General features: G+C 40.2%; 2 protein-coding genes across 2 annotated transcripts; both read left to right on the top strand.

Moving 5' to 3' along the window:
• The first annotated feature begins 15,160 nt into the window (after positions 1–15,160).
• LOC143035124 (uncharacterized) lies at positions 15,161–155,186 on the top strand. Its single transcript, XM_076201718.1, has 7 exons — positions 15,161–15,329; positions 62,377–62,505; positions 118,372–118,522; positions 123,896–123,992; positions 126,006–126,187; positions 134,152–134,353; positions 154,499–155,186. The coding sequence occupies exons 1-7, from the start codon at positions 15,305–15,307 to the stop codon at positions 154,691–154,693; spliced, it is 981 nt and encodes a 326-aa protein (XP_076057833.1). The 5' UTR covers positions 15,161–15,304; the 3' UTR covers positions 154,694–155,186.
• A 75,337-nt stretch (positions 155,187–230,523) lies between these two features.
• Positions 230,524–235,069, top strand: LOC143034778 (uncharacterized). The gene is made up of 5 exons (XM_076201126.1): positions 230,524–231,390; positions 233,161–233,398; positions 233,622–233,783; positions 234,015–234,203; positions 234,999–235,069. Exons 1-5 carry the CDS (start codon positions 230,524–230,526, stop codon positions 235,067–235,069), a joined length of 1,527 nt encoding a protein of 508 aa, XP_076057241.1.
• Positions 235,070–241,813: the final 6,744 nt, after the last annotated feature.

Below are 241,813 nucleotides of genomic sequence, written 5' to 3'. Positions count from 1 at the left end.
ATATATATATATGTATATATATATATATGTATTTATTTAAATATATATGTGTGTGTGTGTATGTGTGTGGTGTGTGTGTGTGTGTGTGTGTGTGTGTGTGTGTGTGTGTGTGTGTGTGTGTGTGTATTTACCTAGTTGTATTTACCTAGTTGTATTTTACGGGAAGGGGAGCTATGCTCGTGGGGTCCCGTCTTCATATCTCATTTTATCTAAACTATTTTTAAATTCATGTATTGTTTTTGCACACACCACTTTCTCATCTAACTTGTTCCAACTGTCTATTACTCTGTGAGGAAAGCTGTTCTTTTTCAGGTCTCTTCTATAGCTATCCTTTTTGATTTTCTTTCCATGTCCTCTTGTATTTCTGTCATCCCATTTTATCAGATTCTCTCTATCAGTAATTTCTATGCCTTTCATGATTCTGTAAATAGTTATCAAATCTCCTCTCTCTCTTCTTTGCTCTAGTGTCTGTAGTTCAAGTTTTGCTAGTCTCTCTTCATATGATAGTTTTGAGAGTGTAGGTGCCAATTTTGTAATTGCTCTTTGTATTCTTTCAAGTTTTTTTTATAATTTTTTTTGTACTTGGTGACCATATCGTTGCCGCATATTCCAATCTTGGTCTTATCAGGGTGATTAGGATTTTCTTCACCATTTCTTCATCCAGATATGTAAATGCAACTTTGATTGTTCTTATCAAATTATAGGTTTCTCCAAAAATCTTATCTATATGTTTCTCAGGTGACATATTATTCATAACAATGACTCCCAGGTCCTTTTCATTTTCTACTTTTTTTATTCTTTCTTCTCCCAATTTATATGATCCTGTTATTCTGTTTCTACTTTTTCCAAATTCCATTATACTACACTTGTTTGTATTGAACTCCATTTCCCACTTCCTACTCCATTCCTGTTCTTTGTTTAGATCTCTCTGTAGTGATTCACAATCTTCTTCCGTGTTCACTTTTTTCAATAGTTTTGCATCATCTGCAAAGAAGCTCATATAGCTTTCAATTCCTTCATCCATATCATTAATATATATAGCAAACATTATTGGGGCCAGAACCGTTCCTTGTGGAACACCGCTTATTACTTCATCCCATTTTGAGTGTTGGTCTCTTATCACTACTCTCATTTTTCTTTCTTGCAAAAAGTCTTCCATCCAATTTAGCAGTTTGCCCTGTATTCCTCCTTCAGTTTCTAATTTCTTAAGCAACTTTTTATGTGGTACTTTGTCAAAAGCTTTTTTTAGGTCTAGAAATGCGCAATCAGCCCATCCATCTCTTTCTTGTATTATATCTATTAACCTTGAATGGAAACATATTAAATTGGTGACGCATGATCGTCCTTAGCTGAATCCAAATTGTCTTGGATTTAGCACGTTGTTTTTTTCTAAATACTTTACCCATCTATTTTTTACAATTCTTTCACAAATTTTTGCTATTGTACTTGTTAGAGAGACTGGCCTATAGTTGTTAGGGTCTTCTTTATTTCCCCCTTTATATATAGGTACTATATTTGCTTTTTTCCAATCTTCTGGAACTTTACCTTCTTTTAATGAACTGATTATTATGCTATGTATTATATCTGCCAGTTCATTCCTGCATTCTTTCAAAATCCAGTTTGCCATTTCATCTGGTCCATGCGATTTTCTGACATCAAGATTACTCAAGTGTTTCAATATTTCATTCTTTGTTACTTCTATTTCTTTCATAGGGGGGACTTTCTCTTTCCATTCAATCTCTTCAGGTTGTATGTTCCCTTGTAAACACAGATTTAAAATGTTTGTTCATAATTTCCGCCATTTCAGTTTCCTCTGTGTATTCAATTCTTCCTTGTCTTAATTTCTCCAAATCTTGTTTGTTTTTCAGTTTGTTGTTTACAAATCTGTAGAATAGTTTTGGTTGATCTTTACACTTTTCTATGACATCTTTTTCATATTTTCTCTTTTCCTCTCTGCACACTTGTACATATTCATTTCTATAACAAGTATATATTTTCCATTTTTCTGGTCTTTTGTTTTTCTTCCATTTGGCCCAAGCTTTGTCTCTTTTGTCTTTTATCTCCCTACAACTTTTATTGTACCAGCACTTTATATATTCTTTTTCCTGTTTTTGTCTTGGGACATACTTTTCTACTCCCTTTTTATAGATTTTTGTCAAAATATTCCATTTCTCTTCTACTGTTGTATCTTCTTTGTGTATTCTTTCCCAGTTTTCATTTTGGAAGAATTCTCTTATTTTATCAAAATTTGCTTTTTCATACATCAATCTTCCTTTTCTATATTGTTCATTTCTTTTCATGTATTTTTTCTCATTTAGTTCTAGTTCTATCAATATGTGGTCACTTTTGCTTATTGGTGCCTGGTATTCTATCTTTTCCACTATTTCAGGTTCTGATGTGAATATTAGGTCTAGTCTCGATGGTTCTTCATTTCTATACCTGGTGTTCTCTTGGATCCATTGTGTCATTGTGTGGTCAGTAATCATCTCAAGTAGAACACTACCCCATGAGTCTTCTCCACCCTTTACGGTCATCTCTTCCCAGCATATTTCTTTGCAATTATAGTCGCCCATCATAACTATTCTTCCTCCATCTTCCATTATCTTGTTTAGTGTTATTCTTGTGTCTTCTAACATGCTTTTATGTTCATTATCTTCCCACGAGGCTGTTTTTGGGGGCACGTAATTTATTACAAATTTTCTGTTCTTCTTATCTCTATCTTCTACTTCTATCATAATCATCTCAACTGTATTGTTCCCATATGTGACATTCTTCACTCTTATATCCTTCTTAGTCAGGAACATAACTCCACCCCCTTGTTTTTTCTCTCTGTTTCTAATCCAATAATTATATGTATTGTGTCCTCTGCTGTTGGGTGGTAGTGGAACTTTTAATTTTGTTTCAACAATTCCCATTATGTCCGGATCTTTTTCTTTCAGATATTTGTTCAGTTCATTCAGTTCTGCTATTAATCCATCTATATTTGTGTAGGATACTCTTAACTTTCTGTTATTTCCATTGTATTCTCTGTTTCTTTTGTGTTTCTCTCTGTTATGTTCCATTTCTTCAATTTCATATTCACTACTCTCCAGTAGAATTCTTGTTTTTCTGTCTCCGTTCTGGTCTCGTTTTATTTCTTAGCTTCATGTCTTTTCCTTATTTCCTCCTCTCTTTCCTCTTTATTCATTTCCCTTTTTATCCATACCTTTTTATATTGTTCACTTCTTGCTAGTTTCCCTGTTTTGGATAAGATATTCTCAGCCGTAGTTTGTAACCTGAATTTAATCTTAATTAGTCTGGTCTTGTCTGTACTATATTTCCCGAGCCTGAATTTCTCTTCGATTTGTTTCATTATTTCTGGCTCATCTTCCTGAAATAATTCTTGTAAATTTCTTACTTTTTCATTTTCCTCTTTGATTCTTGTGGTTCTATCTGGGTTATGTTTCTCTTCCATTCCTAATATAATTATACATTTCTTTCTACCAGCTGGTGGGAAGGGGGATACCAGCGCGTGCCCTTTGACACCCCCCCCAGAAAGAGGGGGAGGGGGTGCCAACCGTCCGTCCCCGTCCGCGCCATACACACTCACGCTCACCCTCCCCCCTAAGTCTCTTACTATATTCTCCTTCTGTCTCATCACTTTTATAACTGAGTCTTCCGTTTGTTCATTCATTTGCTGTTTGATTATGTCAGTAAATGCAACTTTGCTATTTTCTTGGATTTTTTTCCAACCCTCCTTGTTCTCCTTATTATTCTCCTTTAAGACTTTATTCTCTTCTTTTACTTCTTTTAACTGTTTTTTTTTAATTCTTCAATTTCCTTAGTTAAGTTTTTGTTCGCCTTCTCTAGTTCTTCCAATTTTTCAACCCTCTGCACAATGTTGTTAACGTGACCGAACCTAAATTCCCAGTGCTCGATCACTGTCCCCCCCCACCCTCTTTAAATCCCTGGAAAATATTCTTATCATCTTCTACTGTATTGCTCTTATCTATACTTCTAATCTTTACATTTTTGTTAGACATTTCGTCATCGCTAAATTGGTCAGGACCTCGTTTGTTTAGATGGCGTCTGCCTGCCTGGGCCAAGTCCTCACCTTCCTCATTTCCTTCCATTTCCCTCAGTAATCCCTCCCCTTCTCCTTTTTCCTTACTTTCCCCTACACCACGAGCAATTTCCCCCACCCTGTAAATACAATAGGTACTTCCTTTGCTTTGGGATCCACGAAATTTCACTTTTTCTTCAGAACGTCCTCTAAGCCGTCCGTTCGTTGAAGTGTGTGTGTGTGTGTGTGTGTGTGTGTGTGTGTGTGTGTGTGTGTGTGTGTGTGTGTGTGTGTGTGTGTGTGTGTGTGTGTGTGTATTATTTCTTTGTCGTGGCTCGTGCCGCTTAAATTGTTCTTATCGGCTTAAGAAACCTACACAGCGAAGCTATAGCGATAATCCCATACCACACTCCTGGTCATATGGCCATTTCCCGAAGATTGAATGTGGTTTGAATTTTCCACCAAAATCATAAGAAATTTAAAATTCCCGGCTCTGTGCAGGCATGCGCATTGTCGACCCCACCTCCCCCTCCCTACCCCCTCCCTTCTTAGCCGGCTTGCTTGAGTCGTCACTTCAATGAGAAATGAAGGCTTCGGCTGTGGGAGGAGGGAGGGACCCTAAATCTGTGCAGGTTTCTTAAGCCGATAAAAACAATTTAAGTGGCACGAGCCGCGACAAAGAAATATTATCGGCTGAAAGAAAACTGCACAGCGAAGCTATGCGTGAGACGAGGACAGGTGGGAGGAGAGGTGAAGCCTGATTCAAACCGTTATTACGTGTGTCTTTCCTATGGGAGACTTATTCATTTTATCACTCAGTAGAGGGGAGAAAAGAAACGTCAAGTACCCACACCGAAGAATGTGACATGCACAACATTGCACTGTTCACACAATGCGTAAATTATACGAAATTCGTATCCTGTTCAGCGGTTCCTGGTCCCTCCCCACTCCTCGGTCGCCCTTTGCCCCCTCCACCCCCCTTTTTTCATGAGATGAGAGGGGTGGAGCCGTTTCCATGGCGACACATGGGACAGGGGCGACCGAGTGGTAGAGACACGTGTCCCCAAGGGAGTCGTCGATGTCCAGCCCCTAGGTCCCGCACTCGCTCCACAGAGTGGGTGCGGAGAAATGCCAGCGATGCCACGAAGTCCCTGATGCTGTGGGCGTGCGGGGCACGGCCAAGGTCGGCTCTCTCCAAAAAGCTGAAAAACAGGTGCGCCCGGGACCTCGGGGTTAGGGGAATCCTAAATTTCGAGTTGTAGAAGAGATGATCCTCAGAAATCTCTTCCGTGCGCTCCACGTAGTCTTCGAACGCACGGACCGGGCGCAGCGGATGTGGGCGTCCTCCCTACCGGAAGGATTGTATTCTGAGAGGGCCAATCATGTCGTCCGCTCGGCCGTTCCTGGCCAGGAATGTTGGTGATGGAGAGAGGGTTAGGGCCGAGCTGTCCTCCTCCAGTTTGGAGAAGGACGGGTGGCGGGTGATTGCCGCCAGCTGTGAAGCCCTGTAGTCCGTAGTCAAGGCGAGCAGAAAGACGACACGTTGAGGGAAGTGTTCTTCCTCCATAATGGCCCTTTCGAACGCCAGGTACTGCAGAACCGATGCAATGACCAGGCCAGGACCGGTTGATGTCTCGGCTCTCTCGAGGCGCTGATCCCCTTCATTAGGAGGGTTCGCGCCCTCTGTGGCACTCGGATGTTCATGCCAAAGCGTAGCGGATCAGTGAGGGCTGTATAGTGAGGCAAGATAGTCGCCGTTGCCCTGTTGGTGGAGGTAGCCAGCCAAGTCAGGAAGTCCGGAACCGTGCTGGCGGAGATGTTCACCATCACGTGTCTCCGAAGGCAGTTCCGGAATCTCCGTCAGCAGGACCCACACTGTCGCACTGAGGACGGAAGGTGAGCTCTGAGTATCTTGTCTGCTGCCTCTGTAGAGAAGAGTTGGCTGAGAGCTCCCCGTAGAAACTCCAAGTATCAAGTTGGAGTGACGCTTGGAGAGGCGCGGTAAGGCTGTTGGCTAGGCAGGCTGGCCCCAGTAGAAGGGGAGAAGGGCCCCATCTCATTAGCTCCCCGAACCACGGCTGGGTTGGCCAGTAGGGAGCTATCAGGAGGACCTGACCCTTGAAGGACCTGAGGGTCTGCATCACCTTCAGGAGGACCGGTGTCGCTGGAGGAGGAAAATGAATACGTACTTCCAGCTGTTCCAGTCGTCCGTGAAGGTGTCTGGGCCTCCTGTGCGTGTCCTTTGGATGCAGGTGAGGTAGAAGGGGAGCTGGGTCGTGTTTGGGGAGGCAAACAGGTCCACCTCTGGGGTGCCGTAGCGGAGGGAGAGCGACTCGAACACTTGTGGGCGTAGCTGCCACACCACGTAGGTCTCCTGAAACCTGGATAGAGCGACCGGCGTAGGGCCCCCGACCGAAGCCAGGGACGCAACAAGCTGTGGAGTGCTGAGGGTATCGGCTCGGGCAGGTCTCGCGGGAGGAGCAGTATGCTCCTGTCGACCTCCCGTACTAGCCGTCGGCGCCCCAAGCGGCTCAGTGGAAGGGCCGGGGTCGTGAAGTTGAGGCAACCCAACACCCCCCCCCCTCGCCACCGAAGGAGGGAGAACGTGTGAGAGAAGCACGCTCTCTTGGCGCAGTGGAGCACCCGAAGAGCGCTGACTGTGTCCCACTCAATCCCGAGCCAATAAAGTCTCTGTGTGGGAGCGAGGGCAGACCCGTCCCAGTCCACCCCGAACTCCACGTCCGCCAACACTCTCAGAGCCACCGAGATGTCGGCCGATGCACCCTCCCCGGTGGGCAAATGCATCAACTAGCCGTCTAGGTACATGAGTGTGGAGACGCTTGCTTCCGTCCAGCGTACGCCTACCACTCTCACTAGTTTCGTGAAGATCCTCGGGGTAAGCGAGAGACCGAAAGGGAGTATGCGAGCCCGAGTTCGTTTCCGAGCGACCTCGTCCGTGGGCGTTAGTCAAGAGGCTTCGTCCTGGGTGAAGACGTTCCCTGAGCGTCTCCCGCTAAGACGGGCCTGGACCCTCGGTATGTATTCAACTCACCCTAAGTCTTCCCGCGGGAAGTCCTCGAAGCCCGTGGCGAGCGTCCTCATCCAATAGTGTGCTATGGCAGTTTGTGACGTCTCATCACCCACAAGCTGACTTCCATATCTTTAATACCTAGTGACATCATGTGATTATACTGTGACGTCACCGGATTTAATCATGGCGTCATAGGATCGCCTCGTGACGTCACAGGGACACAAACTGACGTCATAGGACTACATCGTGACGTCATTTTATCACATAATGACGTTATCTTACCATACCGTGACATCACTGAGTTACAGAGAGCGTTGAAATAAATTTTAACATGGTAAAATTCTCGACCATCATGACTGTAGATTAGATTAAGTTGAATAGGAAAAGTTATGTTCATTTAGACCTGAGTCACAGTGAGCGTCGAAATTAATTTTAACATGGTAAAATTCTCGACCATCATGACTGTAGATTAGCTTAAGTTGAATAGGAAAAGTCATGTTCATGTCGAGCTGAGTCACAGTGGGCGTTGAAATTAGATTCAGCATGGTAAAATTCTTGACCATTATGACTATAGATTAGCTTAAGTTGAATAGGAAATGTCATGTCCATTTCGACCTGAGTCACAGTGAGCGTCGAAATTAATTTTAACATGGTAAAATTCTCGACCATCATGACTGTAGATTAGCTTAAGTTGAATAGGAAAAGTCATGTTCATTTCGACCTAAGTCACAGTGAGCGTTGAAATTAATTTTAACATGGTAAAATTCTCGACCATCATGACTGTAGATTAGCTCAAGTTGAACAGGAAAAGTCATGTTCACTTCATCCAGAGTCACAGTGAGCTTTGAAATTAATCAAACATGGTAAAATTCTCGACCATCATGACTGTAGATTAGATTAAGTTGAATAGGAAAAGTCATGTTCATTTCGACCTGAGTCACAGTGAGCGTCGAAATTGATTTTAACATGGTAAAATTCTCGACCATCATGACTGTAGATTAGCTTAAGTTGAATAGGAAAAGTCATGTTCATTTCGACCTGAGTCACAGTGAGCGTTGAAATTAGTTTTAACATGGTAAAATTCTTGACCATCATGACTATAGATTAGCTTAAGTTGAATAGGAAAAGTCATGTCCATTTCGACCTGAGTCACAGTGAGCGTTGAAATTAGTTTTAACATGGTAAAATTCTTGACCATCATGACTATAGATTAGCTTAAGTTGAATAGGAAACGTCATGTCAATTTCGACCTGAGTCACAGTGAGCGTTGAAATTAATTTTAACATGGTAAAATTCTCGACCATCATGACTGTAGATTAGCTTAAGTTGAATAGGAAAAGTCATGTTCATTTCGACCTGAGTCACAGTGAGCGTTGAAATTAGTTTTAACATGGTAAAATTCTTGACCATCATGACCATAGATTAGCTTAAGTTGAATAGGAAAAGTCATGTCCATTTCGACCTGAGTCACAGTGAGCGTTAAAATCAATTTTAACATGGTAAAATATTTCTTTGTCGCGGGTCGTGCCGCTTAAATTGTTTTTATTGGCTTAAGAAACCCGGAAGGAGGGTGGTGCCGTGACCGGGATGTGGAGGGTGTGGACGAGCTGAGCGTCCTAGGCCTCTTGGGAGAGATAGAACTCTTTCTCGAGCGGGACTTCCTGTTGGGTCTACGTGAGCGGCTCCGGGAGGAAGGTGGGCTCACGGACCCGCCCGAAAAGGCAAGCCGAATGGTGCTAGAGGAGCCACGACGGTCGGAGGCACGGGGGCCGCCGAGAGGCCCGCCGACCCCCCGGGGCGCCACCCTCCGCACCACCCGACATGCCCCCCCCCCCCGTCCCCCAAGAGTCCCCGGACCGCCCACCCACGGACGACCCGGAGACGTCGGACGACGTAAGAGGTCAAAGTCCACGCCTAGGGTCTAACGAAGCAAGCCGTGAGGCGTTAGAGGACCATTGGTGGTCGGAGGTATGGGGCTGCCGAGGCCTGATGACCCTCGGGGCGCCACCCTCCGTATCATAAGACACGTCCCCTTGTCCTCCGAGAGGCCCGGGTTCTTACCACGGACGACTCGAAGACGTATGGGGAATGGATTACGAGTGGAAAAGGTCAAAGTCTACGCCTAGGGCCTGACGATGCAAGCCGTGAGGCGTTAGAGGACCATTGGTGGTCGGAGGTATGGGGCTGCCGAGAGGCCTGATGACCCTGGGGGGGGGCCTCCCTCCGTATCATAAGACACGTCCCCCTGTCCTCCGAGAGGCCCGGGTTCTTACCACGGACGACTCGAAGACGTATGGGGAATGGATTACGAGTGGAAAAGGTCAAAGTCTACGCCTAGGGCCTGACGATGCAAGCCGTGAGGCGTTAGAGGACCATTGATGGTTGGAGGTATGGGGCTGCCGAGAGGCCTGATGACCCTGGGGGGCGCCACCCTCTGTATCGTAAGACACGTCCCCCTGTCCTCCGAGAGGCCCGGGTTCTTACCACGGACGACTCGAAGATGTATGGGGAACGGATTACGAGTGGAAAAGGTCAAAGTCTACGCCTAGGGCCTGACGATGCAAGCCGTGAGGCGTTAGAGGACCATTGATGGTCGGAGGTATGGGGCTGCCGAGAGGCCTGATGACCCTGGGGGGCGCCACCCTCCGTACCATAAGACACGTCCCCTTGTCCTCCGAGAGGACCCGGGTTGTATACCAGGGACGACTCGGAGACGGGGACGGATTGCGAGTGTATAAGGTCAAAGTCTACGCCTAGGGCCTGACGATACAAGCCGTGAGGCGTTAGAGGACCATTGATGGTTGGAGGTATGGGGCTGCCGAGAGGCCTGATGACCCTGGGGGGCGCCACCCTCCGTACCATAAGACACGTCCCTGTCCTCCGAGAGGACCCGGGTTGATTACCAGGGACGACTCGGAGACGGGGACGGATTGCGAGCGTATAAGGTCAAAGTCTACGCCTAGGGCCTGACGATGCAAGCCGTGAGGCGTTAGAGGACCATTGATCGTAGGAGGTATGGGGCCGCCGAGACCACACGCCCCCCTCCGCACCCCAAGACTCGCAGCAAAGGGCACAAACCGGAGCACAAAGATTTAAGAAGGCAACAACTGGATCACTAATAGGGTGGTCGAAGAATGGGACAAACCGGCAACCATGCAGAAAGCGCTGAAACTATTAGTCGATTAACAAGCAGGAAACGGACTCACCGGCTAAACAACCCAAAGGCCGGCATCGGGTAAACAGCTCAGTCCCGTTTCCGCGCTAGAAGTGACGACTCAGGCGAGCCGGCTAAGAAGGGAGGGGGTAGGGAGGGGGAGGTGGGGTCGACAATGCGCATGCCTGCACAGAGCCGGGAATTTTAAATTTCTGGTGATTTTGGCGGAAAATTCAAACCACACTCAACCTTCGGGAAATGGCCATATGACCAGGAGTGTGGTATGGGATTATCGCTGTAGCTTCGCTGTGCAGGTTTCTTTCAGCTGATAATGGGGATGTTAAATAATTTTATGCCATTTTTATTTCTGCATCTTAAAACATGACCATCTTTTGTTTTTTTTTAAGATTTTAAATCTTCATTTCATAATTACATTTTATGCGATTTTTTTGCTTAGTATTTTTGTCTCATTAAATATCTATAAGCTTTTTTTGCATTTCTAAATTGCTTTGAATTTAAATTCATAAAAAAGGTATAAAAAAAGGGTCTAGTGTAACTTCTGCACCCACTTTGAAATGTAAAAAAATGGATAAAAAATAATTTTAAAAAAATTATACGTATGTATATTTTTAAAATTAAGAAAATATTTTAAACTGAATTTTTGGGGAGGGGGGTGGAAAACTTACACTGTCCCCTAAAAAGGGATAAAATAATTGAAAAAAAAAATTGAATGCGGCCTATATGTGGAACGATGAATTGTGATATGATTATGAATATGTTTCCGGAGGCTGGTATTTGGTGGTTGTGGAGGAAGAGAAGAGAGTATCTGTGTGTAATAAAGGTCTTTGGGTGTAGTTTTAATGTTTCTTGGTGTGTGTGGGTGTTCTGCTATGTAGTGTAGCGGGTGTGATGTGTTTGTGGTGGCTGCAGCAAGTGTTTGTGTGCCTCTCATGTCGAGGAAACATATTCATAATCATATCACTCACCGCTCCATTAACACACTGAAAGACAACACACTGCTGCATGCCAGACCCCCTGATATCCACCCTTCTGAATCCTCTCTCCCACGTAAGGACAGAGTCCACTTGGCCAGACTGCGATGCGGTCACCACCCAGCACTTCTAAGCTACCAGAAGAGGCTGGACGACCGTGTTGTGAACAGCTGCCCAGGATGTAACACTTCACCCCATACCATACAACACATAATGGAAGACTGCATTATACACAATCATGCACGCAAACAACACAACATACACTCTATAAAGAATTTGTGGGAAAACCCAGTTTCGGCTGTGACCTTCCTTGGGGAGACGGGACTGCTCGGACAGACAGTCTAGGGAACGACAACAACAACAACAACAACGATGAATTGTAAGGTGGCCTTCATACACAAAAAGGTTCCCCACCCCTGGTCTAGGTAAATCAGACTATAGGTGAATACAAAATTATCCCCAGCTTGGCACATAAGTTGTACGAGGAGATCAGTAACGTGCACAGACATTGCAAGGGACAGGTGCTTTGGGCAGGAAATTGGGCACTTCACTGTTTTCTATTATTCGTATTTGGCAACTATCCGGTAGGGTGCAACACCATTTTCTATATTATAATTTCTGAATGGTAAGAAAATGGAAAAAGCCTGTGAGAAATATTTTTTCATTATTTTTTATATTTTTGTGAAGGGTACTTTTGGGGCACAGGACAAAGGGGCAGGTGCTCGGGCACCCCCAGCACCCCCCCCCCCCCCATCTGCACGGGCCTGTAGGAGAGACTAGAATCACGAGAATCGAATAGAAAGAGCATGTGTACGATCTAATTACGAGTATAATAATAATGATAAGGGAGGGAGGGGGTGAATAAGAGTTGAGTATGTGGAGATGGAATGGGTGGGAGTGGATTTTATGCTTTTGTTTATTGGCTACCTCCCTAGTAAGGGAGGAGCCGTTGGTATATGTATGTGTGCATTATCATTACTATTATTAATAATAATAATATTTCATTATCATTATTCAAACAAGCTATGGGTGCTGTCAGTCAGTCCCATGATGGTCCCAAGCCCCCGTGTGAATTGGGAATTAAGGGTTTTGCAATAGGCCTAGCAAGCCAGCAGGTAAAACAGACCAACTCGAGGACCTAATGCAAGGTCTTGGAAGCAGACACGTTGAAGATGAACATGGACAGGAAAAAAAAAAAGAGAGAGAGGCTTGATCTTAAGAGGAAGGAGTTCTTAACAAGAATTTGGTAAGAAAGGTAAGCATTAGTATTATTGTTATCATTATTACTATTATTATAATTATTATCTTATATTATATATAGGGGTGATTGTACCGAAAGAACTGTATGGGGCAGAAAATGGAACATAAAAGAGGAAGAGAGAAAGAGTTTAAATGTGTTTGAGATGAAAGGTCTGAGAAGTATGGTGGGGGTTGCTAGGCTAGAGTGAGAAACAAGGTGAGGAGGAGAGCGGGGTGGAAAAGGAGTTGGGAGATAGGGTTGATGAAAGAGTATTGGGATAGTTTAGACACATGGGAAGAATGAGTGAAGAAAGATTAGTAAAAGAAGTGTGGAAGGCAGGTGTGTATGGAGTGAACATGGGGGAACGATCAAGGATGAAATGGATGGATGGGAAGGGAGGGGGTAGAGGGTTAGGGAGTACTTTATTTGTGAATGAGATTTTGACGCACTACGAAGGGATTTCTCCCCATATTTCTCTCTCTCTCTCTCTCTCTTTTAAACGAGGGGACGGAGACGTGGGGGGGGGGAAGTCACCGATTAAATGAAGCGATATTGCTATGGATGCGCTGTGCCTTGCTGCATTGCTTCTGACCCAGGGCATTGGGCAAGAAGAAGGGATGACCCGTCATCCAGGAGAAGCCAAGAAAAGAGGTAGGGAGGGTGTGGTGAATGGGAGTGGAGTATGTGGGAATGAAATGGGTGGGAGTGGATTTATGTCTTTGGCTTTGGCTACCTTCCTTGTAAGGGGGATAAAGCCCTTGGTATATGTACGTATGTATTATCACTATCATTATTATTATTATTATTATTATCATTATCATTATCATTATCATTATTATTATTATTATTATTATTATTATTATTATTATTATTATTATTATCATTATTATTATTATTATTATTATTATTATTATTATTATTATTATTATTATTATTATTATTATTATCATAATAATAATAATAATAATTATTATTATTAATTATTATTATTATTATTATTATTATTATTATTATTATTATTATCATTAATTATTATTATCATTATCATTATTATTATTATTATTGTTATTATTATTATTATTATTATTATTATTATTATTATTATTATTATTATTATTATTATTATTATTATTATTACTATTACTATTATTATTATTATTATTATTATTATTTCTAATTATTATCATTATTATTATTATTATTATTATTATTATTATTATTATTATTATTATTATTATTATTATTATCATTATTATTATTATTATTATTATTATTATTATTATTATTAATAATATTATTATTATTATCATCATTACTGTTATTATCATTGGTAGTAGTAGTATTTGCATTAGCATAATAGTTTAAGATTTCTTAGAATAACAAATTGAAGAAAATATTGCATAGCAAAACTATATTGCTTAGAAATACAACAGTTCGAGAACTGACCAAAAATCTATTGGGTTGTGATCAAGTGAAGTAGTAATTAATATAACCCGCCAGAGAAGATGCTTTAATTTGCATGAGGATGATTATATACCGAAAGTAAAAGTTTCCAAACACCATTAGGTATCCATCTCGAGTTGTTTTTGTGTTCTTCCTTTTCAAGTTCTGGGTCAGATATAACCGCTGACTCGACTGACATCGGCGTTTACTCAAGACAGGTTAGAAAGCGTCGCTCTGGAGTCTAGACATACCAACCGTTCAGATGACTGCTAAGATTGGGGATTTTTTCGGTGAAATCTAACAATGTATGTATGCGTTAGTTTGGCGATTAAATTTCTATGCACGACGAATTTTCTCTTGGATAATACAGGATCATATAATTTCTTTTTAAGTTTGATCAGATATTCTATGAAAATAGGATACATGATATACGCCATACTGTACAGTAATTAAAAAACTAATGTTGGAGGACGTATCTTCGATATTACTTATAAAACATACACTATTTACCAGCAAGGTAACTTTATTCTCTGTTTTTCTAAGTACAATAGCTTATTGCATATGTAGTTAATAATTATTTGCAGTCTCAGAATCGTGAGAATGAATTAGTTGATTAATGCAGATTACAAATAGTGTCAGAAGGGATTGTTTTTTTTTCTGTTATTGATAAAAACGTGCTAAAATTGGCTAGCATAATAACTGTAGGTGAAATTTTATATTGCCAGGTTTTATGTAACATGCCGTCCTTCAAATTCAGCAATGTGATGTCAAACCATCACCTTGCCTAAACTTTAGATCGACATTTTAAGAAATATAAACACGAAAGTAAACGAAATATTACTTAAAGCTGCGATTCTCCACAATGTTTATATATCGTAATTCTTTCACAGCTGTTGTATTTGTGAGAAATGAGAATGATATTTTGAATAATGGGCAGTAGATTTCATATGTAATGAATTTTTGCAAAGAGGAAAATCGAATAAACTTGTTATTGGAGTTGGATTTCCTCTCGAGATCCTTTGTTTTAAAATTGTGCAGGGGGATCCTATCATCCTATATTTCTTCATTTATTGCAGTATGTCGTACGTTGTTGGTCTTTGACTACGGTCACATAAATTCGTTGTCTGGCAGTCCAGTTTCTATGACGATTTTTTAGAGTTCAATGGAAGGCCATAACCTGCAACTTAACTCGTACGATTATAATTGAGAAAGGTAGGTGGTGACAAACAAAGTAATGTACACAACCCTTGATAAGTAAATTGTTACCTGACAACCTAAGCTGCCCTTGTTGTCTTGTCACCTTTTACGAGTGGTCCAGCTTTGTCGCGCCTGGTATTTCCGCACTTGGAGTCTGCACACATATCTCAAAGATAAGCACAGTTGAAAATAACTGTTACCCACAATGGCATCCAAAGCTGATTATGCGGGTAAGAGACCGCTGTAAAGTGTTGTTAAGGTTATGTTTGCGTAACCCGACCTTAATCAGCATGAACCAACGACAGTATTAAATAGTGAGGAGATAATTAGAATTAATGCATTACAATGCATTTGGTTTGCGTTGTGTTCAAAAGCGGACTTGACTGGGAACGCGTGTGATATGACTCGTGTTTAATGTTTTCTATAATTGATGTCACTTTTTATCGTGAAAGGCAATTGACGTAACTAGATAAAAGTTTCTAAGTGACGTATATGTTTTTAATCATTACATTAGTTGTGGCCTGAATGAATATTTGAGAAAGTAGCTAGTCAGCATTTTGGAAAATAATCTGTGCAGTGTCAAGTGTGATGAATAAAGAAATGTGGTTGGTTAACCAGTGGTCACTGAATTGAATGTGTAAAGAAATATTGTTTACTACAGTGAATATTATGTTAAGTTCTTAGTAAGGGCTATTGTTTAATCCTAACAAGTTAAACCACCGATAATATTAAGCCTATCTTTGCCCCAGTGCTTAAATATATATAGGGTTAAGGTAATATATATCAGCCATTTTAATGATTTTTTTCTTTTGATGAAACCCATAATTGGCAATATTTTTAAAGATGTGGTCATTTGAATGATTAATGAAATGCAGTTTGAGAGGAATAACTATAAGTAGCTGATAGGTGGAAATGCAGTGACTGCATATGCTGGATTGGAGAGATCTTTGTGTATGGTGAAAATAGCATTGTACTCAAAGTAACATATGTAACCAAAATTAACCATTGTAGGACTTGTCAGTAGATATATATGGCTACGTATGTGAAATCCATGTATTTGTTGTTTACATAGGGTGAAAGTGAATACCCCCAAAATTATAGAAGGGTGATTAGTGACAAACAGGATCCCGTGATCAGAACTTTGATCCTGTATATCATGATCATCATTAGGTAAATATATAAATCCTGATTTTAGAGGTCATTAACCTATTAAATTGTGGAGTTTCTGTACTTTCTGGCATTTAAACACATTCTCTAATATGATAAGTTGACAATCTTAATATGTAGGTAATTGTTGCCTTGAGCTATAAGGGAAAGTATATGTATCTTGTCCACAGCTTCGCTGACTAGAATTCTGTAGGTCCCCAGTCTGACATAGTGGCTGGCAGTAGTCATCAGGCCCTGACATAGATCTCTCCAGAAAGTTTGGCCAAATGAGTGTGGTGCACACATTAACAACATAGCAATGGGAAATTAAACACTAATTTTGTAAATTATAATACATCAATATAATAGACATTTTTCTTGGTGGAAATCAATAACAAAAAAACATTTGTCAAAAGTAATACACTACCGAATGCAGCTGCGATGAAATCCTTGAGACACCATGTTTGTTTTCATAGATGCTGAAGTCAAAGAAATTGAAGTATAAATTGTTCTAACCTAACCGACTTTTTAAGGAGTGCACACATAGCATTAGAGAAATAATAATCTTATAAATGATAATACAACAACATAAGGAACTTTCCTGTTATTGCCCCACCACTAATTTTTTTTTTTTTTTCTGTTGTCTTTGATTTTGTTTATCTTAGGATAGGAGCCCATACCCAACATATTGAATGTCTGTGGCATTCTGTAAAGGTCAGAAACAAGAGGCAATGTGGAACTCATCGAGAGATATATACATACATATACCAAGGCTCCCTTACAAGGGAGGTAGCCAAAAAGGAAAAGGCATAAAATCATTTCCACCCATTCCATCCCTAAATACACTCCACACCCCTCCACCCTCCCTCTTATCTTAGCACCTCCTGGATGACGGGTCATCCCTGCACCTTGTCCACTGCCCTGGGTCAGAAGCAGTGTCGCAAGACACAGCACATCCACAGCAAGGCCGCTTCATTAAATCGGCAACCCCCCCCTCTCTGTCCCCCCATTGCATAAAAGGAGAAGACGGGGAGAAATCCCTTCGGGCTGCGTCAAATTTTGCTCACGCATACTACCTCACCCCCCATCCCCCTGCCCATTCCACCTCATGCAATCACAATATCATCCATATACAACCATTCTCCATTCACCCCTGTCTTCTGTCCTCTCCCGTCCTTCCTCAACAGACATTCCCCTCTTCCCCAAAGCCCCCTTCACCCCGTCCATCCACCTCATCCTAGGACATCCCCTCATTTTCACTCCCTCCACATCTGCCTTCCATACCTCTTTTACTAGTCTTTCTTCACTCATTCTTTCCATGTGTCCAAACCATCCTAATATTCTTTCATCAACCCTATCTCCCAGCTCCCTTTCCACCCCTGTTCTCCTCCTCACCTCCTCATTTCTCACTCTATCTAGCCTAGTAACCCCCATCATACTTCTCAGACACCTCATCTCAAACACATTCAAACTCCTTCTCTCTTCTTCTCTTATGTTCCATGTTTCTGCCCCTTCATACAATCTCCTCTTAGCATCCATTCCCAAATGTCTATTCCTCATTACACTCTTTAATCCACCAAGGCATTTACTCGCTTCTCTCAATCTACATTCTACCTCCACCTTCACTCCACCTTTTCCTGCCACATTTGCACCCAAGTATCTAAAACTATCCACTTCCTCCAGTCACTCTCCCTTAATGCTCACTTCCAGTCTACTGCCACTTTCACCCTTTGTACATCTCATCACCTTACTTTTACCCACATTTATCTTTAGCTTTCTTCTATCACATACTCTCCCAAACTCTCCCACCAACTTCCTCAATCCCTCCTCCGATCCTGCCACAAGCGCAGTGTCGTCCGCAAACAACAGCTGGCTCACCTCCCACTTTTCTCCATTTTCTTTAACCATCTCCAATCCCTGACCCTTGCATTTACCTCTCGCACCACCCCATCCATGTATAAGTTGAACAGCCAGGGCGACATAACGCATCCTTGACGAAGTCCCACCTTTACCTCGAACCACTCACTCTCTCCATTTCTAATCCTGACACAAGTTATACTACTCTCATAAAAACTCTTGACAGCTCCTAGAAGCTTTCCTCCTATCCCATATATCTGCATAACCTCCCACAGTGCCTTTCTGTCTACCCTATCATAAGCCTTTTCCAGATCCATAAAAGCCCGAAAAACATCCTTCCCCTTTCCTATAGCTTTCTCACATATCTGTTTTACCACAAAGATCTGATCTACACAACCTCTACCTGTCCTAAATCCACACTGTTCCTCACCAATTACTCCTTCTGTTCCTCTCCTAATTCTCTCAATCAAGATCCTCCCATAAGCCTTCCCAACTACACTTAACAAACTAATCCCTCTGTAACTACTACATTCACACTTGTCCCCTTTTCCCTTGTAAAGAGGAACTATACAGGCACTCCTCCAGTCCTCCGGCACTCTACCCTCTCTCCAGCAAACATTAAATAACCTCACCAACCAGTCTACCATCACTGTACCTCCCTTTTTCAGACATTCTGCATGGCATCCATCCAGACCAGGTGCCTTACCTGCTTTCATCATCTTAACAACTGCCTTCACCTCATCCTTCCTTATTTCTCCTCCATTCTCCTCACTCATCACTCTCATTTTCTTAACATTTCCCATTATCATCTCTCCATCTGCACCTTTTACCTTTTCTTCTCTACTTGATTCGCCTCCTCTTCCTCTCTTAATTTCTTTCCAAAACATCTTTTTATTACTTTCAAAATTTTCTGTCATACTCTAACCCCATTTCACATCTGCTCTCCTCTTTGCCTCCTTTACCTTTTGCTTTACTTCTCTTTTCTTTTTTTTTTGTACCTCTCATATAACTCCCTCGTTGTATGTTGTAACCAATCTGTGAAAGCTCGCTTCTTCTCATCGAGAGATGCTACCTGGATATTTAGCTGAGTTTCTTTGGTGTCACTCATCTTCAATTTCATTTGGTGGTGATATGCAATTTTTCTGATATGGTTGCATTTTATCCACCTACAGATTAAATTTTTTTTTAGTTCTTTTGATTTCAGTATATTTTTCTAGAAAATGTGTTCTTGATTTCAATACATTTGTTTCATTACATTTTGGTGGTGGGGCAATAACAGGATGTCATAGATGACAGCGATAACCCTAATTACCTCTAGAATTATAAGTACCACATTACTAAATGCAGGTTAGGTTAGAATAAACAAATTTTATAAGTTCTTTGATCTCTGCATCTATCAAAACAAAGATGGTGTCTCAAGCAGCTGCGGCAGTTCTGTTTGTTAGTGTATAGCTTTTAGCAACTTTTTCTGTTATTGATTTCCACAAGGAAAAACGTAACAAGACGCAGCACATCCATAGCAAGGCTGCCTCATTTAATTGGCCAACCCAACTCTCTGTCCCCTCATGCAGAAGACAGGGAGAAATCCCTTTGGGCTGCATTAAAATATTCACACATACCATATTTTACAGCTTGCAAGACACTGCATCTTGGAAGATGCACCCTAATATTTGAAAGAAATTTCTAAGAAAAAAAAAGTCATTCTCATACAAGAACACATTCACCATATACCCGACCACTGAACACAAACACATAAGAAGCAAGGAGTCTGCAAGACACTATTGTCTCAGCACTCATTACAAATTTGCTGGAGCACTCACCACAAATTTACAACTATGTAAATAAGAATATCATAGGTAAATACATACACACAGTGAAGCAGTCCATCTCTTGTTTTAGTGGCAGGCGAAGGCACGTATTGGACGTATTGTTTACATTACGTACCGTAATCACTTGTCCAATTTTGTTTGTATGGTAATGATACTAGTTGGTGGTTAGTAAATATACTATACATTTTTCATTGTCCAAGGGTTGTTTTATTTTCATAAAAATAAACTAAAATTGTCAAAAATATGCATGTAAAAATATAAAACTTGAAAGAAATTTACTCATCCTCAAATCCTGAGAACTCGTCACTACTGGATTCATGTAAATGTTCTGAACTCTCATCTGCAGAGTTATCACTACTGTCAGTCATGTACAATAAATGATCCTCACTACCATCCATGGCATTACTTATACCACACTTTTTGAAAGACTTTACAACAACTTCAGTATTAATAGCATTCCAAGATTTCAACACCCATTCACACACTTGAGCTATTGATGGGCGTTTCATTTTTCCACGCGGTGTCATTTCATGTCTTCCTTCTGCCATCCATTTAGACCATTCTTCACGCATGTTATTCTTGAATGGTTTGTTGATGCTCACATCTAGTGGCTGTAGCTGGGAAGTAAGGCCACCACGAATTACAGCTAATGTTGTGTTCATTCTTCTTGCTAGTTCTTTAGTGTTGTCTGTCCTGTGTGAACTGAATTGATCCCAAACTAGCAATGCTTTTTTTCGTAGCAGGCCACCTGGCCGTTTGGACCGCACTTTAATTCCCGCTTCATCCATCCAGCCTTTGTGCTGTGCAGTAACATGAATTCCATCTGGCAATTTATCCTTGGGCAATGTTTTTCTTTTGAAAATCAACAATGATGGTAGTTTGGTGCCATCAGCGCAACAAGCTAAAACTGCAGTGTAGTGAGTCTTTTCATGACCTGTGGTTTTAATAGTCACTGTTTTGGTACCTTTCACATCTATGCTTTTATTAGAAGGTACATCAAATGTTAAAGGAACTTCATCCATATTCCCAATCTGGTTAAGTACGAATGAGTTCTGCTTTCTAGCATTAATGATAAATCGATGGAAAGTCATTATTTTCTGTTCATATTCTTCTGGCATTTTTTGAGATATTTTAGTTCTTGTTCGTAAGCTTAACCCGTTTCGCTTCATGAAGCGAAAACACCAAGACGCAGTACCTTTGAAGTATTCTACTCCCATGTTTGTTGCAAGTTTTCTTGCTTCTATGATTATCATTTTCGTACTAACTGAAACCCCCAAGTTTCTGTGTTCCATTATCCATGTACACAAGTCTTTCTTTTACTGTGGCCATTTTGCTGGTACTTGACGTAAATTGTGCTTTGTCTTGTTTCCAACTTCACTCAATTCTTCTTCTTGTTTCCTCCACTGCCGAATCATTTTTTCGGTAGGCAGTGGTCCAAAGTGTCTTTCAGCTGTTCTGTTACCATGTTCTTTGGCATATCGTACAACTTGTAGCTTGTATGCGATAGTATAACTAAACTGTTTCGATGAACTAGCCATGGGTGATAATTTCCAGGACTCGTTTTTTTTTTTTTTTAATAATAAACAGGAAACATGATCAAACCATTCACAGAATCCAGAGGTAACTCACGTACAACTGCAAAAAATATATATAATCAAAATGCCTTATGACACTTATGTGGACATCATTGTACCGAAGTGGTTAAACAACCTCTCCAGCCAGTCCACCATTACTGTACCTCCCCTTTTTAGACACTCTGCATGGCACCCATCCAACCCAGGTGCCTTATCTGGTCTTATCATTTTAATAACTGGTTTCACCTCATCTTTCCTTATTTCTCCTCCATTTTCCTCATTCATCACTGTCATTTTCTTAGTGCTTCTCACTGCAACTACCTTTTCCTCCTTATCCTCCACATTTAGCAACTCCCATCTTCCTCTTACTGCCATCTCCTCCATTATCATCTCTCTGTCTGCACCTTTTACTTTTTCCTCTCTACTTGATTCACCTCCTCTTCCTCTCTTAATTTCCTTCCAAAACATGTTTTTATTTAAAAAAAATTCTGTCATACTTATACTCCATTTCACATATCTCCTCTTTGCCTCCTTTATCTTATGCTTTAATTATCTTTTCTTTGTACCTCTCAAATGATTCTCTCATCCTATTTTGCAATCAATCTGTGAATGCTCATTTCTTCACCATCCCACCACTCACTACCCTTCCTTTTATTTCCTCCTGTCCTCCTTGTTCTACACACCATCTTTGCACACCTTGTGACTCCCTCCTTGAAACATCCCCATTCCTCCTCCACTCCTAGAACTACTCTATCCTTTACTCCCACTCTTCTCGGCTTTTTTTTTTTGTACTTTTCTTTCTCATTTAAGTAGTTTACTCTAAGCACCTCCCTATATTTTGTCCTTTTCCCCTTTCTCCATCTATCCTCCACTCTCAACTTAGCTTCCGCCAAAAAATTATCTGATATTCCTCCACTCTCTCCCCTTAGAACATGTACATCCTTAACTCTTTCTACTCTTCTGATTACCACTATATAGTCCATTAAAGCCCAATCTATCACCCTTCCATCTACCGCCCTCTCCTATGTGTGCAGATGCTTGACTTTCTTCCTAAATGTTGTAACTCTAGACACATCTCCACCATCGTCTCTCCGCTACAATTTTTTCCTGGAACACCACACTTCCCAAACACTCTGTCTATTGTTTCAACTCCTACCCTAGCATTGAGATCTCCTAATACCACTACATTGACATTTCTCCCTAAACTCTCTATGCACCTATTTAAATCTTTCCAAAAAGTCTCCCTTTCCTTTACACTCTTCTCACTACCAGTCCCATATGCACTTTCGAAGACCCACATCTCCCTTCCTAGTTTCAACTTCATTAACCATGAAGAAACCTTCCACTCCACCACACACATGTCTCTGTCTTCACTTACTAGTATAGTCACCCCTTCTCTTCATCCTTTCTTCACTCGTGACCCCCACCCAACTACACTCCCAAACTCAAACTCGCTCCTCCCTTTTAACCTAGGTTCACTCAATGCCAACACATCCCTCTTTCTTCTCACAAAAATACTGCCTATCTCTTCCCATTTACTCTCATCTGTACAAGATCCACACACATTAAAAGACCCAAACCTTAGGGCTCTGGTTGGAAAACTCCTCCCAGACCCCCTTGTACCTTTAATTTTTTTAGGAATGTCCCCTTTGGGGCTACAGAGAGTAGGATGCGTAGTCCTATCCCCATCCCATTTTTGTTGCCATTTACGACTCGAGTGGGAACAATTGGTGACGGTATTCATTCTTACCAGTACCAGATAAAATTTACCCAGGAGTACTTAAAGAAGTTAAAGAAGAAATCTGCAGATCCCTCAGTATGATTTTTAATTCTTTACTATCTGGAAGAGTGGTGCAAAAGTGGAAATTGGCAAATGTTGCCCCCTTGTTTAAAAATATTTACTTGGCCAAAAATCCCTAACTAGGTAGTTATTGGCCAACTAGCCATACATCAGTTGTGCACAAACTAATGAAGTGAATCCTGAAAGATAAGACTGAAATTCTTGGAGAAAAACAATATGATTAGAGCAGCATGGTTTCTGTAGTAAGTGCTTGTGTAATACAAACTTTCTCAACTTCCCCCCTCTTCTTCCTCCTCATCCTTTTCTTACATGAAAGATTCCTCAGTGCCTTTGGTGCCAGTGGCTGTTTTGAGAGCCAGAATGTAGGAAGCAGATCAACATTTTATGGAAGATTGCTTTTTCCATTGTTGTCATTAGATGTTTCTTTGGTAAACATCATAATAAACTAAGAATTTTGTGTAATCTTAGCTTAAAGGCAGTCATTAGTAATTCACTAAGGTGTCTAGGAAATTTCTAATATACTCATATTTAATATACATGATTAGAAAGTTGATATTTTTAGCACATAGGGAAGTGAAACTTGGGATGCCAAAACAATTTCTGTAAGTTATGGCTGTTATTAACTCTGTCCATAAAAATCACCGTACAGGCATAGAGTTAAATGGAATAAAATCAGTATTGATTTAGAGCAAAGAGATGTATAGGGGCATTGACACCCCTAGTATCCATCCTGGCTGGTAGTCAGGGAGGGAAGGGGAGTGGATTTGCAATGATGCCTGGTCTGCCTGCCTGCCTGCACCATGGAATGCCAATGATCTGAGTCACCACTGAAACAAGGAAATGAGGGGGAGGATCAGTTTACCAGAGGAATTATAGTCAGCTGATTTCAGTTAGGATATGTGCCATTGTGTTGTTCACTTCCTAAAGTCTGAGGTGGTTGTGGTCTGGACATCTTTGTGTGTATGTGTGGATTGTATAAAGTGGGTGCAGTGTATTCTGTTCATTTGTTGGGTTCAGGATGAAATGGTGTGGGGAGAGGAATTTTGCTCATCTCTCTCTTTCCACTCTCTCTCTCCACTCTTACTCCATTCTCATTCTTCACTCTCGCTCTCCACTCACTCTCCAATCTTACTCTCTACTCTTAACCTCCACTCTTGCTTTCCATTCTCTCATCTTCACCCTTGCTCTCCATTCTCTCACCTTCACCCTTGCTCTCCATTCTCTCACCCTCACTTTTATTCTCCACTCTCTTACTCTCGACTTTCTCATCTTTCTCTCTCTCTCCTCTCTTTCTATATATATATATATATATATATATATATATAATATGTGTATGTGTATATTTAATCTCTTCCATACAATGACATCTACATAGGTGTCATGAGGCATGAGTGGTTATATGAGGATGCCAGTGTTGGCATCTTTATTATATTTTGTAGTTGTAGGTGAGTGACCCCCAAATTCTGTGAACTGGTTTGATCACATTTTCTGTGTTTATTATTACTCAGTGAAAGAGAATGAGTAATACAGCAGTGACTTCATATTTTATAATACAAGTATTGTGATACATCAATCATTGTACCTCAGGAATCTGATGCTACGCGTAAGAATTTGACTCGTATTGAAGAGGTTATGTGTGTGTGTGTGATTCACCGTGGTCTTGGATCATATGTTGGACATGTGATTGACTGCTATTTCCCTCCTGGAAGAGAGCTCAGAGCTCATATATGACTGATCTATGGGCAATGCTGTGACCTTACACACACACACACACACACACACTTCAGCGAATGGACGGCTTGGATGACGTTCTGAAGAAAACTGAAGTCTGTGGATTCCAACGCAAAGAGAAGTGCCTAGTGTTTTTGCAGGGTGGGGGGGAAATTGCTCGTGGAGTAGTGGGAAAGTAGGGAAAGAGGAAAAGGGGAGGGATTACTGAGGGAAATGGAAGGAAATGAGGAGGGAGTAGACTTGGCCCAGCCAGACAAGCGGAAGGTAAACAAACGACTGAGTGAGGATGACATGTCTAATAAAAATGTAAAGATTAGAAGTATAGAGAGGAGCAATACAGAAGAAAGTGACGAGAATATGTTCCAGGGATTTAAAGAGGGTGGGGGGGACACAACCCCCCCCCCCCCCCCGACTGATAAGACTAGAGGAGAGAGTTGATAAGGTGATTGAGGACTTGGAGCGTAAGTTAGGTAACGTAGACTCCATTTTCCAAAGAATTGAAAGGTTGGAACAACTAGAGAAGGCTAACAGAAACTTAACTGAAGAAATAGAGGACCTAAAAAGACAGTTAGGAAATGTAAAGGAGGAGAATGAGAAATTGAAGAAGAATAGTAATGAAAACAGAGAGAAAATAGCTACAGAAGCTAAAAATTGGAGAATAACTCAAGAAGGGAATAAGGTTTCATTCACTGACATAGTCAAACAGCAATTGAAAGAACATAATGAAGACTCAGTTATTAAAGTGATGAGACAGAAGGAGAATATAGTAAGAGAATTAGCTGACAAAAAGAAATGTATAATTATATTAGGAATGGAAGAGAAACATAACCCAGATAGAACCGCAAGAATCAAGGAGGAAAATGAAAGAGTAAGCAGTTTATTAAAATTAGTCCAGGAAGATGAACCAGAAATTATAAAGGAAATTGAGGAAAAATTCAGACTCGGAAAATATAGTACAGATAAGACCAGACCAATTAAGATTAAATTCAGGTCACAAACAACAGCAGAGAAAATTCTATCCAAGACAGGGAAACTAGCAACAAATGATCAATATAAAAAGGTATGGATAAAAAGAGAAATGAATAAGGAGGAAAGAGAGGCAGAAAAGCAGAAAAGAATTGAAGCTAAGGCAAAAAACGAGGAAAGAACGGAGTCAGAGAAAGAGAGATTCTATTGGAGAGTAGTGAACATGAAAATAAAGCAGTTCGACATACTAAAGAAAAACATAAGGGAAACAGAGAATACAATGGAAGTGGCAGAAAACTAAGAGTGTCTTACACAAATATAGATGGATTGATAACAGGATTGAATGAACTGAATGATTATTTGAAAGAAAAAGAACCGGACATAATGGGAATTGTAGAAACAAAATTAAAAGGCCCACTACCACCCAACAGTGTAGGACATGATACATACAATTATTGGATTAGAAACAGAGAGAAAAAACAAGGGGGTGGAGTTATGTTCCTGACTAAGAAGGATATAAACGTGAAAGGTGTCATATATGGAAAGAATACAGTAGAGATGATTATGATAGAAGTGGAAGACCGAGATAAGAAGAGCAGAAAATTTGTGATCAATTATGTGCCTCCGAAAACAGCCTCATGGGAGGAGAGTGAACATAAAAGTATGTTAGAGGACACAAAGATAGCATTAACTAAAATAATGGAAGACGGAGGAAGAATAGTTATGATGGGCGACTTTAATTGCAAAGAAATCTGCTGGGAAGAAATGACAGTAAAGAGTGGTGATGACTCATGGGGAAATGCTCTACTTGAGATGATTACTGACCATTCAATGACACAATGGATACAAGAGAACACTAGGTATAGAAATGAAGAAGAACCATCGAGGCTAGACTTAATAATTACATCTGAACCTAGAATAGTGGACAAGATTGAATATAAAACACCAATAGGTAAAAGTGACCACATATTGATTGAACTGGAACTTAATGAAGAAAAATATATGAAAAGAAATGAACAATATAGAAAAGGAAGAATGATGTATGAAAAAACAAACTTTGATAAAATAAGAGAATTCTTCCAACAAGAAAACTGGGAAGAAATATACAAAGAAGAAACAACAGTGGAAGAGAAATGGAATATTTTGACAAAAATTTACAAAAAAGGAGTGGAAAAGTATGTCCCAAGACAAAAACAAGAAAAAGAATATGTAAAATGCTGGTACAACAAAAGTTGTAGGGAGTTAAAGGACAAAAGAGACAAAGCCTGGAACAGATGGAAAAAAGACAGAAGACCTGAAAAATGGAAAATATATACTGGTTATAGAAATGAATATGTACAAAAGTGCAGAGAGGAAAAAAGAAAATATGAAAAAGATGTTATAGAAAAGTGTAAAGATCAACCAAAACTATTCTACAGATTTGTAAACAATAAACTGAAAAACAAACAAGACTTAGAGAAATTAAGACAAGGAGGAGTTGAATACACTGAGGAAATGGAAATGGCAGAAATTATGAACAAACATTTTAAATCAGTGTTTACAAGGGAAAATATACAACCTGAAGAGATTGAGTGGAAGGAAAAAGTCCCCCCTATGGAAGAAATAGAAGTAACAAAGAATGAAATATTGACACACTTGGGTAATTTTGATGTCAGAAAATCGCATGGGCCAGATGAAATAGAAAACTGGATTCTGAAAGAATGCAGGAATGAACTGGCAGACAAAATACATAGCATAATAAGCAGTTCCTTAAAAGAAGGAAAAGTTCCAGAAGATTGGAAAAAAGCAAATATAGTACCTATATATAAAGGAGGAAATAAAGAAGAACCTACCAACTATAGACCAGTCTCTCTAACAAGTACAATAGCAAAAATATGTGAAAGAATTATCAAAAGTAGATGGGTAAAATACTTGGAAAAAAACAACGTACTAAATCCAAGGCAATTTGGATTCAGACAAGGACGATCATGCGTCACCAATTTAATATGTTTCTATTCAAGACTAATAGATATAATACAAGAAAGAGATGGATGGGCTGATTGTGCATTTCTAGACCTAAAAAAAGCTTTTGACAAAGTACCACATAAGAAGTTGCTTAAGAAATTAGAATATGAAGGAGGAATACAAGGTAAATTGCTAAATTGGATGGAAGACTTTTTGCAAGAAAGAAAAATGAGAGTAGTGATAAGAGATCAGCACTCAAAATGGAATGAAGTAATAAGCGGTGTCCCGCAGGGAACAGTTCTGGCCCCAATAATGTTTGCTATATATATTAATGATATGGATGAAGGAATTGAAAGCTATATGAGCTTCTTTGCAGATGATGCAAAATTACTGAAAAGAGTGAAAACTGAAGAAGATTGTGAATCACTACAGAGAGATCTAAATAAAGTACAAGAATGGAGTAGGAAGTGGGAGATGGAGTTCAATACAAAAAAGTGTAGTATAATGGAATTTGGAAAAAGCAAAAACAGAATAACAGGATCATATAATTTGGGAGAAGAAGGAATAAAAAAAGTAGAAAATGAGAAGGACCTGGGAGTCATTGTTATGAATAATATGTCACCTGAGAAACATATAAATAAGATTTTTGGAGAAACTTATAATTTAATAAGAACAATCAAAGTGGCATTTACATACCTGGATGAAGAAATGGTGAGGAAAATCCTAATCACCCTGATAAGACCAAGATTGGAATATGCAGCAACGATATGGTCACCAAGTACAAAAAAATGTATAAAAAAACTTGAAAGAATACAAAGAGCAATTACAAAACTGGCACCAACACTCTCAAAACTATCATATGAAGAGAGACTACAAAAACTTAAACTACAGACACTAGAGCAAAGAAGAGAGAGAGGAGATTTGATAGCTATTTACAGAATCATGAAAGGCATAGAAATTACTGATAGAGAGAATCTGATAAAATGGGATGACAGAAATACAAGAGGACACGGAAAGAAAATAAAAAAAGACAGCTATAGAAGAGATTTTAAAAAGAACAGCTTTCCTCACAGAGCAATAGACAGTTGGAACAAGTTAGATGAGAAAGTGGTGTGTGCAAAAACAATACATGAATTTAAAAATAGTTTAGATAAAATGAGAAATGAAGACGGGACCCCACGAGCATAGCTCCCCTTCCCGTAAAATACAACTAGGTAAATACAACTAGGTAAATACACACACACACACACACTTTCAACGAACGGACGGCTTGAAGAACGTTCTGAAGAAAAGTGCAGATTGTGGATCCCAACGCAAAGAGAAGTGCCTTTTTGTATTTGCAGGGTGGGGGGAAATTGCTCGTGGGGTAGTGGGAAAGTAAGGAAAGAGGAGAGGGGGAGAGATTGCTGGGGAAATGGAAGGTAATGAGGAGGTGGAGGAATTGGCCCTGACGGGCCGCCGAAAGGTGGACAAACGACCGCAAGACGAGCTGGATGATGACGACATGTCTAATAGGAATGTGAAGATTAGAGGTATAGATAGGAGCAATATAGTAGAAAGTGATGAGAATATTTTCAAGGGATTTAAAGAGGGTGGGGGGGACACAACCCCCCCCCCCCCCCCCCCCCCCCCCCCCCCCCCCCCCGACTGACAAGACTAGAAGAGAAGGTCGATAAGATGAACGAGGACTTGGAGCGTAGGTTCGGTAATGTTGACAGTATAATACGAAGAATTGAAAAATTGGAAGAACTAGAGAGGGCGAACAAAAACTTAACTAAGGAAATTGAAGAATTAAAACAACAGTTAAAAGAAGTAAAAGATGAGAATAAAGTCTTAAAGGAGAATAATATGGAGAACAAGGAAGGTTGGAAAAAAATTCAAGAAAATAGCAAGGTTGCATTCACTGACATAATCAGACAGCAAATGAATGAACAAACTGAAAACTCAGTTATTAAAGTGATGAGACAGAAGGAGAATATAGTAAGAGACTTAGCAGACAAAAAGAAATGTATAATTATATTAGGAATGGAAGAGAAACATAACCCAGATAGAACCACAAGAATCAAAGAGGAAAATGAAAAAGTAAGCCAATTACTAGAATCAGTTCAGGAAGATGAACCAGAAATTATGAAACAAATCGAAGAGAAATTTAGACTCGGAAAGTATAGCACAGACAAGACCAGACCAATTAAGATTAAATTCAAGTCACAAACAACGGCAGAGAATATCTTATCCAAAACAGGGAAACTAGCAACAAGTGAACAATACCAAAAGATATGGATAAAAAGAGAAATGAATAAAGAGGAAAGAGAGGAAGAAAAGCAGAAAAGACTGGAAGCTAAGGCAAAAAACGAGAACAGAACGGAGTCAGAGAAAGAGAGATTCTATTGGAGAGTAGTGAACATGAAACTAAGGAAGTTCGACATACAAAAGAAAAACATAAGGGAAACAGAGAACACAATGGAAGTGGCAGAAAACTAAGAGTGTCTTACACAAATATAGATGGATTAATAACAGGATTGAATGAGCTGAATGATTATTTGAAAGAAAAAGAACCAGACATAATGGGAATTGTAGAAACAAAATTAAAAGGCCCACTACCACCCAACAGTGTAGGACATGATGCATACAATTATTGGATTAGAAACAGAGAGAAAAAGCAAGGGGGTGGAGTTATGTTCCTGACTAAGAAGGATATAAACGTGAAAGGTGTCATATATGGAAAGAATACAGTAGAGATGATTATGATAGAAGTGGAAGACAGAGATAAGAAGAGCAGAAAATTTGTGATAAATTATGTGCCTCCAAAAACAGCCTCATGGGAAGAGAGTGAACATAAAAGTATGTTAGAGGACACAAAGATAACATTAAATAAAATAATGGAAGATGGAGGAAGAATAGTTATGATGGGCGACTTTAATTGCAAAGAAATCTGCTGGGAAGAAATGACAGTAAAGGGTGGAGATGACTCATGGGGAAACGCTCTACTTGAGATGATTATTGACCACACAATGACACAATGGATACAGGAGAACACTAGGTATAGAAATGAAGAAGAACCATCGAGACTAGACTTATTAATTACATCTGAACCTAGAATAGTGGACAAGATTGAATATAAAACACCAATAGGTAAAAGTGACCACATATTGATTGAACTGGAACTTAATGAAGAAAAATATATCAAAAGAAATGAACAATATAGAAAAGGAAGAATGATGTATGAAAAAACAAACTTTGATAAAATAAGAGAATTCTTTCAACAAGAAAACTGGGAAGAAATATACAAAGAAGAAACATCAGTGGAAAAGAAATGGAATATTTTGACAAAAATTTACAAAAAAGGAGTGGAAAAGTATGTCCCAAGACAAAAACAAGAAAAAGAATATGTAAAATGCTGGTACAACAAAAGTTGTAGGGAGTTAAAAGACAAAAGAGACAAAGCCTGGACCAGATGGAAAAAAGACAGAAAACCTGAAAAATGGAAAATATATACCAGTTATAGAAATGAATATGTACAAACATGCAGAGAGGAAAAGAGAAAATATGAAAAAGACGTCATAGAAAAATGTAAAGATCAACCAGAACTATTCTACAGATTTGTAAACAATAAACTGAAAAACAAACAGGACTTGGAGAAATTAAGACAAGGGGGAGTTGAATACACTGAGGAAATGGAAATGGCGGAAATTGTGAACAAACATTTTAAATCAGTGTTTACAAGGGAGAACATACAACCTGAAGAGATTGAATGGAAAGAGAAAGTCCCCCCTATAGAAAAAATAGAAGTATCAAAGAATGAAATATTGATACAATTGAGTAATCTTGATGTCAGAAAATCGCATGGACCAGATGAAATAGCAAACTGGATTCTGAAAGAATGCAGGAATGAACTGGCAGACAAAATACATAGCATAATAAGCAGTTCCTTGAAAGAAGGAAAAGTTCCAGAAGATTGGAAAAAAGCAAATATAGTACCTATATATAAAGGAGGAAATAAAGAAGAACCTACCAACTATAGACCAGTCTCTCTAACAAGTACAATAGCAAAAATTTGTGAAAGAATTATCAAAAATAGATGGGTAAAATACTTGGAAAAAAACAACGTACTAAATCCAAGGCAATTTGGATTCAGACAAGGACGATCATGCATCACCAATTTAATATGCTTCTATTCAAGGCTAATAGATATAATACAAGAAAGAGATGGATGGGCTGATTGTGCATTTCTAGACCTAAAAAAAGCTTTTGACAAAGTACCACATAAGAAGTTGCTTAAGAAACTAGAATCTGAAGGAGGAATACAAGGTAAATTACTAAATTGGATGGAAGACTTTTTGCAAGAAAGAAAAATGAGAGTAGTGATAAGAAACCAGCACTCAAAATGGAATGAAGTAATAAGCGGTGTCCCGCAGGGAACAGTCCTGGCCCCAATAATGTTTGCTATATATATTAATGATATGGATGAAGGAATTGAAAGCTATATGAGCTTCTTTGCAGACGATGCAAAACTACTGAAAATAGTGAAAACTGAAGAAGATTGTGAATCACTACAGAGAGATCTAAATAAAGTACAGGAATGGAGTAAGAAGTGGGAGATGGAGTTCAATACAAAAAAGTGCAGTATAATGGAATTTGGAAAAAGCAAAAACAGAATAACAGGATCATATAATTTGGGAGAAGAGGGAATAAAAAAAGTAGAAAATGAAAAGGACCTGGGAGTCATTGTTATGAATAATATGTCACCTGAAAAACATATAAATAAGATTTTTGGAGAAACTTATAATTTAATAAGAACAATCAAAGTGGCATTTACATACCTGGATGAAGAAATGGTGAGGAAAATCCTAATCACCCTGATAAGACCAAGATTAGAATATGCAGCAACAATATGGTCACCAAGTACAAAAAAATGTATAAAAAAACTTGAAAGAATACAAAGAGCAATTACAAAACTGGCACCAACACTCTCAAAACTATCATATGAAGAGAGACTACAAAAACTTGAACTACAGACACTAGAGCAAAGAAGAGAGAGAGGAGATTTGATAGCTATTTACAGAATCATGAAAGGCATAGAAATTACTGATAGAGAGAATCTGATAAAATGGGATGACAGAAATACAAGAGGACACGGAAAGAAAATAAAAAAAGACAGCTATAGAAGAGATTTGAAAAAGAACAGCTTTCCACACAGAGTAATAGACAGTTGGAACAAGTTAGATGAGAAAGTGGTGTGTGCAAAAACAATACATGAATTTAAAAATTGTTTAGATAAAATGAGAAATGAAGACGGGACCCCACGAGCATAGCTCCCCTTCCCGTAATATACAACTAGGTACAACTAGGTAAATACACACACACACACACTTCAACGAACGGATGGCTTAGAAGACGTTCTGAAGAAAATTGAAGCTTTGTGGATCCCAACGCAAAGAGAAGTGCCTATTGTATTTACAGGGTGGGGGGAAATTGCTCGTGGAGTAGTAGGAAAGTAGGGAAAGAGGAGAAGGGGAGGGATTACTGAGGGAAATGGAAGGAAATGAGGAAGGAGTAGACTTGGCCCAGGCAGACAGGCGAAAGGTAAACAAAAGGCCCCCTGACGACGATGAAATGTCTAATAAAAATGTAAAGATTAGAAGTATAGATAAGAGCAATACAGTAGAAAGTGATGAGAATATTTTCCAGGGATTTAAAGAGGGGGGGGGGACACACACACACACACACACACACACACACCCCCGACTGACAAGACTAGAAGAGAAGGTCGATAAGATGATCGAGGACTTGGAGCGTAGGTTCGGTCATGTTAACAACATTCTACAAAGAGTTGAAAAATTGGAAGAACTAGAGAAGGCGAACAAAAACTTAACTGATGAAATAGAAAACCTGAAAAGACAGTTAAAAGAAGTAAAGGTGGAGAATGAGGAATTGAAGAGGAATAGTAAAGAAAACAGAGAGGGATGGAAGTCGATAAAAGAAAACAGTAAAGTTGCATTTACTGATATAATTAAACAGCAAATGAGAGAACAAACTGAAGACTCAGTTATTAAAGTGATGAGACAGAAGGAGAATATAGTAAGAGACTTAGCTGACAAAAAGAAATGTATAATTATATTAGGAATGGAAGAGAAACATAACCCAGATAGACTCGAGAACCAATGAGGAAAATGAAAAAGTAAGCAGTTTACTAGAATTAGTTCAGGAAGATGAACCAGAAATTATGAAGGAAATTGAGGAAAAATTCAGGCTCGGAAAGTATAGTAAAGATAAGACCAGACCAATTAAGATTAAATTCAGGTCACAAACGACGGCAGAGAATATCTTATCCAAAACAGGGAAACTAGCAACAAGTGAACAATATAAAAAGGTATGGATAAAAAGGGAAATGAATATAGAGGAAAGAGAGGAAGAAAAGCAGAAAAGACTTGAAGCTAAGAAAAAAACGAGAACAGAACGGAGTCAGAGAAAGAGAGATTCTATTGGAGAGTAGTGAATATGAAACTAAGGCAGTTCGACATACAAGAGAAAAACAAAAGGGAAACAGAGAACACAATGGAAGTGACAAAAAACTAAGAGTGTCTTACACAAATATAGATGGATTAATAACAGGATTGAATGAGCTGGATGATTATTTGAAAGAAAAAGAACCGGACATAATGGGAATTGTAGAAACAAAATTAAAAGGCCCACTACCACCCAACAGTGTAGAACATGATGCATATAATTATTGGATTAAAAACAGAGAGAAAAAGCAAGGGGGTGGAGTTATGTTCCTGACTAAGAAGGATATAAACGTGAAGGGTGTCATATATGGAAAGAATACAGTAGAGATGATTATGATAGAAGTGGAAGACAGAGATAAGAAGAGCAGAAAATATGTGATAAATTATGTGCCTTCGAAAACAGCCTCATGGGAGGAGAGTGAACATAAAAGTATGTTAGAGAACACAAAGATAACATTAAATAAAATAATGGAAGATGGAGGAAGAATAGTTATAATGGGCGACTTTAATTGCAAAGAAATCTGCTGGGAAGAAATGACAGTAAAGGGTGGAGACGGCTCATGGGGAAACGCTCTACTTGAGATGATTACTGACCATACAATGACACAATGGATACAGGAGAACACCAGGTATAGAAATGAAGAAGAACCATCGAGACTAGACTTAATAATTACATCTGAACCTAGAATAGTGGACAAGATTGAATATAAAACACCAATAAGTAAAAGTGACCACATATTGATTGAACTGGAACTTAATGAAGAAAAATATAGGAAAAGAAATGAGCAATATAGAAAAGGAAGAATGATGTATGAAAAAACAAACTTTGATAAAATAAGAGAATTCTTCCAACAAGAAAACTGGGAAGAAATATACAAAGAAGAAACAACAGTGGAAGAGAAATGGAATATTTTGACAAAAATTTACAAAAAAGGAGTGGAAAAGTATGTCCCAAGACAAAAACAAGAAAAAGAATATGTAAAATGCTGGTACAACAAAAGTTGTAGGGAGCTAAAAGACAAAAGAGACAAAGCCTGGACCAGATGGAAAAAAGACAGAAGACCTGAAAAATGGAAAATATATACCGGTTATAGAAATGAATATGTACAAACATGCAGAGAGGAAAAGAGAAAATATGAAAAAGATGTCATAGAAAAGTGTAAAGATCAACCAGAACTATTCTACAGATTTGTAAACAATAAACTGAAAAACAAACAAGACTTGGAGAAATTAAGACGAGGGAGTTGAATACACTGAGGAAATGGAAATGGCGGAAATTATGAACAAACATTTTAAATCGGTGTTTACAAGGGAGAACATACAACCTGAAGAGATTGAATGGAAAGAGAAAGTCCCCCCTATGGAAGAAATAGAAGTAACAAAGAATGAAATATTGACACACTTGAGTAATCTTGATGTCAGAAAATCGCATGGACCAGATGATATAGCAAACTGGATTCTGAAAGAATGCAGGAATGAACTGGCAGACAAAATACATAGCATACTAAACAGTTCCTTGAAAGAAGGAAAAGTTCCAGAAGATTGGAAAAAAGCAAATATAGTACCTATATATAAAGGAGGAAATAAAGAAGAACCTACAAACTATAGACCAGTCTCTCTAACAAGTACAATAGCAAAAATTTGTGAAAGAATTATCAAAAGTAGATGGGTAAAATATTTAGAAAAAAACAGTGTTAAATCCAAGGCAATTTGGATTCAGACAAGGACAATCATGCGTCACCAATTTAATATGTTTCTATTCAAGGCTAATAGATATAATACAAGAAAGAGATGGATGGGCGGACTGTGCATTTCTAGACCTAAAAAAAGCTTTTGACAAAGTACCACATAAGAAGTTGCTTAAGAAATTAGAAACTGAAGGAGGAATACAGGGAAAACTACTAAATTGGATGGAAGACTTTTTGCAAGAAAGAAAAATGAGAGTAGTGATAAGAAACCAGCACTCAAAATGGGATGAAGTAATAAGCGGTGTTCCGCAGGGAACAGTTCTGGCCCCAATAATGTTTGCTATATATATTAATGATTATGGATGAAGGAATAGAAAGCTATATGAGCTTCTTTGCAGATGATGCAAAACTACTGAAAAGAGTGGAAACTGAAGAAGATTGTGAATCACTACAGAGAGATCTAAATATAGTACAGGAATGGAGTAGGAAGTGGGAGATGGAGTTCAATACAAAAAAGTGTAGTATAATGGAATTTGGAAAAAGCAAAAACAGAATAACAGGAGCATATAAATTGGGAGAAGAAGGAATAAAAAAAGTAGAAAATGAGAAGGACCTGGGAGTCATTGTTATGAATAATATGTCACCTGAGAAACATATAAATAAGATTTTTGGAGAAACTTATAATTTAATAAGAACAATCAAAGTTGCATTTACATACCTGGATGAAGAAATGGTGAAGAAAATCCTAATCACCCTGATAAGACCAAGATTGGAATATGCAGCAACGATATGGTCACCAAGTACAAAAAAATGTATAAAAAAACTTGAAAGAATACAAAGAGCAATTACAAAACTGGTACCAACGCTCTCAAAACTATCATATGAAGAGAGACTAGAAAAACTTGAACTACAGACACTAGAGCAAAGAAGAGAGAGAGGAGATTTGATAACTATTTACAGAATCATGAAAGGCATAGAAATTACTGATAGAGAGAATCTGATAAAATGGGATAACAGAAATACAAGAGGACATGGAAAGAAAATAAAAAAAGACAGCTATAGAAGAGACTTGAAAAAGAACAGCTTTCCTCACAGAGTAATAAACAGTTGGAACAAGTTAGATGAGAAAGTGGTGTGTGCAAAAACAATACATGAATTTAAAAATAGTTGAGATAAAATGAGATATGAAGACGGGACACCACGAGCATAGCTCCCCTTCCCGTAAAATACAACTAGGTAAATACACACAGAAAACAGAGAATACAATGGAAATAACAAAGTTAAGAGTATCCTACACAAATATAGATGGATTAATAACAGGACGAAATGAACTGAATGAGTATCTGAAGGAAAAAGATCCGGACATAATGGGAATTGTTGAGACAAAATTAAAAGGTCCACTACCACCCAACATCATAGGACACAAGGCATATAATTATTGGATTAGAAACAGAGAGATAAAACAAGGGGGTGGAGTTATGTTCCTGACTAAGAAGGATATAAACGTGAAGAGTGTCACATATGGAAAGAACAGAGTAGAGATGATTATGATAGAAATAGAAGACAGAGATAAGAAGAGCAGAAAGTTTGTAATAAACTACGTGCCCCCAAAAACAGCCTCGTGGGAAGAGAGTGAACATAAAAGTATGTTAGAAGACACAAGATAATGGAAGATGGAGGAAGAATAGTTATGATGGGCGACTTTTAATTGCAAAGAAGTCTGCTGGGAAGAGATGACAGTAAAGGGTGGAGACGGCTCATGGGGAAATGTTCTACTCGAGATGATTACTGACCATACAATGACACAATGGATACAGGAGAACACTAGGTATAGAAATGAAGAAGAACCATCGAGACTAGACCTAATAATCACATCTGAACCTAGAATAGTAGAAAAGATTGAATATAAAACACCAATAAATAAAAGTGACCATATACTGATTGAACTGGAACTAAATGAGGAAAAATACATGAAAAGAAATGAACAATATAGAAAAGGAAGTATGATGTATGAAAAAACAAACTTTGATAAAATAAGAGAATTCTTTCAAAAAGAAAACTGGGTATGAATATACAAAGAAGAAACAACAGTGGAAGAGAAATGGAATATTTTGACAAAAATTTATAAAAAAAAAAAAAGGAGTGGAAAAGTATGTCCCAAGACAAAAACAAGAAAAAGAATATGTAAAGTGCTGGTACAACAAAAGTTGTAGGGAGTTAAAAGACAAAAGAGACAAAGCTTGGACCAAATGGAAAAAAAAGACAAAAGACCTGAAAATGGAAAATATATACTTGTTATAGAAATGAATATGTACAAGCGTGCAGAGAGGAAAAGAGAAAATATGAAAAAGATGTCATAGAAAAATGTAAAGATCAACCAAAACTATTTTGCAGATTTGTAAATAACAAACTGAAAAACAAACAAGATTTGGAGAAATTAAGACAAGGAGGAGTTGAATACACAGAGGAAATTGAAATGGCAGAAATTATGAACAAACATTTTAAATCGGTGTTTACAAGGGAGAACATACAACCTGAAGAGATCAAATGGAAAGAAATAGAAGTAACAAAGAATGAAATATTGAAACACTTGAGTAATCTTGATGTCAGAAAATCGCATGGACCAGATGAAATAGCAAACTGGATTTTGAAAGAATGCAGAAATGAACTGGCAGACAAAATACATAGCATAATAAACAGTTCCTTGAAAGAAGTAAAAGTCCCAGAAGATTGGAAAAAAGCAAATATAGTACCTATATATAAAGGAGGAAATAAAGAAGACCCTACCAACTACAGACCAGTCTCTCTAACAAGTACAATAGCAAAAATGTGAAAGAATTGTCAAAAGTAGATGGGTAAAATATTTAGAAAAAAACATGCTAAATCCAAGGCAATTTGGATTCAGACAAGGATGATCATGCTTCACCAATTTAATATGTTTCTATTCAAGGCTAATAGATATAATACAAGAAAGAGATGGATGGGCTGATTGTGCATTTCTAGACCTAAAAAAGGCTTTTGACAAAGTACCACATAAGAAATTGCTTAAGAGATTAGAAACTGAAGGAGGAATACAGGGCAAACTGCTTAAATGGATGGAAGACTTTTTGCAAGAAAGAAAAATGAGAGTATTGATAAGAGACAAACACTCAAAATGGGATGAAGTAATAAGCTGTGTACCACAAGGAACAGTTCTGGCCCCGATAATGTTTGCTATATATATTAATGATATGGATGACGGAATTGAAAGTTATATGAGCTTCTTTGCAGATGATGCAAAACTGTTAAAAAAAAGTGAACACGGAAGAAGATTGTGAGTCACTACAGAGTGATCTAAATAAAGTATGGGAATGGAGTAGGAAGTGGGAGATGGAGTTCAATACTAAAAAGTGTATAATGGAATTTGGAAAAAGCAAAAACAGAATAACAGGATCATATAAATTGGGAGAAGGAATAAAAAAAAAGTTGAAAATGAGAAGGACCTGGGAGTCATTGTTATGAACAATATATCACCTGAAAAACATATAAATAAGATTTTTGGAGAAACTTATAACTTAATAAGAACAATCAAAGTGGCATTTACATACCTGGATGAAGAAATGGTGAAGAAAATTCTAATCACTCTGATAAGACCAAGATTGGAATATGCAGCAACGATATGGTCACCAAGTACAAAAAAATGTATAAAAAAAACTTGAAAGAATACAAAGAGCAATTACAAAATTGGCACCAACACTCTCAAAACTATCATATGAAGAGAGACTAGCAAAACTTGAACTACAGACACTAGAGCAAAGAAGAGAGGATATGTGATAGCTATTTACAGAATCATGAAAGGCATAGAAATTATTGATAGAGAGAATCTGATAAAATGGGATGATAGAAATACAAGAGGACATGGAAAGAAAATCAAGAAAGACAGCTATAGAAGAGATGTGAAAAAGAACAGCTTTCCTCACAGAGTAATAGACAGTTGGAACAAGTTAGATGAGAAAGTGGTGTGTGCAAAAACAATACATGAATTTAAAAATAGTTTAGATAAAATGAGATATGAAGACGGGACACCACGAGCATAGCTCCCCTTCCCGTAAAATACAACTAGGTAAATACACACACACACTTTTGTCGGATGGACGGCGAGGATTAGAGTTCTGAAGAAAAAGTGAAATTTTCGTGGACCTCAATGGAAAGTACAGTAAAACCCTGATTATCCAAAAGCGGATTATCTGAAATTGATTTGGATAATACAATTAAAATTTTAAAAAATTCTATAAAACGTTATAAAACATCAAAAACATGAAAATAAATCAAAGTAACTACATATGTACTATATTAATATACATATACCAAGGCTTTTTCCCCCTTACTAGGGAGGTAGCCAAAAAGGAAAAGCCCCTCCCGAGGCCCACTACATTGATTTAGTGGGGGGGCTTCCGTGTAGTAAGGACGGGCTGAGCTGTGCCAGCCAGGTGCAACCATACTGGAGAGGTCAGCCCCGAGCTACCAGACGAAAACTGAGCCAAAAGTCTTTTTGTTGACGACCCTAGCTTGGCATTGATTATGGACTGGAATACTCGTAGGATTTGTCGCCCTCATCCTATGACAGTTGTTTTAGGATGAGGTTTTTGGGGTAGTGAATAGATAGGGGGTCCCTCACCCTTTTCCTATGTGAATTCCCCTATCCCTATCCTTCATATTTGCTACCCTACTCTCCTTTTTCACCATCTTTCTCTAATACTTGTCAAGGAAGGTTCTGGTATTTTGGTGCCTTCCAAGCTACATGTCTGAACCCAGTCAAGTGGGGATGTATACCCCGAGGTCACTACTCCCTGCGAGGGCCGAAAGCCCACCGACTGGGGAATGCATGTTTGTGAGGTAGGTACTAGGCTGTTGACTTCCTTTCTCCCTATCCAGTACACATGCTGAGTGACTACGCCGGACCCATCCTAAATGGGACAAAACAATAGAGGACAAACCCCGGGTTGACAAAGTCTCTAACTCACCTCCGAGGCCCTGCATGTATAAATAGTTGTTTCTGGAACCTCCCGACTCTCCAGAGACTTTTCTTTTATTGCGCGTGGCAACGGATACTGCAGTATCTTCCTTCTATGCACTGTTTTTTTCTTTCTTAATATATGGTGTGGCCTTACAAATATACACGATGATGGCGGCTGTTGAAACAGAATGTTCTAAACCTCCACCACTACCTGATCCTCCTCCTAAACCCCTCGATCCCTCTCCTAATATTGCCAATCCTAATGTTGACAATATTGACTCAACAAAAATAAAAACCCCAGTTGACGACTCCGGCTTGAAAAAGGACTTCGGTAAAATCAATCAATCAAATACTGCCCCTAATAGTCATAGAATCTTACATTTACAATATGTCTCTCTTGATAAGAGTTATACAGACTTATATGAAAAGTTCCGTAAATTTGGACAAATTAAAGAGATCAGAGTTAAACTAACTGACAACTTTAAAGCTTGGCTAGTCTGGATCTCATTTCTTTCTAATCAGGATGCAGCTGCTGCCTGCTTGGATTATAATAATTGTAATGAGAATGAATCTTCAGCCCAACTTGTTGGTAGAGTGCCACCTAACTTGGATATCTTTTATCCAGAAATCCCGGTAGAGGAAAGGAAGGAAAGTGTGCAGAGACCTCCCAACCCAGCTAAGTGGCTCATTATCACTCTTGCAAAAGAACGTGCCAACTTGTTCGAGTTTAGAAGATTCTTGAAGAGTCACCTTGGCTGTAGTATCATGATTTGGAAGAAATTCCTTCTTAATTCATGTAAAATCTTATGAACAAGCTGCCATGGTGCTTAACTTGAAACAGAAATCGGACATTTAGTTATGCCAAAGGGGTAATTTTTAATAGAGATCTGTATGACTTTGATGATGAAGAGATTTTAGAAATGTGCCCAACTAATGTTTGGAAGGTTGCTAAAATCCCTCGTTCGTCTATGATTATCATAAGTTTTTGTGGTGAAGATCTACCTCATTATGTAGAGATAGAAAAAAAAATTGTTTATATGAAGCAGTTTAAGCCCCGTCCCCTTCAGTGCTTTAACTGCTATGGTTTTGGCCATCCTTCCCGCAGATGTGCAAGGGACAAAATGTGTTTGATATGTGCTCAGCCTGAACATGGGGATTGTTCCTGCCCAACAGTTTGTATAAATTGTAAAGAAGAGCATGATGCCAGAAATAAGAACTGTGTAATTTATAAGAAGGAACAGGAAATACTACTAAAAGCTCATGCAGAACATATAAGTGTAGGACATGCTAAAAGACTATTAAGTAATTCCAAAAGATACAGTGATGTTGTTAAAACAAATAGCAAAGTGGATCAGCCAACAGTAGAAGCCAATAAAAATAAAAATGCCAATATGAATGGTTCTGTTAACACTGAACCCAAGCCTCAGTGTAAAAGTGTTACTATGAAACCTATTGGTCTTTCTTCTTCTCAAGTAGAAATTTCTAATACTCCTGAAGCCTTCTGTGCTGAGGTTTCCTCACCCCTTGTTGAAGGGGTGTCCCCTGCCCCATCTGGAGGGGCACCTAAGGTTTCTATTGTAGAAACCTCACAGGCTTCTTGTAATGAAGCCTCCTCTCAGGCAATCTCTCCTCCAGACTTGGGGGACTCCCCAGTAGAGGGATTGCTGACTATTCTGCCTCACTCGGTAGAGGTGCACAGAAGCAATGAGGACCAAAGAAATGCTGAACCCAAGCCACAGCGTGAAAGAGTCACTACTAGACCTAATCGTTCTTCTCCACAAGTTGGAAATTGTAGTACTCGTCAACCCTCCTCTGCCGAGGTTCTCCCATCCCCAGTTGAGGGAATGCCTCCTGCCCCATCTAGAGGGGCACCTAAAGTTCTCATTGCCGGGACCCCACAGGGTTCCTCTAATAAAGCCTCCTCTCAATCAATCAAACTTCAAAACTTGGGGGGGCTCCCCAATAAAGGGGTCACGGACTGTATTGCTTCACTCAGTCGAGGCACACAGAAGTAAAGCTATGGAGTCTGAAGCTGTGCGCAGTAAAAGACTCCACAGTCCACCCTCGTCTCCATCCTCTTCCCCAAATCGTGATAAATAATCTAAGAAAGAAACTAATAACCCGGACTCTACGTCGTCTGGCGGACCATTGTCAGAGAGGAGGATGCCACCCGCGAAAGCAAAGAAATTAGAAAAGAACCCACCTTGTAAACCCTCTCTCTCCCAGACTTCCCTTACCAGACCAGTAGACCCAAAAAAGAAAAAGAAAACAGTAATGTCCATAATTCAATGGAATATTCAAGGTTTTAATTCTCATCGAGAGCAGGTTGGGATTCTCTTTAAAGAACAAGGTGTGTCTGTTTATGTCTGCAAGAAACTATGCTTGGCAATTTATCCCCTAATGTTGGACTTAATTATAAGTTTTACAGATCTCCTCCTATGATTGGGGGCCGTGCCCATGGAGGTACTGGTATCATTGTTAAGAAATCTGTAAACCACAGAAGTGTCCACCTACGTTCGGTGTTGCAGGCTTGTGCAGTACAAATTTTACCACTAAATGGATCACTTTATGTTCTTTGTATTTGGAACCTGAACTGGAAGATCGACTCGTAGACATATATAAACACCCCCGTCAGTTAGAGTTAAATGACCTACAATCTTTGGTTGACCAGCTCCCTGAGCCTTTTATTCTAATGGGTGACTTTAACGCCAAACATCCTCTATGGGGTGAATCAAGGTGTGACCCCTGGGGCAATATAATTGAAGAATTTATTGATAGTAACGATGTCATTTTGATGAATGACTGTTCCAAAACTAGGTTTGATGTCTTTCACAACTCAAGTTCTGCTATAGACCTAACTATTTGTTCATCATCCTTAAGATTAGACTACAGTTGGTCAATAGATGAAGAATTACATGGTAGCGACCACTGGCCTATCCATATCAAATGTATAAAGAACACTCCCTCCTGTTGCTTACCTAAATGGAAGACAGGAGAGGCTAATTGGGAATTATTTAGGAGATCCACAGAGACTAATTATAAGACTAGTGATTTTGGTAGTAACTGTGATGCATATGACTACCTGGTAGACATGATACTCTCTGGTGCTTTCTCTTCCATTCCTAGGACAGCTAGTAAACCTCAACGCCCAGTAGTCCCCTGGTGGAGCAATGAATCTGCTTTAAGCAGAAAGATTACAAGAACTTGCTATAAGAGATATCGGAGATAACCTTGTTTAGTCAATAAGATAACGTACAGAAGAGCTCGAGCCAAGCAGAAGAAAATCTTCAAGAATGCAAGGAGGGAATCCTTTATTAGATATATTAGCGAATTGAAATATGACTCTTCCCCTACCTTAGTATGGAATAGGATTCAAAAACTACAAGGAAAGTTTACTCCATCTCCTTTACCCATTCTGAAGATAAATGACTCTTTTATATCAGATACAAGAGAAGTAGCAGAGGCTTTTAGAAGACATTATGCTGATATTTCAAGCCCACTACATTATTCAGATAATTTCAGAAGAATTAGAGCCAAGACCACGATTATTCCTCCTACCAATACGAACTCGGAGGCATATAATCTTCTCTTCACCTTGGATGAAATGGATCATGCTTTATCTGTATCCTCCCCAACCTCTCCTGGAGAGGATGACATTCTTTATTCTGGGAGATAGGGTTGATGAAAGAATATTAGGATGGTTTGGACACATGGAAAGAATGAGTGAAGAAAGACTAGTAAAAGAGGTATGGAAGGCAGATGTGGAGGGAGTGAACATGAGGGGACGTCCTAGGATGAGGTGGATGGACGGGGTGAAGGGGGCTTTGGGGAAGAGGGGAATGTCTGTTGAGGAAGGAAGGGAGAGGACGGAAGACAGAGGTGAGTGGAGAATGGTTGTATATGGATGATGATGTGATTGCATGAGGAGGAATGGGCGGGGGGGTGGGGGGTGAGGTAGTATGTGTGAGCAACTTTTGATGCAGCCCGAAGGGATTTCTCCCCGTCCTCTCCTTATATGCAAGGGGGGACGGAGAGGGGGGGGTCGCCGATTAAATGAACCGGCCTTGCTGTGGATGTGCTGTGTCTTGCGACACTGCTTCTGACCCAGGGCGGTGGGCAAGGTGCAGGGATGGCCCGTCATCCAGGAGGTGCTCAGATGAGAGGGAGGGTGGGAGGGGTGTGGAGTGTATTTAGGGATGAAATGGGAGGGAGTGTTTTTATGCCTTTCCCTTTTTGGCTACCTCCCTTGAAAGGGGGGAAAAAGCCTTGGTGTATGTATGTATGGTCACTTATCCATATCGTCGAAGAAATTCCTTTTAAATGTGCTGAACAAATTTTGGTCTTCTGGATCTTCTCCTAAATCTTGGAAGACTTCAGTCATCATAGGAATCTTAAAGGCAGGAAAAGACTCTCATGACCCACAAAGTTACAGACCTATTGCTCTCACAAGCTGCATTTGTAAGATCTATGAAAGAATGGTTAATACGCGTTTAGTTTGGTTTTTGGAATCTAAAAATCTCATCTAAGAGACAGTTTGGATTTAGAAGAAATAAGTGCACTCTGGACCCCCTTACTTTTTATCACTCGTGAGATTGAGAATGCCTTTGCAATTGAGAACTCTAGCATTGGTGTGTTTTTTGACTTGAAAAATGCCTACGATACTACCTGGCGGGGAGGCATTCTGAAGCAAGTTGCAGAGTGGGGTATTGGGGGTAATATGTTCAGTTGTTTAAAGGACTTCTTATCTGACCGTTATCTAAAAGTCCGAGTGGGCTCTTCTTTCTCTTGTGCATATCTTCAAGAGGCAGGGATTCCCCAAGGAAGTGTTCTGAGTCCTACACTCTTCAGCATAGCCATTAATAGTTTATTAGAACAAGTGTAACCTTCTTTGGTTGGGAGTTACATAGGCAGGACTTAGTGCGGGCAAGATAAACTCTCAACGACTCCTTTTCTTCTTATTTTACTAATAATTAGAGTTTATCATGATTTCATCGTATACACTATAGTAACTATTTACAACACATCACTGGCACACGTTTGACTTGGTTATACACTTTCGAGTTAATCTCTGGAGCACCTCACACCGAACCTCCTCTCTCGAGACATGCATGGCCTTTTTGTTGACCGGAAATGTCTAGTCAGCTAAAACTTGAGGTGCTCTAGTCACTTTATCATTTGGAATTTTCATTTATAATATTATAACTCTATAGTTACAGTATTATTTTGGGGTTACAAACTGTTATCCATTATATTTACCCTATGTAATATGTCCAGGGGGAAAGGTTTTAGGTATATTGTGTTCCCGTGTGTTAATGCGGGTTGTGGCTGATGGCATCCATTATGTGTGTGTTCGTATGTCCGTGTGCGTGCCTTATGGGCGCTTGGTTAAATGCTGTGTCAGCTGTTTAGAGCGGATATGTAGGCGACAGAGAGTCTGGGTGATGATTGTGACACCGCTCACAATGCGTGGGAATGGTGATGATGTAAGTGGTGTATACATATCGCCCTCCCCCTGGGGTTAGGTGGCACCCGGCACCTAATGTTATATGGTTAACAAAATATTGATACATATATACAATTATATAGTTATATAGTCAGAGTCACAAAATCTTTGGGTGGTTATATGTGGAGAAGGGGGGGGGTGATGTTGAATTGATTATGAGGTCCCAAGAGGATATGTTGAACCAGAAATAATGGGTATGCGATGTTGTGTCTCTGAATGGGGAATAAGGTTGTGTTTCACCAGTATTACATATATTTTCAACTATCATATAAGAGTTTATATGACACATATTATTTCTGAGAACTCTTATCTGTGAGTTTGTATGGCACAATAGTATGTTTTTTTTTTTTAGAAACTCTTATCTGTGAGTTTGTATGGCACTATAGTATGTTTTTTTTTTTTTTTTAGAAACTCTATCTGTGAGTTTGTATGGCACTATAGTATGTTTTTTTTTTTTTAGAAACTCTTATCTGTGAGTTTGTATGGCACTATCTGTGGTAAGATATTGGTGAGACACAAGATAAAACTTATCCTAGGTTTACAACAATTTGGGAAAACATGTTTTAAGCATTTATTTCATGCAAAAGTATTTTGTTAGTATTATTAGTATAAAAATGATGATTAAGATTGAGAGGCAGTGGAGGTATAGGGTAAGATTTTATAGTGTAGATCTAAAGAGTCTATATCAAGGGTAGTTGAATTGTTTAGTAGAAGTACCTGGTCTATCTCGCTTGGGAGGATGGTAACGGGTATCTTAGGGAGGGGTGGGAGTGTTAGTTGGGTTATGGGACCTAGATTGTGGGCGAGAAGTGGACGAGGATGGGGGGTAGTAGTGGTTGTATCCTGTGGATGGAGTTTTTGTTTTAGTGATTTAGGATATGTATATCTGACTCTCGCTAAGGTTATAGTGGTCGGAAGGAAGTAGAGCAGGTTTGATAGATATGCGGAAGGGAGTTCTTATTGTAATTTGGCCATTTTAACCTCCACTGAGGGATGCATGACGTCCTGCATCTTCAGGGGCGAGAGCTAGAGTGAATGTTTTAGTTGCGTCGACGCAGTGTCATGTGAAGGGAATTGCGCTTGGTTGGGTTATTTGTTAGTCTGGTTGGTGGGTTCTGGTTGGGAGGTGGGGTTGCGTTTAGGTTAAGTTTGACCTTTCTCAATTTCTCTCCATGTATGGTTACGGTTGTGTGATCGGAAGGGTCCGTTAGTAGGAAAACATTGTTGTTGTTGTTGTTGCTGTTGTTCCCTAGACTGTCTGTCCGAGCAGTCCCGTCTCCCCAAGGAAGGCTACGGCCGAAACGGGGTTTTCCCACAATCCTTTATGGAGTGTATATTGTGTTTTTGGTGTGCGTGATTGTGTACAATGCAGTCTTCCATTATATGTTGAACAGTCTGGGGTGAAGTGTTACATCGTGGGCAGCTGTTCACAACACGGTCGTCCAGCCTCTTCTGGTAGCTTAAGGAAAACATTGTTGGGGAGTGAGGTTGTGACTGTGAAGGGGCCTAAGAACTTGGGTTTGGGTTTGTTAGTTCTCTTAGAGTCTCTGACCATGACTGTGTCTCCAAGTGTTATGTTAAGTGGAGATGATCGTTTGTGTTGTTTTGTTTTTGTTCTTTCTTGAGCTGCTTTGAGGTTTTCTCTGACTTATTTGTATATACTTTGCATGCCTCTTTTTAGGCATTGGGTAAGGTTATCTAGGTTGTATAAGGGGGGTGGTGGTTGGTTGAAGATTTGGTAGGGTAGGCGCATTCTTTGGCCAAAAATTATCTCATGGGGGGACATCTTTGTTGCGGAGTTGACTGTGCTGTTGATACTGGCTTGTACCTGGGGTAGCCAATCTTCCCAACTGTCCCTAAGATCGTTGGCCAAAGGTCTTAGGATTTCAAGCACTTTTCTATTAGTGCGTTCTGTTAGTCCATTCCCTTGTGGGTGGTAGGCAGTGGCGAAGGTTTGATCTATGTTGTATAGATGTGCTATTTCGCGCATTACCTCGTTCTTGAACTCTGAACCATAGTCAGACAGCATTCGCCTGGGGATGTTGTATCTACAGAATATGTTGTTAACCAATGCTTTGGCCACAGTCTCTGCTGTTTTGTCCTGTAGTGGAACTAGGATTGTGTACTTTGACAGATAGTCGACTGCCGTGAGTACATAATTGGAACCTTGATGGCTCGTTGGCATTTTAAGTAGGTCAATGCCAAGTGTTTCCCATGGTTCAGCAGGGAGTGGGATGTCTTTGATATTGAGTTGTTTGGGGTCAGGTCCTCTGAATTGGCTGCAAATTACACATGAGTCAATGTGTGTGGTTATATCTTTTTTCATATTTTGCCAAAAGTATGACTGGCGGTATTCAGTGTCTTATCCCTGCCTGAGTGGCCTCCCATTGCACTGTCGTGCAATATGTGTAGGACCTTGGGAACTAGGGATTTGGGAATGACAGTCACTTCCCTGTCGTTAGTAGTTCTCCTTATGATTCCGTCGACCAGTTTGAGTTCTTGTATAGGGACGGGTGGTCGGGACTGTAAGGGTGTTCTTGAGAGTAGATGTTGTTTTACTTTAGACCATGTCGGGTCTTTGTCTGTTTCCTCTCTAAGGTCTTGCATAGGGATACAGGTTGTTTTTGCTAGGGTTGACACGTGAATCTGTCTGCTTAGTGAGTCTGCAACAACGTTAGCTTTCCCAGCTAAGTATGTGATCTTGGGGTCAAATATTAACCCCTTCCATACGGTGCCGCACACGTAGGCGTCATGAGGAGCAAGTGGATTCGCGACGCTGCCATATCGGCGTCTTGATTATATTTATTGTAGTCGTCCCTGTGTTTTTACATTCTCCCAAATGCGCCCTGAATCCCATTCTCTTGTGGTTTTCAAAATTCGCGGGTGAAAGAGAGAACGATCGATATAAGCGGTGACTATATTTTATGATGCGAATATTATTCCGTTACGTCATACGGCTGGCATTGGCTGCTGCCCGCGAGATTTAAGTCCCGTATTGAAGTGGTTAATAAGGTAGTTTTCCACCTAGCTATTCTGCCATGTAGATCTTTTGAATTAAAGAGGTAGACTAGGGGTTGGTGGTCTGTAAAAATTGTGATCTTATACCCTAGTATAAGATATTTGAAATGTTTCAGTCCCCATATCAATGCAAGTCCTTCTTTGTGGGTAGTTGAATAGTTACTTTCAGGCTTATTCAGTACTCTACTTGCGTAGGCTATGGGGTGCTCTTTCCCGTTTTCATCTTTCTGCTGTAAGACTGCGCCTATTCCTTTAGAGGAGGCGTCGGTGTAAAGAAGGAATTCTTTCTTCATGTCAGGAAAGGCTAGGACAGGGGCTGTGGTAAGAGCATGTTTAAGTGTGTCAAAGCTTTGCTGTTCCGCTTCAGACCATTTAAAGGTCTCGCCTTTCCTTGTGAATTTGGTGAGAGGGGATGCTATGTGTGCAAAATTTCTTATGAAGTGTCTATAGTATGATGCTAGTCCTACGAAACTTCTTGTTTCATCTGCGTTTCTGGGGGTTGGGAAATTGGTTATTGTGTTTATTTTGTCTGTGGTTGTGTGGATGCCTCGGGCATCGACCTTATGGCCTAGGAAGGTGAGTTCCGTCTGTAGGAATTTACACTTTCCTAGTTGGATTTTCAATCCGGTGTTTTTGAGTCTTTTTAGGACAATCTCTAGTACATGGAGGTGGTCAGTTTGTGTGGGGCTATAGATGATGAGGTCGTCTAAGTAGATGAATAATGAGATTCCTATCATATCGCTGAAAATGCGATTCATTAATCTCTGTTGGGTTGAGGGGGCATTCTTAAGGCCAAAGGGCATGCGCTCGAAGTGAAAATGTCCCTTATCTGTGGAGAATGCAGTTACGGGTTTTGATTCTTCAGTCAATTCCACTTGCCAGAAGGCTGACTTAAGGTCAATTGTGGAAAATACTGCGTTTCTGTTACCTATTGATTGTAAGACATCTTGCATGGCGGGGAGTGGGTGTGGGTCAGATTGAGTTAGGTGATTGATTTTCCCAAAATCTACAACAGGGCGTAGGGTTCTGTCTTTCTTAGGGACTAGGAAGAGGGGACTGTTCCAAGGGGAATCTGAGTGAGAAATTACACCTTGGTGTAACATATCATGCACACTGTTGTTTACTTGTGTTTTCCTACTGTGGGGTATGCGGTAAGTGGGGGTGTATGAGGGGGTGGTGTTGGGGGGAATTTGGATGTGATGTTTGATTATATCACATTTGCCTAAGGGTTCGCCTTCTAAGGCGATAGCCGATCTATTTCTTTGTAGGAGGTTTAGTAGCTTGTCACGCATCTCTCCGTTGGCTGATGTTGTGATTTGGTTGGGGTGGATAGGGGTGAGGGTTTGTGTTTGTCTTACAGTGTTGATGTGTTGTGGGAGTGGTTCTTGGATTGGGGAATTATGGAGGTGAACTGAACAAATGTTTGTGTTCTGATTTTGCGGTGTTGGTCTGAGAGATTCGTTAACATAGCTAGGGTGTGTTTATTTTCTGACACTACATCCCATGAAGATTCTAGGGTTATGTTATTTATTCTTGACGTATCTGGGTCAATTATGACATCCTGATGTTCTATTGCTCCGGGTATGTATAGTGGAACTGTTATTGAATGTCTAGGGGGTATGATGACTGTGTTAGACATCAGTGCTTTTGAGGTGACATAAGGTGGTGGACGGAATGAGTAGCTCTTAGTTGGAGAGGGGTTATTTAAGCCAGATAGACATGAAAGGGGTTGTGTGTCTGGGTCGGGTATTTCAGCAGTTTTGGAGATGTCATTGACATCTTGGAAGGAGATTTTGTTGGTATCTAAGTTAATTATTGCCTTCCAGTCCCGTCGAGACTCCATTCATCAGCTAAGTGGAAGGATGTGAGGCCTACCTGGGATTTGTTTACTTCTATATTTATATCAATCATATCATGAAGTGATATGGTTGATCCTTCTATTAGTAGGCCTTCTGTGTTTGAGTACTGGATTTGGGGTGGGTCATTAAGTGCTTCGTAGAGAGCTCTGGGTATGAGGTTCAGGTTTGTGCCTGTATCAACCATCATGTCAACACTTATTTGATCTAGTGTTACTTTTAGAGTGATATAGTTGTGTGGTGTGTCGGACGTTCCTATGGTGGTTTGGTGTGTGAGGCTGGTACACGTTCCCCCAATCGGTGTTGAGTTGTATGTGTTGTGTGGGAGGAGGGTGTTTGTCGAGGTGCCGTAACTTGTTTGTTTGTTCTCTGATGAGGTTGTGGTTGTGATTTTTGTTGAGAACATTCCTCGTTGGAGTGAGTTGTGGTTTTGTGTAGGTTGCAGTATTTGCCTGGCCGTGTTGGTTTTGACATGTTGGGTGGTCTGGGGGGGGCGTGAGTTGTTTGATTTGTTGTTGAGCTCTACATTGGGAATCTGTGGGAGGTAGTACCATGAACTGAGCAAGGGGTAGTGCGGTGTTGTGCCTGCAGGTGTTGGTATTTCTGTGCTCTACATTGAGCATCTGTGTGTGTCGTTGTCCCATGAACTGAGCAAGGGGTAGTGCGATGTTGTGTTAGCACTTGTTGTTTCTGTATGCAGTCTCTGGTGTTGTGACTTGTTGAAAGATGGTAGGAACACCAGGTTGAAGGTTGGGCTGTATTGGAGCTAGGGGCCTGCTGTGACTGAAGGCTATTCAGTTTAGCATAATGGTGCTGGTCAGAGAGGGAGATGTTGCAAGCGTTGGTTATGTCTAATATGTATGTGTAAGCTAATGGGTTTCTAGTATTTAGATCCCTTCTAGTTGCTTCTCTATGACACTTTGGTGGAAGTTGGGAAAGATAAAGGCCTATCTCTAGGAATGTGTATAGGTTTTCTAATGTCATTGCCTTTTTTCCTGAGGTGTCTGTGAAGGTCCAAGGGCTGTTATTGTCCAGGTTTTCCCTAATTTCTTTTATTGCATTGGCAACATTGTCTTTGATGTTAGTCTGTTTTTGAATTCTAGTGTTATTTAGAAATGTGAGGAGAAAGTTAATGTTGTTTGCTTGTTTGTTCTGAAAGACATTTAACAGATGCTCCTTATAATCGCTATATGCGATTCCTGCGGTTATCAGACTGTCTAGCATCCGCGCGGTAGACCTGTGCTCGTCAGATGCTTCTATTTTCTGGCGGCATAGATTTATCTTTTCTAAGTCAGAGTAGTTTGGATTTTTTGAAAAGAAAAGGTCACATGCCGTCAGGAAGTCAGTGATGGAGAGTCCGCTAGTTTGAGAGAAGGTGGGGATTTCGGTTAGAGGGGAGATGGTTTGGTAGTTATTGATTATTGTGGGTTGGTGTTGGGCAGTATGTGGGGTAGTTGGTAGTTGGGTTGGGAGGGGGTGTTGTGATGGGGGTTGTGGGTGAGGATGCTGTGATAGAATTGGGGGGTGGGTAAGTATTGTGTAGGGATGTGGGATGAAAGCTGTTTGACTTGGCGTTAGGTTGGGAGAAGGGAAGGTTCTCATATGCATGGGTTGAGGGGTTTGGGGGTTGTTGTTGGGGATCTAGTTGAGGGGTAACTTGAACTTTTGGTGTGGAGTGGGGGAGGGGGTTGGGGAGTTGGTATAGTTGGGTTGGGTTAAAAGGGTCTTCCTGTGAATGGTCATGTTGTAAGGGTGGGTTGTCAACCTTATCCTCAGGAATTATTCTAGAATCTGCCTTAGGTGTGGCATGGTCAGTGTCATTGGGGGATTTGTCTTCTTTAGAGGGGGAAATGAATACATCAAGTAAATTCCTGACCTTGGATCTCGTTCCTGTAGCCATGTTAGTGTCTAACTAGAGATGCATGCATTACCTAAGATATAATGTGTTTTAGTTAGAGAAGAGGGGGGGGGGTATAAGGCATCAATGGGTATACAATGGGGGTATATAATATGGATATGCAATAATAATGTGATAAGATTATAACAAAAAAGGTACATATAACAATATAAATATATAAATTATTGTAAAAGTTGAAAAGGTATTAAATGTAAATAATAAATTGGGAAAATACAAGGTAATTATGATTTATGTATAAAATTATCCTAAAAAGAAATAGTATAACAGTTATGGATTGGTAACAAATAAGTATATATATAGACTTAATAGTTAAGTATCAATTGTTAAAGAAAAAAAATATTCACTGATAAATGTAATGGCACTTGTTACGTAGTGACCAATTTCTTAATGTAATACTTGCAAAGATAAGTGGGTGGTATCTCAGTGACGTTAAAAAAAATTAGGTATAATGATATTTGTTTCGTTTAAGTTATTAATCCACTAGTGGATGCATTGTTATTTAAAAAAAAAAAATGAGGTTAGGCTGTTGTGAGTTTTAGAAGTATTCAAGATAAGTACTAAATTATTAATGTTACGTAGGCTAGTGTGAATTTTACGTGCCTTTGGCACGTGGACAGGCTGTCCACAAATTTACAGTGGACATATCAATGGATATGGGGTACCTAAATACGGCGAGCCCTATCGGCTGGTACGCCGATGTCTGGCAGGGGCGGTTTTGCAGGGGTAAGCAATTGTAGGTGGCCGAAGGTGGCGGTCGGTGGAGGGTAGGTTGGGTGGTTGGTGTGGGTATGCGGGAATGCTGACTGGGTGTGACGAGCAGGTCGTTAGGCGGGTCTGTGCTTAACTGATGTGAAACTCCCGGTCTGGGTGATAACGGAGGGGGTGGAGTCGGGTTCTCATCTGGTTCCTATGAAAGAACGGGAAATTAGTGGGCGTCTATGGTTTTATACTTACGGCGAAGGTTGACGTTGGTTGGGGATGGCAGGGGAGGTTGTCTCTCGGTTGTCTCTCGTCGGCCTGGGTCCACCGCGTCTTGACTGGAGTCGTGGTGTGTCAATGTAGGAATTGGTGCGCTGCTTGAAGGGACGGAGGGGTTGGTGACCGGAATGCTGAGGTCGTAAGTCTGTGTGGTTCTCGGGTGAAGACGGTAGGGGTGAGGTGGAGTATCTTCTGTTGGAGACTGGATCTTGTGGAAGCTGAATGGAATCTTGTGGATGCTTGAAGTATAATGTCTTGATTGGGAGTCTTGTTTGAAGTTGGATTGGAATCTTGAAGGGGTGCTGTGTAGGGTTGACAGGTTCTACTCCGACAGAGGTATCACTGTAGACATCTGTCTACAGAGTATATGACTGGTAGCTCACTGCCACCAGGTGGTTTGAAATCGAAAGCCTTCGATTTTACCACCGATTCTAAGATTGGAACTGCAAAGCTGCGATCTTAGAATTCAGACTGCCGTCTCGGAGGGGGTGGTTGGTGGAGGGCGAGTGTGTAGACGTGCCGCTTGCTTGACGAAGTGATGAGTCAGGCGTGTAGACAGTGATGTTGGTCTCTTGAGCTGCGGGCACGGGTGGTCTGCGTGGGGCTGGTAGGCATGGCTTGAGTCTTGGATGGCTGAAGATTTTATTCGGCCTTCTATGGTAGGCGCGAGTGTAATTAGTATTATGTGGTATATGATAGCTTGTCTCTTCGGAGTTTTGAAATGAAACTAACGCTCGCCAGTTTGAGTGGTTGCGTAACCTTGATTGTATGGCTGAGGACGTAGTTTCTATTCAGAGCGTGGGAGCACCGCTGCCGCCATTTATGTAACCTCCTTTGGTTGGGAGTTACATAGGCAGGACTTAGTGCGGGCAAGATAAACTCTCAACGATTCCTTTTCTTCTTATTAATAATTAGAGTTTATCATGATTTCATCGTAGACACTATAGTCACTATTTACAACACATCACTGGCACACGTTTGACTTGGTTATACACTTTTGTCTCTAGACCACCTCACACAATGTTCTTTTGAGTTAATCTCTGGAGCACCTCACACCGAACCTCCTCTCTCGAGACATGCATGGCCTTTTTGTTGACCGGAAATGTCTAGTCAGCTAAAACTTGAGGTGCTCTAGTCACTTTATCATTTGGAATTTTCATTTATAATATTATAACTCTATAGTTACAGTATTATTTTGGGGTTACAAACTGTTATCCATTATATTTACCCTATGTAATATGTCCAGGGGGAAAGGTTTTAGGTATATTGTGTTCCCGTGTGTTAATGCGGGTTGTGGCTGATGGCATCCATTATGTGTGTGTTCGTATGTCCATGTGCGTGCCTTATGGGCGCTTGGTTAAATGCTGTGTCAGCTGTTTAGAGCGGATATGTAGGCGACAGAGAGTCTGGGTGATGATTGTGACACCGCTCACAATGCGTGGGGATGGTGATGATGTAAGTGGTGTATACACAAGTTCCCACAGGAGTTCATGGTTTGGCTTATGCTGATGACTTCGCTATTGTGTGCAGCAAATCGACAACATTAGAAACAGGCCAAAAGATTCAAGAGGTTATTAACTTAGCAACAGCATGGGCTAATAGCAGGGGCTTCAGATTCTGCTGAAAAAACAAAAACCATAAGGTTTTCCAGACTAAGACGCAAGGAAGAAATACCAACACTATTCTTAGAGGGTGTCATATTACCGTATGAAGATCAAGTATAATACTTGGGTCTGGTATTGGATAAAAGGTTGACATTCACAAATCACATAAACGAGGTATACACTGTTAAACAGCGACTTAATATACTAAAGGTAGTGTCTCGTTTCAACTGGGGAGCAGATCGTGTAACTTTAATAAGGCTTTACCAAACATTGTGCCTTAGCAAAATGGATTACGGATGTCAAATTTATGGATCGGCATGTAAAAGTTCACTGAAGAAGCTTGTTATAGTCCACAATATGGCTTTACAGATCTGTTCGGGAGCCTATAGAACATCTCTAGTGGATAGCTTGTATGTGGACGCAGGAATTCCTCCCCTGTATATTCGCAGGGAGGAATTAAGCCTTAGATATATATCTCGTGTCTTGACATCCAAACAGAATCCAAACTTCAAATTTGTAAATCAGCTGGTAGACAGAGCTCCAAGGAAAAGTACTCTACCAAAACCTTTAGAAGTGAGATGTGAAGTTGGGACAGAGAAGATAGGACTTGTTCCTAATACAATTGCTGAGATCACGCCTCCCAAATTCCCTCCTTGGAACCGATGCCCTACTGAAATATGTCCTCTTAAAAAGAAGAAAAATAGAACTGCTGTAGAGGTAAAAAGTGAATTTTTAGAACATTTATCAGTACATGCTGATTCAATTTTTATTTATACAGATGGATCAAAATCCCAAGATGGTGTTGGTTGTGCTGTTGTATCTGATAGCACAGTTTTAAAGAGAAAGTTGCCTGATTTTAGCTCTGTTTTTACTGCTGAACTGCAGGCAGTCAGCAACGCCCTCAAATTTTGTTTTTAATTCTGTTCCATGCAACAAGAACATTGTTATTTTTACAGACTCCATGAGCATTTTAACCTCTGTAAATACATTTCTGCCTCTTCACTTTTTAATCCAAGAAATACAGGACTGGTTAATTCTAATCAACAACAGAAAGAAGATAAAAGTAAACTTTTGCTGGGTGCTGTCCCATGTGGGTATCTCTGGAAATGAACAGGCCGATGCTGCAGCCAAAGCTGCCACTAGGCTCAGCCATGTAACAGACCGAAAAGTCCCACATACGGACTTCAAAGAAGTGATTCATTGTTACACAATGGGGAAGTGGCAAGAAGAATGGACAAGGCTGGACGGTAGTTATAAACTAAAAGAGATTCACCCCTTAGTGAACCCTTGGAAGTGTCCTCCTTTGGACAGAAGGTCAAGTATTGTCTTGACAAGATTAAGAATTGGCCATTCCTATATCACTCATAGATTTTTGATGGCAAGTGGAGCAGAAAGGCTGGCCCCCCAATGTCCCACTTGCCAAGTAATTTTGACAATTAAACACATTTTAGTTCAGTGCCCTGCATTCTCTAACAAGCGCAGGGCAAATTTTTTAACGGATTTATCTTATAAAGAAATTTTAGGGGAGGAAGCTCGTTTGAAGAATGTTTTAAAGTTTTTAAAAGACCGGTTTATTTTATGAAATTTAAAATTGTGTATATGAATGCTTGTGAGTGTATGTTGTTGATGTGTGTTCGCGAATGTTTATTGTTTTAACTGTTTTACTTGAATTTTATCCATAAGATAAATATGCGCTGAATGACCTACCGGCTCTGGCGCTTGGCCTTCGAGCCAAAAATTCCATAAATCAATCAACCAAAGTCATCTGGAAAGTTTAGGAGACGCCCTGCACCATGGTGGTCTGACACCATACGAAATCTACATAGAGCAACACGAAGAGCTTTGACTAGATTACATCGCCATAGAAATGATGAGAATTTAGTTGCTTATTGTAAAAGCAGGGCATTACTTTGACGTACCATCAAAGAAGCAAAGCATCAGTCTTGGGCTAAATTTGTATCATCATTCAACTATAGAACACCGGCATCGATCGTTTGGAAAAACTTGAGAAAAATATCGGGGAAATACACCATTAGCCCTCCACCTGTTTTAAAATTAGATGGCTCTTTGGTCTTTGATCCTAAAGATGTCAGTAATGCCTTAGCAAATCATTTTGCTAATATATCTAAACCAGACAACAGCTCTCCTGGATATCAATACCGAATGAGAGAACAACAACGTAATCTTGACTTCACTGCCCCTCATGAAGAATCCTATAACCTCCCTTTCACTGAAAAGGAATATGATTCAGCTTTGAACTCCTGCAGTGATACTTCTCCAGGTCCTGATGACATTACATATGCCATGTTGAAACATATATCTCCAGTAACTAAAGGTTTTATTCTTGCACTTCTTAATAGGATGTGGTTTGAACATTCGTTTCCCAGTGTTTGGGAAATGGGTATAATTTTACCTTTTCTTAAGCCTAATAAAGGTGGTTCAATTCCATCAAATTACCGTCCTATTGCCCTCACATGCTGCATGTGCAAATTTAAAAAAAAAAATGGTCAATGCACGACTAGTCTGGTATCTTGAACAAAACCACATCATATCTAATATTCAATGTGGTTTCCGTCGCATGCACTCCACTGCTGATGCCTTACTTCGACTAGAATCTTCGATTTGTAAAGCCTTCATCTCTAAGCAACATCATATCAGTGTTTTCTTTGACTTAGAGAAAACATATTTACCTAGTTGTAATATATGGGAGGGGAGCTATGCTCGTGGTGACCCGTCTTTGTATCTCTCCGCATCAAGTTTTATCTTAAAATCTTGTATAGTGTTAGCACATACTGTTTTGTTGTCTAATTTGTTCCATGTATTTATCGCTCTGTGTGGGAAACTGTTCCTTTTCAAGTTTTTTCTATAACTATCCTTTTTCAATTTTTTTCCGTGTCTTGTTTTACCGTTGTCCCACATTAATAGGTCGTTCCTGTCTAAAACTTCCATTCCTTTCATTATTCTGTAGATAGTTAGCAAATCTCCTCTTTCTCTTCTTTGTTCCAGAGTTGGTAGGTTCAATTTGGATAGTCTTTGCTCATATGTTAGTTCGGCGAGTGTCGGTGCTAGTTTTGTTGTCGCTCTTTGTAATCTTTCTAGTTTCTTAATATTCTTTTTGGTACTGGGTGTCCAAAGTGATGCTGCGTACTCGAGTTTTGGTCTTATTAGTGTAGTAAGTATTTTCCTTATCATTTCTTCGTCCATATAGGTAAATGCCACTTTGATTGCTCTCAATAAGTTGTAGGTTTCTCCGAACATCTTGTTTATATGCTTATCTGGTTTCATGTCCTTTCCAATCATCACTCCAAGATCTTTTTCATAGTTAAGTTTTATTTATTTTTTCTTCCCCAATTCTGTAATCTTTTGATATTCTATTTTTACTCTTTCCAAATTCCATTATGCTGCATTTCTTAATATTGAATTTTACTTCCCATTTTTGAGTCCAATTCCATATTGTGTCCAGATCTTGTTGCAATGAGTTGCAGTCCTCTTCCGTTTTTACCTTCTTAAGTAATTTTGCATCATCTGCAAAAAAATTTATATAGCACTCCACGCCTTCATTCATGTCATTAACGTATACAGCGAACATGATCGGTACCAGTACTGATCCTTGCGGGACCCCGCTTTTTACTTCTTCCCAGTTGGAGAATTTTTCTCTAATTACAACTCATTTTCCAACTCATGGAAGCATGGTATTCTTAAGGCTTTACATGCTATTGGCATTCGAGGAGAAATGGCCTTTTTCATCAAGAACTTTTTAGCAAATTGTGTTTTTAGAGTAAGAGTTGGGAACATCATATCTGAAATAAGACAACAGGAAGAAGGTGTACCTCAGGGGTGTGTTCTCAGTGTCACTCTCTTTAGTTTAGCTATAAATGGGGTGACATCTGTGATTCCTCCTGATATACTTGCCACCCTTTTTGTAGATGACCTCTCCATTTCTTTTAGAGCTAGTAACATGGCAATAGCTGAAAGAAAACTACAACTCTGCATCAATAAAATAGTTTCATGGGCCGATAATAATGGTTTTAAATTTTCACCCAGCAAAACTGTCGTCGTACATTTCTGCCGACTAAGAAGTCTGCATCCTGACCCTACTATTTGGTTAAAGGATGACCAGATTCCTTGTGTTGACGAAACCAGGTTTTTAGGACTTATTTTTGATAAGCACCTTTCTTGGGTACCCTACCTGAAAACCCTGAAGACACGATGTCTAGAGACAATGCAAATTTTAAAAGTTTTAGCACATACCTCATGGGGCGCTGACCGCAGAACAATTTTACAGTTACATCACTCCCTTATTTTATCGAAACTATCGTATGGATGCGAGTTTTACTCATCGACCACTTCATCCAGACTAAAAAGTTTAGATATGATACACCACAGTGGAGTTCGTTTGGCCACAGGTGCTTTTAAGTCTTCCCCAATACCAAGTTTATTAGTTGATGCAGGGGAAATGTCGTTAGATCTTATTCGCCAGACCTCATCTATTAGATACTGGCATAGATTGCAGAGGCTTCCCAACTCTCTCGCTTTTAGAACAGCTCAAGCAGATTTTAACAGCACTTGTTTCAACAATCACCCCAGACTTCCAAAGCCTTTTGGATACCGGATGAAAAAGATTTTAGAGGATATGAATCTTCCCAAGATTCCCATCCTCCCTTTTAAATAATCGGTTGTTCCCCCATGGAGATTGCCCACAGTATCTTTCTGTAAATATTTTAACGATTGTAAGTGTGATTTCAAGGATTATGAACTACGCAATGCTTTTTTAGAACATTCTTTTAGTCACCAACCCTCTGTGTTTATTTTTACTGATGGCTCCAAAACTGCACTGGCATTGGTTTTGGAATATTCTCAAATGATTTTAATCGTAAGGGTACCTTGCCTGATACAGCATCTAATTTCACTGCCGAACTGACGGGAATACTGTCCGCCGTGGAGATTGTATCCTCCATGAAAAAGAGAGCCAAATGTTTTACAATTTTTAGTGACTCAAAGAGTGTCTTGCAGTCTCTAGAACAATTCGACTCAAGGCACCCAATAGTTTTAAAGATCTTAGAATGGCTTTTTTTAATCGAGAGTCAAGGTAATGAAATAAACTTCTGCTGGGTTCCAGCACATGTCGGAGTACCAGGAAATGAACAGGCCGATAAATTGGCCAAGGAAGCCGCTCTCTCACCCTTACCTCGCTTACGCCCTATACCTTATGAAGATTATATCCCTCTAATCAAAGTCAAGATCTCATCTCTTTGGCAGTTCCAATGGGATCTTGAGGCTGGTAACAAGATGAGAGAGATTACTGATACTATTCATCCTTGGTCTTATACATTGCTGAACAGAAAACAGGAAGTAACCCTTGAGGATTGGTCACTCTAGATTATCCCATGGCTTTCTTATGGAGGGCAGTCCTCCTCCATTTCGTAATGATTGCCTTGTTCCTATGACCATTAGACACATTATGGTGGAATGCCCCAGTTATGATGAAGAAAGACAACAATATTTGTCAAAACACAGAGATGAAGGAGATCTGTCCCTTCGAAATGTTCTGGGATGTAACTGCAATATAAATTCTATTTTTGATTTTCTTAGTGTTATTGATCTTCTCAATGATCTTTAGATTTCAATCTTTTTTTATTTTATTTATTTCTTAAGCTTTTTACCACTTCCTTTTCTTAATCATAAATACTACGGCGTCAATGACCATTGATATTGCGACGCTAGATAAATCCCAATTATTCAATTGAATTCTCCTTCTCTCTCCTTTTCTTTCCTCCTGTTTCCTTTCCTCTTTTCTCCCTTCTCCCCCTCTTCCCTCCTCTCCTCTCTACTGCCCTTCCTCTCCTCTCGTACCACTTTCAGCAAGTGACATAGAAGCAGTCCCACACTAATGCAACACAGACAACAGGCTATGGATTTTCATTAAGTGAATCTTTTGACAGCAATTGTTGTTATCAGTGTGGACACTTTTTGCTTCAGTTTTAAGATTTTTACATGTGGGTGGCTCCTTTGGCATAGTTGATAATTAACCTCTTCAGTATGAGTTGAATTCTTGCGTGCAGCATCAGATGCCTAATGCATGATGCATCACACTACTTATGTTATAAGATATAAAGTTACTGCTGTATTACATGTTCTTTCACTCTGAGAAATAATAAACATGGAAAAGATGGTCAAACAAGTTTACAGAATGTGGGGATCACTCAGCTACAACTACAAAATAAATGTAAACAAGATGCTGATCCTTGCATCCTTGTACATCCACTGCTACCTCATGACGCCTATGTAGGCATCATCATATTGAAGAGGTTAAGGTTGAATAGACATGTCAGTAGTCTGATAGAATTGTATTTTTCTTTCAGGTAATATAAAGACAATGGCATCAAGTTCAGTAAGCCAGGATGATGTAGAAGTTGACTTCGAAATCTCCTCCCGCCGTTCTCGCATAAGAACAGCTAGAGCGAGGAATATCAACCCATCTTCACGTGGAGGTAAAAAAGTGTCGTGACAAAGAGAACCAGCCTCTACTATTTTCTTGCAGTTTTCATGCCCTTGTGACTTATTTATTTATTTCATGTTATTATTATAATTTTTACATGTAATCATCGTTTTAGGTTATTAGTTTGTTTTCCTGTTTTGGTGTTAAACCAAAGGAATGAAGATCACCATGTATTTTTAAAGGTGTTTTCTATTTCCATCCCTAAAAGAAAACTGCAGTGTAGTCTGTTATGATATGCATTCATGGAAATGGCACCCTGCTGTAGGTTTCAAGTTTTCCCTCCTGACTTCCACTGACTTCTACTGAAATTTACAAACATACTTATCAAATCTAAATATGATAATTGGAGATCAAGGATATAGATTAAATTGGAACTATACATGAATTGGAGTCTAGGTATGTAAGAAAATTAGAGAATAGGAAGCGGGACCCAATGAGTGTTGCTCCTTTCCTGTATACAACCACTCCTCGTTTAACGACGACAATTGGGACCAGCGTCGCCATCGTTAACCGAATTGGTCGTTAAGTGAAAGTGTATACATATACATACATGTACAATGTCCAGCAATACATGTATCTTTATTTTTGTGTATTTTCCCTCTTTTATACAGTACATTAAAGCTTTATTTACTGATTTGATAGTACAGAAAGCCCTCAAATAACGCGGTGGTTAGGTTCCTGAAATTACCGTGTATGACCAAATCCGCGTATGCTGACATTCCATATTAAATACTGGGGTATTTTTTTAGTTTCGACCATGGGCGCAATATAGCAATAGAAAATTAATTATCAATTTTGTAAATTAAAATGCATCAACATAATATGCAATTTTGTGGGCGGAAATGAAAATAAAAAATACCTTGCTACAAGCAAATATGCTAATGAACGAAGTCGGTAGCATAGGATCGGGACGCCATCTTGTCGTCTGTCAATTGATGGCCTCGGTACTTCCGACAGTACCTCGCCAGGTATATTTTCTTGAAGGAATGTTATGGAGCAGAGATACATGCATTCCTTCAAGCTGCAAGAACTTTGTATACCCCGCAAGCTGAGAGAGTGGTTGAAAAGCCCGCCAACGTCTCTCATGACGATGACAACGAGGACGATCCGGATGACATTTAATTTGCAGGTAATGATTTATTAAACACAGGTTAGGTTAGTTTAGTTTAGGTTAGACGAATTTATCATCCTTTCATTTCTTCGACGTCGGCATCTATCATAACAAACATGGTGTACCATTCGTCCGACATGACTTTGTTACTTATGAAATCTGTTTTAGCACCTTTTTTGTTTTTTAGTTCCGCTCACAAAATTGCATATTACGTTGATACATAATAATTTACAAAATTAATAATTAATTTTCTATTGCTATATTGCGCCCATGGTCGAAACTAAAAATTTACCAATACCGGTATATACTGTACCCCAGGTAGTTTTTGCAGCTTGCGGGATGGTAATGTAGACCTAAGCTTCAGAACACTTTACCTCACAGCTAATATCCACCATACAAGTTCATTTATAACATCATACAAATTTGCCTCAGCCAACTTATCATACACTACGTCGTAACTTTGGGAGAGTTACGTATGAATATTGGTCTGTCATAAAGCCCGTCGTTACTCCGCGTTGTCGTTAACTGAGTAGGTCGTTAAACAAGGAGTGGTTGTACTACAATTAGGTAAATACACTTGTGCATGCATGCACCAATAGGCCCCTTTTCCCATACAAGGGTATGGCCATCCAAGGCATGCACCCACTTTTCACCCTGCCCACACCCAATGTTCCTGCCCATTGCTTAGGTCAGATACAACATCAGGAGTCCCATGATCCTGCTTATCTTTTGCTTTGGACATGAAGCCATACATCTACTACATATTCCAGTCAATGCCAGATTAGAGGCTTGTTTTTTCTATTATCTCATCTTTCATTTAGTGAAAAACCTGTATATTCTCCATAAGTCTCTTCTGATATGTTTGTCATAGAACTTGTTATTCATTATCAACACTTCAAGATTTTTCTTCCCTTTTGCCTTTGTAATTGTCTCGCTTCCAATTGAATAATTCAATTATTTTATTTGTTTTATTTATTAATACAGTACCCCCCCCCACCCCCCCGCTATTCGCGGGGGTTACGTTCCTTCCCCTCCCGCGAATCCCGAAAATCCGCAAATTATTGATGCAGTTTTAAAACGTCTATGTATGACATTATATACACTAGAATATGCTTCTTTAACACGTTCTAAAGACAGTCTTACTCATTAATACAGTAATAATGTAGTAATGATAAATTATAAACAGTAATAATCTAGTATAATATGTACATAGTATTGATAAATTAAAAACATCTTAATTTTATTGTACAGTGAGACCTCTCATTAACGGACGTTAATTAGCTGTGTTTGCGGTGTTTTCGCTGTGTTTGCGGTGTTTTGGAGTGGTTTTTGGGTGGCATAGTGATTGCACGCACTAAACAACAACACCGAAAACACAGTGAAAACACTGCATACACAGCTAATTAACGTCCGTTAATGAGAGGTCTCACTGTACTCACCAATAATGAATGATGATGGTGGTGATGATGATGATGAAATTTACTGTACCATACGATAAGGATGATTATGGTGACACTGATGTATGGCACAGCTTAACCACTTCAGTACGGGACTTAAATCTCGCGGGCAGCAGCCAATGCCAGCCGTATGACGTAACGTAATAATATTCGCATCATAAAATATAGTCATCGCTTATATCGATCGTTCTCTCTTTCACCAGCGAATTTTTAAAACCACAGAGAATGGGATTCAGGGCGCATTTGGGAGAATGTAAAAACACAGGGGCGACTACAATAAATATAATCAAGACGCCGATATGGCAGCGTCGCGAATCCACTTGCTCCTCATGACGCCTACGTGTGCGGCACCGTATGGAAGGGGTTAACTGCTGCTTTACAGCAGTTCGGGCAATTACTCCTCTTCAGGCACTTCCCCCTCTGAGGCCTAGTACTTTGATGTAGTGGGGGGGCTTGCGTGTAGCAAGGACGGGCTAAGTTGTGCTAGCCAGGTGCAACTTTACTGGAGAGGTCAGCCCTAAGCTACCAGATGAAATCTGAGCCAACAGATTTTTGTTGACGACCCTAGCTTGTCTTCGACCATGGACTGGAATGCTCATAGGATTTGCCACCCTCACCCTATGACAGTTGTTTTAGGATGAGGTTTTTGAATTCCTTTGTGAATTCCCCTATCCCTATTCTTCATATTTGGTACCCTGCTTTCCTTTTTCACCATCTTTCTCTAATACTTGTTAAGGAAGGTTCTGGTATCTTGGTGCCACCCAAGCTGCATGTCTGAACCAAGTCAAGTGGGGATGTATACTGCAAGGTCACTACTCCCTGGGAGGGCCAAAAGCTCACTGACTGGGGAATGCATGTTTGCAAGGTAGGTACTAGGCTGCTGACTTCCTTTCTCCCTATCCAGTGCATATGCAGAGTGACTACACTGGCCCTATCCTAAATGGGACAAAACAAAAGAGGACAATCTTCCGGGTTGACAAAGTCTCTAACTCACCTCCGAGGCCCTGCATGTGTAAATACAGTAAACTCGCGCTTATCCGAACGTGTTTTAACCGAATAATCGCATTAACCGAACATTTTCTCAATACGGTAGCCATCGCTTTAACCGAACGTATTTGGATCTCAACCGAACATTCAAGCACCCCGCCATCTCTTCCGCTACCCCCGCGCCACCCGCAAGCTTCACCAAGTGCTCACACGGTGGCAGCACACTCCATGTTTACACCTGATCGGCTGTTTGGCGGTACATACATTCGTGAGTCTTCTCGGTGACGATACAGTATCACAAGCTCTCCTTAAACATTTTCTCTTTATACTCTGTAGAATATGTTTATGAACTATTATAAGCATTTCCATGTGTATGTTAAGTTTACAGGTACGAATATTGCAGCTGACATTACCGCATAAAACTCTACGGGAATGAAACATACAAAGTCAGATTAACTGAACATTTCGGTTAATCGGACATTTCTAATCCCCCTTGGAGTTCGGATAAGTGGAAGTTTACTGTAGTCATTTCTGGAACTTCCCAACTCTGCAGAGACTTTTCTTTTATTGCTTGAGGCATCAGGCAACTGCAGTATCTTCTATGTATTGATCTTTCTTAATATATGGTGTGGCCCTATAAATATACAACATCATGGTGGCTGTTCAAACTGCACATTCTAAACCTCCACCACTACCTGATCCTCCTCCGAAACCCCCCTCTCCCTCTCCCAATATCGCTAATCCTAATGTTGACGATATTGACTTGGCAAAAGTAAAAACCCCAGTTGATGACTCCGGCTTGAAAAAGGACTTCGATAACAATACTAATATTCATTGTCAGATAATTCTGTTGTCCAGAAACTTACAATTGGAATGGATTCTGAAGTGACGAAGGAAAGTGTGCAGAGGCCTCCCAATCCAGCTAAGTGGCTTATTATCACTCTTGCAAAGGAACATGCTAACTTGTTCGAGTTTAGAATATTCTTGAAGAGTCACCTTGGCTCTGGTAATTTGACTAACTCACAGGTATCATGATTTGGAAAAAATTCCTTCTTAATTCATGTAAAGTCTTATGAACAAGCTGCCATGGTGCTTAACTTTAGACAGAAATAAGACATTAAGGAAGTTAAACCCCACTATACCTTTAGTTATGCCAAAGGGGTAATTTTTAATAGAGATCTGTATGGCTTTGAGGAAAAAGAAATATTAGAAATGTGGCCAACTAATGTTTGGAAGGTTGTTAAAATCCCTCGTTCTTCTATGATTATCCTAAGTTTTTGTGGTGAAGATCTACCTCATTATATAGAGATAAAAAAGAGATTGTTCATGTGAAGCAGTTTAAGCCCCGTCCCCTTCAGTGCTTTAACTGCTATGGTTTTGGCTATCCTTCCCGCCGATGTGCAAGGGACAAAGTGTGTTTGATATGTGCTCAGCCTGAACATGGGGATTGTTCCTGCCCAACAGTTTGTACAAATTGTAAAGAAGAGCATAATGCCTGGGATAAGAACTGCATAATTTATAAGAAGGAACAGGAAACGCTACTAAAAGCCCATGCAGAACATATAAGTGTAGGACATGCTAAATGACTACTAACTAATTCCAAAAGATACAGTGATGTTGTTAAAACAAATAGTAAAGTGGATTAGCCAGCTGTAGAACCCAATAGAAATAAAAATGCCAATATGAATGGTTCTGTTAACACTGAACCCAAGCCTCAGTGTAAAAGTGTTACTATCAAATCTAATTGCCAGTCTTCTTTTCAACTTGGAATTTTTAATAATTCTCAATCTTCCTGTGCGGAGGTTTCCTCACCCCTTGTTGAAGGGTGTCTCCTGCCCCATCTGGAGGGGCACCTGAGGTTTCTATTGTTGAAACCTCACAGGCTTCTTCCAATGAAGCCTCCTCTCAGGCAATCTCTCTTCCAGACTTGGGGGACTCCCCAGTTGAGGGATTGCTGACTAGCGTGCCTCACTTGGTAGAGGTGCACAGAAGCAATGAGGATCAACCAACTCTAGAATCTTATAGAAAAACAAATACTAATACAAATTCTTCTGTTAATGCTGAACCCAATCCTCAACGTGAGTCACTATTAGACCTAATCGTTCTTCTCCACAACATGATGTGTCTGCTATTTGTCTCCAAGAGACTATGCTTGGCGATTTATCACCTAATGTTGGATTTAAATATAAATTTTACAGATCTCCTGCTATGATTGGGGCTTGTGCTCATGGAGGTACCAGTATCATTGTTAACAAGTCTGTAAACCACAGAAGTGGCCACCTACATTCAGTGTTGCAGGCTTGTGCATTACAAATTTTTACCACTAAATGGATCACTTTATGTTCTTTGTATTTGGAACCTGAACTGGAAAATCGACTTCTAGACATATATAACCACTCCCGTCAGTTTGAGTTAAATGACCCACAATCTTTGGTCGACCAGCTTCCTCAGCCTTTTATTTTAATGGGTGACTTTAACGCCAAGCATCCTCTATGGGGTGAATCAAGGTGTAACCCCTGGGGCAATATAATTGAAGAATTTATTGAAAATAACTATGTCATTTTGATGAATGACTGTTCCTAAGGTTTGATGTCTTTCACAACTCAAGTTCTGTTATAGACCTAACTATTTGTTCATCATCCTTAACCCCTTCCATACGGTGCCGCACACGTAGGCGTCATGGACTTAGATCTCGGTGACAGCAGCCAATGCCAGCCGTACGACGTGTCGTAATAATACTCGCATCATAAAATATAGTCACCGCTTATATCGATCGTTCTCTCTTCACCCGTGAATTTTGATAACCATAGAAAATGCGATTACAAAAGAATTAGAAAGAATGTCAATATGGAGGGGTGACTACAATAAATATAATCAAGACGCCGATATGGCAGCCTCGCGAATACACTCGCTCCCCATGACGCCTACGTGTGCGGCACCGTATGGAAGGGGTTAAGATTAGACTACAGTTGGAAAATAGATGAAGATTTACATGGTAGCGACCACTGGCCTATCCATATCAAATATTTAAAAAAACATTCCCTCCTCTTGCTTACCTAAATAGGAGATGGGAGAGGTTAATTGGGAATTATTTAGGAGATCCAAAGAGATTAATTATAAGACTAATGATTTTTGTAGTAACTGATGCATATGATTATCTGGTAGGCATCATACTTTCTGGTGCTTTTTCAACCATTCCTAGGACAGCTGGTAAACCTCAATGCCCAGTAGTCCCCTAGTGGAACGATGAATGTGCTTTAAGCAGAAAGATTACAAGAACTTGCTATAAGAGATATCGGAGATATCCTTGTTTAGTCAATAGGATAATGTACAGAAGAGCTCAAGCAAAGTAGAAGAAAATCTTTAAGAAAGCAAGAAGGGAATCCTTCATTAAACTTATTACATACATATACCAAGGCTTTTTCCCCCTTACAAGGGAGGTAGCCAAAAAGAAAAAGGCATAAAATCATTCCCACCCATTCCATCCCTAAATACACTCCACTCCCCTCCACCCTCCCTCTTATCTTAGCACCTCCTGGATGATGGGTCATCCCTGCACCTTGTCCACTGCCCTGGGTCAGAGGCAGTGTCACAAGGCACAGCACATCCACAGCAAGGCCGCTTTATTAAATCGGCAACCCACCCTCTTTGTCCCCCCTGCATAAAAGGAGAAGACTGGGAGAAATCACTTCAGGCTGCGTCAAATTTTGCTCACACATTCCACCTCATGCATCACAACATCATCCATATACAACCATTCTCCATTCACCCGTCTTCTGTCCTCTCCCGTCCTTCCTCAACAGACATTCCCCTCTTCCCCAAAGCCCCCTTCAACCCATCCATCCATCTCATCCTAGGATGTCCCTTCATGTTCACTCCCTCTACATCTGCCTTCCATACCTCTTTTACTAGTCTATCTTCACTCATTCTTTTCATGTGTCCAAACCATCCTAATACTCTTTCATCAACCCTATCTCCCAACTCCCTTTCCACCCCTGTTCTCCTCCTCACCACCTCATTTCTCACCCTATCTAGCCTAGTAACCCCCATCATACTTCTCAGACAACTCATCTCAAGCACATTCAAACTCCTTCTCTCTTCTTCTCTTATGTTCCATGTTTCTGCCCCATACAGTGCTGTTGTCACAATCACTCCTTCATACAATCTCCTCTTAGCATCCATTCCCAAATCTCTATTCTTCATTACACTTTTTAATCCACCAAGACTCGCTTCTCTCAATCTACATTCTACCTCCATCTCCACTCCACCTTTTCCTGCCACATTTGCACCCAAGAATCTAAAACTATCCACTTCCTCCAGTTGCTCTCCCTTAAGAGGGGCGGCTAAGGGGTATTTTTGGATGAATATTTTTTAAATCTAACTGATACTTTTTTTTTTTTTTTTTTCCGCTCAACATGGCGGTGATAGGCTAAATTACCAAATGGTAAGGTTTGTTTTGGTAAAATTAAATCCCCTATGGCCCAGAAGCCATGTTTAAATGCCCCATGCTGTTGCGTCATAGGGATTATTCACGGGCTATCACATGTATCATTCAGTGCTTGTACAGGTACTCCTCGTTTAACGACCTACTCGGTTAACGACAACTCGGAGTAACAACGGGCTTTATGACATTCGTTTAATGTAAATCTCCCGAAGTTACGACGTCGTGTACGATAATTAAGTTGGCTGAGGCAAATTTGTATGATGTTATAAATGAACTTGTACGGTGGATATTACCTGTGAGGTAAAGTGTTCTGAAGCTTAGGTCTACATTACCATCCTGCAAGCTGAAAAAACTACCTGGGGTACAGTATATACCGGTAGTGGTAAGTTTTTAGTTTCGACCAAGGGCGCAATATAGCAATAGAAAATTAATTATTAATTTTGTAAATTATAATATATCAACGTAATATGCAATTTTGTGAGCGGAAAAAATAGATTCTAAAACAAATTTCGTAAGTAACGAAGTCATGTCGGACGAATGGTACACCATGTTTGTTATGATAGATGCCGATGTCGAAGAAATGAAAGGATGATAAATCCGTCTAACCTAAACTAAACTAACCTAACCTGTGTTTGATAAATCATTACCTGCAAATTTAATGTCATCCGGCTTGTCCTCATGAGAGACGTTGGCAGACGACAAGATGGCGTCCCGATCCTATGCTACCAACTTCGTTCATTAGCATATTTTCTTGTAGCATGGTATTTTTTTACTTTCATTTCCGCCCACAAAATTGCATATTACGTTGATACATTTTAATTTACAAAATTAATAATTAAATTTCTATTGCTATATTGCGTCCATGGTCGAAACTAAAAAAGATATCCCGGTATTCAATATGGAATGTGAGCATATGCGGATTTGGGCATATACGGTAATTTCAGGGACCTAACCACCGTAAATAAACAGTAAATAAAGCTTTAATGTACTGTATAAAAGAGGGAAAATACACAAAAATAAAGATACATGTATTGCTGGACATTGTACATACAGTACATGTACGTATATGTATACACTTTCACTTAACGACCAATTCGGTTAACGACGGTGCGCTGGTCCCAATTGTCATCGTTAAACGAGGAGTACCTGTATATGCCTAAATTTTCAATAAAGCATTATTTCTTCATAAATTTCATCACGTGCCATACCTCAGAGAGGGAGAGCGTGAGGCATAGCTCTGCTGCTGCACTGCTCTACTCAGTGTTGCCTTCCATCTCTTGAGGGAAGGTACACATATGCCGGAGAATTTTGAGAAAATCTGAATAATACTTTCTAACAACACTAAGAAAGGGGGACCAGATGCCTTATTAAATCTGAGGTCAATCAGCAAGGTTTACTCAATTATTTGTGAAAATTTCATGCCAATCAGATATATATGAATGACAAGACAGGGGTGAATGCAAAAAAATCTTTAGGAGCTGATTTCTCAAGAATTGGTTTTTACAACTTCAAAAAAATTCAAAAAAATCAGAAAATCATCTGACTGACAATTGTTAGGAATCAATAAAAACTACAAAGGCTGATTTTTTGTTGGAAATATATTTTTTAATATGGCCATAGAAAACAGGATACAGCGGAGAAAATTAAGTGTGAAAAAAAATCTATCATTTTTTCCTTCAAAGATAAAAACAAAAATAAAAAATCTGTTCCCAACAAAATGTAGATATGTATTCAAAGTTTTATTGGTAATTTTTTCAAAGTAATTGACTATTGACTTAAAAATAAAATCTGTGAAACAAAATAAAGAAAAACACACTTTGCTTCAGTCTCCCCTATTATTCACCCAATTTCAATGAAATTCACCATACATTATTTACACCAACAAACAACATACTATAATTTCAAGGCTATTGGACCTACCATAAAAGCTGTAGGACCCCCCTTAGCCGCCCCCCTTAATGCTCACTTCCTGTCTGCTGCCACTTTCACTCCTTGTACATCTCATCACCTTACTTTTACCCACATTTATCGTCAGCTTTCTTCTTTCACACACTCTCCCAAACTCTTGTCACCAATTTCCTCAATCCCTCCTCCGATCATGCCACAAGTGCAGTTGTCATGCTCCTTGTTACAACTAAATATAGAAGTATAAATTGGTAGGTGATAGCTGGCCAAGATAGTTTAGATCACAAGGAACATGAACAAACTACAGTATATACATATAATTTTCACTTCACATTTGGTGGTGAATGAGACTAATGTTTCTCAGATATGTGACTTTTATTATTGTGATATTATTACTTGAAAGTCAAAATAGATAGATGACTGTGATATGTGCGGGTGTGGGAGGCTGGACTTTAATAGACACCGACCTTGTATGAATATCCTGGTTGCAGTTCCAACTGTGACAGCTAATCTCTGAGAGCGCCCAACGAACAAATACTTCGCTCTCAGATATGTACTTTCTTCATGAACTGATATATGACTTCGACTCTGTGGTAATAGATTAGAGCTCTGACAACTTTGAACTGAATACTTTTGGGTGTCCGAGCAGACTGAACTTTACTTTGATGCTGGCTAGGAAGAAAGCTTTGAATGAATATAAGATCCTCCTACAGCTAATTATGATTGGCTAAGAATCTCTCTGTAGGGTAGAAAGGGCCAATGGACACACAAGGGAAACACATGCTTTGTATACACTCCTGCTTTCCTTAAACAAGGCTCAGTTCATTCGGGGGGTCACAGGTCACGAAATCCATTACAGAAAGGGCGACCTCACGAGACACAAAGTGTTGTGGCTTGATAAGGTGCCCAGCGCGCAATGCGATGACAAAAACTAGTATCGACTAGTATCACTGTCTAGTGGTGAGGATGCCATCATCAAACCAATCACCACACAGTGTCCTCCGCAAACAACAGCTGGCTCACCTCCCACTTTTCTCCATTTTCTTTACATCTCCAATCCCTGACCCACCACCCTTGCATTTACCTCTCGCACCACCCCATCCATGTACAAGTTGAACAGCCAGGGTGACATAACGCATCCCTGACGAAGTCCCACCTTTACCTCAAACCACTCACTCTCTCCATTTCTATTCCTGACTCATGCTCTACTACTCTTGTAAAAACTCTTGACAGCTCCTAGAAGCTTTCCTCCTATCCCGTATATCCGCAAAACCTCCCACAGTGCCTTCCTGTCCACCCTGTCGTAAGCCTTTTCCAGATCCATAAAAGCCCAAAAAACATCCTTCTCCTTTCCTATAGCTTTCTCATATATCTGTCTTACCACAAAAATCTGATCTACACAACCTCTACCTGTCCTAAATCCACACTGTTCCTCTCCTAATCCTCTCAATCAAGATCCTCCCATAAGCCTTTCCAACTACACTTAACAAGCTAATCCCTCTGAAACTACTACACTCACACTTGTCCCCTTTTCCCTTGTAAAGTGGAACTATACAGGCACTCCTCCAGTCCTCCAGCACTCTACCCTCTCTCCAACAAACATTGAATAACCTCACCAGCCAGTCCATCACTGTACCCCCTTTTTTTAGACATTCTGCATGGCATCCATCCAGACCAGGTGCCTTACCTGCTTTCATCATCTTAACCACTTCACTCCGGGCCAAAATCTCACGGGCAGCATTAGCTGCCAGACATATGTTGCGTCATAATACTCGCATCATAAAAAATAGTCACCGCTTATATCGATCGTTCTCTCTTTCACCCGTGAATTTTGATAGCCATAGAAAATGTGATGAAGCCAGTTTAGAGAGTATGTCAGTTACGCAGGGACAACTACAATAGATATAATCAAGACGCTGATATGGCAGCCTCGCGTATCCACTTGCTCCTCATGCCACCTACGTAGGCGGCACCGTATGGAAGAGGTTAACAACTGCCTTCACTTCATCCTTCCTTATTGCTCCTCCATTTTCCTCACTCATCAAGGTCATTTTCTTAGCATTTCCCACTGCAACTATCTTTCCCTCCCTATCCTCCTTCACATTTAGCAACTCCCAAAAAAATTCTGCCCATCTTCCCCTTACTGCCTTCTCTTCCATTATCATCTCTCCATCTGCACCTTTTACCTTTTCTTCTCTACTTGATTCGCCTCCTCTTCCTCTCTTAATTTCTTTCCAAAACATCTTTTTATTACTTTCAAATTTTCTGTCGTACTCTTGCCCCATTTCACATCATACTCCTACCCCATTTCACATTTATTAGCGAGTTGATATATGACTCTCCCCCTACCTTAGGATGGAATAGGATTCGAAAATTACAGGGAAAGTTTACTCCATCTCCTTTGCCCATTCTCAAGATAAATGACTCTTTTATATCAGATACAAGAGAAGTAGCAGAGCTTTTGGAAGACACTGTGCTGATATTTCAAGTCTACTTCATTATTCACATGACCTCTGAAGAATTAGAGACAAGACCACGATTATTCCTCCTACCAATACGAACTCGGAGGCAAATAATCTTCTTTTCACCTTGGATGAAATGGATCATGCTTTATCTTTATCCTTGCCAACCTCTCAGCTTTCTTATGGAAGGCAGTCCTCCTCCATTTTGTAATGATTGCCTTGTTCCTATGACCATTAGACACATTATGGTGGAATGCCCCAGTTATGATGAAGAAAGACAACAATATTTGTCAAAACACAGAGATGGAGATCTGTCCCTTCGAAATGTTCTGGGATATAACTGCAATATAAATTCTATTTTTTATTTTCTTAGTACTATTGATCTTCTCAATGATCTTTAGATTTCAATCTTTTTTTATTTTATTTATTTCTTGAGCTTTTTACCACTTCCTTTTCTTAATCATAAATACTATGGCATCAATGACCATTGATGTTGCGACGCTAGATAAATCCCAATTATTCATTCATTCATTGCCTGCCAATCTCTCCTGGAGAGGATAACATTTTTTATTCCATGATTGCTCATTTATCCATATCCTCGAAGAAATTCCTTTTAAATGTGCTGAACAAATTTTGGCCTTCAGGGTCTTCTAAATCTTGGAATACTTCAATTATCATAGCAATTTTAAAGGCAAGAAAAGACTCCAATCTCCCACAAAGTTACAGACCTATTGCTCTCAATAGCTGCATTTGTAAGATCTATGAAAGAATAGTTAATATGCATTTAGTTTGGTTTTTAGAATCTAAAAATCTCCTATCTAACTGACAGTTTGGATTTAGAAGAAACAAGTGCTTTCTGGATCCCTTACTTGTGAGATTCAGAATGCCTTTGCAATTCAGAATCCGAGCATTGCTGTGTTTTTTGACTTAAAAAATGCCTATGGTACTACCTGTCAGGGAGACATTTTGAGGCAAGTTGCAGAGTGGGGTATCGGGGGTAATATGTTCAATTGTTTAAAGGATTTCTTATCTGACCGTTGTCTAAAAGTCAGAGTGGGCTCTTCTTTCTCTTCTACATATCTTCAAGAGGAAGGGATTCCACAAGGAGGTGTTCTGAGTCCTACACTCTTCAGCATAGCCATTAATAGTTTGTTAGAACAAGTTCCTACAGGAATTCATGGATTCCTGCTGATGACTTCACTATTGTGTGCAGCAGATCAACAACATAAGAAATAGGCCAAAAGATTCAAGAGGTTATTAACTTAGCAACAGCATGGGCTAATTGCAGGGGCTTCAGATTCTCTGCTGAAAAAACTAAAGCCATTAGGTTCTCTAGACTAAGACGCAAGGAAGAAATACCAACATTATTCTTAGAGGGTGTCATATTACCATATGAAGATCAAGTAAAATACTTGGGTCTGTTTTTGGACAAAAGATTGACATTCACTCATCACATAAACGAGGTTATATGTACTGCAAAACAGCAACTTAATATACTAAAGGTAATGTCTCACTTCAACTGGGGAGCAGATCGCATAACTCTAATAAGGCTTTACCAAGCATTGTGCCTTTGCAAAATCGATTATGGATGTCAAATTTATGGATCGGCATGTAAAACTTTATTAAAGAAGCTAGAAGTAGTCCACAATATGGCTTTGCAGATTTGTTCGGGAGCCTATAGAACATCTCCAGCGGATAGCTTGTATGTGGACACAGGAATCCCTCCCCTTTATATTTCCAGGGAGGAATTAACCCTTAGATATATATATATCTCGTGTCTTAACATCAAAACAAAATCCAAACTTCAAATATGTAAAGCAGCCAGTAGACAGAGCTCCAAGAAAAAGTACTCTGCTGAAACCTCTAGAAGTGAGATGTGAAGTTGGGGCAGAGGAAGTAGGACTTGTTCTTGTTGCAATTGCTGAGATCACACCTCCCAAATTCCCTCCTTGGAACCAATGTCCCACTGTAATTTGTCCTATTAAAAACAAGAAAAATAGAACTGCTGTAGAGCTAAGGAGTGAATTTTTAGAACACTTATCAGTACATGCTAATTCAGTTTTTATTTATACAGATGGATCAAAATCCCAAGATGGTGTTGGTTGTGCTGTTGTATCTAATAGTACAGTTTTAAAAAGGAAGTTGCCTTATTTTAGCTCTGTCTTTACTGCTGAACTGCTGGCAGTCAACAATGCCCTGATTTTTTTTTTTTTTTTTTTTTTTCCCCATCTAATAAAAACATTATTTTTACAGACTCTATGAGCATGCTATCCTCTCTAAGTAAATTATTGCCTCTTCACTATTTAGTCCAAGAAATACAGGTTTGGTTGATACTTATTAACAACCGGAAGAAAATAAAAGTAAACTTTTGTTGGGTGCAGTTCCATGTGGGTATCACTGGAAATGAACAGGCTGATGTTGCAGCCAAAGCTGCTACTAGGCTCAGCCATATAACAGACACAGAAATCCCACATACAGACTTCAAACAAGTAATTCATAGTTATGCAATGGAGAGGTGGCAAGAACAATGGACAAGGATGGATGGTAGTTACAAGTTAAAAGAGATTCACCCCTTGGTGAGCCCTTGGAAGTCTCATTCTTTGGGCAGAATATAAAGTATTGTTTTAACAAGATTAAGAATTGGCCATTCCTATATTACCTATAAATTTTTTATGGCAAGTGCAGCAGAAAGGCTGCCCCCCCCCCCCAATGCCCCACGTGCCAAGTTGTTTTTACAATTAAACACATTTTAGTTCAGTGCCCTGCATACTCTAATAAGCACAGGGCAAACTTTTTAACAGAAGTGCAATATCTTCCTTCTGTGCACTGTTTTTTCTTTCTTAATATATGGTGTGGCCTTACAAATATACACGATGATGGCGGCTGTTGAAACAGAATATTCTAAACCTCCACCACTACCTGATCCTCCTCCTAAACCCCCCGATCCCTCTCCTAATATTGCCAATCCTAATGTTGACAATATTGACTCAACAAAAATTAAAACCCCAGTTGACAACTCCGGCTTGAAAAAGGACTTCGGTAAAATCAATCAATCAATCAATCAAATACTGCCCCTAATAGTCATAGAATCTTACATTTACAATATGTCTCTCTTGATAAGAGTTATACAGACTTATATGAAAAGTTCCGTAAATTTGGACAAATTAAAGAGATCAGAGTTAAACTAACTGACAACTTTAATGCTTGGCTAGTCTGGATCTCATTTCTTTCTTATCAGGATGCAGCTGCTGCCTGCTTGGATTATAATAATTGTAATGAGAATGAATCTTCAGCCCAACTTGTTGGTAGAGTGCCACCTAACCTGGATATCTTTTATCCAGAAAAGCCGGTAGAGGAAAGGAAGGAAAGTGTGCAGAGACCTCCCAACCCAGCTAAGTGGCTCATTATCACTCTTGCAAAAGAACGTGCTAACTTGTTCGAGTTTAGAAGATTCTTGAAGAGTCACCTTGGCTGTGGTAATTTGAATAACTCCCAGGTATCACGATTTGGAAGAAATTCCTTCTTAATTCATGTCAAATCTTATGAACAAGCTGCCATGGTGCTTAACTTGAAACAGAAATCAGATATTAAGGAAGTTCAACCCCACTACACCTTTAGTTATGCCAAAGGGGTAATTTTTAATAGAGATCTGTATGACTTTGATGAAGAAGAGATTTTAGAAATGTGCCCAACTAATGTTTGGAAGGTTGCTAAAAATCCCTCGTTCTTCTATGATTATCCTAAGATTTTGTGGTGAAGATCTACCTCACTATGTAGAGATAGAAAAAGAAATTGTTTATGTGAAACAGTTTAAGCCCCGTCCCCTTCAGTGCTTTAACTGCTATGGCTTTGGCCATCCTTCCCGCAGATGTGCAAGGGACAAAATGTGTTTGATATGTGCTTAGCCTGAACATGGTGATTGTTCCCGCCCAACAGTTTGTATAAATTGTAAAGAAGAGCATGATGCCAGAAATAAGAACTGTGTAATTTATAAGAAGGAACAGGAAATACTACTAAAAGCTCATGCAGAACATATAAGTGTAGGACATGCTAAAAGACTATTAAGTAATTCCAAAAGATACAGTGATGTTGTTAAAACAAATAGTAAAGTGGATCAGCCAACAGTAAAAGCCAATAGAAATAAAAATGCCAATATGAATGGTTCTGTTAACACTGAACCCAAGCCTCAGTGTAAAAGTGTTACTATGAAACCTATTGGTCTTTCTTCTTCTCAAGTAGAAATTTCTAGTACTCCTGAAGCCTCCTGTGTGGAGGTTTCCTCACCCCTTGTTGAAGGGGTGTCCCCTGCCCCATCTGGAGGGGCACCTAAGGTTTCTATTGTAGAAACCTCACAGGCTTCTTGTAATGAAGCCTCCTCTCAGGCAATCTCTCTTCCAGACTTGGGGGACTCCCCAGTAGAGGGATTGCTGACTATTGTGCCTCACTCGGTAGAGGTACACAGAAGCAATGAGGACCAAAGAAATGCTGAACCCAAGCCTCAGCGTGAAAGAGTCACTACTAGACCTAATCGGTCTTCCCCACAAGTTGGAAATTGTAGTACTCGTCAACCCTCCTCTGCGGAGGTTCTCCCATCCCCAGTTGAGGGAATGCCTTCTGCCCCATCTAGAGGGGCACCTAAAGTTCTCATTGCCGGGACCTCACAGGGTTTCTCTAATAAAGCCTCTCAATCAATCAAACTTCAAAATTCAGGGGGCTCCCCAATAAAGGGATCACGGACTGTTGTGCCTCACTCAGTTGAGGCACACAGAAGCGAAGCTATGGAGTCTGAAGCTGTGCACAGTAAAAGACTCCATCCTCTTCCCCAAATCGTGATAAACAATCTAAGAAAGAAACTAATAACCCGGACTCTACATCATCTGTCGGACCATTGTCAGAGAGGAGGATGCCACCCGCGAAAGCAAAGAAATTAGAAAAGAACCCACCTTGTAAACCCTCTCTCTCCCAGACTTCTCTTACCAGACCAGTAGACCCCAAAAAGAAAAAGAAAACGGTATAATGTCCATAATTCAATGGAATATGCAAGGTTTTAATTCTCATCGAGAGCAGGTTGGGTTTCTCTTCAAAGAACATGATGTGTCTGTTTTTTGTCTGCAAGAAACTATGCTTGGCAATTTATCCCCTAATGTTGGACTTAATTATAGATTTTACAGATCTCCTCCTATGATTGGGGGCCATGCCTATGGAGGTACTGGTATCATTGTTAAGAAATCTGTAAACCACAGAAGTGTCCACCTACGTTCAGCGTTGCAGGCTTGTGCAGTACAAATCTTTACCCCTAAATGGATCACTTTATGTTCTTTATATTTGGAACCTGAACTGGAAGATCGACTCGTAGACACATATAAGCACCCCCGTCAGTTTGAGTTAAATGACCTACAATCTTTGGTTGACCAGCTCCCTGAGCCTTTTATTCTAATGGGTCATTTTAACGCCAAACATCCTCTATGGGGTGAATCAAGGTGTGACCCCTGGGGCAATATAATTGAAGAATTTATTGATAGTAACGATGTCATTTTGATGAATGACTGTTCCAAAACTAGGTTTGATGTCTTTCACAACTCAAGTTCTGCTATAGACCTAACTATTTGTTCATCATCCTTAAGATTAGACTACAGTTGGTCAATAGATGAAGAATTACATGGTAGCGACCACTGGCCTATCCATATCAAATATTTAAAGAACACTCCCTCCTGTTGCTTACCTAAATGGAAGACAGGAGAGGCTAATTGGGAATTATTTAGGAGATCCACAGAGACTAATTATAAGACTAGTGATTTTGGTAGTAACTGTGATGCATATGACTATCTGGTAAACATGATACTCTCTGGTGCTTTCTCTTCCATTCCTAGGACAGCTGGTAAACCTCAATGCCCAGTAGTCCCCTGGTGGAGCGATGAATCTGCTTTAAGCAGAAAGATTACAAGAACTTGCTATAAGAGATATCGGAGATACCCTTGTTTAGTCAATAAGATAACGTACAGAAGAGCTCAAGCAAAGCAGAAGAAAATCTTCAAGAAAGCAAGGAGGGAATCCTTCATTAAATATATTAGCGAATTGAAATATGACTCTTCCCCTACCTTAGTATGGAATAGGATTCGAAAACTACAAGGAAAGTTTACTCCATCTCCTTTACCCATTCTGAAGATAAATGACTCTTTTATATTAGATACAAGAGAAATAGCAGAGGCTTTTGGAAGACATTATGCTGATATTTCAAGCCCACTACATTATTCAGATAATTTCAGAAGAATTAGAGCCAAGACCACGATTATTCCTCCTACCAATACGAACTCGGAGGCATATAATCTTCTCTTCACCTTGGATGAAATGGATCATGCTTTATCTCTATCCTCCCCAACCTCTCCTGGAGAGGATGACATTCTTTATTCCATGGTTGGTCACTTATCCATATCGTCGAAGAAATTCCTTTTAAATGTGCTGAACAAATTTTGGTCTTGTGTATCTTCTAAATCTTGGAAGACTTCAATCATCATAGGAATCTTAAAGGCAGGAAAAGACTTTCATGACCCACAAAGTTACAGACCTATTGCTCTCACAAGCTGCATTTGTAAGATCTATGAAAGAATGGTTAATACGCGTTTAGTTTGGTTTTTGGAATCTAAAAATCTGCTATCTAAGAGAGAGTTTGGATTTAGAAGAAATAAGTGCACTCTGGACCCCTTACTTTTTATCACTCGTGAGATTGAGAATGCCTTCGCAATTGAGAACTCTAGCATTGGTGTGTTTTTTGACTTGAAAAATGCCTACGATACTACCTGGCGGGGCGGCATTCTGAAGCAAGTTGCAGAGTGGGGTATCGGGGGTAATATGTTCAATTGTTTAAAGGACTTCTTATCTGACCGTTATCTAAAAGTCCGAGTGGGCTCTTCTTTCTCTTGTGCATATCTTCAAGAGGAAGGGATTCCCCAAGGAAGTGTTCTGAGTCGTACACTCTTCAGCATAGCCATTAATAGTTTATTAGAACAAATTCCCACAGGAGTTCATGGTTTGGCTTATGCTGATGACTTCGCTATTGTGTGCAGCAAATCGACAACATTAGAAACGGGCCAAAAGATTCAAGAGGTTATTAACTTAGCAACAGCATGGGCTAATTGCAGGGGCTTCAGATTCTCTGCCGGAAAAACCAAAGCCATAAGGTTTTCCAGACTAAGACGCAAGGAAGAAATACCAACACTATTCTTAGAGGGTGTCATATTACCGTATGAAGATGAAGTACAATACTTGGGTCTGGTATTGGATAAAAGGTTGACATTCACAAATCACATAAACGAGGTTGTATACACTGTTAAACAGCGACTTAATATATTAAAGGTAGTGTCTCGTTTCAACTGGGGAGCAGATCGTGTAACTTTAATAAGGCTTTACCAAACATTGTGCCTTAGCAAAATGGATTACGGATGTCAAATTTATGGATCGGCATGTAAAAGTCCACTGAAGAAGCTTGATGTAGTCCACAATATGGCTTTACGGATCTGTTCGGGAGCCTATAGAAGATCTCCAGTGGATAGCTTGTATGTGGATGCAGGAATTCCTCCCCTGTATATTCACAGGGAGGAATTAAGCCTTAGATATATATCTCGTGTCTTGACATCCAAACAGAATCCAAACTTCAAATTTGTAAAGCAGCTGGTAGACAGAGCTCCAAGGAAAAGTACTGTGCCGAAACCTTTAGAAGTGAGATGTGAAGTTGGGACAGAGAAGGTAGGACTTGTTCCTAACACAATTGCTGAGATCACACCTCCCAAATTCCCTCCTTGGAACCGATGCCCCACTGAAATATGTCCTCTTGAAAAGAAGAAAAATAGAACTGCTGTAGAGGTAAAAAGTGAATTTTTAGAACATTTATCAGTACATGCTGATTGAGTTTTTATTTATACAGATGGATCAAAATCCCAAGATGGTGTTGGTTGTGCTGTTGTAACTGATAGCACAGTTTTAAAGAGAAAGTTGCCTGATTTTAGCTCTGTTTTTACTGCTGAACTGCAGGCAGTCAGCAACGCCTTGAAGCTTGTTTTTAATTCTGTTCCGTGTGGTAGAAACGTTGTTATTTTTACGGATTCCATGAGCGTTCTATCCTCTATAAATATTTTGTTGCCTCATAATTTTTTAGTGCAAGAAATGCAGGAATGGCTGATTCTCATAAACAACAGAAAGAAGATAAAAGTAACCTTTTGCTGGGTGCCGTCCCATGTGGGTGTCTCTGGAAATGAGCAGGCCGATGCTGCAGCCAAAGCCGCCACTAGGCTCAACCAAATAACAGACCGAAAAGTCCCACATACGGAGTTCAAAGGAGTGATTTATTGTTACACAATGGGGAAGTGGCAGGAAGAATGGACAAGGCTGGACGGCAGTTCTAAACTAAAAGAGATTCACCCCTTAGTGAACCCTTGGAAGTGTCCTCTTTTGGACAGAAGGTCAAGCATTGTCTTGACAAGACTGAAAATTGGCCATTCCTACATTACACATAAATTTTTAATGGCAAGTGGGGCAGAAAGGCTGGCCCCCCAATGTCCCACTTGCCAAGTAGTTTTGACAATAAGACACATTTTAGTTCAGTGCCCTGCATTCTCTAATAAGCGCAGGGCAAATTTTTTAACAGATTTATCTTGTAAAGAAATTTTAGGGGAGGAAGCTTGTGTGAAGAATGTTCTAAAGTTTTTAAAAGACATAAATTTATTTTTTGAAATTTAAAATTGTGTGTGAATGCTTGTGAGTGTGTGTTGTTGAAGTGTGTTCATGAATGTTTATTGTTTTAACTGTTTTACTTGAATTTTATTTTTATTTTATTTGTCTAATCTCAAAGATAAATATGTGCTGAATGGCCTACCGGCTCCGGCGCTTGGCCTTTGAGCCAAAAATTCCATAAATCAATCAATCAACACAGAGCAAGATTATATATAAACGTGCTCTTGCTAAGCAGCGCAAACACTTCAAGAAATCAAAGCAAGAATCATGGTTTCACAACATAAATTGAATTAACTCTAAAACCCCTTTGAGCGTAGTGTGGAGAAAAGTGCGAAAGCTTAGTAGCAAGTTCGTTCCCTCACCTCTACCTATGCTTAAAATAAATAACACACTCATTACAGATCCATATGACGTTGCAGAAAATTTAGGTGAATACTTCTCCAAAACTTCTAGTCCAGAAAATCACTCGCCCGAATCTCAGAAAATTCAAAATGCTCAGATTTCTCTGGATCTCAACTCAAATAGCAGAGAAATCTATAATGTAAAATTCTCCCTACAAGAATTTAAAGAAGTTCCTGCACAAAAACTACAACCCCTGGTGAAGACAATATTATACGAAATGATCAAGAATCTCCCAGAAGATGCTAAGACCTTTCTTTTAAAAATCATCAACAGAACCTGGGAGACAGGTATATTACCTAAAAGCTGGAAAACTGCCATTATAATACCTATCAAAAAGCCCAATAAGAATCCTTTTGATCCATCTAGCTACAGGCCCATAGCCTTAACCAGTTGTGTCTGCAAGTTAATGGAAAAGATGATAAATACCAGACTTGTTTGGTACTTAGAATCTGAAAACAAACTTTCACCCTACCTGTTTGGTTTCCGTAAGAACAGATCCACGCTGGACCCACTGCTGAGACTATCCAACCAAATCCAACAAGGATTCTCAAAACAGTGTCAAACTATAGGTGTTTTCTTTGACCTCGAGAAAGCCTATGACACAACTTGGAGATTTAATTGTCCAACAACTAAATAGAATAGGCATCCGAGGTAATATGCTGAGATTCATTAACTCATTTTTATCTGATAGATTATTAAAGGTTAGAGTTGGCAGTAGTCTCTCGAAACCATTTATTCAGAAGGAGGGTGTCCCCCAAGGAAGTGTCTTGAGTGTCACTTGTTTTGCTGTGACAATAAATGATATCTTAGAAGAAATTGCACCACCTGTAAAGAGCTCCCTTTTTGTGGATGACTTGGCAATTTATTGGACAAGCTATGATGCTATTTCAGCCTGCAAGCATTTACAAAATTCAATTAATGCTGTTAGTAGATGGGCTGACTCATGGGGCTTTAAATTCTCAACCGTAAAAACCACTGCTGTACGTTTTACTCGACGTAGACGAAGAGAAGTAATTCCAACCTTAAATGTAAATGGAACCATTTTACCATATGAAGAAGAGGTAAAATTTCTTGGCATGATTTTCGACTCAAAATTGACTTGGACCAGCCACATTGATACCCTGAAGACAAAAGCCAGGAAATCATTGAACATCTTGAAAGTTATATCTAGCTTTAGTTGGGGAGCAGATAAAAGATCACTGCTAATGTTATACAATACTCTTTGCCGATCCAAAATTGATTATGGTTGTCAAATTTATTCCTCTGCTTGCAAAACTAGACTGAAGGAACTTGACACAGTTCATAATATGGGCCTTAGAATATGCTCGGGCATTTAGAACATCACTAGTAGAAAGCATTTATGTAGATTCTGGTGAACTGCCACTTGACCTTCGTAGAGAGGAACTAGGACTAAGACTTTTATTTAAGATCAAGACAGACCGTAAAAACCCTGCCTTTGATATTATCAAAAATGTAAATGGTGATGATTTTAAAGGTTCTAGATCTTCAAAACCCCTGAAATATCAAAATGCTCTATAGAGGTAACCAAAAGGAACACTCCCATTGAGCAGGTGAAGTCTATGTTTTTAGAACATGATAAAATACATGAAGAACACACAAAGATTTATACTGATGGATCCAAATCGAATAATGGAGTTGGATATGCTGTCATCCATGATGACACATCATACTTATCTAAACTTCCTGATTCAGCCTCCATATTCACTGCAGAAATAACAGCAATTAATCATGCTTTAAAAGTAATACATGAAACCAAAGGAGATGCATTTGTAATTTATTGTGACTCAAAGAGTGTCTTGGACAGTATTAGCTGTTTTAATAGCTTTCACCCTTTAATACAAAAAGCTCAGGAGTGGCTATTTCATATTTCCTGCCGACACAAAGAGGTTCATTTCTGCTGGGTTCCATCACACGTGGGAATCCATGGTAATGAACTAGCCGACAAGGAAGCAAAGGAAGCTGCACAATGTAACAACATGTCAAATACCAAGATACCACATTCTGACATGAAAAGAATAATAAAATCCCATATTTTAAACAAATGGCAAGAGCAATGGTCTTCCCCAGTTTTAGCTAATAATAATAAAAAGTATAAAAATATTAGAAATTCCATAAATCCATGGGTCTGATTTTAACTTGAACCACAAAAAGCAGGTTATTTTAACCAGATTAAGGATTGGACACACCCGCCTAACCCATAAATTCCTCCTGGATAGCGGCGGTGCACCTGAGTGTGCTCATTGTGGCATTTTGATGTCAGTTGAGCACATTCTGGTGCACTGCCCAAAGTTTTTAAATATAAAGACGAAGTACAATCTTCACTCAAAATCTCCCCCCCGAGGCCCAGTACTTTGATGTAGTGGTGGGGCTTCCGTGTAGTAAGGACGGGCTGAGCTGTGCCAGCCAGGTGCAACCATTCTGGAGAGGTCAGCCCCGAGCTACCAGACGAAAACTGAGCCAAAACTCTTTTCTTGACGACCCTAGCTTGACACTGATTATGGACTGGAATATTCGTAGGATTTGTCGCCCTCATCCTATGACAGTTGTTTTAGGATGAGGTTTTTGGGGTAGTGAATAGATAGGGGGTCCCTCACCCTTTTCCTTTGTGAATTCCCCTATCCCTATTCTTGATATTTGCTACCCTACTCTCATTTTTTACCATCTTTCTCTAATACTTGTTAAGGAAGGTTCTGGTATTTTGGTGTCTTCCAAGCTACATGTCTGAACCTAGTCAAGTGGGGATGTATACCGCGAGGTCACTACTCCCTGCGAGGGCCGAAAGCCCACCGACTGGGGAATGCATGTTTGTGAGGTAGGTACTAGGCTGCTGACTTCCTTTCTCCCTATCCAGTACACATGCAGAGTGACTACGCCGGACCCATCCTAAATGGGACAAAACAAAAGAGGACAAACCCCGGGTTGACAAAGTCTCAAACTCACCTCCGAGGCCCTGCATGTGTATATAGTCGTTTCTGGAACCTCCCGACTCTGCAGAGACTTTTCTTTTATTGTGTGTGGCAACGGGCAACTGCAGTATCTTCCTTCTATGCACTGATTTTTCTTTCTTAATATATGGTGTGGCCTCATAAATATACACGATGATGGCGACTGTTGAAACAGAATGTTCTAAACCTCCACCACTACCTGATCCTCCTAAACCCCCCGATCCCTCTCCTAATATTGCCAATCCTAATGTTGACAATATTGACTCAACAAAAATAAAAACCCCAGTTGATGACTCCGGCTTGAAAAAGGACGTCGGTAAAATCAGTCAATCAAATGCTGCCCCTAATAGTCATAGAATCTTGCATTTACAATATGTCTCTCTTGATGAGAGTTATACAGACTTATATGAAACGTTCCGTAAATTTGGACAAATTAAAGAGATCAGAGTTAAACTAACTGACAACTTTAAAGCTTGGCTAGTGTGGATCTCATTTCTTTCTTATCAGGATGCAGCTGCTGCCTGCTTGGATTATAATAATTGTAATGAGAATGAATCTTCAGCCCAACTTGTTGGTAGAGTGCCACCTAACTTGGATATCTTTTATCCAGAAAAGCCAGTAGAGGAAAGGAAGGAAAGTGTGCAGAGACCTCCCAACCCAGCTAAGTGGCTCATTATCACTCTTGCAAAAGAACGTGCTAACTTGTTCGAGTTTAGAAGATTCTTGAAGAGTCACCTTGGCTGTGGTAATTTGAATAACTCCCAGGTATCACGATTTGGAAGAAATTCCTTCTTAATTCATGTAAAATCTTATGAACAAGCTGCCATGGTGCTCAACTTGAAACAGAAATCGGAGATTAAGGAAGTTAAACCCCACTACACCTTTAGTTATGCCAAAGGGGTAATTTTTAATAGATCTGTATGACTTTGATGAAGAAGAGATTTTAGAAATGTGCCCAACTAATGTTTGGAAGGTTGTTAAAATCCCTCGTTCTTCTATGATTATCCTAAGTTTTTGTGGTGAAGATCTACCTCATTATGTAGAGATAGAAAAAGAAATTGTTTATGTGAAACAGTTTAAGCCCCGTCCCCTTCAGTGCTTTAACTGCTATGGTTTTGGCCATCCTTCCCGCAGATGTGCAAGGGACAAAATGTGTTTGATATGTGCTCAGCCTGAACATGGGGATTGTTCCCGCCCAACAGTTTGTATAAATTGTAAAGAAGAGCATGATGCCAGAAATAAGAACTGTGTAATTTATAAGAAGGAATAGGAAATACTACTAAAGCCTTATGCAGAACATATAAGCGTAGGATATGCTAAAAGACTATTAAGTAATTCCAAAAGATACAGTGATGTTGTTAAAACAAATAGTAAAGTGGATCAACCAACAGTAGAAGCCAATAGAAATAAAAATGCCAATATGAATGGTTCTGTTAACACTGAAACCAAGCCTCAGTGTAAAAGTGTAACTATAAAACCTAATGGTCTTTCTTCTTCTCATGTAGCAATTTCTAGTACTTGTGAAGCCTCCTGTGCGGAGGTTTCCTCACCCCTTGTTGAAGGGGTGTCCCCTGCCCCATCTGGAGGAGCACCTAAGGTTTCTATTGTAGAAACCTCACAGGCTTCTTGTAATGAAGCCTCCTCTCAGGCAATCTCTCTTCCAGACTTGGGGGACTCCCCAGTAGAGGGATTGTTGACTAGTGTGCCTCACTCGGTAGAGGTGCACAGAAGCAATGAGGATCAAGGAAATGCTGAACCCAAGCCTCAGCGTGAAAGAGTCACTAGTAGACCAAATCGGTTTTCCCCACAAGTTGGAAATTGTAGTACTCGTCAACCCTCCTCTGCGGAGGTTCTCCCATCCCCAGTTGAGGGAATGCCTCCTGCCCCATCTAGAGGGGCACCTAAAGTTCTCATTGCCGGGACCCCACAGGGTTCCTCTAATAAAGCCTCCTATCAATCAGTCAACCTTCCAAACTCGAGGGGCTCCCCAATAAAGGGATCACGGACTGTTGTGCCTCACTCAGTTGAGGCACACAAGCGAAGCTATGGAGTCTGAAGCTGTGCGCAGTAAAAGACTCCACAGTCCACCCTCATCTCCATCCTCTTCCCCAAATCTTGATAAACAATCTAAGAAAGAAACTAATAACCCAAACGCTACATCGTCGGTCAGACCATTGTCAGAGAGGAGGATGCCACCCGCGAAAGCAAAGAAATTAGAAAAGAACCCACCTTGTAAACCCTCTCTCTCCCAGACTTCTCTTACCAGACCAGTAGACCCCAAAAAGAAAAAGAAAACAGTATAATGTCCATAATTCAATGGAATATGCAAGGTTTTAATTCTCATCGAGAGCAGGTTGAGATTCTCTTTAAAGAACATGATGTGTCTGTTTTTTGTCTGCAAGAAACTATGCTTGGCAATTTATCCCCTAATGTTGGACTTAATTATAAATTTTACAGATCTCCTATGATTGGGGGCCGTGCCCATGGAGGTACTGGTATCATTGTTAAGAAATCTGTAAACCACAGAAGTGTCCAGCTACATTCGGTGTTGCAGGCTTGTGCAGTGCAGGATCGTACCCGCATATAAAGAATAGAATTAGGAAAACATTAACAATATGTATCAATTACTTACGGTTGGCACAGGTCCCATAGAAAAAGGTAGGGGCCGGTAGGAACAATCGCGGCAAGCCGGTTATGCAAAAGTGTAAGTCCGTTTAGTCATAATCGTCTATAATGTCTTACGTACCTGTCTCCCTAGATTGTCTTACCTGCGTCTGGTGTGTCAATATGTAAGTAGTTAAGTATACGTTATGTTGGTAGGCAATGTACTGCTACCCAACTTGTGCTCCTAACAACTGACTGTACTGTGGTCGACTGCTGAATGACCAATCCGTTCTGCCGACGTCGGGCTGTCGTCCGCGCGCGCTCTACGTCCGAAAGCGTTGTTCATTTGTTTTGTGTTTTTAGTGACTAGTTTAAATGATGCTACTGCACCCCTCCACCCTTAGTAAAAATATCTCTCCCTCCCTTTAGATGCAAAAAAAAATTCCCCATTTAAAAATACTCCTATCCCTTCCCTTCCCCCATTTTTAGTAAGTTACAAATCTAATCTCGCAACAGGTCTCCTATCCCTAGAGGACCGTCGCAACTTAGGAGATGGGGAAGATATACTATTAGGTTTGACATTTTCTTGTCTAGATGGAGAAGGATGAGCTATCATAGTTGCTTCTGAAATAGGAAGTTTTGCAGGGGAACTAACTGAAGTAGTCACTGGTGAACTTTGTTCAGGTGGAGTAATTGTTCTAGTTATAATTTGGCCTTGATGCCTCTTTACTATCTTACCAGAAGGCACTGAACACTGATAGGATAAAGGACCAGTTTGTTTTACAACTGTAGAAGGGATCCACTTAGAACCATTAGGGACATAGTTGCGAATCATCACTGGTGATTCAGGTGAGAGGTGTATAGATCGAGGAGCATTAGTATGTTCTTTCTTTTGTGCTTGCTGTTTCTTAGATACTCTAGAAGACACACCATCTGCAGGCCATAAAAGGTCCAGACGCGAGCGGAGGCGTCTGCCAAACATCAACTCGGCTGGTGAGACACCAGTCGTAGAATGCGGAGTTAATCTATAATTAAATAAAAATCTATCCAGAGTATCCTGAATAGCTGACTTAGAGGTACGTATGGCCTTCTTGAGAGTTTGTACCATTTTCTCTGCCAAACCATTGGTAGAAGGTTTGTATACTGCTGTAGTGATGTGCCTAATTCCTGAATTATTACAAAATTCTTTGAACTCCTGAGATATAAAACATGGACCATTGTCCGATACAATTGACACTGGAAGTCCAAATCTAGAAAAGGAATGTCACAAGCACTTGATAGTTTCCTTACTTGTAGTACCATAAGTAGGATAAACGTCCACCCACTTCGAGTGAGCGTCCACTATTACTATAAAATAGCGACCATCTACAGGACCCGCATAGTCAACATGAAGACGATGCCATGGGCGATCAGGCCATTCCCAAGGGTGTAGCTCTGCCTTAGAAGGCATAGCTCTGAGAGCTAAACACTCTTGACAAGAATTTGTCAATTCTTCCAAATCCTTATCCAAATTTGGCCACCACACATAGCTACGGGCAAGTTCCTTCATGCGTGATGAGCCTGAGTGACCCATGTGAAGTTCTTCCATTAGCCTAGTTCTCAATTTTGGAGGAACAACCACACGAGAACCCCACAAAACACAACCATCTTGGATTGAAAGTTCATCCCTTCTTCTGATAAAAGGAGTAAATTCCGGACTATTCAAAGTCTTAGTATTAGAAGGCCAACCTAATTCACAAAAGCGCATGACCTTCGATAGAGTAGGGTCTTTCCGAGTATGTTCTTTGATATCTCCACTACCTACGGGTGAAGATTCTAGAAAATGTACTAAGTTAGTCCAATCAGCGGGCACTGGAGTGGAATCTGTAGTAGACACCAAAGGAAGACGACTAAGTGCGTCAGCGGTACCAAGGAGTGCACCCGACTGATGACGTAATGTAAACTTATAAGCTTGGAGTAGCAATGACCAACGTTGGATTCGTCCTGAAGACATAGGCAGAATAATTTTATTAGGTGAAAAGATTCCTAACAAGGGTTTATGATCAGTAATAACATCAAAATTATTCTGACCCCACAAATAATTGTGAAATTTGCACAAAGCATAGACAATAGCTAGTGCCTCTTTCTCTAGCTGAGCATAGTTTCACTCTGAAGACGTTAGCGTGCGAGAGGCAAAACAGATAGGTCTCTTCTCACCATCAATTACATGACATAGTACAACTCCTATACCATATGAGCTGCTATCAGCTACAACTACTAACGGTTGTTTTGGATCAAAATGCACCAGCGCTTTTGATTTCAAAAGAGTCTCCTTACATGCGGAGAATGCAGATTCTTGTTCCTTACCCCAGACCCATGGAGTTTTAGCTTTTAGTAAGTTATTTAAAGGTGCCAACTTAGAGGAAGCTTGAGGTATAAACCTTCGGTAGAAGTTTAGTAGCCCTAGAAAGGATCTCGATTGAGAAACATTAGTAGGTGCAGGTGCATCTGCAATAGCCTGAACTTTATCCTTTGTAGGATGTATTCCTTCCTTATCTATCTTGTAACCCAAATATGTTACACATGGAACACCTAAACTACTCTTCTCAATGTTCAATCTCAACCCAGTCGTTCTCGGTGCTCAACCTCACTAGCCCCAGTGATTAGAATATCATCGAGATACACGAACACCCCCGGTAAATCTTTCAGGAGTTGCTCCATCGCCCGTTGGAAAATTCCAGGAGCTGCAGAAATCCCAAAACTCAACCTATTATATTGGAAAAGACCACGATGTGTGTTAATTACAGTGTACTTCTTAGAATCCTCGTCAAGGCATAGTTGAGCATATGCCTGAGACATGTCCAACTTTGAGAAAACTTTACCTCCACTTAATCCACTGGTTAAATCATCAAGGGTCGGAATAGGGTAAGTGTCGCGTCTAGCAGCTCGATTTACAGTAAGTTTATAGTCTCCACACAACCGAATCTTATCATTAGTCTTCACTACTGGAACCACCGGTGCGGCCCAAGAACTATTAGTCACCGGAGAGATAATACCTTCTTCAAGGAGTCTGTCAATCTCCTGATCAATCTTAGCTCTGAGTGTGTACGGAACAGTACGTGCTTTACAAAACTTTGGTGGGACCGACTGATCAACCTCTATAGTGAACCGACGTTCCTTATAGCAACCTAACCCCTCTGAAAAGAGTTCAGGAAAATCATGCAACATAGACGTAGCAATAGCAGAACCAGCTGAGAGTTTATTAGCATCCTTTAACAGGCCTAGCCTCCTCATGAGAACTCTACCCATTAAACATGGACCTTTCCCTTCGACTACAACCAACTTTGTCGCATCTACTGAGGAACCATCTTCAAGTTTAGCAGAGACAGTTATGTCTCCCAATACCTTTAGAGGTGTACCTCCATACGCATTCACCACTGTAAGAGATGCATTTAGCGGAGGACGTTCTGATTCCACAGGCCAAAAACCCTCATACTGACATCGAGGCATTAAAGAACAAGTAGCGCCTGTGTCCATCTCCATAGGAACACGCACTGAATCTAGGGTGACATCCACCATGATAGGCTCGTCACTTACATTCTCTGAAATAACATATACATATTCATAACTGGAATCAACTGAGGACTCCGTGGGCAACTCGTTACAGTCAGTAAAGTTTACATTACCCTTCGACGGAGTAGTCTTGGACTTCGATGTGTAACACATCTTCTTAAGGTGCCCCTTCTGTTTACACAAATGATACGAAGCATTCTTGAAAGGACAATCACGCTTCCAATGCAACTTACCACACCCTGAACAAGGAGTCTTAGGAACATTAGACATATTTCTAGCACTGGAAACATCAGTGGATTTTGTCTTACTATAAGGATAGCTCTTAGAAACTGTACTAGAATTAGGATTTGAGGTGGAAGTCTTCTTAGTAACCGGCTGGTTACTAGGTACATAATGAACTGAGCCACTAGCCATAGCTTGAACATCCTTCGATGCCGTCTCCCTAGCTGTAGCCATACTAACAGCTTTCTCAAAGGTTAACTCAGACTCAGTCAACAATACTTGCTGAATCTTATCACTAGCAAGACCCATTACAAATCTATCACGTAGCATCTGAGATAACGTTGTCCCAAACTCACAAGTGTGGGCAAGAGCTTTCAACGCAGCTATGAAATCCTTTACGGACTCATTAGACTTCTGGGCACGAGAATAGAATTTATAGCGTTCATAGATAAGAACAGGCGTAGGTTTGAAGTGTGCCCTAAGCGTATCAAGAACTTTATCCAAAGCACTCTCTTCCGGTTTTGGAGGAGAGAGCAAATCCCTAGCCAATCCAAAGATTTTAGGTCCCGCCAACGTGAAGAATGCAGTCACCTTCTTTGCGTCACCCACATCATTAGCAACAAAATACATTTTAATTCTACTGACATACGAATCAAAATCCTCCTCTGACTCATTGTACGGTTCAATTGAACCAACCCTACTAGCCATGGTTAGCCAAGGACAAAGAACTTCACCAAACCAAACAAGAAAACTAACCTCAACATAGATTAGGCTATAGTCACACCTAACCTTAGAAAACTGCAAAATTACCTCGTCGCCAATTTATATGCAGGATCGTACCCGCATATAAAGAATAGAATTAGGAAAACATTAACAATATGTATCAATTACTTTCGGTTGGCACAGGTCCCATAGAAAAAGGTAGGGGCTGGTAGGAACAATCGCGGCAAGCCGGGTATGCAAAAGTGTAAGTCCGTTTAGTCATAATCGTCTATAATGTCTTACGTACCTGTCTCCCTAGATTGTCTTACCAGCGTCTGGTGTGTCAATATGTAAGTAGTTAAGTATACGTTATGTTGGTAGGCAATGTACTGCTACCCAACTTGTGCTCCTAACAACTGACTGTACTGTGGTCGACTGCTGAATGACCAATCCGTTCTGCCGACGTCGGGCTGTCGTCCGCGCGCTGTATACGCCCCATATACATGAAGAGTAATATCGCCCACTCATACCACTCGCTCACACCACCACTCACTCACTCCCTCACTCACTCACACCACCACTCACTCACTCCCTCACTCACTCACTGTCCGCCGACGTCCGGCCCATCTCGCTGACTAAGAGATTGCTAAGCCAAAAGGGTTGTGCTTGTCCGTCCGCCACTGCCCAAGTAACAAACATACGAACGCACACCACCACCCGAGTAACCACACAGGAGTAAAACACAATATTACGTATATTGACGCCCCTCCCCTGGATATATATATATTTTAGCTGTTAGACTACATTATATAATGTGACCCCAAGATAGTAATAGTACCATATGTTTGTAATCTTACTCTCATAAACTCTAAAGCTTATACAAGCGTGAGACCTCATAAAATGCTTACGCCATTACTTCTGCCCTTTAAGACGACATGCAGAAGGCGAGAAGACGAGTCTGTCCGATGATACGTACAAAGAAATAACATAGTGCATTGTGGTATAGAACCAGGAAGTGAATGACATTGTGTAGAACCATAGAAGAAATTGTGAACCAATAAAGGAAAGGAAGTAATAACGAGTTTGGTATCGCCGCCTTAAGTTCAGTGTTATGTATTTACTCAACGCCAGTTGAGGATACAGCGCGCTCTACGTCCGAAAGCGTCGTTCATTTGTTTTGTGTTTTTAGTGATTAGTTTAAATGACGCTACTGCATGCAGTACAAATCTTTACCACTAAATGGATCACTTTATGGACATATATAAGCACCCCCGTCAGTTTGAGTTAAATGACCTACAATCTTTGGTTGACCAGCTCCCTGAACCTTTTATTCTAATGGGTGACTTTAACGCCAAGCATCCTCTATGGGGTGAATCAAGGTGTGACCCCTGGGGCAATATAATTGAAGAATTTATTGATAGTAACGATGTCATTTTGATGAATGACTGTTCCAAAACTAGGTTTGATGTCTTTCACAACTCAAGTTCTGCTATAGACCTAACTATTTGATCATCATCCTTAAGATTAGACTACAGTTGGTCAATAGATGAAGAATTACATGGTAGTGACCACTGGCCTATCCATATCAAATATTTCATGAACACTCCCTCCTGTTGCTTACCTAAATGGAAGACAGGAGAGGCTAATTGGGAATTATTTAGGAGATCCACAGAGATTAATTATAAGACTAGTGATTTTGGTAGTAACTGTGATGCATATGACTACCTGGTAGACATGATACTCTCTGGTTCTTTCTCTTTTATTCCTAGGACAGCTGGTAAACCTCAACGCCCAGTAGTCCCCTGGTGGAGCGATGAATGTGCTATAAGTAGAAAGATTACAAGAACTTGCTATAAGAGATATCGGAGATACCCTTGTTTAGTCAATAAGATAACGTACAGAAGAGCTCGAGCAAAGCTGAAGAAAATCTTCAAGAAAGCAAGGAGGGAATCCTTCATTAAATGTATTAGCGAATTGAAATATGACTCTTCCCCTACCTTAGTATGGAATAGGATTAAAAAATTACAAGGAAAGTTTACTCCATCTCCTTTACCCATTCTGAAGATAAATGACTCTTTTATATCAGATACAAGAGAAGTAGCAGAGGCTTTTGGAAGACATTATGCTGATATTTCAAGCCCACTACATTATTCAGATGATTTCAGAAGAATTAGAGCTAAGACCACGATTATTCCTCCTACCAATACGAACTCGGAGGCATATAATCTTCTCTTCACCTTGGATGAAATGGATCATGCTTTATCACTATCCTCCCCAACCTCTCCTGGAGAGGATGACATTCTTTATTCCATGGTTGGTCACTTATCCATATCGTCGAAGAAGTTCCTTTTAAATGTGCTGAACAAATTTTGGTCTTGTGGATCTTCTCCTAAATCTTGGAAGACTTCAATCATCATAGGAATCATAAAGGCAAGAAAAGACCCTCATGACCCACAAAGTTACAGACCTATTGCTCTCACAAGCTGCATTTGTAAGATCTATGAAAGAATGGTTAATACGCGTTTAGTTTGGTATTTGGAATCTAAAAATCTGCTATCTAAGAGACAGTTTGGATTTAGAAGAAACAAGTGCACTCTGGACCCCTTACTTTTTATCACTCGTGAGATTGAGAATGCCTTCGCAATTGAGAACTCTTAGCATTGGTGTGTTTTTTGACTTGGAAAAATGCCTACGATACTACCTGGCGGGGAGGCATTCTGAAGCAAGTTGCAGAGTGGGGTATCGGGGGTAATATGTTCAATTGTTTAAAGGACTTCTTATCTGACCGTTATCTAAAAGTCTGAGTGGGCTCTTCTTTCTCTTGTGCATATCTTCAAGAGGAAGGGATTCCCCAAGGAAGTGTTCTGAGTCCTACACTCTTCAGCATAGCCATTAATAGTTTATTAGAACAAGTTCCCACAGGAGTTCATGGATTGGCTTATGCTGATGACTTCGCTATTGTGTGCACTAAATCGACAACATTAGAAACGGGCCAAAAGATTCAAGAGGTTATTAACTTAGCAACAGCATGGGCTAATTGCAGGGGCTTTAGATTCTCTGCTGAAAAAACCAAAGCCATAAGATTTTCCAGACTAAGACGCAAGGAAGAAATACCAACACTATTCTTAGAGGATGTCATATCCGTATGAAGATGAAGTAAAATACTTGGGTCTGGTATTGGATAAAAGGTTGACATTCACAAATCACATAAACGAGGTTGTATACACTGTCAAACAGCGACTTAATATTCTAAAAGTAGTGTCTCGTTTCAACTGGGGAGCAGGTCGTGTAACTTTAATAAGGCTTTACCAAACATTGTGCCTTAGCAAAATGGATTACAGATGTCAAATTTATGGATCGGCATGTAAAAGTTCTCTGAAGAAGCTTGATATAGTCCACAATATGGCTTTACGGATCTGTTCGGGAGCCTATAGAACATCTCCAGTGGATAGCTTGTATGTGGACGCAGGAATTCCTCCCCTGTATATTCACAGGGAGGAATTAAGCCTTAGATATATATCTCGTGTCTTGACATCCAAACAGAATCCAAACTTCAAATTTGTAAAGCAGCCGGTAGACAGAGCTCCAAGGAAAAGTACTGTGCCGAAACCTTTAGAAGTGAGATGTGAAGTTGGGACAGAGAAGATAGGACTTGTTCCTAACACAATTGCTGAGATTACGCCTCCCAAATTCCCTCCTTGGAACCGATGCCCCACTGAAATATGTCCTCTTAAAAAGAAGAAAAACAGAACTGCCGTAGAGCTAAAAAATGAATTTTTAGAACATTTATCAGTACATGCTGATGCCATTTTTATTTATACAGATGGATCAAAATCCCAAGATGGTGTTGGTTGTGCTGTTGTAACTGATAGCACAGTTTTAAAGAGAAAGGTGCCTGATTTTAGCTCTGTTTTTACTGCAGAACTGCTGGCAGTCAGCAACGCCCTGAAGTTTGTTTTTAATTCTGTTCCGTGTGGTAGGAACGTCGTTATTTTTACGGATTCCATGAGCGTTCTATCCTCTGTAAATAATTTGTTGCCTCATAATTTTTTAGTGCAAGAAATGCAGGAATGGCTGATTCTCATAAACAACAGAAAGAAGATAAAAGTAAACTTTTGCTGGGTGCCGTCCCATGTGGGTGTCACTGGAAATGAAAAGGCCGATGCTGCAGCCAAAGCCGCCACTAGGCTCACCCATATAGCAGACCGAAAAGTGCCACATACGGATTTGAAACAAGTGATCCATTGTTATACAATGAAGAAGTGGCAAGAGCAATGGACAAAGCTGGATGGCAGTTATAAATTAAAAGAAATTCATCCCTTAGTGAACCCTTGGAAGTGTCCTCCTTTGGACAGAAGGTCAAGCATTGTCTTGACAAAACTGAGAATTGGCCATTCCTACATTACACATAAATTTTTAATAGCAAGTGGGGCAGAAAGGCTGGCCCCCCAATGTCCCACTTGCCAAGTAGTTTTTACAATAAGACACATTTTAGTTCAGTGCCCTGCATTCTCCAATAAGCGCAGGGCAAATTTCTTAACAGATATATCTTTTAAAGAAATTTTAGGGGAGGAAGCTTGTGTGAAGAACGTTTTAAAGTTTTTAAAAGACAAATTTATTTTATGAAATTTAAAACTGTGTGTGAATGCTTGTGAGTGTGTGTTGTTGAAGTGTGTTCGTGAATGTCCATTGTTTTAATTGTTTTACTTGAATTTTATTTTTATTTTATTTTTTAAACTAAAAGATAAATATGCGCTGAATGGCCTACCGGCTCCGGCGCTTGGCCTTCGGGCCAAAAACTCCATAAATCAATCAATCAATCACTCAAAATCTCTCAAAGAGATTTTGGGTGAAGAAGCTGATATTGATAAACTTTTTGGATTTTTAAAAGAAACAATCTTTTCAATGAAATTTAGATCTCTATCAAAACAATTTTATCTACTTTTTATCTATTCATTTTTTAACCAAATTTAATGATTTTATATTTCATAAAATTTTAATCTTTTACCCACTCACCAATCAATCATGACGGCGCTGAATGACCTCCTCGGTCCCAGTGCCTGGCCTCTGGCCTAAATATCATACCATACCATACAGTGCTGTTGGCACAATCACTCCCTCATACAATCTCCTCTTAGCATCCATTCCCAAATGTCTGTTCCTCATTATACTTTTTAATCCACCAAGGCATTTACTCGCTTCTCTCAATCTACATTCTACCTCCACCTCTACTCCTCCCTTTCCTGCCACATTCGCACCCAAGTATCTAAAACTATCCACTTCCTCCAGTCGCTCTCCCGTAATGCTCACTTCCAGTCTGCTGCCACTTTCACCCCTTGTACATCTCATAACCTTACTTTTACTCACATTTTTCTTCATCTTTCTTCTTTCACACACTCTCCCAAACTCTGTCACCAACTTCCTCAATCCCTCCTTTGATCCTGCTACAAGCGCAGTGTCGTCTACAAACAACAACTGGCTCACCTCCCACTTTTCTCCATTTTCTTTAAACATTTCCAATCCCTGACCCACCACCCTTGCATTTACCTCTTGCACCACTCCCTCCTCTTGCTTACCTAGATGGAAGACAGGAAATGCTGATTGGAAATCAATTAGGAGATTCGCAGAGATTTAGACAAGTAATTTTTCTAGTAACTCTGATGCATATAATTATATGGTAGGCATCATATTTTCTGGTGCTTTTTCATCCATTCCTAGGACAGCAGGTAAACCTCGACACCCAGTACTTTGATGTAGTGGGGGGGCTTCCATGTAGTAAGGACAGGCTGAGCTGTGCCAGTCAGGTGCAACCAGACTGGAGAGGTCAGCCCTAAGCTACCAGACGAAAACTGAGCCTGTTTTTTTTGGGGGGGGGGGGGTGTTGTGTTGTGTTAGTGAATAAATAGGGGGTCCCTCACTCTTTTCCTTTGTGAATTCCCCTATCCCTACCCTTCATATTTGCTACCCTACTCTCCTTTTTCACCATCTTTCTCTAATACTTGTTAAGGAAGGTTCTGGTATCTTGGTGCCTCCCAAGCTACATGTCTGAACCCAGTCAAGTGGGGAGGTATACCGCGAGGTCACTACTCCCTTCAAGGGCCGAAAGCCCACCGACTGGGGAATACATGTTTGTGAGGTAGGTATTAGGCTGCCGACTTCCTTTCTCCCTATCCAGTACACATGCAGAGTGATTACGCCAGACCCATCCTAAATGGGACAAAACAAAAGCGAACAAACCCCGGGTTGACAAAGTCTCTAACTCACCTCCGAGGCCCAGCATGTGTAAATAGTCGTTTCTGGAACCTCCCGACTCTGCAGAGACTTTTCTTTTATTGCTTGAGGCATCAGGCAACTGCAGTATCTTCTTCCATGCATTTATCTTTCTTTCTTAATATATGGTGTGGCCTCATAAATATACACGATCATGGCGGCTGTCCAAACTGAATATTCTAAACCTCCACCACTACCTGATCCTCCTCCTAAACCCCCCAATCCCTCTCCTTATATTGCCAGTCCTAATGTTGATGGTATTGACTCAGCAAAAGTAAAACCCCCCAGTTGACGACTCCGGCTTGAAAAAGGACTTCAGTAAAAATACTAAGACTTCATTGACAGATAATTCTTTAGCCCAGGAACTTACAATTAGAATGGATTCTGAAGTGATGAAAACATCTTTAGATACTCAGAAACCAATAAATAGCTCAAATACTGCCCCTAATAGTCATAGAATCGTACATCTAAAATATGTCTCTCTTGATGAGAGTTATACAGACTTATATGAAAAGTTCCGTAAATTTGGACAAATTAATGAGATCAGGGTTAAATTAACTGACAACATTAAAGCTTGGCTAGTCTGGATCTCATTTCTTTCTAATCAGGATGCAGCTGCTGCCTGCTTGGATTATAATAACTGCAATGAGAATGAATCTTCGGCCCAACTTGTTGCCAGAGTGCCACCTAACCTGGATATCTTTTATCCAGAAAAGCCGGTAGAGGAAAGGAAGGAAAGTGTGCAGAGGCCTCCCAATCCAGCTAAGTGGCTTATTATCACTTGCAAAGGAACGTGCTAACGTATTCGAGTTTAGAAGATTCTTGAAGAGTCACCTTGGCTGTGGTAATTTGAATAACTCGCAGGTATCACGATTTGGAAGAAATTTCTTCTTAATTCATGTAAAATCTTATGAACAAGTTGGCATGGTGCTTAACTTGAAACAGAAATCGGACATTAATGAAGTTAAACCCCACTATACTTAGTTATGCCAAAGGGGTAATTTTTTATAGAGATCTGTATGACTTTGAGGAAGAAGAGATTTTAGAAATGTGCCCAACTAATGTTTGGAAGGTTGCTAAAATCCCTCGTTCTTCTATGATTATCCTAAGTTTTTGTGGTGAAGATCTACCTCACTATGTAGAGATAGAAAAAGAGATAGTTTATGTGAAGCAGTTTAAGCCCCGTCCCCTTCAGTGCTTTAACTGCTATGGTTTTGGCCATCCTTCCCGCAGATGTGCAAGGGACAAAGTGTGTTTGATATGTGCTCAGCCTGAACATGGGGATTGTTCCCGCCCAACAGTTTGCATAAATTGTAAAGAAGAGCATGATGCCAGAGATAAGAACTGTGTAATTTATAAGAAGGAACAGGAAATACTACTAAAAGCTCATGCAGAACATATAAGTGTAGGACATGCTAAAAGACTATTAAGTAATTCCAAAAGATATAGTAAAGTGGATCAGCCAACTGTAGAAGGCAATAGAAATAGAAATGACAATATGAATGGTTTTGTTAACACTGAACCCAAGCCTCAGTGTAAAATTGTCACTATGAAATCTAACAGTCTTTCTTCTTCTCAACTAGGAATTTGTAATACTTGTGAACCCTCCTCTGCGGAGGTTTCCTCACCCCTTGTTGAAGGGGTGTCCCCTGCCCCATCTGGAGGGGCACCTAAGGTTTCTATTGTAGAAACCTCACAGGCTTCTTGTAATGAAGCCTCCTCTCAGGCAATCTCTCTTCCAGACTTGGGGGACTCCCCAGTAGAGGGATTGCTGACTAGTGTGCCTCACTCGGTAGAGGTGCACAGAAGGAATGAGGATCAAAGAAATGCTGAACCCAAGCCTCAGCGTGAAAGAGTCACTACTAGACCTAATCGTTCTTCTCCACAACTTGGAAATTGTAGTACTCCTGAACCCTCCTCTGCGGAGGTTCTCCCATCCCCAGTTGAGGGAATGTCTCCTGCCCCATCTAGAGGGGCACCTAAAGTTCCCATTGCTGAAACCCCACAGGGTTCCTTTAATAAAGCCTCCTATCAATCAGTCAACCTTCCAAACTTAGGGGGCTCCCCAATAAAGGGATCACGGACTGATGTGCCTCACTCAGTTGAGGCGCACAGAAGCAAAGCTATGGAGTCTGAAGCTGTGCGCAGTAAAAGACTCCACAGTCCACCCTCATCTCCATCTTCTTCCCCAAATCGGGATATGCAATCTAAGAAAGGAACTAATAACCCAAACTCTACATCGTCGGTCAGACCATTGTCAGAGAGGAGGATGCCACCCACGAAAGCAAAGAAATTAGAAAAGAACCCATCTTGTAGACCCTCTCTCTCTCAGACTTCTCTTCCCAGACCAGTAGACCCAAAAAAGAAAAAGAAAACAGTATAATGTCCATAAATCAATGGAATATTCAAGGTCTTAATTCTCATCGAGAGCAGGTTGGGAATCTCTTTAAAGAACATGTGTCTGCTATTCTCCAAGAAACTATGCTTGGCGATTTATCCCCTAATGTTGGACTTAATTATAAATTTTACAGATCTCCTCTATGATTGGGGGCCGTGCCCATGGAGGTATTGGTATCATTGTTAAGAAATATGTAAACAATAGAAGTGTCCACCTACATTCGGTGTTGCAGGCTTGTGCAGTACAAATCTTTACCACTAAATGGATCACTTTATGTTCTTTGTATTTGGAACCTGAACTGGAAGATCGACTCGTAGACATATATAACCACCCCCGTCAGTTTGAGTTAAATGACCTACAATCTTTGGTTGACCAGCTCCCTGAGCCTTTTATTCTAATGGGTGACTTTAACGCCAAGCATCCTCTATGGGGTGAATCAAGGTGTGACCCCTGGGGCAATATAATTGAAGAATTTATTGATAGTAACGATGTCATTTTGATGAATGACTGTTCCAAAACTAGGTTTGATGTCTTTCACAACTCAAGTTCTGCTATAGACCTACTATTTGTTCATCATCCTTAAGATTAGACTACAGTTGGTCAATAGATGAAGATCTATATGGTAGCGACCACTGGCCTATCCATATCAAATATTTCATGAACACTCCCTCCTGTTGCTTACCTAAATGGAAGACAGGAGAGGCTAATTGGGAATTATTTAGGAGATCCACAGAGACTAATTATAAGACTAGTGATTTTTGTTGTAACTCTGATGCATATGATTACCTGGTAGACATGATACTTTCTGGTGCTTTCTCTTCCATTCCTAGGACAGCTGGTAAACCTCAACGCCCAGTAGTCCCCTGGTGGAACGATGAATGTGCTTTAATCAGAAAGATTACAAGAACTTGCTCTAAGAGATATCGGAGATACCCTTGTTTAGTCAATAAGATAATGTACAGAAGAGCTCGAGCAAAGCAGAAAAAATCTTCAAGAAAGCAGGGAGGGAATCCTTCATTAAATATATTAGCGAATTGAAATATGACTCTTCCCCTACCTTAGTATGGAATAGGATTAAAAAATTACAAGGAAAGCTTACTTCATCTCCTTTACCCATTCTGAAGATAAATGACTCTTTTATATCAGATACAAGAGAATTAGCAGAGGCTTTTGGAAGACATTATGCTGATATTTCAAGCCCACTACATTATTCAGATGATTTCAGAAGAATTAGAGCCAAGACCACGATTATTCCTCCTACCAATACGAACTCGGATGAAATGGATCGTGCTTTACCTTTATCCTCCCCAACCTCTCCTGGAGAGGATGACATTCTTTATTCCATGGTTGGTCACTTATCCATATCGTCGAAGAAATTCCTTTTAAATGTGCTGAACAAATTTTGGTCTTGTGGATCTTCTCCTAAATCTTGGAAGACTTCAATCATCATAGGAATCTTAAAGGCAGGAAAAGACTCTCATGACCCACAAAGTTACAGACCTATTGCTCTCACAAGCTGCATTTGTAAGATCTATGAACGAATGGTTAATATGCGTTTAGTTTGGTATTTGGAATCTAAAAATCTGCTATCTAAGAGACAGTTTGGATTTAGAAGAAATAAGTGCACTCTGGACCCCTTACTTTTTATCACTCGTGAGATTGAGAATGCCTTCACAATTCAGAACTAGAGCATTGCTGTGTTTTTTGACTTAAAAAATGCCTACGATACTACCTGGCGGGGAGGCATTCTGAAGCAAGTTGCAGAGTGGGGTATCGGGGGTAATATGTTCAATTGTTTAAAGGACTTCTTGTCTGACCGTTATCTAAAAGTCAGAGTGGGCTCTTCTTTCTCTTGTGCATATCTTCAAGAAGAAGGGATTCCCCAAGGAAGTGTTCTGAGTCCTACACTCTTCAGCATAGCCATTAATAGTTTATTAGAACAAGTTCCCACAGGAGTTCATGGATTGGCTTATGCTGATGACTTCGCTATTGTGTGCAGCAAATCAACAACATTAGAAACAGGCCAAAAGATTCAAGAGGTTATTAACTTAGCAACAGCATGGGCTAATTGCAGGGGCTTCAGATTCTCTGCTGAAAAAACAAAAACCATAAGGTTTTCCAGACTAAGATGCAAGGAAGAGATACCAACTATTCTTAGAGGGTGTCATATTACCATATGAAGATCAAGTAAAATACTTGGGTCTGGTTTTGGACAAAAGGTGACATTCACTCATCACATAAACGAGGTTGTATACACTGTTAAACAGCGACTTAATATACTAAAGGTAGCGTCTCGTTTCAACTGGGGAGCAGATCGTATAACTTTAATAAGGCTTTACCAAACATTGTGTCTTAGCAAAATGGATTACGGATGTCAAATTTATGGTTCAGCATTTAAAACTTCATTAAAGAAGCTTGATATAGTCCACAATATGGCTTTACGGATCTGTTCGGGAGCCTACAGAACATCTCCAGTGGATAGCTTGTATGTGGACGCAGGAATTCCTCCCCTGTATATTCGTAGGGAGGAATTAAGCCTTAGATATATATCTCGTGTGTTGACATCCAAACAGAATCCAAACTTCAAATATGTAAAGCAGCCGGTAGACAGAGCTCTAAGGAAAAGTACTGTGCCGAAACCTTTAGAAGTGAGATGTGAAGTTGGGACAGAGAAGGTAGGACTTGTTCCTTATACAATTGCTGAGATCACACCTCCCAAATTCCCTCCTTGGAACCAATGCCCCACTGAAATATGTCCTCTTAAAAACAAGAAAAATAGAACTGCTGTAGAGGTAAAAAGTGAATTTTCAGAACATTTATCAGTCCATGCTGATTCAATTTTTATTTATACAGATGGATCAAAATCCCAAGATGGTGTTGGTTGTGCTGTTGTATCTGATAGCACAGTCTTAAAGAGAAAGTTGCCTGATTTTAGCTGTTTTTACTTCTGAACTGCTGGCAGTCAGCAACGCCCTCAAATTTGTTTTTAATTCTGTTCCATGTAATAAGAATGTTGTTATTTTTACAGATTCCATGAGCATTGTATCCTCTGTAAATACATTATTACCTCGTCATTTTTTAGTCCAAGAAATACAGGACTGGTTGATTATCATTAACAACAGAAAGAAGATAAAAGTAAACTTTTGCTGGGTGCCGTCCCATGTGGGTATCACTGGAAATGAACAGGCCAATGCTGCAGCCAAAGCTGCCACTAGGCTCAGCCATATAACAGACCGAAAAGTCCCACATACCGACTTCAAACAAGTGATCCATTGTTATACAATGGAGAAGTGGCAAGAACAATGGACAAGGCTGGACGGTAGTTACAAGTTAAAAGAGATTCACCCCTTGGTGAACCCTTGGAAGTGTCCTCCTTTGGACAGAAGGTCAAGTATTGTTTTGACAAAATTGAGAATTGGCCATTCCTACATTACTCCTAAATTTTTGATGGCAAGTGGAGCAGAAAGGCTGGCCCCCTAATGTCCCACCTATCAAGTAGTTTTTACAATAAAACACATTTTCATTCAGTGGCCTGCATTCTCTAATAAGCGCAGGGCAAATTTTTAAACAAATTTATCTTTTAAACAAATTTTAGGGGAGGAAGCTCATGTGAAGAATGTTGTAAAGTTTTTAAAAGACATCAATTTATTTTATGAAATTTAAAATTGTGTATATGAATGCTTGTATGTTGTTTTGATGTGTTTTTGTGAATGTTTATTGTTTTTACTGTTTTACTTGAATTTTTATCTATAAAAGATAAATATGCACTGAATGGCCTACCGGCTCCGGCGCTTGGCCTTCGAGCCAAAAATTTAATCAATCAATCAATCAATCGACACCCAGTTGTCCCCGGGTGGAATGATGAATGTGCTTTAAGCAGAAAGATTACAAGAAATTGCTATAAGAGATTAGAGATATCACTTAAACCAATTAGATATTCAAGAAGATTTAGATCAATTACAGCACAAGTAAATGCAAGGTAATGCACATAGGTAAAATTAACAGTATGTACGATTACAAGTTATTTGGAAATTTGTTAACAAAAGTGAATAATGAAAAAGATCTTGGCACAATTATCAGTAACGATCTCAAATCATCCAAACAATGTATTTCAGCCTCTGAGAAAGCAAATAAGATTCTAGGACTGTGCAATCTTTTGACTTCAAGAGTCCATCACTCATTAACAAGCTATATAAATCGTTAGTTCATCAACATTTGGAATATGCTGTCTCCCTATGGTCACCAAATCTCATTAAAGACATTGACAGATTAGAAGAAGTACAACGGTGAGCCACAAAACTGATTCCAAATATAAAAAATAAATCGTATGAAAATCGACTAAAACATATGAATCTGTTTTCCCTAAAAAAAATGTAGACTCAGAGGTGACTTGATACAGGTCTTTAAAATTCTAAAGGGAATTGACAACATGAATAGTGACAAAATTTTCACAGTGAATGAGAATTGGACAAGAAACAGTGGTCTCAAACTGTCTGGAAATAGATTTAATTTGGAAGTGGGTAGAAACAACTTCGCCAACCATGTAATTAATGAATGGAATAAACTTCCTGCAGAGGCAGTGCAATGTAGTTCAGTTTGAAGCTTTAAGAATCATTTAGATAAACACCTAAGCAAGATGCTGTAATGATTATCATTTATTTTATATTATTTGTTTATTTGTTTTGTTATCATTTGTCTTGTTTATCATTATTTGCTTGATTCTCGTTTATTATTAGTTGTATGTTAATTTATTATCATTTACTATTCACCTGTTTATCATTTAACTATACCTATGCATTTATTTATTTATTTTATTTGTTATTTACATTATTATAGTTTTTATTTATTCATTTATGTATTATAATTTATTTATTTATATATATATCATATACTAAATAAAAAGATTCTGTTACAATTATTTCTTTTTCCTGAGGCGAGAGGCATTTGGGGGTAAATCGGTTACACCGCCAACTACGGTGAAGAAGAAGAACTCGAAGAAGAAGAACTCAAAGAAATCGAAGAAGAAGAGGAAGAACTTGAAGAAGAAGAACTCGAAGAAGAGGAAGAAGAAGAACTCGAACAACTCGAAGAAGAAGAAGTAGAACTCGAAGAAGAACTCAAAAAACTCGAAAAAGAAGAACTCGAAGAACTCGAAAAAAAAGAACTCGAAAAAGAAGAACTCGAAGAAGAAGAAGAAATCGAAGAACTCGAAGACCTCGAATAAGAAGAACTCGAAGAAGAAGAAGAGGAAGAAGAAGAACTCAAAAAAGAAGAACTCAAAGAACTCGAAAAAGAAGAACTCTAAGAACTTGAAGAAGAACTCGAAGAAGAAGAACTCGAAGAACACGAAGAAGAAGAACTCGAAGAAGAACTTGAAGAAGAAGAACTAGAAGAACAACAACAACTCGAAGAAGAAGTACTCGAGGAAGAACTCGAAGAAGAATTCGAGGAAGAAGAACAACAACTCGAAGAAGAACTTGAAGAAGAACTCGAAGAACTCGAAGAAGAAGAACAACTCAAAGAAGAAGAAGAACTCGAAGAGGAAGAAGAAGAATGAATGAAGAAGAAGGAGGCTAGAAAGGAACGGAGAGAGGCCAATGCAAATGATTTAACAATTCACAAAGTTTTGAAACGAGAAAAGCAAGTAAAAAAAAAAAAAAAAAAAAAGTTATTACTTAAAGGAAAAAAAGAATTAAAAAAATATAAAAAGGGTATTTTGAACGGAAATTTAACACCAGCACAAATCGCCTATATAGATGACTTGCGAGAACAGCTAGATGTTGACAAGAAATAAAAAGCAATATGATTTTGATATTTTATTTTCCTAAAAAGGGGCGTAGCCCAGGGCGCGCAGCGCCGCAGGCCAAGCCCCCCGGCGTAGCCGGGCCGGCGCAGCCGGTGGGCTTGTGTATATATATATATATATATATATATATATATATATATATATATCTATTTTTTTTTTTTTTTTTTTTTTTTTTTTTTTTTTTTCATCCAACCTAGAAATGGACCTAAAGGTCTCCTGTCAGCATGCTCCACCTTTGTAATCCTTTCTTTAGCCAGTAGGATAACATACAAAAGATTTCAAGCAAAGTAGAAGAAAATCTTTAAGAAAGGAAGGAGGTAATCCTTCATTAAATTTATTAGTGAGTTGAAATATGATTATCCCCCTACCTTAGTATGGAATAGGATTCGAAAATTACAGGGAAAGTTTACTCCATCTCCTTTGCCCATTCTCAAGATTAATGACTCTTTTATATCAGATACAAGAGAAATAGCACAGGCTTTTGGAAGACACTATGCTGATATTTCAAGTCCACTTCATTATTCACATGACTTCAGAAGAACTGAGAGACAAGACCATGATTGTTCCTCCTACCAATACGAACTCAGAGGCATATAATCTTCTTTTTACCTTGGATGAATTAGATCATGTTTTATTTTTATCCTCACCAACCTCTCCTGGAGAGAATGATATTCTTTATTCCATTGTTGCTCATTTAGGCACTGTGGGAGGTACTGCAGATACATGGGATAGGAGGAAAGCTGTTAAGAGCAGTCAAGAGTTTTTACGAGAGTAGTAGAGCTTGTGTTAGGATTAAAAATGGAGAGAGTGAATGGTTTGAGGTAAAGGTGGGACTTCGTCAGGGATGTGTTATGTTGCCCTGGCTGTTCAATCTTTTTAAAGATTGAACAGTCAGAGGTAAATGCAAGGGTAGTGGGTCAGGGGTTGGAGATGATTAAAGAAAATGGAGAAAAGTGGGAGGTGAGCCAGTTGTTTACTGACGACACTGCGCTTGTAATAGGATCAGAGGAGGGATTGAGGAAGTTGATGACAGAGTTTGAGGTGTGTGAAAGAAGCTGAAGATAAATGTGGGCAAAAGTAAGGTGATGAGATGTACAAGGGGAGAGAGTGACAGCAGGCTGGAAGTGAGCATTAAGGGTGAATGACTGGAGGAAGTGGATAGTTTTAGATACTTGGGTGGGAATGTGGGAGGAAAGGGAGGAGTGGGGTTGGAGGTAGAATGTAGATTGAGAGAAGCGAGTAAATGCCTTGGTGGTTTGAAAAGTGTAATGAGGAATAGACATCTGGGAATGGATGCTAAGAGGAGGTTATATGAAGGAGTGATTGTGCCAACAGCATTGTATGGGGCAGAAGCATGGAACATGAGAGAAGAAGAGAGAAGGAGTTTGAATGTGTTTGAGATGAAATGTCTGAGAAGTATGATAGGGGTTACCGTATTTTACGGCTTGCAAGACGCTGCATCTTGGAAGGCGCACCCTAATATTTGAAAGAAATTTCTAAGAAAAAGTCATTCTTATACAAGAACACATTCACCATATACCCGACCACTGAACAAAAAACATAAGAAGCAAGGAGTCTGCTAGACTATTGTCTCAACTTTCATCATAAATTTGCTGAAGCACTCACCATCGATTCACAAATATGTAAATAAAAATATAGGTAAATTTTTTAAAGGTTTTAGTGGCGGGCGACGGCACGTATTGTTTACATTACGTAATCACTTATCCAATTTTGTTTGTATGACGATGACATACTAGTTGTCCAAGGGTGGTTTTATTTTCATAAAAATGAATTAGAATTTTCAAAAATATGCATGTAAGAATATAAAAATTTAAAAATATATATATATTCATCCTCAAATCCCGAGAACTCGTCATTACTGGAAGGATTATGGTATTGGAAACACTTGTAACAGCTAAGTACTGAGTTCACATTATACAAAAGGCTGAATTGAATAGTACTTAAGCTAACATCATAGTGTAATGACTCAACATACAAATCCAGAACGCTATCGGTCCAAGCTCACTAGAGTCTGGGTGTTGCCTTACAATACAACATTCGTCTTGGAAGACGCACTAGTATTTTTCAGGAAAAAAAGTGCGTCTTGTAAGCCGTAAAATACGGTACTAGGCTGGATAGAGTGAGAAATGAGGAGGTGAGGAGGGTAACGGGTGGAAAGGGAACTGGGAGATAGGGTTGATGAAAGAGTATTAGGATGGTTTGGACACATGGAAAGACTGAGTGAAGAAAGATTAGTAAAAGAAGTGTGGAAGGCAGAGGTGGAAGGAAGGAATATGAGGGGGCGTCCTAGGATGAGATGGATGGATGGGGTGAAACGGGCATTACAAAAGATAAGAATGTCTGTGGAGGAAGGATGGGAGAGGACAGAAGATAGGGGTGAATGGAGAAGGATTGTGTATAGATCAGGGGTGGGGAACCTTTTTGTGCATGAAGGCCACCTTACAATTCATCGTCCCACATAGAGGCTGCACTGATTTTTTTCAATTATTTTATCCCTTTTTAGGAGATTGACATCACTGAACACAGTTAACTTTGCTTTCGTCTGTGCGTGTGGTGTATATTATAAGTTTTAGGTGTGTAATGATTTCAGACTTAAAAAATATTCAAGGTCTTTTAAAAAAAAAAATATGTGTATCAAAGGCCGCACTTGATGGCCCATAAGGACGCATGCGGCCTTAAGGCCGCAGGTTACCCACCTCTGGTATAGATGATGCTGTGATGCATGATGGGAAGTGGGTGGGGGATGGGGGGTGAGGAAGTATGTATGAAAAAAAAAATTGACACAGCCTGAAGGGATTTCTCACCGTCTTCTCCTTTTCTGCATGGGGGGACGGAGGGGGGGGGGGTCGCCGAATTTATGAAGCGGCCTTGCTGTGGATGTGCTGTGTCTTGCGACACTGCTTCTGACCCAGGGCAGTGGACAGGATGCAGAGATGACCCGTCATCCAGGAGGAGCCAAGATAAGAGGGAGGGTGGAGGGGAGTGGAATAGAAAATGGAATGGGTGGGAGTGGTTTCTATGTCTTTTTCTTTTTGGCTACCCCCCATGTAGGGGAAAAAAGCCTTTGGTATATGTATGTGTGCTCATTTATCCATATATTCGAAGAAATTCCTTTTAAATGTGCTGAACAAATTTTGGCATTCTGGGTCTTCTCCAAAATCTTGGAAGGCTTCAATTATCATAGTAATTTTAAAGGCTGGAAAAGACTAATCTCCCACAAAGCTACAAACCTGTTACTCTCACTAGCTGCATTTGTAAGATCTAAGAAAGAATGGTTGATATGCGTTTAGTTTTGTTTTTGGAGTTTAAAAATCTATCTAACCGACAGTTTGGATTTAGAAGAAATAAGTACACTCTTTGATCCCTTACTTTTTATCACTCGTGAGATTCAGAATGCCTTTGCAATTCAGAATCCGAGCATTGCTGTATTTTTTTTACTTGAAAAATGCCTACAATACTACCTGGCAGGGAGGCATTCTGAAGCAACTTGCAGAGTGGGGTGTCTGGGGTAATATGATCAATTGTTTAACCTCTTCTATACGGTGCCACCTACATAGGCGGCATGAGGAGCAAGTGGATACGCGAGGCTGCCATATCGCCGTCTTGATTATATTTATTGTAGTCCCTGCAAAACTGACATACTCTCTAAACTGGCTTCATCACATTTTCTATGGTTATCAAAATTCACAGGTGAAAGAGAGAACGATCGATATAAGCGGTGACTATTTTTTATGATGCAAGTACAGTATTATGACGCAACATCGTACGTCTGGCAGCTAATGCTGCCCACGAGATTTTGGCCCGGAGGGAAGTGGTTAAAGGATTTCTTGTCTGATCATTATCAAAAAGTCAGAGAAGGCTCTTCTTTCTCTTCTGCATATCTTCAAGAGGAAGGGATTCCCCAAGGAAGTGTTCTGAGTCATACACTCTTCGGCATAGCCATTAATAGTTTGTTAGAACAAATTCTTGCTGGAGTTCATGGATTGGTTTATGGTGATGACTTTGCTAATGTGTGCAGCAGATCGACAACATTAGAAACAGGCCAAAAGATTCGAGGTTATTAACTTAGTAACAGCATGGGCTAATTGCAGGGCCTTCAGATTCTCTGCTGAAAAAACAAAAGCCATTAGGTTCTCTAGACTGAGACACAAGGAAGAGATACCAACATTATTCTTAGAGCGTGTTATATTACCATATGAAGATCAAGTAAAATACTTGGGTCTGTTGTCGGACAAAAGGTTGACATTCACTCATCGCATAAATGAGGTCATATGCAATATTAAACAGCAACTTAATATACTAAAGGTAGTGTCTCGCTTCAACTGGGGAGCAGATCATATAACTAATAAGGTTTTACCAAGCATTGTGCCTTAGCAAAATCAATTATGGATCAGCATGTAAAACTTTATTAAAAAAGCTTGATGTAGTCCACAATATGGCTTTGTGGATTTGTTAGTGAGCTTATAGAACATCTCCAGTGGATAGCTTGTATGTGGACACAGGAATTCCTCCCCTCTATATTCGCAGGGAGGAATTAAGCCGATATATATCTCGTGTGTTATCATCAAAACAAAATCCAAACTTCAATTATGTAAATTAGCTCCAAGAAAAGGTACTCTGCCAAAACCTTTAGAAGTAAGATGTGAAGTTGGGACAGAGGAGGTAGGACTTGTTCCTGTTACAGTTGCAGAGGTTAAGCCTCCCAAATTCTCTCCTTGGAACTGATCTCCCACTGTAATTTGCCCTTTTAAAAACAAGAAAAATAGAACTGCTGTAGAGCTAAGGAGTGAATTTTTAGAACACTTATCAGTACATGCTAATTCAGTTTTTATTTATACTGATGGATCAAAATCCCTAGATGGTCTTGGTTGTGCTGTTGTGTCTGATAGCGCAGTTTTAAAGAGGAAGTTGCCTTATTTTAGCTCTATCTTTACTGCTGAACTGCTGGCAGTCTACAATGCCCTGAAATTTGTTTTTAATTCTGTTTCATGTAATAAGAACGTTATTTTTACAGACTATGAGTATTCTAACCTCTCAAATTAAATTATTGCCTCTTAACTATTTAGTCCAAGAAGTACAGGACTGGTTGATTCTTATTAACAGTCGGAAGAAAATAAAAGTAAACTTTTGCTGGGTGCTGTCCCATGTGGGTGTCACTGGAAATGAACTGGCCAATGTTGCAGCCAAAGCTGCTACTTGGCTCAGTCATGTAACAGACAAAAAAATCCCACATACAGAATTCAAGCAAGTAATTCATTGTTATGCAATGGAGAAGTGGTAGGAACAATGGACAAGGCTGGATGGTAGTTACAAGTTAAAAGAGATTCACCCCTCGGTGAGCCCTTGGAAGTCTCATTCTTTGGACAGTAGATCAAGTATTGTTTTAACAAGGTTAAGAATTGGCCATATCTACATCACCCATAAATTTTTTATGGCAAATGGAGCAGAAAGGCTGGCCCCCCAATGCCCCACTTGCCAAGTTGTTTTTTCAATTAAACACATTTTAATTCAGTGCCCTGCATACTCTTTAAGTGCAGGGCAAACTTTTTAACAAATTTATCTCTTGAAGAAGTTTTAGGGGAGGATGCTCATGAGAAGAATGTTTTAAAGTTTTTAAAAGATGTCAATTTGTTTTATGAAATTTAAAATTTGTGTATATGATTGCTTGTGAGTGTATCTTGTTTTGATGTGTTTTTGTGAGTGCTTATTGCTTTTACTGTTTTACTTGATTGACTGGGGTATTGGCTGCTTGTTATTGTGGCAAAGTAGCATGCAGTCGATACTTTAGGGTCTATATGGGGCGCCCCTATGGACCAGAGCCACACATCATTTTGTCTATGATAGAAGAAAACTCTGTTCATAGAGAAATGATGACACTTTTATACTACGACTGTCCCTCCGTTATGCTGTCCCCCAACCCCTTGTTGCTGTCCTGTACCATTTCTCTGAGTATTCTCTTTCTGTGATGGGGGAATTCCCTGTGGTGGGGGAAAAGAATACTGCCACCAAGTATTCCCACTTGGATTGTAAGAGGCAAGAAGAAAGGGACGGGTATTGGGACTAGGCATCCTTCTCCCTGTAGCCCCACAGGGCATATCTCCTAAAAATAAAAGTGAAGGCATAAAGGGTGCTGGAGGGCCTCGGACCAGCACCCTAAGGTTTGGGTCTTTTAATGTGCGTGGATGTGGTACAGATGAGAGTAAAAGGGAAGAGATAGGTAGTATGTTTGTGAGAAGAGATATGGATGTGTTGGCTTTGAGTGAAACTAAGTTGAAAGGGAAGGGTGAGTGTAAGTTTGGGAGTGTAAGTGGGAGGTTATCAGGAGTGAAGAGAGGGCGAGGGAGGGAAGGGGTGGCTATTCTAGTAAGTGAAGAGATAGGTAAATGGGTAGTGGAGTGGAAGGAGGTTTCCTCAAGGATAATGTGGATGAAGGTGAAACTGGGAAAGGAGATGTGGGTCTTTGTAAGTGCATATGGGCCTGGCAGTGAGAAGAGTGTAGAAGAAAGGGAGGCCTTTTGGATAGATTTAAATGAGTGCATAGAGGGTTTAGGAAGAAATGTCAATGTAATAGTACTGGGAGACCTTAATGGTAGGGTGGGAAATGGTCCAATCGATGGAGTGGTTGGGAAGTGTGGAGTTCCAGGAAAGAATCGTAGTGAGGAGTTGATGGTGGAAATGTGTCTAGAAAGAGAGTTGATGATAGCAAATACAGTGTTTCGGAAGAAAGTCAAGCATAAATACACATGAGAGAGGGTGGTGGAGGGAAGGGTGGTAGATAGAGCGCTAATGGATTATGTAGTGGTAAATAGGATTATGATAGGATGAGTTAAGGATGCACATGTGCTAAGGGGAGAGGGTGGGGGAATATCAGATCATTTTTTGGTGGAAGGTAAGTTGAGAGTGGAGGATAGATGGAGAAAGAGGAAAGGGACAAAAGGTGGGGAGGTTCTTAGAGTGAACTCCTTAAAGGAAAAGGAGAAGGAGTACGGAAAGAAGCTGAAGGAGGAGTGGGAGGGAGTAAAGGATGGAGTAGAGATGGGTGTGGAGGAGGAATGGGGATGGTTCAAGGAGGGAGTCATAAAGTGTGCAAGGATGGTGTGTGGAACAAGAAGGACAGGAGGAAATAGAAGAAAGGGTAGTGAATGGTGGGATGAGGAAACAAAGAAGGTTGTAGAAGAGAAGAAGCGAGCATTCACAGATTGGTTACAAAAGAGGACGAGGGAGTCATATGAGAAGTACAAAGAAAAGAAAAGAGAAGTAAAGCAAAAGGTAAAGGTTGCAAAGAGGAGAGCAGATGTGAAATGGGGTAAGAGTATGACAGAAAATTTTGAAAGTAATAAAAAGATGTTTTGGAAAGAAATTAATAGAGGAAGAGGAGGCGAATCAAGTAGGGAAGAAAAGGTAAAAGGTGCAGATGGAGAGATGATAATGGAGGAGAAGGCAGTAAGGGGAAGATGGGCAGAATATTTTAGGGAGTTGCTAAATGTGAAGGAGGATAGGGAAGGAAAGATAGCTGCAGTGGGAAATGCGAAGAAAATGAGAGTGATGAGTGAGGAGAATGGAGGAGAAATAAGGAAGGATGAGGTGAAGGCAGTTGTTATGATGATGAAAGTAGGTAAGGCACCTGGTGTGGATGGATGCCATGCAGAATGTCTGAAAAAGGGGGGTCAAGTGATGGTGGACTGGTTGGTGAGGTTATTTAATGTTTGTTGGAGAGAGGGTAGAGTGCCGGAGGACTGGAGGAGTGCCTGTATAGTTCCTCTTTACAAGGGAAAAGGGGAAGTGTGAATGTAGTAGTTTCAGAGGGATTAGGTTGTTAAGTGTAGTTGGGAAGGCTTATGGGAGGATCTTGATTGAGAGGATTAGGAGAGGAACAGAAGGAGTAATTGGTGAGGAACAGTGTGGATTTAGGACAGGTAGAGGTTGTGTAGATCAGATCTTTGTGGTAAGACAGATATGTGAGAAAGCTATAGGAAAGGGGAAGGATGTTTTTTGGGCTTTTATGGATCTGGAAAAGGCTTATGATAGGGTAGACAGAAAGGCACTGTGGGAGGTTATGCAGATTTATGGGATAGGAGGAAAGCTTTTGGGAGCTGTCAAGAGTTTTTATGAGAGTAGTAGAGCTTGTGTCAGGATTGGAAATGGAGAGAGTGAGTGGTTTGAGGTAAAGGTGGGACTTTGTCAAAGATGCGTTATGTCGCCCTGGCTGTTCAACTTGTACATAGATGGGGTGGTGCGAGAGGTGAATGCAAGGGTAGTGGGTCAGGGATTGGAGATGGTTAAAGAAAATGGAGAAAAGTGGGAGGTGAGCCAGCTGTTGTTTGTGGACGACACTGCGCTTGTGGCAGCATCGGAGGAGGGATTGAGGAAGCTGGTGGCAGAGTTTGGGAGAGTATGTGATAGAAGAAAGCTAAAGATAAATGTGGGTAAAAGTAAGGTGATGAGATGTACAAGGGGTGAAAGTAGCAGTAGACTGGAAGTGAACATTAAGGGAGAGCGACTGGAGGAAGTGGATAGTTTTAGATACTTGGGTGCAAGTGTAGCAGGAAAAGGTGGAGTGAAGGTGGAGGTAGAATGTAGATTGAGAGAAGCGAGTAAATGCCTTGGTGGATTAAAGAGTGTAATGAGGAATAGACATTTAGGAATGGATGCGAAGAGGAGACTGTATGAAGGAGTGATTGTGCCAACAGCACTGTATGGGGCAGAAACGTGGAACATAAGAGAAGAAGAGAGAAGGAGTTTGAATGTGTTTGAGATGAGGTGTCTGAGAAGTATGATGGGGGTTACTAGGCTAGATAGAGTGAGAAATGAAGAGGTGAGGAGGAGAACACGGGTGAAAAAGGAGCTGGGAGATAGGGTTGATGAAAGAATATTAGGATGGTTTGCACACATGGAAAGAATGAGTGAAGAAAGACTAGTAAAAGAGGTATGGAAGGCAGATGTGGAGGGAGTGAACATGAGGGGACATCCTAGGATGAGGTGGATGGATGGGGTGAAGGGGGCTTTGGGGAAGAGGGGAATGTCTGTTGAGGAAGGAAGGGAGAGGACGGAAGACAGAGGTGAGTGGAGAATGGTTGTATATGGATGATGTTGTGATTGCATGAGGAGGAATGGGCGGGGGGGGCGGGGGTTAGGTAGTATGTGTGAGCAAATTTTGACGCAGCCCGAAGGGATTTCTCCCCGTCCGCTCCTTATATGCAAGGGGGGACGGAGAGGGGGGGTTGCCTATTAAATGAAGCGGCCTTGCTGTGGATGTGCTGTGTCTTGCGACACTGCTTCTGACCCAGGGCGGTGGGCAAGGTGCAGGGATGACCCGTCATTCAGGAGGTGCTCAGATGAGAGGGAGGGTGGGAGGGGTGTGGAGTGTATTTAGGGATGAAATGGGTGGGAGTGTTTTTATGCCTTTCCCTTTTTGGCTACCTCCCTTGAAAGGGGGAAAAACCTTGGTATATGTATGTATGTATGTACTTGATTTATTTATTTGTATATGATAGATATGTGCTGAATGGCCTACCTGCTCCGGCGCTTGGCCTTCAAGCCAAAAATTTCATAAATCAATCAACCTACTCCTTGTGGCCATATCCTTATGGTGAAAATAGGAAGTCATTTTCTGAGATTAAATTATAGATTGGAAGTGTCTGGTGACTGCCTGCTGTCATGCCAGGCTGGCAGAGTGGAGTAAGTGAAGATGAAAGAATTTGGAGTGGATTTATGGCTTTGGCTACTTCCCTTTTGAGGGGAGAAGAAGCTGTTGGTGTAAGTCTGTAGTTAGGTATTAAAAGATTATATGTGTAAGAGAAATTTCATACCAACTTTTTATAGGCGAAGCTGCTGATGAAGAATGTGATGGAAGTGATCGTGAAACTTGTGGTGGAGCAGTGGGAGGAACTTCTGTTGGCTTGTACCCAGGAGCTCCTGATCATGATGCAAGCCCAAAACCTGCCACAAGACTTAAGGAGAAAAGACTTAACAGGTAAAGACTAACACATGGGTGTTTGTACATAGTAATTGGAGAAGTACCAAGTAAGAGGCCTTTGTGGAATCATTAATTAGAAAAAAAAATGTTGCCATTACATTGATACCAATGACTCTTCATTTAAATTTCATCCAAAGACCAGTATATCTTTGTAGAATTTGAAGTATCTTGTTAGATTTTTCAGAAAACTTGTATTGTCAATGTTGTGTAAAGGCTCTTTCAATGGTTAAGACCAAGGAGGCTGATGGAATATCTATGTTATATTGGCAGCTCGTCTGGGGTATTGGCTGCATGTTATTGTGGCAAAGTAGCATGCAGTTGATACTTTAGGGTCTATATGGGGCGCCCTTACGGACCAGAGCCACGCATCATTTTGTCTGTGATAGAGGAAAACTCTGTTCATAGAGAAATGATGACACTTCTATACTACGACTGTCCCTCCATTATGCTGTCCCCCAACCCCTTGTTACTGTCTTGTACCATTTCTCTGAATATTCATTTCCTTTTTTCACCTACCCTGTGGTGGGGGAAGAGAATGCTACCACCAAGTCTTTCCATTTCAGTCGTACAAGTCAACAAAAAACGGGACGGGGGATGGGATTAGGAGTCCTGCTACCTGTACCCCCAAAAGGGGACATTCCTAAAAAAAGTAAAGGCATAAGAGGGTCTGGTAGTTTTCCAACCAGTACTCTAAGGTTTGGGTCTTTTAATGTGCATAGATGTGGTACAGATGAGAGTAAAAGGGAAGAGATAGGCAGTATGTTTGTGAGAAGAAAGATGGATGTGCTGGCTTTGAGTGAAACTAAAATGAAAAGGAAGGCAAGTGTGAGTTTGGGAGTGTAACTGGGAGGTACTCAGGGGTGAAGAGTGGACGAGGGAGAGAAGGGGTGGCTATACTAGTAAGTGAAGAGATAAGTAAGCGTGTAGTGGAGTGGAAGGTTTCATCAAGATTGATGTGGATGAAGGTCCAGCTGGGAAGGGAGATGTGGGTTTTTGTAAGTGTGTATGGGCCTGGTAGTGAGAAGAGCATAGAGGAAAGGGAGGCTTTTTGGGGTAGATATAAATGGGTGCATAGAGGGGATTAGGGAGAAATGTCAATGTAGTTGTACTGGGAGACCTTAATGCTAGGGTAGGAAATGAACTGATAGACAGAGTGATTGGGAAGTATGGAGTTCCAGGTAAAAATCGTAGTGGAGAATTGATGGTGGAGATGTGTCTTGAAAGAGAGTTGATGATAGCAAATACAGTGTTTAGGAAGAAAGTCAAGCATAAGTACACATGGGAGAGGGTGGTGGATGGAAGGGTGGTAGAGTGTTAATGGACTATATAGTGGTGACCAGGAGTATGGTAGGAAGAGTTAAGGATGTACATGTCCTAAGGGGAGAGAGTGGGGGAATATCAGATCATTTTCTGTTGGAAGGTAAATTTAGAGTGGAGAATAGGTGGAGAAAGAGGAAAAGGGCAGAAGGTAGGGAGGTACTTAAATGAGAAAAAAAAAGGAGAATGAGTATAAGAAGAAGCTGAGGAGTGGGAGGGAGTAAAGGATAGAGTAGAACTAGGAGTGGAGGAGGAATGGGGATGGTTCAAGGAGAGAGTCATAAGGTGTGCAAAGATAGTGTGTGGAAGAAGGAGGGCGGGAGGAAATAGAAGGAAGGGTAGTGAGTGGTGGGATGAGGAAGCAAAGAAGGGTGTAGAAGAGAAGAAGCAGGCATTCATAGATTGGCTACCAATTAGGACGAGGGAATCGTATGAGAGATACAAAGTAAAGAGAAGGGAAGTTAAGCATAAGATAAAGGAAGCTTTTGATACCGTCCCACACGAAAGACTACTTACTAAATTAGCTTTACACGGAATAAGTGGTAGCCTATTAGGTTGGACTAGTAATTGGTTGAATGATCGAAAACAGAGAGTTGTTTTGAATGGAAAAACTTCTAGATGGAAAAATGTTACAAGTGGAGTTCCTCAGGGTTCCCTTCTTGGGCCACTTCTATTCATAGTATATATAAATGATATAGACCATGGACTAAAATCTACTGTTTCCAAATTTGCTGATGATACAAAACTGTGCGGAGTAGCAAATGATCACTCAAACCAATTAGATATTCAAGAAGATTTAGATAAATTACAGCAATGGTCTGAAAAGTGGCTAATGAAATTTAACACAAGTAAATGCAAGGTAATGCACATAGGTAAAAATAACAGTAAGTACGATTACAAGTTATTTGGAAATTCGTTAACAAAAATGGATAGTGAAAAAGATCTCAACGTAATTATCAGTAACGACCTCAAATCATCCAAGCAGTGTATTTCAGCCTCTGAGAAAGCAAATAAGATTCTAGGACTCATTGTGCAATCTTTTGATTTCAAAAGTTCATCACTCATTAATAAGCTATATAAATCGTTAGTTCGTCCACATTTGGAATATGCTGTTTCCGTATGGTCACCGAATCTCATTAAAGACATTGACAGACTGGAAAAAGTACAAAGGCGAGCCACAAAACTGATTCCAAATATAAAAAATAAATCATACGAAAATCGACTAAAACATATGAATCTGTTTTCCCTAAAAATGCGTAGACTCAGAGGTGACTTGATACAGGTCTTTAAAATTCTAAAGGGAATTGACATCAAAAGTGACAAAATTTTCACATTGAATGAGAATCAGACAAGAAACAATGGTCTCAAACTGTCTGGAAATAGATTCAATTTGGAAGTAGGTAGAAACAACTTTGCCAACCGTGTAGTTAATGAGTGGAATAAACTTCCTGCACAGGTAGTGCAATGTAGTTCAGTTCGAAGCTTTAAGAATCATTTAGATAAACACTTAAGCAAGATGCTGTAATGATTATAATTTATTTTATATTTGTTTTTGTTTTGTTATCATTTGTGTCTGATTTTCATTTATTATTAGTTATATGTTAATTTGTTATTATTTACTTATTACCTGTTTGTTTATTATTTAACTATACCTATGCATTTATTTATGTATTTTATTTGTTATTTACATTATTATAGTTTTTATTATTTTATTATGATTTTTTTTCACATCCGACCTAGATATGGACCAAAAGGTCTCCTGTCGGCATGCTTCACCTTTGTAATCCTTTGTAATCCTTTGCAAAGAGGAGAGCAGATGTAAAATAGGGTAAGAGTATGACAGAAAATTTTGAAAGTAATAAAAAGGTGTTTTGGAATGAAATTAAAAGAGAAAAAGGAGGCAAATGAAGTAGAGAAGAAAAGGTAAAAAGTGCAGATGGAGAGATGATAATGGAAGAGAAGGCAGTGAGAGGAAGGTGGGCGGAGTATTTTAGGGAGTTGCTAAATGTGAAGGAGGATAGGGAGGGAAAGGTAGTTGCAGTGGGAAGCACTAAGAAAATGAGAGTGATGGGTGAGGAAAATGAAGGAGAAATAGGGAAGGATGAAGTGAAAGCAGCTGTTAAGATGATGAGAGCAGGTAAGTCTCCTGGGTTGGATGGATACCATGCAGAATGTCTGAAGAAAGGTACAGTTATGGTGGACTGGTTGGTGAGGTTATTTAATGTTTGTTTAAGAGAGGTTAGAGTGCCGGAGGACTGGAGGAGTGCCTATATAGTTCCGCTTTTCAAAGGAAAGGGGGACAAGTGTGAGTGTAGTAGTTTCAGAGGGATTGGCTTGTTGAGTGTAGTTGGGAAGGCTTATGGGAGGGTCTTGATTGAGAGGATTACAAGAGGAACAGAGGAAGTAATTGGTGAGGAACAGTGTGGGTTTAGGAGAGGTAGGGGTTGTGTAGATCAGATCTTTGTGGTAAGACAGATATGTGAGAAAGCTATAGGAGAAGGTAAGGATGTGTTTTGGGCTTTTGTGGATCTGGAAAAGGCTTATGACAGGGTAGACAGGAAGGCACTGTGGGAGGTATTGCAGATATGTGGGATAGGAGGAAAGCTGTTAAGAGCAGTCAAGAGTTTTTACGAGAGTAGTAGAGCTTGTGTTAGGATTAGAAATGGAGAGAGTGAATGGTTTGAGGTAAATGTGGGACTTCGTCAGGGATGTATTATGTCACCCTGGCTGTTCAATCTTTACATGGATGGGGTGGTGCAAGAGGTGAATGTAAAGGTAATGGGTCAGGGATTGGAGATGGTTAAAGAAAATGGAGAAAAGTGGGAGGTGAGCCAGCTGTTGTTTGCTGACGACACTGCGCTTGTAGCAGGATCAGAGGAGGGATTGAGGAAGTTAGTGACAGAGTTTGAGAAGCTGTGTGAAAGAAGGAAGCTAAAGATAAATGTGGGCAAAAGTAAGGTGAGAGATGTACAAGGGTAGAGAGTGACATCAGGCTGGAAGTGAGCATATAGGGTGAAAGGCTGGAGGAAGTGGATAGTTTTAGATACTTGGGTGCAAATGTGGCAGGGGAGGGAGGAGTGGAGATAGAATGTAGATTGAGAGAAGTGAGTAAATGCCTCGGTGGATTAAAAAGTGTAATGAGAAATAGACAGCACTGCACGGGGCAGAAACATGGAACATAAGAGAGGAAGATAGGAGTAGTTTGAATGTGTTTGAGATGAAATGTCTGATAAGTATGATAGGGGTTACTAGGCTAGATAGAGTGAGAAATGAGGAGGTGAGGAGGAGAACAGGGGTGGAAAGGGAGCTGGGAGATAGGGTTGATGAAAGAGTATTGGGATGGTTTGGACACATGGAAAGAATGAGTGAAGAAAGATTAGTAAAAGAAGTGTGGTAGGCAGAGGTGGAAGGAGTAAATATGGGGAGGCATTCTAGGATAAGATGGATGGATGGGGTGAAAGGGGCATTACAAAAGAGAGGAATGTCTGTGGAGGAAGGACGGGAGAGGACAGAAGATAGGGGTGAATGGAGAAGGGTTTTGTATGGATGATGCTGTGATGCGTGAGGGGGAGTGGTTGGGAGATGGGGGGTAAGGAGGTATGTATGAGGAAAAATTTGACGCAGCCTAAAGGATTTCTCCCCGTCTTCTCCTTTTCTGCATGAGGGGACGGAGAGGGGGGGGTCGCCGAATTTATGAAGTGGTCTTGCTGTGGATGTGCTGTGTCTTGCGACACTGCTTCTGACCCAGGGCAGTGGATAGGATGCAGGGATGACCCGTCATCCAGGAGGTGCCAAGATAAGAGGGAGGGAGGAGGGTGGAGGGGAGTGGAATATATAGGAAATGGAATGAGTGGGAGTGGTTTCTTTGCCTTTTTCTTTTTGGCTACCCCCTGTGGAAGGGGGAAAAAGCCTTTGGTATATGTATGTATATTGGCAGCCTTGCTCAGAAGTTAGAAATTTAATTTGTTTCATCCAAGAGTTTCATCCTAGTTTTGGCTTTTGTTTTTCAAATATTGTTTTCATACATGTGATTGAATTTCTTGTCCTTTGAAGGCCAAACCACACAAATAAGGGTAAACAGCAACGGGATCGGCGGAAGTTGAGAGAGAAGAGACGTAGCACAGGAGTTGTCCATCTGCCTTCAACAGAAGTAACTATCAAATTTTGTAACAGTAGTTGTATTTATCTTGTTTACTTGAAATATTTAAATTTGAAGTCTCAGTATTATACAGTTGATTCCATGCTATGATTTTGAATACCAAAGGTGACATCACATACTACTGTAAGATTTGACTTCACATTAAACCACTCCATCTCCTGGTTGTTCTTATGCATGTACTTGACTGCCTCCAACAGATTTCCTATTTGTAGCTCTGGAAAATATTTCACAATACTTTCCTGATGTCATAAGCCTTTTCCAGATTCATGAATGCCAAAAACAAGACCCACCCACATGCATCCATATATATATATATATATATATATCTATATATATATATATATATACATATATATATATATCTATATATATATATATATATATATATATTGGAAATTGGTATGTTATAACACATATGTAAAAGTTCACTATAAACCCACTATTGGAGAAAAAATGACGGAAGTACAGGGAAACTGTATATTTCGACTACTATCTGTAGTCCTCCAGCAGAATGCAAGAATGCAGAATATATATATATGTATATATATATATATATTTATAACAAGGTTTCTTCCCCGACTTTCCTAATATGTCATAAGCCTTTTCCAGAGTAATGAATGCCACAAACAAGACCCACCCACATGCATCCATATATAGATATATATATTTACAAGGTTTCTTCCCCTTTATAAGGGAGTTAGCCATAGCCAAGGCATGCACCCACTCTCCACCCATCCCATTCCCATCTGTTGTCCATTTGTTTCCCATCTATGTTGGCTCCTTATGGATGAAGGGCCATCCCCCTCTCCCCTGCTCACTACCTGGGCCAGAAACAATGTAGCAGTGCTCAGCACATCCACAGTATGATCCATATCCTAAGCTGGAGTACCATCTCTCCCCCCCCACCCACACACACAAAGATTATCAATGTTTTGCCCCAGATCTCTTGTAGAAGACCTGTTGCCTTCAAGTAACCACCAACATCTTCCAGGCAGGACTATAAGCCACTCATGGAAGATGTGTTGTTGTCTAAGGATTGTTAGTGTGGGTATTGAAGAATGGGGTGTTTTGCATCTGGGGTAATGCAGAGAATGTAGTAGGGAGGTTGGAGGTGAATTTTAAAGTAAGGAAAGCAAGTTGATGTCGGGGGGGAATTTAAGTTTCATGAGAAATATGTATGTAGGGATGAATGCAAAAGGAAGACTGAACAGTGGGCTATTATGCATATGACATTGTACAGAACAGACATTTGGAATTTGAAGGAAAAGGAAAAGAATAGCCTAAATGTGTTTGAGATAAAGTGTTAAAGAAGTATGGTGGGGAATGTTGGAGTAGAGTAAGGGTGGAAAGACCTGGCAAATAGGGTTGATCAAAGAATGCTGGGATGGTTTGTGCATGTGGAATAAATGAGTAAAGGATAGCAAAAAAGTGCTGTGAATAGAAGTGGATAGAACCTGAGGGAAAGACCAAGAATGAGGTATATGGATTGGATGAAAGGAAGAGGGCAAAAGATACAAATGAGTGGAAAGTGGTTGTGAATGGATGAAGGAATAATGCTTTTTAAGGGTATTCTTTATTGTCTGCTCTGTATTTATTTGAATGAATGAGAGGGGAGGGGAGGGGAGGGTCACCATAACAAAGCAATGAGATTAAACCAGTTTTACAGTTGGGTCTTGATGTTGAAGTACTTTGACTTGTTGCATTGCCTCTGACCCAGACAGTGGTTTGGGGACTGGGATGATCCTTCTTACACGAGGAGCTAAGACGGGAGGGACAATGAATGTATTCATGGATGGGCATGGGATGAGTGTAGAGCACTGTAGGTGTATGTTTTGAAGTGGTGCCCCATCCCCCCTTTATCAAAAGGGGTAAGGGCCTTTAGGTAGCTACCTTTTTCTTAACATCACACTCTGCCCTGTTTCTAGTTTTATGTTTGAAAAGGTATATAATTTGGAAACTGCTTATGCTGACTTGCTTTTCTTTTTCTTACTTTATGTGGAACAGTCAACGGGAGGGAGCACAAATGAAGACGAAGAGCTCCTGTCCATGACGCCCGAAACACGTCGGAATACCCATTACAACGAAAACATCGAGAAAACTGAAAAGACAGAAGCAGGAACAGGCTCAACAGCAATTGCTCATGAGCACAAACACAAGAAATCTTTTACTTCTGTAAGAAATAAGAGGTATGTTGGTCTAATGTGGAAGTATGAAGTCAAGCACTAGCGCTAATTTTACCCCTATTCAAATATCAAACTTTCCTCATAGAACTACCACTGTCACCATTAACTCATGGGGTTGTGGATACATATAGTCAATATTTCACACAATTAAGAGATCTTGTTATTTGTAGAGTCAGTGAGGGGTGAGATGCAGGGATGAGCCAAGAATAGAGGGAGGAAGGGGTGAATAGGATTGGAGTATATGAGGATGAAATGGGTGGGAGTGGATTTATGCCTTTGACTTTTCCTATCTCCTTTATACATAAATATACCAAAGGCTTTTACCCCTTACAAGGGAGGTAGCCAAAAAATAAAGGCATAAAAACCATTCCCACCCAGTCTATCCCTAATACACTCCACTCCCCTCCACCCTCTACCCTCCCTCTTATCTTGGCTCCTCCTGGATGATGGGTCATCCCTGCATCTTGTCCACTGCCCTGGGTCAGAAGCAGTGACTCGAGACACAGCATATCCACAGCAAGGCCACTTCATTAAATCGGCGACCCCCTCTCCATCCCCTCATGCAGTAAAGGAGAAGACAGGGGGAAAGCCCTTTGGGCTGTGTCAAATTTTTCTCATACATACTACCCCCTCCCCCCATCCATTCCACCTCATGCATCATAACATCATCCATATACAACTATTTTCCACTCACCCGTCTTCCATCCTCTCTCATCCTTCCTCAACAGACATTTCCCTCTTCCCCAAAGCCCCTTTCACCCCATCCATCCATCTCATCCAAGGTTGCCCCTTCATGTTCACACCCTCCACATCTGCCTTCCATACCTCTTTTACCAGTCTTTCTTCACTCGTTCTTTCCATGTGTCCAAACCATCCTAATGCTCTTTCATCCACCCTATCTCCCAACTCCCTTACCACCCCTGTTCTCCTCCTCACCTCCTCATTTCTCACTCTGTCCAGCCTATTAACCCCCATCATACTTATCAGACACCTCATCTCAAACACATTCAAACTCCTTCTCTCTTCCTCTCTCATGTTCCATGTTTCTGCCCCATACAGTGCTGTTGGCACAGTCACTCCTTCATACAATCTCCTCTAAGCATCCATTCCCAAATGTCTATTTCTTATTACACTTTTCAATCCACCAAGGCATTTACTTGCTAATCTCAATGTACATTCTACCTCCACTCCTCCCTTTCCTGCCACATTCGCACCCAAATATCTAAAACTATCCACTTCCTCCAGTCGCTCTCCCTTAACCCCTTCCATATGGTGCCGCATGCGTAGGCGTCATGAGGAGCAAGTGGATATGCGAGGCTGCCATATCGGCGTCTTGATTATATTTATTGTAGTCGACCCTGCATTTTGACATTCTCTATAAACTGCCCTTAATCACATTCTCTATGGTTTTCAAATTCACGGGTGAAAGAGAGAACGATCGATATAAGTGGTGACTATATTTTATGATGCGAGTATTATTACGACACGTCGTACGGCTGGCATTGGCTGCTGCCCGCAAGATTTAAGGCCCATACTGAAGAGGTTAATGCTCACTTCCAGTCTACTGCCACTTTCACCCCTTGTACATCTCATGACCTTACTTTTACCCACATTTATCTTCAACTTTCTTCTTTCACACACTCTCCCAATCTCTGTCACTAACTTCCTCAGTCCCTCCTCTGATCCTGCTACAAGCGCAGTGTTGTCCCCAAACAACAACTGGCTCACCTCCCACTTTTCTCCACTTTCTTTAACCATCTCCAATCTGACCCACCACCCTTGCATTTACCTCTTGCACCACCTCATCCATGTATAAGTTGAACAGCCAGGGCAACATAACACATCCCTGACGAAGTCCCACCTTAACCCCTTCCATACGGTGCCGCACACGTAGGCGTCATGGACTTAGATCTCGGTGGCAGCAGCCAATGCCAGCCGTACGACGTGTCGTAATAATACTCGCATCATAAAATATAGTCACCGCTTATATCGATCGTTCTCTCTTCACCCGTGAATTTTGATAACCATAGAAAATCCGATTACAAAAGAATTAGAAAGAATGTCATTATGGAGGAGCGACTACAATAAATATAATCAAGACGCCGATATGGCAGCCTCGCGAATATACTCGCTCCCCATGACACCTACGTGTGCGGCACCGTATGGAAGGGGTTAACCTCGAACCACTCACTCTCTCCATTTCTAATCCTGACACATGCTGTACTACTCTCATAAAAGCTTTCCTCCTATCCCATATGTCTGCGAAACCTCCCACAGTGCCTTCCTCTCTATATACATATACCATATATATACCAAGGCATTTTCCCCCTTACAAGGGAGGTAGCCACAAAGGAAAAGGCATAAAATCATTCCCACCCATTCCATCCCTGAATACACTCCACACCCCTCCACCCTCCCTTTTATCTTAGCACCTCCTGGATGACGGGTCATCCCTGCACCTTGTCCACTGCCCTGGGTCAGAAGCAGTGTCGCAAGACACAGCACATCCAAAGCAAGGCCGCTTCATTAAATCAGCGACCCCCCCCTCTCCCCATGCATAAAAAGAGAAAACGGGGAGAAATCCCTTCGGGCTGTGTCAAATTTTGCTCACACATACTACCTCACCCCCCATCCCCCGGCCATTCCACCTCATGCATCACAACATCCTCCATATACAACCATTCTCCATTCACCCCTGTCTTCTGTCCTCTCCCGTCCTTCCTCAACAGACATTCCCCTCTTCCCCAAAGCCCCCTTCACCCCATCCATCCACCTCATCCTAGGACGTCCCCTCATGTTCACTCCCTCCACATCTGCCTTCCATACCTCTTTTACTAGTCTTTCTTCACTCATTCTTTCCATGTGTCCAAACCATCCTAATACTCTTTCATCCACCCTATCTCCCAACTCCCTTTCCACCCCTGTTCTCCTCCTCACCTCCTCATTTCTCACTCTATCTAGCCTAGTAACCCACATCATACTTCTCAGACACCTCATCTCAAACACATTCAAACTCCTTCTCTCTTCCTCTCTCATGTTCCATGTTTCTGCCCCATACAGTGCTGTTGACACAGTCACTCTTTCATACAGTCTCCTCTTAGCATCCATTCCCAAATGTCTATTCCTCATTACACTCTTTAATCCACCAAGGCATTTACTCGCTTCTCTCAATCTACATTCTACCTCCACCTTCACTCCACCTTTTCCTGCCACATTTGCACCCAAGTATCTAAAACTATCCACTTCCTCCAGTCGCTCTCCCTTAATGCTCACTTCCAGTCTACTGCCACTTTCACCCTTTGTACATCTCATCACCTTACTTTTACCCACATTTATCTTTAGCTTTCTTCTATCACATACTCTCCCAAACTCTGTCACTAACTTCCTCAATCCCTCCTCCGATCCTGCCACAAGCGCAGTGTCGTCCGCAAACAACAGCTGGCTCACCTCCCACTTTTCTCCATTTTCTTTAACCATCTCCAATCCCTGACCCACTACCCTTGCATTTACCTCTTGCACTACCCCATCCATGTATAAATTGAACAGCCAGGGCGACATAACACATCCTTGATGAAGTCCCACCTTTACCTCAAACCACTCACTCTCTCCATTTCTAATCCTGACACAAGCTCTACTACTCTCACAAAAACTCTTGACAGCTCCTAGAAGCTTTCCTCCTATCCCATATATCTGCATAACCTCCCACAGTGCCTTTCTGTCTACCCTATTGTAAGCCTTTTCCAGATCCTTAACCACTTCAGTACGGGACTTAAATCTCGTGGGCAGCAGCCAATGCCAGCCGTATGACGTAACGTAATAATATTCGCATCATAAAATATAGTCACCGCTTATATCGATCGTTCTCTCTTTCACCCGCGAATTTTGAAAACCACAGAGAATGGGATTCAGGGCGCATTTGGGAGAATGTAAAAACACAGGGGCGACTACAATAAATATAATCAAGACGCCGATATGGCAGCGTCGCAAATCCACTTGCTCCTCATGACGCCTACGTGTGCGGCACCGTATGGAAGGGGCTAAAAGCCCAAAAACATCCTTCTCCTTTCCTATAGCTTTCTCACATATCTGTCTTACCACAAAGATCTGATCTACACAACCTGTACCCGTCCTAAATCCACACTGTTCCTCACCTATTACTCCCTCTGTTCCTCTCCTAATCCTCTCAATCAAGACCCTCCCATAAGCCTTCCCAACTACACTTAACAAGCTAATCCCTCTGAAACTACTACATTCACACTTGTCCCCTTTTCTCTTGTACAGTGGCACTATACAGCACTCTACCCTCTCTCCAGCAAACATTAAATAACCTCACCAGCCAGTCCACCATCACTGTACCTCCTTTTTTTTAGACATTCTGCATGGCATCCATCCACACCAGGTGCCGTACCTGCTCTCATCATCTTAACAACTGCCTTCACTTCATCCTTCCTTATTTATCCTCCATTTTCCTCACTCATCACTCATTTTCTTAGCATTTCCCACTGCAACTATCTTTCCCTCCCCATCCTCCTTCACATTTAGCAACTCCCTAAAATACTCTGCCCATCTTCCCCTTACTGCCTTCTCTTCCATTATCATCTCTCCATCTGCACCTTTTACCTTTTCTTCTCTACTTGATTCGCCTCCTCTTCCTCTCTTAATTTCTTTCCAAAACATCTTTTTATTACTTTCAAAATTTTCTGTCATACTCTTACCCCATTTCACATCTGCTCTCCTCTTTGCCTCCTTTACCTTTTGCTTTACTTCTCTTTTCTTTTCTTTGTACCTCTCATATGACTCCCTCGTCCTATTTAGTAACCAATCTGTGAAAGCTCGCTTCTTCTCTTCTACAATCTTCTTTGTTTCCTCATCCCACCATTCACTACCCTTCCTTCTATTTCCTCCTGTCCTTCTTGTTCCACACACCATCCTTGCACACTTTGTGACTCCCTCCTTGAACCATCCCCATTCCTCCTCCACACCTAGCTCTACTCTATCCTTCACTCCCTCCCACTCCCTCAGCCTCTTCTTGTATTCCTTCTCCTTTTCCTTTTCATTTAAAGAGTTGACTCTAAGCACTGTATGGGGCAGAAACATGGAACATAAGAGAGGAAGAGAGAAGGAGTTTGAATGTGTTTGAGATGAGGTGTCTGAGAAGTATGATGGGGGTTACTAGACTAGATAGAGTGAGAAATGAGGAGGTGAGGAGAAGAACGGGAGTGAAAAGGGAGTTGGGAGATAGAGTTGATGAAAGAGTATTAGGATGGTTTGGACACATGGAGAGAATGAGTGAAGAAAGACTAGTAAAAGAGGTATGGAAGGCAGATGTGGAGGGAGTGAACATGAGGGGACATCCTAGGATGAGGTGGATGGATGGGGTGAAGAGGGCTTTGGAGAAGAGGGGAATGTCTGTTGAGGAAGGACGGGAGAGGACAGAAGACAGGGGTGAATGGAGAATGGTTGTATATGGATGATGTGATGCATGAGGTGGAATGGGCCGGAGGATGGGGGGTGAGGTAGTATGTGTGAGCAAAATTTGACGCAGCCCGAAGGGATTTCTCCCCATCTTCTCCTATTATGCATGGGGGGACGGAGAGGGGGGGCTCGCCAATTTAATGAAGCGGCCTTGCTTTGGATGTCCTGTGTCTTGCGACACTGCTTCTGACCCAGGGCAGTGGACAAGGTGCAGGGATGACCCGTCATCCAGGAGGTGCTAAGATAAGAGGGAGGGTGGAGGGGTGTGGAGATGGAATGGAATGGAATGGAACGAGTGGGAATGATTTTATGCCTTTTCCTTTGTGGCTACCTCCCTTGTAAGGGGGAAAAAGCCTTGGTATATGTATGTATGACTCTAAGCACCTCCCTACCTTTTGTCCCTTTCCTCTTTCTCCATCTATCCTCCACTCTCAACTACCTTCCACCAAAAAATGATCTGATATTCTCCCACCCTCTCCCCTTAGCACATGTACATCCTTAACTCTTCCTATCATAATCCTATTTACCACTACATAATCCATGAATGCTCTATCTACCACCCTTCCATCCACCACCCGCTCCCATGTGTACTTATGCTTGACTTTCTTCCAAAACACTGTATTTGCTATCATCAACTCTCCGCTACAATTCTTTCCTGGAACTCCACATTTCCCAACCACTCCAATTGGACCAATTCCTACCCTAGTATTAAGGTCTCCCAGTACTATTACATTGACATTTCTCCCTAAATCCTCTATGCACTCATTTAAATCTATCCAAAAGGCCTCCCTTTCTTCTACACTCTTCTCACTGCCAGGCCCATATGCACTTACAAAGACCCACATCTCCTTTCCCAGTTTCACCTTCATTCACATTATCCTTGAGGAAACCTCCTTCCACTCCACTACCCGTTTACTTATCTCTTCACTTACTAGAATAGCCACCCCTTCCCTCCCTCGCCCTATCTTCACTCCTGATAACCTCCCACTTACACTCCCAAACTTACACTCACCCTTTCGCTTCCTGTCTGCCCTGTCATAAGCCATAAAAGCCCAGAAAACATCCTTACCTTTTCCTATAGCTTTCTCCTCTATCTGTCTTACCACAAAAATCTGATCTACGTAACCTCTACCTGTTGAAAATCCACACTGTTCCTCACCAATTACTCCCTCTATTCCTCTCCTAATCCTCTCAATCAAGATCCTCCCATAAGCCTTCCCTACTACACTTAACAATTTAATCCCTCAGAAACTACTACACTCACACATATCCCCTATTCCCTTGTAGAGTGGAACTATACAGGCACTCCTCCAGTCCTCTGGCACTGTACCCTCTCTTAACCCCTTCCATACGGTGCCGCACACGTAGGCGTCATGAGGAGCAAGTGGATTCGCGACGCTGCCATATCGGCGTCTTGATTATATTTATTGTAGTCGCCCCTGTGTTTTTACATTCTCCCAAATGCGCCCTGAATCCCATTCTCTGTGGTTTTCAAAATTCGCGGGTGAAAGAGAGAACGATCGATATAAGCGGCGACTATATTTTATGATGCGAATATTATTACGTTACGTCATACGGCTGGCATTGGCTGCTGCCCGCAAGATTTAAGTCCCGTACTGAAGTGGTTAAACAAACATTAAATAACCTCACCAGCCAGTCCACCTTCACTGTACCTCCTTTTTTTTTTTTAGACATTCTGCATGGCATCCATCCGGACCAGGTACCTTACCTGCTCTCATCATCTTAACAACTGCCTTCACTTCATCCTTCCTTATTTCTCCTCCATTTTCCTCACTCATCATGGTCATTTTCTTAGCACTTCCCACTGCAACTATCTTTCCCTTCCTATCCTCCTTCACATTTAGTAACTCCCTAAAATACTCTGCCTATCTTCCTTTCACTGCCTTCTTTCCCATTATCATCTCTCCATCTGCACCTTTTCTTCTCTACTTGATTTGCCTCCTCTTCCTCTCTTAATTTCTTTCCAAAACATCTTTTTTATTACTTTCAATATTTTCTGTCATACTTTTACCCCATTTCACATCTCTCCTCTGTGCCTCCTTTACCTTGTGTTTTACTTCTCTTCTCTTTTCTTTGTACCTCTCATATGACTCCCTTGCCCAAATTTGTAACCAGTCTATGAAAACTCAGGGGGGGAAAGCCCATGGCATGTATGTATGAGGAGTGATGTAGTATTAAGTTTTCTTTGTCTTCTCTGAGGTGGTTGCATCTTGGGCATTTGGGTTATGTTGCTAGGACAATTTTATGTGTTGGGGAATGGAAATTTTGGCTTTGGACTTTATTCAAAGTAAGGTAGTGAGGTTTGGAAACATGAAATTGGATACCAAATTGAAATTGTCCAGCAATTTAATTTATTTATTTATTTTATTTTTTATTTATTTATTTTTTTATTTATATATTTATTTTTTTATTTATATATTTATTTATTTATATTTTTTCATTTTTTTATGCTTTTCATCTTTCCTTTGTAGTCCAAGTGATCTTGAGGCAGATGATGAAGACAACCAAGACTATGATTCGTTGACAATGAGCGACTCCACTCTTTCACTAGTGCAGCCATATGCTGTCAAGACAGCCAATGCCAATGCTTCCTCATCCTCAAGCAATGCTGTGTCAACTGGAAGGTCAGCTAATGGAAGACCTGCAACCCCAACCTCAGAAAGTGTAGATGAGGTATGTGTTTAATTAGATTCATATGTTTTGTTTGGCACATTTATTATCACTTTTGTATTTCAATCTACAATTTATCTCCATCTCTACTCCCTTTTTACATGTGGTAGGAAAGGGAGTGGTGTAGGTAAACTATAGATTGAGAGACGCAAGTGAATGTTTGGGGGATTAAAAAGTATGGTGAGAAATAGACATGTGGGAAGAATGCAAAGGGAAGATTGAAGAGGTGTGGAAGGGGTGAACAGAGGGGGCAACCAAGGATGGATGGATGGGGGTAAAGGGGCATTGGGGAAGAAGGGGATGTCTGTTGAGGAAGGAAGGGAGAAGACATAATATAGGGGTGAATGGAAAATGGTTGTATGTAGATGATGCTGTGGTGCATGAGGGGGAGTGGGTGGGGGATGAGAGATGAAGGAGTAAGTGTGAATAATATTTTGATGCAGCCCAAAGAGATTTCTCCCAATCTTTTTTTCTATATGAGGGGATGGAGGGGAGGGGTCACCAGTTAAATGAAGCAGCCTTGCTGTGGATCTGCTGTGTCTTGCTACATTACTTCTGACCCAGGGGAGTGAGCAAGATACAGGGATGACCTGCCATCCAGGAGGAGCCAAGAAAAGAGGTAGGGAGGGGTGGTAAATGGGAGTGGAGTATGTGGGAATGAAATGGGTGGGAGTGGATTATGCTTTTGACTTGGTATTCCCTGTGGTGGGGGAAAAGAATACTGCCACCAAGTATTTCCACTTGGATCGTAAGAGGCGAGAAGAAAGGGAAGGGGAGTGGGACTAGGCATTCTTCTCCTTGTAGCCCCACAGGGAACATTCCTAAACAAAAAAGTAAAGGCATAAGAGGGTCTGGGAGTTTTCGGAACAGCACCCTAAGTTTTGGGTCTTTTAATGTGCGTGGATGTGGTACAGATGAGAGTAAAAGGGAAGAGATAGGTAGTTTGTTTGTGAGAAGAGATATGGATGTGTTGGCTTTGAGTGAAACTAAGTTGAAAGGGAAGGGTGAGTGTATGTTTGGGAGTGTAAGTGGGAGGTTATCAGGAGTGAAGAGAGGGCAAGGGAGAGAAGGGGTGGCTATGGTAGTAAGTGAAGAGATAGGTAAACGTGTAGTGGAGTGGAAGGAGGTTTCCTCAAGAATAATGTGGATGAAGGTGAAACTGGGAAAGGAGATGTGGGTCTTTGTAAGTGCATATGGGCCTGGCAGTGAGAAGAGTGTAGAAGAAAGGGAGGCCTTTTGGATAGATTTAAATGAGTGCATAGAGGATTTAGGGAGAAATGTCAATGTAATAGTACTGGGAGACCTTAATGCTAGGGTAGGAAATGATCCAATTGATGGAGTGGTTGGGAAATGTGGAGTTCCAGGAAAGAATTGTAGTGGAGAGTTGATGGTGGAAATGTGTCTAGAAAGAGAGTTGATGATAGCAAATACAGTGTTTTGGAAGAAAGTCAAGCATAAGTACACATGGGAGAGGGTGGTGGATGGAAGGGGGGTAGATAGAGTGTTGATGGATTATGTAGTGGTAAATAGGATTATGATAGGAAGAGTTAAGGATGTACATGTGCTAAGGGGAGAGGGTGGGGGAATATCAGATCATTTTTTGGTGGAAGGTAAGTTGAGAGTGGAGGATAGATGGAGAAAGAGGAAAGGGACAAAAGGTAGGGAGGTGCTTAGAGTGAACTCTTTTAAATGAAAAGGAGAAGGAGTACAAGAAGAAGCTGAAAGAGGAGTGGGAGGGAGTGAAGGATAGAGTAGAGCTAGGTGTGGAGGAGGAATGGGAATGGTTCAAGGAGGGAGTCACAAAGTGTGCAAGGATGGTGTGTGGAACAAGAAGGACAGGAGGAAATAGAAGGAAGGGTAGTGAATGGTGGGATGAGGAAACAAAGAAGGTTGTAGAAGAGAAGAAGCGAGCTTTCACAGATTGGTTACAAAATAGAATGAGGGAGTCATATAAGAGGTACAAAGAAAAGAAAAGGGAAGTAAAGCAAAAGGTAAAGGAGGCAAAGAGGAGAGCAGATGTGAAATGGGGTAAGAGTATGACAGAAAATTTTGAAAGTAATAAAAATGTTTTGGAAAGAAATTAAGAGAGGAAGAGGAGGCAAATCAAGTAGAGAAGAAAAGGTAAAAGGTGCAGATGGAGAGATGATAATGGAAGAGAAGGCAGTAAGGGGAAGATGGGCAGAATATTTTAGGGAGTTGCTAAATGTGAAGGAGGATAGGAAGGGAAAGATAGCTGCAGTGGGAAGCACTAAGAAAATGAGTGATGAGTGAGGAAAATGGAGGATAAATAAGGAAGGATGAAGTGAAGGCAGTTGTTAAGATGATGAGAGCAGGTAAGGCACCTGGTCTGGATGGATGCCATGCAGAATGTCTAAAGAAAGGAGGTACAGTGATGGTGGACTGGCTGGTGAGGTTATTTAATGTTTGCTGGAGAGAGGGTAGAGTGCAGGAGGACTGGAGAAGTGCCTGTATAGTTCCACTTTACAAGGGAAAAGGGGACAAGTGTGAATGTAGTAGTTTCAGAGGGATTAGCTTGTTAAGTGTAGTTGGGAGGGCTTATGGGAGGATCTTGATTGAGAGGATTAGGAGAGGAACAGAGGGAGTAATTGGTGAGGAACAGTGTGGATTTAGAACGGGTACAGGTTGTGTAGATCAGATCTTTGTGGTAAGACAAATATGTGACAAAGCTATAGGAAAAGGTAAGGATGTTTTTTTGGGCTTTTGTGGATCTGGAAAAGGCTTACGATAGGGTAGACAGAAAGGCACTGTGGGAGGTTATGCAGATATATGGGATAGGAGGAAAGCTTCTAGGAGCTGTCAAGAGTTTTTATGAGAGTAGTAGAGCTTGTGTCAGGATTAGAAATGGAGAGAGTGAGTGGTTCGAGGTAAAGGTGGGACTTCATCAAGGATGCGTTATGTCGCCCTGGCTGTTCAACTTATAATTGGATGGGGTAGTGCGAGAGGTAAATGCAAGGGTAGTGGGTCAGGGATTGGAGATGGTTAAAGAAAATGGAGAAAAGTGGGAGGTGAGCCAGCTGTTGTTTGCGGATGACACTGCGCTTGTGGCAGGATCGGAGGAGGAAGTGAGGAAGTTGGTGACAGAGTTTGGGAGAGTATGTGATAGAAGAAAGCTAAAGATAAATGTGGGTAAAAGTAAGGTGATGAGATGTACAAGGGGTGAAAGTGGCAGTAGACTGGAAGTGAGCATTAAGGGAGAGCGACTGGAGGAAGTGGATAGTTTTAGATATGGCAAATGTGGCAGGAAAAGGTGGAGTGAAGATGGAGGTAGAATGTAGATTGAGAGAAGCGAGTAAATGCCTTGGTGGATTGAAGAGTGCAATGAGGAATAGACATTTGGGAATGGATGCTAAGAGGAGACTGTATGAAGGAGTGACTGTGCCAACAGCACTGTATGGGGCAGAAACATGGAACATAAGAGAGGAAGAGAGAAGGAGTTTGAATGTGTTTGAGATGAGGTGTCTGAGAAGTATGATGGGGGTTACTAGGCTAGATAGAGTGAGAAATGAGGAGGTGAGGAGGAGAACAGGGTGTGGAAAGGGAGTTGGGAGATAGGGTTGATGAAAGAGTATTAGGATGGTTTGGACACATGGAAAGAATGAGTGAAGAAAGACTAGTAAAAGAGGTATGGAAGGCAGATGTGGAGGGAGTGAACATGAGGGGACGTCCTAGGATGAGGTGGATGGATGGGGTGAAGGGGGCTTTGGGGAAGAGGGGAATGTCTGTTGAGGAAGGACGGGAGAGGACAGAAGACAGGGGTGAATGGAGAATGGTTGTATATGGATGATGATGTGATGCATGAGATGGAATGGGTGGGGGGATGGGGGGTGAGGTAGCATGTGTGAGCAAAATTAGATGCAGCCCGAAGGGATTTCTCCCCATCTCCTTTTATGCATGGGGGGACGGAGAGGGGGGGTCGCCGATTTAATGAAGCGGCCTTGCTGTGGATGTGCTGTGTCTTGCGACACTGCTTCTGACCCAGGGCAGTGGACAAGGTGCAGGGATGACCCGTCATCCAGGAGGTGCTAAGATAAGAGGGAGGGTGGAGGGGTGTGGAGTGTATTCAGGGATGGAATGGGTGGGAATGTTTTTATGCCTTTTCCTTTTTGGCTACCTCCCTTGTAAGGGGGAAAAAGCCTTGGTATATGTATGTATGTATGTGTATGTATATAAATAGATTTACTGTGGAAGCTCTACTACTCTAATAAAAACTCTTGACTGCTCTTAACAGCTTTCCTCCTATCCCATATATCTGCAGTACCTCCCACAGTGCCTTCCTATCTACCCTGTCATAAGCCTTTTCCAGATCCATAAAAGCCCAAAAAACATCCTTATCTTTTCCTATAGCTTTCTCACATATCTGTCATACCACAAAAATATAATCTACACATCCCCTACCTGTCCTAAACCCACACTGTTCCTCACCAATTACTCCCTCTGTTCCTCTTGTAATCCCCTCACTCAAGACCCTCCCATAAGCCTTCCCAACTACACTCAACAAGCTGATCCCTCTGAAACTACTACACTCGCACTTGTCCTCCTTTCCCTTGTAAAGCGGAACTATACAGGCACTCCTCCAGTCCTCTGGCACTCTACCCTCTCTTAAATAACCTCACCAGCCAGTCCACCATAACTGTACCTCCTTTCTTCAGACATTCTGCATGGTATCCATCCAACCCAGGTGCCTTACCTGTTCTCATCATCTTAACCCCTTCCATACGGTGCCGCACACGTAGGCGTCATGAGGAGCAAGTGGATTCGCGACGCTGCCATATCGGCGTCTTGATTATATTTATTGTAGTCGCCCCTGTGTTTTTATATTCTCTCAAATGCGCCCTGAATCCTATTCTCTGTGGTTTTCAAAATTCGCGGGTGAAAGAGAGAACGATCGATATAAGCCGTGACTATATTTTATGATGTGAGTATTATTACGACACGTCATACGGCTGGCATTGGCTGCTGCCCGCGAGATTTAAGTCCCGTACTGAAGTGGTTAACAGCTGCTTTCACTTCATCCTTCCCTATTTCTCCTTCATTTTCCTCACCCATCACTCTCATTTTCTTAGCGCTTCCCACTGCAACTACCTTTCCCTCCCTATCCTCCTTCACATTTAGCAACCCCCTAAAATACTCTGCCCATCTACCTCTCACTGCTTTCTCTTCCATTATCATCTCTCCATCTGCACCTTTTACCTTTTCTTCTCTACTTGATTCGCCTCCTCTTTTTTAATTTCCTTCCAAAACATCTTTTTATTACTTTCAAATTTTTCTGTCATACTCTTACCCCACTTCACATCTGCTCTCCTCTTCGCTTCCTTTTACTTGTACCTCTCATACAATTCCGTCGTCCTAATTTGTAGCCAATCTATGAATGCCTGCTTCTTCTCTTCTACACCTTTCTTTGTTTTCTCATCCCACCACTCACTACCCTTCCTTCTATTTCCTCCCACCCTCCTTCTTCCACACACTATCTTTGCACACCTTATGACTCCCTCCTTAAACCATCTCCATTCCTCCTCCACACCTAGTTCTACTCTATCCTTTACTCCCTCCCACTCCTCTTTCAGTTTCTTCTTATACTTATTCTCCTTTTCATTTAAGGAGTTCACTCTAAGTACCTCCCTATCTTCTGCCCATTTTCTCATTCTCCACCTATTCTTCACTCTCAGTTTACCTTCCACCAGAAAATGATCTGATATTCCCCCACTCTCTCCCCTTTGAACATGTACATCCTTAACTCTTCTTACCATACTCCTGGTCACCACTTATAGTCCATTAATGCTCTATCTGCCACCCTTCCATCCACCACCCTCTCCCATGTGTACTTATGCTTGACTTTCTTCCTAAACACTATTTGCTATCATCAACTCTCTTTTGAGACACATCTCCACCATTAGTTCTCCACTACGATTTTTACCTGGAACTCCATACTTCCCAATCCCTCTATGCACTCATTTATATCTACCCAAAAAGCCTCCCTTCCCTCTATGCTCTTCTCACTACCAGGCCCATATGCACTTATAAAAACCCACATTAGCAAACAGCGAACAGTACAAAAATATTTGGATAAAAAAAGAAATGAGTGAAGAAGAAAAAGAGAAAGAAAAAGAACTTAGGAATGAGGCGAATCAAAGGAATGAGAATAGAACTGAAAAAGAAAAGGAGGAGTTTTTTTGGAGAGTGATAGACATGAGGCTGAGAAAAAGATATATAGGGAAAATAGAAACAAAGAAGACAGAAGGGGAGGAAGAGAGAAGAAACTAAAAATAGCTTATACAAATATAGATGGAATAATCTCAGGAATAAATGAACTAAATGATTATCTAGTCTCAGAAGAACCAGACATAATGGGAATTGTAGAAACCAAATTAAAGTACACCCTAACACCCCACACTGTGGGACAAGGTGTATACAACTGTTGGACAAAGAATAGAAAGAACAAACAGGGCGGAGGAGTTCTAATATTGACTAAGAAAGATTTGAGTGTAACAAAAATAACTGAAGGAAAAAACAATGTAGAATCAATTATAGTACAAGTCAAAGCTAACACAAGCCTGGACAGAAAGGGATCATTCCGAGTTACTAGAAGATACAAAAGATGAATTAATTGAAACACTGAAAGATGGAGGAAATACAGTAATTATGGGTGACTTTAATTCAAAAGAAATATGCTGGGAAGAAATGACAGTGAAGGGGGAGAGAAACACTGGGGCAATGTACTCCTTGACTTGACCATTGAATACACAATGACCCAGTGGATTAAAGAAAATACTAGATACAGAGGAAATGAAGAACCCTCAAAATTGGACTTAATACTTACGACAGAACCTGAGATTATTGAAAATTTTTATTATAAAACTCCGATAGGAAAAAGTGACCGCGTACTAATTGAAATGGAATTGATAGAACAAATGGACCAAAGCAAAAATGATAAACATAGAATAGGAAGACCTATGTATAACAAAACAAACTTTGAGAAACTTAAAACATTCTTTCGCAATGCAAACTGGGAAAAATTCCAAAACGAAGATACAGGGATAGAAGAAAAATGGAATATATTAAAATAAATTTATAATGAAGGAGTGAACAAATATGTACCACAACAAAAAATGGAAAAGGCATACATAAAGAGCTGGTACAACAAAAGATGTAGTGAAGCTAAGGAAAAAAGAGACAAAGCTTGGAAAAAGTGGAAAAGAGATAAGAAACAAAGCAAATGGCAAACGTACATCAAACTAAGAAACGAATATGTAAAAATACGCAGAGATGAAAAGAGGAATTATGAAAAAGGATAATAGACAAATGTAAGGAAGAACCCAAACTATTTTACAAATATGAAAATGGAAAACTGAAAAATAAACAAGAAATAGAAAAACTGTGCCAAGATAAAAAGGAATATACAGAAGAACTGGAAATGGCTGAAATTATGAACAACCACTTCAGATCAGTATTCACAATAGAAAACTCGCCTAACAGTGTAGATAGAGAGAGAGAATTATCCCCAGCAATGAAAGAAATAAACATAACACAAAAAGAAATCTGTGATCAAATTAAAACCCTTTATGTCAGAAAATCACATGGCCCAGACGGAATTGCAAACTGGATGCTGAAGGAATCTATACTATAGTACAAGAAGGAGATGGATGGGCAGACTGTGCTTTTCTGGACCTGCAAAAGGCATTCGATAAGTTACCTCATAAGAAATTAATAGATAAGATAGAATCAAAGGGTGGCATCAGAGGAAAATTATTGGAATGGATGGAAGACTTCCTGATTGGGAGGAAAATGAGAGTTGTAATTAGAGAAAAATTCTCCAACTGGGAAGAAGTAAAAAGCTGTGTCCTGCAAGGATCGGTACTGGCCCCGATCATGTTCGCCGTATACATTAATGACATGAATGAAGGCGTGGAGTGCTATATGATTTTTTTGCAGATGATGCAAAATTACTTAAAAAGGTAAAAATGGAAGAAGACTGCAACTCATTGCAACAAGATCTGGACATGATATGGAATTGGACCCAAAAGTGAGAAGTGAAATTTAATATAAAGAAATGCAGTATAATGTAATTTAAAAAGAGTAAAAACAGAATATCAAAAGAATACAGAATTGGAGAAGAAAAAATAAAAAAAAGCAAACTCTGAAAAAGATCTTGGAGTGATTGGAAAGGACATGAAACCTGATAAGCATATAAATAAAATATTCAGAGAAACCTACAACTTATTGAGGTCAATCAAAGTGGTATTTACTTATATGGATGAAGAAATGATAAAGAAAATACTAACTACACTAATAAGACCAAAACTTGAGTATGCAGCATCACTTTGGACACCCAGCACCAAAAAGAATATTAAGAAACTAGAAAGATTACAAAGAGCGACAACCAAACTAGCACCGACTCTTGCCAAATTAACATATGAACAAAGACTATCCAAACTGAACCTACCAACACTGGAACAAAGAAGAGAAAGAGGAGATTTGCTGACTATCTACAGAATAATGATAGGAATGGAAGTTTTAGACAGGAACGACCTGTTAGTGTGGGACAACGGTAAAACGAGAGGACATGGGAAAAAAACTGAAAAAAGATATCTATAGAAAAAACTTGAAAAGGAACAGTTTCCCACACAGAGCAATTAATACATGGAACAAATTAGACAACAAAACAGTTTGTGCAAACACTATACAAGATTTTAAGACAAAACTTGATGCGGAGAGATACAAAGACGGGTCACCACGAGCATAGCTCCCCTCCCATATATTACAACTAGGTAAATACATCTCCCTTCCCAACTCCACCTTCATCCACATCAACCTTGATGAAACCTTCCACCCCACTACCCGCTTACTTATCTCTTCACTTACCAGTATAGCCACCCCTTCTCTCCCTCATCCCTTCTTCACTCCTAAGTACCTCCCAGCTACACTCCCAGCTACACTCCCAAACTCACAGTCGCCCTTTCCTTTCATTTTAGTTTCACTCAAAGCCAGAACATCCATCTTTCTTCTCACAAACATACTGCCTATCTCTTCCCTTTTACTGTCATCTTTACCACATCCATGCACATTAAAAGACCCAAACCTCAGGGTACTGGTTGGAAAACTCCCAGACCCTCTTATGCCCTTTTTTTTTTTTTTTTTTTATGGGAATGTCATCTTTTGGGGCTACAGGTAGCAGGACTCTTAATCCCATCCCCCATCCCAATTATTGTTGTTAGCATTCTCTTCCCCCACCACAGGGTAGGCAAAAAGAGGAAATGAATATTCAGAGAAATGGTACAGGACAGTAACAAGGGGTTGGGGGACAGCATAACGGATGGATAGTCATAGTATAAAAGTGTCATCATTTCTCTATGAACAGAGTTTTCCTCTATCACAGACAAAATGATGTGTGGCTCTGGTCCATAGGGGCACCCCATATAGACCCTGAAGTATCAACTGCATGCTACTTTGCCACAATAACATGCAGACAATACCCCAGACCATATGCACTCGCAGAAACTCTTCTCTCCCATCCAAACTTCAATTTTACCCACATTATCCTTGAAGATTTGTCCCTCCACTCCACCATGTATTTTCCTATTGCATCACTATTGCTAAGATAAGAGGGAGGGTGGAGGGGTGTGGAGTGTATTCAGGGATGGAATGGGTGGGAATGATTTAATGCCTTTTTCTTTTTGTCTACCCCCCTTGTAAGGGGGAAAAAGCCTTGGTATATGTATGTATCACTTACCAGCAGTACTACTTACCCATCTTTGTCCACTCATCACTCATGACACCCCCTCCAGCTCACTCCGACTCAAACTCACCCCTCCCATTCATCTTAGTTTCACCTAGTAACATATCCATCTTCTGTCTTACAAACATACTGCCAATCTCTTCCCTTTTACCCTTGTATGTACCATAGTCACACATGTTTGATCACCCAATTTCTAAGGGTTTGGTTGGAGTCCTCCCAGACTATATTTTCACTTTTCATAAGAGGAAAACACTGGGAAGATCCCCAGTCCCCTCATTCCATCTCAGTTGCATTTTATGACATGCATGAGAAATAGGGGCAAAATTCTTTCCCTTGTACTACAGAGGGAATCCAGAAGAGTAGTCATAGAAATGGTAAAGGACAGGTTCAAGGGAACTGCATAAAGGAGGGACAACTGTAGTACAAAAGCATCATCATTACCTTATAAGTAGAGATATTAAACTCATCAAAATAGTCCTTGGAGTATTGGTTGTGTGTAACCACACAGTCATTAGCCCAATATGGTGTAAATACAATAAATACAATTAGGTTGATATACAAATCAAGAAATATAAATTCAAGACCAAACAGATCTGTACTAAATCAAGTACCCCAGACATGAACTTGAGTTACTCCTAATGTACACCCAGGTCATCACCCAGCATGAAAACAGTATCAATGTGGAATTAACCTGAAAATAATTGCTCCAGATATAGACACCACACAGGTGACATAGAACATCTCATATTACATTGCCTCCCATTCACTTCATTCAGATTGAAGTACATGGGCTGCAAGTTTCCTAAAAGAGAACAGAAGTAATAGATTGATGGAATTTATTGTACAGATTATTATGTACATATGCAAAGGCTAATCTCCCAATCTCCCAAATAAGGGACTAGTAGAATCAGAGCACTCATCCACACCAAAGAACCCAGTTCAGTGCAATATGTGCAAAAACTGGGCCCACCTCACTTGTACAACACTTGCTGACACAAACCAATACACAAACACTTGGACATGTTCTACCTGCCCTCCAGTAACCCCACTCCCACCTCCCCAACCACAGCCAGCACCCTTGCCCACTCCCAATTTCCCTTTGCCCATATCCCCAATCAGTACTCCCCTTCCTTTGTCCCCAATCTCTCCTTTCCCCCCCCCTCTAACCCAGATCCTATACCTTCCCCATTAACACCCCAACCTCAACCCCAAACGGCAACATACAACACATACAGAACACACATACATACATACATATACCAAGGCTTTTTCCCCCTTCCAAGGGAGGTAGCCCAAAAGGGAAAGGCATAAAAACACTCCCACCCATTTCATCCCTAAATACACTCCACACCCCTCCCACCCTTCCTCTCATCTGAGCACCTCCTGGATGACGGGTCATCCCTGCACCCTGCCCACCGCCCTGGGTCAGAAGCAGTGTCGCAAGACACAGTACATCCACAGCGAGGCCGCTTCATTTAATCGGCGACCCTCCCTCTCCGTCCCCCTTTGCATATAAGGCGAGGACGGGGAGAAATCCCTTCGGGCTGCGTCAAAATTTACTCACACATACTACCCCCCCCCCCGCCCATTCCTCCTCATGCAGTCACAACATCATCCATATACAACCATTCTCCACTCACCTCTGTCTTCCGTCCTCTCCCTTCCTTCCTCAACAGACATTCCCCTCTTTGTGAGATCGAAACCTTTATTAGTACTACGTTTCGCTTGTTACAGCTTTTTCAAGTACAGACATGACACACACTCTGAGCACATATAAGCCAACAGGGAAGGAACTGGGAGAGGTTATCAGGGAGGGGTGGGTGGTAGGTGGAGGGGGAGGAGGGGGACGGGTGGGACTTGGTGGAGACAAAGGAGGACATTTCGGACAGTTTGTTGAAGTGGACTAAGGGGGACATTTCATACATTTATTTAATGCGGGTAACAGATGGATTATAGGAGGGGCGATGTTAAACATGCCTCTGTTCTGCTCAATGGTTTTGAAGCTTTGAATGGCGGCCGCTTCGAGGCATTTTCTCCTCATCCTATCTGGTTCACTAAACAGAAGTTCTGCGTTATCCCAATCCATCAGGTGGTCGTTGGTGTTCCGGTGGATAACGCAGGCGTTGGTGGTGATGTTGTTCCGGGAATCGTAGCGATGCTCCCGGATCCGGGTCTTCAGGTCACGGGAAGTCTCGCCGATGTATACTTTATCACATCCAGCACAGGGTATGCGGTAGACACCAGCGTTTTTTCCCCACATCTCGTCCTGGCTGTCATTCCTTCTTGAAAGCTCTTTGATAGTTCTGCTGGACTGGCCCACTACCTGAATGTTGCAACGCCCAAGTGTCCAGGTGAGGGTGGCGGTGACGCTGCTGGCTGGAAGGATAAGCCTCCTAGCTGGATCTTTTGTTGGTTCCCGCCCTTCCATTATTTTGAGTGCCTTTTTCTTACACTGGTGGATGATGCACTCTGGATATTTTAATTTATGAAAAACCTCCTTTATGTGCCTAAACTCGTCCTCTAAGAATTCAGGGCTACAAATTCTGAGAGCTCTGAGGTAGAAACCTATGACTACACCTTTTTTAATACTGAGGTCATGGTGGGATAGGAAGTGAGTCAAATCGTCCTTATTGGTTGGTTTCCTGTAGACCACCTGATGGATTGGGATAACGCAGAACTTCTGTTTAGTGAACTTCTGTTTAGTGAACCAGATAGGATGAGGAGAAAATGCCTCGAAGCGGCCGCCATTCAAAGCTTCAAAACCATTGAGCAGAACAGAGGCATGTTTAACATCGCCCCTCCTATAATCCATCTGTTACCCGCATTAAATAAATGTATGAAATGTCCCCCTTAGTCCACTTCAACAAACTGTCCGAAATGTCCTCCTTTGTCTCCACCAAGTCCCACCCGTCCCCCTCCTCCCCCTCCACCTACCACCCACCCCTCCCTGATAACCTCTCCCAGTTCCTTCCCTGTTGGCTTATATGTGCTCAGAGTGTGTGTCATGTCTGTACTTGAAAAAGCTGTAACAAGCGAAACGTAGTACTAATAAAGGTTTCGATCTCACAAGGTGTTTATTCTCACAGTCTTGTCGGCTTTTGCCATTGTGATTCATTCTCCTCTTCCCCAAAGCCCCCTTCACCCCATCCATCCACCTCATCCTAGGACGTCCCCTCATGTTCACTCCCTCCACATCTGCCTTCCATACCTCTTTTACTAGTCTTTCTTCACTCATTCTTTCCATGTGTCCAAACCCTCCTAATATTCTTTCATCAACCCTATCTCCCAAATCCTTTTTCACCCCTGTTCTCCTCCTCACCTCCTCATTTCTCACTCTATCTAGCCTAGTAACCCCCACCATACTTCTCAGACACCTCATCTCAAACACATTCAAACTCCTTCTCTCTTCTTCTCTTATGTTCCACGTTTCTGCCCCATACAGTGCTGTTGGCACAATCACTCCTTCATACAGTCTCCTCTTCGCATCCATTCCCAAATGTCTATTCCTCATTACACTCTTTAAACCACCAAGGCATTTACTCACTTCTCTCAATCTACATTCTACCTCCACCTTCACTCCACCTTTTCCTGCTACACTTGCACCCAAGTATCTAAAACTATCCACTTCCTCCAGTCGCTCTCCCTTAATGTTCACTTCCAGTCTACTGCCACTTTCACCCCTTGTACATCTCATCACCTTACTTTTACCCACATTTATCTTTAGCTTTCTTCTATCACATACTCTCCCAAACTCTGCCACCAGCTTCCTCAATCCCTCCTCTGACCCTGCCACAAGCGCAGTGTCGTCCGCAAACAACAGCTGGCTCACCTCCCACTTTTCTCCATTTTCTTTAACCATCTCCAATCCCTGACTCACTACCCTAGCATTCACCTCTCGCACCACCCCATCCATGTATAAGAACACACAACATCAACATATTACAACACAACATTGATGGTATTAATGCAAAAAAACATGAACTCAAACACTTTCTTAAACAACACAACATACACATTGCAATTATACAAGAAACAAAACTAAGACACTCTCACAAAACACCATCATTTCATAATTACAACACCATCAGACAAGACCGGACCAAGAGCAATGGCGGTGGACTCATCACCCTGATCCACCGCTCCATCTGTTTTGTGGATACAAGCACCACAACCAAAATTCTCCTCCCTACCACAAATAACACTACAGGAATCCAATCCATTCGAATCCGCACAGGCAACAAATCAACACTGACAATAGTTAACATGTACATTCCCCCCCAATCATCCCCCACAGTTCCAAACACCTTCAGGCCTCAATTTAGCCAACTAGCCTCAATCCCCAACCTGATCATGGGTGGTGACTTCAACACCAAGTCGTCAGCCTGGTATGTCGACAGCCCTGACACAGACAGAGGGCTTGATATACAGACTCAGTTTGACTCATTGACTATCATGAACAACACACATAATCATACACATATCCCACACCAAGCCCTCTACACTCCCTCCTCTCCTGATATCACCTTTTGCTCCCCCTGCCTAACCCCAACAACATCATGGAGAGTGGTCGGAGCCCTTGGCTCTGACCACCTTCCAATCATCATCACCACCAAAAGAAGATGCACCCCAGTTGGCCACAGACACACATACACCAATTACAAGAGAGCTAACTGGGAAGCTTTTACTGAAGAGACAGAACAACATTTTGAAACACTTAACAGTACACCAATCACAAACATAAACAATACTGTGCACACTTTTAGTACAATCATACAAAACGCAGACAAGAGATACATCCCTAGAGGCAACAGAAAATCACACAACCCCAACTTCACACCAAAAATCCAAGGCCTCATCAGACAACGAGACACACTTAAACACAATACCCCCACACCTATCCCTCAAAACATGGCAGACCAAATACAAACACTAAACACTGATTGCCAATAAAATACATGAACAAAAAACACAAAATTGGCAAAACTTTATCAATACACCAGCAAATTGTACAAAACACACTTTGAGAAACTTAAAACATTCTTTCGCAATGCAAACTGGGAAAAATTCCAAAACGAAGATACAAGGATAGAAGAAAAATGGAACATATTAAAAGAAATATATAATGAAGGAGTGAACAAATATGTACCACAACAAAAAATGGAAAAGGCATACATAAAGAGCTGGTACAACAAAAGATGTAGTGAAGCTAAGGAAAAAAAGAGACAAAGCTTGGAAAAAGTGGAAAAGAGATAAGAAACAAAGCAAATGGCAAACGTACATCAAACTAAGAAACGAATATGTAAAAGTACGCAGAGATGTAAAGAGGAATTATGAAAAAAGATAGACAAATGTAAGGAAAAACCCAAACTATTTTACAAATATGTAAATGGAAAACTGAAAAACAAACAAGAAATAGAAAAACTGCGCCAAGATAAAAAGGAATATACAGAAGAACTGGAAATGGCTGAAATTGTGAACAACCACTTCAGATCAGTATTCACAATAGAAAACTCGCCTAACAGTGTAGATAGAGAGAGAGAATTATCCCCAGCAATGAAAGAAATAAACGTAACACAAAAAGAAATCTGTGATCAAATTAAAACATTTGATGTCAGAAAATCACATGGCTCAGACGGAATTGCAAACTGGATGCTGAAGGAATGTATGGAAGAATTAACTGACAAAATATATAATATAATTAAATCCTCATTTAAAGAAGGAAAAGTATCATTGGACTGGAAAAAGGCAAACATTGTACCAATTTATAAGGGAGGTGATAAAGAAGATCCATCTAACTACAGACCGATCTCCCTAACAAGCACAATAGCAAAAATTTGTGAAAGAGTTGTCAAAAACAGATGGGTTAAATACCTGGAAGAAAAATACATACTGAACCCAAATCAATTTGGATTCAGACAAGGGAGATCATGTACAACAAATCTGATCTGCTTTTACTCAAGATTAGTAGACGTAATACAAGAAAGAGATGGATGGGCAGACTGTGCTTTTCTGGACCTCCAAAAGGCATTCGATAAGGTACCTCATAGGAAATTAATAGATAAGATAGAATCAAAGGGTGGCATCAGAGGAAAATTATTGGAATGGATGAAAGACTTCCTGATTGGGAGGAAAATGAGAGTTGTAATTAGAGAAAAATTCTCCAACTGGGAAGAAGTAAAAAGCTGTGTCCCGCAAGGATCAGTACTGGCCCCGATCATGTTCGCTGTATACACTAATGACATGAATGAAGGCGTGGAGTGCTATATGAATTTTTTTGCAGATGATGCAAAATTACTTAAGAAGGTAAAAATGGAAGAAGACTGCAACTCATTGCAACAAGATCTGGACACAATATGGAATTGGACTCGAAAGTGGGAAGTGAAATTTAATATAAAGAAATGCAGTATAATGTAATTTGGAAAGAGTAAAAACAGAATATCAAAAGAATACAGAATTGGAGAAGAAAAAATAAAAAAAGCAAACTGAAAAAGATCTTGGAGTGATGATTGGAAAGGACATGAAACCTGATAAGCATATAAATAAAATATTCGGAGAACCCTACAGTTTATTGAGGTCAATCAAAGTGGCATTTACTTATATGGATGAAGAAATGATAAAGAAAATACTAACTACACTATTAAGACCAAAACTTGAGTACGCAGCATCACTATGGACACCCAGTACCAAAAAGAATATTAAGAAACTAGAAAGAGTACAAAGAGCGACAACCAAACTAGCACCAACTCTCGCCAAACTAACATATGAGCAAAGACTATCCAAACTGAACCTACCAACTCGGGAACAAAGAAGAGAAAGAAGAGATTTGCTGACTATCTACAGAATAATGAAAGGAATGGAAGTTTTAGACAGAAATGACCTGTTAGTGTGGGACAACGGTAAAACGAGAGGGCATGAAAAAAAACTGAAAAAAGATTGTTATAGAAAAAACTTGAAAAGGAACAGTTTCCCACACAGAGCAATTAATACATGGAAAAATTAGACATCAAAACAGTATGTGCAAACACTATACAAGATTTTAAGATTACAAAGGATTACAAAGGCGGAGCATGCTGACAGGAGACCTTTTGATCCATATCTAGGTCGGATGCGAAAAAATCATAATAATGAAACAATAAATAAAAACTATAATAATGTAAATAACAAGTAAAATACATAAATGCATAGGTATAGTTAAATAATAAACAAACAGGTAAATAGTAAATAATAATAAATTGACATATACATACATATACCAAGGGTTTTTCCCCCTTCCAAGGGAGGTAGCCAAAAAGGGAAAGGCATAAAAACACTCCCACCCATTTCATCCCTAAATACACTCCACACCCCTCCCACCCTCCCTCTCATCTGAGCACCTCCTGGATGACGGGTCATCCCTGCACCCTGCCCACCGCCCTGGGTCAGAAGCAGTGTCGCAAGACACAGTACATCCACAGCAAGGCCGCTTCATTTAATCGGCGATCCCCCCTCTCCGTCCCCCTTTGCATATAAGGCGAGGACGGGGAGAAATCCCTTCGGGCTGCGTCAAAATTTACCCCCGCCCATTCCTCCTCATGCAGTCACAACATCATCCATATACAACCATTCTCCACTCACCTCTGTCTTCCGTCCTCTCCCTTCCTTCCTCAACAGACATTCCCCTCTTCCCCAAAGCCCCCTTCACCCCCTTCACTTGACATATAACTAATAATAAATGAAAATCAGAAAGACAAATGATAACATAACAAAAACAAATAATATAAGATAAATTATAATCATTACAGCATCTTACTTAGGTATTTATCTAAATGATTCTTAAAGCTTCGAACTGAACTACATTGCACTACCTGTGCAGGAAGTTTATTCCATTCATTAACTACATGGTTGGCAAAGTTGTTTCTACCTACTTCCAAATTGAATCTGTTTCCGGACAGTTTGAGACCATTGTTTCTTGTCTGATTCTCATTCAATGTGAAAATTTGGTCACTTTTGATGTCAATTCCCTTTAAAATCTTAAAGACCTGTATCAAGTCACCTCTGAGTCTACGCTTTTTTAGGGAAAACAGATTCATGTGTTTTAGTCGATTTTCGTATGATTTATTTTTGATATTTGGAATCAGTTTTGTGGCTCGCTGTTGTACTTTTTCCAGTCTGTCAATATCTTTAATGAGATTCGGTGACCATACTTGATGCGGAGAGATACAAAGACGGGTCACCATGAGCATAGCTCCCTTCCCATATATTACAACTAGGTAAATACTCAACAGCATTACACTATCTAACAGTAACAGAACACGCTCTCACGCAGCAATAATCACAACAACAGACAATCTACCCTCAAACAGACAACAAGCAAACACACTCATAAATCATTTTGCATAGACAAGCCATCTCACTTCTCACCCTGACAATCGACGCACTATTCGACGTAAGAAAGCCTTTCCCACAGACTCAGACTATACACCCTTCATAGACAGTCAGACAAAACACATAATACATAATCTCAAGCACTCATATGCCTGTGGCCCTGATAACATATGTAACATCCACCTAAAACACACTGGACCACAAGGTATACACATACTCACAAACATTGCAAACTACAGCTATTCACACAACACTATACCCGACATCTGGAAGCATTGTAAAATGATCACCATTCCAAAACCGAACAAAGACCCACCAATCCCAACATCGCATGCCCAATCACACTTCTCTGCACCCCCTCTAAAGTCATTGAACGCCTAATACTTCAACTTGTCACACCACATATTCCCCTTGCTGACTCACAACACGGTTTTAGGCCACTACACTCCACAAACACTCTTCTGATAAACCTCACACAAAGAATTTTAGATGGCATCAATTCAGATAGGCCCCACCGCAGAACACTTCTTATAACATTAGACATTAGTAAAGCTTTTGATGCTATCCCCCGCCACAACCTAACAAATAAAATATATAACACAGACATGCACAATAACACCAAAAGATGGCTGGCCAATTATCTGGCAGGTAGGAATGCTTATGTGTCATATAATGGCCAATCATCGCACATCAGAAACATTAAGAATGGAGTACCACAGGGCTCTGTTCTATCCCCCACACTCTTTAATCTATACATGCATGACTTACCCACACCAGACACCTCATAAATACAAATCTCTTCCTACGCAGACGACATAACAATCACATGCACACATTGTAACACAGACAAAGCTGCAGAAATAATCCAGCCTTACCTTGATACACTCAACACATGGTTCATCACAAACAGACTCAAAATAGCTCCAACCAAATCTACAGCAACACTTCTCACCAACTGGACAAAAGAACACAAGTATATACCTCATCTCTACATCAACAACACTCTAATACCACACACAAACACACCAAAAATTCTTGGTGTAACATATGATACATCCATGTCTTTCAAACAACACATCACAAACATAAAAATTAAATGCACACCTAGACTTAACACACTTAAGTCAATCACTGGAACAACATTTGGACAAAACAAAGAAACTAATACAACAATGTACAAACAATGCATATGCTCAGTGATGAATTATGCGAGTCCTGCATGGGCTCCTAATCTCAGTGAGACACACCACAACACCCTTCAAATCATACAAAACAAAGCCCTAAAAACAATTACAGGCTGCACAAATACAACACCTACAGACCATTTACACCATGAAACAAAAGTCCTCAAAGTCAAGGACCACCTCGACATGAGAGGCACACAAACACTTGCCGCAGCCACCACAAACACATCACACCCACTACACTACATAGCAGAACACCCACACACACCAAGAAACATTAAAACGACACCCAAAGACCTGTATCACACACAGATACTCTCTTCTCTTCCTCCACAACCACCAAATACCAGCCTCCGGAAACATATTCATAATCATATCACTCACCGCTCCATTAACACACTGAAAGACAACACACTGCTGCATACCAGACCCCCTGATATCCACCCTTCTGAATCCTCTCTCCCATGAAAGGACAGAGTCCATCTGGCCAGACTGCGATGCGGCAACCACCCAGCACTTCTAAGCTACCAGAAGAGGCTGGATGACCGCATTGTGAACAGCTGCCCGGGATGTAACACTTCACCCCATACCATACAACACATAATAGAAGACTGCATTACATACAATCATGCATGCAAACAACACAACATACACTCTATAAAGGATTTGTGGGAAAACCTAGTTTCGGCTGTGGCATTCCTTGGGGAGACGGGACTGCTTGGACAGACAGTCTAGGGAACAACGACAACAACAACCCAGTCACAACCCACCCCTCACCTCTGTATTTTTCTCCCACAAAGAACCAAGCAAAAGCAGAATATTAAATTCTGTTTTCTTTACCCACAGTTGCTAGAAAGAGCCCGTGAAGAAAATAGACGTTTGTTGTGCTTATTGGAGGAACGTGACCATCGTATATCCTCATTAGAATCTCGCCTAAGTCAACTGACTGGAGAACTTTCTCAGGCCAGTTTAGACCGTTCCAACTTACGACAGGAGAATACAGCTCTCATACGTGCCATGGCCTCCTTGGCAGCTAAGTAGACCTCATGCAGGTCTGTTCCTTTCTTATGGCAGCAAGATAAAGGAAGGACTCCATACTCTCCCTACATTTGGCTTGTGTGCATTGTGGCTGTAAGGGCAGCTTCTTAACCATATCTTTCTTGTACTGCTAATTGTTGAATCAGCTATCAACTCAATGAATATATTTTTCTCTTTAGCATATATAGAATTTGTATCACCTTTCATGTATGTCTTCTGCATCATATTTAGGTGATTTTAAAAGTTGTAGAAATCTATACAAGGTTATGATATTGCCCTTGGAATAAAGCAAAAGTTATTCTTCTGAAAAATTGTATTTATAGGGAAATCATTTATGTAGGAATTCTTTAGTTTTGTAATGATAGAAAAGTAGGCAAATTGTTCTAAATGTGTATGACCAAGAATGTATTTTTATTTTTGCTGTCAAGATTGATAAATTTGTACTCAAAGTATGCTCATTTAGTTTTAATATATATATGTATATGTATGTATGTATATATATATATATATATATATATATATATATATAATATAGTTTTTTTTGTTTTTTGTTTTTTTCTGAGAGGGAGGGTATTTGAAAATCCTTTCACAAGTGTTCAGATTAGTAAAAGGAATGTTTGATCATGGTAACAAAGTTTGTTCCTATTTCCAAAGTGGGTTTGAAACTTACTTTGGTAGTTTTTTAGATGATATACAGAAAGCCTATTAATCTGGATTAATGAAAAAGATCTATTATATCCTATTTTATATTGTGTTAATATTATTAATTTCATAATTATATATTTATGAGCCCCTGACTTGATCATATATGGCTTGTAACAAACTGCAAGCTGATCCATGGCATTTTTGTTTATGGTCTTTTCATTATAGTTGATAGAACTAAGAGGCAAGACAGGGTCAGATCAGGTCATGTCAGTCATGTCAGGTCAGTGCTTAGCCTGCCACAGGACTTCATACTAGCATTCAAACTGGTCTTGGTTCTTCTTCTTCTTTATATTCTCCTCCTCCTCCTCCTTCTCTTCTCTCCCCCCTCCCCTTCCCACCCTTCCTCCTATATTTATACACATATATATCCCAGACCAAGTCAGATGCATACTATACAGTTAATTACCTATTCCATGGCCCAGTCTGATTACAGTGGACCAGAGAAGACTAAACAAATCTTTGTGATCATGTATATTAGTAAGACCAAAGTCCCAATGTAGTATCTCACACCAATACAACTCATAGAGTAGAGAAGTTACCCAGTGCATCAAAAGAAGTTACTAGTAAATTGAATCTCTGCCTCCCACTCCCCACATGTGCAATTGTATGCCTGCTCTACGTTTGCTCCAAAACTTCACTAGCTGACCTATGCACTAACAACTTGCTCCTTAGTGTGGTATTCATAGAACTGGTTTTTTACCTCTTGTCCATCTGCTCACAAGCTAGGATAAGCTTGTAGTCTAGATAAAGTCAACAAGACAATAATAACATTTTACTTTTTTTGTATTATTGGTGTTAATTTTTTTTTTTTTTTTTTTTTTTTTTTTTTTCTTAGAAATATTTCCAGGGTCCAGTGAGTATTAAGTTAAGGTATATACACCTCTTGTGATTTGACTCATGAATAGCTATAGGAAATGTTGTGTTTATATATTTTTTATTCATGTTTGTATAACATGGGTTGCCTCAAAATTAAGCAGTTTATATCTTAAAATTATATTTATCCTCTTATATAATTTTGTATAATGTATGTTTTCATGGTCTGGTTCAATCCCAGAACATGATCAGAAGACCCTGTGCTGAGCTTAAAGAGAAGTTAGGTATGCTTGTGTAGGGAGTTTATTTCATTAGAACATGGAAATGGTGTTGGTGTAAAATTATATAATGTTTGTGCCTGTATCATACATTTATAAACTTTGTAAGATATGAATTTATCATTACTATATATTTTTTTTTCAGTCTTCATATGTTTCACAAAAAATATGACTAGCCAAAATTCTCATTTGAATTTGTGCCAATTTAATATGGAATGCAAACTTGGTGATTGTAAGGAGTGGTTGATGATGAAAGAATGAAAATTGTTAGTTGGTGTCAATTTGAAGTAACATTTTTCCTGATGTATATGTAAGTGCAGATTGGATTTTATAGTTTAATTGGTATGCATTTTACAAAAAAAGAAAAAGAAAAGTAATTGGTAATATTTTGAGTGCTTTTCTGTAAAGATGAGACCATGATATTTGCTTCCATTGCCATTTTGTTCCTTATTGTTTGGTTTCATTAGATCTTGTTACTGTGTCATTCAGTCATAATTATTGCTGGGAAAGTGTCAGAGGAACAAAAGATTAGTGGACAGGGATACTGTGACAGAAGCCAGTTCAGCATCATGGTGGGGGGGACAGAGTGACCCTTCATACCAATGTTCCAATATAGGAAGTGTAGTGTCATGGGTTTTGTTTACTTAGGATGTGTTTTTTTTTAAATGATATAATGGTTCTCATTTTTAGGAAGTGCCATTGTAAAGTTTAACTGCATTTGGTTGCAATAACTCTGACCAGTTTTTAGAGCCAGAAAGAAGCATCAGTAATTTTGACAAGCTGTAGTGAAATTATCATCTTTGTAAGGCAGCTGCCTGGAAGAGATACAGTAGTACCTCAAAACTTGAATTTAATTTGTTCCATGAGGTTTGTGTTCTAAAATCTTGAGTTCCAAAGCAATTTATTCTTTGTATACAGTACATAGAATTTTTATTTTTACATGTTTTTACATATTAATTGTAAGAAAATGGTTAAAGTCCGACCTTTGGGGTAAGATTTTCCAATAATGCGACTCCAAGTTGTTTGACCTCGAGGTGATCAAATTCCAAGGTACCGCTGTATATATTTATTGGCTAGAGGATGGGTCTTTGGATTTATTTTTGTTATATTGTTTTTAAAGTTGGTATATATTATTTTCAAAGTAGGTAAAGATGGTATTGGTGGATCTCTGCTAGAGTAGGGGATGACCCAAATGGGAGTGGTTGGGAAGTGTGGAGTGCCAGGTTAAAACTGTAGTGGAGAGTTAATGGTGGAGATGTGTTTAGAGAGTTGATAATAGCACAGTATTTTAGGGAGCTGCTAAATGTGGAGGAAGATAGGGAGAGATTGATGGTAGCAGTGGGAGGCACTAAGAAAATGACAGTGATGGGCGAGGAAAATGGATGAGAAATAAAAGATGAGGTGCAAATAGTTATTATAATGATAAGAGCAGGTAAGGCACCTGGGTTAGATGGGTTTAGTGTGTGTCTGTAGGAGGGTAGAGTGACAGGACTGGAGGAGTGGCTGTATAATTCACTTTACAAGGGAAAAAGGGGACAAATGTGGATGTAGTAGTTTCAAAGGAATCAGTGTGTTGAATGTAGTTGGGAAGGCTTATGGGAGGGTTTTAATTACGAGGATTAGTAGAGGAACAGAGGGAGTAATTGGTGAGGAACAGTGAGTTTAGGAACAGTAGGGTTTGCATGAATCAGATTTTTGTGGTAAGGCAGATATGTGAGAAAGAGTGGTAAGGATGTTTTTTGGGCCTTTATGGATCTGGAAAAGGCTTATGACAGGGTAGACAGAAAGGCATTGTGGGAGGTTTTGCAGATATATGGGATTGGGGGGAAACTGTTAAGGCAGTCAGTTTTTTTACAAGAGTAGTAGAGCCTGTGTAAGAATTAGAAATGGAGAGAGTGAGTGGTCTGAGGGGATTGAAGATGGTTAAAAAATGGGAGGCGAGTCAATTTTTGTTTGCAGACAACATTGCTTGTGGCAGGGTTAGAAGGTGAATTAAGGGAGTTTGTGAAGGTGTGCAATAGGAGAAAGTTGAAGGTAAATGTATGTAAAACTAAGGTGATGGTATGTACAAGGGGCTAGGATGGCAACAATTTGGAAGAAAGTCTTAAAGGAGAGGGGCTGGAGGAAGTGGATAGCTTTTTGCACTTGTGGTTGCATATGGCAGGAAAGGGAGGAGTGGAGGTAAAATGTAGATTGAGAGAAACAAGTAAATGCCATGGGGGATTACAAAAAGTGTCATGAGAGAGAGGCATTTGGGAATGGATGCAAAGAGGAGATTATATGAAGAGTTGATTGTGCTGACAGCACTCAATGGGGCACCAACATGGAATTTAAAGGCTGAGAGGAATTTTTTTTGTTTGAAATGAAATGTCAGAGAAGTATGATAGGGGTTACAAAGTTGGATAGAGTGAGAAGTGAGAGGGTGAGGAGGAGAGTGGGGGTGGAAAAGGAGATGGCAGATAGGGTTGATGAAAGAATATGGGGATGGTTTGGACACATGGAGAAAGTTAGTGAAGATAGATTAGTAGAAGTGTGGAATGCAGAGGTGGAGTGAACATGAGGGGACAATCAAGGATGAGATGGATGGATGTGGTGAAAGGGACATTGAGCAACAGGGGAAGTTTGTTGAACAAGGAAGGGAGAAGGCAGGAGATGGGTGCATATGGAGAGTGGCTGTGTATAGGTGCTAAGATGCAAGGAAAGGAAGGAGTCGGGAGTGGTTATGTGTATAGGACATTTTGATGCAGCCCAAATAGGATTTCTCCCTCTATTCTATTTTCTGTTTGAGGAGATGGGGAGGGGGTCACCGATTGAGTGAAGCGGCCTTGCTGTGGATTTGCTGTGTCTTGCTTCTTTACTTCTGACTCAGGGCACTGTGTGGGATACAAGATTACTCATCATTCATGGGGAACTAAGATGAGAGGGAGGAAAGGGTGGTGGATGTGAGTGGAATGGGTTTCAATGAAATGGGTGGGAATGGGTATATGCCTTTTGACTTTGGCTACCTTCCTTGTAAATGTGAAAAAGCCCTTGGAATATAGATAGATTAAAAAAAAAAAAAAAAAATAGACCCAGTGCGGCTGGATATTTTTTCACTATTACTGGAAACGGGCAGATAAATTTAAATGTTTGAGTTTATCAAAATTTTAATCATTGTTGCCTTGTATTCAACATACTGGAAACCTGTAGTTTCACAGTGGCTGGCTTTTTATAATTGGAAATGAGTAGTTGTGATTTGTCACACCTTGTGTGAAAAGGTGAAAGGAATTCAGTCAGAGTTGATAGAGAACTACCAGTTCACAGACAGAGTTTCAGCCTCTTTAGAGGGACACCTCTAAATAGAGGTGAGTGAGGATATTGACAGGTTTTGAAGACAGGTAGAAGGTAGATGATTTTTCCAGATGTCTGTTGCAGACCAGCACATGCAGGTAGAACCCATCATTGGTCCCACTTCAAATTCTTAAGCATTATGTACTCAGATTTATGAACATATGTGGAAAATTAGTTTTGAATAGATAAAGATGTTTAAAGTACATCAGGAATTTCTGCTTCAAGTTTTAACTAGAATGAGAGCATACATCCCCACAGTGTCTGGCAACAGTCCTTGTGTCCTTTCATAGTTCTCTTTGGGAAGAAACTTTGCACTGTTGTCTGTGTTGCATTAGTGTGGGACCATTTCCATGTCACTGGGTGAAAGTGATAGGGGAAGGGGAGCTGTGCTGGTTGCCAGCCCTCTATACATCTTCAGAAATACAGTTAAAGTTGATAGGAAGTGGTCTTGGGCCCAGTCCAGAGACCTAGGATCAGGCCCTCAGGGCTGGACTTCCTGATGGAGGTAAGGGGGTTGGCAGGCTTCAAAAATGGGCAACTTCACTGTCCATCTTGCAGTAGCACCACATGCAGGTACCTATCATCAGTCTGTGAAGTGAATTTTGCATGGATTTTATATATATATATATATATATATATATACATACATATATATATATATATATATATATATATATATATATATATATACTTCAGTAGTAACTTGATCATATTTATGAATTATTGAGACATGTCAGCAAGAGGTTGATTGTGTATATATATACATATAATCTGTGTGTGTGTATGTGTGTATTTATCTAATTGTAGTATACAGGAAAGGAGCAATACTTATTGGGTCCTGTCTCCTATTGTTTAATTTTTTATCATACCTAACCTCAAATTCTTGTACAATTCCAACTTTATTTCTATCCTTGATTTCCAGTTATCATATTTAGATTTGAAGTCTTGTATTGTTTGAGCTTGGGCTATATCACTTTGTAAGCTATTCCAAGTATTAACCTCTTCAGTACAAGTCAAATTCTCACGGGCATCATTAGCTGCCTGATGTATGATGATGCATCACAATACTCTCATTATAAAATATAAAGTTACTGGTATATTAATCATTCTCTTTCACTCTGAATGTTAATAACCACAGAAAATAGGATCAAGCTGGTTCACAGAGTTTGGGGGTCACTCAGCTACAACCACAAAATAAATATAATCAAGACGCTGATGCCAGCATCCTCATGATGATTACGTAGGCATCATTGTATTGATGGGGTTAAAGAATCAATGGAAAACTTTTTCTTCACAGCCCATGTGGTCTTTCTTAATTTACTACCATGATCTCTTTAAGCCCTCCCATCTCTAATCAGGAGATCTCTTCTGTTAGTGCAATCTATCCCCTTTAGTGACCTGAATACTGTAATCATATTACCTTATTGATCTTTCAAAGTTGGCAAACCCAGTGCTTTTAGTTTTTCCTCGTATGGTTTATCTGCCAGGCTGAGGACCAGCTTGGTTGCTGCCCTTTGTATTCACTCAATCTTGCTTATACCTTTTAGTGTGTGGGGACCATACTAGTGATGCATATTTATGTATGTGTGTATTTACCTAGTTGTATTATATGGGGAGCTATACTCATGGTGACCCATCTTTGCATCTTTCAGCATCAAGTTCTTTCTTAAAATCTTGAATAGTGTTTGCACACACGGTTTCTTTATCTAAATTATTCCAGATATCCAGCATTCTGTATGGGAAGCTATTCTTTTTCAGATATCTTCTATAGTTATCCTTTTTGAGTTTTTTTTCATGCCCTCTTGTTTTAACATTGTCCCATTTTAGTAAATCATTCCTATCAAGGATTTCCATTCCTTTCATGATTCTATAGATAGTCAGTAGATCTCCTCTTTCTCTTCTCAGCTCCAGTGTTAGTAATTCCAATTTGGACAATCTTTGTTCGTATGTTAATTTAGAAAGAGCTGGTGCCAACTTTAATGTTGCTCTCTGTATTCTTTCTAATTTCTTTATATTCTTGTTAGTACTGGGTGTCCATAGTGTTGCTGCATATTCCAGTTTTGGTGTCATTAATGTAACTAATATTTTTTAATAATTTCTTCATCCAAAGTCAAATGCCACTTTCATTGACAATAGGTTGAAGGTTTCTCCAACTATTTCGTTGATATGTTTGTCCGGTGTCATGTCTTTGCTGATTATTACTCCAAGGTCTCTTTCCAAATTCACTTTTACTTCACCAATTTTATAATTTTTTGATATTCTGTTTTTACTTTTTTTTTTTTTTTTTTTTTTTTTTTTTTTTTCCAAACTCCATTATACTACATTTCTTGATATTGAAGTTCACTTCCCACTTTTGAGTCCATTACCAGATTTTGTCAAGATCTAACTGTAATGATTCACAATCCTCCCCTGTTCTTACTTTCTTTAGTATTTTGCATGATCTGCAAAGAAATTTATATAACACTCCTTCATCCATGTCATTTATATACAGATGCTCCTCTACTTACGTTCATTCGTTTTACGTTTTTTCGATTTTACGTTTGAACTGACTGTAAAAAAAATGGTAAATTAATTTGAGTGAATTTTTTATTTTAGCGCGCTCTCCGTAGTTCAAACGATACTTACGCATGATGCTGCGTCCATTGTTTACATGATACAAACAACAGACTGAACGTGCCTTGCCTCCTCCTCCACCATCTCAATTTATGTTGCTTGAATTTAATTTATTTGAAATTGATGTTACAGTAAACTCGCGCTTATCCGAACGCGTTTTAACCGAATAATCGCATTAACCGAATATTTTCTCAATACGGTAGCCATCGGTTCAACCGAATGTATTTGGATCTCAACCGAACATTCAAACACCCCGCCGCCTCTTTCGCCACCCGCAAGCTTCACTAAGTGCTCACACGGTGGCAGCACACTCCATGTTTACACCTAATCAGCTGTTTATACTCTATAGAATATGTTTATGAACTATTATAAGCATTTCCATGTGTATGTTAAGTTTACAGGTACGAATATTGCATACGACATTACCGTATAAAACTCTACGGGAATGAAACATACACAGTCGGATTAACCGAACATTTCGGTTAATCGGACATTTCTAATCCCCCTTGGAGTTCGGATAAGTGGAAGTTTACTGTATTTTACAATGTTATGTGTATAATTAATGATTTAGGGGTGTTTTATAAGATACGGTAATAGAATTTACGGATGTATAGTACAGTAACAACTTACGTTCATTTTCAACTTACGTTCGGCCGTTCGGAACGCAACTAAAACGTAAGTTGAGGAGCGTCTGTATATGGCAAACATGATTGGAGCCAGTACTGACCCCTGTGGGACACCACTTATTATTTCTTCCCATTTCAAGTATTTATTTCTAATTGCTACCCTCATTTTTCTACCAGTCAGGAAGTTTTCCATCCACTCCAATAATTTTCCTCCGATGCCACCTATTGATTCTATTTTTCTTATTAATTTCTTGTGTGTTACCTTATCAAATGCTTTTTGTAGGTGTGTGTGTGTGTGTGTGTATGTACATATGTATTAACCTCTTGCTAGTTTTAGAAGAAATTTGATTATTGAAGGTTGCACTAGCACTTTATGATGGTAGAAATGAACGAGGAAAATTTACATGTACATTAAAATGCATACTGCCTCTTTGTTTTTCAAGACATTTTAAATTCATAAGCCATTTCACTATGTTTCCTGAATATTGAACTAGTTTGGGATATTTATAATGAATTACTATTATTATTATTATTTCTTTTTTAATATGAAACTGGTTCTCTTAAGGTAATAAATTGGGAATTGGGTTAGATTCAGGTGTTACAAGATATGCTTGATTTTACTGTGTGTGGAAAGGGTAATGGAAATAGTTTTCAGGATAGAGGTATTTCATGTATAAACAGGACTTGATGTAGGTCATAGAAACAGCAGAAATGCTGCAACACTTAAACCCTTCACTCCGGGCCAAAATCTCGCGGGCAGCATTAGCTGCCAGACGTGCGATGTTGCATCATAATACTCGCATTATAAAAAGTAAAGTCACTGCTGTATTGCTCGTTCTCTTTCACCCATGAATTTTGATAACCATAGAAAATATGATGAAGCCAGTTTACAGAGTATGGGGGTCACACAGGTGCAACTACAATAAATATAATCAAGACGCCAACATTGGCATCCTCAAGTACCCATTTGCTCCTCATGACGCCTACATAGGCGTCATCGTATCGAAGGGGTTAAATACAGATATGCTTACCAAACTCAAGTGTTTAAGCCATCACCCAGTGCATGAGTGATGTTAGTCAAGCATCACTACTAGTCATTGTAAATCACACACCTCAATGACCCACTATACATTTCAACATTATGTACACCACATCTCCACCAGTATTGTTTGTGTTTTCTGTACAAGACAATCCTCAAGTTACAACAGATTCAACTTTTGACTGGTCTCAATAGGTATGACCTTGGATTAAAGTGAATCTAATGTTAGTTTTTATATTACAGATATCGTTAGTAGCTCCACAAAATTTACTGTTAAACAGTGCCATATTTGCAGTTTGAATATCATGTAAATGTGATTAAGGTAAAACCTTAATTATTGAAAATTTTAGTAAAATTTTTAAGATTTATTGTCAATATACAACTATAGGTGACAGGGTGAGTTGTAGAAGAATGTATAGACTAAGTTAACCTGTTCCATAAGAAGGATACACTGGGGATGAAGTGAATGTGTTGCTGGAGAAAAAAATGCCGTGGAATTTTCAAATGGTATAACTTTGAGAGTGAAAAGGACGAATATTAAAGTGAAATGAATGAAGATATTCTTCTCCCATGTCTTGCCAATACAAGCAAATTAGAAGAGAGAGAGAGAGGGGGGGGGGAAAGGTCAATTTAAGATGTGATTGTTGGAATGGAACTGTTGTAACTGGAAGAATATACAAGGCTTTTGGCATTGCTTCACTAAAGTTTCAGAATAACTTTTGCATTCTTTAAAGTTAATGTCTACCTTGTGATGGCTTTACTTACATGTAGGCACTTATATGCTACAGTCATTCTTTTTAAAGTTTTGCCTCACATATTGCAATAACAGGATGTATAACATTACCATCTTTGCATTAGTAATGCATTAGAAAATCATTACACAATGGTGATGTGTTGAAGGAAATTATCAAGTGGTAAGGTAAAGGAAGAGAGAGAGGCTGAGATTGAGATGGACAGAATATTTCAAGTTTTTTAATGTAGAAGAGGACGGAGGTCTTTGAAAATGACAATGAGATGCTAGGAGAACAACTGGTGGGTGTGGAGTGATACTATTACAAAGAGGGAGATGCAAGTACATACATACATATACCAAGGCTTTTTCCCCCTTACAAGGGAGGTAGCCAAAAAGGAAAAGGCATAAAATCATTTCCACCCATTCCATCCCTGCATACACTCCACACCCCTCCACCCTCCCTCTTATCTTAGCACCTCCTGGATGACGGATCATCCCTGCACCTTGTCCACTGCCGTGGGTCAGAAGCAGTGTCACAAGACACAGCACATCCACAGCAAGGCCGCTTCATTAAATCGGCAACCCCCCCTCTCCGTCCCCCCATTGCATAAAAGGAGAAGACGGGGAGAAATCCCTTCGGGCTGCGTCAAATTTTGCTCACACATACTACCTCACCCCCCATCCCCCCACCCATTCCACCTCATGCATCACAACATTATCCATATACAACCATTCTCCATTCATCCCTGTCTTCTGTCCTCTCCCGTCCTTCCTCAACAGACATTCCCCTCTTCCCCAAAGCCCCCTTCACCCCATCCATCCACCTCATCCTAGGACGTCCCCTCATGTTCACTCCCTCCACATCTGCCTTCCATACCTCTTTTACTAGTCTTTCTTCACTCATTCTTTCCATGTGTCCAAACCATCCTAATACTCTTTCATCAACCCTATCTCCCAACTCCCTTTTCACCCCCGTTCTTCTCCTCACCTCATTTCTCACTCTAACCTAGTAACCCCCATCATACTTCTCAGACACCTCATCTCAAACACATTCAAACTCCTTCTCTCTTCCTCTCTTATGTTCCATGTTTCTGCCCCATACAGTGCTGTTGGCACAATCACTCCTGCATACAGTCTTCTCTTAGCATCCATTCCCAAATGTCTATTCCTCATTACACTCTTCAACCCACCAAGGCATTTACTTGCTTCTCCCAATCTACATTCTACCTCCTCCAGTCACTCTTCCTTAATGCTCACTTCCAGTCTACTGCCACTTTCACCCCTTGTACATCTCATCACCTTACTCTTACCCACATTTTTCTTTAGCTTTCTTCTATCACATACTCTCCCAAACTCTGCCACCAACTTCCTCAATCCCTCCGATTCTGCCACAAGCGCAGTGTCGTCCGCAAACAACAGCTGGCTCACCTCCCACTTTTCTCCATTTTCTTTAACCATCTCCAATCCCTGACCCACTACCCTTGCATTTACCTCTCACACTACCCCATCCATGTATAAGTTGAACAGCCAGGGCGACATAACGCATCCTTGACGAAGTCCCACCTTTACCTCGAACCACTCACTCTCTCCATTTCTAACCCTGACACAAGCTCTACTACTCTCATAAAAACTCTTGACAGCTCCTAGAAGCTTTCCTCCTATCCCATATATCTGCAAAACCTCCCACAGTGCCTTTATGTCTACCCTATCTTAAGCCTTTTCCAGATCCATAAAAGCCCAAAAAACATCCTTCCCCTTTCCTTTAGCTTTCTCACATATCTGTTTTACCACAAAGATCTGATCTACACAACCTCTACCTGTCCTAAATCCACACTGTTCCTCACCAATTACTCCTGTTCCTCTCCTGATCCTCTCAATCAAGATCCTCCCATAAGCCTTCCCAACTACACTTAACAAGGTAATCCCTCTGAAACTACTACATTCACACTTGTCCCCTTTTCCCTTGTAAAGTGGAACTATACAGGCACTCCTCCAGTCCTCCGGCACTCTACCCTCTCTCCAGCAAACATTAAATAACCTCACCAGCCAGTCCACCATCACTGTACCTCCTTTTTTTAGACATTCTGTATGGCAAGTATTTCCACTTGGATCGTAAGAGGCGAGAAGAAAGGGACGGAGAGTGGGACTAGGCATCCTTCTCCTTGTAGCCCCTCAGGGGAGATTCCTAAACGAAAAAGTAAATAAAGAGATGCAAGTAGCTATAAAAAAAAAAATTAAAAACTGGAAAATCACCTGGCTTTGAGGAATGTCATAGAATGTCTGATAAAGGGACTAGTAATAGTGGAGTGGCGGGTGAGAATGTGCAATGTGCATCTTGGAAGTCTCCCAGTGGATTGGAGGAATGCATGTAGCATCCCACTATATAAAAGGAAAGGGGGACAAGTGTGAATGCAGTAGTTTTAGAGAGATCAGTGTAGTTGGTAAAGTTTATGGGCATGTGTTGATTTAGACTAAATTTTAGAGGATTAGGAGGGAAATAATAAGAATAATTTCGGAATGGTGTGGTTTAGGAAAACAAGGTTAATAGAGAATTAATTTTCATGACAAGTATGTGAGAAGCTTCTAGGTAAGGTTCTTTGGGTTTTTTATTGACTGATAAATAGCTTGATAGGGTCAAAAGAGAAGCTTTGTGGAGCATGTACAGGTATGTGGATTAGGGGGGAGACTGTTGAAGATGGTCAAGAGCATTTACATTAGTAGGATGTGCATGATGGTCTTTATCTAGTTATCTTTTCCACCATCTACAATGTTTTTGAATGACAGTTCTACAGTTCAATGGGTCCTCTCTATCCCCCTTTTTGGAAATAGATAATGTGTTTGTCAGTGGTCATTTAGAAGGAGTTTGTGAAGATGTCAGCATTAGGATGGCTTAATTCAACAGATTCAGCACTTGAGAGGTTACTTCACCAGATCCCATGGCTGTGGGACCAATGCAGGTGGTGGTCTTGAGAAATGTATACTCAAGTGATCTCCCTGTCACTTGTCTTTAGAACCAGTCGACACTCTTATCTCTGTCCAAAGGTTCTGCCCTGATGGGTCAGGGCTTCAGTTTCTGGCCTGGGACCAGACTTCAACTTCAACCAAATTTTCATTCACCTTTTCACATAAGAGGAGTTGGCAATCAGTGACTTCTCTCCATCCACTGCCATACTAGTAGAACATAGACAACAGTCCAATTTGTCTTTCCAGAGTCTATGGGAGGGTCCAGGGAATGTTGCTAGCTTGTGTGGGCCTGCAGGATAGTCAGTAAAACTTGAGACAACATATTATTATTATTTCAATATTATCAATAACCTAATTATCATATTGTTGATATTGTTATCATCAGTAATGTCATTATTATAACACCCATCCTATACCCATGTGCCCAGGCTTATTTATATATATATATATATATATATATATATTTTTTTTTTTTTTTTTTTTTTTTTTTTTTTTTTTTGGGGGGGGGGGGGGGTCCAGAGACCAGAGACCAGCCTCCATGGTGTCATCCCTCCATGTGGAGGTGGGGAGTAGTGTGCAGGATTTGGGGATTGGTGAGGATCCAGATGGCCCAGAGGCTGTATACCTGTTAGTTGTGGGTTGCCTGTAAGACATCCCAGAGGGATCTATGGGAAGGCCTAAGGACTGGATTTTCCATTTAGTAAAACTTAAAGCAACAATGATTTATTTATGTATTTATTTATTATTATTATTATTATTATTATTATTATTTTTTATGAAAGGTTTCACCTTGGTTTTCAGTACAAATTTATTTATACCTTCTCCATATATTTTGAGAATTTTTCATTGTTGCAGTTTGAATTGATCCAATTCAACCTTGATTAATAGAAAATGTTTTAAGGTGTGGAAAAGATCCTTTTATGTAGATGTAAAAAGCACCCCCCTCTCTCTTCTTTTCTCTCCTTTCAGTGTTTATATATATGTGTGTGTTTTATGCATAATGTATGTTTGTGTGATTGCTGAGTTAATTTTAGGTTCATGAGTGTACCATCGTTACTTTTCATGCAGTTTGTTTTCTATTGTTTCATTGCTTTATTATAATTTCTCTTTATATTTCTGCTTTTGGTCATACACTCACCAACACTAGTAAATTTTTGTAATTTGGAAAACTATATTGACATCCCTTCTACTTTTTTCCAATCCATTTTAGGTTGTAGCAGTATGATAGTCATTTTTGTGTGGGTGATTCACCATAGTCTTAGATTATGTGTTGGATTTATGATTGACAGCTGTTACCCTCCTGGATAAGAGCTCAGAGCTCATATATATCTGATCTATGGGTAATGCCATGACATTACACACACATATACACACATGAACTTAAGGAACAAAATGTGGTAAGAAGGAATGAGAAACATAGAGAAGGAAGATTGATGTACAACAAAACTGATTTTGTAAAAACTTACAAAAAAAAATCAAAATGCCTGTTGGGAAAAATTTGCAAATGATGAAACAAAGACTGAAGAAAAATGGAACATTTTCAAAGAAATATATAAAGAGGGAACAGACAAATATGTGCCTAAGCAGAAACAGAAAAAGGAGTACATAAAGTGCTGGTACAATAAAAAGTGTAGCGATGCTAAAAATAGAAGAGACAAAGCTTGGAAAAGAGACAAAAAAAAAGATTAAATGGCAAACATACATTAAACTGAGAAATGAATATGTAGACATACGAAGAGAGGAAAAAGATAATATGAAAAAGATATAATAGCAAAATGCAAAGATCAACCTAAACTATATTATAGATATGTAAATGACAAACTAAAAGACAACCATGAAATAATAAAACTGCGCGAAGGTAATCAAGAATACACAGATGTAGAAATTGCTGAAGTAATGACCAGACACTTTAAGTCTGTTTTTACAGTTGAAAGCTCTCAATTGTGGGATGATAGTCACCAGGAAGGATCCCCTAAAATGAAAGAAATAATGGTGACACAGAAAGAAATAAGAAACTCGATGTCAGAAAGTCATGTGGGCCAGATGGAATAGCGAACTGGATATTAAAAGAATGCATAGATGAACTCATAGACAAAATACACAAGATAATTGACTTCTCACTCAAAGAAGGAAAGGTACCACAAGACTGGAAAAATGCTAACATTGTACCAATATTTACATATACCACATACATATACCAAGGCTTTTTCCCCTTTACAAGGGAGGTAGCCAAAAAGGAAAAGGCATAAAATCATTTCCACCCATTCCATCCCTGAATACACTCCACACCCCTCCACCCTCCCTCTTATCTTAGCACCTCCTGGATGACGAGTCATCCCTGCACCTTGTCCACTGCCCTGGGTCAGAAGCAGTGTCGCAAGACACAGCACATCCATAGCAAGGCCGCTTCATTAAATCGGCGACCCCCCCCCCCTCTCCGTCCCCCCATTGCATAAAATGAGAGGACGGGGAGAAATCCCTTCGGGCTGCGTCAAATTTTGCTCACACATACTACCTCACCCCCCCATCCCCCCACCCATTCCACCTCATGCAATCACAACATCGTCCATATACAACCATTCTTCATTCATCCCTGTCTTCTGTCCTCTCCCATCCTTCCTCAACAGACATTCCCCTCTTCCCCAAAGCCCCCTTCACCCCATCCATCCACCTCATCCTAGGACGTCCCCTCATGTTCACTTCCTCCACATCTGCCTTCCATACCTCTTTTACTAGTTTTTCTTCACTCATTCTTTCCATGTGTCCAAACAATCCTAATACTCTTTCATCAACCCTATCTCCCAGCTCCTTTTCCACCCCTGTTCTCCTCCTCACCTCCTCATTTCTCACTCTATCTAGCCTAGTAACCCCCATCATACTTCTCAGACACCTCATCTCAAACACATTCAAACTCCTCCTCTCTTCTCTTATGTTCCATGTTTCTGCCCCATACAGTTTCTGCCTTCATACAGTCTCCTCTTAGCATCCATTCCCAAATGTCTATTCCTCATTACACTCTTTAATCCACCAAGGCATTTACTCACTTCTCTCAATCTACATTCTACCTCCACCTTCACTCCACCTTTTCCTGCCACATTTGCACCCAAGTATCTAAAACTATCCACTTCCTCCAGTCGCTCTCCCTTAATGCTCACTTCCAGTCTACTGCCACTTTCACCCCTTGTACATCTCATCACCTTACTTTTACCCACATTTATCTTTAGCTTTCTTCTATCACATACTCTCCCAAACTCTGCCACCAACTTCCTCAATCCCTCCTCCGATCTTGCCACAAGCGCAGTGTCATCCGCAAACAACAGCTGGCTCACCTCCCACTTTTCTCCACTTTCTTTAACCATCTCCAATCCCTGACCTGAGAAAGAATAGCTTCCCACATAGGGTGATTGATGCTGGAACAAACTAAATGGAGGAACAGTGAGTGCCAAAACTATACGTGATTTTAAGAATAAACTGGATGAGGAGAGATATGAAAATGGGTCACTACGATCATAGCTCTCGTTCCGTTAAATACAACTAGGTAAATATACAACTCCTTGCCCACGAGAGTTGGAGTGTTGGTTCATTGTGCAGTGATGCTGAAATTATTTCAGCCCTGAGGGAGATCAAACCTGGACTGCTGGATTAGTGGTTGGAAATGCACAATTGAGCTATGTGTATTTACCTAGTTGTAGTATTTACCTAAAATCTTAAATAGTATTTGCACACACTATTTCTTTATCTAAGTTATTCCAGATATCCAACACACTGTGTGGGAAACTTTTTTTTTTTTTTTTTCTTCTTCTTCTTCCAGATCTCTTTTCATGACCTCTTGTTTTTCCATTGTCATTTTTTAGTAAATTATTCCTATCAAGGATTTCCATTCCTTTCATGATTCTATAGATAGTCAGTAGATCACCTCTTTCATTTCTCTGGTCCAGTGTTGGTAGTTCCAATTTGGATAATCTTTGTATGCTTTGGAAAGAGCTGGTGCCAAATTTGTCGTTGCACTCTGTATTCTTTCTAATTTCTTTATATTCTTGTTAGTACTGGGTGTCCACAGTGTCACAGCATATTCTAGTTACGGTCTAATCAATGTAACTAATATTTTTTAATCATTTCTTCCAAATAGTCAAATGCCACTTTCATTGACCTTAATAGGTTGAAGGTTTCTCAGACTATTTTGTTTATATGTTTATCTGGTGTCATGTCTTTGCTGATTATTACTCCAAGGTCTCTTTCTAAGTACACTTTTTTTATTTCTTGTTCACCAATTTTATGATCTTTTTAATTTCTTTTTTTTTTTTTTTTTTTTTACTTTCTCCAAACTCCATTATACTAAATTTCTTGATATTGAAGTTCACTTCCCACATTTGAGGCCATTTCCAGATTTTGTCCAGGCCTGATTATAATGAATCACAATCCTCTTCTGTTCTTACTTTCTTTAGTATTTTTGTGTCATCTGTGAAGAAATTCATATAACACTCTACTCATTCATCCATGTTATTTTCATATATGGCAAACATGATTGGAGCCAGCACCAACCCCTGTGGGACACCACTTATCATTTCTTCCCACTTTAAGTATTTGTCTCTAATTACTACCCTCATTTTTCTCCCAGTCAGGAAGTTCTTTATCCATTCTAATAATTTACCTTCGATGCCACCTATTGATTCTATTTTTCTTGTTCATTTCTTGTGTGGTACCTTATCAAATGCCTTTTGTAGGTCTTAGATAGGCACAGTGTATTTACCTAGTTGTATTTTACGGGAAGGGGAGCTACGCTCGTGGTGTCCCACCTTTGTGTCTCGCAGTGTCTAGTTTGCTCTTAAACTCATGAATGGTTTTTGCGCACACTATTTTTTTGTCCTGTTTGTTCCAAGTGTCCACCACTCTGTGGAAAACTGCTTTTCTTCAAATCTCTTCTGTAGCTATGTTTTTTTTATTTTCTTTCCATGTCCTCTTGTGTTTCTCTTCTCCCAGTTTAACAAGTCCTCTCTATCGAGTATTTCTGTGCCATTCATAATTCTGTTGATGGTCATTAGGTCACCTCTCTTTTTTGCTCCAGAGTCTGTAAATCCAGTTTAACCAATCTCCTCATATGATAAGTTTGCAAGTGCAGGTGCCATTTTTGTGGCTGCTCTCTGGATTCTATTTTCTTTATGTATATATATATATATATATATATATATATATTTTTGTTTTGGTACTGGGTGACCACTATGTCACCGTATATTCTAGTCTAGGTCTTATCAGTGTGACCAATATTTTTTTAATCATTTCTTCGTCCAAATATGTACATGCCACTTTTATTGATCTTAGCAAGTTGTAGGATTCTCCGACAATTTTGTTTACCTGTTTATCATAGGACAAGTCATTTGGGATAATTACACCCAAATCTTTTTTGGATCTCTCCTTCTTTACCTCCTTGGTTCCAATTTTATATTGTCCTGATATTCTGTTTTTACTTTTTCCAAACTCTCTTATCCTACACTTGTTAATATTGAAGTCCACTTCCCATTTCTGACTCCAGTTCCATACCTTATTCAGGTCTTCCTGCAGTGATTCTCAATTTTTCTAATTTTTTACTTTAACAGTTTGGCGTCATCTGCAAAGAAGTTCATGTAACATTTCACGTCATCATCCATGTCATCCACATAAATAGCAAACATTATTGGAGCCAATACAGATCCTTGTGGTACTCCACTGATCACCTCTTTCTACCAGTCAGGAAGTCCTCCATCCATTTTAGTAGGTTCCCTTGTATCCCTCCTATATGTTCCAGTTTTTATATTTATATATACATACATATATATAATTTTTTGTGGTACTTTGTCAAAAGCTTTTTGTAAGTACAGGAAGGCACAATCAGCTCATCCATTCCTTTCTTGCACAATGTCTATTAATCTTGAGTAGAAACATATTAAGTTTGTGGTACATGATCTTCCTTGTCTGAACCCAAATTGTCTTGGGTTTATTATATTATTGTCCTCTAGGTGTTTTACCCATGTGAGAATGGCCTGTAGTTCTTCCTTGTTTCCTCCTTTATATATTGATACAATGTTAGCATTTTTCCAGTCTTTTGGTATTTTTCCTTCTTTAAGTGAGCAACTTATTATGTTATGTATTTTGTCTGATAGTTCTTTTTTGCATTCTTTTAGAATCCAATTTCCAATTCTGTCCGGGCCATGTGATTTCCTGACGTCAAGGTTTGATAGATGTTCCATTATTTCCTTTTGTGTTATTATTATTTTGCTCATGTGGGGAGATCGCCTTTCATTTTCTTCATCCCAATATTGTGCTTTCTCTCTAGTGTAAACAGATGTGAAGTGATTATTCATGACTTCAGCCATTTCTAATTCTTCTGTGTATTCGATATTCCCTTGCCATAGTTTCACCATTTCCTGTTTGTTTTTAAGTTTACCATTCACGTATCAATAGAATAGCTTGGGTTGCTCTTTGCATTTATCTATAATATCCTTTTCATTGTTCCTTTTTTTCCTCTTTTCGCACTTTAACATACTCATTTCTATAGTTTATATATACTTGCCATTTTCCAGGTTTTTTTTTTATCTTTTCTCCATCTTTTCCAAGCTCTGTCCCTTCTATCTTTTGCCTCACTGCATCATATGTTGGACCAGCATTTAATGTACACTCTCTCTAGCTTCTGTCTTGGTACATGCCTTGGTAAGGGAGGAAACAAGGAAGATCCATCAAATTAAGACCAGTCTCCTGACAAACACAGTAGCAAAAATTTGTGTAAAGGTCATCAAAAATAGATGGGTTAAACATTTGGAAGAAAAAACTATACTAAATCCAAATCAATTTGGATTCAGACAAGGAAGATCATGTACAACAAACTTGATCTGCTTCTACTCGAGATCAATAGATATAATACAAGAGAGATGGTTGGGCAGACTGTGCCTTTCTGGACCTACAAAAGGCATTTGATAAGGTACCACACAAGAAACTAATAAGGAAAATAGAGTCAATAGGTGGCATTAGAGGAAAATTATTGGAATGGATGAAAGACTTCCCGACTGGGAGGAAAATGAGAGTAGTAATTAGAGATAAATTCTCAAATTGGGAAGAAATGATAAGAGGTGTTCCACAGGGATCAGTACTGACACTGATCATGTTTGTCATATACATAAATGACATGGATGAAGGAGTTGAGTGTTATATGAATTTCTTTGCAGACGACGCAAAAATACTACTCGTTACAACAAGACTTGGGCAAGATCTGGAAATGGACTCAAAAGTGGGAAGTGAAATTCAATATCAAGAAATGTAGTATAATGGAATTTGGAAAAAGTAAAAGCAGAATATTGAGAGATTATAAAATTGGTGAAGAAGAGGTCAAAAAAAGTAAACTCGGAAAAAGACCTTGGAGTGATCAGCAAAGTTATACCACCAGACAAGCATATTGATAAAATAGTCGGAGAAACCTACAGTTTATTGAAGTCAATAAAAGTGGCATTTGTCTATTTGGACGAGGAAATGATAAAAAAATTTAACTACACTAATAAGACCAAAACTTGAGTACGCAGCAACACTATGGACACCCAGTACCAAAAAGAATATAAAACAATTAGAAAGAATACAAAGTGCAACAACAAAACTGGCACCGACTCTTTCCAAAATGATATATGAACAAAGACTGTCCAAATTAGAATTACCAACTCTGGAACAAAGAAGGGAAAGAGGAGACCTACTATCTGTAGAATTATGAAAGGAATGGAAATCTTAGATAAGATTGATTTATTGGAATGGGACAATGGAAAAACAAGAGGACACAAAAAGAAACTCAGAGAAGATAATTACAGAAGAGATCTGAAAAAATATAGCTTCCCACACAGAGTGATAGATACTTGGAACAAATTAGACAAAGAAACAGTGTGTGCAAACACTATTCAAGATTTTAAGAAAAAAATTGATGCTGAAAGATACAAAGACGGGTCACCACGAGCATAGCTCCCTTCCTGTATAATACAACTGGGTAAATGAATATGGACACCCAGTACTAAAAAGAATATAAAGAAATTAGAAAGAATACAAAGAACGAAAAATTTGGCACCAGCTCTTTCCAAATTAACATATGAACAAAGATCATCCAAATTGGAACTACAAACACTGGAGCAGAAAAAAGAAAGAAGTGATCTACTGACTATCTATAGGATCATGAAAGGAATGATTTACTAAAATATGGCAATGGAAAAACAAGAGGACACGAAAAGGAACTCAAAAAGGATAACTATAGAAGAAATCTGAAAAAAATAGCTCCCCACACAGAGTGCTGGATATCTGGAATAATTTAGATAAAGAAACAGTGTGTATAAACACTATTCAAGATTTTAAGAAAAAAGTTGATGCTGAAAGATACAAAGATGGGTCAACATGAGCATAGCTCCCTTCCCATATAATACAACTAGGTAAATACCTAGTATACAAGTTGAAGCTGTACCCATGGGGTCCTATCTTTTTTCCACCTATCAAGTTTTCCCTTAGATTTGCTTATGTTGTTCCTGTGGATGATATTTTCATCCAACTTGTTCCACAAATCCATGCATCTATATGGGAAACTACACTTTAAATATCTTTAAGCAAATTTTTTTTTTTTTTTTCTCTCTCTCTCTCTCTCTCTCTCTCCCAAGTGTAAACTATGACCTCTTGTTGATCTTTGATCCCATACCAGTAAGTCCTTTCTGACCATTTTTTCTGTTCCCTTTTTATTATTTAAATCTCATTATATCACATCTATTCATTCTTTCAATGTGGGAAGTCTTAGTTTTCTCAATCTCCCCTTATGTCTTATCATGTAGATGTGGGATCATATTGGTTCCCATCCTTTCATTCTCTCTATTTTTCTCCATTTAGATGTGGTGACTACCACTGCTGCACATTCCATTTAGGGACAAATCAGACTTTCAATTATTGTTTTCATCATGCCATTGTCCCCGTAATGAAATGCCACTTGTGTTTGTCAGCTCCTAACGAGTATATATCTCTCCTGTTATTCTCTTTACATATCTTTCCAGTGACATTATCCCTGATTAAAATCCCTAAATCATTTTCCTCCTTGGGCTTTGCTATCATCTCTCTTTTTCCATTGGTCTTTTTAGTTTAGCCCAATTTCAAGATTTAAGTTCTTTGTAATAAAGTTTATCTTGTACTCCTTTTTTTGTGTTTTTAGTTAGCCCAATTTCAAGATTTTTAAGTTCTTTGTAATAAAGTTTGTCTTGTACTCCTGACTCCATTTATAAACTGTCTAGATATTTCTGTAGCAGTTTACAGACCTCTTCCTTTTTTTTTTTTTTTTTTTTTTTTTTTTTTTCCAACATCATTATCATCTGCAGGTAATCATTGATATACAGTTAGAATGTTACAGGTGCCAGACTCTCAGCCCTATGATACCATACTTATCACTTTTCTCCAGTTCAACTTTTCATCTCTGACCACTCAGTTCTCTTTTGTCTATGACTTAAAAAGTCTCATACTCATTCCAAACCCTGCAAGGGCTCCAGTATTTTCTGACTCTTCATTAATTGTTTGCTCATTTATGAGCGAGTTTGAGGGAACCACCAAGGATAAGATGGATGGATGGATGGGGTGAAGGGTGGGATTGAGCAAAAAGGGAATGTCTGTTGAGCAAGGAAGGAGAAGGGGATGAGTGGAGAGTGGCTGTGCATAGATAATACTATACAAGGAAGGGAGGTGCATGAGGGGACAAAGAGGGCGGGTCACTGGTTCAGCAAAACGGCCTTTCTGTGGACGTGCTGTCTCTTGCTGCATTGCTTCTGACCCAGGGCAGTGGGTGGGATACAGGGATCACCTCTCATCCTTGAGGAGCTAAGATAAGAGGGAGGAAAGGGTGATGGACAAGAGTGAAATGAGTGGGAGTATGTATGTGTCTTGACTTGGCTACCTCTTTCATAAGGGAGAACAAGCTCATGGCATATAGGTAGATAGACATTAATTGCTTATGCAAGACCTTGTTGAAAACATTTTCCAAATCTAGGTATACAGCCCACCCAACTCTCATCAGTATATCTCAAACATAAACTTATTGAGTTGGTTACACAAGATTCTCAGTCTCGTAATCCAGATTGTCAATGAAGATTCTTTTCTCCTCCCAAGAATTTCATCCATCTCTCTTCACTTTTTGTCTATCATACTGGTCAAGGACAATGTATGTTCATGTGTGTGATTCACCAAATCGGTGTATAGCATGTGAATCTTACAAAGATTGAATTTTTGTGGTAGCAATCAAGTATTAACTCAGTTGATCATTACTTGTACATGAATTGATAATACATAAATTAGATATGGTTATAATATTACTGGAGATGTTTTAGATAGGTTAAAAAGATTATTTTGAGCTGACAGTTTTAATGCAGGTTATTTTATTTAAACACCTTCACTACTGAGGAAAACAGATCAAATGGCTTTGCTGCAGAAAAAAGAAGGCAAAGTTGCCTGATATGGAAAAGGTAGAAATTGGCTATAACCCTTTTACTGTCAAAGGAGAGCCCTGAAGATGAATGAAACCCCCTTGCGGCATGCAGCAGCCAGGTTAAAAGGAAAAGTGCCTCTTGACATGGAAGGGGTTATAAAGAGTACAAGTCACTTAACAATCTGTTTACATGTCATCACAAAGGTCTTCTCTAATGTGAAGAATTTTCCAGTGATGTGGCTAGAATTTCATGTTATTGTTAATGATTGATTTCTTCTCAACATCTGCAGAGAAAAATTAATCTTAGGGTCAGGTCTCTTTAGGAGGGATGGTAATGTGGCATCGCTGGTTTTCCTGCTATAATGTTGAAGCTTTGCAACACAGGAAAGGAGCTAAATGAGGGAACATTATTGCTTAATTCAGCAGTACTGTAGACCATTTTCCATACATAAACAAGCCTAGACTCGATCAAAATACAAAATATCAAGCTTACATCTAATTGTTGATAGTGTTTCCCAGAGTGTGATTTCAACAATATCTGTACCATTATGACATGAGATTTCTCTTTGGGAGTAGATTTGAATTTTTTTTTGGTATGTAGAGCACCATTTTCACAATTTGCTTGTACTTAATAGTATCTAGTCTCTACTAAGTTACTTCTGACTGTTTAATGATAGAGAAATAATAATTTATATTTTACAGATATGAAGGTAGTGTATATATTTGAGGTAATGCAAGACATTATCAGGCAGCAGAAGTATTTTAAAAGGAGAGAGTGGTTTTATATTGCTATGCAGCATTCATGCTAAGGCCCTTTTACAATCTCCGCCTTCCCGAGCCAAAGCAAACTTAGTTTGCCAATTGAGTATGGTACAGGTATGCAAGTCTTTCACTTCATCACTGCTAGGATTCCAGTCTGTGTACCTGTGTACCTGTTCGGTTTCATGTCATGCAGCTGCTAATCCAATTTGAAATTAAATTGTATAAATCAAAGGATATTTTCACTGAGTATACTGTATTAGGTATTGGGCCTATACATTGAATATAGATAGATATATATATATGTATACATGTGTATGTATATATATATATGTATATATATATATATATATATGTATATATATATATATATGTATATATATATATATTATATATATATGTATGTATATATATATATATATATATATATGTGTGTGTGTGTTTATATATATATTATATATATTTGTATATATACTCATATATGCAAGCAATCACATTACCATGATACAAAAATGCAAATTAACCACAGGAGAAGGGAAACTTGTAGACAGTAAGTACTTTTGTATATTACATCTTCAGTCATTTAGTCTGAATATGTAATACACGAAAGTACTTACTGTCTACAAGTTTCCCTTCTCCAGTAGTTAATTTGCATGTATATATATGTATATATATATATATATATGTATGTATATATATGTATGTATATATATGTATGTATATATATGTATGTATATATATGTATGTACATATGTATGTACATATATGTATGTATATATATGTATGTATATATATGTATGTACATATATGTATATATATATATGTATATATGTATGTACATATATGTATATGTATATGTATGTACATATATGTATATGTATATATATGTACATATATGTATATTTATATATATGTATATATATGTATATATTATATGTATGTATATATTATATGTATGTATATATGTGTGTGTATATATATATATATATATATATATGTGTGTGTGTGTGTGTGTGTAATATATATATATATATACAGTATGTATATATATGTGTATGTATATATATGTATATATATATATATGTATGTGTATATATATATATATATATATATATATATATATATGTATGTATGTATATAATCTATAATTCATAATAATACAACACAGACAACAGGCCAGAGTTTTTTCCCTGAGGAATCTTTGGGAGGGCCGAAGGACATTTGCCAACCATTATGAAACTTAAATTGACAGTTATTATCACAGGACCATCCCATGGAAGCTCTCATTGTGGGCCCCTATATTTGGGTGTGGGCATGGTTGAATGCCTTTTTATCTGGACACTTGAGACCATAGAGGTGCAATTTTTATGAGCAGTTCCCTGTCAAGGTATAGCAGCTTTTACACTATCTGAAACCCAGTCACATCCATAACTTGTTTAAACTAGGGTGTATTGTGTGGTACAGTGTATGAATAATATAACATTTTAGTACATACATATACCATAAAATTTTAGTAAAAATTATATTTTGCAAAGCAGATGATACAGATGTGTTAGAATTATATGTTAAATGAAATCAAGTTAATTTCAAAGATGGAACAGAGAACATGTACAAAAAATTACCTAGTTGGAGACTACCAAGGTTCAAAGTCTGTGAATAAGTCTGTGCTAAGATAAGAGGGAGGGTGGAGGGGTGTGGAGTGTATTCAGGGATGGAATGGGTGGGAATGATTTTATGCCTTTTCCTTTTTGGCTACCTCCCATGTAAGGGGGAAAAAGCCTTGGTATTTGTATGTATGTATATGTTCTATTTGAATAATATACTGAATTCTGGACAGATTTTAATGTCAAAAAGGAGTTACATAAGTTTTTTAAAAATGTATACCTACATTATAAATGAGATTGGTATAACATGAAATAGGTATATACATGAAAAGCAGAAAGTTCAGAACATTGCAGACACATCTTTAACTCTAAATAGTGTATTGGGATCAGTTTTAATACATGTTCCAGATATGTGACAGGAGGAAAAAAAAAAAGTATTGTTTTCATCTGTATAAATTTAGACTGTGTCGCCACTCAAGGGTATTGGTTGATTTTTATGGAACTTTAATCCATAATGCACTCTGTAGGTTTTGTTGTGGATAGTTAAAAAAAAATTATTTAGTTTGGTGAACACCAAAGTGAAAGGATTGAGAATTGTCAGGATAAATTCCATTTGCTACTATGACACAGCACAGTGTTATTTCTGGCTAATGTAAGGCAAGTATATCTATGGAAATGACACCATTGTAAAAGGGATTAAAGGTTAGTATAGAATGTATAGGTAGACAGTCCAGATAATAATTGATGTTGCTAGATAACTAACTTTTGAATAAAAGGAGTATTTCTGAAAGTGGGTGTGTGTATATATATATAATTTATATATACATATATATATATATATATGTGTGTGTGTGTGTGTGTATATATATATATATATATATACATTATACATATATATATATACATTATATATATATATATATATATATACATTATATACCGTATTTTTCGGACCATAAGGCGCGGGCAAAATCCTTAAAATCGGCCAAAATCGGGTGGTGCGCCTTATCGTACGGTGCGCCTTATGTGTGGCTTCAGTGCAAAAAAAAATGCCTCGGATAGTGACGTACTATTTTGACACGTTTCGTAGCTAGCCTGACGACGGCGACAGTGCATAGGCTTAACAAAAGTTACAACCAAGTTATAACCAAGGTGCATGTATCTTGACAAGAAAATTGCGAAAACTTCGACAGTTTTCGGGTCCATGCCACCGCATTCATTCACGCTATCATGGCTATGACATGATAGCGTCCACAACACAGACAGCCATTTTGCATTGGTCTAGTCTCGCTCCACTCAGACTGTAGTCATTTGGGTATTTTTTTAGTTTCGATCATGGGCGCAATATAGCAATATAAGATTAATTATTAATTTTGTAAATTAAAATGTATCAACGTAATATGCTAATGAAAGAAGTCGGTAGCATAGGATCGGGACGCCAACGTCTCCCACGACGACGACAACGAGGACGAGCCGGATGACATTTAATTTGCAGGTAATGATTTATTAAACACAGGTTAGATTAGGTTAGACGAATTTATCACCCTTTCATTTCTTCGACGTCGGCATCTATCATAACAAACATGGCGTACCATTCGTCCGACACGACTTCGTTACTTACGAAATCAGTTTCAGCATTTTTTTTTCCGCTCACAAAATTGCATATTACGTTGATACATTATAATTTACAAAATTAATCATTAATTTTCTATTGCTATATTGCGCCCATGGTCGAAACTAAAAATTTACCTTCATTTGTAATCTTGTGTTTTTAAGTGAATAGAGAATTCCGGGAATAAACTGCTACTGTTGGTTTTATTCCCCACAATTCCCGTAACATGTTTGTTGTTTTATAGGGTTATTGGCAGGGCAGACCGTCCATGGAGGTGGTCTGATTTCACTGACCAAAATAAAAAATATATCATTTATTTTTGTAATTTTGCTAAATCCCAACCGATTTTTCTCATTCAACAACGAAAATGTTCAGTTCTGAATGCACTCACATTTGCATGAATATCCGATGACAAGACCAGGTTAGCTAGGTCAACATGAAAATGGAATTCCTGATATTTGAGCTGAAGTAGTTCTGATGGGATGCAGAAAGTCGCTATGAGTACAATGCAATTTGAATTATCCATCTAGCTGTCCTAGTTCTCTAGATATTGCATTTTGAAGGGAAAATCGGGCCGAAACATGCGGTCTGACTAATCGCCGATCAAACGTAAACAATGACGGTTTTTACTGACAGGCACAATTTTACATAAGAATTTAGCATATGGCTGCATTATCTGACCTTTCTTTAGAATGTGTGATTTCCATGTAATTTAATCAAAGAATTACGTTTTTATCCTCTTTAAAATTACCCACCACAGCTACGAATACCGTCAAATTACATGAAAATCACACAATTTAAAGAAAATAGTTTTAATAATTCAACTATATGCAATCTATTACACTAATAACACAACAGTAACAAACTTAATAGTGTAGCTTGATCCATACCACCAATGATCATAGATAGCAGGCAGGACGAATCGTAGCTGTGGTCCGTAATATTACGGAGGATAAAAACGTAACTTCTCTTTGATCATATTACATGAAAATCACACATTTTAAAGAAAATAGTTCAAATAATTCAACTATAAGTCTATTACACTAATAACATAATAGTAAGAAACTTAATAGAGTGAAGTTTGATTCATACCACCAGTGATCATAGATAAGATGGCGGGATGGACGTTGATGTTGTTATCCGATAATCCGACCCGATAGAAAAAAAATATATATATAATAATAATAATAATTAGTACCACCGATTTCTCAGCTCTTCCGTAACACGCTGCCTTTATTTTGGTATTAGAATAATCAGCGAGACTAGTAGTTTTCGTTCATTTTGGTCAGTTGCCAATACACTGAATTTATTTAGCTAATTTTTTACACTGAAACATAAACCAATTTTCGATTTACTGCTGAATGCAGGCCGCCATGTTTATCTTATGTTTTTATGTACCGACATGTAACTGATGATGTAATTGTTTGAAATTTACTACGATCGTAGTAAATACACTCGCATAACATTTGTATGAATGAAATTTCCCGCGGTATGTAAATTTGGCCGTTTGCATGGTGTGCGCATAAAATGACGCGCTATTGTGCTCGTCATCGACGGTGGCGCCTCTGGTGGTGTTTGACCTACCTAACCAGGTGCGCCTTATGTAAGGACGGGGAATAGCAAATTACGGGTGCGCCTTATGGTACGAAGCGCCTTTTGGTCCGAAAAATACGGTATATATATATATATATATTATTTAATATATATATATATATATATATATATATACCATATATATATATACATATATATTTCTGATTTATAAAGCAAAAAGGGACAAGTGTGAGTGTAATTAGGAAGGCTTTGGGAAGGTTTTGATTGGGAGGATTAGGAGAGGTGCAGAGGGAGCAATTGGTGAGGAACAGTGTGGGTTTAGGACAGGCAGGGGTTCCATGGATCAGATTGTTGTGGTAAGGCAGATATGTGAGAAAGCTTTAAGAAATGGTAAGGATGTTTTTTTGGCCTTTGTAGATTTGGAGAAGGCTTATGATAGAGTAGACAGGAATGCACTGTGGGAGGTATTGCAGATGGATGGGATAGGAGGAAAGTTGTTAAGAGCAGTTGAGTTTCTACAAGTGTGGTAGAGCTTGTGTTAGAGGAAGAAATGGAGAGAGTGAGTGGTTTAAGGTAAAAGTGGGACTTTGCCAGGGATGTGTAATGTCACCATGGCTGTTCAATTGTATATGGATGGGGTAGTGTGAGAAGTAAATGCAAGGATAATGTGTCAGGAATTGGAGAAGGTTAAAGAAAATGGAGAAAAATGGGAGATATGCCAGTTGTTTGCTGATGACACTGCACTTGTAGCAGGATCAGAGGAGGGATTAAGGAATTTGGTGATGGAGTGTGGGGAGGTGTGCAAAAGAAAGAAGTTGAAGATTAATGTGGGTTAAAGTAAGGAAGTGAGTATCAAGAGAGAGACTGGGGGAAGTGGACAGCTTTAGATACTTGGGGCAAATGTAGTGGGAAATGGAGGAGGGGAGGTGGAGGTAGAATCTAGATTGAGGGAAGCAAGTAAATGCCTTGGGGGGATTAAAAAGTGTAATGAGAAATAGACATTTGGGAATGGATGCTATGGGGCAGAAATGTGGAACATAAGAGAGGAAGAGTTTAAATATGTTTGAGATGAAGTGCTTGAGAAGTATGGTAGAGGTTACTAGGCTGGATAGAGTAAGAAATGAGGAGAGCAGGGATGGAAAGGGAGTTGGTAGATAGGGTTGATGAAAGAGTATGAGGTGGTTTGGACACATGGAAAGAATAAGTGAAGAAAGATTAGTAAAAGAGGTGTGAAAGGCAGAGGTGAATAGAGTGAAAATGAGGGGGCGACCAAGGATGAGATGGATGGATAGGGTAAAAGGGGCACTGGGAAAGAAGGGGATGTCTGTTGAGAAAGGAAGGGAGAAGACAAGATAGGGGTGAGTGAAGAATGGTTGTGTATAGATGATGCTGTAATGCATGAATGGGAGTGGGTGGGGGATGGGGGGTTAGGGAGTGGGTGTGAAAGATGTTTTGATGCAGCTCAAAGGGATTTCTCCCCATCTTCTATTTTGATGCATGAGTGGATGGAGAGGGGGGTCACCAATTAAATGAAGCAGCCTTGCTGTTGATGTGCTGTGTTTTGCTACATTGCTTCTGACCCAGGGGAGTGGGCAAGATACAGGAGGAGCCAAGAAAAGAGGGAGGGGGGTTGAATGGGAGTGGAGCTTGGGATGAAATAGATGGGAGTGAATTTTATGTCTTTGACTGGCTACCTCCCTTGTAAGGGGGAAAAAGCCCTTGGTATGTATGTGCATATATAAATGTGTGTGTGTTTATATATATATATATGCACATTGTGTATGTATATATATATACATATACTGTATGTATATATACATATACATGTGCATATATATATATGTGTGTGTATATATATATATATATATATATATATATATATATATAGTGAAAATTAGGTATTCAGGATGAAGTGGACGAAATTTTATTGCACTGCAGAAAATATGTTGAAGTCACATAATTTTTCATACTCTATTTTTATAGCCTTCATTCTTTACCCTTAGAAAGCAAGAATTTATTTTCCACATTCACATTTTAACGGAGGAAGCTTACTAACTTAAGGATATAAAATAAGTTTGCCATAAAGGGAGTTGTGCCAATTTGTTGTAGGTCCCAAAGTTGGGTCAGATACAGGGCTTTGCTTTTTATTGGCCCAAATAATGTGGCACAAATTTCAGTTAGTTATATATATATATATATATATATATATATATTTTTTTTTCTGTTTTATTTTATGTATTTATTTGTTCTTCCCTTTCTCTTTTTTATGGAATAAGATCTCTTCAACACACATAATTATTCTTATTTTTATATTAAGGTACTCCAATGATTTGGTGTGTTATAATTTCTCTACTCTTGTGACCATTACATTCCTTCTATAATCCCAGATTTTTCTTGTTGAAGTTTTGGATGATAATCTTTGACTTGTCTCTGAAAATGTTCTGTTGCTGGTCTTGGGTCCCTTCTTTGCTTAACTGCTGCATTGCTCTTCTTGTATAACTTTTCCAATATTAATGCAGTTTGGAAATGGTAAGCTTAATGCATCATTTGTTTTACAGTACTCAGAGCCGGAATGACATAGCCTAAGCTTATCTGTGACTTTTTATTTATTATTTTTAGTCATCAAATGCTCTGCATTCACAATTGTGCTAGTTTGAGATTTGTTGCTGAATATGTTACATTTAAAACAAGATAAAACATTAGGAAATACCATAATACAGGCAAAATTATTTATATAGTTTATATGTTGTTGTTGTTGTTTTTTCCCAGTTTAATTTCTGTTAGTGTGCTAAACAGAAAGGTCAATGTGCCCCTCTGGGTCCACAGGATTGGGGTTGCATAATTTCATTTTTGTATACACTTGCCCAAAGCTTGTGTGTGTGCAAGTAGATCGAAGCCAAAATATTCTTATTCCTGTTTATTGTACTTTTCAATGATCTGAAGCTATATTCATAAGAAGTTCCTTGAAAAGAAATCTTGTTTCCAAAATGTTGAATTTTAAACTGTGTTGCCTACCAGAGTGCTGTGCAAATACATGGGAAGGCATTGCACTGTAGAATGATGCCATGGCAAAACCAATTCTTGCTTTGGTTTTAACTGTGATGAAAGCTTCTCTGTTTTTGAGTGTCTCTTATTTCATGTAATAAAAACAGAAGCCTGAACTTTGTTTCATTAATCAGCCTTATAAGCCTATTACTGTACAAAAAAGAAATTGAAATTTTCTTTGAATTTAGATGGAATATTTCAACATTTTGAGATATGCATGTGGAAGATTTTTGGATGACATGGTGCCAAGGAGCTTCACCTTCCTGCAGTGGAACCAATCTGAGAATGGAGGATGGACTAGCACAAATATTACATGCTAGCAAGTTGACCAAGTTGAGAATGGAGGATAGATGGTGAAAAAGGAAAAGGGTAGAAGATAGAGAGGTGATGAGACTAAGCATTTTAAATGAGAAGGAAAATGAGCAAAGGTACCAGAAGCTGAGAGAATTGTGGGATGTGATGAAGGATAGAGTAGAGGTGGAAGTAGAAGAGAAATGGCTGTGTTTCAAGGAAGAAGTGACAAGCTATGCAAAGATAGTATGTGAGGCTGTAGTGTTGGGAGTTGGGAGGAAACATTAAAGGTACCCATGCATCCGGTGAAACTAACAGAAGTGCTGAGTGTGCTGGGATATACAGGATGAGTGATGGGACTAGTTCTTGAGAGGGTAGACAAGTTTATTATGCCAGGAAGGCCACAGCGATACCCATGTCCCAGATGCATTCTGAGGGTACCAACTTGTTAAGCTAAAGGATAACAGGTACAAAGAACCAAGGAAGGAAAGGCTTAGAGTTAAAGACCTGTACACACGATTAAGCATTGCCCAATGGGTACTTTCTAAATGCCCATCACTCGGACAAATTGAGTGGGCAAACAATTGGGTTGCCTGTGCCCATACTTCACCCACATCACCAGACAAGGCCTGGCACCTGGGGGTTTGGTGCCGACCCCCATGTGTGACCATTACCAACCACCACCCAAGTGTACAATAATTCACAGCCATTGCCTAGTAGACAGGCAAAGCTCAAACACAATGGCAAAAGCCGACAAGACTGTGAGAATCAACACCGTGTGAGATCGAAACCTTTATTGGTACGACATTTTGCTTGTTACAGCTTTTTCAAGTACTTGAAAAAGCTGTAACAAGCGAAACGTCGTACCAATAAAGGTTTCGATCTCACACGGTGTTGATTCTCACAGGCAATGCTCAATTGTGTGTACAGGCCATAAGTCCCATCTCTGAACCTGAAGTGCCCACAAGATCCTGAAAGACCTGGTCACTGGGAAGTTACACTCCTAAATGGGATTAAGGTTATTAAAGACAATAGAACAGAATGGATGGTGGAAATAGTGCAGGTGACAGGCAGAATGGACAGGTTAACAGAGGAAGCAAATAAGTTATTCCAAGATGCCACAATCAGAGAACCAGATCTTCACCACTCTTGTGACCAGGTATTCTTTATCACTCCTCAATCTCACTCCTTTTTCAAAGGATTACAAAGGTGTAGCATGCCGACAGGAGACCTTCTGGTCCATAGCTGGGTCAGATATGGGAAAAAAATACATACATATACCAAGGCTTTTTCCCCCTTACAAGGGAGGTAGCCAAAAAGGAAAAGGCATAAAATCATTCCCACCCATTCCATCCCTGAATACACCACACCCCTCCACCCTCCCTCTTATCTTAGCACCTCCTGGATGGCGGGTCATCCCTGCACCTTACCCACTCCCCTGGGTCAGAAGCAGTGTCACAAGACACAGCACATCCACAGCAAGGCCACTTCATTAAATCGACAACCTCCCCTCTCCGTCCCCCCATTGCATAAAAGGAGAAGGCGGGGAGAAATCCCTTCAGGCTACGTCAAATTTTGCTTACACATACTACCTCACCCCCCATCCCCCCGCCCATTCCACCTCATGCATCACAACATCCTCCATATATAACCATTCTCTATTCATCCCTGCCTTCTGTCCTCTCCCGTCTTTCCTCAACAGACATTCCCCTCTTCCCCCAAGCCCCCTTCACCCCATCCATCCACCTCATCCTAGGACGTCCCCTCATGTTCACTCCCTCCACATCTGCCTTCCATACCTCTTTTACTAGACTTTCTTCACTCATTCTTTCCATGTGTCCAAACCATCCTAATACTCTTTCATCAACCCTATCTCCCAACTCCCTTTCCACCCCTGTTCTCCTCACCTCCTCATTTCTGACTCTAGCCTAGTAACCCCCATCATACTTCTCAGACACCTCATCTCAAACACATTCAAATTCCTTCTCTCTTTCTCTTTTATGTTCCATGTTTCTGCCCCATACAGTGCTGTTGGCACAATCACTCCTTCATACAGTCTCCTCTTAGCATCCATTCCCAAATGTCTATTCCTCATTACACTCTTTAATCCACCAAGGCATTTACTTGCTTCTCTCAATCTACATTCTACCTCCACTTTCACTCCACCTTTCCCTGCCACATTTGCACCCAAGTATCTAAAACTATCCACTTCCTCCAGTCGCTCTCCCTTAATGCTCACTTCCAGTCTACTGCCACTTTCACCCCTTGTACATCTCCCAAACTCTGCCACCAACTTCCTCAATCCCTCCTCCGATCCTGCCACAAGCGCAGTGTCGTCCGCAAACAACAGCTGGCTCACCTCCCACTTTTCTCCATTTTCTTTAACCATCTCCAATCCCTGACCCACTACCCTTGCATTTACCTCTCGCACTACCCCATCCATGTATAAGTTGAACAGCCAGGGCGACATAACGCATCCTTGACGAAGTCCCACCTTTACCTCGAACCACTCACTCTCTCCATTTCCAATCCTGACACAAGCTCTACTACTATCATAAAAACTCTTGTCAGCTCCTAGAAGCTTTCCTCCTATCCCGTATATATGCATAACTTCCCACAGTGCCTTTCTATCTACCCTATCGTAAGCCTTTTCCAGATCCATAAAAGCCCAAAAATCATCCTTCCCCTTTCCTATAGCTTTCTCACATATCTGTTTTACCACAAAGATCTGATCTACACAACCTCTACCTGTCCTAAATCCAGATTGTTCCTCACCAATTACTCACTCTGTTCCTCAACTAATCCTCTCAATCAAGATCCTCCCATAAGCCTTCCCAACTACACTTAACAAGCTAATCCCTCTGAAACTACTACATTCACACTCGTCCCCTTTTCCCTTGTAAAGAGGAACTATACAGGCACTCCTCCAGTCCTCCGGCACTGTACCCTCTCTCCAGCAAACATTAAATAACCTTACCAGCCAGTCCACCATCACTGTACCTCCCTTTTTCAGACATTCTGCATGGCATCCATCCAGACCAGGTGCCTTACCTGCTTTCATCATCTTAACAACTGCCTTCACTTCATCCTTCCTTATTTCTCCTCCATTTTCCTCACTCATCACTCTCATTTTCTTAGCATTTCCCACTGCAGCTATCTTTCCCTCCCTATCCTCCTTCACATTTAGCAACTCCCTAAAATATTCTGCCCATCTTCCCCTTACTGCCTTCTCTTCCATTATCATCTCTCCATCTGCACCTCTTACCTTTTCTTCTCTACTTGATTCGCCTTCTTTTCCTCTCTTAATTTCTTTCCAAAACATCTTTTTATTGCTTTCAAAATTTTCTGTCATACTCTTATCCCATTTCACATCTGCTCTCCTCTTTGCCTCCTTTACCTTTTGCTTTACTTCTCTTTTCTTTTCTTTGTACCTCTCATAAGACTCCCTCGTCCTATTTTGTAACCAATCTGTGAAAGCTCACTTCTCTTCTACAACCTTCTTTGTTTCCTTATCCCACCATTCACTACCCTTCCTTCTATTTCCTCCTGTCCTTCTTGTTCCACACACCATCCTTGCCCACTTTATGACTCCCTCCTTGAACCATCCCCATTCCTCCTCCACACCTAGCTCTACTCTATCCTTCACTCCTCCTTCAGCTTCTTTTCGTACTCCTTCTCCATTTCCTTTTCATTCAAAGAGTTCACTCTAAGCACCTCCCTACCTTTTGCCCCTTTCCTCTTTCTCCATCTATCCTCCACTCTCAACTTACCTTCCACCAAAAAATGATCTGATATTCCCCCACCCTCTCCCCTTAGCACATGTACATCCTTAACTCTTCCTATCATAATCCTATTTACCACTACATAATCCATTAACGCTCTATCTACCACCCTTCCCTCCACCACCCTCTCCCATGTGTACTTACGCTTATGATAAAAAAAATTATAGATAATAGAATAAATACATAGGTATAGTTAAATAATAAACAAACAGGTAAATAGTAAATGATAATAAATTTACATACATGCATATACCAAGGCTTTTTCCCCATTACAAGGGAGGTAGCCAAAAAGGAAAATGCATAAAATCATTCCCACCCATTCCATCCCTGAATACACTCCACACCCCTCCACCCTCCCTCTTATCTTAGCACCTCCAGGATGACGGGTCATCCCTGCACCTTGTCCACTGCCCTGGGTAAGAAGCAGTGTCGCAAGACACAGCACATCCACAGCAAGGCCGCTTCATTAAATCGGCGACCCCCCCTCTCCGTCCCCCCATGCATAAAAGGAGAAGACAGGGAGAAATCCCTTCGGGCTGCGTCAAATTTTGCTCACACATACTACCTCACCCCCTATCCCCCCACCCATTCCACCTCATGCATCACAACATCATCTATATACAACCATTCTCCATTCACCCCTATCTTCTGTCCTCTCCCATCCTTCCTCAACAGACATTCCCCTCTTCCCCAAAGCCCCCTTCAACCCATCCATCCACCTCATCCTAGGACGTCCCCTCATGTTCACTCCCTCCACATCTGCTTTCCATACTTCTTTTACTAGTCTTTCTTCACTCATTCTTTCCATGTGACCAAACCATCTATCTAGCCTAGTAACCCCCATCATACTTCTGAGACACCTCATCTCAAACACATTCAAACTCCTTCTCTCTTCCTCTCTTTATGTTCCATGTTTCTGCCCCATACAGTGCTGTTGGCACAATCACTCCTTCATACACTCTCCTCTTAGTATCCATTCCCAAATGTCTATTCCTCATTACATTCTTTAATCCACCTAGGCATTTACTCGCTTCTCTCAATCTACATTCTACCTCCACTTTCACTCCACCTTTTCCTGCCACATTCGCACCCAAGTATCTAAAACTATCCACTTCCTCCAGTCGCTCTCCCTTAATGCTCACTTCCAGTCTGCTGTCACTTTCACCCCTTGTACATCTCATCACCTTACTTTTACCCACATTTATCTTTAGCTTTCTTCAATCACATACTCTCCCAAACTCTGTCACCAACTTCCTCAATCCCTCCTCCGATCCTGCCACAAGTGCAGTGTCGTCCGCAAACAACAGCTGGCTCACCTCCCACTTTTCTCCATTTTCTTTAACCATCTCCAATCCCTGACCCATTACCCTTGCATTTACCTCTTGCACTACCCCATCCATGTATAAGTTGAACAGCCAGGGCGACATAACGCATCCTTGACAAAGTCCCACCTTTACCTCAAACCACTCACTCTCTCCATTTCTAATCCTGACACAAGCTCTACTACTCTCATAAAAACTCTTGACACCTCCTAGAAGCTTTCCTCCTATCCCGTATATCTGCATAACCTCACGCAGTGCCTTTCTGTCTACCCTATCATAAGCCTTTTCCAGATCCACAAAACCCCAAAAAACATCCTTCCCCTTTCCTATAGCTTTCTCACATATCTGTTTTACCACAAAGATCTGATCTACACAACCTCTACCTGTCCTAAATCCACACTGTTCCTCACCAATTACTCCCTCTCTTCCTCTCCTAATCCTCCCAACCAAGATCCTCCCATAAGCCTTCCCAACTACACTTAACAACCTAATCCCTCTGAAACTTCTACATTCACACTTGTCCCCTTTTCCCTTGTAAAGTGGAACTATACAGGCACTCCTCCAGTCCTCCGGCACTCTACCCTCTCTCCAGCAAACATTAAATAAGCTCACCAGCCAGTCCACCATCACTGTACCTCCTTTTTTTAGACATTCTGCATGGCATCCATGGCATCCATCTTAACAACTGCCTTCACTTCATCCTTCCTCATTTCTCCTCCATTCTCCTCACTCATCACGGTCATTTTCTTAGCATTTCCCACTGCAACTATCTCTCCCTCCCTATCCTCCTTCACATTTAGCAACTCCCTAAAATATTCTGCCCATCTTCCCCTTACTGCCATCTCTTCCATTATCATCTCTCCATCTGCACCTTTTACCTTTTCTTCTCTACTTGATTTGCCTCCTCTTCCTCTCTTAATTTCTTTCCAAAACATCTTTTTATTACTTTCAAAAATTTCTGTCATACTCTTACCCCACTTCACATCTAATGATAAATGAAAAGCAAGCAAATAAATAACAAACAAATATCCCTATGATGGAAAGTTAAGAATGCCACCACCATATTTCCACATATGTTGTGGAAGGCAAGTGATTGGGATGGAATTAGTGGACTAGGAACATTCCTCACTGTATTTTTCTCCTGTATCAAAGAGCCATAGCAAAGTCCAAGTAATTTCCCATTTTGTCTTGGTATGTCTCACGTTGGTAAGCAGGGCTGTATTTACCTAGGTGTATTATATGGGAAGGTGAGCTATGCTCGTGGTGACCCATTTTTGTATCTTGCAAGATCAAGTTTGTTCTTAAATTCTTGTATTGTGTTTCCACACACTATTTTTTCATCCCATCTTTGTGGGAAGCTGTTCTTTTTCAGGTCTCTTCTGTAGTTATCTTTTTTGAGTTTCATTGCATGTCCTCTTGTTTTTCCTCTGTCCCACTTTAATAGGTCCCCTCTATCAAGGCATTCTTTACCTTTCATAATTATGTACATAGTTAGTAGGTCCCCTCGTTCTCTACTTTGTTCCAGGGTTGGCAATTCCAGTTCGGCCAGTCTTTGTTCATATGTCAGGTTTGAAAGTGTTGGGGCCATCTTTGTCATTGCTCTTTGTATTCTTTTTAATTTTCTTATATTCTTCTTTTGTACTGGGTGACCATATCAGCACTACATATTCCAGTTTTGGCCTTATCAGTGTTTGTAATATTTTCTTAATCATTTCCTTAACCAGGTATTTAAAGGCCACCTTTATTAATCTCAACAAATTGTATGTTTCTCCGACTATTTTATTTATGTTTATCTGGCGACATGTCTTTAGTGATGATTACTCCTAGGTCTCTCTCAGAATTTACTTTCTTTACTTCTTTTCCATCAATTTTATACTGTCCTGATATTCTCTTCTTGCTTTTTCCAAATTCAATTATACTGCACTTCTTGATGTTGAATTCTACCTTCCATCTCATGCTCCACTCTGAGACTGTTCAGATCAATCTGTAATGACTCACAGTCTATTTCAGAGTTTATTCTCTTTAATAATTTTGTGTCATCTGCAAAGCAGTTCATGTAACTTTCAGTGCATTCGTCCATGTTATTTACATATATACATATATATACCAAGGCTTTTTCCCCCTTACAAGGGGGGTAGCCAAAAAGAAAAAGGCACAAAATCAATCCCACCCATTCCACCCCTGAATACACTCCACACCCCTCCACCCTCCCTCTTATCTTAGCACCTCCTGGATGACGGGTCATCCCTGCACCTTGTCCACTGCCCTGGGTCAGAAGCAGTGTCGCAAGACACAGCACATCCACAGTAAGGCCGCTTCATTAAATAGGCGACCACCCCTCTCCATCCCCCCATTGCATAAAATGAGAGGGGGAGAAATCCCTTCGGGCTGCGTCAAATTTTGCTCACACATACTACCTCACCCCCAATCCACCCGCCCATTCCACCTCATGCTATCACAACATCATCCATATACAACCATTCTCCATTCACCCCTGTCTTCTGTCCTTTCCCGTCCTTCCTCAACAGACATTCCCCTCTTCCCCAAAGCCCCCTTCACCCCATCCATCCACCTCATCCTAGGACGTCCCCTCATGTTCACTCCCTCCACATCTGCCTTCCACACCTCTTTTACTAGTCTTTCTTCACTCATTCTCTCCATGTGTCCAAACCATCCTAATATTCTTTCATCAACCCTATCTCCCAACTCCTTTTCCACCCCTGTTCTCCTCACCTCCTCATTTCTCACTCTATCTAGCCTAGTAACCCCCATCATACTTCTCGGACACCTCATCTCAAACACATTCAAACTCCTTCTCTCTTCTTCTCTTATGTTCCATGTTTCTGCCCCATACAGTGCTGTTGGCACAATCACTCCTTCATCCATTCCCAAATGTCTATTCCTCATTACACTCTTTAATCCACCAAGGCATTTACTTGCTTCTCTCAATCTACATTCTACCTCCACTTTCACTCCACCTTTCCCTGCCACATTTGCACCCAAGTATCTAAAACTATCCACTTCCTCCAGTCGCTCTCCCTTAATGCTCACTTCCAGTCTACTGCCACTTTCACCCCTTGTACATCTCATCACCTTACTTTTACCCACATTTATCTTTAGCTTTCTTCTATCACATACTCTCCCAAACTCTGCCACCAACTTCCTCAATCCCTCCTCCGATCCTTCCACAAGCGCAGTGTCGTCCGCAAACAACAGCTGGCTCACCTCCCACTTTTCTCCATTTTCTTTAACCATCTCCAATCCCTTGCCCACTACCCTTGCATTTACCTCTCGCACTACCCCATCCATGTATAAATTGAACAGCCAGGGCGACATAACGCATCCTTGACGAAGTCCCACCTTTACCTCGAACCACTCACTCTCTCCATTTCCAATCCTGACACAAGCTCTACTATTCTCAAAAACTCTTGACAACTCCCAGAAGCTTTCCTCCTATCCCGTATATCTGCATAACCTCCCACAGTATCTTTCTGTCTACCCTATCGTAAGCCTTTTCCAGATCCATAAAAGCCCAAAAAACATCCTTCCCCTTTCCTATAGCTTTCTCACATATCTGTCTTACCACAAAGATCTGATCTACACAACCTCTACCTGTCCTAAATCCACACTGCTCCTCACCAATTACTCCTTCTGTTCCTCTCCTAATCCTCTCAACCAAGATCCACCCATACGACTTCCCAACTACACTCAACAAGCTAATCCCTCTGAAACTACTACATTCACACTTGTCCCCTTTTCCCTTGTAAAGAGGAACTATACAGGCACTTCTCCAGTCCTCTGGCACTCTACCCTCTCTCCAGCAAACATTAAATAACCTCACCAGGCAGTCCAACATCACTGTACCTCCCTTTTTCAGACATTCTGCATGGCATCCATCCAGACCAGGTGCCTTACCTGTTTTCATCATCTGAACAACTGCCTTCACTTCATCCTTCCTTATTTCTCCTCCATTCTCCTCATTCATCACTCTCATTTTCTTCGCACTTCCCACTGCAGCAATCTTTCCTTCCCTATCCTCCTTCACATTTAGCAACTCCCTAAAATATTCTGCCCATCTTCCCCTTACTGCCATCTCTTCCATTATCATCTCTCCATCTGCACCTTTTACCTTTTCTTCTCTACTTGATTCGCCTCCTCTTCCTCTCTTAATTTCTTTCCAAAACATCTTTTTATTACTTTCAAAATTTTCTGTCAAACTCTTACCCCATTTCACATCTGCTCTCCTCTTTGCAACCTTTACCTTTTGCTTTACTTCTCTTTTCTTTTCTTTGTACCTCTCGTATGACTCCCTCATCCTATTTTGTAACCAATCTGAGAAAGCTCGCTTCTTCTCTTCTACAACCTTTTTTGTTTCCTCATCCCACCATTCACTACCCTTTCTTCTATTTTCCCCTGTCCTTCTTGTTCCACACACCATCCTTGCCCACTTTATGACTCCCTCCTTGAACCATCCCCATTCCTCCTCCTCACCCAGCTCTACTCTACCCTGTACTCCCTCCCACTCCTCCTTCAGCTTCTTCTTGTACTCCTTCTCCTTTTCCTTCTCATTCAAAGAGTTCACTCTAAGAACCTCCCTACCTTTTGTCCCTTTCCTCTTCCTCTATCTATCCTCCACTTTCAACTTACCTTCCACCAAAAAATGATCTGATATTCTCCCACCCTCTCCCCTTAGCACATGTACATCCTTTACTCTTCCTATCATAATCCTATTTACCACTACATAATCCATTAGCGCTCTATCTACCACCCTTCCCTCCACCACCCTCTCCCATGTGCACTTATGCTTGACTTTCTTCTGAAACACTGTATTTGCTATCATCAACTCTCTAGACACATTTTCACCATCAACTCTCCACTACGATTCTTTCCTGGAACTCCACATTTCCCAACCACTCCATCGATTGGACCATTTCCCACCCTAGCATTAAGGTCTCCCAGTACTATTACATTGACATTTCTTCCCAAATCCTCTATGCACTCATTTAGATCTATCCAAAAGGCCTCCCTTTCTTCTACACTCTTCTCACTGCCAGGCCCATATGCACTTACAAAGACCCACATCTCCTTCCCCAGTTTCACCTTCATCCACATTATCCTTGAGGAAACCTCCTTCCACTCCACTACCCGTTTACCTATCTCTTCACTTACTAGAATAGCCACCCCTTCCCTCCCTCGCCCTCTCTTCACTCCTGATAACCTCCCACTTACCCTCCCAAACTTACACTCACCCTTCCCTTTCAACTTAGTTTCACTCAGAGCCAACACATCCATCTTTCTTCTCACAAACATACTACCTATCTCTTCCCTTTTACTCTCATCTGTACCACATCCACGCACATTAAAAGACCCAAACCTTAGGGTGCTGGTCTGAGGCTTTCCAGCAAACATATATAGCAAACATTATCTGAGCTAGTACTGACCCCTGTGGGATGCCACTACTCACTTCTTCCCATTTTGAGTATTTGTTTCCGAGCACCACTCTCATTTTTCTTCCCTGTAGGAAGTCCTCCATCCAATTCAATAGTTTTCCATGCATGTCTCCTATTGTTTCCAGTTTATATAGTAATTTTCTGTGTTGGCTTGGGAATGCAACCTCTCTTAAGTAGAATTAAATCTGTCACTAATGCTGATGGCAGTGAGTATCACTTTGTGGTGAGGGTGGGTAGTTGCTTTGGCATTACCATTGTAGACTGTTCATGAATTTGGGGCCTCTTAGCCTCATTCACATGGAAATGTTGGAGGATGGGGGCTGAAGTGCAATAAAGGGACTTTGGTTGTTTCTCCCTTCTTGTTGTTTTGTTGTCCTTATCATTCAAACCACATTATGGGGGATCAAGCTGGAGGCAGCTCCCCAGCCTGGTTAGTTCAGAGAGGCTATGTTTAGGGCATCTTTTCCAGCCCTTTCCCCATGTGGGGTGAGTAGATCAGATCCTGAATAGAGCTGCTCACACAGGGCACTGGGCCTACACTGCCTACTGAGTGGGTTGTGATTAACCCTTTGCTGCCTGAATTTTAGAGGATGAATAAAAAAAAATCATGGCACACATTTCTTTATTCATTATAAGCAAATACATCCTGTTGTAGTGAAAATATTTTATATATGAAATTTTTAAAAAGGGAAAAAATTGTCTCCAGCCCTTTTTTTGACATACTGAAAAGAAACTCTGGAAACAATGAAAGAAATGCACTTTTGGTGAAGAAATTACTCCACAGATATGCAAAAACATAAAGAAAAAAATTGGTACTGCATGAAAAAAAGAAAGTTCCTGATATCAAACTTATTATTCAAAATCTCTTGAAAAATCTACTGTATTTACCTAGTTGTATTTTACGGGACTGGAGCTATGCTCGTGTTGACCCATTTTTGTATCTCTACATCTAGTTTGCTTTTGAATTCGTGTATATTTCTGGCATTACCTGTTTCACTGTTCAATTTGTTCCAGACATCAATCACCCTGTGTGGGAAACTTCTTTTTCAGGTCTCTACTGTAACTGTCTTTCTTTAGTTTCTTTGTGTGTCCTCTTGTTTCTCTTTTGTCCCATTTTAATAGGTCATCTCTATCAAGAACTTCCATTCCCTTCATTATTCTAAAAATGGTCAACAAATTACCTTTCTCCCTTCTCTGCTCTAGTGTTATCAGTTGTAATTTCTCCAATCTTTGTTCATATGTCAAATTTGATAATGTAGGTGCCATCTTGGTCGCCGCTCTCTGGATTCTTTCTAACTTCTTTGTGTTCTTCTTTGTACCTGGTGCCCACAAAATGTACAAAAGACAAAATGTACAAAAGAGATCGGATGACCGTGATCGACCAGATGTCCGTGATGGGGGAAATGTTAATTTTGATAGGAGAAATGTTAATGAGGCATTGAATGTCAATGAAGGACCAAATGATAATAATATAGAGCAAGGTATAAATAAAAAACAAAATGATAATATAAGACATGATATTGAAACTCAAAATGTGTCAAAAAGAAATAATCACGAGTTTCTTAAAACGATGCACTAAAGTACAATCTTCTTCAGTTTTCACTCTTTTCAGTAGTTTTGCATCATCTGCAAAGAAGCTCATATAGCTTTCTATTCCTTCATCCATATCATTGATATATATAGCAAACATTATTGGGGCCAGAACTGTTCCCTGCGGAACACCGCTTATTACTTCATCCCATTTTGAGTGCTGATTTCTTATCACTACTCTCATTTTTCTTTCTTGCAAAAAGTCCTCCATCCAATTTAGTAGTTTGCCCTGTATTCCTCCTTCAGTTTCTAATTTCTTAAGCAACTTCTTATGTGGTACTTTGTCAAAAGCTTTCTTTAGATCTAAAAATGCACAGTCCGCCCATCCATCTCTTTCTTGTATTATATCTATTAGCCTTGAATAGAAACATATTAAATTGGTGACACATGATCGTCCTTGTCTGAATCCAAATTGCCTTGGATTTAACACTTTATTTTTTTCTAAATATTTTACCCATCTACTTTTGATAATTCTTTCACAAATTTTTGCTATTGTACTTGTTAGAGAGACTGGTCTATAGTTTGTAGGTTCTTCTTTATTTCCTCCTTTATATATAGGTACTATATTTGCTTTTTTCCAATCTTCTGGAACTTTTCCTTCTTTCAAGGAACTATTTAGTATGCTATGTATTTTGTCTGCCAGTTCATTCCTGCATTCTTTCAGTATCCAGTTTGCTATTTCATCTGGTCCATGCGATTTTCTGACATCAAGATTACTCAAGTGTGTTAATATTTCATTCTTTGTTACTTCTATTTCTTCCATAGGGGGGACTTTCTCTTTCCATTCGATCTCTTCAGGTTGTATGTTCTCCCTTGTAAACACTGATTTAAAATGTTTGTTCATAATTTCCGCCATTTCCATTTCCTCAGTGTATTCAACTCCCTCCTGTCTTAATTTCTCCAAGTCTTGTTTGTTTTTCAGTTTATTGTTTACAAATCTGTAGAATAGTTTTGGTTGATCTTTACACTTTTCTATGATATCTTTTTCATATTTTCTCTTTTCCTCTCTGCACATTTGTACATATTCATTTCTATAACAGGTATATATTTTCCATTTTTCAGGTCTTCTGTCTTTTTTCCATCTGGTCCAGGCTTTGTCTCTTTTGTCTTTTAACTCCCTACAGCTTTTGTTGTACCAGCATTTTACATATTCTTTTTCTTGTTTTTGTCTTGGGACATACTTTTCCACTCCTTTTTTGTAAATTTTTGTCAAAATATTCCATTTCTCTTCTACTGCTGTTTCTTCTTTGTATATTTCTTCCCAGTTTTCCTTTTGAAAGAATTCTCTTATTTTATCAAAGATTGTTTTTTCATACATCATTCTTCCTTTTCTGTATTGTTAATTTCTTTTCATATATTTTTCTTCATTAAGTTCCAGTTCAATCAATATGTGGTCACTTTTACTTATTGGTGTTTTATATTCAATTTTGTCCACTATTCTAGGTTCGGATGTAATTACTAGGTCTAGTCTCGATGGCTCTTCTTCATTTCTATACCTAGTGTTCTCCTGTATCCATTGTGTCATTGTATGGTCAGTAACCATCTCAAGTAGAGCGTTTCCCCATGAGCCGTCTCCACCCTTTACTGTCATTTCTTCCCAGCAGATTTCTTTGCAATTAAAGTCGCCCATCATAACTTTTTTTCCTCCCTCTTCCATTATCTTGTTTAATGTTATCTTTGTGTCCTCTAACATACTTTTATGTTCACTCTCTTCCCATGAGGCTGTTTTTGGGGGGCACATAATTTATCACAAACTTTCTGTTCTTCTTATCTCTGTCTTCCACTTCCATCATTATCATCTCTACTGTATTCTTTCCATATGTGACACACTTCACGTTTATATCCTTCTTAGTCAGGAACATAACTCCACCCCCTTCCTTTTTCACTCTGTTTCTAATCCAATAATTATATGCATCATGTCCTACACTGTTGGGTGGTAGTGGACCTTTTAATTTTGTTTCTACAATTCCCATTATGTCTGGTTCTTTTTCTTTCAAATAATCATTCAGCTCATTCAATCCTGTTATTAATCCATCTATATTTGTGTAAGACACTCTTAGTTTTCTGCCACTTCCATTGTGTTCTCTGTTTCCCTTTTGTTTTTCTCTTGTATGTCGACTTTCTTTAGTTTCATATTCACTACTCTCCAATAGAATCTCTCTTTTTCTGACTCCGTTCTTATCTCGTTTTTTTTCCTTTGCTTCAAGTCTTTTCTTTTTTTCTTCCTCTCTTTCCTCTTTATTCATTTCCCTTTTTATCCATACCTTTTTATATTGTTCACTTGTTGCTAGTTTCCCTGTTTTGGATAAGATATTCTCAGCCGTAGTTTGTGACCTGAATTTAATCTTAATTGGTCTGGTCTTGTCTGTACTATATTTCCCGAGCCTGAATTTCTCTTCGATTTGTTTCATTATTTCTGGTTTATCTTCCTGAACTAATTCTAGTAAATTTCTTACTTTTTCATTTTCCTCCTTGATTCTTGTGGTTCTATCTGGGTTATGTTTCTCTTCCATTCCTAATATAATTATACATTTCTTTTTGTCTGCTAGGTCTCTTACTATATTCTCCTTCTGTCTCATCACTTTAATAACTGAGTTTTCAGTTTGTTCATTCATTTGCTGTCTGATTATGTCAGTGAATGCAACTTTGCTATTTTCTTGAATTTTTTTCCAACCCTCCTTGTTCTCCTTATTATTCTCCTTTAAGACTTTATTCTCATCTTTTACTTCTTTTAACTGTTTTTTTAATTCTTCAATTTCCTTAGTTAAGTTTTTGTTCGCCTTCTCTAGTTCTTCCAATTTTTCAACTCTCCGTATAATATTGTTAACATCACCGAACCTACGCTCCAAGTCCTCGATCATCTTATCGACCTTCTCTTCTAGTCTTGTCAGTCGGGGGGGGGGGGGGGGGGGGGGGGGGGGGGAGGTCCCCCCACCCTCTTTAAATCCCTGGAAAATATTCTCATCACTTTCTACTGTATTGCTCTTATCTATGCTTCTAATCTTTACATTTTTATTAGACATTTCATCGTCGTCGGGGGGCCTTTTGTTTACCTTTCGCCTGTCTGCCTGGGCCAAGTCTACTCCTTCCTCATTTCCTTCCATTTCCCTCAGTAATCCCTCCCCTTTTCCTCTTTCCCTACTTTCCTACTACTCCACGAGCAATTTCCCCCCACCCTGTAAATACAATAGGCACTTCTCTTTGCGTTGGGATCCACAAAACTTCAATTTTCTTCAGAACGTCTTCTAAGCCGTCCATTCGTTGAAGTGTGTGTGTGTGTGTGCATGTATATATATATATATAGGAAAGAAAAGAAAAGATAAGTAAAGCACAAGGTAAAGGAGGCAAAGAGGAGAGCAGATGTGAAATGGGGTAAGAGTATGACAGAAAATTTTGAAAGTAATAAAAAGATGTTTTGGAAAGAAATTAAGAGAGGAAAAGAAGGCGAATCAAGTAGAGAAGAAAAGGTAAAAGGTGCAGATGGAGAAATGATAATGGAAGAGAAGGCAGTAAGGGGAAGATGGGCAGAATATTTTAGGGAGTTGCTAAATGTGAAGGAGGATAGGGAGGAAAAGATAGTTGCAGTGGGAAGTGCTAAGAAAATGAATGTGATGAGTGAGGATAATGGAGGATAAATAAGGAAGGATGAAGTGAAGGCAGTTGTTAAGATGATGAAAGCAGGTAAGGCACCTGGTCTGGATGGATGCCATGCAGAATGTCTAAAAAAAAAAAGGAGGTACAGTGATGGTGGACTGGCTGGTGAAGTTATTTAATGTTTGCTGGAGAGAGGGTAGATTGCTGGAGGACTGGAGGAGTACCTGTATAGTTCCACTTTACTAGGGAAAGGGGACAAGTGTGAGTGTAGTAGTTTCAGAGGGATTAGGTTGTTAAGTGTAGTTGGGAAGGCTTATGGGAGAATCTTGATTGAGAGGATTAGGAGAGGAAGAGACGGAGTAATTGGTGAGGAACAGTGTGGATTTAGGATGGGTAGAGGTTGTGTATAATCAGATCTTTGTGGTAAGACAGATATGTGAGAAAGCTATAGGAAAGGGGAAGGATGTTTTTTGGGCTTTTATGGATCTGGAAAAGGCTTATGACAGGGTAGACAGGAAGGCACTGTGGGAGGTTATGCGGATATACGGGATAGGAGGAAAGCTTCTAGGAGCTGTCAAGAGTTTTTACGAGGGTAGTAGAGCTTGTGTCAGGTTAAAGAAAATGGAGAAAAGTGGGAGGTGAGCCAGCTGTTGTTTGCGGACAACACTGCGCTTGTGGCAGGATCAGAGGAGGGATTGAAGAAGTTGGTGACAGGGTTTGGGAGAGTGTGTGAAAGAAGAAAGCTGAAGATAAATGTGGGTAAAAGTAAGGTGAAGAGATGTACAGCAGACTGGAAGTGAGCATTAAGGGAGAGCGGCTGGAGGTTTTGATTTGATTTGATTCGGATTCAATCACATATACAATAAAATACAATACATGTAAGACTCATATTATACATAGTAAATACAATTGTATATCCGAGGATGGCACAGAAAGTCAAAAGACTTATTTCCACTGTGGTCCTCACAAAAAATGACATATTATAACTAGGAAAAGATTGTCATAATACAAGCTAGGTTGACTAGAAAAAAAGACGTCAAAATTGACTAACATGAAAAATATGACTGTACTGACTAGAAAAAAAAATGACTTAGAAAAATGACTAGCATAAAAGGTGTAAATTAAACATATAAACTATTTTCCTCAGTAAAAACAGTGTCTAAAAGATAATATTTAACTGATTTTTTAAAACTACTTTTAGAAACAATTGATTGTATGTTGATCGGTAAAGAGTTCCAAGCACCAGTGTATTTGAATGAACTTTTCCCTAACAAACTATTAAACCTAGGTACAATAACGGATGACCGACTAGAACGAGTTCTCAAGGTACAAGCATTTCTAACAAGTGTAAAAGTGACAAATAACTGGGACAAGAGTCGTTTACAATTTGGTGAACATGATTAAGCTTTAACTGAACATCACTTTTTCAACAGGTAACCAATTTAACAGTTTGATGAGTACAAGGATGGAGTTTCAAAACAGTCCTGATTAGTTTGTTTTGACATATTTGAAGATTAATTTTTTTTTTTAGTTAGACCACTATACCAAGAAGAACAAGCATAATCAATATGACACTGTACCAGGGCTGAAGATAGTAACTTCATTTTCTCTACATCTAGGTATTTTTGTATTCTTGCCAAAAATTTTGTTCTGGAGCTGACTTTTTTAATAATTTTTTGTGCCAGATAACTTTTTGGTGGAAGGTAAGTTGAGAGTGGAGGATAGATGGAGAAAGAGGAAAGGGACAAAAGATAGGGAGGTTCTTAGAGTGAACTCTGAATGAAAAGAAAAAGGAGAAGGAGTACAAAAAGCTGAAGGAGGAGTGGGAGGGAGTGAAGGATAGAGTAGAGCTAGGTGTGGAGGAGGAATGGGGATGGTTCAAGGAGGGAGTCATAAAGTGTGCAAGGATGGTGTGTGGAACAAGAAGGACAGGAGGAAATAGAAGGAAGGGTAGTGAATGGTGGGATGAGGAAACAAAGAAGGTTGTAGAAGAGAAGAAGCGAGCTTTCACAGATTGGTTATAAAATGGGATGAGGGAGTCATATGAGAGGTACAAAGAAAAGAAAAGAGAAGTAAAGAAAAAGGTAAAGGAGGCAAAGAGGAGAGCAGATGAGAAATGGGGTAAGAGTATGACAGAAAATTTTAAAAGTAATAAGAAGATGCTTTGGAAAGAATTTAAGAGAGGAAAAGAAGGCGAATCAAGTAGAGAAGAAAAGGTAAAAGGTGCAGATGGAGAAATGATAATGGAAGAGAAGGCAGTAAGGGGAAGATACATACATACATATACCAAGGCTTTTTTTCCCCTTATCAGGGGGGTAGCCAAAAAGGACAAGGCACAAAAACATTCCCACCCACTTCATCCCGGAAAACACTCCACACCCCTCCACCCCCCCTCCCATCTTAGCACCTCCTAGATGACGGGTCATCCCTGCACCCTGTCCACTGCCCTGGGTTAGAAGCAGTGTCGCAGGACACAGCACATCCACAGCAAGGCCGCTTCAATAAATCGGCGACCCCCCCTCTCCGTCCCCCCATATAAAGGAGAGGACGGGGAGAAATCCCTTCGGGCTGCGTCAAAAAAAATATTTGCTCACACACACTACCTCACCCCCATTCCCCCGTCCAATCCACCTCATGCATCACAACATTTTCCATATACAACCATTCTCCATTCACCCCTGTCTTCTGTCCTCTCCCTTCCTTCCTCAACAGACATTCCCCTCTTCCCCAAAGCCCCCTTCACCCCATCCATCCATCTCATCCTAGGACGTCCCCTCATGTTCACTCCCTCCATATCTGCCTTCCATACCTCCTTTACTAGTCTTTCTTCACTCATTCTTTCCATGTGTCCAAACCATCCTAATACTCTTTCATCCACCCTATCTCCCAACTCCCTTTCCACCCCTGTTCTCCTCCTCACTTCCTCATTTCTCACTCTATCTAGCTTAGTAACCCCCATCATACTTCTCAGACACCTCATCTCAAACACATTCAAGTTCCTTCTCTCTTCCTCTCTTATGTTCCATGTTTCTGCTCCATACAGTGCTGTTGGCACAATCACTCCTTCATAATGAAAAGAAGAAAACTAATGATAATAACAATAGCGAAAATCTAAAGCAGGAAGTGAACAACAAATTACAAGAATTGACACAAAAGATCGAAGAAAACTTAGGTGGGGACAGTATCCAGGAAATTTAGAAGTGGAAAGAAAATATTGAAAATAAAGAAATTGCTTTCAAAGAAATAGTCAAGCAGCAAATGCAAGATAATGCAAAAGACACAATCATTCAAGTGATTAACGAAAAAGCAAATTGGGTCAGGGATACAGTAGATAGGAAGAAATGTATTGTGGTTTATGGACTAAAAGAAAAACAAGGATTGGCGAGGTACATGAGAGAAAAAGAAGAAAAAGAGACAGCAGTAGAAATCCTTAATGAAATTCAGGGGGGAGACAGAGATTCAGGCACAGACCTAGAAGAGACTTACAGAATTGGTCGCTATACTAAGGATAGGAATCGACCTCTAAAGATAAAACTAAGGTCACAAATGGTAGTAGAAGACATATTTGAAAAAGTAGGTAACTTGGCAAAGAGTGAAAAGTACAATAAGATATGGATAAAAAGAGAAATGAGTACTGAGGAATTAGAAAAAGAAAGGGCACTAAGAGAAGCAAAGGAAAAAACTTGAAGAGATCGGAGACAGAATGCAAAGAATTCCAGTGGAGAGTAATAGACTTGAGATTAAGACAATAGCGGATCAAAACGAAAAAACCAAGGGAAGAAGAAACCAGGGAGAAGGAAGAAAATTAAAAGTGGCCTATACCAACATTGACGGACTAATTTCGGGACTGAAGCAAAACCAGACATAATGGGAATTGTAGAGACTAAACTAAGAGGTGAAATACCATCCACTGTTATCGGACAAGGTTTATACAACTACTGGATAAAAAACAGGGACAAGAAACAGGGAGGGGGAATCATGTTCTTGGCCAAGAAAGACCTAAAGGTGACAAAAATTGCAGAGGGCAAAGGTAATGTTGAATTGATCATGATAATAGTCGAAGGCAAGAATATGAAAAGTAGAAAGTTTGTGGTGACTTATGTGCCTCCAAAAACAAGCGCTAGGAAAGAAAACGAACATACAAAAATGCTAGATGATACAAGAAAATCACTAAATGAGATACTAATGGGTAAGGGTAATCTGGTAATTATGGGGGACTTCAATTGCAAAGAAATTTGTTGGGACAGCATTACAGTGCAAGGAGGAGATGACTCGTGGGGCAATGTACTGCTAGATATGACCATGGAGTACACAATGACCCAATGGGTCCGTGAAAACACAAGGTACAGAAATAATGAAGAGCCATCGAAACTAGATCTAATATTTACAACAGAACCTTAAATAGTGCATAAAGTCCAGTACGAGACACCAATTGGAAAGAGTGACCATGTACTCATCGAAACTGTACTAAAGGAAGAAATAGACATAGAGAGGAAAGAAAAGCATAGGAAAGGAAGACTGATGTACAACAAAACAGACTTTACAAAACTAAAGACATTCTTCCGGAATGCAAACTGGGAAAATTTTTACAGGGAAGAGACAACAGTGGAAGAGAAATGGAATATATTGATGGAAAACTACAATGAAGGTGTAAACAGGCATGTAACAAGACAAAAGCGAGAGAGAGAGTACATTAAATGTTGGTTCAACAAAAGATGCAGTGAGGCAAAAGACAGAAGGGACAAAGCTTGGAAAAAGTGGAGAAAAGACAAAAAACAAAGCAAATGGCAAATTTATGTCAACTGTAGAAATGAGTATGTTAATGTGAGAAGAGAGGAAAAAAGGAACCATGAGAAGGATATTATAGACAAATGCAAAGAGCAACCCAAACTATTCTATCGGTATGTGAATGGTAAACTTAAAAACAAACAGGAAATGGTGAAACTATGCCAAGGAAACATAGAATACACAGAAGATTTAGAGATGGCCGAAGTCATGAACAATCACTTTAAATCTGTTTTCACCAGAGAGAAAATACCAAATTGTGACATAGATAAAAACAAGAAATCTCCCCTCATGAATGAGTTTACAGCATCACTAAAGGAAATATCAGAACATCTATCAAGGCTGGATGTCAGAAAATTACATGGCCCGGATGGTATTGCAAATTGGATTCTAAAGGAGTGCAAAGAAGAACTAACAGACAAAATACACATCTTAATAAACAGCTCACTCAAAGAAGGAAAGATACCCGAGGACTGGAAAAAACGCTAACATTATACCAATATACAAAGGAGGAAACAAGGAAGAACCCACCAACTATAGGCCAGTATCACTAACAAGCACCATAGCCAAAATTTGAGAGAAAATAATCAAGAATAGATGGGTAAAACATCTGGAAGACAATGACATATTAAACCCAAGACAATTCGGATTCAGACAAGGAAGATCATGCTCCACAAACTTAATATGCTTTTACTCAAGACTAATAGACATAGTGCAAGAAAGAAATGGATGGGCTGATTGTGCATTCCTAGACTTGCAAAAAGCCTTTGACAAAGTACCACACAGAAAACTACTAAAAAAACTGGAACACATAGGAGGAATACAAGGAAACCTACTAAAATGGATAGAGGACTTTCTGACTGGTAGAAAGATGAGAGTAGTGCTCAGAGAAAAATATTCAGATTGGAAAGAGGTGATCAGTGGAGTACCGCAAGGATCTGTACTGGCACCAATAATGTTTGCTATCTATATGAATGACATGGACGAGGACGTGAACTGCTACATGAGCTTCTTTGCTGATGACGCCAAACTGCTAAGGAAAATAGAAACTGATGAGGACTGTGAAGCACTGCAAGAAGACCTAAATAGGGTATGGAACTGGAGTCAGAAATGGGAAGTGGACTTTAATACTAAGAAGTGTAGCATAATGGAGTTTGGAAAAAGCAAAAACAGAATATCAAGAAAATATACAATTGGAACCAAAGAAGTAAAGAAAGTAGGGTCCGAAAAAGATTTGGGAGTAATTATCACGAACGACTTGTCCTATGATATACAGATTAACAAAATTGTCGGGGAGACTTACAACTTGCTAAGATCAATAAAAGTGGCGTTTACATACTTGGACGAAGACATGATAAAAAAAATATTGGTTACATTGATAAGGCCTAGATTAGAGTATGCGGCGACATTGTGGTCCCCCAGTACCAAAAAGAATATAAAGAAAATAGAAAGAATCCAAAGAGCAGCTACAAAAATGGCACCTGCACTTGCAAACCTATCATACGAGGAGAGATTGGCTAAACTGGAGTTACCGACACTGGAGCAAAGAAGAGAGAGAGCTGACCTATTGACCATCTACAGAATCATGAGAGGCACAGAGGTACTCGATAGAGAGAACTTACTTAACTGGAACAAAAGAAACACAAGAGGACATGGAAAGAAAATAAAAAAACATAGCTATAGAAGAGAACTGAAGAAAAACAGTTTTCCTCATAGAGTTTTGGACACTTGGAACAAACTGGACAATGAAATAGTATGCGCAAAAACCATTCATGAGTTTAACAACAAACTAGACACTGCGAGATACAAAGGCGGGACATCACGAGCATAGCTCCCCTTCCCGCAAAATACAACTAGGTAAATACAGTCTCCTCTTAGCATCCATTCCCAGATTCCTATTCCTCATTACACTTTTTAAACCACCAAGGCATTTACTCGCTTCTCTCAATCTACATTCTACCTCCACCTTCACTCCACCCTTTCCTGCCACATTTGCACCCAAATATCTAAAACTATCCACTTCCTCCAGTTGCTCTCCCTTAATGCTCACTTCCAGATTACTGCCACTTTCACCCCTTGTACATCTCATCACCTTACTTTTACCCACATTTATCTTCAGCTTTCTTCTATCACACACTCTCCCAAACTCTGTCACCAGCTTCCTCAATCCCTCCTCCGATCCTGCCACAGGCGCAGTGTCGTCCGCAAACAACAGCTGGCTCACCTCCCACTTTTCTCCATTTTCTTTAACCATCTCCAATCCCTGACCCACTACCCTTGCATTTACCTCTCGCACCACCCCATCCATGTATAAGTTGAACAGCCAGGGTGACATAACGCATCCCTGACGAAGTCCCACCTTTACCTCAAACCACTCACTCTCTCCATTTCTAATCCTGACACAAGCTCTACTACTCTCATAAAAACTCTTGACAGCTCCCAGAAGCTTTCCTCCTATCCCGTATATCCGCATAACCTCCCACAGTGCCTTTCTGTCTATCCTGTCGTAAGCCTTTTCCAGATCCATAAAGGCCCAAAAAACATCCTTCCCCTTACCTATAGCTTTCTCACATATCTGTCTTACCACAAAAATCTGATCTACACAACCTCTACCTGTCCTAAACCCACACTGTTCCTCACCAATTACTCCTGTTCCTCTCCTAATCCTCTCAATCAAGATCCTCCCATAAGCCTTCCCAACTATACTTAACAACCTAATCCCTCTGAAACTACTACATTCACACTTGTCCCCCTTTCCCTTGTAAAGTGGAACTATACACGCACTCCTCCAGTCCTCTGGCACTCTACCTTCTCTCCAGCAAACACCAACCAGTCCACCATCACTATACCTCCTTTTTTTAGACATTCTGTATGGCATCCATCCAGACCAGGTGCCTTACCTGCTTTCATCATCTTAACTGCTGCCTTCACTTCATCCTTCCTTATTTCTCCTCCATTCTCCTCACTCATCACTCTCATTTTCTTAGCATTTCCCACTGCAGCTATCTTTCCCTCCCTATCCTCCTTCACATTAAGCAACTCCCTAAAATACGCTGCCCATCTTCCCCTTACTGCCTTCTCTTCCATTATCATTTCTCCATCTGCACCTTTTACCTTTTCTTCTCTACTTGATTCGCCTTCTTTTCCTCTCTTAATTTCTTTCCAAAACATCTTTTTATTATTTTCAAAATTTTCTGTCATACTCTTACCCCATTTTACATCTGCTCTCCTCTTTGCCTCCTTTACCTTTTTCTTTACTTCTCTTTTCTTTTCCCTGTACGTCTCATATGACTCCCTCGTCCTACTTTGTAAGCACTCTGTGAAAGCTCGCTTCTTCTCTTCTACAACCTTCTTCATTTCCTCATCCCACCATTCACTACCCTTCCTTCTATTTCCTCCTGACCTTCTTGTTCCACACACCATCCTTGCACACTTTGTGACTCCCTCCTTGAACCATCCCCATTCCTCCTCCACATCTACCTCCACTCTATCCTTCACTCCCTCCCACTCCTCCTTCAGCATCCTCTTGTACTCCTTCTCCTTTTCCTCTTCGTTTAGAGAGTTCACTCTAAGCACCTCCCTACCTTTTGTCACTTTCCTCTTTCTCCATCTGTCCTCCACTCTCAACTTACCTTCCACCAGAAAATTATCTGATATTCCCCCACCCTCTCTCCTTAGCACATGTACATCCCTAACTCTTCCTATCATAATCCTATTCACCACTACATAGTCCATTAAAGCTCTATCTACCACCTTTCCCTCCACCAACCTCTCCCATGTGTACTTATGCTTGACTTTCTTCCGAAACACTGTATTTGCTATCATCAACTCTCTAGACACATTTCCACCATCAACTCTCCACTACGATTCTTTCCTGGAACTCCACATTTCCCAACCACTCCATCAATTGGCTCCTTTCCTACCCTAGAATTAAGGTCTCCCAGTGCTATTACATTTACACTTCTCCCTAAACCCTCTATGCATTCATTTAAATCTATCCAAAAGGCCTCCCTTTCTTCTACACTCTTCTCACTGCCAGGCCCATATGCACTTACAAAAACCCACATCTCCTTTCCCAGTTTCACCTTCATCCACATTATCCTTGAGGAAACCTCCTTCCACTCCACTACACGTTTACCTATCTCTTCACTTACTAGTATAGCCACCCCTTCCCTCCCTCGCCCTCTCTTCACTCCTGATAACCTCCCACTTACACTCCCAAACTTACAATCGCCCTTCCCTTTCAGCTTAGTTTCACTCAAAGCCAACACATCCATCTTTCTTCTCACAAACATACTACCTATCTCTTCCCTTTTACTCTCATCTGTACCACATCCACGCACATTAAAAGACCCAAAGCTTAGGGTGCTGGACCGAGGCCCTCCAGCCCCTCTTATGCCTCTGCCTTTTTTTCTAGAAATGTGCCCTGTAGGGCTACAAGGAGAGGGATGCCTAGTCCCAATCCCCGTCCCTTTTTTCTCGCCTCTTACGATCCAAGTGGGAATACTTGGTGGCAGTATTCTTTTCCCCCACCACAGGGAATTCCCCCACCATAGAAAAAGAAAATACTCAGAGAAATGGTACAGTATAGCAACAAGGGTTGGGGGACAGCATAACGGAGGGACAGTCGTAGTATAAAAGTGTCATCATTTTTCTATGAACAGAGTTTTCCTCCATCATAGACAAAATGATGTGTGGCTCTGGTCCGTAGGGGCGCCCCATATAGACCCTAAAGTATCGACTGCATGCTACTTTGCCACAGCAACAAGCAGCCAATACCCCAGAAGGGGAGCAGCCAATACCCCAGACGGGGTCCAATACCCCAGACGGGGAAGATGGGCAGAATATTTTAGGGAGTTGCTAAATGTGAAGGAGGATAGGGAGGGAAAGATAGCTGCAGTGGGAAATGCTAAGAAAATGAGAGTGATGAGTGAGGAGAAATAAGGAAGGATGAGGTGAAGGCAGTTGTTAAGATGATGAAAGCAGGTAAGGCACCTGGTCTGGATGGATGCCATGCAGAATGTCTAAAGAAAGGAGGTACAGTGATGGTGGACTGGCTGGTGAAGTTATTTAATGTTTGCTGGAGAGAGGGTAGAGTGCCGGAGGACTGGAGGAGTGCCTGTATAGTTCCTCTTTACAAGGGAAAAGGGGACAAGTGTGAGTGTAGTAGTTTCAGAGGGATTAGTTTGTTAAGTGTAGTTGGGAAGGCTTATGGGAGAATCTTGATTGAGAGGATTAGGAGAGGAACAGAAGGAGTAATTGGTGAGGAACAGTGTGGATTTAGGACAGGTAGAGGTTGTGTAGATCAGATCTTTGTGGTAAGACAGATATGTGAGAAAGCTATAGGAAAGGGGAAGGATGTTTTTTGGGCTTTTATGGATCTGGAAAAGGCTTACGATAGGGTAGACAGAAAGGCAGTGGGAGGTCATGCAGATATACGGGATAGGAGGAAAGCTTTTGGGAGCTGTCAAGAGTTTTTATGAGAGTAGTAGAGCTTGTGTCAGGATTAGAAATGGAGAGAGTGAGTGGTTCGAGGTAAAGGTGGGACTTCGTCAAGGATGCGTTATGTCGCCCTGGCTGTTCAACTTATACATGGATGGGGTGGTGCGAGAGGTAAATGCAAGGGTAGTGGGTCAGGGATTGGAGATGGTTAAAGAAAATGGAGAAAAGAGGGAGGTGAGCCAGCTGTTGTTTGCGGACGACACTGTGCTTGTGGTGGCAGAGTTTGGGAGAGTATGTGATAGAAGAAAGCTAAAGATAAATGTGGGTAAAAGTAAGGTGATGAGATGTACAAGGGGTGAAAGTGGCAGCAGACTGGAAGTAAGCATTAAGGGAGAGCGACTGGAGGAAGTGGATAGTTTTAGATACTTGGGTGCAAATGTGGCAGGAAAAGGTGGAGTGAAGGTGGAGGTAGAATGTAGATTGAGAGAAGCGAGTAAATGGCTTGGTGGATTAAAGAGTGTAATGAGGAATAGACATTTGGGAATGGATGCTAAGAGGAGACTGTATGAAGGAGTGATTGTGCCGATAGCATTCTATGGGGGCAGAAACATGGAACATAAGAGAAGAAGAGAGAAGGAGTTTGTGTTTGAGATGAGGTGTCTGAGAAGTATGATGGGGGCTACTAGGCTAGATAGAGTGAGAAATGAGGAGGTGAGGAGGAGAACAGGGGTGGAAAGGGAGCTGGGAGATAGGGTTGATGAAAGAATATTAGGATGGTTTGGACACATGGAAAGAATGAGTGAAGAAAGACTAGTAAAAGAGGTATGGGAAGCAGATGCGGAGGGAGTGAACATGAGGGGACGTCCTAGGATGAGGTGGATGGATGGGGTGAAGGGGGCTTTAGGGAAGAGGGGCATGTCTGTTGAGGAAGGACGGGAGAGGACAGAAGACAGGGGTGAATGGAGAATGGTTGTATATGGATGATGTTGTGATTGCATGAGGTGGAATGGGCAGGGGGATGGGGGGGTGAGGTAGTATGTGTAAGCAAAATTTGACCCCAGCCCAAAGGGATTTCTCCCCATCTCCTTTTATGCAATGGGGGGACGGAGAGGGGGGGTCGCCAATTTAATGAAGCGGCCTTGCTGTGGATGTGCTGTGTCTTGCGACACTGCTTCTGACCCAGGGTAGTGGACAAGGTGCAGGGATGACCCATCATCCAGGAGGTGCTAAGATAAGAGGGAGGGTGGAGGGGTGTGGAGTGTATTCAGGGATGGAATGGGTGGAAATTATTTTATGCCTTTTCCTTTTTGGCTGCCCCCCTTGTAAGGGGGAAAAGGCCTTGATATATGTATGCATGTATGTATGCCATAACTTCTCTCGATACATTTTGATCAATTTCTGTTCAGAGATATCTAACAACAGATTTAGGTTGAATACTTGTATCATTACATTGGATATTTAAGTTGGGAGCATTATTGATTTTTTTTTTTTAGAGCCAAAGAGAATGGATTCTGTTTTACCTAGATGTAGAGACAGTTTGTTATCTATCAACCACTTGCTGACATTCAATAACTCTTCACTAAGTAACGTCTCAATCCTATTTACATCTTTACCAGAAACTAGTAAGGCTGAATCATCGGCATACAACAGCAGTTTACAGTTAACATCAGCTTTTATGTCATTCATATACAAAAGAAACAACAGCGGACCTAAAATGCTACCCTGTGGGACACCACAAGTTATTTTAGCTGATTTTGATGTTGTAACATTTACATTCACAATCTGTTCTTGACCTGTTAGATAAGACCTCATCCAATTAATAACATCTGTTTTGAAACATAACGCTTGTAATTTGAATAATAGAATATCATGATTTACAGTATCAAACACTTTCTGGAGATCTAGCATAACCATTCCACAGTAATTACCTCTATCAATTTCACCTTTGATATAATCAGTCAAATTTATCAAACATGTAACAGTAGAATAGGATTTTCTAAGGCCGGATTGTAAATCATAGAACAATTTATTAATTAGAATGTATTCATAAACCTGGTTATAAACAACTCTTTCCAAGACCTTCGATATAATACCGACACTGAGACAGGTCTATAGTTACCGGATTCTGTTTTGCTATCTTTCTTGTACAAAGGAATAACCTTCACTAATTTAAAATCATTGGGAACTTTGCCAAGTAGAATCGAAATATTGATTATGTAAGTGATACAGGGAGCAATCTGCTCAGCTGAGTCATTCACAAATCTGGCTGGAATATTATCTAGTCCGGTAGCCTTAGTCCTGTCAACAGTCTTCAACACTTTATACACATCTACCTTAGCAACCATAGACAGAGCAAAGGTGTCATGGGTTACACCCTGATTCCTATAATAATTATTAGTGTGTTCTTGGCTAAAAAGTCCTGAAGGTACTGGTAAATTATTTACGAGGGTGGTAGCAATGGCAGTGTCATAACCTGACGTGCCGGTCCCAAGTCCGGATAAATGGGGAGGGTTGAGCGTAGGGCTAACACCCCTACCTCGTAAAAAAAAATATAAAAGTTACAGAAACTTTTGAAGCGCCTCGGAACTTGGACGGATATGTTGTTGATGACCCGGAAATGAATAATGGACGTCTGAATTGGAGATCTAATATAAAAATTGGAACTTGGAATGTAAAGTCTTTATATATGGTTGGCCAAACTAAAGCATTGGTAACAGAAATGGATAAATATAACATTGATATAATTGCAGTACAAGAAACCAGATGGTTAGGAAGTGGTGAGTGTGATCTTGGTAAACACACTATACTGTACAGTGGGAGAGCAGACCAAAGACATGAGGAGGGGGTAGGTATATGTATGACAAAGAAAACAAGAGAATCACTAATAGAGTATAAACCAATCAGTGAAAGGATAATGAGTATAAGATTAAGGGGGAAATGGTTTAATGTGACCCTAATATGCGTATACGCACCAACTGAAGAAAAAGAGGAAAGAATAAAGGATGAATTCTATGAGGAATTACAGATGATCATGGACAACACAAGTAAGCATGATGTAATGATAATTTTGGGTGATCTAAATGCCAAGGTAGGACAGGAAGTTGAGGCTTTCGGACCATGAATAGGAAAAGAAAGCCTCCATGAAGAAACCAATGATAATGGGACAAGGCTAGCGTCACTTGCCTTAAGTAATAATCTAGTCATAGGAGGAACATACTTTCAACATAAGAACATACATAAAGAGACTTGGGTATCGCCAGATGGACATACTAGAAACCAAATTGACCATATAATAATCAATAGAAAACACAGAAATGCATTGCAGGATATAAGAAGCTACAGAGGAGCAGATTGCAACACAGATCACTTCCTGGTTCTGGGAAGGATTAGAGCTAAACTATCAATAAAGAAATCGACACAGGGGAAAAGAGGAAAATATTTGATTTAGAAAGACTGAAGGAACCAGAAGTAAAGGATAATTTTCAGCTGAAATTAATCAATAGGTTCAGAATATTGGATATTTTAGAAGAAGAAACAGAAGAGAAAAGTGTAAATCAGACCTGGGAAGACATGTCAAATATAGTAGGAGAAGTGGCCGAGCAGGAAATTGGTTTCGCACCTAAAGAAAGAAGGAATCATTGGTTTGATAATGAATGTAAGGCAGCACTAGAAGAAAGGAATAGAGCAAGGCAACGGGTAAGAGGACAACGAAGTAACGAGGTACAGAGAGAGAATTACAGACTAAAGAAAATAGAGGCAAAAAGGATATTAAGAAGAAAAAAGAGACAAGCTTTTCATAAGGAAGTAGAGAATATCGAAAGAAATAGGCATGGAGGAAAAATAAGACAACTTTATCAGGGAGTCAAAAAAATAAGAACTGGGTACCAAGCTAGAGAGAGAATGATAAAAAATCAGAATGGAGAAATAATAGCAGGAGAGGCAGAAGTGATGGAAATATGGAAGGAACACTTTGAAAAATTATTAAATCCGCCAACGGAAAACAACCCAAACAACAATGATAATCGAAATATCCAAGGACCAGAAGAAAAGATGCCCGAAATATCTTAAGAGGAAGTTAAACGAGCAGTTAAACATTTAAGAAACAATAAAAGCCCTGGCAAAGACGGAATACCATCAGAAATATGGAAAGGAGGGGGAGATTTTTTAACGAAAAGACTACACCGACTGATGAAAATAATTTGGGCAAAAGAAAGTATACCAGATAGCTGGAAAGAGGGAATAATCGTCCCAATACACAAAAAAATACGATAAGTTAGAGTGCACAAACTACAGAGGAATAAGCCTACTATCAACTGCATATAAAGTTTTCACCAAGATATTGTATAACAGAATGGAAGAATACATGGAGCATATAGTAGGAGAGTACCAATGCGGCTTTAGAAGAGGGAGGTCAACAACAGATCAAATTTTCGTTATAAGACAACTTATAGAAAATTATTGGGAATATGATAGGGAACAACTACACCTGTTCATCGATTTTAAACAGGCTTATGATAAAGTGAGCAGAACATCTCTGTGGAAAATAATGGAAGAATTAGGAATACCACACAAGTACATCAGATTAACAAGAGCATGCTATGAAAACACAAATAGCGTAGTGAGATGTGGAAGTAAAACTACATCACCTTTTCAGATAGGAGATGGCTTAAAACAAGGATGCATACTCTCACCACTGTTATTTAATCTGGCAATGGAAAATTATAATCAGAGTTAGTATGAATAGGAGAGACGATGGAATAAAATTGGAAGATATAACCATAAAACTATTAGCATATGCTGACGACATTGACATCATGATAGAGAATCAAACAGAAATGGAAAAACTGCAGAAAGTGTTGGACTCAAGATCAGTGAAAGCAAGACAAAGATAATGAAGGTAGCAAGAGAGTCTAATCTGCCAGAAAGGGTTCAGATTGCGGGGTTGGACATAGAGAGTGTTAAAGATTTTAAATACTTAGGAGTAAAGGTGACCAATGACGGAAGAATGAAACAGGAAGTGGAAGCCAGAATCGGAGCAGGAAATCGATGTTACTACAGCCTAATAGAATTGTTTAAAAAAAGGTCAATATCAAGAACAACAAAACTGAGACTACAACTCAATAGTGAGACCAGTCATACTGTACGGCTGCGAAACATGGGCCCTTACAAAAGCTATGGAGAAGAAGTTTGAAGTTCTTGAAAATAAGATTTTACGGAGAATTTTAGGACCCGTGTATGACAACCAAATGCAAGAATGGAGGATAAGACACAACTGGGAAATTCGAGAACAAACAAAACAACCCCATATTAAAAATGTAATAAGATTAAAAAGATTGAAATGGGCAGGACATGTCACAAGGTTGCAAGAAGATAGATGGCCAAAGAAAGTGCTCAATAGTGGAGTGCGTGGAAGACGACCACTTGGTCGACCTAGAAAAGACTGGAGGAGATGCGTTGAAGAAGATGTGCAGATATGTAGAATAGAACCAAGAGACTGGAAGGAGGTGGCACAGGACAGAAAGACATGGCGAGACGCTTCGAAAGCGGTTATGGATCACCAAGTGGCACGAAGACCAGCGGAGTAAGAGTAAGAGTAAGGTAGCAATGGTGGTGAAAAAAGGAGTTAAAATTTTGAGCCACTGCTACTTTGTCGAAAGAAACGATCCCATCAACATTTAGACCAATGTTACTTCTTTTGGATTTTGGATTTTTGTAAGAACCTAACTGTTTGATTGTTTGCCAAAGTTTTTTGGGATTGTTTTTGTTGTTTTGAAGAGAATCTTTGTAATATCCTACCTTTGCTCTGTCTACCATAACCTGAACCTCATTCCATAATTTCTTATACATAGCAAAAACAGATTGATATTTTGCTTTCTTATAATCTTTTAAAGCCTTATCTCTCATGTTGATCATATTCAAGATGTCACCAGTAAACCACGGCTTGGAACGTTGTTTTACTCTGATGGATTTTGCAGGAGCTATATTGTCTAATACACCCAAGAACAGAGTTTTAAAATTATTCAAAGCTTGATCAACATCTGTACAATTGACGACTGAAAACCAGTTAACCGCAGACAACCTTTCACAGAACAGTTCCTTCCTGTAATGCTTAAGAGAACGAACTTTTATGGTATTATGTTGTTTGATCTGTTATTTGGAAACCTTCCTGATACAATACATAGCTTTATGATCATTCAATCCAATATCAATAACTCCACTAGAACATATTTTCTGAACATCAGATACTAAAATAAGATCAATAATAGATTCATAGATAGATTAGGAAATGGATAGTTTTAGATACTTGGGTGCAAATGTGGCAGGAAAAGGTGGAGGTAGAATGTAGATTGAGAGAAGCAAGTAAATGCCTTGGTGGATTAAAAAGTGTAATGAGGAATAGACATTTGGGAATGGATGCTAAGAGGAGACTGTATGAAGGAGTGATTGTGCCAACAGCACTGTATGGGGCAGAAACATGGAACATAAGAGAGGAAGAGAGGAGTTTGAATGTGTTTGAGATGAGGTGTCTGAGAAGTATGATAGGGGCTACTAGGCTGGATAGAGTGAGAAATGAGGAGGTGAGGAGGAGAACAGGGGTGGAAAGGGAGTTGGGAGATAGGGTTGATGAAAGAGTAATAGGATGGTTTGGACACATGAAAAGAATGAGTGAAGAAAGACTAGTAAAAGAGGTATGGAAGGCAGATGTGGAGGGAGTGAACATGAGGGGATGTCCTAGGATGAGATGGATGGATGGGGTGAAGGAGGCTTTGGGGAATAGGGGAATGTCTGTTGAGGGAGGAAGGGAGACAGAAGACAGGGGTGAATGGAGAATGATTGTATATGGATGATGTTGTGATGCATGAGGTGGAATGGGTGGGGGGATGGGGGGTGAGGTAGTATGTGTGAGCAAAATTTGATGCAGCCCGAAGAGATTTATCCCCATCTCCTTTTCTGCATGGTGGGGCAGAGAGGGGGGGTCGCCAATTTAATGAAGCGGCCTTGCTGTGGATGTGCTGTGCCTTGCAACACTGCCTCTGACCCAGGGCAGTGGACAAGGTGCAAGGATGACCTATCATCCAGGAGGTGCTAAGATAAGAGGGAGGGTGGAGGGGTGTGGAGTGTATTCAGGGATGGAATGGGTGGGAATGATTTTATGCCTTTTTCTTTTTGGCTACCTCCCTTGTAAGGGGGAAAAAGCCTTGGTGTATGTGTATATATATATAATATATATATATATATATATATATACAGTATATGTATATATATATATATATATATATACATATATATATACAGTATATGTATATATATATATATATATATATATATATATAATATATACAGTATATGTATATATATATATATATGTATATATATATATATATAATATATATATATATATATATGTATATATACAGTGGTACCTCTACTTTCGAAAGGCTCTACATACGAAATTTTCAGGTTACGAAACACTTCTTCGGAAAAATATTGCCTCTTGTTACGAAAGAAATTTCAGGATACGAAAGGCGAAATTTTCAAACACGCGCTGCTACTCACAGCTCCCAGAGTCCACCGAACGTAAACATACTTGTAGCATCCTGTATCTTGGTTTGAAAGTGGCGCGTCCGAGCTGCTCTGCCATTGGCTATTGCCCAGCATCTTCCTGGCATCCCATTGGCTAGGAGGGACCTCTGTGTGTATGTGCGTATACCCAGAATCCTCTTCGTTTTCCCGTCGGCCCACGAGGATCACCGAAGCCTCAGTCTCACACTAGCGAAATTCAGTAAAGCACGAAGTGTTCGGACAGTTTTTCGTCAGCTTTTGTTAGTGTTTATTGCAACTTTACGTGTGTGTATTAACTTTTATTCACTATGGGCCCCAAGAAAGTGATGGAGAAAAGTGGTGAGAAGAAGAGAGTTGTTTTGTCCATACAAACAAAGCAAGAGATAATAGAAAAGTACGAAAAAGGGATGCGTTTGGTTGATCTCGCCAAAGAATATGGCCGTAATCCATCTACGATCGGCACGATATTAAAACAAAAGGAAGCCCTAAAAGCTACGACTCCTTCCAAAGGCCTCTGTCATTTCGAAGAGGAGGTCGGCAGTGAACAATGAGATGGGGAGGTTGTTACTCGTGTGGATAAAGGAGAAAGAGATAGCTGGAGACACAGTGACCGAGACCATAATTTGCGAAAAGGCGACCGCCATCTTAAATGACCTCGTAAAGATGGATGCAGGCGAGGGAACTTCGGCGCAAGAACCACACCAGGAGTTTAAAGCATCGCTTGGGTGGTTCGAGAAGTTCAAAAGGACTGGAATTCACTCTGTTGTTCGGCATGGTGAGGCATCTAGCGCCGACCAGAAAGCGGCCGACGAATTTGTGCGAAAATTTGAACAATTGGTGATCGATGAAGGCTACGTTGCACAGCAAGTTTTTAATTGTGACGAGACTGGCCTTTTTTGGAAAAAGATTTCTCGCCGTACCTTCATCACTGTAGAAGAAAAAAATGCCAGGCCACAAGCCCATGAAGGACCGCCTTACACTTGTCCTTTGTGCCAATGCCAGTGGGAATTGTAAAATCAAGCCCCTGCTGGTGTACCACTAAGAAAATCCCAGAGCATTTAAGGCCCACAAAATATTAAAAGAAAAACTTAAGGTGCTATGGAGGGCCAATACCAAGGCCTGGGTTAACAGACAATTTTTTGTTGAGTGGGCCAATTTGGTTTTTGGCCCTGCTGTTAAGAGGTACCTAGAGGAGAACAATCTCCCCATCAAGTGCCTCCTCATTCTCGATAATGCACCTGCCCACCCGCCCGGCCTCGAAGATGATATCCTGGAGGAGTTCTCATTTATTAAGGTGCTGTACCTCCCACCTAACACCACCTCTATCCTCCAGCCCATGGACCAACAAGTCATTTCGAACTTCAAGAAACTCTACACGAAACACTTGTTCAAGAGGTGTTTCGACATCACTGAAAACACCCAGCTTACCCTTCGTGAGTTTTGGAAGCAGCACTTCGATATTGTTGTTGCCTCAAGATAATCGTCATGGCTTGGCAGGAGGTGACCAGGTGTACCCTTAATGCGGCTTGGAGAAAGCTGTGGCCCGATGCTGTTGCCCCACGAGATTTTGAGGGGTTCGAGGTGGAGTTGGAGGGTAAAGTTGAGCCTGAAGTTGACGAAATTGTTTCGCTGGGAAAGTGCATGGGGCTTGAGGTGAATGACGAGGACATCGACGAGTTGATTCAGGAGCACCACGAGGAGCTTTCGACGGAGGAGCTGAGGGAGTTGGAGGCGATGCAACACACGGCAGTGCAGGAGGAGTTCAGTAAAGACGAAGAGGAGGCAGCCATTATTCCGACAGCCCGAATAAAAGACATTTTAGGAAAATTCTATGAAGTTTCGGAATTTGTTGAAAAGAATCACCCAGAAAAAGTGTTCACTAGTCGGGCTATCGCTCACTATGATGATGTTTGCCTTGCACATTTTCGAAAGATTGTTAAAAGCCGACAAAAGCAAACGACCTTGGATCGGTTCTTTACAAAACGTCAGGCAAAAACCACTGCTGAGAGTGAACCTGAACCGAAGAAGGCGAAAGGTGACAACAATAGCAGTTAACACAAGAGAAAAAAATGCCAAAAAAAAAAAAAAAAAAAAAAATGATAATAATAATAATAATAATAATAATAATAATAATAATAATAATAATTCTTTACATTATGTACAACTCTCATTTTTATGTTTATTGTGCAGTAATTTAATTCTAACGTATTTGTTACAGGTTTTGATGCATTTTTGTAATTTATAAAAAAAAAAAAAATGATGTCCGATTTTTAAGGGGCTTGGAACCGATTAGGGCATTAATAGGGTAAAAAGCGTTTCTACTTACGAAATTTTCACGTTACGAAATGATTTCCAGAACGAATTAATTTCGTAAGTAGAGGTACCACTGTATATATATATGAATATCTGGGGAGCAGATTCTCTTGTATGCATGCATTATTAAAATCGACAGCATTAAGGAGGTTGTTGATCTTCTTATGGGTATTCTCCAGTTTTTTTAACCAATACTCTGCCATTTGGAGGGTGGGCATAGACCAAGTTGCCAAAATGATTCATTTATTTCAACGTTTCGTCTAACAAAGATACATCTTCAGGAAATTCTGTAACAAAGATAATATAGACGTACAGCAATAAAGAAAACATGTTAATCTAAACAAATTCACAAATATGGAAATAGATATCAATAAATGAGCAAAAACACACATCAGCCCATGTATTATACATGGGCTGTTGGGGACCGCTACTTACAAAAATTAAAGGTCCAAAGAAATGACGAAGGAAATCTTCGTTTGGTGACTTGTATATATGCACCTAGCCGGCTTGGGTGGTGGAGGGAGGAATAGAGGGCGGGGTTGGCTTCTCGTTAATACGTGAAGAGGGTTGGGGGGGTTAGGGGGTTGCGGGGTCGGTTGGGGGGAGGATGGAAGGAGTGGGTGGGAGGAGGTGGAGGGGGGTTGTCGGGGAGAGGTCACGGGTGGTGGTAGCTTGGCTGTACTGTTAAACAAAGCAATGGCAGATATCATGTTACTTTGGATATTAATTATAGGACTAAATTCCCTTATAAATATAGCTTCTAGAAGCTTAAGTTTATGTACATCCCTATTGCTTGCTATAATCCTGGTGTTTTTAACTAGGTATTCACGGGTGGCTGTTTGGTTATGGTATTTCAATAAATGATGTTTTATAGCCCCATTTTGCATGTGCATAGTTATTCTCCTACTGAGACTACATCTAGTAAAACCAATATATGCAGTTTTTTACGGCTTGCACATTTCCCGGTGATACAATTAAATTCATACACAATATTAGTTTTAGACATGGTCTCAGTATTACTATTCAAGTTATTAGTTATTACCAATGAGCTAGTTTTTGGGTTGGAGTAGTATACAACCACGCGGATTTCCTTATCTTTAGAAACCGGGTGGCAGTTTTTATTGATGATATCTTTAATAATTTTCTCATCTTTTTTGTAACCCTTGTTGAAGATGTTATGGTAGATATTAATGAATTGGGGCTTAGGGGATGTTTGTGGGGAAAGGTGGTCACACATCATTTTATTACAAATTGCATCAAAATCACTATTAGGGAAACCATTATTAACCAAAATCTGGCGGATGTGCTGCAATTCTGTATGCAGTGCCTGCCAGGAAGAACAAACTTTGATAGCCCTACGGACATACGCTCTAATTACACTGGTTTTATAACTTGTTGGGCACTCACTTTTATAGTTCAAACATTTTTCAGAGTTCGTAGATTTCCTGTACACATTCGTTGTAAATTCCCCGGATGAAGAGTCCACTAAAATATCAAGGAAAGGGAGTTTGCCATCCTTGTTCATTTCCGTCGTAAAGCTAAGACCGGATTCCTCCTGGAGGTGCAGTCTCAATTCCTGGAGAAGGGCTTCTGACTGTGCGCACACAAAGATGTCGTCGATGTACCTGTAGTATAATGAAGGTTTGGTAACTCCATCCTTAAAGACTGCTTCCTCTACTGCCAACATGAACGTTTGGGCAAAGAGTACTCCCAGGGAACCCATCGCTATCCCGTCGTGCTGGACGTACAACTTTCACTCCGGACATTTAAAGGGGGCCTCAGTAGTGCAGATTTTCAGCATCTCTTCCATTATGTGCCTCGGGATGGTTGGAGGGGGGAAATCTGCGTGTTCATAAACATATTCCAAAATGATGTTAATAGTCCTAAGCACAGGTACGTTTGAAAATAAACTAGCAGCATCCAACGATGCTATAAAGCCGTTTGGCTTATTATCCCTAGATGTGTATGAATTCATCCCTAGACTTTAAAGAATAAGTATTAGGGATATAAGGCGAAATTATTTCATGAAGAGTTTTAGCTACGCTATAAGAGGGGGTAGGAATTTGGGAAATTATGGGTCTGAGGGGGTTTCCTTCCTTATGGGTCTTAACATTACCATAAAAATAACCAGGAGAAAAATCACCGACTAGGGGTACAAATTTGTTACCTCCTATCACGGCGTTAACAGTGGAAATAAGTTCATTAAGTCTAGATTTAATCTGAACAACAGGGTTACGAGAAATACGTTTAAACTTAAAATTATCTAGGAGGATGTCACGACATTTCTGAAAGTAAGTTTCCCTGTTGAGGATCACATAGCAAGAAGCTTTGTCTGCTCTTCTGATGACAATCCTCTCGTTGTTGCGCAGTTGTTCTGCGGCTTCCTTCAGAGGAGGGGGAAGTTGGCTCTGGTGGTGGTGGCGGCGTTTCGTACTTTCTGCCTGTATTTGTTCCTGTAGATCTGGGTTAACTGAAATAACACCTGTTTTTTGTAACTTACAAATGATATCGAAGAGAGTGGCCAATTCTACCTTCTTGTTAACCTGCTTAAATTTAGGCATAAGGGAACAATTAATTCCGAGGTTAAAGAATTCACATTGGGTTTCTGACAGGGGTTCATCGGAAAGATTGATGAAGCTATCTGTTGGTTTAGGTAGGGCTAAGTGACCTCCATAAAGTTTAAATAACTTTTTAGATATGCGTGTTCTGCCTACCTGGTAGTGATTGGTTACCTTCAAGTTCAAAGCGTCTAAAGTCTTCTGTTTCAAATCCTGGTTAAAGTTTGAAGCGACGTATTCCTGCTCGGAAGCCTGGAGTTCCTCTTTCAGGGAAGACAGGAGGATGAGCTTACTTTCCGTTTCTTCATTAACCATGGTCCTGCGGAAATCCTGTAAGGATTCTGTATGCTGCACTGCTCGGTCGTGGAGACGTACATTTGAATATCTGGGGAGCAGATTCTCTTGTATGCATGCATTATTAAAATCGACAGCATTAAGGAGGTTGTTGATCTTTTTATGGGTATTCTCCAGTTTTCTAACCAATACTCTGCCTGTTACAGAATTTCCTGAAGATGTCTCTTTGTTAGACGAAACGTTGAAATAAATGAATCATTTTGGCAACTTGGTCTATGCCCACCCTCCAAATGGCAGGCTTTGAAACAGAAGACTTTAGACGCTTTGAACTTGAAGGTAACCAATCACTACCAGGTAGGCAGAACACGCATCTCTAAAAAGTTATTTAAACTTTATGGAGGTCACTTAGCAGTGAAATGTTGAAAGGAAGAGTATAAGTGGTTTGGAATTGAAACTGGGGTCAGACAAGGAGGAGTACTGTTTCCCTTACTTTTTGCACTATATATATGGACTGTATATTGAAGAATGTAAACAGGGTTGAAGACAGAGTGGTCACAGTGGCATATGCCGATGATGTGGCACTGGCAAGTCAAAATCTGGAAGAGCTACAAGAATCACTAAATAGATGGAATAATGCGTTGAATGAATATGGACTAAGACTGAATATTGAGAAATGTGAAGTCATGACCGTATCAAGAGAAGAGAGTGAGAGTGTGCTAAGAGTAGGAAATGATGTACTGAGAGAGACTGAAGAGTTTAAATACTTAGGTGTAAATTTCAATGGTATGGAACTTATGGAACGTGAAATTAATAGTAGAATTGGAAAGATGAGCGCACAAGTCAACCTACTGTACCCACTGCTGAAGGAAAGAACAATTCCAAGAAGAGTAAAAACACTTTTGTAAACTACCATTTTACGACCAATACTGACGTATGGAGCCGAAACATGGAAACTAACAACAAAGACTGAGAGCAGAATAGGGGCAGCAGAAATGAGGGTTTTGAGGATTATATATGGCGTGACAAGAAGGGACAGAATTAAAAATGAAGTGATACGGGCAGAACTTGGAGTGGAATCCGTGCTGGAATTTGTACAGCGAGGCCAGCTCAGATGGTATGGACATTGAGGCGCATGGATGAAAACAGATTGCCAAAACAACTGTATGAATGGCAACCAGAAGGACGAAGACCGGTGGGGAGGCCAAGAATGAGGTGGATCGAGAATGTGGATAAAGCTTTGCAGAGTAGAGGAACATCGATTGAAGAAGTCGAAGAGAGTGAAATTTATAACGACAGACAGCAATGGAGAAGAATGGTGCATCGTAACTGACAGGTCTTGGACCTACCAGGAGGATGGTAGAGGTAGAGGAGGTCACTTAGCCCTACCTAAACCAACAGATAGCTTCATCAATCTTTCCGATGAACCCCTGTCAGAAGCCCAATGTGAATTCTTAAACCTCGGAATTAATTGTTCCCTTATGCCTAAATTTAAGTAGGTTAACAAGAAGGTAGAATTAGCCACTCTCTTCGATAACATTTGTACATACATACATACATATACCAAGGCTTTTTTTTCCCTTACCAGGTGGGTAGCCAAAAAGGACAAGGCACAAAAACATTCCCACCCATTTCATCCCCGAAAACACTCCACACCCCTCCACCCTCCCTCCCATCTTAGCAGATCTACAGGAACAACTACAGGCAGAAAGTACGAAACGCCGCCACCACCACCAGAGCCAACTTCCCCCTCTGCTGCATGCCAGACCCCCTGATATCCACCCTTCTGAATCCTCTCTCCCACGAAAGGACAGAGTCCACTTGGCCAGACTGCGATGCGGTCACCACCCAGCACTTCTAAGCTACCAGAAGAGGCTGGACGACCGTGTTGTGAACAGCTGCCCAGGATGTAACACTTCACCCCATACCATACAACACATAATGGAAGACTGCATTATACACAATCATGCACGCAAACAACACAACATACACTCTATAAAGGATTTGTGGGAAAACCCAGTTTCGGCTGTGGCCTTCCTTGGGGAGACGGGACCCCTCCAATTCCTAACACTTTGCCGCAGTGGAGGGGCTTAGGGGCAAGCAACTGGAGTCTGATGCTTTATTTTTGGACTTCAGTTGCTTGCTCAACTAATTTTGTTAGGACCTTTTACCTCTTTCTCCTAATCTTTATTCCTTCTCTCCTCTTCTTCTTTCTGAATTGATTTACGGTGTACGACCTCTGCTCCCTTTTCGACTATGGCTTGGACTGATCTTTGGATTTGTTGGAGGGTGAAGAGGACTGACATGCCTCTCCACCCTTAGAATTCGAGTACCTGACGTGCGCGAGCGAGGGGAAAGTCTTATGTCAAACATGGTTCCCAGCACTGGGTCCGATCTCGACGGACTGAGGACGCCTTAGGTGCTGGGGATCATGTGTATAGCCGGGTAGTAGCTTCTAGGGATGGTTACATGACATGACAAGCCACACCCCTCCCTTGTTGGGCTCCGAATCATGGGATTTTTGGTGGGTGGAAGGCTACTTGGTCGAATATTTGAAAACCCGTTCTTATGGAGAACAATACCCCCCCTTCTGTTGACGACTCTGGCTTGAATAGGGACACAGTTTTAGACTCTTCCAAGACCTCTAATGTTATGACATTAGAGCCTTATTTCCCTACTCTATCAGATACTGACACTAGGTCTAGGATCAGGAGGACAGGGAAAGGCAATTCAGGAAAAATTGAGATAACGCCAGGAAAATTTGAACCCAACAACTATGCCAAGTTTTTGATTCTGAAAATGAGAGAAGGACAACAAATGAGGGACCTTGACATGTTTTCTGTCAATCGCGAAATCAAGATGAAATGTAGCATCGAACCAAAGATTTCTTACATGAATGATGGCAGTTTACTGGTAGAAGTTGCATCACCTGATGATAGCACTAAAGTCCAAAATATCTCGTCGCTAGATGGTCAAGAAATAGATTGTTTATACAATAAGAGACTGAACCAAGTTAAAGGCGTGATAAGATCTACAGAACTACTTAGATATTCTGAAGAAAAAATCCAAATGGAGCTAAAAGACCAGGGAGTAGTAGATGTGAAACAAATGAAGAAGAACATAGGTGGTGTATTAACACCCTTGCCCACGTACGTTCTAACATTTGATCTCCTGAAGCTACCTAACATGATAATGGCTGCGTGGCTTCGACTAAATGTTAGACTATATATTCCATCATGTCGAAGGTGCTTCTATTGCCAAAAATTTGGTCATGTGATCGGGACTTGTAGGAGAAAAATTAAAGGTGAAAATGCAGTCTGTGAAAATTGTGGTTTAGAAGCTCATGGTGAATGCTCTAATTCTCCACACTGCATCAATTGTGGTGAAGATCACCCCGCAAGCTCAAAGAAATGTGATAAATTTACTTTTGAAAAAGAAGTTCAGATACTAAGAGCAAAAGAACACTTGAGCTTTAAAGAGGCTAGACAACGAGTAAACGCTATGTTCATTCGACCAGGGGTAAGTTTCTCCTCCATCATTAATAAGCATAAGCCCTTGAATAATAGAATGCCCAACACATCAGATGACGTATCTACACATGAGAAGAGCCTTAATTCAAAATTGACCATTCCTAAAAACTCCGAAATTACTCCTGCAAATAATAGACTTATGAAGAGACGCTTGAGTGATGAAAGAGAAGAATCTCTTTCATCAAAAATCTGTCTTAAAAATACGTTTAACTTGTTGGATGATGAAATGGATTTGGAGGATCCCAAATCCTCCAAACATTCCCTAGTCTCTACTTGTCCTGTATCTCAGGTGGAGACTTCAGTCTCGGCAAGTGCTTTGGTGCTTGCTGGGACCCCTGTCCCGTCCTCATCCCCGGTCCGGGCTGGGACTTCTGTCTCGGCATGTGATCTGGAGCAGGCTGGGACTTCTGCTCCGGCTACCGTTCCTGTGCGGTCTGGAGCTTCTGTCTCGGTTTGCCCTCCGGAGCAAGCTGAGACTTCTATAATGGCTTGCGCTCCAGTGCAGGCCAATAATTCTGCCCTAGGTTGTGCTCTAGCTCAGCCTAAGACTTCAGTTTTATCTAACAAACCTACCTTGGATGGCACAGTGGTCCAGGGTGAGAAGTCATCTGTCTCAGCTGGGAATACTGAAGTCATACCAAAATCTGTGGTAAAAGTTCCTAAAGAACAAATAACATTAAGTAACTCAAGGCGGAACATAAAGGTGCCAATTAAGAACAAGAAGGCACCAGAAAAAGATCAAAATGTAAAAAATCCTGGTCCAAGGAAGACTAAAGAGTCTTCCAAATAAAATAAGATAAACTCTCTGCCATTTTGCAGTGGAATTGTCAAGGGTATAGAGCTAAATATGAAGAGCTTAAACATCTAATATATTCTCATTCACCAATATGCATAGCCTTACAAGAGACCATGTTTGGAGAAAACCAAATATTTAGTCCTAGAGAGTACTTTATGCATCACTCTCCTATCAACCCTTTACAAGGAAGCCATGGTGGAAGCGCTCTTCTTGTCAGAAATGATATTCCTCATAAAATATTACCCTTGAATACTCCTTTGGAAGCAGTAGCAATTCAGATTAATATAACTAGAGTATATAACATTTGCTCTCTCTATCTCTCGCCTAATAGAGAATTTTCTAGTAGTGACTTTACTAGTTTATGCAATCAGCTCCCCCAACCGTTTTTAATTTTGGGAGATATGAATAGTAGGCACCAGTCTTGGGGTGATGTGACATCAAATGCAAAAGGGGAACAGCTTCAGCAAATCATTGAGAATATAGATCTTACTGTTCTTAACACCAATAAACCTACTCATTTTCATATCCAAACAGGGACCTTTTCTTGCATTGACCTATCCCTTGCAAGTCCTAATGCTTTCATGGATTTTGAGTGGGATGTGCTTGATGATCTCTTTGGAAGTGATCATTTCCCAATCATCATTTCAAATGGGAATCCAGTACCTGTTGCTAGAGCTCCCCGTTGGTGTACTGATAGGGCAGATTGGCCTCTTTTTAAAGAACTAAGCAATATAGAGGCAGATGTAAATGACTTGCCAACAGTTAGTGAAGCTATTTCTTATTTGAATAGTATTTTAATAAATGCAGCAAATCATTCAATTCCCAAGACCAGTGGAAAATTTCGTCGGAAGCCTGTTCCCTGGTGGAATATACAGTGTACTATAAGACATAAAGCAATGAGGGCTGCTTTCACCAGATATCGTAGGCATAGGTGCACCGTTTACCTTATATGCTTCAAGAAAGCCCGAGCCCAATTTAGATGGCATATAAAGAAAGCTCGCAGAGAATGTTGGATACTATTTCTCTCTAGTATCACATGGAAAACCCCAATGACGTTGGTTTGGGCCAAGATCAAGAAGATAGCTGGGAAATTCAAACCTTCCCCTCCTCCTGTTTTGAAAATTAACGGATTATTTGTATCAGATCCAAAAACTGTAAGTGAAGCTTTTGCAAGGCATTTTGCCAAAGTATCTAGCAAAAACCCTGACTCACCGTATTATCAATTACGCTCAAATGAGGAAGCTCGTTGTCTTGATTTCACTGCTAATGTAAGTGAATTGTCGTATTACAAATTTCCTGGACAGTGGAAGGAGGAGGAGGTGGTTGAGGGGGCGTGGGGAAATACGTACCTCAAGGGAGTGAAGAATGGAGGAGGATGATAATCTCAGTGGGGAAGCCGAAGTCCAGGAGGTTCGCATTACCACACGGGACCACGCGTGCTTCCTCTCAGCAAGCGTGTATGTACGTAAATCAAAGAGGGGTGTGGGGACAACTCATAAAGATAACCGTCTTTGGGTAATGAAACCCAGAATTCCTATAGTGAGTTTTAATGAATTGAATAATTAAACACTAAAATTAAGCTACTTGACATTAAATAAGGGTTTTAACAGTTGGATTCACACATACATCCTATCTATCCTATCTCCCTGCGCGCCTATCTAGGGGTCCTATCTATTAAATACTCCTTGTTACTTGCTATTATCCTTAGAGGGTCTCTGCTGGTTGAGGGGATGACTTCCATGGGGTACTGTTCCTCGTTCTGGCAGGATGCTTTTGAAGTATATCATTGTTGTCGATCACGGCGGGAACCCAGGTCATCCTTTGTGATTAGCCTCGTGGAGGGGGAGCAGGATTGAACACGTAGGAGGCTTCTCGTGTACGCTATCCAGTTCCTTTCAGGTCAGCGTCCCGATAAAAGGGGGTACAGATACGTACGTGACCCCTTGATACACAAATGTTTGGTTCACTGGAGGCTGGAGGCCTCTAGTCACTATGATAGTCGGGATGATACACACAGCACTCCACCTGATAAGTTCGGAGGGGGATTTGACCCACTAATTCTCCTTTAACGTTCACGCACTCACTTCAGGATGCAAATCCTTAATAACCACATGAGGGAGGATAGGGCGCGATTTGGCTCTCCAGGACGTGAGCGGCCCGAACCTCCCTGATCGACTTTAATGGGTAGACTGCTTGTGTCCTGCGGTAGGTCAGGTCACGATGTCCGCTAGCCGGCTTCCGACGTTGCCAATAGTACTATGTCTCCGTCCCTAGTTGCGAAGGGTACTACGAATAATGTTCATGCGGGAGGGTGACACAGTTCCAAGTGTTCTTTGAGGTAGACACTGTTCACGAGCGGGTTAAACACAATCCTAATTATTCTAATTGCCTAGCTTAAACAAATATGTGGCAGCGCGCAGGGGGGTGTGTGTGTTTGAGTGCTTTGTGTGGGCGCGAAAACCGTTGAGCATGGCTCTGAGAACACAAATCAAAAGGGGGGGGTGTGTTTCTAGATATTAGAAGTCTCTCCCTTCGTTAAGGCATTGAATTGGTTGTCAAAAATGACATGACAGATGAAGAGGATAACGAGGAGAAAGGACAGGATGCAGCTACTAGAAGTCTTAAGGACTCTGGAAATTCCCCCGAGTATAGGGAATAAAGGGCCGTAGTGGTGAGAAATCGGACGTGAGAAAATGGGAAGGGAGACAACGAGCTGGGTGTCACAATTTAAAAAATTGTGACATGAATCATACAATATACCCTTTTCCATGAAAGAATTCTTATCAGCCTTATCTAAAAGTAAAAACTCTTCTCCTGGACTTGACGAAATTATATATGATATGATAAAGAACTCGTCATATAATACTAAAGTTTTTATCTTGGACGTTTTAAATAGAATTTTTAAGGATAGCGATTTTCCTGATGTTTGGGAAATAGCTTTAATTTTACCCTTCCTCAAGCCTGGTAAAGATTCCTCCATCCCTTCGAGTTATCGACCGATTGCATTGACATCTTGTCTCTGTAAATTAATGGAGAAGATGGTCAATGCCAGGTTGGTTTGGTTTCTAGAACGGAGAGGGGTGATCTCTTCTGCTCAGTGTGGATTCCGTAGAATGCACTCTTGTACTGATGTACTGATTCGATTGGAAGATTCGATCTGCAATGCTTTTTTATCCAAGCAGCATCATATCACTGTCTTTTTTGATCTTGAAAAGGCATATGATACTGCTTGGAGGTATGGCATTTTAAAAGTTCTTCACAACATTGGGTTGAGAGGTGAATTGCCACTTTTTATCAAAGCTTTTTAAAAAAAATAGTCTTTTTAAAGTTAGAGTAGGTAATACTCTATCCAAATTAACGGTACAAGAAGAAGGAGTTCCTCAGGGTAGTGTGTTAAGCGTAACCCTGTTTGCCCTTAGTATCAATGGTATTGCTTCCGTTATTCCGCCTGAAGTAATGTTTACGCTTTTTGTTGACGATTTGTCCTTGTCATTTGCAGCATCTAGAATGTCTGTAGCAGAGCGGAAACTACAGTTGACAATTGATAAAGTAGCTAGATGGGCCTCTGAGCATGGATTTCGTTTTTCACCATCAAAAACAGTAGTGATGCATTTCTGCCGCATTAGAGGTCACCATCCTGACCCAGATTTATACCTATATGGTCAGAGAATTTCATGCGTGGAGGAGGCAAAATTTTTGGGTCTGCTATTTGATCCAAAACTATCTTGGGAGCCGCATATTAAAAACCTTAAGATAAAATGCATGAAAGTTTTGGATGTTCTCAAAGTTATTTCCTGTACCAAATGGGGGGCTGATCGTAAGCACCTACTTCAGTTGCATAAGGCACTGGTTTTACCCAAACTTTTATATGGATCTGAAATATACTCGTCAGCAAGAAACACAAAGCTAGAGAGACTGAATGCTGTTCATCATGCTGGGGTAAGGATTGCTACAGGAGCATTCAAGTCCTCACCAATTCCAAGTCTCCTTGTTGATGCTGGGGAATTACCCCTAGTTTTAATGAGGCAGTCCCAGATGATTAAGTACTGGACTAGAGTTCAAAGACTTCCTAACTCCTTAAGTTTTAAAATTATTTTTAATGGCAATTTTAATAATTTTAATAATAAATCTTCATGTCCACTTCCCTTTGGACTTAGAGTAAGACATGTTTTAGAAGAATTAGGTTTACCCCAATTTCAAGTTCTTCCAGTAAAGCATTCAGCATTTCCTCCTTGGAGGCTACCACATGTAGATCACTGCAGCTGCTTAGAAGTATCTAAGACTGGAATACCGGAGCCTGTGATCAAACAGATATTTCTCACCCACTTTGAAGATCACAGAAATTCAGTTTGTATATATACAGCAGATGGCTCCAAATCCAATGCTGGCGTTGGATTTGGAGTTGTTTTTCCCAGTTTTAATTGCAGTGGAGCATTGCCTAGCTCTGCTTCAATTTTTACAGCTGAGCTGCATGGAATTCTAATGGCTTTAAAAAGAATAGTAAACCATGCTGGTTTTAGTTTCACAATTTTTAGCGATTCTAAGAGTGTTTTGGAAGCCTTAAGTTCTTATAATCCTACCCATCCATTAGTTTCAGAAATTTTAGAATGGATGTTTTACTAAGTCGTAAAAGAAAATTAATTAGGTTCTGTTGGGTTCCGTCCCATGTCGGTATAATAGGCAACGAGGAGGCTGACAGGTTAGCCAAAGAAGGATCATTAAAACATCCTATTAACAAGGCCCTTCCAGATACCGACTATCAGCCTGAAATTAAGAATGCAATAAAATCTTCCTGGCAATTCTCATGGTCTTTGATCGAATTTAATAAGATGAGAGAAATCACAGACTCTGTTAATCCATGGATATATTTATCCAGCTGTCGTAGAAGAGAAGTGTCAGTGTGTCGCCTCCGAATTGGACACACGAACTTCTCTCATGGCTTTTTAATGAGTGGTAACTACCAGCCTTTTTGCAGCGATTGTTTGGTGCCACTAACGGTTAGACATTTGCTGGTCGAATGTCCTAGCTTGGTGGAACAGAGAGAGAGACATTTTAACAGGGACAGGGCTGAGAGTTTTAATTTGAGTTTCATTTTGGGAAAAGACTTGGACGAAGACTCTCTTTTCAATTTCATTGAAGAAGTTGGTTTCTCCAACTTGATCTGATTTTAATATATAGGACATATTTTATTTTATCCAGTAGTTAATATATATTGAGTTTACTTTCGGTGTCAATAACCTAGTAGTTACGACACCAGATTGAACGCTTATAATCAATCAATCAATTGGGGAGACGGGACTGCTCGGACAGACAGTCGAGGGAACGACAACAACAACAACAACAACAACAACTTCCCCCTCCTCTGAAGGAAGCCGCAGAACAACTGCGCAACAACGAGAGGATTGTCATCAGAAGAGCAGACAAAGCTTCTTGCTATGTGATCCTCAACAGGGAAACTTACTTTCAGAAATGTCGTGACATCCTCCTAGATAATTTTAAGTTTAAACGTATTTCTCGTAACCCTGTTGTTCAGATTAAATCTAGACTTAATGAACTTATTTCCACTGTTAACGCCGTGATAGGAGGTAACAAATTTGTACCCCTAGTCGGTGATTTTTCTCCTGGTTATTTTTATGGTAATGTTAAGACCCATAAGGAAGGAAACCCCCTCAGACCCATAATTTCCCAAATTCCTACCCCCTCTTATAGCGTAGCTAAAACTCTTCATGAAATAATTTCGCCTAATACTTATTCTTTAAAGTCTAGGGATGAATTCATACACATCTAGGGATAATAAGCCAAACGGCTTTATAGCATCGTTGGATGCTGCTAGTTTATTTTCAAACGTACCTGTGCTTAGGACTATTAACATCATTTTGGAATATGTTTATGAACACGCAGATTTCCCCCCTCCAACCATCCCGAGGCACATAATGGAAGAGATGCTGAAAATCTGCACTACTGAGGCCCCCTTTAAATGTCCGGAGTGAAAGTTGTACGTCCAGCACGACGGGATAGCGATGGGTTCCCTGGGAGTACTCTTTGCCCAAACGTTCATGTTGGCAGTAGAGGAAGCAGTCTTTAAGGATGGAGTTACCAAACCTTCATTATACTACAGGTACATCGACGACATCTTTGTGTGCGCACAGTCAGAAGCCCTTCTCCAGGAATTGAGACTGCACCTCCAGGAGGAATCCGGTCTTAGCTTTACGACGGAAATGAACAAGGATGGCAAACTCCCTTTCCTTGATATTTTAGTGGACTCTTCATCCGGGGAATTTACAACGAATGTGTACAGGAAATCTACGAACTCTGAAAAATGTTTGAACTATAAAAGTGAGTGCCCAACAAGTTATAAAACCAGTGTAATTAGAGCGTATGTCCGTAGGGCTATCAAAGTTTGTTCTTCCTGGCAGGCACTGCATACAAAATTGCAGCACATCCGCCAGATTTTGGTTAATAATGGTTTCCCTAATAGTGATTTTGATGCAATTTGTAATAAAATGATGTGTGACCACCTTTCCCCACAAACATCCCCTAAGCCCCAATTCATTAATATCTACTACCATAACATCAACAAGGGTTACAAAAAAGATGAGAAAATCATTAAAGATATCATCAATAAAAACTGCCACCCGGGTTCTAAAGATAAGGAAATCTGCGTGGTTGTATACTACAACCCAAAAACTAGCTCATTGGTAATAACTAATAACTTGAATAGTAATACTGAGACCATGTCTAAAACTAATATTGTGTATGAATTTAATTGTATCACCGGGAAATGTGCAAGCCGTAAAAAACTGCATATATTGGTTTTACTAGATGTAGTCTCAGTAGGAGAATAACTATGCACATGCAAAATGGGGCTATAAAACATTTATTGAAATACCATAACCAAACAGCCACCCATGAATACCTAGTTAAAAAACCAGGATTATAGCAAGCAATAGGGATGTACATAAACTTAAGCTTCTAGAAGCTATGTTTATAAGGGAATTTAGTCCTATAATTAATTTCCAAAGTAACATATCTGTCATTGCTTTGTTTAACAGTACAGCCAAGCTACCACCACCCGTGACCTCTCCCCGACAACCTCCCACCTACTCCTTCCATCCTCCCCCCAACCGACCCCGCAACCCCCCCAACCCTCTTCTTCACGTATTAACGAGAAGCCAACCCCGCCCTCTAATCCTCCCTCCACCACCCAAGCCGGCTAGGTGCATATATATGTCACCAAACGAAGATTTCCTTCGTCATTTCTTTGGACCTTTAATTTTTGTAAGTGGCGGTCCCCAACAGCCCATGTATCATGATAGGATGTGTGTTTTTGCTCATTTATTGATATCTATTTCCATATTTGTGAATTTGTTTAGATTAACATGTTGTTTTCTTTATTGCTGTACGTCTATATTATCTTTGTTACAGAATTTCCTGAAGATGTCTCTTTGTTAGACGAAACGTTGAAATGAATGAATCATTTTGGCAACTTGGTCTATGCCCACCCTCCAAATGGCAGAGTATTGGTTAGAAAACTGGAGAATACCCATAAGAAGATCAACAACCTCCTTAATGCTGTCGATTTTAATAATGCATGCGTATATATATATATATATATATATATATATATATATATATATATACGCATGCATAGAGGGTTTAGGAAGAAATGTCAATGTAATAGTACTGGGAGACCTTAATGCTAGGGTGGGAAATGGTCCAATCGATGGAGTGGTTGGGAAGTGTGGAGTTCCAGGAAAGAATCGTAGTGGAGAGTTGATGGTGGAAATGTGTCTAGAAAGAGAGTTGATGATAGCAAATACAGTGTTTCGGAAGAAAGTCAAGCATAAGTACACATGGGAGAGGGTGGTGGAGGGAAGGGTGGTAGATAGAGCGCTAATGGATTATGTAGTGGTAAATAGGATTATGATAGGAAGAGTTAAGGATGTACATGTGCTAAGGGGAGAGGGTGGGGGAATATCAGATCATTTTTTGGTGGAAGGTAAGTTGAGAGTGGAGGAAAGGGACAAAAGGTAGGGAGGTTCTTAGAGTGAACTCCTTGAATGAAAAGGAAAAGGAGAAGGAGTACGAAAAGAAGCTGAAGGAGGAGTGGGAGGGAGTAAAGGATAGAGCAGAGATGGGTGTGGAGGAGGAATGGGGATGGTTCAAGGAGGGAGTCTTTAAGTGTGCAAGGATGGTGTGTGGAACAAGAAGGACAGGGGGAAATAGAAGAAAGGGTAGTGAATGGTGGGATGAGGAAACAAAGAAGGTTGTAGAAGAGAAGAAGCAAGCTTTCACAGATTGGTTACAAAAGAGGACGGGGGAGTCGTATGAGACGTACAAAGAAAAGAAAAGAGAAGTAAAGCAAAAGGTAAAGGAGAGCAGATGTGAAATGGGGTAGGAGTATGACAGAAAATTTTGAAAGTAATAAAAAGATGTTTTGGAAAGAAATTAAGAGAGGAAGAGGAGGCGAATCAAGTAGGGAAGAAAAGGTAAAAGGTACAGATGGAGAGATGATAATGGAAGAGATGGCAGGAAGGGGAAGATGGGCAGAATATTTTAGGGAGTTGCTAAATGTGAAGGAGGATAGGGAAGGAAAGATAGTTGCAGTGGGAAATGCGAAGAAAATGAGAGTGATGAATGAGGAGAATGGAGGAGAAATAGGGAAGGATGAGGTGAAGGCAGTTGTAAAGATGATGAAAGCAGGTAAGGCACCTGGTCTGGATGGATGCCATGCAGAATGTCTGAAAAAGGGAGGTTCAGTGATGGTGGACTGGTTGGTGAGGTTATTTAATGTTTGCTGGAGAGAGGGTAGAGTACCGGAGGACTGGAGAAGTGCCTGTATAGTTCCTCTTTACAAGGGAAAAGGGGACAAGTGTGAATGTAGTAGTTTCAGAGGGATTAGCCTGTTAAGTGTAGTAGGGAAGGCTTATGGGAGGATCTTAATTGAGAGGATTAGGAGAGGAACAGAAGGAGTAATTGGTGAGGAACAGTGTGGATTTAGGACAGGTAGAGGTTGTGTAGATCAGATCTTTGTGGTAAGACAGATATGTGAGAAAGCTATAGGAAAGGGGAAGGATGTTTTTTGGGCTTTTATGGATCTGGAAAAGGCTTATGATAGGGTAGACAGAAAGGCACTGTGGTAGGTTATGCAGATTTATGGGATAGGAGGAAAGCTTTTGGGAGCTGTCAAGAGTTTTTATGAGAGTAGTAGAGCATGTGTCAGGATTAGAAATGGAGAGAGTGAGTGGTTTGAAGTAAAGGTGGGACTTCGTCAAGGATGCGTTATGTCGCCCTGGCTGTTCAACTTATACATGGATGGGGTGGTGCGAGAGGTGAATGCTAGGGTAGTGGGTCAGGGATTGGAGATGGTTAAAGAAAATGGAGAAAAGTGGGAGGTGAGCCAGCTGTTGTTTGCGGACGACACTGCGCTTGTGGCAGGGTCAGAGGAGGGATTGAGGAAGCTGGTGGCAGAGTTTGGGAGAGTATGTGATAGAAGAAAGCTAAAGATAAGTGTGGGTAAAAGTAAGGTGATGAGATGTACAAGGGGTGAAAGTGGCAGTAGACTGGAAGTGAACATCAAGGGAGAGCGACTGGAGGAAGTGGATAGTTTTAGATACTTGGGTGCAAGTGTAGCAGGAAAAGGTGGAGTGAAGGTGGAGGTAGAATGTAGATTGAGAGAAGCGAGTAAATGCCTTGGTGGTTTAAAGAGTGTAATGAGGAATAGACATTTGGGAATGCATGCGAAGAGGAGACTGTATGAAGGAGTGATTGTGCCAACAGCACTGTATGGGGCAGAAACGTGGAATATAAGAGAAGAAGAGAGAAGGAGTTTGAATGTGTTTGAGATGAGGTGTCTGAGAAGTATTATTATTATAGGTTTATTCAACAATATTAAATACAATTAGACATACATATATACATTTTTTTTTTACAAAATTGGTAGTTGAAAAGGGAGAGCGAGAAGCAAAGCTTATGGGGAGTTGCTCTCCCTTAAGGAAAAAATTATTTTCATTTATTTATTTTTGTTACATGGTAGTATGGTACATACACATCTATACACATATATACACGATTGTAGGACAACTCGTCCACGGACACCCCGCCCACGGACAACCCGTCCACAAAACCGCAAAGCAGGACAACCCGTCCACAGACACCACCATGGGTGGTCAACTCGTCCACGGACAAGATTTCAAAAAACTTTTAGACAATTATTTTATTACCTTTTTTTAATGATATTTCATGTTATTTCATTAAAATTTGCTTTAGATGATATATTCTGGTAAGTAATAGATGTGTTTATAAATGTTATGGACATGCTTATTTTAACACCCTAGAATAGCTCCAACTATGATAAAAAAGAAATAATCACACCTGTATTCTGTATATATAAATATGTAAATAAAGTTTGATTGTTCTGCAAATTATGTTTATTATTATTAAAAAAAAAGTCATTGGACGAGATGTCCATATTCCCGTGGACGAGCCGTCCCACCTCCCCAGTATGGTGGGGGTTACTAGGCTGGATAGAGTGAGAAATGAGGAGGTGAGGAGGAGAACAGGGGTGAAAAAGGATTTGGGAGATAGGGTTGATGAAAGAATATTAGGATGGTTTGGACACATGGAAAGAATGAGTGAAGAAAGACTAGTAAAAGAGGTATGGAAGGCAGATGTGGAGGGAGTGAACATGAGGGGACGTCCTAGGATGAGGTGGATGGATGGGGTGAAGGGGGCTTTGGGGAAGAGGGGAATGTCTGTTGAGGAAGGAAGGGAGAGGACGGAAGACAGAGGTGAGTGGAGAATGGTTGTATATGGATGATGTTGTGACTGCATGAGGAGGAATAGGCGGGGGGGTGGGGGGTGAGGTAGTATGTGTGAGTAAATTTTGACGCAGCCCGAAGGGATTTCTCCCCGTCCTCGCCTTATATGCAAAGGGGGACGGAGAGGGGAGGTCGCCGATTAAATGAAGCGGCCTTGCTGTGGATGTACTGTGTCTTGCGACACTGCTTCTGACCCAGGGCGGTGGGCAGGGTGCAGGGATGACCCGTCATCCAGGAGGTGCTCAGATGAGAGGGAGGGTGGGAGGGGTGTGGAGTGTATTTAGGGATGAAATGGGTGGGAGTGTTTTTATGCCTTTCCCTTTTTGGCTACCTCCCTTGTAAGGGGGAAAAAGCCTTGGTATATATATGTATGTATATATATATAAAGCCAGTGATTCAAATTGTTTCTGCCTCCCATAAAACTGTGAAGTTGTAAATGAGGCTAATCCAGCAAAATACATGAATATTTTGTAGTAAATATCAAGGAAACTAGCATTGGGTAACCCAGTGTTTATAGCCATCAATTTCACTCACATGCCAGAATGGAGAAATATGTCCCCTTTTCATAATTTCCTCTAGTTTCCTTTATTTTCAACAGCAAGTTATTCTTTGGTGAGTAAAGTAGACTTTTGTACTTTAGGAACTAGCAGAATTTTTTAGAAGTCATAGACTTACCTGATCTGGCACCCATGGTCATCTGAAAATAAAAGAGGCAGCAGGGTATGCCTACTGTACACAACCAACAACAATATTCTTGATGCTGACAGGAGGTGGGCTAAAGTTGCCAGATACTGCTTGTGAATCAATGTCAAAGGGTGCGAGATATGTCCTGTTACAGCAGATGATCCAGCCTACACTTTGCCATAGATTC

Source organism: Oratosquilla oratoria, chromosome 18 (genome assembly GCF_046742065.1).
Source record: "Oratosquilla oratoria isolate Oo_2021 chromosome 18, ASM4674206v1, whole genome shotgun sequence".
NCBI classification, from domain to species: Eukaryota; Metazoa; Arthropoda; class Malacostraca; order Stomatopoda; family Squillidae; genus Oratosquilla; species Oratosquilla oratoria.
The sequence above is the reverse complement of the archived record's forward strand: the minus strand, read 5'-3'. Positions and strand labels throughout refer to the sequence as shown.

Excerpts from the sequence above, each read along its gene's own strand:
- LOC143035124 (XM_076201718.1), top strand. The coding sequence starts at position 15,305 with ATGGCATCCAAAGCTGATTATGCGG. Across the intron at positions 118,523-123,895 it reads AAGGAGAAAAGACTTAACAG|GCCAAACCACACAAATAAGG; the intron begins GTAAAGACTAAC and ends TGTCCTTTGAAG. Across the intron at positions 123,993-126,005 it reads TCCATCTGCCTTCAACAGAA|TCAACGGGAGGGAGCACAAA; the intron begins GTAACTATCAAA and ends TATGTGGAACAG.
- LOC143034778 (XM_076201126.1), top strand. The coding sequence starts at position 230,524 with ATGAATAGTAGGCACCAGTCTTGGGGTGATGTGACATCAAATGCAAAA. Across the intron at positions 231,391-233,160 it reads GTCTTGATTTCACTGCTAAT|ATGGTCAATGCCAGGTTGGT; the intron begins GTAAGTGAATTG and ends TTAATGGAGAAG. Across the intron at positions 233,784-234,014 it reads CCCAGATTTATACCTATATG|CAAGAAACACAAAGCTAGAG; the intron begins GTCAGAGAATTT and ends TATACTCGTCAG.